This window comes from Phyllopteryx taeniolatus, chromosome 12 (genome assembly GCF_024500385.1).
Source record: "Phyllopteryx taeniolatus isolate TA_2022b chromosome 12, UOR_Ptae_1.2, whole genome shotgun sequence".
NCBI lineage: Eukaryota > Metazoa > Chordata > Actinopteri > Syngnathiformes > Syngnathidae > Phyllopteryx > Phyllopteryx taeniolatus.
Window position 1 is genome coordinate 19267795 of NC_084513.1, and position 286648 is coordinate 19554442.

The 286648-nt window shown below is 42.5% G+C and overlaps 17 protein-coding genes and 4 long non-coding RNA genes across 35 annotated transcripts in view; 4 read left to right on the forward strand and 17 right to left on the reverse strand.

Moving 5' to 3' along the window:
• Nucleotides 1-24312: 24312 nt before the first annotated feature.
• Nucleotides 24313-30114, reverse strand: LOC133486383 (uncharacterized). Its single transcript, XR_009791016.1, has 3 exons — nt 30009-30114; nt 24841-24899; nt 24313-24766 (listed from the first exon to the last, which is right to left on the reverse strand). It is a non-coding gene; the product is annotated as an uncharacterized LOC133486383 (long non-coding RNA).
• Nucleotides 30115-35080: 4966 nt separating this feature from the next.
• LOC133487066 (uncharacterized) lies at nt 35081-40025 on the reverse strand. Of its 2 annotated transcripts, none has more exons than XM_061793047.1 (7): nt 39839-40025; nt 38503-38793; nt 37324-37572; nt 37104-37208; nt 36801-36857; nt 36186-36326; nt 35081-36099 (listed from the first exon to the last, which is right to left on the reverse strand). In XM_061793047.1, exons 1-7 carry the CDS (start codon nt 39885-39887, stop codon nt 35615-35617), a joined length of 1377 nt encoding a protein of 458 aa, XP_061649031.1. In that variant the 5' UTR covers nt 39888-40025; the 3' UTR covers nt 35081-35614. The 2 variants fall into 2 exon arrangements, with proteins under 2 accessions (XP_061649031.1, XP_061649029.1); XM_061793045.1 differs by having other exon boundaries at nt 37098-37208.
• A 341-nt stretch (nt 40026-40366) lies between these two features.
• LOC133486934 (CD48 antigen-like) lies at nt 40367-47503 on the reverse strand. 4 transcript variants are annotated; one of them, XR_009791159.1, is made up of 6 exons: nt 47312-47503; nt 46743-47036; nt 45507-45755; nt 45225-45323; nt 43006-45108; nt 41770-42018 (listed from the first exon to the last, which is right to left on the reverse strand). XR_009791159.1 is itself a non-coding variant. In XM_061792801.1 (5 exons), exons 1-5 carry the CDS (start codon nt 43621-43623, stop codon nt 41319-41321), a joined length of 744 nt encoding a protein of 247 aa, XP_061648785.1. In that variant the 5' UTR covers nt 43624-43770; the 3' UTR covers nt 40367-41318. The 4 variants fall into 4 exon arrangements, 2 of the variants coding, with proteins under 2 accessions (XP_061648785.1, XP_061648784.1); XR_009791157.1 differs by having other exon boundaries at nt 45225-45389; nt 47312-47501; XM_061792801.1 differs by lacking the exons at nt 45225-45323; nt 45507-45755; nt 46743-47036; nt 47312-47503 and adding exons at nt 40367-41371; nt 41488-41586 and having other exon boundaries at nt 43006-43299; nt 43575-43770.
• Nucleotides 47504-50164: 2661 nt separating this feature from the next.
• klhl6 (kelch-like family member 6) lies at nt 50165-58168 on the reverse strand. The gene is made up of 7 exons (XM_061792913.1): nt 57742-58168; nt 56434-56599; nt 55028-55477; nt 54371-54608; nt 53407-53609; nt 52316-52529; nt 50165-51180 (listed from the first exon to the last, which is right to left on the reverse strand). Exons 1-7 carry the CDS (start codon nt 57981-57983, stop codon nt 50888-50890), a joined length of 1806 nt encoding a protein of 601 aa, XP_061648897.1. The 5' UTR covers nt 57984-58168; the 3' UTR covers nt 50165-50887.
• Nucleotides 58169-59812: 1644 nt separating this feature from the next.
• LOC133486332 (immunoglobulin superfamily member 2-like) lies at nt 59813-68595 on the forward strand. Its single transcript, XM_061791287.1, has 10 exons — nt 59813-60024; nt 60667-61032; nt 61106-61528; nt 62110-62514; nt 63449-63814; nt 64083-64454; nt 65471-65851; nt 65924-66337; nt 66484-66879; nt 67507-68595. The coding sequence occupies exons 1-10, from the start codon at nt 59829-59831 to the stop codon at nt 67701-67703; spliced, it is 3516 nt and encodes a 1171-aa protein (XP_061647271.1). The 5' UTR covers nt 59813-59828; the 3' UTR covers nt 67704-68595.
• Nucleotides 68596-75196: 6601 nt separating this feature from the next.
• Nucleotides 75197-78677, forward strand: LOC133486335 (uncharacterized). 3 transcript variants are annotated; one of them, XR_009790997.1, is made up of 7 exons: nt 75197-75548; nt 76393-76450; nt 76575-77663; nt 77812-77924; nt 78011-78067; nt 78177-78277; nt 78388-78677. It is a non-coding gene; the product is annotated as an uncharacterized LOC133486335 (long non-coding RNA). The 3 variants fall into 3 exon arrangements; XR_009790998.1 differs by having other exon boundaries at nt 77812-78028; XR_009790996.1 differs by lacking the exon at nt 78011-78067.
• Nucleotides 78678-82033: 3356 nt separating this feature from the next.
• On the forward strand, nt 82034-178203 carry igsf3 (immunoglobulin superfamily, member 3). Of its 5 annotated transcripts, XM_061791290.1 has the most exons (10): nt 82034-82154; nt 85895-86296; nt 111008-111388; nt 137553-137972; nt 144849-145235; nt 147314-147721; nt 153232-153651; nt 169841-170254; nt 172656-173096; nt 174924-178203. In XM_061791290.1, the coding sequence occupies exons 2-10, from the start codon at nt 86257-86259 to the stop codon at nt 175172-175174; spliced, it is 3162 nt and encodes a 1053-aa protein (XP_061647274.1). In that variant the 5' UTR covers nt 82034-82154; nt 85895-86256; the 3' UTR covers nt 175175-178203. The 5 variants fall into 5 exon arrangements, with proteins under 5 accessions (XP_061647274.1, XP_061647273.1, XP_061647276.1 ...); XM_061791289.1 differs by lacking the exon at nt 82034-82154 and having other exon boundaries at nt 85608-86296; XM_061791292.1 differs by lacking the exon at nt 82034-82154 and having other exon boundaries at nt 85608-86296; nt 111011-111388.
• Nucleotides 178204-180560: 2357 nt separating this feature from the next.
• rpe (ribulose-5-phosphate-3-epimerase) lies at nt 180561-189936 on the reverse strand. Of its 2 annotated transcripts, XM_061791295.1 has the most exons (7): nt 189748-189936; nt 189110-189189; nt 188883-189022; nt 188274-188408; nt 186133-186219; nt 185893-186050; nt 180561-181035 (listed from the first exon to the last, which is right to left on the reverse strand). In XM_061791295.1, the coding sequence occupies exons 1-6, from the start codon at nt 189867-189869 to the stop codon at nt 185928-185930; spliced, it is 687 nt and encodes a 228-aa protein (XP_061647279.1). In that variant the 5' UTR covers nt 189870-189936; the 3' UTR covers nt 180561-181035; nt 185893-185927. The 2 variants fall into 2 exon arrangements, with proteins under 2 accessions (XP_061647279.1, XP_061647278.1); XM_061791294.1 differs by lacking the exon at nt 180561-181035 and having other exon boundaries at nt 184290-186050.
• Nucleotides 189937-196019: 6083 nt separating this feature from the next.
• On the forward strand, nt 196020-198246 carry LOC133487000 (uncharacterized). Its single transcript, XR_009791192.1, has 2 exons — nt 196020-196257; nt 197582-198246. It is a non-coding gene; the product is annotated as an uncharacterized LOC133487000 (long non-coding RNA).
• A 21701-nt stretch (nt 198247-219947) lies between these two features.
• On the reverse strand, nt 219948-229554 carry ackr3a (atypical chemokine receptor 3a). The gene is made up of 2 exons (XM_061792813.1): nt 229378-229554; nt 219948-224765 (listed from the first exon to the last, which is right to left on the reverse strand). The coding sequence occupies exon 2, from the start codon at nt 224712-224714 to the stop codon at nt 223581-223583; it is 1134 nt and encodes a 377-aa protein (XP_061648797.1). The 5' UTR covers nt 224715-224765; nt 229378-229554; the 3' UTR covers nt 219948-223580.
• A 14023-nt stretch (nt 229555-243577) lies between these two features.
• On the reverse strand, nt 243578-246785 carry LOC133486319 (uncharacterized). The gene is made up of 3 exons (XR_009790987.1): nt 246317-246785; nt 245740-245824; nt 243578-243865 (listed from the first exon to the last, which is right to left on the reverse strand). It is a non-coding gene; the product is annotated as an uncharacterized LOC133486319 (long non-coding RNA).
• Nucleotides 246786-247932: 1147 nt separating this feature from the next.
• LOC133486699 (NAD(P)H dehydrogenase [quinone] 1-like) lies at nt 247933-250302 on the reverse strand. The gene is made up of 6 exons (XM_061792247.1): nt 250174-250302; nt 249885-250064; nt 249162-249292; nt 248968-249081; nt 248334-248435; nt 247933-248265 (listed from the first exon to the last, which is right to left on the reverse strand). The coding sequence occupies exons 1-6, from the start codon at nt 250175-250177 to the stop codon at nt 247969-247971; spliced, it is 828 nt and encodes a 275-aa protein (XP_061648231.1). The 5' UTR covers nt 250178-250302; the 3' UTR covers nt 247933-247968.
• A 1679-nt stretch (nt 250303-251981) lies between these two features.
• On the reverse strand, nt 251982-254428 carry LOC133487168 (NAD(P)H dehydrogenase [quinone] 1-like). Its single transcript, XM_061793281.1, has 6 exons — nt 254311-254428; nt 254022-254201; nt 253211-253341; nt 253017-253130; nt 252385-252486; nt 251982-252316 (listed from the first exon to the last, which is right to left on the reverse strand). The coding sequence occupies exons 1-6, from the start codon at nt 254312-254314 to the stop codon at nt 252020-252022; spliced, it is 828 nt and encodes a 275-aa protein (XP_061649265.1). The 5' UTR covers nt 254315-254428; the 3' UTR covers nt 251982-252019.
• A 1528-nt stretch (nt 254429-255956) lies between these two features.
• LOC133486706 (ribosyldihydronicotinamide dehydrogenase [quinone]-like) lies at nt 255957-258358 on the reverse strand. The gene is made up of 6 exons (XM_061792260.1): nt 258259-258358; nt 257844-258023; nt 257199-257329; nt 257005-257118; nt 256359-256460; nt 255957-256290 (listed from the first exon to the last, which is right to left on the reverse strand). The coding sequence occupies exons 1-6, from the start codon at nt 258260-258262 to the stop codon at nt 255994-255996; spliced, it is 828 nt and encodes a 275-aa protein (XP_061648244.1). The 5' UTR covers nt 258263-258358; the 3' UTR covers nt 255957-255993.
• A 1062-nt stretch (nt 258359-259420) lies between these two features.
• Nucleotides 259421-261555, reverse strand: LOC133486689 (ribosyldihydronicotinamide dehydrogenase [quinone]-like). Its single transcript, XM_061792236.1, has 6 exons — nt 261397-261555; nt 261108-261287; nt 260617-260747; nt 260423-260536; nt 259823-259924; nt 259421-259754 (listed from the first exon to the last, which is right to left on the reverse strand). Exons 1-6 carry the CDS (start codon nt 261398-261400, stop codon nt 259458-259460), a joined length of 828 nt encoding a protein of 275 aa, XP_061648220.1. The 5' UTR covers nt 261401-261555; the 3' UTR covers nt 259421-259457.
• A 996-nt stretch (nt 261556-262551) lies between these two features.
• On the reverse strand, nt 262552-265111 carry LOC133487182 (ribosyldihydronicotinamide dehydrogenase [quinone]-like). The gene is made up of 6 exons (XM_061793365.1): nt 264974-265111; nt 264685-264864; nt 263872-264002; nt 263678-263791; nt 263052-263153; nt 262552-262983 (listed from the first exon to the last, which is right to left on the reverse strand). The coding sequence occupies exons 1-6, from the start codon at nt 264975-264977 to the stop codon at nt 262687-262689; spliced, it is 828 nt and encodes a 275-aa protein (XP_061649349.1). The 5' UTR covers nt 264978-265111; the 3' UTR covers nt 262552-262686.
• A 1564-nt stretch (nt 265112-266675) lies between these two features.
• On the reverse strand, nt 266676-269231 carry LOC133486688 (ribosyldihydronicotinamide dehydrogenase [quinone]-like). Its single transcript, XM_061792235.1, has 6 exons — nt 269147-269231; nt 268740-268919; nt 267864-267994; nt 267670-267783; nt 267075-267176; nt 266676-267009 (listed from the first exon to the last, which is right to left on the reverse strand). The coding sequence occupies exons 1-6, from the start codon at nt 269148-269150 to the stop codon at nt 266713-266715; spliced, it is 828 nt and encodes a 275-aa protein (XP_061648219.1). The 5' UTR covers nt 269151-269231; the 3' UTR covers nt 266676-266712.
• A 1072-nt stretch (nt 269232-270303) lies between these two features.
• On the reverse strand, nt 270304-272985 carry LOC133487169 (ribosyldihydronicotinamide dehydrogenase [quinone]-like). The gene is made up of 6 exons (XM_061793283.1): nt 272879-272985; nt 272381-272560; nt 271564-271694; nt 271370-271483; nt 270707-270808; nt 270304-270638 (listed from the first exon to the last, which is right to left on the reverse strand). The coding sequence occupies exons 1-6, from the start codon at nt 272880-272882 to the stop codon at nt 270342-270344; spliced, it is 828 nt and encodes a 275-aa protein (XP_061649267.1). The 5' UTR covers nt 272883-272985; the 3' UTR covers nt 270304-270341.
• A 1054-nt stretch (nt 272986-274039) lies between these two features.
• Nucleotides 274040-276475, reverse strand: LOC133487178 (ribosyldihydronicotinamide dehydrogenase [quinone]-like). Its single transcript, XM_061793347.1, has 6 exons — nt 276400-276475; nt 276111-276290; nt 275297-275427; nt 275103-275216; nt 274443-274544; nt 274040-274374 (listed from the first exon to the last, which is right to left on the reverse strand). Exons 1-6 carry the CDS (start codon nt 276401-276403, stop codon nt 274078-274080), a joined length of 828 nt encoding a protein of 275 aa, XP_061649331.1. The 5' UTR covers nt 276404-276475; the 3' UTR covers nt 274040-274077.
• Nucleotides 276476-277824: 1349 nt separating this feature from the next.
• Nucleotides 277825-279768, reverse strand: LOC133487087 (ribosyldihydronicotinamide dehydrogenase [quinone]-like). Its single transcript, XM_061793102.1, has 6 exons — nt 279632-279768; nt 279343-279522; nt 279034-279164; nt 278840-278953; nt 278227-278328; nt 277825-278158 (listed from the first exon to the last, which is right to left on the reverse strand). Exons 1-6 carry the CDS (start codon nt 279633-279635, stop codon nt 277862-277864), a joined length of 828 nt encoding a protein of 275 aa, XP_061649086.1. The 5' UTR covers nt 279636-279768; the 3' UTR covers nt 277825-277861.
• Nucleotides 279769-282318: 2550 nt separating this feature from the next.
• Nucleotides 282319-286648, reverse strand: part of LOC133487086 (NXPE family member 3-like) — a 6540-nt gene continuing 2210 nt past the window's right edge. For all 4 annotated transcript variants that reach the window (XM_061793100.1, XM_061793101.1, XM_061793098.1 and 1 more), the window contains exons 2-5: nt 286110-286648; nt 284905-284975; nt 284619-284822; nt 282319-283623 (exon numbers count right to left, since the gene is read on the reverse strand). The exon at nt 286110-286648 is cut by the window's right edge. In XM_061793100.1, the coding sequence (XP_061649084.1) occupies nt 283061-283623; nt 284619-284822; nt 284905-284975; nt 286110-286648 (1377 nt within the window). In that variant the 3' untranslated portion in view covers nt 282319-283060. The remainder of the gene's footprint in view (nt 283624-284618; nt 284823-284904; nt 284976-286109) is intronic.

Consider the following 286648-nt stretch of genomic DNA (forward strand, 5'->3'; position numbering starts at 1 on the left):
ATAACTCAGAATTCCACAAGATGAAAGGAAGAAACCAACACATTTTAACGTGGATTCAGATCAGAGATGTAAAAATAGAGCCATCATTTATTCGCCTGTGCTTTTCAGACAGAATTCACCAAAACGTCAGTGTCAGTGTCTGGTGGGATGTATAAAATACTTGTACAGACTTGGACAGTGACAATCACATTCAACACAACAGGAGACGAGAGTTGAGTGTCAGCTATTAAACTTCACACTTTGGTCCCAGTTTTCAGTTATCCCCTTTCACCCGGCTGCTGCCGATCCTACCGCGGAAGCCGGAAAATTCACTTCACTTCAATCCGCCATTGCGTATAGGTCACCTTTTCACGCAGAACAGTGACACAGGAAAAGCTTTAATGAGCTGTGTAAAAGGTGTTTTAGAGAATTAAGACCCAACTTCCCTGGGGTCCAAAATCAGTGTCTCCATGGAACAAGGTTTGGAAGACCCTCTTCAGATAAGAATAGACATTGGAAGTCAAACCGGTTTCTGGAAATATGGCAGTCCATTACATAGGTACTGCCTAAGCAGCGTAGCCTAAAGCAAGACAATAACTCGGGGCACACCTCCTTGTGCACAACCATCTTAGGCTGTATTTACACTGCATGATTCAAGTGACACAATCCAGATGTAGAACTGCCTCAGATCGGATATTCCCCGTAAATGCAAGCTTGACATCATCCAAATACACCGATCGGTGACGTATACACCCATCTAAATTAAACATGGTCTAAACATGCTACAGTAGAGGCATGACGATCGCTCATTAAGCAAAGTAATAGCCAATGGTAGCCAGTGGATTAACACCGTCATTTAATGGGGGTAAGAGTAGGCCCAGGCCAACTAAATACTATGTTGCGATTAATCTTGTATGGTTGATGTATTATTGTTTACTTCCATGTTATCACTTACTGGTGTTGATGTTTGTGGAGTATTGTATATGCAATTTGGTCTTCTGCGCATGTGGGTTATTTCATGTGTTTCGTCAATATAAGCGTAGCCATATTGGCTATGCGTCACTTGAAATGTACATGGAAATTATCCAAAAGAATGGATACAGGCATTAAAATTAATTGAATTTGGCACTTGGACCTGTAGTGTAAATTCAGCCTTTGTCCAATGGTATCTCCTTTTCAATAGAAAAGTTAAAGTTGCTTTAATACTGATACGACAATTGTGAAAATGAGGTTGAGAGTCCTTAAAAATTTAAAGTATCCAGTAGTGCGGTAATACTGCTGAGAGTTGATGTTGGCCTGCCACTTCTGGTCCTGAGAGACTAATTCCCCGGAACTTGAAGGTCTCGATGGTCGACAAAGGGCAGTTGATTTGCATGAGGGGCAGCTGTGACAAAGAATGTTTCCTGAAGTCCATGATTATCTATCCAGTCTTGAGCGTGTTCATCTCCAGGTTGTGTTGGCTGCACCGGAGCACCAGCTGCTCCACATCCTGTTGAGATACAGATTCATCACCGGTGTTGATGAGGCCGATGACTGTGGTGTCGTCTTCAAAATTCTGAAGTTTGACAGCTGGGTGTGTTGAGGTGCAGTCGTTCGCGTAGAGAGAGAAGAGCAGCAGAGACTGGACACATCCTTGGGGGGACGCCAGTGCTGATGGAATACGAAGATTTGCAGTGGCTTGGTTTCATGGTATTGGTCAGGAACCAATTCCGTACTTGCTGCATGAAAGGTACCAATTTATCTCTATACACATTCAATGCCCATGTGTATAGCACGCAACCGATAGTAAATTGAATTTCCCCTTAAGGGGACTAGTTAAAGCTGTTGTTGTTCTTAGTCTGAGGCAAGCAGTTGCACTTAAATACAACCCCAATTCCAACGAAGTTGGGACGTTGTGTTAAACATAAATAAAAACAGAATACAATGATATGCTTTGATTATTGTTTTTAGCAAATAATCATTAACTCAGAATTTTATGGCTGCAACACGATCCAAAAAAGCTGGGACAGGTGGCAAAAAAGACTGAGAAAGTTGAGGAATGCTCATTGAACACCTGTTTGGAACATACCACAGGTGAACAGGCTAATTGGGAGCACGTGGGTGCCATGATTGGGTATAGAAGGAGCTTCCCTGAATTGCTCAGTTATTCACAAGCAAAGATGGGGCGAGGTTAACCTCTTTGTGAACAAGTGCGTGAGAAAATAGTCGAACAGTTTAAGGACAATGTTCCTCAACGTACAATTGCAACGAATTCAGGGATTTCATCATCTACTGTCCATAATATCATCAAAAGGTTCAGAGAATCTGGAGAAATCACTGCATGTAAGCGGCAAGGCCAAAAAACAACATTCAATGCCCGTGACCTTCGATCCCTCAGGCGGCACTGCTTCAAAAACCGACATCAATGTGTAAAGGATATCACCACATGGGCTCAGGAACACTTCTGAAAACCAATGTCAGTAAATACAGTTTGGCGTTACATCCGTAAGTGCAACTTGAAACTCTACTATGCAAAGCAAAAGCCATTTATCAACAACACCCAGAAACGCCGCCGGCTTCTCTGGGCTCGAGCTCATCTAAGATGGACTGCTGTAAAGTGGAAAAGTGTTCTGTGGTCCGACGAGTCACCATTTCAAATTGTTTTTGGAAATTGTGGATGTCGTGTCCTCCGGGTCAAAGAGGAAAAGAACCATCCGGACTGTTATGGACGCAAAGTTGAAAAGCCAGCATCTGTGATGGTATGGGGCTGTATTAGTACCAATGCCATGGATAACTTACACATCTGTGAAGGCACCATTAATGGTGAAAGGTTCCTACAGGTTTTGGAGAAACATGCTGCCATCCAAGCAATGTCTTTTTCATGGACGCCCCTGCTTATTTCAGCAAAACCATGCCAAACCACCTTCTGCACGTGTTACAACAGTGTGGCTTCGTAGTAAAAGAGTGGGGGTACGAGACTAGCCTGCCTGCAGTCCAGACCTGTCTCCCATTGAAAATGTGTGGCGCATTATGAAGCATAAAATACGACAATGGAGACCCGGTACTGTTGAACAGCCCAAGCCAATTTTAGTGTGCTTCTGCCTTGACAACATGTTGGAAAAGTTCAGAACCAAAATACATTTCTTGCGTGTGACGTCATCACTCTTTTGGACGTAAGAGGTATTGATAAACGGAATTGTCAGGCAAGCAAACAATTCCTAGGAATCAAATTACTGGGAAGTGGATCTCAAAAGAACCACTTTTCGATTCCCATCCCTGAATGGGAATAATCTTGGAGCCCATACCCAACCCATTGCATGGCTATCCTTTGGCCTTTGACCAAGCTGTGTTTTTTATTTTAATGGAACGCACCAAAGGTTGTACTTTTGCCATAAAAAAGAAATGTAATAAATGTTTGTGTATGTCGTTTTTCGTTCTTTCGCCGCTATTATCATTTTCCTCTTTGGCTTATCATGATACGCTTGTGAGAACACGCACACATGCACGCACGCAATCACGCGCACACACACACACACACACACACACAGAAATAGAAAACAGAAACTATGGACTGGAGACAAGGGAGTCAGGAAAATCACATCAAATTGTCCTATAAACCCTAGTAGTTTGGGTTCTGGACTCAATTTTCAGAAAATATTTCCTCGAAAACAGATAAAATTTTATCTTTTTTCACTAGAAAACCATTTCAACTGTACCACTGTACTACTAAACTGTGTTGCAATTGTGATCATAGAGTCTGACTTTAAACTCAAGTATGAAACACTGGACGATTTATTTAGCATTTTACTTGCTGGTATAAAGCGGGTCACTGCTTCAATTGAAGCTGGTAAGTGTGAAAAAAAAAAACACTGGAGCCTCTTTGCAGGAAAGAAAAACTCCATTGTTGGAAACAAAAGTCACCCTCCTTTTAAGCCAAACAACACCAACGCAATCTGGGTTGCGGCCCACACTGAGAAAATAAAGGTCCATGAATTGTCTGCTAAAGTGAGTTTTCCTGCACGGGATATCTCATCTTTCTTTCCACAAACACTTACCGAATGATGGATATCACCCAGCAAGTGTGTGAGTTTGTTCGAGGAGTCCTGGAGACGGCACAACAATCAAATAAAACCTTTGGCATGTTCGCAGTCCCATCGTTGAACATTTTTCTTACCGCTGCGAGTGATTTGTCATGTTTTAACTCATGAGGTCTTCTACCCGTGAATCCAAGGCATTCCTCCCCAAAGCTGACAGGAGTGGATCGTGGAAGGATCCCCAAAATAGAATGAAGATAAATGTTTTGCTTTGCTTGTTGCAACACCTATGTAAAACGTACAGACATTCGTTTTGATGCGATATAGTGATGTGTGCATACAGTGTGTGTGGCTGCTCACTCCCCTCCGTTTTCTAATTGGTTCATTATCTCTTAACCCGTAAAGACTCTGTTAAGTGAATTTAGGGATTTGTTTCTATGTTTCAAGATAATTCGTGAAAACTGTGTAGCAGTACTCAACTGTAGAAATAACGTATAAAGTCAAACTGTTTTTCACCATTTCGGTTTTCCTGATTTTTTTTTAGTGTGGCTAAAATACGGACCGACAACACACTTGGCCAGCATCAGTCGCCTGTTCCCCACTGTATAAGAACTGAGTGCCTTCGTTTGCATCAGCTGTTATCAGGCGCATTTGTGAGTTAAAAATACATCTTCTCTTCGTATAATTCGCTGGCTTGGCTGCTTTAGAGCGCCTCGTTGTCGGCTGCGACTGCCAACTTTTCTTTGCACAACTAAATTCATTTAATCGATTAATATATTTATATATTTTTTAATATTATTTTTAATGGGATGTGAAACGCTGTCTCTGCATGTCGAACTCCTGATTCCACACCAGTATCATATTGATCAGAACAATGCTACAAGGAGTTGTTCCTCTTCTGAGTTTTGCATGGTTGTAGCTCAAGTTTCCCCAATAAATAAAAAATAATTTGATGTTATCAGAATCAGAATCATCTTTATTTGCCAAGTATGTCCAAAACACACAAGGAATTTGTCTCCGGTAGTTGGAGCCGCTCTAGTACAACAGACAGTCAATTTACAGAACACTTTGGAGACATAAAGACATTGACAAAAAACAATTGTGGAAAAAGATGCAGAGTCCTCTAGCACTTAGAGCAGTTCGAATGACTAATATCGCAATAGTCTGGTGCAATGACCATTGTGCAAAGGGCGCTGAGACTTCAAGGAATGTATGCGGTTTAAAGTGACGAGTAGTGCGATAATCTGGGACAATGGTTGTGCAAATGTTACGGATACTCCTCAATCAGTGTGCAAATGGAGCAGATGCTACTCTGGCATGAGTGGCCAGTATATGCAAATAGTGCAGCATGGCGAGACAACTACAGTGAGTGCACGAGTAATACATAATTGGCCCCACAAAAAAGGGACAACGAACTCAAGTCAAAAAATTGCCAGCTTGTTGTAATGGAATTATAGGTTAGCTGTTTAAGAAGTTGATCGCAAGAGGGAAGAAGCTGTTGGAATGTCTACTAGTTCTAGTTTGCATTGATCGGTAGCGCCTACCTGAGGGAAGGAGCTGGAAGAGCTGGTGACCGGGGTGGGGAGGGTCCGAGAGGATTTTGCACGCCCTTGTCTTAGTTCTGGCAGCGTGCAAGTCCTCAAGGGTGCGTAGGGGGGTACCGACAATCCTTTCAGCAGTTTTGATTGTCCGTTGCAGTCGGAGTTTGTCCTTTTTTGTAGCAGCACCAAACCAGACTGTGATGGAAGAACACAGGACTGATTCGATGACCGCTGTGTAGAACTGTCTAAGCAGCTCCGGTGGCAGGCCGTGCTTTCTCAGAAGCCGCAGGAAGTACATCCTCTGCTGGGCCTTTTTGAGGACGGAGTTGATGTTGGTCGCCCACTTCAGGTCCTGGGAGATTGTAATTCCCAGGACCTTGAAGGTCTCGACGGTTGACACAAGGCAGCTGGACAACGTGAAGGGCAGCTGTGGCGAAGGATGCCTCCTGAAGTCCACGATCATCTCTACAGTCTTGAGCGTGTTCAGCTCCAGGTTGTGTCGGCCGCACCACAGCTCCAGCCGCTCCGCTTCCTGTCGATATGCAGACTCGTCACCGTCCTTGATGAGGCCGATGACAGTGGTGTCATCTGCAAACTTCAGGAGTTTGACAGTCGGGTTCGCTGAGGTGCAGTCGTTCGTGTAGAGAGAGAAGAGCAGCGGAGAGAGGACACAACCTTGGGGTGCCCCAGTGCTGATGCTGCGTGTGGATGAGGTGGCCTCCCCCAGCCTGACCTGCTGTGTCCTGCCCGTCAGAAAACTGTAAATCCACTGGCAGATGGCAGGTGAGACGCTGAGCTGGAGAAGCTTGGATGAAAGGAGTTCAGGGATGATGGTGTTGAACGCTGAGCTGAAGTCCACGAACAGGATCCTCGCGTAGGTCCCTGCACTGTCGAAGTTTTCTAGGATGAAGTGCAGTCCCATGTTGACTGCATCATCCGCAGATCTGTTCGCTTGGTAGGCAAACTGCAGGGGGTCCAGCAGGGGACCTGTGACACTCTTGAGGTGGTCCAGCACGAGACGTTCAAAGGACTTCATGACCACAGATGTCAAAGCGACAGGCCTGTAGTCATTCAGACCCGAGATTGCAGGTTTCTTGGGGACTGGAATGATGGTGGAGCGTTTGAAACAGGATGGAACTTCGCACATTTCCAGAGATCTGTTGAAGATCTGAGTGAAGACTGGAGCGAGCTGGTCCGCGCAGACTTTGAGGCAGGATGGGGACACGTGGTCCGGGCCTGCCGCTTTGTTAATCTTTTGTTGTTTGAAGATGCGTCTCACATCCTGTTCATGGATGGTTAACGCAGAGGTCAGAGGTGTGATTGTGGTCGCGGGTGCGGCCGGGTGGGTGCGTGGTGTGAAACTGTCCTTTTCAAATCTGCAGTAGAAGGTATTCAAGTCGTTGGCTAGTGTGCTATTGTTCTCAGCTTGGGGGGATCGTCGCTTGTAATTAGTCAGCGATTGGAATGCATGCCAGACTGATTTAGAGTCGTTTGCGCTAAACTTATTTTCCAACTTTGCTGTATAGATCCTCTTTGCAATGTTAATTTCTTTAGTCAGCTGGTTTCTAGCTCGATTATACAGGGCCCTGTCCCCGCTCTGATATGCGTCCTCCTTAGCTTGGCGAAGCTGCTTAAGTTTAGCAGTGAACCACAGCTTATTGTTGTTGAATGTGCGAAATGATTTTGTTGTTACACAGACCTCTTCACAGAAACTGATATTGACTTAGTTGACTTCTTTCGACTGCAAACTAATTGAGAAGGAATCAACAGCACATCTGCTGGTTGCAGCCAAGCAGTGTGTTCCATTTGATCTCAATTGCGTCAAGAAACAATTAATCCAGAGTCCGTCCCGCACAAGTGACTGAATTTTTAATGACCAATTAATGGATTACTACGCCCATGCCTTGTCAGAGCCAGAAAGCAATTGATTTTGAATGGCATCCACTGCAAGATATTTGTGGTAGACGAATTAAAAAAAAAAAAAAAACACACTGGTCCAATGTTTTCAAGCTCAATGACAACTGGAATGACTTTAAGAGAAATTCTTCGAGGCACTGGATCACTGTCAAGTTCTTTGCAAGTTCTTTGCATGCCTTTTCGATTTAACATTAAATGCTTATTTACTGTTGCTCCCTGCAGCTGTACACATCATAAATATCCACTCTTGTGACATTCAGTCTTTACCATACCATTTAAGGAAGTTGGATGCATTACAATAGATATAGCACCAAGGTAAGATAAAAGTATTCAACGGTGACTGGTTTTGAGGCTTTCTTAAGCCATAGAGCAAATCACTTGAGTCATGTCTTTTTAATGAAAACCTGCATCTTGGACCATTTCTTTTTTTCCAGAGGATATGACCACAAAATAGAAAATAAAACTATTTCTTTTGATTGACCTCATAAATCTTTTTTCAAATCCTTTCCCAAAAGCCCATGCTTGGTACCGCTAATAATATCAACACAAAAATGTCCTGATTTATTAGATCCTCAACGTTTCACAATCCGAGGACAAATTGGCTTGTTGAAAAATGTATGAACGCAGCGAAAATGCTCTTATGATGGAAGAAAATGCATTCCTGATGTTGCAACACGAGGGAACGCGTGCATGGCCATGTCACTGTGGACCCCAAGCACTAATTATGGGTGTGTGGGGCGGGGGACACCTGATCTATAGGGAGGGTGTGGGCATCAATGGGGATGCACCAGCACGATGCTTCAAGGTGATAGAGAAGGCTCACAACATCGAGAGGACTATGAGACAGAACAAACAGGCTGTCATGCTTCTAAAATAAAATAAAAAAATGCTTCTCCACATCTTGAGAAGTAATCATTCCCTTCTGGGTGCGTTTATGAGAGCGGAGGAGCCGCGGCTGTGACGGCTGTGAAAATATAAATAGGAAGAACACTACCGGCGTGCCCGAAGTGACATTGTGCCGTCGTCATTGTATGGAAGATGCTTTTATTTTTGTTAGTTTGTTGTCAAAGGTCGTGAGAGTCTACCGAGCGGAATGTCTGTCTGTGACCGCTTTCATGTTGTAGACTTATCGTCATTTGTAGGTATTCTCCAGATGTACCTGAGACGAAAGCATAAAAGCCAAGCTTTTGTAAGAAAATGGAGAAAATACAGGAACAGTCATACATCCATTTTCTATGGCGCACATTCAGGTCATGGATAAATTGAAACCCTGGGCTGGTAACCATGATTCCACCAAGCTGTTATACACAAAAACATCAGAACGTAAATGCCTCAAATATCATGTAATTTGGAAACCAAACTGAACTTTCAGGAACAATGTGCTCCAAATGTCTTACCAAATTTGGTGTGGCGTAATTTGAGCCATCTTCAAAGGATTAACTGTTTCTTTGGCTTTTTGTGACATTTTAAAAGTAGGAACAGCCTCAACAAGCAGTGTTAAGAGATTTTAAAATGTTTTACCAAGATTCAATGTAGGAAGACTTCAGTGTGTCCCAATGGTTACCAAGTAGTCCAAGTGCTTATCCTTTGGCTTTTTGTGACATATTCCAAAAGAAGGCGCAACTTTAACAAAGGGTGTCAAGAGAAGAATACAAGAAGGAAGAAGAATATACACAGGAAGTTACAATACATGAAGATTCAGACTTGAGTGTGTCCCAATGGTGTTACCAAGTATTGCTTGCTTATTTTTGGCTTCTTTTTTTTTTTAAATATTTAAGAGCGCGCAGCCTTAAGTGTTAAGAGAAGAAGATCATGAGAATCAAAGACTATACACAGGAAGTTACATGAAGATTCAACATAGTAAAACTCTAAACATGTCCTAATGGCGTTTACCATGGAGTCCCAGTATTTTTTCTTCATTTTTTATTTTTTTTTGGAAACATATTCCAAAAGAAGCAGCTTCAACAAGGAGTGTTAAGAGAAGAAGAATGTGACATGAGAAGAAAATACACAGAAAGTTATGTGAAGTAAAGAAACTCACATGTAAAGCAGTTCACAATGTGTCTCAATGTCGTTACCGAGTCGTTCTGTAGTACGCTAGATGGATACAATGATACAATTTTGCTTTTTCTTGGCCTTTTTGTGTCAATGTTATGATGACTTCTCAACTATATTAGCATAGGTTTGTGACTATGGTGCATTTCAGATTTGTGACAAATTTGGGTTACGCTGCTGCCGTAGAAATGCAACTCCGCCGTAGGAGCCCCTGTAGTCAACCGCTAACATTAGCTGCTAGCACAAGCTCGCTCGTTGTCAAGTGGGGAGCTGCAAAACCGTAACATTAAAAAATGTGAAAAAGTTGGTTTGAGAAGGTGTGTCTAAACGTTTGACTTCTAGTGTACGTGTTTTATACCTTTACACTGGTTAATTTATTTTTAAACTTGTATGAGTGTAAATGTTAAAATTTTACTGCTGTTAACGTTAGTTGTGCACTGGCTAGCTGCTGTGTCTCATTTAATATACTGAGAATATGTATGTATGTGTAAGTGTTGTCACTTTTTATTTATTTATTTTTTTTTACTTTACAGTGTTTAACACATTTGTATGCTTGTATGACTGCTTAGAATGTTATGAAAAATATTGCCTGTACAATTAAAAGTTTGATGACAAACTAAGTTTGACCCTGGAAATTATTACCGGTATTTCTCTTTCCATTGTTATTTACTGAGGAGTGGGGAAAGGAGGTTACTCCTTTAAGGTTTTTTCTTTAAGCACATGGCCACTAGGTCTGTTACTCGTAGTTCTCATCAAGAAAGTCATTTATAATTCAAATGCAAGGAGTGGAGGTGCGAGCCAGGCTGTCTGGACAGCCCACACACATGAAATCATCTCTCAAAGCGGCACTCAACACGTGAAAATCACCGTGCAGCGAAAGAAAAATAATCTACGGACAGTTTAGGATTATAGGGAAGGATATTTTTTTAAAGCAGTTTACAAGGCAGGCCATCTGAGAGGTAGACTGTTTACAAGTCATCGCAGGATTAGAATGGGGTTGGATTTATGTCCTCTGCAGTGCCATAAATAATTCCATGTCCAAATGCTGGGAAATGTGTATTTCGTTCACCCATTCCAAGCCTGTGGATCTGATGCGAGCACATGACACGCTCTTGGATTTGTGATTCCCTTTCATGAAGGCTGAAGCATTGTCTCCGTCAGAGCTCTGTGAGCCTCCAAGGACGTCTGGGGAAGCCTGCCATGTGTTTGTTTGTCTGATGTCCATTTATAATGGATCTGGATTTCCAAACAAAAAAGAAAACATCAAAGTGTTGATCGTCGATCGTTGCATGTTGGAATTCTGGAATCTCGTTACGCGTAGGAAATGAGCTAAACAACATGAAAGGATGGCGGGATTTAGCAATAAGACAGATGGATATGAATGAGCACACATTCATAGTTGGTTCACAGTAAAACAAGTCTCACGAGGCTATTTGTTTCATTTTACTGCATTCAGAGAGAGAGGAGAGTTGAAAGAACCATTGGATAAATTATTATTGTGTCTCAGAACGCTTGTTAAAAAGAAAATAGCCTACTCAAAATAAGAATGGGCTCCAGTTGAATGGCCACAATCCAAATATTTTATGTATTATTGAGAATGTACCTTTTCCTCCCAAGAAACTAAGACACTTTTTGCCACCAATTATTTTCCAACATACTGCAAATATAATGAGTGCAGTCACATAGACCACAAATCTGACATACGCCCGCTAACAAGGCACCAATTGCATGCAATTTTCATGTAGTCACTTCTTAAACCTGCACAAGCACACGGAGGAAACAGAACATAGGACAGGAAATAGAACTTATTGAGACGTAGGAAAGAGATACACCAGTTTGTATCCTTTCTGCTCAGTACAATTAGTTGACAATAATAAAAGAAGAATGGATCATACACCACTATGTTAGCTGCGTTTAGTCTCAGCCACACTATACTGAGAAGCCAGGACGGAGACATGTACCTGTATGTATCTTCCTTGCGTGGCAATACATTTTATTTTCATTTCTACAGTTGTCATATTTTTCTTTTTTTCTTATAAAGACAAAGCATGCAGAGAGTTTAAAACAAAAATGTCCTGGATTTTTGGGTGACTTTAGAAGTGTACTTTCTCCAGGATGTTTGTCAGATTCCAAATTGTATAGCCTCAGGGAGTATTCAAATTTAGAGCTTCCACTGTCGATACAACTTTCCATTGATATTCCTCATGATCATAGTCCAAGTGTGTGCTATTGTTCACGATGAAGTGGTCACCGAGCCAAAGTGAAGGTGATTCATGTCCTGCTAATGGCCATAATATTGTGAATTCATGGGCTGTTAGAACAAGGATTATGTGTGCTCAAGTACACAACAGCCCAGTTGCTGATGCATGAGGCGAGACACTGGGTTACGACCTGTTTTTTGCTTGGATTCACCTCACCGAACGCCTCAAGGAGTTCCTGCGTTGACATTTACAAGGCCAGTGATGAATGCGGATGGCTGCTGCAGGTTTTATCTTCTCGCACACTGGGTGCCGCGGAGGCCACAGTGTCAGCCCGTCCGGCGTCTTGCACCCCACCCCTGAAGTGTCAGCAACAAGAAAGACATCTGGACCTTGAGCTTGAGTGTCCTTGTAGCGCCACAGGAATATTTCCCCCTATCAGTTTCCCCATGTCAGTCACACTTCCAACACACACCATTGATGTGCAGTGATCCTGAAACCAAGGCCTCGCTTTTGATATGGAAACAACGCAATTCATCAGCGGTTCCCCTTGAGCTCAAAGTCGACAAAATGACATTGAATGTAATTGTTTGCCATGTGAGTGTGCTCTGTCCAGTTACTCTTGCTTTGACTGTAATCCGACATTAAAGGTGTGCTCAAAACCAGACAAAAGAATAAGCAGAAACATTACACATGGCCCATCTCTGGAAATCATTTGGCTCGGTGTCCAGACCTCGCCGGGAGATAACACAACAGACGGCACACGGGAGAAATAGCAAGTAACGAAGTGGCGGCTAACTGAAAGTAGATCTATTACTCAACCAACCAGTCCCACTTCGGGCTCCGTTGAGAGCTTAACCCCGAGGGCGAGGCAGCGCTCAACATGTGCAAGTAATTTGTATAGAATAAATAGCGGTATGATCTTATGATTGTCAGCTGCACTGGGCTTCGCTGTTGGCTCGGAAGAGCTGTCGAGGTAACTGTGCCAAGCTGTTAGGCGTCAAATGTGAGTTCCACGAGCGGCACATTAGGAGATCAGACTGAGCCTGGTTATATCCTAACGTATTCATTATTCGTCACTGATCATTAACACCTGTTAGCCATCAGGTGTAACAGTTATGATACACCATGCGATTGGGTAAAGTAGGAATTTAGTGGAACAATGTACAACCCCAATTCCAATGACGTTGGGACGTTGTGTTAAACATAAATAAAAACTGAATACAATGATTTGCAAATCATGTTCAACCTATATTTAATTGAATACACGACAAAGACAAGATATTTAATGTTCAAACTGATAAATTGTTTTTAGCAAATAATCATTAACTTAGAATTTTATGGCTGCAACACGTTCCAAAAAAGCTGGGACAGGGTCATGTTTACCACTGTGTTACATCACCTTTTCTTTTAACAACATTCTATAAACGTTTGGGAACTGAGGACACTAATTGTTGAAGCTTTGTAGGTGGAATTCTTTCCCATTCTTGCTTGATGTACAGCTTCAGCTGTTCAACAGTCCGGGGTCTCTGTTGTCGTATTTTACGCTTCATAATGCGCCGTACATTTTCAATGGGAAACAGGTCTGAACTGCAGGCAGGCCAGTCTAGTACCCACACTCACTCGCTGTTGTAACACATGCAGAATGTGGTTTGGCATGGTTTTGACCATGAAAAAGACGTTGCTTGGATGGCAGCATATGTTTCTCCAAAACCTGTATGCACCTTTCCGCAATAATGGTGCCTTCACAGATGTGTAGGCACAGCACAGCCCCATGCCATTACAGATGCTGGCTTTTGAGCTTTGCGTCCATAACAGTCCGGGTGGTTCTTTTCCTCTTTGGCCCGGAGGACACAACGTCCACAATTTCCAAAAACAATTTGAAATGTGGACTCGTCGGACCACAGAACACTTTTCCACTTTTTATCAGTCCATCTTAGATGAGCTCGGGCCCAGAGAAGCAGGCGGCGTTTCTGGGTGTTGTTGATAAATGGCTTTTGCTTTGCATAGTACAGTTTCAAGTTGCACTTACGGATGTAGCGCCGAACTGTATTTACTGACATTGGTTTTGTGAAGTGTTCCTTAGCCCATGTGGTGATATCCTTTACACATTGATGTCGGTTTTTGATGCAGTGCCGCCTGAGGGATCGAAGGTCACGGGCATTCAATGTTGATTTTTGGCCTTGCCTCTTACATGCAGTGATTTCTCCAGATTCTCTGAACCTTTTGATGATATTATGGACCGTAGATGATGAAATCCCTAAATTCCTTGCAATTGCACGTTGAGGAACATTGTCCTTAAACTGTTCGGCTATTTTCTCACGCACTTGTTCACAAAGAGGTGAACCTCGCACCATCTTTGCTTGTGAATGACTGAGCAATTCAGGGAAGCTCCTTTTATACCCACGTGCTCCCAATTAGCCTGTTCACCTGTGGGATGTTCCAAACAGGTGTTTGATGAGCATTCCTCAACTTTCTCAGTCTTTTTTGCCACCTGGCCCAGCTTTTTTGGAACGTGTTGCAGCCATAAAATTCTAAGTTAATGATTATTTGCTAAAAACAATAAAGTTTATCAGTTTGAACATTAAATATCTTGTCTTTGTAGTGTTTTCAATGAATTATAGGTTGAACATGATTTGCAAATGATTGTATTCTGTTTTTATTTGTTTAACACAAGGTCCCAACTTAATTGGAATTGGGGTTGTACAAAAAAAGTTGAATTTTGCGAAAACTGATATTTTACATATATTTCTTTTAAATATAATGATCTTATTTTAGGTGCGCACATGTGCCACACATTTAAGAGGTTCTGGGTTCGAATCCCAGCTCAGAACCTCATATGTGGAACAGGTGAGAGCAGTGTGGGCAGTCGAATGGGTCATGGAGTTTAGTTTTTTTCCCGTGAATTTAATTGTTCGGTAGAATTTTAGGTGTTTTAAGTGTTCATTCCATGTTTAGTTTTTACAAAATTTCACAAAGACAGCCGCCACTTGTCACGTTGCTACTATAAGCCTACTCCTATTAAGACTTGAAAGTAAACTCTGACTAAATGTCAAGGAATTAAGAACAGCATATTTCTGGCATATACTAATGACAAGAAGCTAGGATGCATAACTTCACAGAAAATAAAATTGTCTGTTATATATACACAATGTAGTTGGTTTCAATCCTTTTACTTTCATTTAAACTTAAGCTAAACTAATTTAGATTTAGTAAATGGCTTCTCTGGGGTTAAAGCCCATAACATGACCTCTAACATAACGTCTTCATTTAGTCTACCACTGCTGCATGGACAAAAAGCAACAGAGGCTGTGAGTGCAGAATAGACTGAGATGGCTTAATGCAGGGGTATCAAACTCATTTTTGTCACGGGCCACATCGCAGTTATGACTTCCCTCGGAGGGCCGTACGACTGTGGACCCATACAAATGAAAGATTACCTCATATACTGTAATTACAGTCAACACAACACATTGATGAATAACCAGTTTTGAAATCAGAAGCCTATAAAAACATGTTTTTCAACTATTTCAACTATTTCTTTTCGAAGGGGGATTGGTAACAAAGAAATGCTTGCAAATATTTCAATGGTATTACACCAGAACACAATTAGCGATTTTGATTTGCTTTCGCGGGCCACATAAAATGCTGTGGCGGGCCGGATCTGGCCCCTGGGCTACCAGTTTGATACCATGGCTTAATGGAAAAACATTATCACAATCTCATAGATAAATTTATTCCAGAACACATATATAATGGGACATGGAAGATGTCAAGCAACTTCAAGCTGCAGCCAAACAGATAAGACCTTGGCAATGCTACCTCCTGTCACCATGGAGACCTTAGAGGGAAGACAGAATGGGTCCTTTTGCAGAGAATCCTGATGCACAGCGACAAGGACAGGGAGGAATGAATAGCGAGAGGAAGACAAAAAGAGGCGCTCACATCTTGGAAGCACATGTGCTGGCGGGACCACAAGCAGAGTTAGAGTTAAGGAGATACAGTGCATTTGTTATTGAAGAAAAAAAAAAAAAAGGTCAGCTTTATTCCGAGAAAGCCTGCAGATGACAGTAAACGGGGCCTTGTTTTCATCAGAGACACCTTCCAAAGAGCCAATGCTAGGACGCTAACGAGGCTACAGAGCGGATGAAGTGTTGTTAAGCAGTGACAGGGGTGCAAAAAGCGTGTTAACAATCTAATCGGGATAGAACAAAGACAAGGACTGAAGTCTTTGTAGAATCACAGACAACACAGTTTAAACATGTCGAAAAAGATTCCGAACAACAGAGGACTCACAAAGAACCACACGGTATCAAAACTGTTTATTAATGAAGACACTGCATATCCTAAATGGCATCCACTGCTCGAATACATGCCATGCCGCAAATAATCACTGTCTTGTCCAATTGAACAAATACTGTAAATGGCATACCTTAAAATAAGCACCTTCGTTCCCCTCTGGAAAAAAAAATGACAGGTGGTGGCACTAAGAGGCTGTAATTACCTTTACGATGAGTGCTATCACATGCCGCCTTAAAGGTCTTTAACACAACACACACAGAGCAGAAGTAGCATCTGTAAAGCTGCAAAGTATGGACAATTTGTAGTAGAATATTTTTTTTAATTGTGGTTGCCCTCATAAAGAGTCACGAGTGACCTGGACCTTGACTGGGCGAGAGGTGAGCTACACCCTGGACTTGTCACCAGCCAATCCTAGGGCACATACAGTATAGGCAAACAACCATTCACACAAACATTAACACCTATAGACATGTTAGGTGTACACCATCGCATCGTGCTGCTCAATTTCTAAAGACCTCCGCCAGTATAAACGCCTCTACCCTACTAGAAGCCCGGTAATCTTTCGAGTACGGCAGCCACTTATTCTGTTCAGGGTCACAGGTGATCTGAAGTCTGTCCCAGCAGACTTTGGGGTGAGAGGCTGTGTACATCCTGGACTGGTTGCCAGTCAATCACAAGACACAAAGAAAAACAACCATTGACCATCATATATATTTATAGCCTTTAATTAAACAACCATGTATGATTTTGAAATGCAGCTTACCGCCCATGAAGAACTACAGCAAATGTTAATCAGGGAAATAAACTGACCGCTGTACAATAAAACATCTGAATATACGGTGTCATTTGTTTACAAATAGAATGAGCTGTTGTGAAGTACAGAATGATGGATAAAAATATCATTTGGTTGGAGACAGGAATGCTTCTGTTCAAACTGGGATTTCAAGGTAAACCAAGGACAAACACTACGAATGCATTGAGATATATTGTATAAAGTTTAAAAACAGACACACAATGTACTGTTTGAGACAGGAATGCTACAAGGGATACACTAGGCCCATGTCCAGAGGATCATGGGCAAATGAGCGCGCAATTGTTTTGGATTCCCTAAAACTGTTTGACCCGATGAAGTGAGCCAATGATGGACTGTCAACTGCTGGCTAGCTCCAAGAATTATTACGCTAATATAAACCGCTCATTGCAGTTTTATAGTCTTTCAGTATCGGTTAGTCAGCAAATGAAAGCAATTAGTTGCAAATGTCCAAGTAAAACAAAAAGGACAATCCATATACAGTACAGTAGATGCATATCTAGTGATAAAACTACCTTTTTATATGGCCATGCACCTTTGCCCTAACAGCACTCCCACGGTATAAAGATTGAGTTTATTAATTATTATTATTTTATTAATGGCTTGAACATTTTAGTATGACTGCTAACAAATAACTGGACACTGGGATTGATTAGCTTCGATGACGGGTGCCTTAATTGTTGCACTCACAATAACGGAAGTTTTAGTTCTTCGCACAACGGCTTGGAGTCTGTTTGACCAGAAAATATGGCAAAGTATCATTTTGCAGAATACTTTTAGTCATGAAACATTTCCCGAGTTGTCTTGCTGAAACCCACAGACTTTAGTCAAGTTTTTCTTTGGTGTTTGTTCCAAATTCTCACTGTATTCCTTTACTATTGTCTTCGCAAGTAACCGATGCGGTTCACCCTTCGGTTATGAGGCGCAGAAATCAAGCATTCAAAAATCTGCTGTTTCAAGTGAGAGCGACTATGCGTCATTCCCAAGAGTCGTTCTCATTGCGGTGAGCGCACATCTAACTTCTCTTCGCGTTACCTTATTCGATTTGCTACGGTCCACATTCAGTTTACATGTGTTGAAAACCTTGGTGGCTCGCAGCCCGGCTAATATGAGCCACAAACGCGTATCGTTTGCATATCAGGAGCACAGCCTGATCGCTGCCATGTGCCTCAGAAACTGCTGCCTAAAAGTTGTTATTGAGTCTTCCCGTGAGCTCGAAACCCTCCGGCAAGTCTTAGAGTTTCCATATCGATGAAGAAAGAGCAACATATGACCTCATTTCTATCTTCTAGCTTGTACTACACATAATTTATCATCACTCTTACAGCCATCATGTAAGTCCAATACCGAGAGCCATTATTTAAATATACTATGTCCTCAAAGTGTCCGCTATCCAAATCCTAAACCAATACATGCAAGTGTGTCACTTTCATGCATGCACACATGTATGTACTTATGCACACATCATCAAAATATGGAAAATTCTTTTCAGCACTGACCATGCACATCTTTCAACTCTGCGGGCATCATAAATGTATCTTTTTTTTTTTTTTTTTTTTGCACCATTTTATGATGGAAAAAGTAAGCTTGTCCAGCTCTTTGGAGAAGACTTTGTTCTTTACTATGGCAGCTAACAAATTGGCAAAGACGCTTGCAGGTGCCTTGACAATACACAGAAAAAAAATTTGACCATAAGGAATGATTTATGTTAAATTGGCATTCGACAAGTGTTCTTCAAGACAGGATACAGTATTGGCATGATGGACAAACTGGGATCCATCCATCTCCCACCACACAAACTCCCAATGTTTATTTATTATTATTTTTAATATAATTACTGTAACTTTTCTGACTGTGTCTTATTTCAAGTGATTTTGTTTTGGTATCATGCAAGGTGATTACTGTGTGGTGACGTCCAGGTAAACCCTAACCTAAGGCTATCTACCTATCCATTATATACACCGCTTATCCTGTTCAGGGTGGCATGGATCTGGAGCCTATCTCAACTGACTTTGGGAGAAAGGCAGACTACTCCCTGGACTGGTCATCAGTCAATCACAGGGCAACCCTGAGAACAAAGACCGGCTGAATTGAGATCATTTATATTCGGGGCCATTTTCTAAAAACACAAGCTGGTGAAGACTGGACTCCTTGTTGCAGACAAGAATGCTCCTGATCAAGTTGGGGTGTCCAGATCATCCATACACTAACTCAAACCATATGGACAAAAATTCAGAATGCATTGAGATTTGGAAACAAAGACCAAATGACTAAAAAACGAAAGAAAACAATGTTCAATTCGACGACAAGAATGCTTCGAGACAAACCAGCCACAGATACAAAACATATTTTTGTTTTCCCTATGCATTTTGGCATTTTACTCAAACACAAGCTCAATTTTAGCTCTCTGAATAGACTTATTGAATACATCCAAACAGAGTAAAGACTTTCTTATGCTTAGTTTGGATTAAGAATGGTGTGTTTTTTAGCTTGTCTCCTTAAATTCTGTTTCATTTTTGCTATTTTATATAAAAGGAGGCGGCACGGTGGTCGACTGGTTAGAGCATTTGCCTCACAGTTCTGAGGACTGGGGTTCAAGCCCCGGCCCCGCCTGGGTGGAGTTTGCATGTTCTCCCCGTGCCTGTGTGGGTTTTCTCCGGGCACTCCAGTTTCCTCCCACATCCCCAAAACATGCATGGTAGGTTAATTGACAACTCTAATTTGCCCGTAGGTGTGAATGGGAGTGCGACTGGTTGTTTGTTTGTATGTGCCCTGCGATTGGCTGGCAACCAGTTCAGGGTGTACCCCGCCTCCTGCCCGATGATAGCTGGGATAGGCTCCAGCACACCCGCGACCCTTGTGAGGAGAAGCGGCTCAGAAAATGGATGGATATATAAAAGGGCGTACTCACATTGGTCAAGCTCTGTCGCACAATACTTTGGCTCGGTGCCTCACTTTCAAACTGTGCTCCACTCATCTGTGCTTCAGCACGTTTACTTTGACAAGGCTGAATTTAGGTCATTTTGCCAACCAGAACTTTAACATCTCACTCCAAAAATATTTTATTCTTGAAATACATTTATTTTGTGGCACTGCATTTCTTCAATTTTTCTGTAGTAGTAGTAATGCTAGTCAAACAATCTGGACTTTAGGTGTCACGTAGGCTAAAGCATGGCACTCAAAGACTCATGTGAGTGCGCTACAAGCGTAATACTCAGGAGAAACAGCACAATCAGTTGGAGTTTTCACCGATATTCCTTTGTTTTTATGTGGCCTTTTCCACAAATGCTTCTGAGAATGCCCCACAGACACATGTTCTTGACACCCACCCTGTGAATGTTTTTCCTCAACTTTAGGGTTCTTTTGATTTTTTTTTTTTTTTTTTAGGCCGAAGTAGATATATGTCATTAAATCCCACAGACAAAGATGAGTGCATTAAGATACATTATATAATGTTGGAAGAGTAAAGTAAACAAGGCAATTACTGCCACAACATCCTGTCTGGGTAGCCGTAAATTAAGCCAGCCAACTTGTCTGGCTAATGTCTGAAAAAGTTATAAATCTAACATAATTACTTAAAAACAAATTATAAAAAAATGAGTGGAGAAGTTTGTACAATATGTTGGAGGAAGGGGATAATGCAAACAACAAATGTCCAATCTCAGAGGAGAAGTCTCAAGAAATGGCATCAGAGCGGCCCACAAATGTTAAAATAGCAAATGTGTCAAAATAGCCACACTGTTAAACTGGACTTCAAATTCACACACCATCACATGAGAGGCGGGGAGCTATTCGGGAAAAATGTGTGTGACCGACGTCTCGTAAACTTTAGTGTCTCTAGAAGCATTTCCCCCCCTCTTTTTACGATCCTCGGTGATTCATAACATTGTGGGAGTGTGTGTAATAAAAGCACCATGTGATATCCTTTCACCCCCAAAACTCCCCTCAACCACGTGCACTGAACAGAAAGCTGCTGAGCGACAGATTGATCAATCGTGTCATCATGTCAGTACAGATACAGATTAGTAATCTGCTCACTTCCTCCATGGGAGCCAAAAGCAGATGGATTGCATATTAGGTGATTTCAAGTCTGATCATGGCAAAATCCTTTCAAGAGAGAGACAGCAATTCAAAAAGTGCCTGATTTCCCAAAGGTGGCAAACTACAGACTTGACTTGTCTGTTATGCTTTGTTCTGCAAATGAATTCATGACATTTTAGATAATGAGGGCTTTTAACGCTAAAAGCTTGATACAGCTGAAGGTTAAAGTGCTCACTTTCTGGCACAGCCAAGGCGTATCAACTTGTTGAGCAATGGAATTATGAGGGGGGGGGGGAAATGATCTATAGGTGTTCATGGATCAAAGTACAACATGATACTGTAATTTATATCACCTCACCCCACCAATGATGATGCCTCTTTTTTTTGTTCTCAAGAAAGAAAAAAGAAAAAGGCACTTTTAATTATCTGTAATACAGCTATGTCCACCAAGCAGTAGAGTTGGACACACTACATCCTAATTTGGTTAGCGTTTCCACTGCCAATGTGTGGGCAGAAGGCCAATAGCTGTATGAGTTGCACTTTAGTAGTGGGAGATCAGAGCAGGAGCAGGGTGTTTCTAGACCACCTGGAGGCCCCAGGTAAGAAGGACTATGAAGCCACATCCCCAAAAACAAAAACCTGGACAAATGATAAATATATTTTATAAATAACATCAAAATCACGAATAACAAATATCGACACTGAAAGCAAACAAAAGGAAACAGCACAATATATTTGGTCAGCTTGCTTTAATACAGTATGTTCATGCAAGTAAATAATTGTGTGTGCTACAAACACTCAACATTTGAGGTTTGTATGAATAATTAATGAACAGCCTTTTGCCATAACTTCAATGCCTCATACTAACATGTTGTTTAATGTCACATTTAGCCCATACCAGAAAATTGAATGAGACAGAATATCTTTCTTTTCCAAACACAAATTAGTACCAGTTTGGACAGATCGAGCTGACAGCAGAATTGAGGTTGGTATCATTTGTTGAAAAATGTATTATTATGTTGACAGAAATTGCAACATGGCTAATGACATAAAGCTGTTCTGTGTAAAGAAATTAAAGGAGAGCGGTTGAAGGCTGCTCACGAAAGGAAACGGGCAAAGTACACTGACCTGATGACAGAGTGCAGGGAAAGTGGATGGACCACAAAGCCCTATCCAGTGGAAGTGGGAGCAAGAGGCTGTTTGTGGTGTTCAACGTCACGTCTCCTCAAAGACCTTGGACTGCTGGCTCCACAGGGTGTCCAGGGAAGCTTCTGGCTCAACAAGAATTGGGGAATAAATACAATCTAAAGGTTAGCTACAGGGGGTGGCAGGGGGACGCCCCTGTTCAACAAAGGTGATGTGCAGAGCTGTGGGAACTATAGAGGAATAAAGTTGATGAGCCACACAATGAAGTTATGGGAAAGAGTAGTGGGGAATAGTGAGGCTACAGGGAGAATAGATAGCAAGGGTGGAGGACTTTAAATACTTGGGGTCAACAGTCCAGAGCAATGGTGAGTGTGGTCAGGAAGTGAAGAAACGGGTCCAAGCAGGTTGGAACGGGTGGAGGAAGGTGTCAGGTGTGTTATGTGACAGAAGAGTCTCTGCTAGGATGAAGAGCAAAGTTTATAAAACAGTGGTGAGGCCAGCCATGATGTACGGATTAGAGACAGTGGCACTGAAGAGACAACAGGAAGCAAAGCTGGAGGTGGCGGAAATGAAGATGTTGAGGTTCGCTCTCGGAGGGACCAGGTTGGATCAAATTAGAAATGAGCTCATCAGAGGGACAGCCAAGGTTCGATGTTTTGGAGACAAAGTTAGAGAGAGCAGACTTTGATGGTTTGGACACATCCAGAGGAGAGAGAGTCGGTATATTGGTAGAAGGATGATGAGGATGGAGCTGCCTGGCAAGAGAGCTAGAGGAAGACCAAAGAGAAGGTTGATGGATGTCGTGAGGGAAGACATGAGGGCAGTTGGTGTTCGAGAGGACGATGCAGGAGATAGGCTTACATGGAAAATGATGGTGCGCTGTGGTGACCACTGAAGGTACAAGCCGAAAGGAAAAGAAGAAGACGGTAGTTGTCTGTGAGACCTCATTCTGCCTTGGCAATTGGACAGAGGCCATTGGCTGATGTAGTAAAGAGATTAACAACCTTGCTCACACAGTACATTCACACTAGATGGATGACAGCATTTTATCAGAACATCTGTTCAGCCCACAGTTGGACGGTTGGAACTGTGCTCATTTTGCACGACCAAATGAAGCCATGAACTGTTTCTAACACTGCACAGTGACTGTCATCCAAAAATACCACATAAAACAAAATCATTCTAATAAAGCTCTGCTGTCCCCAAGGCTTGTGTTGGGGCTTCAGCTCTTATAAAGGGAATACTTAAAACCCCTTTAAGAGATCCGTGGCCTTTGGGTTAGGGTAACAGCTAATTGTTCCGTGTGAGTCCTCGATATAATCGCAGTGAGCTCATGAATCAAGCATATAACCTATGCATCCGGCCCCATTCTCTTCGTGCAGCACATGGACTATGATTTATGGCTGGACAGTGGCCTGAAAAAAGGTGTTGGATTCAATCAAATACATGGGAGAACATCTGGAAAGCCTATTAGCTCCAAATCCCAGCATGGACCAGCTTGATAGCAACGGCTGACGCAAACCCAGGATCGGCACGCTCACAATCTGATGTTTGAGCCTGGGTTGTGTGCATTTTAAACAGATCAGTACAAATGATCTTCCCTTAAAGTGCCAGGTGAGCAAGCGAAAGCCTGAAATGGGTCCCTCCCTGTGTCCTAATGTTTCCCAGATGTGGGCCTACTTGGGCCATGTTGGCATTTGGAGGCAAGAGCAACTCCTAATTAGAAAAAATGAAAAAGGCCTTGATAAGACCAAACATCCATTCCTAAGCTGCGTGATGTCGCCGGTGTGACACAAATCATTCCCATCTAGGATAATTGGGGGAGAGGGAGCATCGGCAGGGAGCATCTGAACAAGGTACCAGCGCCTCTTCTCATTTCAGCACCATAATAAGAGCACGGGAAGGCGCGTTGATTTGAAATACAACCCTGTCACTATTCATACTCAGCCCGTTGATTCAACAATGACTAGCACGCAGTCTGCTTTTCATTTAATGGAATTACCTTCGGGAGGCCGGCAGACATCTCCCGAGTCGCTCTGTGTGTGTTCCCCCTCATCCCCGCAGAGCTGTCTCATTAACACGGAGTCCAGCAGACTCAGGCTAAGGCATAGCCGCATCTCTGTCCGGGCTCAAGCATCCTACTTGCTGCATGGGAGCTGAAACTAATGACTCACACATTACAAAGCCACCATGCACAACCCCCAGTTTCTGCACCACTAACTCTCCAGGTTAATGCAGCTACACCACCTCTCTAAAAAGTTAAATCCATTTACGATAGAGCCCAGGAACAAGGCTTTGGAGGGTTCAGTGATACAAGAAGCACTGGTCTAATTTATGACTTTCACAAGAGAGCTTGTTGAAAGCTTTTGGCTTTTTTTTTAATCACACGCTGTTTTTCTTTCTCAATATAAAATATGCCCTAATCGGTAGGCTGGGTACTTCTTTTAGCACACTTCTGAATACAGGCGTCATCCCACCAGGGTGTGGCTCATCATATCATTTACATTTCATTTCGTCCCAACATGAGACATCATGGATTTTTCAGCAAACCAGGAGTTTCCGTGATGCAAGCTCATGGGTGGGGTTTTGGAGGGGGAGGAGCAGTAGATGTGTCACACATCAGGAGCTGTCAGGGGCTGTCAGAAGACAGGATCCAGAACCTCGGCCGGGGGAGGCCAGGCCAGCCAGCTGTCACCTCTCTGACACATGGCTGAGACCATCCATCTGGCTGAGAGAGGCCCACCAAGGGTGGAAAGCCAGATCCTAAAGTACATGCAGACACAAACGTTCTGGTGCACACTTGTACTGTAAACATTCAAGCGGACATAAAATCTCACCTAGGCTTTTTGCGTCAATCGATGATCCAAGCTGCGTTGCTGTCAACATGAATCACTCCCTTGCCACCAGAGTGGGGAAACAGAAGTGACAACGCTGTCAAGCTGAGCAGACACAAACCATTTGGCTGTCCCACTCTTATAATGTAACTTTAGGGGATGTTTACGCGACACCATTTGGACCATCAATTAAAAACTGATTACAACAGTGTTGTTTTTTGAGCCGAGGGATGCATACATTTGAGGACTAATGCTATATCCACTCGGCTTGACACAGATCTGTTATTATTAATGATCATTGGGTAAAAACAGCCAACTGAGCTGATATTATATGGGTAACATAAACCACTACTGGTTACTCTGGTTGAGCAGATTCGCCATAGTTCCATCATGGTAGCAGTTTGCGCAGACAACATTTTTGCTAGAATCGACAAAAATAAACACATGCTGGCAGCGCGTTAGGGAGGTTCTGGGTTCGAATCTTGGCTCAGACCCTTCTGTATGGAGTTTGCAAGTTGTCCCTGTGCTTGCATGGCTTTTCTGCGGTTACTCTGGCTTCCTCCCAGATTTAGAAAATATGCATGTTGGGTTCATTGAAGCCTCTAAATTGCCCATCGGTATGAATGTCGGTTAGTGTGGATGGTTGTTTGTGCCCTACAATTGACTGGTGACAGTCCAGGGTGTACCACGAAGTCTCGCCACCAGCGACCCTGATGAGGACAAGCAGTATTGAAATGAATGAATCCAAACAAATGCCAACATTCACCTGCTGCTGGGCTTGTGTCCACTGTCTCCACTTTACTCCAGCGCTTTTTTTCTTACTGTCTTGAGTTTCCTCTTGAAACAAAATGTATTTTCTCATCATGAGCAACATGCACATGCAGAGAAGTAAACACAAGATTAACATTGTTCTCCTCCATCTGTGTTGTTTGTTAGAATTCAAACTGCAGAATTCAATGCAGCATGGTTGCAAGTGCTACTACTGAGCTGACAGAAAAGACAACGGCAAGCAATTGGCGTTTCTTATCAAAGTGGAATGGCCACCTACAGCCGTGGCATGCATATTATTAGTGTTTGTTTCCTCTGCAGGGGCATGTGAAGTGGGGTGGTCTTGACAACATCGCTGGCCATACGACAACTCTTCGCAAGCAAACCTTTGAGATTATCACAAAGGTGGTGTCGTCAATCTCTTAGAGAGGAAGCCTTAACAGTGGGAGTGCTTTCCACAATAACAATAAGCATCATTCTAAGAACAATACATCGACAAGTCTTCTGTTGGCAGTAACGCTGAAATCTTCTGAGATGCGCATCTCTCTTCGTTTCGGTTTCACAGGCGGCCTTCCTGTTGTAATACTCAAAATAATACGCGCGATCTACTCCAGCCTGTTGAAATAAGGGGTCAGGGGAGATGCCAGACATATGGAGAGCATTTGGACATTCAAACTGCACCACCCACATAACAGAGTACATCTTGCTTTGGTAACTTTTCACTTTCATGTAAATGATGTTGTACATTGTGTTTCGGCGACATTGGATTGCCATGAAAATCATAAGCAGCTGCATCTGCGTCCTAAAATTACGGATCTATTTTTGGAAAGTATCTTCCATAGCTTTTGGGGTGAAGAACCTGTTTACTGTTTGGACATGTGTGCTTGGACATGATTAGGAACTAAAATATCCATTAGGACAAGATCCTAATAGTTTATTTCATTTGGTTCCAGAGGAGTCGACATGGCAGTTTAAACGGAAGACATCGTACTACGTACTATCTCCTTATCTTGTCAAGTAGCCAGCGAGGTGAAGAATGGACATCCTTTACATCAAGAAAAGCCTTCAGTGTTCTTCCTTGTGTCCCTTTTAATGAAAACTAATCCTGTTCAGTTAAATTGGGCCTCTGATTCTCTAGTGACCATTAATGGCATAAAAACAGTAACAACAAAACTGCATGGTCTTACAGCCTTGCCGCAACTCCAAACTTTGCAACTTAATATTGCCATGTAGATTGTTATGCAGAGGTGGGTAGTAAAGGATATTGTAAGCTACAAGCTCCATTTACTCCATTACATTTACTTAAGTACCTTGTTGGATAAATTGTACTTAGAGTAGTTCCAATATAATTTTTTTTTTACTTTCACTTTATAATTTTTGTTAAGAAGAAACGTTACTTTTCATCCCTTACATCAAGCTAGATTCCGCTCACGACATGTACAGAATTTTTATGTATGTGTATTTACTGTTGCTTGAGCGATCTACTTTAGTTCATCAGAGAGACGGGTCACATGTCATGTCATGTTTCACCAATCCAATGTAACCAATAGTAACGTGTGACTTCATTTAACAAATCAAGCGAACATTTCAGTGACACATTTACATGCAACATGGCAGGAGTCCATATTTACTTTCCAGATAGGCTGCAAGTCACCCGTGAGTGACAGAAAATGGATGGAGGGACTCCGAAAAAGAAAAGCTATGTCATGCACTGCCATATGGGTCTGCCTAAAATGTCGGCATTTCAGCAAATGCGGTGCGTCCGACCCAATCAGACCCGTTTGAGCCCTTTGTTCTTCGCTGTAGAAACGGTTATGCACATTCAAAAGGAGCAGGGAGAAAAGGCTATTTTTCCACAGCACTGTCTGAGGATAAAAATGTAAGTTGGCCGAACTTACATTCTTTTTAAATTGATTTTATTGTTTTTGTATTTATTTAACCTTTATATAACTAGGTACAGTAAGGCCACTGACAACAGATTATCATTTACAATGCCGACTGGACTGCAGACAGGAGAGTAAAACAACACAAAGTAAAAGTGAACACAAATAAATAAATAAGAAAAATAATAATGAAACAGATGTCAACATTGCTGATAAATACTGTACGTGTGACTCCACTAGTCCTAGCTGAAAATAATCCAATTAGATATAATTAAATAATCATTTCTGCGTGGTAATTGGGCTGGTTCACGTTTATGGTGGATGATTTTGCCTTTATGTTATTTTATTAAAAGAACATGTTTTAAAGTTACACTGTTGGGAAATATTTGAATCACCATTTGAAATTCATGCGCTATTTAAAAAAAAAAAAAATCAGAAGTACTCTCTTGATCAATCATTTGGAGGATTACTTTATACTTTTAGTGGAGTCATATTATTCAAAATTAATAGTAAACTTAGTTGAGTACAATTTTTAGCTATTCTACTCACCTCTGTTGGTATACGTTACGATTTTGGCAATCAATGGAGAACCGCTCCACCCTTAAACAAACAGTACTAATAAAGGCCTCCTCTTCATTCAAATAAATGCCTCTCTGCAGTTGAGTAAATAAAGGCCTTCAGCTACTAAGAAAATTCTACCTGTATTCTTGCAAAATTCAGCAACCTCTCAAAGTTAGCCATAGATCTAACCAATGATGATATAATTGCTGTGTGTTGTCATAGAATGCCCTCGCGTGAGCTCAACAAATACAGAAGAACGCCCCGCCATCAGTTGGAGTGACAACTAAGTCAAGCCAAGGAAAATTATATTTTAAGTACCAAAACAAATCAGTTAAGGTTCAGTTTCTCAGTGCAATAAAATGAATAAATGGTTTATGAGAAATGTCACAAAGAGTGCCCTCTCAGGAAGGCAAACGCATAAAAAGGAGGCGATCTGATGTCCTACTGTATCCGAGTGAGCTGCTCCCCACTGGTGGTCTCGCCGTCGACCGGGTTGAAGCAAGTAAATTCGTGTTTGGATTGGCTTTAATCCTCCATCAGACAATGCAAGGCAGGCGGTACGCTCAAAAATTGCGGCGAGCCCTGCAAGTGAACGGGCGAGGGTACGTAAGCCCGACACGTTGACAGGCAGCTTGTTCGAATAAAGAACTGACAAGCCTATGAAGTGTGGAACTAGACTGCTGAGAGGGGCGTGCAGAGATGCAAGAACATGACAACAGAAAACAAAAACAAACTGAATCTCACTGCTTCTCAGAAACGGTCTGTCCATGGTGCTGAACGGATGCAGTAAAGACCAAATTGTAGGTTTTTATATAAAAGATCCAACGGGAAAACAATATTTTGTATGTACCCTTGACACAAAGACAGGTTTTTTTTGTTTTGTTTTTTCCCCCAAAGCATAAGATATATTTGCGCTGAAAAACTTTGTGTGGTTCAGTGAGGTGTTCAAACTTCAGCTCGAGTTGGGCAAACTTTGTTCAAACACAAATCAGGAAACAGCATACAGAAATACATCCATCCATTTTCTATAGTGCTTGTCTTCATTTGGGTCTTTGGTGAACTGGAGTGTATCCCAGCTGAGTTTTAGGTGGAGATGAAGTCCCTGGACTGGTCGCCAGTCAATCGAGAGGAGAAATACAAACCTATGGACACTTATGGACAATGTACGATCTTCAATTCACCTAACATGCATGTTTGTTTGGAATATGGGAGGATGCTGGAGTACCTGGAGAAAACCCATGCAAGCGCGTAGAGAAAATGCAAACATATTGGAGACCATGAATGTGAATGGTTGTTAGTCTATCTGTGCCCTGCGATTGGTTGGCGAACAGTACACGGTGTAGACCGTCACTTGCTCAAAGTCAGCTGGGATAGGTACCAGCTCACCCGTCACCCGCAAGAGAAGAAACATTGTAGAGGATGGAAGGGTGAAAAAAAAAATCCTTTACAGTAAGCTCCACAAGTGCTTAGACAATAAATAACATTTGAGCCCCTGGAAATAGTGGTACTCTGCATACAATGAATCTTTAGTTGTGAATATATTTCCAAATTTCTTAAACTAAGGCTGAAAGTTTCATTTTTAATCCATTGTGCCCTTTTAGGATGTGGTCCTGACTGTATGAACAACAAAATATTGTCCATTGTGCAGGCAAAACTGACAAGGCCTCAAGCCTCAACACATGCACACTAGCAACCCTTTACTGCTCAGTGACTGTTTTTTTGTCAATGTCTTTATGTCTCCAAAGTGTTCTCTGTCAATTGACTGTCTGTTGTCGTACTCGAGCGGCTCCAACTACCGGAGACAAATTCCTTGTGTGTTTTTGGACATACTTGGCAAATAAAGATGATTCTGATTCTGATTCTGATGATTCAAATAGAACAAATATCCCCTCAGCGTCTTATCTTAAACTAAAGGTAGACTCCACTACAACAATGAAATAAACCAAAAAATAGACTTACATACGTTGCTTCCACGGGAGAATCAAGTGAACTCCAACAGATGTAAGGATTGCCTACAAAATGGCAAATCTTTCTTCCTGTCCACACAGGAAGTGATGTAATCCAGTGAGCTGAACAGAAGGGCAAATAAAACACGCTATTTAAATTAGATTTGTAAGATAAAACAACACCTATGTTATGTACTAAATTATCAGGAAGAAGAACAGTGCCAGAAAAGCAGTTGGCAGCAACTGTATCTGAAGGAGCATTTAAAAAAGGTAAGTGCTGATGCTAATGTTTCTCAAAGAGCTAACATAGTTAAATGCTAACATAGTTTCAACTTGAACAATGTTCACCTAATTCAACACTAGTTCTAGCTGATGCTAGGCCTGCAGGAGAGAGAAAAAAGTTTCTTCTCCCACTACACACTGTTTATGTTACTCCTGTAATATTGTTTTTCAAAATATTATATGTAATAATATGTATTAGTGTGTGTTTTTTTTGTGGGGCTTTTATGTTGTTAAACATATTGTCAAGGTACACTAACTACCTTAAATGGAAATGCTCAATCAAAACAGAACATTTCCTCAACACAGGAAGGAAAATATTTACTTAACAATGAAGAGCATAAGGGACAGATTATTGCCAAGATTTTGTGGTTTGAATCTAAAGTTCAGTAGTTTGTAAGGGGGGGGGGGACTTGTGTTCAATGGCCACATTAGATTATTACTTTTTTTTTTTTTTTTTAAACGGAGCTGGGTCATTTGTAGATGATGTAAAGAAAAATAAAACAGTTAAATACGTATGTCCATCCATCCACTTTCTATACAGCTTACCCTCTCTCGGGTTGATGAGTGAGCTGGAGGCTACCCAAGCTGCCTCTGGGTGAACCGGTCGCAATCGCAGGGCACATTTTGGAATGTGGATTTTTAGAAGCAGGCCCTCCTGGAAACAATCCATGCAAGGGTTGGGAGAACATTAATGTCTCCCAGGAAGGCAAACGGCCAACCTTTGAACTGCCTGGCAGATGTGTTAACCACAAGGCTACCATGCGGGCCTAAAATATATGTAAAATACTTTAATTTAATAGTAAAACAATAATTCATTTTCTACAATTAATTTTTTATTATAATTAAGGAAGCAATTATTGGATAAAATAAACATATGTAACTGTTCATTTTATTATTTTTATTAAATATATAATTAAATCAACTCAACAATTATTTATCTTCCATACCGCTCATCCTCACGTGGGTCACGGGCGTGCTGGAGCCTATCTCAGTTATCTTCGGGCGAGAGGCAGGGTACACCCTGAATTGGTCGCCAATCTATCGCAGGCCACATATAAACAAACAACCATTCGCACTCACATTCCCACCTACGGGCAATTTAGAGTGTTCAATTAACATACCGTGCATGTTTTTTGGTATGTGGGAGGAAACCGGAGTACCCGGAGAAAACCCATGCAGGCACGGGGAGAAGATGCAAACTCCACACAGGCGAGGCCGGATTTGAACCCCGGTCCTCAGAACTGTGAGGCAGACGTGCTAACCAGTCGACCATCGCGCTGTCAATAATTATTTGATAAGATTACATTTAAAAAAGAATAAATATATTTGAATTATCCAACTTTAGGAGAAAATGGCTACATTAATGCTACAAATATTACAGAACTCTTGCACTTCCCCTCTAGGGCTCCATAAAAGATTATATTATTGGAGTCTTACTAATGTAAATGAGTCAATATCAATGTAAACTGGTGTCCTCATGAGATCAGAATCACTCAGTCACCATGAAAATGTCACAGAATAATGAAACTCGGAGCTCTTTTGTCAATGGCCGAACATTTCCACACATACAATCGTAGCATTAATTTTGTAAAATTGAGCATTATCTTTGTAAAGGCAAATCTTTTTATACAGCTCTTGCATTGGATGTTGTTTATATATGCATGCATACCGAATGAAGTCTTTTTCAGTTTCAGCCAAACTATACCTCAGGCCCTCCATTATAGTCGTGTCCGACATGTATCCGGGCAGTTCATGAAATTAATTATAATCTGACAACCTGATTTAAGAGGCAACATCACACTGTACTGAATGAGCTCGGTCATAAAATATCAACAGCCAGGAGGGAAGAATTACTAAATGCAGTGTTATAATGGCGAAAATGACAAACATTGGTCTGCAATTACTCCTGTAGCGCTGACACATAATGTGTTTTAACAGAGGACCTTTATTGACACAGAAAGGGATATTATTCCTTTATACAGTTTCTCCACCGTTCGTCCACATAATTACATTGGGCGCCTTGCGTGCCGTGTCGCACGTTAGTGGGGCCCCGCAGAAGAACAGTATTCGGTTGTTATTCATTGATTTGTCCTGAGTAACCCAGGTCTGGCCTCCCGAGGCTTCCTCAATGGAGCAGTGCCAAGGCTCTGCCCGAATGCTGCATAAAAATAAATGAGAAGTTAGGCCAAGCATATTGTTCGATTTCACGTCGGCACCCCTGGGGAGGTAATTTAAACAAGGCAGGATGCTAATCAAAATGGTATAAAATAGGTATGGAGGGTGGCCCATTTTTCTTCATTTCCTTCCTCTCTATTTGTGCAGCAGCCATTAAGGACCACAAATATCAGAGGGGGAAACGTGTAATTGGACCTACTACATGAAGACTTATTACACTCCTGCTACTACAGTATATAGCCATGTGATGACGAGAGGCTAATAACCCTACATATATAAACTATATATATAGTGGTGGCATTCGAGCTGTGGTGTTTTAATATCCGTTTCACAGTGGTCATTTTTATTTGTAAACCAGTGATTAGTAAACACATGCAGGTAAAATACACAAAACTGGTTAAATGTTGTAAAGGGGTGATGTATGAAGAGAGAAGCCATTGAATCTTGGCGAGGAATGTATTTTCACCATCTGACTCACAGTTGTGCTTTTTTCCACTACATGGTACCTAGGCTACAGCTATTGACTTTTAGATTGGCAAAGGCAGGTACAGTACTATGAGTACTATTTCAGTAAAAGGGGGGTGATGTAAACCATTGCCACTCACTCAATCGTTAAGCTGATTCTTCACATCATTTTAATTGCTGATGAAAAATGATTTTGCCCAAAATGTAATCGTCGCGGGGGGGGTGGGGGTGGGTGGGCGTCAATATTTGTTTAGGGGGGCTAAAATCCCCCTAAAATAGGCCTAGCGACGCCACTGGTTCAGACTCATAACAGTGGTTTGATGTGTGCTTCTATGAAATCCACGGTTGGGATCAGACAGTGACGATAAGTTGGACAAAGCAAGGTTCGGCTGATGAAATCTGTACCAGCTCTCCTGCCGGGTCTCAGTGGAACCACATTGCGACCCTCAACTGAAGAGCCACAAATAATTCAATCCTTCAATATCCCCTCTGTATTTGTTGTGACCACTGAAACACGATAGTGTTCATTCCACGCTCGTGCCCTGAACCCTCAGGTCAGCTGGTAGCAGATCACAGACTCCTCGGTGACTCAGAGGTTAAGCTAATCATGCATGACTTTCCCACACGGGGCTGGCCTGTCCTCCAAAATATGCAGCGGCCTGTCAGACAGCAGTATATGCAACCGCTTCTTTATTTACAGATACGGACGTCACGGTGTTGATCTGACTTGCACTTACAGTTGAGGAGTGAAGGTCGACTCCCTTTTAAGGACACGATGAAACATGTCTTTCTGTGGGCCCAGCCTCTGTGAGCATGGGTGCTTATCACTGCTGGGTAGATATCATCCTCTAACAAGCCACTTGGATGAGAGACATTTAATGCCAATAATATCCTTTAACCAAAACTTGTTTATAACTAGAAGTTGATAAAGACTGCCCTCTATTGACAAAAGGATAATATTACAGTTGTGGGCTCCTAAGTGATACTTTGGTCTCTCATAAAAAGGGGTACTCATAACCAGAATTTTAACATATTAACTGATTTCTAAAAATGTGAGAGGCCCTTCACAAAGAGGAAAAGTATCGGTGAACGAGTGCCGACTGCTCTTAAGTGTGTGGTGCAAGAGCCTCGTCATTATTTTAGAAGTGGTGCGACAAATTGGAGTAAGCCAAATTTTATGAGCAATGGTCATCCTCTCGCATTCAACTGCTACTCTCCATAATGGCCAAAAGATAACCAAACCGCATAAGCAGCCAGATAATTGAAATGTCTAATGGCAAGGCTGAACACACATAACACACATTACATCATTCTTGCCTCTCTTCTTGAAAGCTTACTGGACACAAAATCAAAAGGAAGTTATTAAGTGACAAGGTTTTGGACTATTTTTTTTTTAATGTATATTTTAAAAAGTCCAAACCCTCTATTTCAGGTTTTCAACTGTGAACATCTCCTGATGTCCTTAGTTCTCCATGACCCAGTCATTCCCTAAACTAAGAGTACCAGGTACCAATTTGAAATTTGACAATTCTCATGTGAGACTAGGGTCAGTCTAGTTCTTGTTCTTTAATGTAAACAGTAATGTGCTTGTATCCCTCAACATAAATAATTAGCATATTGAAACAGTATAAGCAAGAAAATGATATTAAATCAGACCATTTACTTACTACCCATTTTTAAAAACATGGATTTTATGTAATACAATCAATCGCAGCTTTGGCAATCCTAAAGAGGAGATGCGTGCAAAGCACAAGTACTTTTCATATTGAAGTACGGAAGTTTGAAAAAACGTGCAAAGCAGTGAGCACAGATTCCTAGCAGATATCAAAGACTGGGTTTGTTACTGCCATTAAAATACTGTAGCCAGCTAGCAACCTGACATACTTTAAGTAACAGTACTGAATTAGTTTTAGGGTCAGGGCTCTGTTTCACATTACAATGTTATCCCACAAGCGCAAAACGCGAGCCAAAACAGCCTCACAGATTACAATTTTTACTTTATGACACAATAGTGTATTAAAATGCTCATAACTTTTGATCTGAAAGTACACTGGGTAATAATAATAATAATAATAATAGTTAAAAATTGACTCACTCCACATCCAATAGTCTGTGTACCTTGCTTTAGGAAGAATTTTCCCTTATTTTGGATGGACTCAAGAATTAGTTTGTTTATATTTTTATTTTCTTTGTTTTATTGCATTACAAATGTACTGTGCATTTTAAAAATAATTTCTTTTAGCTTTCCAAGTGAAATACTCTGACTCTAATAATACAATTGCAGATGAGAATTTACAATTCAAGTGTACAGTATCCAATGCAGCACGAGTATCAGGTCCTGGCTGGTCAATGACAAACCATAACGAGAGACAGAAATCTAGTCCATTCGTTCCATTTGGGAGATATTTTGTAGAAAAATAAGCCTATTTACAACTCAAGTGCTTCAAATATCAGTCTTTGAAACTTGTTTTTTGTTGTAAGCACATAGGGAGCACCTTTATCACATCAGTCCAATATTAAAATGCTCTATATTTCTTAATTATATACCAGTAGAACTAGTGGTGATTTGTGTGATCAACTCTTACATTATTATTCGACATTCAGTCCATTTAAAAAATTACCAATGGTAATATAATTCTTTTTACTATTTTAAAAATACCAACTTGTTTAAAAAAAAAAAAAAACTAACAAAAAAGTTTATGAGCCCTGAGTCTGTGTTGCATTTGAGTTCCTGTGGTGTGGTGCGTCAGTCAACGAATGGTGGGGTTCTGGCTCACTCTGTTCCTCATCTGCAATGACCGCCTCATCTTCACTATCTGACTGTGTTTCACACTCAGAGGCCGATGCACTCGTTTCCTGCTGGTCCTCGCCTCCGGTCACCGACGCTCCTTGTGCAATGTCTGAAAGTGGCTCCTGCCCAGCTACTACTACTCCTTCTTCTGGACCTTTCTCTTCTGTAGAAGCGGAGGAAGCCTTCTCAACTTTGGGTGAGTCAACTTCACTTGCAATTTCATCTGAGGCGTCTCCAGAGACCTGCTGAGATGAGTTATCCTCATGTTCAGTGGTGCTGTTCATGTCTGAGGAGGTCAAAGGGGAATTGGGTAGGTCGGAGAAAGTCGTGAGGCCAATGTCTGCATCAGACTCTCCAGTCTCCTCATCTCCAGTCAACTTCTTGTGAGACCCTAAAACACCAAAACCCAAACACTGAAAAGCAAGTTTTAAACACGAAAACAAGCCAGATCATAAAGCAGAACATGATCGACCTTACCATTTACTGCGTCAAGCTTTCCTTCATTGCCATTATTAAGATCAAGCCATTCACTTGGAAGCAAAGGGCGCAGCCTCTGATTGGAGGGAAGCGTGGGTAATCCGCCCAGGAAGAATGTGATTTCATCACCCTGACTGGACCCTGAAATTTGTATAGACAACACAAATATAAATGGAGCCCAGCAGGAAGACATCGGAAGCCGGGTACGCACATAAACAATCAAGGAAAATTTGAGCATTTTCTATCCCTTGCAATCAAAATCGACAAAGACACAGTTCTCTGACATTTACAAAAGATCAGGCTGAGCAACTATCCTATGGTGTGCTAAGAGGGATTTATTTTTTTTAATCACAAATCTTTATGAGCGTGGTTGCATCAAACTCAATTAAACTGTGTGAAGAAAAAAAAATCAATATGTTTGTACCCGCCTTAAGACTAGATTTAAATCTGTCAATCAGGTCAGATACACCATTTCATTGTGAGGTAAACTTAATCGAAAAACACAAGGGGATGACTTGTACGCAGTAATAGTTGCTCCCAACCGCAACAACTTACTAATGAGCATCAAACAGAATATGAAATCATTATATCCAGCTCAGAGTTGACGAATAATACCTTCTGTTGTACTGTATCGTCTTTTAAAAACCCCATTCTTTGTATTTTCAAAACATGCTGCAAGAACAAAGAGAGAAAAAAATTTTTGGGGGGGAGAAAGACAGGAAATACCGCAATATGTGTGCACACAAACAGTTATAGTTCACAATTTATCTTTGAATGTAAGAGGATATCAATTGATCGCCATCAGCTTAGTTCTCATGCAATAAAACAGTGGACTATTTCAAGCACTTTCATCATTTAAGTGGCTTTTGTGTTTGCATGACACGGTTTTTTTTGTTGTTTTTTTTTTTTTACCTGTACCTCGAAGTTTTCTGCGCAATACACAGGCCAACATGATGAACAAAATGAAGGCGACACCAAAAATGACAGGAAGGATGATGGCAAGTAGAGCAGCAGTTTTTTTGTCTGCACAGAAATATAAACCACATACAAACACCTGATTTGTACATTGTCAAAATAGCACTCAAATAATGTTCAACCACCATGTGAATATTTCAGTTGCATCATTGATGAGACTTACCCAGGAAGCAGTCCTTGGCAGTGAATGTAGCAGTTTCACTGGTCAGAGGGTTGCTTACGTCGCAACGGTAAATTCGATCATCACTTTCATCCCTGAGGGTTATTGTTAAATTGGGACCCGGCCGCCTGTTTCCATGTGAGCTCCATTTGTACTCTACAAAACGAGGATGTTTGGAATCTGTTGAGCACACAAGCGTCGCCTGGTTCGCGTCGGCCATCTCACAGGAAATGCTGGGTTTGGCTATTTTGTCTGGAAACAAATGCATCGAATGTAAAGTGAATGAATACCAAGTAAAATACAGGACAAATGTAGCGTGAGTACACAAAGTGAAGTTACAGAAAACCTAATGTGCTGTCTTATTTTGATTCGGAATGTAAAACACAATTTAGACACATTTTTAGAATCGACTATTCTACCGACTATCCCATCGGATAAAAATGGATTTTGCATTATTAAAGAACAACACCAATACAAAATGTGCATGTGATGTGCAGCTATGATTGTGGTGCATTTGGGGTAGGCGTTCTCACGTCCCACATGATAATAGCTGTGACTTTGAGTGTGTGTGGCTTTAAAAGCCGGGGTCCGGCCTGGTGAGTGACGTGGGAGTCAGCGAATGAGGGTAAAGAGTTGGCTGTTAAATTAGCCCCTGGCTGTTACCTGGCTAACCATTAGCTAGTTTGCATATTCTTGAGTTGTGGCCGTAGCAGATCGCCAAGGAATGTGCTTACGAGTATTACGTGTTTATTTTGTTACCGATTGTTCAATAAAGCGATTGAAAGTGCACCCGAGGCTGTTTCTATCCTTGACCAATTAGAGGGGCATTAAAATACGCTAACTAGCGTTGGTAAGCTATATGAAATTAGCCAACATCGATACGTCACCTCGTGTTGGCCATTATAGACGTGCTGTTGTGGTACGTTAGTTCTGCTTTGCAGTGGGCACGTTTCAATTTATCTTCTTTTCTAAAAGTTCTCAGAGATCCCAAACTTTGGACATTCTTTGTCTTTTACGCACGTTCTTTGTTTCTTCAGAATTTTGGGGGGTTATCAAATTACTCGAGATATTTAATCATTTCAGCCCAAACACATACTATTGTTTCGCCAAGATCAAACACAAATCAACATTTAGAGCTCAGTATTTGCGTTAACACATGCATGGTTAGAACACTACACTGACCTATAACCTCCCTTTTATACTTTGAACGATGCACCTGCTTGTATATGTCAACTTCCAGTTCATAGTCTCCACTGTCTTCATATGTGGCGTCTTTGATGGCGAGTTCTGCTGAGGCCCAGTCCAGAGTGATCCTGTTCTCGTACGGAGGGAACACAAACTCCTCCATGCCGTCAAACAAAACCACCTTCTTCCCGTCACGCATCCAGAGAATTCTATCAGGTTGTTCAAAGATGGATGGCACCAAGATTATCTCCCGACCTTTAAGTGCATACTTTGTAGCTTGTGCAGAAACTGTGAAAAAGAGGGGTAATATAAATATAAGGTGGTACAAAAGTTGGTATACACTTGAAATCTTTCATTGCATTACATTCAGTTTTTTTACTGGCATCTTTTCCTTCCTGGCCTCCTTCTTTCTTTCATTCCTGCCTTTCTTCCCTCAGACCCACTTTTTATTTTGTATTCTTCCTTTCTTTGCACCAGTTTTTTTTTATCCACGCATCCTCCTTGCTCCACTTGAAACTGCTTTTTTTTTGCCTTCCTTCTACTTCAGACCTCCTTTTTTCTTATTTTCTTTCATCCTTCCAACCTTCCTTTGTGACTTCTTTCCTTCAAACCAGTTTTTTTTTTTATTCATGCCGCCTTACATTCTTGGCATAAAACTACTTTTCTGCCTATCCTTCCTTCAGACCTTCCTTCGTCACACCTATTTTTAATTCTCGCATCCTTAAATCCTTCATTAAACCTTCTAAGCTTTTTTTCTACCCTCCTTCTCACTGAGAGCTGTTTCATTCTTCTTTCCTTCATTCCCTCCTACCATTATTCCTTAACCCACAGACCTGCTTTTAATTTTGCATCCTTCCTTCCTTCAATTGCTTAAAACGACTGTTATGCCTTCCTTCCTACGGTACCGGTCCAATACTGCTAGAATCCACTTTCTTTGTCCTTGACTCTATTTGCCATTATTCACTTTATCTGTAAAGCTGTTAATTTTAAAATAAAGAAAGAAAGAAATTCTAAAATAATAATAAAAAAAAAAAAAAAGAACTACTTTTGGCCCACTGTAGTTATCATTTATTTTAAACGTTATGGTCAATTCCCGAGCAGTGCAGCCTTGATTCTGTCATAAACAGTCGTGGTGCACTAGTGTACTATTTACTTTGTACCCCTTACCTATTACTTTACATATTAATGGAGGCAGGTACCATTTTGCAAACACCAGAGAGTAAAAAAAAACAACAACACTTGTTTGTACACCCACCAAAGTTCGAGACGCTACATAACTAATAATACTTTGTTGATTTTCAACTCGAATATCATAAATCACGGCGAAACTTACCTAAACTGAAAGTACACGCAAAATAGACAAGAAGGCGTGTGTGCGCCATGAGTAAACACGCGATGAACTTTCACCGATCTCACTAAACTATTTAATTGGAATTCAGTGTTTATAAAATGCAAATCGGGCAAGTAACAAAGCCCTTTAAGCTTGTGTTCAAAATATTTAAGGTGTGAAATGTTGTTTCAAAAAAAAAAAAAAAAAAAAGTCCAACCCAGGTAATGCGACACCTGCATTTCAGGAGCAGTCGATTTTCACAATAAACCAGAGTCTGGAATTAAACCGGACCGGTACCGTCTAATAAACGCCAATCATAGCACACGGGTGAGCTAAATATGTCGACATTTGTGTACTTAGTCACGCACGTTTATTCCACCCCACGCCACGGATTTGTGTTTTAGCGTTTAGAGATCCAGATTTGACTTTGAAGATAGTCAGGAAGCTGATGTCTTCGTGCACGGTTGGGTTTAGTGTGCTGGTAAATTTCACTGTAAAGGGCTACAGACACACAAGATGGTTTGGTCAAACGGCAGTGTTGAATTATTTATTGTTGTTGGTTAATGTTGACATGTATTTCATTTGAAGCTAATAATTCATACACGTGAGGCTCGTGTTGATGTGTAGAAGCTGATAAACACTGCCCCCTACTGGCAACAGAGTATCATTGCAGCTTGGTCCCCTTTTCTTGAGGTCACACGCAGCTCCCAGAATTGAATTCCTTCTCTTAGGGCTGTGACCATGTTTGTCACCGTTGGCTCTTCAGGAAAGTAGCTTATCTGTAGGCGTCGGCTAGTTAGTGTCCAGTCATTGTTGATGGCCATAGATCAGTTGTCAGTGCATAATATTCCACATTTTCATTTCGTTGCTCAGGCAGTCGCCTTCGCTGACCCTTCTTATAGGATAAGCTCGACCTGCTTATCCTCATGAGGGTCGCGGGTGTGCTGGGGTCTATCTCAGCTGACTCTAGGCGGGACGTGGGGTCCACCATGAACTGCTCGCCAGTCAATCGTAGGGGCACATATTGACAAACAACCATTCACACTCACATTCACACCTGTGGGCATTTTAGAGTCTTCAATCAACCTACCCTGCATGTTTTTTTTTAAATGTCGGTTACCCGGACAAAACCCACACAGACACAGCGGGAACATGCAAACTCCACACAGGTGAGGATTTGAACCCTGTACCTCAAAGAGAGTGCAAGAGCAATAGTAAAAAGAAAAAATACAAAAAATACAAAAGCACTTATCTAACATAGTTAAATTAATAAGAAACAAATCACCGAAATCACTTCACATGGTCTTTAACATCAATGGCAGTGAATGAGGTAACTTTTGTGTTCGTGTGTCAGAGTGTGGCAGGATGTGCCATTGCTTTTTGTCTTGTTTGATAATGCGACTGTCCAGGTTTTGCTTTTTATGATTGTTGTCCTCGATCCATGAGTGCAATGACTGTCTTGACATTTTCTCCAGCGGTTTCCTCAGTCCCTCCAGTTTCTTATCGAGCATTTTTCCTTGAGCTTTGCAAAACATTCTGCAGAAATGGGAGCAATGTACATACAAGTTTCTTTGAAATAAACAGGAACCACTTCAAGCATGCTCATCATTTCAGTGGCCTTTGCTTATCTCTTTTTTTTTTTTTTTTTTTACCTGAAAATTGAAACTTTTTAACTGACATGAAGACAGCAGTGAGGACAGCAGCAGTGAGGCCAACAGTGAGGACAGCAGTGAAGCTGACCGCCGTAACCACTGTGAAGACAAACAAAGCCGTTGTGTTTTCATCCCAGATGAAAATTCCAGCAGCTGGTGTTTTTTCTGCACAGAAATCAAAAGTCAAACTAACATCTCTATACAGTAATGTCAAAATAGCATTCAAATTATGTTCAACCACAGCTTGAATATTAAAGTTCCATTATCACTGATTATAATTACCGAGGAAGCAGTCCTTAGCAGTGTATGTAGATGTTTCACTGGTCAGCGGGTTGCTCACATTACATTGATAAACTTGATCATCGTGTTCATTGTTTAGAGTTATTGTTAAGTTCGGGCCAGCCTGCTCGTTTCCCTGTGAGCGCCACTTAAACTTTAGTAAATGTGGACATTTGCACTCTGTTGAGCACACAAGTATCGCCTGGTTTGCGTTGATCATCTCACAGGATATGTTGGGCTTGGTTACTTTGTCTGTAAACAAACACAGAAGAAGCATTGTAAACCTGAATGAGTACACACAAAAAAAAAAAAAAAAAAAAAAAAAAAGCAAAGTTCTACAAAACTCTCTTGTCCCCACAGATTTGGAGTGGAGAAGAGTAGTAGTGTAGTATTTTTTTTTTAAAGTCATTTGTAGATGAGGTAAAAATAAATTGTGAATGTCTGTAAAAAAATATTTTATTTTAATAATAAATTATTGTTCAACAATATTTTGTGATTTTAACTGCAATAAATCAATAAACCATTTTCTATAATTTAAAGAAACCAATGAAAACAATTCAAAATGAATAAACGCGAAGACATTTTAACCAATAAAACAATTAATTCCATTTTCAGGTATCCATCCATCCATTTTCTGAGCCGCTTCTCCTCACTCGGGTCGCGGGCGTGCTGGAGCCTATCCCAGCTGTCATCGGGCAAGAGGCGGGGTACACCCTGAACTGGTTGCCAGCCAATCGCAGGGCACATAGAAACAAACAACCATTCGCACCTACGGTCACACCTACGGGAAATTTAGAGTCCCCAATGAATGCATGTTTTTGGGATGTGGGAGGAAACCGGAGTGCCCGGAGAAAACCCACACAGGCACGGGGAGAACATGCAAACTCCACACAGGCGGGACCGGGGGCGGGACCGGGGATTGAACCCCGCTCCTCAGAACTGTGAGGCTGACGCTCTAACCAGTCGGCCACCGTGCCGCCATTTGTAATTATTTGAATGACGTGCCCAAGGTTGACGTGCCCTTGAGCAAGTATAACGGTGGCGATCGTGCACCATCGTGTGTATTGGCCAATGAGCTAATGCCGCTAACTCAGTGGCCAGATTTCTCAACATACATCCGCAAACTTGTTGGCCAGAATACACAAAATAATAATTAACAATAAACCCACATTAGACAGTAACTATATTTATTGCACAATATTTGTGTTAAACCAATTACGGATGGAAAGATGAACTTACCTATAACCTCAACTCTAAATTTTATACGGCGACGTTCATCGTTTTTCTTCAACTTTAAGTCGTAGTTTCCACTGTCTTCATTTGTGGCGTCTTTGATGGTGAGTTCTGCAGAGTTGTGGTCGAGAGTGATCCTGTTCTGGTATGGTGGGTACACTAATTCCCTCGCGAAGATATGAAACTCGACCACGTTGCTGTCATCATGTACCCAGACCATTCCATCAGGTTTTTCAATTCTGGGTGGAACCAAGTTTATTTCTTGACCCCTGAGTACATACTTCAGAACCTGTGGAGAAACTATGAAGGAGATAGATAGGCAGATAGATGAAAAGAATGCACTATAGACACATCAGATTGATCGAATTCCGACTTCCTTCCTTCCGACTTTCAAGTTGCACCTTCATCCGTTAAGTGCAACTTGAAACTCAACTATGAAAAGCGAAAGCCATTTATCAACAACACCCAGAAACAACAACAATTGTTTGTACACCCACCAAAGTTCGAGACGCTACATAACTAATAATACTTTGTTGATTTTCAACTCCAATATCATAAATCACGGCGAAACTTACCTAAACTGAAAGTACACGCAAAATAGACAAGAAAGCGTTGGTGCGCCATGAGTAAACACGCGATGAACTTTCACCGATCTCACTAAACTATTTAATTGGAATTCAGTGTTTATAAAATGCAAATCGGGCAAGTAACAAAGCCCTTTAAGCTTGTGTTCAAAATATTTAAGGTGTGAAATGTTGTTTCAAAAAAAAAAAAAAAAAAAAAAAAGTTCAACCCAGGTAATGCGACACCTGCATTTCAGGAGCAGTCGATTTTCACAATAAACCAGAGTCTGGAATTAAACCGGACCGCTACCGTCTAATAAACGCCAATCATAGCACACGGGTGAGCTAAATATGTCGACATTTGTGTACTTAGTCACGCACGTTTATTCCACCCCACGCCACGGATTTGTGTTTTAGCGTTTAGAGATCCAGATTTGACTTTGAAGATAGTCAGGAAGCTGACGTCTTCGTGCACGGTTGGGTTTAGTGTGCTGGTAAATTTCACTGTAAAGGGCTACAGACACACAAGATGGTTTGGTCAAACGGCAGTGTTGAATTATTTATTGTTGTTGGTTAATGTGTACATGTATTTCATTTGAAGCTAATAATTCATACACGTGAGGCTCGTGTTGATGTGTAGAAGCTGATAAACACTGCCCCCTACTGGCAACAGAGTATCATTGCAGCTTGGTCCCCTTTTCTTGAGGTCACACGCAGCTCCCAGAATTGAATTCCTTCTCTTAGGGCTGTGACCATGTTTGTCACCGTTGGCTCTTCAGGAAAGTAGCTTATCTGTAGGCGTCGGCTAGTTAGTGTCCAGTCATTGTTGATGGCCATAGATCAGTTGTCAGTGCATAATATTCCACATTTTCATTTCGTTGCTCAGGCAGTCGCCTTCGCTGACCCTTCTTATAGGATAAGCTCGACCTGCTTATCCTCATGAGGGTCGCGGGTGTGCTGGGGTCTATCTCAGCTGACTCTAGGCGGGACGTGGGGTCCACCATGAACTGCTCGCCAGTCAATCGTAGGGGCACATATTGACAAACAACCATTCACACTCACACCTATGGGCATTTTAGAGTCTTCAATCAACCTACCCTGCATGTTTTTTTTTAAATGTCGGTTACCCAGACAAAACCCACACAGACACAGCGGGAACATGCAAACTCCACACAGGTGAGGATTTGAACCCTGTACCTCAGAGAGAGTGCAAGAGCAATAGTAAAAAGAAAAAATACAAAAAATACAAAAGCACTTATCTAACATAGTTAAATTAATAAGAAACAAATCACCGAAATCACTTCACATGGTCTTTAACATCAATGGCAGTGAATGAGGTAACTTTTGTGTTCGTGTGTCAGAGTGTGGCAGGATGTGCCATTGCTTTTTGTCTTGTTTGATAATGCGACTGTCCAGGTTTTGCTTTTTATGATTGTTGTCCTCGATCCATGAGTGCAATGACATGAGTCTTGACATTTTCTCCAGCGGTTTCCTCAGTCCCTCCAGTTTCTTATCGAGCATTTTTCCTTGAGCTTTGCAAAACATTCTGCAGAAATGGGAGCAATGTACATACAAGTTTCTTTGAAATAAACAGGAACCACTTCAAGCATGCTCATCATTTCAGTGGCCTTTGCTTATCTCTTTTTTTTTTTTTTTTTTTACCTGAAAATTGAAACTTTTTAACTGACATGAAGACAGCAGTGAGGACAGCAGCAGTGAGGCCAGCAGTGAGGACAGCAGTGAAGCTGACCGCCGTAACCACTGTGAAGACAAACAAATCCGTTGTGTTTTCATCCCAGATGAAAATTCCAGCAGCTGATGTTTTTTCTGCACAGAAATCAAAAGTCAAACTAACATCTCTATACAGTAATGTCAAAATAGCATTCAAATTATGTTCAACCACAGCTTGAATATTAAAGTTCCATTATCACTGATTATAATTACCGAGGAAGCAGTCCTTAGCAGTGTATGTAGATGTTTCACTGGTCAGCGGGTTGCTCACATTACATTGATAAACTTGATCATCGTGTTCATTGTTTAGAGTTATTGTTAAGTTCGGGCCAGCCTGCTCGTTTCCCTGTGAGCGCCACTTAAACTTTAGTAAATGTGGACATTTGCACTCTGTTGAGCACACAAGTATCGCCTGGTTTGCGTTGATCATCTCACAGGATATGTTGGGCTTGGTTACTTTGTCTGTAAACAAACACAGAAGAAGCATTGTAAACCTGAATGAGTACACACAAAAAAAAAAAAAAAAAAAAAAAAAAAGCAAAGTTCTACAAAACTCTCTTGTCCCCACAGATTTGGAGTGGAGAAGAGTAGTAGTGTAGTATTTTTTTTTTAAAGTCATTTGTAGATGAGGTAAAAATAAATTGTGAATGTCTGTAAAAAAATATTTTATTTTAATAATAAATTATTGTTCAACAATATTTTGTGATTTTAACTGCAATAAATCAATAAACCATTTTCTATAATTTAAAGAAACCAATGAAAACAATTCAAAATGAATAAACGCGAAGACATTTTAACCAATAAAACAATTAATTCCATTTTCAGGTATCCATCCATCCATTTTCTGAGCCGCTTCTCCTCACTCGGGTCGCGGGCGTGCTGGAGCCTATCCCAGCTGTCATCGGGCAAGAGGCGGGGTACACCCTGAACTGGTTGCCAGCCAATCGCAGGGCACATAGAAACAAACAACCATTCGCACCTACGGTCACACCTACGGGAAATTTAGAGTCCCCAATGAATGCATGTTTTTGGGATGTGGGAGGAAACCGGAGTGCCCGGAGAAAACCCACACAGGCACGGAGAGAACATGCAAACTCCACACAGGCGGGACCGGGGGCGGGACCGGGGATTGAACCCCGCTCCTCAGAACTGTGAGGCTGACGCTCTAACCAGTCGGCCACCGTGCCGCCATTTGTAATTATTTGAATGACGTGCCCAAGGTTGACGTGCCCTTGAGCAAGTATAACGGTGGCGATCGTGCACCATCGTGTGTATTGGCCAATGAGCTAATGCCGCTAACTCAGTGGCCAGATTTCTCAACATACATCCGCAAACTTGTTGGCCAGAATACACAAAATAATAATTAACAATAAACCCACATTAGACAGTAACTATATTTATTGCACAATATTTGTGTTAAACCAATTACGGATGGAAAGATGAACTTACCTATAACCTCAACTCTAAATTTTATACGGCGACGTTCATCGTTTTTCTTCAACTTTAAGTCGTAGTTTCCACTGTCTTCATTTGTGGCGTCTTTGATGGTGAGTTCTGCAGAGTTGTGGTCGAGAGTGATCCTGTTCTGGTATGGTGGGTACACTAATTCCCTCGCGAAGATATGAAACTCGACCACGTTGCTGTCATCATGTACCCAGACCATTCCATCAGGTTTTTCAATTCTGGGTGGAACCAAGTTTATTTCTTGACCCCTGAGTGCATACTTCAGAACCTGTGCAGAAACTATGAAGGAGATAGATAGGCAGATAGATGAAAAGAATGCACTATAGACACATCAGATTGATCGAATTCCGACTTCCTTCCTTCCGACTTTCAAGTTGCACCTTCATCCGTTAAGTGCAACTTGAAACTCAACTATGAAAAGCGAAAGCCATTTATCAACAACACCCAGAAACAACAACAATTGTTTGTACACCCACCAAAGTTCGAGACGCTACATAACTAATAATACTTTGTTGATTTTCAACTCCAATATCATAAATCACGGCGAAACTTACCTAAATTGAAAGTACACGCAAAATAGACAAGAAAGCGTGTGTGCGCCATGAGTAAACACGCGATGAACTTTCACCGATCTCACTAAACTATTTAATTGGAATTCAGTGTTTATAAAATGCAAATCGGGCAAGTAACAAAGCCCTTTAAGCTTGTGTTCAAAATATTTAAGGTGTGAAATGTTGTTTCAAAAAAAAAAAAAAAAAAAAAAAAGTCCAACCCAGGTAATGCGACACCTGCATTTCAGGAGCAGTCGATTTTCACAATAAACCAGAGTCTGGAATTAAACCGGACCGGTACCGTCTAATAAACGCCAATCATAGCACACGGGTGAGCTAAATATGTCGACATTTGTGTACTTAGTCACGCACGTTTATTCCACCGCACGCCACGGATTTGTGTTTTAGCGTTTAGAGATCCAGATTCTACTTTGAAGATAGTCAGGAAGCTGACGTCTTCGTGCACGGTTGGGATTCGTGTGCTGGTAAATTTCACTGTAAAGGGCTACAGACACACAAGATGGTTTGGTCAAACGGCAGTGTTGAATTATTTATTGTTGTTGGTTAATGTTGACATGTATTTCATTTGAAGCTAATAATTCATACACGTGAGGCTCGTGTTGATGTGTAGAAGCTGATAAACACTGCCCCCTACTGGCAACAGAGTATCATTGCAGCTTGGTCCCCTTTTCTTGAGGTCACACGCAGCTCCCAGAATTGAATTCCTTCTCTTAGGGCTGTGACCATGTTTGTCACCGTTGGCTCTTCAGGAAAGTAGCTTATCTGTAGGCGTCGGCTAGTTAGTGTCCAGTCATTGTTGATGGCCATAGATCAATTGTCAGTGCATAATATTCCACATTTTCATTTCGTTGCTCAGGCAGTCGCCTTCGCTGACCCTTCTTATAGGATAAGCTCGACCTGCTTATCCTCATGAGGGTCGCGGGTGTGCTGGGGTCTATCTCAGCTGACTCTAGGCGGGACGTGGGGTCCACCATGAACTGCTCGCCAGTCAATCGTAGGGGCACATATTGACAAACAACCATTCACACTCACATTCACACTTTTGCTTTTTATGATTGTTGTCCTCGATCCATGAGTGCAATGACTGTCTCGACATTTTCTCCAGTGGTTTCCTCAGTCCCTTCATTTTCTTTTCTTTTAGAGTATCTTTCCTTGAGCGTTGCAAAACATTCTGCAGAAATGGGAGCAATGTACATACAAATTTCATTGTAATAAACAGGAACCACTTCAAGCATGCTCATCATTTCAGTGGCCTTTGCTTATCTTTTTTTTTTTTTTAATTGGATCAACTTTATTGTTTTTTGCAAATAATCATTAACTTAGAATTTTGTGGCTGCAACACGTTCCAAAAAAGCTGGTACAGGTGGCAAAAAAGACTGAGAAAGTTGAGGAATGCTCATCAAACACCTGTTTAGGTCATCCCACAGGTGAACAGGCTAATTGGGAACAGGAGGGTGCCATGATTGGGTATAAAAGGACCTTCCCTGAATTGCTCAGTCATTCACAAGCAAAGATGGGGCGAGGTTCACCTCTTTGTGAACAAGTGCGTGAGAAAATAGTCGAACAGTTTAAGGACAATGTTCCTCAACGTACAATTGCAAGGAATTTTGGGATTTCTTCAACTAGAATCTGGAGAAATCACTGCATGTAAGCTGCAAGGCCAACATTGAATGCCTGTGACCTTCGATCCCTCAGGCGGCACTGCATCCAAAACTGACATCAATGTGTATAGGATATCACCACATGGGCTCAGGAACACTTCAGAAAACCAATGTCAGTAAAGACAGTTTGGCGCTACATCCGTAAGTGCAACTTGAAACTCTACTATTAAAAGCAAAAGCCATTTATCAACAACACCCAGAAACGCCGCCGAGCTCATCGAAGATGGACTGATGCAAAGTGGGAAAGTGTTCTGTGGTCCGACGAGTCCACATTTCAAATAGTTTTTGGAAATTGTGGACGTCGTGTCCTCCGGACCAAAGAGGAAAAGAACCATCCGGACTGTTATGGACGCAAAGTTCAAAAGCCAGCATCTTTAATGGTATGGGGCTGTGTTTTGGAGGTTTTGGAGAAACATATGCTGCCATCCAAGCAACATCTTTTTCATGGACACCCCTGCTTATTTCAGCAAGACAATGCTAAACCACATTCTGCATGTGTCACAACAGCGTGGCTTCGTTGTAAAAGAGTGCGGGGACTAGACCGGCCTGCCTCCAGTCCAGACCTGTCTCCCATTGAAAATGTGTGGCGCATTATGAAGCGTAAAATACGACAACGGAGACCCCAGACTGTTGAACAGCTGAAGCTGTACATCAAGCAAGAATGGGAATGAATTCCACCTGCAAAGCTTCAACAATTTGTGTCCTCAGTTCCCAAACGTTTATTGAATGTTGTTAAAAGAAAAGGTGATGTAACACTGTGGTAAACATTAACCTATACCAGCTTTTTTGTTGCAGCCATAAAATTCTAAGTTAATGATTACTTGCTAAAAAGAATAAAGTTTATCAGTTTGAACATTAAATATCTTGTCTTTGTAGTGTATTCAATTAAATATAGGTCGAACATGATTTGCGAATCATTGTATTCTGTTTTTATTTATGTTTAACACAATGTCCCAACTTCATTGGAATTGGGGTTGTATATAAAGCATTTTTGGTGTAGGTAGATCATTTTGAGTCGGTTATTTGAAAAGTAGTTCTCAAGGCAAAAAAGTGTGACCACCCTTGGTCTATACACAAGAAGTAGCTCTCATTTTCAAAAAGGTTGGTAACCACTGCGGCTTAGGGCCATTTCTCATTTTCTTGCACAGTTTTTCAAAATAGGATGCAAAGCATGCTTGCTTCAAGATGTTTATTTGTCAGTTCCAGCTGATGTTTACTGTAAAACTGAGACACAAAACAAAAATAATAAACACTGTCTATTTAAACACCAAAATGTTCAACAAAAGCAGATCATTTTGTCTGCTAGCTTAATGCTACCATCCATCCATCCATCCATCCATCCATTTTCTCCATCTTATCCGTAATGCTCACAAATAATGTGAAATGCAGTCGACTGGCTCGTGGAAATTAGCAGAGATGTTACGATAATTATAAACATTCAAACAACTGCTTCTTAAACACATGTAGCAGCAACACATACAAACAGTGCATACAGCAATATTCACAGGTGTATATTCTCCCTGCTCCATGGGAGCAATGGATATTAAAACAAAAAACTTGGTGCTGTATTAAACTGAAGCGGCATCCTCTTCTTCTTGCTGTTAATTACGCTGCATCTCTCCCTATTATGTTGTGTCACAACGTGGTACTACGCTGAAGGTGTGGCATTGTAATTCTGACTTGACTGAATACTGTAAAAATAAGCGAAACATTAACCACAATCTTGTGCGGTTTGTTGTATCTACTTTTTGTAATTGTTTGGTGATTATTTTTTCCATCTCGAGTATGCGTCTTGTCTCAATAAAGGTTAGAAAGTACTGGTGTGGCCAAATGCAATAGTTACACAACTTACAAGTACACAGTTACACAAATGGTTTCCTTTCATTCAAATGATTCATCAGTTATTCACAGGTGCTACTCTGTGCATGTGAGTGTAGGACTTCAACAGTGTTACACTGCCATGGTGCGAAACGCCCATTGGCAAGGCACATTCCTCTGTCAGGACGCCTTCATCAACATCCCAGCACATCACCGTGGAGATGACGTGGTTCTTGTTATCTCGGCCTCCTGTGATGAAGAGTTTGTTGCTGCAGGCAGCAATGGCGCAGCTTGCCCTCTCCCCCAGCCGGGTCACAACAGACCAGGAGTCTGACAGAGGGGAGTAGCAATACATGGTGTGCATGGCGCCACCTGTGGGGACAAAGGGGATTATAAGCCTCCATTTTAGGAGCTCTTTGTATTTTACAGTCCAAATGTAAAGGTATCAGCAAATTTTGTTCAACTTCACTTTAGGCACAATGTTATTTCATGAACAATCAGTTTATATTAATTCCATTCTTGAGCCATCCATCCATTTTCTATAGGACGTGTACTGATTTGGGTCACACGTTAGCTGGAGTCCATCTCTGGTCACTTTTGGCGGGACGCAATATACCCTCGACTGGCCGGCAGTCAATGGGAGGGCACATAGTAACAGGGACAAACAACCCTTCAAACTCACATTGACACCTATGGACAATTTACAGGTACAGCTCAATAAATTAGAATGTACAATATGTATTCTAATTAAGTGAGATGACATACCTAAATAAATTGTGCAACAGAAGCCCGCAGATGACAAAAGATGTGATTTATTAGCTGGAAAATGCAAACGGGACATTGCCTGAAGCCTCAAAGATCCACTACAACTTTGAGAACAATAAATCAATTGCAATAGATTCATTTTCATTTATTGCGATGTACCTGTATATGAATTCACCTATTCACTTTTTTTTTCTGTGGAACCTATCCTCAGCTCTTTGCAGGAAATCTTCTCTATTTACATATTTTTTGTGCTCTGTGTAAAAGCCATAAGAAGGTGCTAAAGCCCCGACTAATAGAAAAATAGTAATTGGTATCAAGGAAGTATGTTGAAGTCATTTGTTATCTCGACTGTTCTTTCATCTTTGTATGTCGTGGAGGAGCTAAGTTTAGCCAGGGTTGTTAGCAGAAGTTACAGAGAGTCTTCGCCGGATATATATGTTTTTGCTCTCGTCTGGCTATTTAACAGCTCAAGCTAACAAACGACGGAGGTCTCGTTACTGCTTGACAATGAGCATTTTTATGGGTTGCGATGGCGACATACTCAAATAATCTGTAAGCCATTTATTTCTAGGAAGATGAGTTTAAAATAATAACGTTTTTTTGGGCTCATATGATATTATAAGCAATTTTATGTTTTGTGGTGTATCAATTACTCAAGTTTTTTCGCGATTTGCCGCAGGGTTCCGCCCCTATCCCCATGAATAGAAGGGGATTACTGTACACATTTGAAATCAAAACTTGCCAACTACATAGATGCAGTTCTTGAAGCTGACGGCATTGGTGCATTTCGTTTCGATGGGAATTGGCGCCCGCAACTCCCAGAAGTCAGTTCCAGGTTCCCAGCATTGAACCAAATCTGTCGCCAGCTTCCCGTTGGGCCCGCCACCAATCACGTAGATCCACCTGTCGAAGCTCGCGGCAGCGAAGGAGCTCACGCCCACTGCGAGTGGCGCCACCTGCACCAACAGGGCGACGGAGTTATGTGACGAAGAATAGGCGTAAAAGCAGACACGACGCTGTTCAATGAAAAGCATGTGCAATGGGACTTCTAAGGTCGTCCGTGACGTTGGTCAGCATTCAATTTGTTTAGATTTGACAACAATTATTCCTATAAGAAATAACGATAATTTCTTTCAAGGTCAAACGATCAGCATCAAAGAAGCTCAAGCAATGTTTTAAGGTCACATGTCAACGTTTTTAACTATTATGCAAGTGTAACAACGATAATACAGCAGCACCTTGACTAACAAGTGCACCAACCTTTGAAAATTTTCGGTCGATTATTTGCGAAAATTATTTTTTTGGTTGTTTTTTTACTTTTGAGGTAAATAGGTCAAATTCATCATTTTATGACCTTTTCTTGTTTTTGAGGTAGCACCATTTCATATTAACCTGATATAAAGAAAACACCTGAACATTAAAAAAATAATAATAATGCTTATCATGTGTTTTTTGGCCTAAAGTGGAGATCATTTAATAAACATCTGACATATCGAATCCATTCATTTATTTATTTTGCTGCCAGTAACTCTTTTGTACGCATTATTATACATTCACTGGACACTTAATTGGGTAGACCTGAATCTGAATCTAATATCCCACACAAGCACTATATAAAAAAAAAATCTGTCAGCCCATCGGCCTTTGCAAAGATAATAATTGACTGTCTGTTGTCGTACTAGAGCGGCTCCAACAACCGGAGACAAATTCCTTGTGTGTTTTTTGGACATACTTGGCAAATAAAGATGATTCTGATTCTGATTCTGATTCTGATGGGCCCACAAAACGTATGGTGCATTAGGGAACTAGGAGAGTGAAATTGGGTGCACTTACCTGCGTCCAGCGGTTGTGAAAAGGGTCATAGGCCTCTACGGAATCGAGCCTATGCACACCATCGAAGCCACCTAGTGCGTACACCCTCCCCCCTTGGACGGCCATCTTATGCCGCCAGCGGCCTATCATCAGAGGCTCGATCCGGATCCACTTGTCCAGGGCTCCGTTGTATTTCCATACATCTCTCTGGGTCTCTTTACCTCCTACAGTACCAATAGCATTAAAGAAACATTTGCCTTATTACTCATGCATTTTTTTCCCTCACATACACTAATGAGACAGCTGGAGTGTGTCTGTGGGAATTTTTGTCCATTGCCCAACAGGAACTTTTGAGTGGTCGCGGATAATCATTAGATTGCACAGTGTGACGTGTACTTATTGTCTTATTTTATGTAATTAACCTTTGTTCTTGGCTGCTTAGTCATGCAGTATGTTGGATCTCTATGCCTTTTTATGGGGAAACATTTTGCCAAAGTTTCAGAGTTTCATATGTTCCCGCTGTTGGTTTTGTGATGGATATTGTAAATGAGGTTTGAGAGGGGAGTAAACAGCAAACACAACAGAAAACAATAACAGCATAGCAACAGTAAAAGACAGGCGTTTTCAAAATGGTGCCCGCGGGTGCCAGGTAGCATAACCCTCGGACCAGATGAGTAGCCCACGGGCCTGTTATAAATATAGCTCACCAGTGATGAGTCATGACCTCCTGGGACACTTGCAGAGATTTGTAGAAATAAAGTGTTGCATATTGATATTCATCTGTTTGCTACCTTGTTAAAAGATTGTTAACAATTAACGTGAAAAATGCTTGGCCCCTCTGGTTTACGATGCATGTGGACTGGAAAGGGAGGACTGTACCCTTGACGATGAGTAAAAAAACACATGACATGACAGCAAACAGGTAGTGAGCCAGGCTGTGCTACCGGTATGTGGGAGTGGTGAAGAATCCAAACTGCAGGCTCACCGGATATATAAAGTTCATTGCGATAGGTCGTGCAGGCAAACTCCACCCATTTCCTGTTCTGGGCCTCCTCGCCCATGTTGGTGCCCGGTAGCCTAGCAACTTCCAGCCTGCTGCGTCTGAGCGGGTCCAAGCATGTGACAGTGGAAATAAAACGGTCGTCTTTGGTGCAGCCACCGATGATGAGGAACACTTCTGACAGGAAGTGGCGCATGCGCGGTTTGGTTCGTTCAGACACCACCTATAACAAAAATGTCTAAAGCTCAAGAACAATTTGTGTATTATTTTTTTCTTTCCATTGTCAATTGGTAATTAAACATAAACATATTCCAAAGTGAGTGATTTTTTTGTTTTTGTTTTTAATCTGTTACAAAAAAATTGTTTTCATAATTCCATTTTAGGCTCGGATCAAAAATACAAAGTTGAAAAAGGAGCTACAGGACTGACCGGAAGTTTGATCATGAGCATTGGTAAAGAGTACAGAAACAATACAGTACAATATATAATTGCTCTGCCTGTCTTCACACTGATGGATTGTTAAATAAATTAAAGGTGAAGAATGTCTAGTGACCCTTGCATCCTTTGATTTTTCTGTACTGTTTATAGCCCTTGGAAGAAAAAGTTTGGACACCCCTGTTTAGTCCATGGTCCAGTACTAACCTCTCTTCCGGAGAGATGAAAGGTGCGGGCCTCCTGCAGCAGAGGAAAGCTCTCACTGCAGCTGCGGACCAGTTCATCACCCTCCACTTTTTCCACGAAGTACGCCGGTTCCAACAACGGCAGCCGCACGTACGATAGCAACCTGGCCAGTAAGCGGCGCCGTTCGTCCTGCTCGGCTCTCACCCAGCGCATGAGGCCCTCGAAAACACACTCCTCGTACCTCACGTGCAGATCGTCACGCTGCAGGATGGTCTCCAGTGACTCGGCCGGCACTTCCGGGAAGTCCTGCTGTTGGACCACCTGGGAGAACTGGGCGACGATGTAGTCCTGAGCCTTGGTCTTCAGAGTGGGAAGGGTGTGGCGGTCCGCCAGGTTTAGGATCCCAATGCAAGTATTCGGATGCAGAGATCTGCTTAGGTAGCCAACACATGCATCCACCACACGCAAAAACTGCCAGGAGCAAGACAAGTAAATGCATTACAGCAATTTAGTGGGATTTTGTACAAAAAAAATCGTTCCTGTCGGGTGGAAACCTATGTCCAAATTTGGTCAATTTAAAGTTTTTCCACAAATAAGCGGTATGGGAAATGGATGGATGGATGGATGGAAGACGATTGGGCCATCCCAAGTGTGTCTGGTAGTTGTACAAATTATTCACCATTCCAAAGTGTTGAAAGAGGTTAGCTCTCTTTTTTACGATGCAATGTTAATTGCTCAACAAACATGCCGTTTTTGTTTGTTTGTTTGTTTGTTTGTTTCCAGAAAACTGATGGTTTGGGAGATGTGTGAATTCTGTACAATTGCAGAAAAAAGCAACAAAATACAGTAGTGGAAAATTGTTTGTGTTTGTTTGCCAACCCCATGAGACTTGTCAGGGGGCGGGGGGTGGGGGTGGGAATCTGCCCATGCTAAAAAGACCATCCACATAGCCACAATAGAACAATGAATGCACAAACAGTATGGCGATTACAATGATTACAACACGTCAGGCATGTTGCGTGGTTAGCTTTGACCGAGTTTAAAGAGAGAATAGCAATGATTGCTGCAAGTGTGACTAAGCAGCTGCGCTCACCAGCACAAGTGAGCTGGTGACAAACTGTCTGAGGAAGTGAAAGTGGAAAGCGTCATACTGATGTTGCACTGCACATTCCAGTAAGTTGCTGGAGCCTGTTTGTCCATGTCTCCACAGTCAGCTGTGCTGGTGAGCGAAGCTGCCTAGTCACACCTGCAGCAGCCATTGCCCCTCTGAGAATGGCATCGTCTATTTAAACTTGGTCATCACAAACTCTTTCATTCTTTACCTCCTATGGAATAATGTTATTACATATAACTCTTTCATTCTTTACCTCCTATGGAATAATGTTATGACTGTAACCATCCATCCAATCATCCATTCTCCTGCTTACCTGGAACTGACTGGCAGCTTCCAGTACGTTCTGCACGTTTGACTGAGTGAGGAAGGCCTGGCTGGTGTAAGTATATTGCAGGAGAGTCTCCATTGTCTCGCTGTCCAGTCCTTTCATTTCCACCCTTTCCTCGTGACTCTCCTTCAATCCACTGCAGAACATGGCCCTGAACACATCAAACCCCATTAAGTCTTTATCACTAAGGTCTGAGCAATTTTGTTTTGTTTGTCCATGTACTCTTCTGACTTAATTAATCCCCTTTTTGAATTCTTTTCCATACTCAAAAAGGATGTGTGAAATGGTAGCACCCCCTGGAATTTTCCTAGACTTCAGGCTCCCTATGACAGTTTCACTCACAGTCGTAAATATTTTGGGAAACTTCCATCCCAAACTTCAATCAATATTTTGGGAAACTTCAAATCCCCAAAAATTGGATGGACCTGTTAATCAGAAGCGGCACGGTGGCCGACTGGTTAGAGCGTCAGCCTCACAGTTCTGAGGACCCGGGTTCAATCCCCGGCCCCGCCTGTGTGGAGTTTGCATGTTCTCCCCGTGCCTGTGTGGGTTTTCTCCGGGCACTCCGGTTTCCTCCCACATCCCAAAAACATGCATGAATTGGAGACTCTAAATTGCCCGTAGGCATGACTGTGAGTGCGAATGGTTGTTTGTTCCTATGTGCCCTGCGATTGGCTGGCAACCAGTTCAGGGTGTACCCCGCCTCCTGCCCGATGACAGCTGGGATAGGCTCCAGCACGCCCGCGACCCTAGTGAGGAGAAGCGGCTCAGAAAATGGATGGATGGATGTTAATCAGAACATGCACGAAAAAGTTTCAAGGAGCCATGCTTGAAATTGAACAGGAAGTCGCCCATTATAGTTTGAATCCACCATTTTGGGCAAATTCCCAGGGTTTGCATTTTGTTCAACTCCTACTAGAAAATTTGCCCAAATGAGCCCCAATCAGAAAAAGCAGTTATCCTAGACAGAGGGGCGATGCTAAATCAAAAAAGAAATTTCACTCCGTTTGATGTTAGCCCAGCACGGGCTTCAAAGTTTGTAAATCATTTTGATGATTCTCTGAAAGTGAGATAAAATGAGCAGTTTCACCGATCGACATGAAATTGGGTGCTGAACTCTGATGAGCTCCTACTTGGGAATTTGCCCAAGTGAGCCCCAATCCAAACCAGGTGTTCTCGGCTATCTGATGTGGTTGGAGAATGGAACAAATGAAAAAAGGGGGATGCTTAGGGCCCGTCCATTGCTGCTTAGAGCTTTAGTTATTCTTCTTCTTATTTATTTTTTTTTTTTACCTGAAGTATTGACTGGCCGCGGCGAGGATGGCCCTGTGGCAAGGGAAGTCCTGTCCTTGAACACACACGACCACGTCAGTCAGCTCGAGGTTGACTCGCAAGTCTTCCATGCCTCTCTGGAGCGCCAGGGGCAGACCTCCATCTTCCCAGCGGTACTCTGTGCCACTCTTCTTCTCCGGGCCCGAGTCGTCCCCGGCGAGAGACAAGGGGCACTCTGTCGTCCTCTCTAGTGAGTCGCTCATCTTCTTCACAAGCTCCTGTGAAACTCCTGCACACGAGTACTGTGTGTGTGTGCACCTGCACTGGTTTCAAAAAGAAAAGAAAAAAAAAAGATGCACAAAATATACCCCTGTGGTTTTCTTGCAAGTTTGCTGCTGCTTCTGCAGCTGCTCTGTAAAGTTCCTATTCCTGTTCTGTCGCCAACTTACATATGTAGCAACATTTGTTTTTAGACACTTCCTCTACTGAGGCTGAGCAAATTTCCCCCACTTTGTTAGCCGCGTATAGTGCCACAACATTAGGGACACTTTAAAAAGTTACGCTACTACAAACATTTGATTGGTATATTGTAAAACTATGTATCTCACGTGTGTAATGATGCAATAAATATTATGTGTTTTGCAAGTTACTTCTGAAATGTCTTCATGATAATTTGTTAATTGTATTACATTTTAAATAAATACAATAAATAATATCTTCATAATGAATAATGATTAATAAAACTGAGGGGGAAAATGCAGTCACTGCAAAGACGAGGTGAAAGCTGATTCCACTCAAGTAACAATCATGCCAGAATCACAAAATGTTATTTTAGCTGTCATAGTGAGATCCGTTAGTTGGCAATATTTCTTTGGCATGGCTCATAGTCGTTATTAACATGGCACGGCTTCACGTCTTTATTGTATAGTCTGCATTATCTATATATTTTTATTTTAAGATATACATGATTAAATGTTGATGAATATGATGTACAGCTTTATGCTTGTCGTCTTTTAGAAATTAAAAAAATACATTGACCAAAGTATATTTTCATTACTGAGAAAAAGTTTTTAAACAATTAAACAGGTTACTATTACGTGCTCTATTCGTATCATTTTAAATTCCTTATTTACACATTTCCAATCGCATATTTTTTAATGATCTATATCCGGTTATTATAAAAAGTATGTACAGGTATGTAGTTATTGGCCATATGCGATAGTAGTGCTATTGACCTCCTTCTCCATTAGGTGGCAATGTTCTCATTTCAAACCACACAAATTCTTTTTCTTTTTTTCTTTTTTTTTAATAGACGCAGCATTTGATGAAAAGGTCAAACTTTAACCTTCTCGAGTCATCTGTCGAGCCTTTAATCCAGATTATGGAAGTCATCATAAAAATATAATTTGGAAAATATATGTTACCAAGATGATGTATGGATTAGAGACAGTGGCACTGAAGAGAAAACAGGAAGCAGAGCTGGAGGTGGCGGAAATGAAGATGTTGAGGTTCGCTCTCGGAGTGACCAGGTTGGATAAAATTAGAAATGAGCTCATCAGAGGGACAGCCAAGGTTCGATGTTTTGGAGACAAAGTTAGAGAGAGCAGACTTCAATGGTTTGGACACGTCCAGAGGAGAGAGAGTGAGTATATTGGTAGAAGGATGATGAGGATGGAGCTGCCAGGCAAGAGAGCTAGAGGAAGACCAAAGAGAAGGTTGATGGATGTCGTGAGGGAAGACATGTTGGCAGTTGGTGTTCGAGAGGAGGATGCAGGAGATAGGCTCTCATGGAAAAGGATGACGCGCTGTGGCGACCCCTAACGGGACAAGCCGAAAGGAAAAGAAGAAGAAGATGTTACCAAGACGAATAATGGTCATGGCTTTTAGATTGCCTCCATACAGCCTTTTGTTATCACTTCACCGTTGAGGCAATATATATATTTTTTTCAAAACTGTTCTAAAATGACAAGCTAATGGGACATTAGACACTTTTTTCCAAGCACTTTTAGTATTATTATCCCAAAATACCTCACATATAGACACACAGGGACGTTTAATTGTGAGTGACAATCAGACTTAATTGTGTCTTGTTGTGGTCAATATGTTTCATGCAGGAAATACTTCTCACTTCCTGTAGGCTTCTGACAGGAAACGCAAGCCACTTAAATTCATGTCAAAACACACACATCCACACAATATGTTCACTAAGGACACAGTCAAGAAGCGGATTCAGGATGCTGCGCCTCCTTTTAAACTCATGGACACCTCGTTTGCTCCTGTGCATGGCGACACTTTGGCACCTTGGTACGTCTTATACAGTATATATGTCCTTCTGTTTAAAAGGACTCTGGTGAGGGAATGTGCAGAAAAGTCGGATGGAAGATAAAAGATGTATTTTATTTTTGAAATGACAGATTTAAATGCATCCCGTAGTATTTTAGAAAAATTATAGATACTGTTGTTGTTTTTTTTTGGGAATTGAGTATTTTGTCAAAGGGACCCCCCAAAAAAAAGAACATTTCTGCTAATTGATTGTTCATAATAAAACCCTTATTAACAATAACTTTTAAGATGTTTTAATATTCTCAACGGGCAGGTTGTAAATATTAAAAGAAGTTAACTGCTACTGTAATTTTAAGCACTACGTCAATAAAACACTATGCCTAAAATTCGCATGTACAATAGTTGGTTGGCTGGTCCTTCTTCTGGAATTAGTGTGGCAAACAAACTAAAGAAAGAGCAGAATGTATCTCTTATTTGCCACAATCTGCTATATATATATATATATATATATATATATATATATATACACACAGAGAGAGAGAGAGGGAGAGAGAGAGAGAGCGATTGCATACATTTTGTAATAGAATCATGTAATCTAGTTGCATGTAATTAGTTACTTCCCAACGCTGGTGAAGCTGTAGTACTTTTCTGCGTTGCGCTCAGGAAAGGCCAGAGTGCTAACCGAGATCCAGGCCGGGCCTCTGTATCGTGTGGCGGGCTCCCGGCTCTCCATCTCCTGCAACGTGAGCGGCTTCGCCGATGTCGCATCCAGGAAGGAATTTGAATTCCGTGTCACCAAGCCTGCAAAGCCAATTATCCTGAACATCATCAGCACTAACGACCCGAGCTTTGGCTACGCTGTGTACCGCATGAGAGGCAAAGACATCGCTTTGACCCACGTGTCGCCCAACTCCATCCTCTTTGAGATACAAAGTCTTCAGAAAGATGATGAAGGGGAGTACGACTGTGCTGTAATCAACCAGGAATACATTTATGATGGAACCTACAGTGTAAAAACCACCGTTAAAGGTAATCAGTCTCCATTCATCCAAGACTGACGTTGTTGATATGATGGTACTTTTGTAAAGTCCTGTCTCCACAGTGATTGACGACTCCTTGAGTGTTTCATCAGCTGTCTCCACCTCGCTGCGTTATAACGAGGGTGAAGCACTCACTTTAACATGCCAAGCTTCCAGCAACACCATCCAGCACACCCATCTGTCTGTAGCCTGGTATCTCCGTAAAGAGGGCGACAACGACGACGATGCACACCTCATCGTGTCCCTGGACAGGGACTTCACGTTAAGGCCTGGCCCGGTATTTCAAGGGCGCTACCAAGCTGGTCTTATAAGATTGGATAAAATCGGAGTGGCCACGTACAGGCTGACGATGGATCGGTTGGAGCCGTCGGATGCGGGCCGGATCTACTGTCAGGCTCAAGAGTGGATTGAGGATCCCGACCTCTCCTGGTACTCGCTTACGCAGAAGACTGCAAAGGAGACCACGCTGGATGTCAAAGGCAGAGGTCAGGAAAATCCATGCATCCATTTTCTATTTTTGCTCATCCTCATTATGTTCCGAGTCAGATGCACTAACATACGCACGACACACTACAGTACACTAACACACACACTAAACTGGTCGCCAGTCAATCACACGGCACATATAGACAATCATTCACACTCACATTTGCTCACATTCACTTGCAATTTAGAGTGCAAACATACATGTTTTAAGGATTTGGACGGAAACCACAAAGTACCTGGAGAAAACCGGAACTGGGATTTAAATGCAGAGCCTCAGAACTCTGAAGGAGATGTGTTACAACCTACGTTGCTGTCCTCTCAAAAAAAAAAAAAAAAAAAAAAACACATTACTTTTGTACATCTACCTTTATTTAACAGGGAGAATATTTGCTTATTAAAGCACAATAAAAAAAAATATCCATAGTATAATGTCATCAGAAAATTACACAGCCCTTGATTTGCTAGCATTCAAAACCACTTTGAAATCATAAAAACATTCTTGACAGGATGTGCGGTGTGTTGTTCCTCTCACTATGCTAATTTTTGTGTACTTTTTAAAAATGTATTTGCGGCTGAACAGAGCTGGTGCCAGACAAGGTCTCTGTGGTGGTGAGACTGTCGGCGCAGCAGACAACTCTGCAGGAGGGGCAGGAACTGCTGCTAAAATGCAGTGTTGACACACACAAGCTGGAGGAAAAGTTATTCTCTGTAGCTTGGCTTCGGGCTGGTGTCGAGATGGCCCGAATAGGTCCCACGGGTGTTGTGTCCGTGAGACCTGAGTACAGTCGGCGAGAGAAGCAAGGAGAGCTCAGGGCCAGCAGGATCGGGGACAGAGATTACCGTCTTGTATTGCAGCCTGTCAGCACTGAAGACCAGGGAGGGTACATGTGCAGAGTGTGGTCCCAAGAAAGAGGACAGCATGGTGCCTATGTGCAAGGCGAATCCCAAGACTCCAACTCCATACCAGTTAGCATTTCCGCTCCAGGTCACGTTATTATTTTAGATCCAGCTATGTCCACATGTACATGGGTATATCTTCAATGGTTTTAGGTGGCGTAATGAGCAACTGTCACACACTAGCCCCTTTCACGCAGTGACTTGTGGGCAAATTGGTGTATCAGAGGCACAATGGAAGGGGCAGCATTATTTCTCCGTGCCTTTCAGACAGAACTCGTCTGCCTTTGATATTACATCAGAAGCCGGCAAATTGGCAGGCCGACTCCCCCTCACCAATGCTGCATCAGCACCTCACACTCCAGACAGCTTGTCGAGAAAAAGCTGTAAAAAAAAAAAAAAAAAAGATAGCCAGTCTTTTCACATCAGCTCGATCTATATCTGCACCACAATTAAATGGTGTCTATCTCGAACAATGCATAAAACAGCACTCTCTGGGTCCTGAGTATGATGATAAACTGCATCCAGGCAGAGTGAGCAGGTCGTGTGCGCAGTTAGGAAGTCCCAACTAACGTCTTACAAAATGTACATAAATGACTGATAACCTACACTGTGACTGGTGGACGGTCAGACAAACTTGTGCTAGAAAGCTTGGTGTCAGAAAAGGTATCCAACCACGTTTTCTACAAAGATCAATTATGATGTCCGAGTCAAATATCTTGAGTAGCAAGAAATCCTGGAGGATTAAAGAGAAGGTCAGCAGTCCCTGCGGTTGAATGGAAAAAGGCAGACAAAAAGAAGATCAAAACGGTCTTCAACCTTGCTGAACTTTAAAAAAAAAAGAAATAAAAACCTTGTTTTCATCAACCTAAACTTTAGTTTTTACAAGAATAAATGTCCAAAATGCTTCTACTGTATAATAATTTGAAAAATACCCATGTTAATGTCGACATCGCCTCTGATGATCTGAGCAAAACTCACCTCCCTTTACAGTGGATTGACCGCTCTCTCGTCTCTCATTGCAGCCAGTGGACTCTCAGTTGAAATGCAAAACACCGTGCGTGTCAACGAAGGTGACACGTTAAAGCTAACTTGCAAAGTGCACGGATTCAAGGGTCAGCTCTCCGTCACCTGGCAGCACCGAGCAGCGCAGATGTCCACATTTACCAACATCATCGGTCTAAGTCAGGAGGGTGTCGCGGAGACGGCCGCTATTGAGGTCTCGAATCTAGTCAGAGCTATGCGTCCTGCGGAGGACGTCTTCGTCATGGAGCTCGACGAGATCACGCTGGACGATTCGGGCGTGTACCGGTGTGTGGTGTCTGAATGGAACAGTCGCACTAAGACCAACAGCCAGTCAGGGCAGACCACGCTGATGGTGGCTCCTACGGGTTAGTTTACAAGCACAAACACGCATTCCACTTTTTACCTCTTTGTCTTTCTACTTTATCTTACATACATGGCCCACAAAATCCAGACAACATGTATGCTTTGTTAAGCAGGGAATGTCAAGTGCTTGTAGTATTGTCACCCACAGGATACTCATCATATGGATGGTTACTATAGTTGATGCAGCCTAGCTTTTACCAAGCTTAATATTGATTGCAGATCTTGAGCATGTCTTTCTGTGCCCACCACCGCTGACATTTTGTCTCGCAGATTCTTTTGTGGACGTGAATCTGATAAGCCGCAAGAACGTTGCAACTGTAGGAGACAATGTGGAATTGATGTGCCGTGTCAAAGGGCCGCGTGTCGCCATAACGCTGACCTGGAGCCTGCAGCGCAGTGCCTCGGCCATAGACAACATCCTGACCATGTACTCCGACGGTGTCGTCAGCTGGTCTGGAGAGCAGCATCGCTACCACCTTAGGGTTGACAACAACCCCAGTGAGAGGATTTACTACCTTCTCATCAATGGTGCCAGCCACAGGGAGGCAGGGAGCTACCAGTGTCGGGTGTCCGTCTTTCAGAAGAACGTGTACAAGAAGCTGTTGCCATCCAACCCGCTAGCAGTCATGGTGCAGAACCCAGGTAAACTTAGACCATTGAACTCGGAACTCTCTAAAGTGAAACGATTCAAAATCGTTCAAATAGTAATCCAAGTTATCAACAAACAGCAATCTTCCTCCATGTTGTGTTTCTTGTAGCGGTTACGTTCAGTGCTCCATACAGAAGTGGTTTTACTGACTAGTCGATTTGTCAACTTTACTACTCCATAATGTTGTTTAGAAAGTGAGGTCAACTAATCGCTAATCACTTATTTTTGTCTTGAGGAGGAGGCAGAGCCACTTGCAGCAACAGATGAATGCGCTGAATGAAATTAGTCTGGCACCTTAATTGATTTCAATTGTTTTCTATTTCTGAATATGCAGCTTGGTTAATGAGGGAAAACCAGCAAAGGGGAAATAACTGGGCTTGATTTATTTGCCGCGCACTATCAAAGTGGCAGGAGAGCGGGGAATCGTTCCACCGCACACAAAGAGGTCTGTGATTATTTTCAAACACTGCACATTCCCACCATGCAGCAGCTGCTGCGGTGAGCCCAGAACGAGGACAGGTTTCCCTGTTTGGCCAAGTTGTGCAAACTCCTTGGCTGTCCCAGCTGCAAACACAATGAGAAAACACATTTTTGTCTCCGGCTGAAAATACCATCACGCTTTCACCCAGCCCACATCGATGTGTTCAACGTGTATGTTCTGCCTAAATTTCATGAATGAACTGTTGAGTCTCTCTAAATATAAATTATTGCAAAGCATTCCCACCCTTCTGTAATTTGTTTTAAGTATAGAATTGCACTGAAAAAATATGAATGACGTCATCAGCGACTAGTCAACGTTGACTTGACTTTCATCATATTACAGTAGTGTAACAATCTGAAGGATGCAACCCCTCCTGTAGAGCAAACAGGACGTGAGTAGGAAAGCATAAAATGATTGAAAGCTTGAAAACCCCCTTCAAAATAGTAAAAACAGACCCGATAAGGCTGCATGCCCCTTTTAAATGAACCATTTTGGATAAAATATCTTCCCTTTCTGTCCATCTCTTAGTGAGTGACCTCATTCTGACACCCACTCCTGCCTTGACAAGAGATGTCAACAGTGACATCACCATCAAATGCTCAATAACTTCATCTCGCTCTGGATCTTCTCGCTACGGCGTCACCTGGATTCTCCAGCGACAGACCCGAAATGTGACCGTCTTAAGCTCGGATCGAGACTCCTCAATAACATCGAGTGTGGATCACAGCCAGCGGATCAGCATGCGGCACACTAAGGGTCCTCATTTTGAGCTGACCATTCGGGATTCTCAGACTTCCGACCAAGGTTTCTACGTGTGTAAGGTAGTAGAGTGGCTGCAAGATCCTCGTGGTGAATGGTATCATCTGCCACCTGTCTCTGGAAGCACTCAGCTGACACTCATTGAGCCTGGTGAGATCTTTAATGTTTCATGCACTCGCACTTATTTTGTTCTGGATTAACGAGGATCTCGCCTTCGTTCAGCCAATGATCTTCGTTTGGATGACAAGGAGGAGCAGATCGTTGCGAAGGAAGGAGACGAGGTGCAACTCAAGTGTGAGCTGATCTCAGGCGCATGCGGTGATTCCTGTTTCTACAAAGTCATCTGGTTCTACACCAGGCGTGGATCTTCCGATGTGAATGCCCCATTATTGGAGCTCGATCATATGGGCGTCCTGAGTTATCCGGAGACTAAAGGTCTTCACGGCCTGCAGGGGAGGCTCCGTCTCCCCAGACCCAATCGGCGCAGCTTTGGCCTTGAAATTCAGCGGCTCCATGAGCAGGATAGCGGGACATACTGGTGTCAGGTGGAGCGGTACCAGCTTGGGAATGAAGGCCGCTGGGAGCAGAAGGGTTCAGTTGATGGTGGTGCCATCATGTTGGTTGTCAATCTTACAGGTATGACCATATCGTGCATTTTGTCTCGTTCCTGTTTACGGCCACAGGCTAGACTTTATCCAGCTGACTCATGGTGAATCTCTATTTAGTTTTCCTGGTTAACCTGAAGAATAATGTCATTTAATAAATGTATTATCTTTTGACAGACAACTTTCTGTCGATCATAAAGGAGGAGTTGGAATTTAATGTAAGCACATCGCAGGATTTCACCATCCATTGTAACATCACCAAACAATCCAGCCTTGAATCCAAGTTCCAGGTCACCTGGTTTTGGCAGGAGAAGAAAGAGACAAAACGACAACCTGTATTTATATCGTACCGAAACGCCACCTTACAAGACTTTTGGTTGGAGAGACGGGAGCGGCTGAGGTTTGGTCACGCTTTGGCCAACCAATTCAGCCTAAATGTGATGAAGCCCACTCTTTCAGGGCGTGGGCTTTATTCCTGCGAGGTGGAAGAGTGGCTCCCTTCTCTCTCCCACGGCTGGAGGAGAGCAGCAGTCGAGCGTTCCGGATATTCGACTGTCAGCGTCTATTCACAAGGTAACTCGGGCAACTTCACTGGCTATCATGAGTCATCACAATATAATTATAATAAACAACAATTCAATGTAGCTCTTGTTTTTCCTATGAATGGAAGTAAAAGATGAAACATTTCTGAGATGCAAAAACTTTCCCACAAAAAAAAAAAAAAAAATCAACCCAGCATATTATACAGGAAGTCCTCGGTTCATGGCAGTCCTTAGTGACAACATTTTAAAAGATTACGAATGGCCCATGGCATCAGGATACGTCGTCACGTGGCACAAAAGAAGACACGCACAGTTCCTTTCGCACTTACTATTTCTCATTGGACTCTTTTATTATCATGCCTTAGAAGTTTTTTTTTTTATATATACAAACATTTACTCTAATTATTAGTTTGGTTAGTGGTAGACTACTGCGCGTTTCGAAATTTGTACAATTTCGGGTTGCCTCCATCGAATGGCACTATGTATGCCTCTAATAACAGAACAAAACATTGGTAAATGCAATGGAAACAATAATTATAATGCTCGTCCAATATGTAAATGCATGTGTAGACTATGGATACTGTAGATTGAATGAATTATTATGCAATGTATTAATGAAGAAGAATTTGAACCTCTTGTGACTCTTGACCGTCTGCAGGAGAGAGTGAAGGTCGCACTGGATGTCGTTCAGGCATGTGGATCGGCCTCCCTGTTGCCGTTGTGCTCTGCTCACTGCTGATCATATTTGTGCTGGCGCTCAAGATGCGTCAGGCCAAGACGACCGAAAAGAAGCCAGGTCAGTCTTTGGGGACGGAACAGTATCATCTGACGACGAAATTCAGAGCAAACGACTGAGAGGTCACCTGCCTGGCGAGAAATGCAACAAATATACCGTAATATCATAATTGTATAGCACCTTTCATGTAAAATGAATGGCACATGTAGGACGAAATTACAAGTGGACACATAAGATTGATAAATAATGTTCCCCTCCAGTTCTGTACGTGTGCATTGAAAAAGTATGGGCCAACTTCAAGCTGTCTGTAAAGATTCACACTCATCCAGATCTTGGTCATTTTGAATTGAATTTGTTGAAAACGAGAAACTGGACTTTTCTCGTTTGTTGAAGACAGTTTCACCTTGAATCCAAAAAGCTTCTTCAGTTCTACATTTTAGCTTTAGCAAGCTTCTTTTTTTTTTTTTTTTCACTGCCGTGCCACTTGCTGGATAGAGAGGATAACTGTGTCACTTGGCCCCAATACAAGTGGACTGTAATGATAAAAAGGGAAAAGGAATATCCAGATTGTCACCAGACTGTCATGGTCTGTGTTTTGGTTTGGGTTGTGTTTAGTTTTGTTCCATGTTTTCCTGTGTTCCATGTTTGTCGTGTGCTCATTAGGTTGTTGTGTCCACCTGTTCTCGTCTACTTTGTGTTGACCAATCAGCTCTCTCTAGCCACTCGTCTTGTCCAGGTGTTCCTTGTTGTCTCGTCAATTTGTTTGTATTTAGTTCCCTGGTTTCTTTCAGTTCTCGTCGGTTCATTGTCGTTGTCGCATGTCTTGCAATGTCATTGTCGCTCAGGTATTTCACCAGTCATGTCTTGTTTCTTGTTTTGGGTTCACTCAAGTGTTTCTTTGTTACTTTGTGTTTAGATTTTGGACTTTGTTAATTTAGCATTTAGACTTTTTCATGATCTTTGTTTTCCTTTGTTTTTGGAATTAAATATTATTATTTTGAGATTCCCGCACTCCTGCCTTGCCTCCCTGCTTCCCTGCAATTGGGTCCACCATGTTCTTGCCTTGCGTTCCTCGCCGTCGCCCTAACCATGTTCTTGACACAGAATACAATCGTGGCCCATACACCAATCCTATACTAATCCATTAAAAGAAATGTGTGTGAAATGGAAGGGAATTACGTTTTTTTTTTTACTTTATTGCTATTAAAAATGCAAAAAAATACGTGTATGCTAAAAAGGAACATTTTTTTAAGAACAAATATAAAGACAGAATTTACAAAAATGTGATGTGCAGCAAAAGTGGAAAAAAGGTAGCGATAATTGAAAAGAAAATAAACAATTGTTATAGAATTGAAAGAAATGGGCCCAATGCAAAATATGACATAATGTACTGTATGTCATTTAGTAAGTATTGAATGCATGTATTCAAATAAGCACATAAAACAACAACAATAAAAATAATCATAATATACATATTCAAAAATATGCCAAGTAGCAAAATGACATGTTCTCTCATCCAGTTCCTCAAAACGTCACATTTATGTTTACGTGCACAAATGGTGACGCAGACACATTGCTCATCTGTCGTGTCTGGACGAGCGTCTGCGGTCCAAATGAAATATTCCTCTGCATGAAAACGTGCCAGATAAACCAGGAAGGCGGCTGACTATGTGGTCTGGCGGCTTGTACGTGTGTGTGTGTGTGTGTGTGTGCGTGTGTGCGTGTGTGTGTGTGCCAATCATGTGTGGGCAGACCGTGTTTCAGCACACGTCACATGACCCCCTAAAGAGGTTAACCTCAAAAGGCGGAAGAGGAGAGCTGCTGTTTCTTCGCATTTTAACTCCCAAAAATAAAGTTTGACTTTGACAGCGTGTATGTGTGCAGTGTGCGCACTAATGCTTTCCCTGCTATGGCTGTCTGCAGCAGTCTACATCAGAAATGAAACAAAACGTGTGCGATTAAATGCCCGCCTGAAGGATTTCCACTCGGGTAAACAATCTTACCCCACTTTTATTCGACATCCTCAAAGTGTCAAATGACTCAGCAGGTTCTTTTCTTCAAATCTGCCATGGGAGAATGAAGGGTCAAAGGGAAGTCGCTTGACATTGCTTGCATCCATTTGAACCTTTATTAGCTGTACAGGCAATATGTTAAGTAACAGTTTAACATTGTTAACAGGCATGCATCAAAAGGAAGGTCCAAACTTCCGCACTTACATGTAAGGTTGCCTCAATTTGAAGTGATCAGTTTTTCACTTCAAAATAGTTTTTCACTTTTTTTGTCTCATCAGATTATATTTAAGAGGAGACGGAATATTGAAAATAACCCTGTGAATGTTTTTTTTTTTTTAATATTCAAAGTAGCACTTCAAATTGGAAAATAATAATGAAAAAATATATATATATAATAATGGTTAAAAATGTGCCAAGACGTAGCAAAACCATAGAGAATGTACCACAAAGAAAAATACAAAAATATATATAAATATATAATTTGAAGAAAATTTTCAAAAAGCAAAAACTTGAAAAAGAAATCACCAAATAGAACAGGGGCAATAGAAAACAAATGTTTTCCAAATTTGTGCCAGTAAGAAATATGGCAATCACAATATGTGGCAAACATTGATAATTAAGAAAAAAAACTTCAACAAACTTAAATGAATAAAATACAAAGTGTAACAAAATATATTGTATAACATGAAAAAGGCACTGTATATAATTAAAATACTGTAAATATGGTGCAACAAATGTAACATAATTTTGCAAACTCATTTAAAACTCGGAATTCTCAGCTCTTCCACAAAAAATGCTACCACACAAAGCACATTTAGTTCCTTTGTGGCAGATGTTCACATTTAAATGAATTGGATGAGTTAAAGAAAAATATAGTGGTCTTGTTTTGTTTTTTTCCTGCATCAGCTTTATCAAAGTTTAATGCACCATCTGTGTGTGAGACTAGAATAGAAGCTATTTATTTCTTTTGAGGAAACGGGCCAAGCCTTGAAATGAGAACAGTTCTGCTCTGATGACTGCGTATTATTCACCTTAAAGTACAAAAAAAAAAAAAAAAAAAAACTCATCTTCTTTTTGAAATATATCTGGGAGTAAAGAGTCTGGTGGAGACAATTCTGGTGTGAATCATCTCAGCTTTTCACAGAGCGGTCGAGTGGCTCCCTCTCTCAGTCAGCCTCATTTCTGAGTTGACCAGGGAAGTGTTGTCATGGCGATGCCTGTCAGAACAAACAAAGAAACGTCAGGCAAAATGAATGCATGTGGCAGGTCAATACTTGATGTGTGGTAATAATGTTGTGAGCATTTTTGTGGTGAAATATGCCATTTCGGTGGCAAAATGTAGCTTTTTGTTGTTACATTTTTTTTTTTTTTGGACAAAATATTTTTTAAAAAACAGGTAATAGACCGTATTTTATGTTAGTTATTCATAATATAAATGGAAATACTGTAATAATTCCTTACAAATATACAGTGTAGTTTTTGTTTCCTTATTCCCTGTAATGCATTTGAATATCTATACAATCTAAACAACAGACAATGATGATGATGATGATGATGATTACTATTCAGTAATCGTAATCATACTACTTATTATTATTTATTTTCTTCTTATTATTATTGAAAAAATACATTTGGATGTGATCGTTTTTATAAGGGCTTCATTAGATTGTGCTGTTAATAAAGTGCCCGTTCTTTTAATTACAAAACAAGTAATATAGATATACTTTATATGATAATCTAGTATTATGTAACAATATTTTATGTCATACTTATATTAGTTCTAATATACACAATAATATATTAATTACCATTTCTTACCATTTTATTGTACTAAAGTGTCCATTCTTTTCGTTGCGAAAGAAATCAAATGGTCCAAATGTTGACAGTCCACAGTGGCCCCTGGGAGCCATCTTCAGCAGATTATCATATCCGTGTCACCGCTCAGTGTGGAATCTGCCGTAACACCACCGGGTGACTTTCTGGCCGTCGTCGTGTCCCGGCCTGGAGAGAATGCGCCGATAACAGTAAGCCGCTTTTGTAAAGCCTGCCCTGTCCTCCTGTGCAAATTCTCCGTTTTGATATGAGTGACAGTCCTCCTCCACATCAGATGTCTTCCTTGTGACAGAAGAACATGTCACACGCCGTTATCACAAATGCGTACAGTACCATTACTGCTACTCATTGCTATCCCATCACAAGAGCTACTGTACTGGTGATTTTTTTTCTTCTTCTTCTGTATTGCAGGGTCTTTCCCGACTATTTCCTGTTGCCTTCATGTTGCCGTGGCAAGATCGGAAGTGGAGAATAAATAATCGAAACTTTATAAATACCTGCCACACAGCTCCAGCCGTTGGGAGATTGCTTATGTTTGCCTGCCGAGTCTCAATCTGCAGGCGCATACAGTAGGAAGGACCAAGTCAAATCAAATAGATCCGTGGCGCAAACACAGACAGTTTGATCATGTTTACAGGCTTCTTTAATGTACATCTGCACATTTGACGAGCTGTACACTTCCACCAGGGTGCCATCTTTGATGCCGCATGACAGGTACACACACACAGGCATGCATTTGTGGGACAATGCCTCCGCCCTGTTGAATCACTTTATTGTACTTTTCATGGATGCCTTGTTAGGTATTAATGTAGACAGTCTTCATCACGTGTGGTTTAGGTGCTCTTCTTCGTCCATAATACCAGCCACAAGGCTCCTGCGAGCCCCTCAAGTGCCGCCAGCGTTCGCACGTGCGTGCGCGTGTCACAGATGCTGCAGCACTGATGCGTGTCGCTAATTAGCTGACAAACTCAGCACACTTCAACCCACGACTGCATATTTACTGCACTTGTTTAACAAATGGGCTTTTCCCCGCACTGTGTTGTTGAGGAGTTATACATAGCAAGTCTTTATTATAACTGATTAACGTCGATCGTTTCAACATTTGTGGGAAAATAGTAAAGGTAAATGACAACCAATTGCCATTTAATTGGAACTGAAACATCATGGAAGCACGGAATCTATCCCAGAGGACTTAGAGGCGGGGTACATTCACTGGTTGCCAGCCAATCACAGGGCACACATAGATTAAAAATCATTCACACTCATATTCAAACCTATGGTCAATTTTGAGCCTTCAACGTACCGAACATGCATTGAATTCATCATCGACCATGTTGGCAAATTGCAGATGAGCTTTTGTCACAAGGTAAAACAACAAGAAGGTGACCAAGAAATATATATATATATATCAAAAAATAATAATAATAAAATAAACTTAGCAGTGCAATAACTTGGAACAATCCTGAGCTACAGTACCATTAACACTATTTCACCCCAGCCCTGTAGGTGGAGGTAATGAACAGGATTACAAACTGGTAGAGAAGTGAAGGTGATGAAGACACAGTAGGCATGCAGATTAAGCTGTTCATTGTTTTTTAAATTGTGCTATTTAGAGCCCAAGCACCAGGAGGTATGGAGGCCCTCTTGGAATCGCTTTAAGTATGATTCTTCTGATGAACTGATGGCCTTTTGGGGGCCGTCAACATGCCAGAAAACATCAATTTTTCCAAGCAGAATGTATTCTTGATAAAGTCTTTTTTGTTTTAGGGATCCCCAACACTGACGCCAGTTTGACCGATCGACAGGAAAATCAGTGGGCATGTCTACAATAACAAGATGCATACAGAAATGTCAAAGACTCGCGCCCAAAAATCGAACAGGAAGTTATCCATTTTGAGCGAATTCCATGCCTTGGTTTTTGTAAAACTTCTAGAATGAAATTTGACCAAATGAGCCCCAATCTGTGGCAGGTGTCCTAGAAACATGGCGCCACTACATTGCAAAGCTTTTTTTACTTTCACCGTCTAATGTGGGTGGAGCATGGCCTCAAAATTTGATCATCATTTTGAGGATTCACCATGAGAAGACAGTTGCTCGGGCCCCTTGCTTGCAGCTTTGATTGCTATTTTTGGTGATTTATGTTTGAAACGTTGCAGTTTTGTCTTGCATTAGTGTGCACAGTCCTATTGGTGGCCATAGGTAAAGGAGCAGAAACGAGATTGTCACAATGATGAAAAATAAGAATTACTGGTACCTTTATGTCGGTGAGACGTCTTCTGGCCGCGCGAGCTGCTGGTTGATGTGAGAGTGAGGCGAGCAGGCCCGACGCAGACCATCAGTGTGAGACGGTCAGGTCCACTCGGACTTGTACAGTCAAAGAGGAGGAAATGAGAGATATGCTCCATTTTCTTTTAATCATGAGGTGCCAAGCTCAGTCTAATTGCATACAGCACAGCATGCAACCGCCACTGATGTTGCTTTTTCATCCAATTTATGTTGGGTTTTTTTTTTTACACAGGTTCAAATGGTCAGAGGATGTCTTGCCAGTGTAGTGAAAGTTGGCAGTCATTTTCAATGTGAAGACCGGATTTGGACCACATGAGTTTGCTACATTCACTAGAGGCAGTTTCTAATTGGTGGCTACAGAGGGTAGCAAAAAAAAAAAAACAGACCACTGCAGCAAAGTGGAGATTGTGGAGCGTCCAAAACTATGGCAAAGCAACAGGGTAAACCATAATTAACCTGGTAATTTATTTACAGCAAACCCCTGGATATTTCCGGTTTGGCATTTGTTGAATTTTTTTTTTTTCAAGCTATGTAAGCTATATACTTATATTGTATATATATATATATATATATATATTTGACACCATCTGGTGGTATTTTGGTGCCAAAGCCACAATTTGAAGTGAGTTGAAGACTTCGATTCTAAAAAAAAAAAATAGTTGTTTGCTGACCTCTGGTGGCATGTCTAGGCAGTTACACCCACTTTTAGGGATAGTGCTTCAATTACTCAGATTTTAGCTCGTCGTAGAAGACAAGTGGCTGCTGTCCGGATGTGCTAGTGCTTGTCATTGCGAGTGCGTGAAAGACAGCTGTGCTAACCATTAACGAAATCCGGTAGCCGTTGAAGAACCCCTCACTCACGTAGCACGCATGTACTGTAGCAACAAGCATCCCACAGCAAAAAAAATTATAAAAAATAAAAAAAACATCTTGATCATGATTGCGCAGATAAAAGCAGGTCTATTAGCATTTCTCTAAAATGCTTTGAGTCATCAAAATTGCCAGTTGACTTTTCTTTTGATGTGCTAATAGGCTGTTTTGATTTGTGTATATAAAGCATGTTTTAACGCCAAACGGCGTTCCCAACAGCGACGGCATCAATTAAATAAAGCCTTTTTTTTTTTTTTTTTTTTTTTTTGCTAGGAGGCCTGCCTGTTTTTTTTTTTTTTTCTCTCACAAACATCTGAAGAGCAAGCAGAAAGATGGGAGTCAGGGCAAGTTGTGGATTAAGGAAACTGTAAGGATATATTTACTTTACTACGCTCACAGCATGAATCGAGAAAGGCGAGGAGGCATGAAATATGGGTCAATAGCACTAACGTGCTCATGTGTTTATTTGCAGTGTTTAAAGTTATTGCACCATGCATTTAATGACAAATTATAGTATATTCCTCAAACATTAAAAAAGCATTTTTTTAATTTTTTTTTTTGCTGTTACGGCTCATCACTGCCTCATCCATCTTCAACTAATGGACGGATGGCATCACAAGACCAGTGCACTATGCATTTCAAGGCGCATATTATTATTTTCTCATTCCTACTTTTCTTTTTAACCAAAACGTTGAATCCCTTCAAAAGACTCAATAGCAAAAGTCAATGCGAACAACAGGTATTATTCCAGGCTTTACGATGTAAGATGAGAGACGTTGAGCTAAAAAAAAAAAATAGTGTTGTGATTCATCGATCTCCAAGTCCTCTGCCTCGCACGCTCTCCTAATGCGAAGGGTAAAAGTTCGACAATTTAAGCGTGGTTCAGCATGTTGGTTGTTCTTTCTCCAGACTTCAACTTTGAACGACAGCATTCTTAGGCACTCGTCATCATTGGAGGCACAGGTGAGCTGGAACTTCTCCCAGCTGACTTTGGCAAGAGATAGGGAACACCCTGTACTGGTTGCCAGTCACTTGCAGAGCACGGGTAGACAAACAACCATTCCCACTCACATTGACACCGATGGACAATTTAGAGCCTTCAATCAACCCGACATTCATGTTTTCGTAATTTTGGAAGACGTTTGAGTACCCGGAGACAACACAACATAAGAGAACATGCAAACCTCTCAACTCTGAGGCTAATCTGCTAACCACTAGTTCACGGTGCTCCCCTCATGTATTGAATATAAACAACAAAAATGTCTTCAAGGACCAATGACAAACTACAAAACTTAACTGACAAACTGTGCAGGCAACACACACATTAACGGTCATACAAGTGTAAAATTCGGTTAACCTAGGAGGTGAGTCTCTTCCCACTAAGATGAAACACAGCTGATGTTGAGTGTAAACACCATCTTCTTTTATTTCGACTTGCTGGGAGGTGTGTGTGTGGACTATAATATTAATTGTTTTATTTTATTCGACCTTCATGCTCTGATTTAAAAACTAATAATCAGTTTTTTTCACTGAGCACTTTCTTACGCTTACCCAAATTTTTACTTTTACCTGAGTCATGTTATTGTAAAGTAACAGTACTTGTGTGCAGTATTTGGCTACGCTACCCACCTCTGGATTCTATATTAGCGACAGTTGGAGATAGATAGATAGATAGATAGATAGATAGATAGATAGATAGATAGATAGATAGATAAGATAGATAGATAGATACTGTAGACACTCCAGTACACTTGTGAGTTGAGTTGAGCCTGGATTTGATGGATAACATCTCCTTTGTCGGTCTTAGCCAAGAGCCAGAGACAAGACTGGACCTGCCGGTGACATTGTCATCATCCAGCATGAATGTGCGTGAGTTTTGTGCACGTCGTGAGTGTGTGTTGTGTAATTTGCTCTGTGTTTTGGGGAATTTCAATTCCAACTACTTTTTGGCGTGTCCCGCTCCATTATTGCAATATGTTTGTGTGGCAGTACGCCGGACATGCATAATGGATGACAGTCAACTTGATTCGCGCGGCGGGGCGACACCCACATTATCGCGATGAAGACAGAAGACGAGGAGTGCGCTGTTTGTGCAGTGGTGTAAGAATACATCGTTGGGGTACAAGAAGGCACACTCACTTCTTGTTTTTTATTAGATTTTTTTTTTATAATGATTGCCTTCTTTTCATGCAAATATGTAGTATAATTATGATGTGCAACTCGCTCGGGCTTACAATTTCGGGTTACGTAGCCACTGTAGAAACGGAACGCTTCCGTAAACTGAGCACCCCCGCCTTTGTCAGCCATATTTTTTTTGTTCACATTTGACTAGAACACTTTGATGCAGGACTGATGCCGGACTCTCCAGAATTTCTGATTTCTGATTTCCCATGAATGTTGCACACCAGGTCTGCAGGTGGCAGTAAGGGGCATTACAAAGTGCTTGGGAAACGAATGAAGAACAAAACATTTCTGCCATCGTCTTGTGAATGAGTGTTGTTGATGATAATCCTGAATGCTCCCTGAAATGTTATCCCTCTGTGGAAATTGGGTAAGTAGTTTTTGTGTTATCCTGCACAAAGTCAAACACACAAACGCAAAATGAAAACACTCGCAAGGAGCGTGGAACAGACACTCACGTGGAATTAACCGTGTGGTAAATGGCTAAGCCGACTGTCTCCAGCTCCTGATGTCACTAGGCCACGCCCCTTAATGGCCCACCTCCACGTACATATGGTACACCACATTTGTGTGACTTTGGCTTAACTTTATAAAACCAGTTTATTTCTTTACATTCTCTTTTGTTTTTACATTTACGCAGTTCTATTTTTCTTGACAAAAACAACAACAACAACAACAAGATCAACGGGGAAAATTGATTTGCTACACAACTAAACTGAGTACAGCTGTAGTTGAAGGTTTTGAGACTGTTGGTTTAGACAGGAAATGTCACACACATCATGACCAGGCCTCGTGACGAGCGCACTTTTCAAGCAGCAGTGGGCAAAAGGAGCACTCAGTCTGATTGAAATGTGAAGCAGCATGACAAAGGAAGGGAAAGAAGAGGTCTATCAAAAGGTGAGAAATTGAAAGAAAGTGCTTCATGGCCATTTCAATATTAATACTCTGCATTAGGAGCCCTTATGATGAATAATTCATCCGATGGAAAATGCATGCTAATGCATTGTGAGACACCGCCAAGTCAAAGTAACTTTGTTGTGTGCAGCAGGTTCAAGCTTTGATTGCGTTGGCTTCTTTTTAAGATAACCACACAACGGCGAGCATCTCCTTACATGACAGCCAAATTACATCTTCGGCCTCAGCTGTGCACAATCACAGGTTAGCGCCGATTGGGTGTAATCTGCTGTGCTGATGTTGAAGTGCGCCGCCGGTAATTGAACTGTTTCTCTGTGCTGGTGACTCAGATCACTTTAAATCCCACGGTGAGGATCGGGCTGCTTTTGGGTGGAATGTTGCTTTTTGTACGTTGTCTAATGCACGCTAACACTTACCGATTTTTGTTTGTTTGTTTGTTTGTTTTTTAATGTGATAAGGAAAAGATTGGCACGTGTTTGCTTACTGCTCTTACAGTGCGTGGTGTTCTTGAGATGACCATCACAGCACACCAGAGGCATAACTCTACCGATTGAGCCTTTTCCGGGCTTAGAATGGACATTGACACGAAGCATACCGTGAAAGCAACCAAAGATTTTTTGATTTTTAGACGAAGAAGTGGAATGTGAGACAATGGCTAAGTCAATCACCTGACATGAATCCAATTGAGCATGCATTTCACGTGCAGGAGTCAAAACTGAAGGGAAAATGCCCCAAGCAACAACAAACACGAAGTGAAGACAGTTGGAGTAAAGGCCTGGCAGAGACTCACCAGGGAAGGAAAGCAACGTCTGGTGAATTCTATGCCTACCAGAGTTCAGGCTATAATTGACCGCAAAGTATGTGAAACTAAGTACTAAAAAGTGAATCTTTGCTGTATGATTGTTAATTTGTCTCGCTACTTTTGGTACAAACTGTTGTTATTCCTACTCTGTTCACCTGAATTGGATGTAAATACTCTCAAATTAAATCTGAAAGTCTCCAGTTTAAGCACATCTTCAATTCCAATCCGTTGTGAACAAAAAGGATGAGAATTTTGTCAATGTCCCAGTATTTATGGACCTGACTCTATGAATATATTTAGTTGGGGATTATTATTTTTTTTAATATGAAAAATTGTTTTGAAAGTTCTTTTAGTTGCTTTAATCCACATTTTGGGGGAAACAAATATACAGTAAACTATCACTCGTAGATATGATGATTATACGTAAGCTTGTCTTTATTTGAGGGAACACCATATAAACATTTTTTCTCATTTCTAATTCTGAGGAGCTACAGTACTTCAATGGAACCTATGTGCGACAACCAAAGTTTTCATTTCTGCACTTTGTCCTTCCACTTTTATCTGTCTTATTTCCTTTTGAGTCCTTGCTTGTTTATGAAAATTGTGAACACTTTGCGTCACCTTTGCAGCACCTTGCATTTCTGCATGCAATGTCATACATGACATGAACTCTCGTTCTTTCATTCCACGCTGACCCCCCCTCTGCCCGCCTGTGCTGCATTGAGCCCATCACCTCAACAAATAGCGATGTAGGCCACTGAAATATTCATATTTTCAAAGAAATTAAATGCTCTGCAAATGTTTCACGCAGTAGCAAGACCCTGGTATGAAGCGCAGCCTCCTCTGTTTCCATGGAGACATCATACGACCCCCCCCCCTCACTGCACCCATTTGAAAACATTCTTCTGAATATGTTTCCCCTGTGAGAAAACATATTTGAGGCTACTTCCCGACGTTTGGCTGCGTCGTCGAAGGCGATCTGATCGCTGTAACGATGTCCACTCCGAGCCGGCCGGCCGCATGTGCAAAGTGTGGCATCACGCAGCCGTGCAATCAGGAGTCTGTGGAGAGCGTGGCTAAATTTAGGTGCAGCAATATGTAGACCAGGTGTAATGAACCTAGCCAGCTGGAGTCGACACTATTGGAAGTGGATGGACCTCTGAAGAACCAGGAACAAATGTCTGCATACGTTGTTTTTTCAATTTCTTTTGCCAAAGGAGAGGACAAAGATCTTTTACCAGCTATTTGGACCACTCAAATCATTCCAATTAGAGTGAAAGGTGCCCATAAAGTTCTTGGATTTGTAAACTTTTCAGGGGAAATGCGCTGATGCCAGCACAGAAAAGCAAAGAGAAAAAGTGTGATAACAGGCAATGGAACTTATGGTACACGTCTCTGTCCTGGCTGCTCAGAACAATATGGCTAAAGCAGCAATAAAATAACAATAAAAGAAGAATAGAATGTACACTACAGCTGTGTTTCGTTTGAATGGCTTCTATGCAAATACAGCGGTGCCTCGAGATACGAGTGACTCGACGTACTAGTTTTTCGAGAAAGTAGAAAGCATTTTGACGAAAAGCATGTCACAGACGTTGTTATTAAGATACCGCGGAACTGTTTGAAATTGTGAAAAGAAGGCATAATACGTATTTCTCCTCCAGTGGGTGAGACTCATCTCCATGGGCAACTCAATTTTACGCTTTTAAGACCGCTAGGACTGATAAAACGTTAAATAACGCCTTGCCTGGACTGTTACGTGACAGTTAAGTTTTGGAGTTTGTCATTTGTGTTGTATTGCGTATTTTTTAAATAACTTATATTGACAGCCATATCACAGTTAAGAATGTTAAAAGGTTGCTAACTTGCCTGAATGGTTAATAAAGTTTATTTTTGTTTATGATGCGGACAGTTTGACCCTGGAGTAGTTTACTTCTTTTCCCGCTATCGAATATAAGAAAAATGTGTTGTTAAATTAACCGACTATAGATTATGTTCAAGCTTAAAGGTTTTATTGTAGAAGGACGAGCCCATGAAATCAGCGCATTGGCCAGTCGGAATAATTGCACTGGTTGTTGAGGAAGTTTGAACTGAAAACCAAAGCAATAAAAATACTAATAACGGTATTCATGTCGCACTCAAGCACTGTTTGGAACTTGCAGTTCCCTGTTGAACGATTGAGTAGCAGATGGATCCATGGCACGTCACTTGTTTGTATGCACATGTGAAGGCCCGCTCATTTATTTATACAACGCGGCAGGGGAGTGTTGGGCTTCTTGGATTCTATACTTTGTTTGCGCTCACGCCAGCTCCGATGCAGCGATCTGTTTGGATCCATTTTCTCTTTCCCAGCTTACTTTCACTCACTCTTCTTTTAATTTGAGATCATCAATGCTGCAGATTTGCACAAATCAATAGGCACAGTGTGGTTATAATCTCGACCAGGGTTTCCCCCAAACCTTTTCAGCTCAAGACCCAAATTAGAAATATGGTTCTGCCCTCAAGAAAGATTTTCAAAATTACTTTTTCACAGCAGTCTTTCTGTCAATAAATAGTATTACGTAAAAATGAAAACTCAGTTCTTAATTGCGGTGGGAATTTGGGTAAATGTGCTCGTACACTAATTTCAAATGTTCTAATTTCCACATAAGAAAACAAACACAATTATCGGGAAGCACAGAGACCTCGCGGTGAGCACGTCTGCCACACGTTTATTGATGAAGATGTCAAATTATAGTTATTCACTTGCATTCCTGAAGACAAAACTGAGTTTTAAGTGGTTGAAATTTGTGCTGCTCGGGTTCCGACCGGAACAAAGAGGTCAGAGGTTATTACTCCAATTCGAAAGTCTTTACACTCCAAACATGGTGAAGCAGCATTTAGCTATTATGCTGCACACAAATGGAATAAGATGCCAACAGAAGTGACGTCAGCCCCATGTGTGAATGTTTTTAAGTCCAGGTTAAAAACTCTTCTGTTTTCCCCATGCTTTTTAGAGCATTTCCACTTTTAAATGATATTTCTTGCACTGTACGCTGTTTTATTTTATTTTTTTTTTCTCTTTGTTTTAAATGTTTATAAGCTGCCCCCCCCCCTTTGTTTTTAAGTGCTTTTAATTATGTAAAGGAACGTCAACGCCGGCTGAGGGAAGGGCGGGGCTTCTACTGCGGTCAGTTGGGTCATTCCGTGAGCAACTGTCACGTCAAAGTTGCCGGTGCCGGTAGCAAGGGCACGGGAGAAGTGAGTCTAAATTTCATTAAGGAAGACCCTACCCGGGTTCTTCCTAAAGTGACACTATGCTCTCCAGATCAAGAAATTCATACACCTGTATTTATTGACTCTGAACCTGACTTGTCTCAAGTGCCCACCTGTTACCATGACATTAAAGACGTTTTTTCCAAGTCCAAGGCCAAATCCCTTCCACCCCACAGACCTTATGACTGTGCTGTTGACTTGCTGCCTGGAACCACACCCCCACGAGGGAGGCTGTTCTCTCTTTCAGGGCCGGAACACAAGGCCACGAAGGAGTACGTGGAAGAATCACTGGCAGCCGGGATCATTCGCCCATCTTCATCCCCTCCGGGAGCAGGATTTTTCTTTGTGGACAAAAAGGATAAGACCTCGCGACCCTGTATCGATTACCGGGGTCTCAACGAGATAACTGTAAAAAACAGGTACCCGCTTCCTCTCATCTCAACCGCCTTTGAGTTCCTGAAGGGAGCAAAGATTTTCACCAAACTAGACTTAAGAAATGTGTATCATCTAGTCAGGATAAGGGAGGGGGATGAATGGAAAACAGCATTCAACACACCAACGGGACATTGAGTATTTGGTAATGCCTTTTGGACTTACTAACGCTCCAGCTGTTTTCCAAAACCTTGTCAATGATGTCCTGCGTGACATGTTGAATGTGTATGTTTTTGTTTATTTGGATGACATTTTGATATTCTCCCCAGATGAGGAGACTCGCATTATTCATGTCCGCTCTGTATTGCAGCGGTTACTGCAGAATCAACTATATGTCAAGGCTGAGAAATGTGAGTTCCACAAGGCGTCCGTTTCTTTTCTGGGTTTCGTCCTGGCTCAAGGTGAATTCAAAATGGACCCTTGCAAAGTCGATGCCATTATTAATTGGCCTACTCCCACGTCACGCAAAGATGTACAAAGGTTCTTAGGGTTCGCTAACTTCTACAGAAGATTTATCAGAAATTTCAGTTCTATAGCCTCTCCTTTGCATGATCTTAGCTCGCCACACAGACCTTTTGTATGGAACCCGCTTTGTCAGGCAGCTTTTCAGAAACTTGAATCGAGCTTTACCTCCGCTCCCATCCTTACTTTGCCAGATCTCAAACAGCAGTTTGTGGTAGAAGTCGATGCGTCTGATGCCGGAATAGGAGCAGTGCTCTCCCAGAAATCTCTCAAGGATGGTAAATTACATCCCTGTGCTTTTCTCTCCAAAAAACTGACCCCATCTGAGAGAAATTATGACATTGGTGACCGTGAACTGCTGGCAGTCAAGGTGGCTTTGATGGAGTGGAGGCACTGGCTAGAGGGGGCACAGACTCCGTTTTTAGTATGGACAGATCACAAGAACCTTGAGTATATTAAATCTGCTAAAAGACTAAATGCGAGGCAAGCTAGATGGGCTCTGTTCTTCACTAGATTTAATTTCATGTTATCCTACCGACCTGGTTCTAAAAATGGTAAGCCAGATGCTTTGTCACGTATTTTCTGCGAAGAGAATTCTTTGTCCGGCCCTAAGACTATTTTGCCCAAGTCATGTTTCATTTCCGCTTTTGTTTGGGACATTGAAACTGCGGTTAAAGAGGCTCTGAAAGACACTCTTAGCCCTGAAGATTGCCCTGAAAACAGGCTTTATGTGGTTCCGACCTTAAGGGGAAGAGTCATCCACTGGGCTCACACGAACCATACTGTATGTCACCCAGGCATTGCCAAAACGCAATCAGTGGTCGAACAGCGCTTTTGGTGGCCTAATGTTAGGAGGGATGTTATCGATTATGTCAATGCTTGCCAGGTATGTGCTGCTAACAAGCCCTCTCGTCAACGTCCTTCTGGGGAGTTGCGACCCCTGCCAATACCACAATGTCCTTGGTCAGACATTTCCGTAGACTTTGTGACAGGATTACCGGCCTCGAAAGGAAATACCACAATTCTCACCGTTGTTGACAGGTTCTCCAAAATGGCTCACTTCATTGCACTCCCGAAACTCCCCTCAGCTAAAGATACTGCAGAGTTAATGATCAATCAGGTATTCAAATTCCATGGTTTCCCCAAGAATGTGGTGTCTGATAGGGGTCCCCAATTTATTTCGCAATTTTGGAAGGAGTTTTGCAATCTCATAGGTGCTACCGTCAGTCTGTCATCTGGGTTTCACCCTGAAACCAACGGCCAAACCAAGAGGCTGGACCTGGAGACTGAGCTCCGATGTCTCGCTTCACAGGAGCCGCGATCCTGGTCTCAGAAACTGATTTGGGTCGAATTCTCCCACAATTCCCCTCTGCATCCACTGGTCTATCGCCTTTTCACGTTGTGCATGGTTACCAACCATCTCTGTTTCCTGCCATAGCCCCAGAGTCCACAGTTCCAGCGGCATTGACCTTGGTGAGACGCTGCAAGAGGACCTGGGAGCGAGCCCGCCAGATGCTGCTGCGACAAGGATGGTCCTACAAAGACGCTGCTGACCGTCGGAGGACACCGGCCCCGAACTACAAAGTGGGTCAGCGAATTTGGCTCTCGACCAAACATATTCCACTCCGGGTGGAGTCCAAGAAGCTCGCTCCCAGGTTCATTGGGCCCTTCCCCATCACAAAGATCATCAACCCTGTCACCATGAAGCTTAGGCTCCCAAGGTCTATGCGGGTCCACCCTGCTTTTCACGTCAGCCTACTCAAGCCAGCCTGGGAGTCCCCTCTGGTCCCACCTTCCAGGCCCCCTCCTCCCCCCCAGTTTGTGGATGGGGGCCCTGCCTTCTCTTTGAAGCGGCTGTTGTCGTCTCGTCGGAGGGGGAGGGGGTTTCAATATCTGGTGGACCGGGAGGGCTACGGGCCTGAGGAACGTTCATGGGTGCCGTCTGCGTTTATCATGGATGACTCGCTCATTCGGGACTTCCACGTTGCGCATCCAGGGGCCCCAGGGCCGTCTGGGGCCGGCTGTTAAGGGGGCGGGGGTACTGTCATGGGTGTGTGTTCCAGTTTTTCTCTTCCCCCTGTTTCACACAGACCTGTGCCTCGTTCACCCTAATTACCCCTTGTATTTAACCTCGTGTCTCATTCCCTCTCGTCGCCAGTTCGTTGTACCTTGTCGTCGCGTTCCAGCATTCCTTGTTTCCACGACACAGACTCACAGTAAGACTTGACCCTGTTCCGATTATCGACCTCGCCTCTTTGCCTCATGTTTTTGGATACCGTTGCCTTTCTTGGATTGCCTGCCTGTGTACCGACCTATGCCCGTATATTAAACCTCTCTTTTTGGAAACTGTCCATTTGTTTTGGAGTCGTGCATTTTTGGGTCCTATCCTCTGTTCCGTTCATGACAGTGTCCCATCATTGCAAAGTCTTTTTATTTGTATTTATTTTTTTGTTATTGTTGATTGTCGTGGGATGATCAAACTTGACCCTTCAGCGTCCTCCTGGCCTACATTCGCTCCTCACACATGCAAATCGTGACCTCTCCCACGGTGGGTGGGTGTCTGGTGGCGGTGTCCCACACGGCTGAGGAAGGGGGGAGGGTCCAACGAGGCAGCATGCTGATAAGTTTTCAAAGTGCTGTTTGTTAAACTGGGCACAGCGGACCTTTTCTTTTTCTTTCTTTTTTTTAAAAGATAGAATGGGTTGAAGAAAAAGCTTGATATAATCACAAGTTTTTATCAGTGTTTTGATATGACAGAACGTGATATGTTTCACGTTATAATGTGAAATTTATCACGTTATAACGTGAAACTTATCTGATCACGTGGAACTTTTCATATTATAACATGAAATTTATCAGATTACAATGTGAACCACATGTAGTGAACCTTTTTTTTTTTTTTTGGGGTGTGGCAGCAATACGCTTCCGTAATAAGAAGAGATATCCAAAGTGTGTTGAAAAGAGTCAAAGATTCATTGAGTCCTTGGGATGCATTCATAGCACAAAGGCGTGCGTGCTCGGTCCACACTAGTGCCCGCCCACTCGGCTTTTATGTGGGCCGATAGTGGGAGATCGATCACGTCTTTGCCGTGAAAGCGGAGCACGCGGACCGAGATTTGCTCACTTTATCAGCGGCATAAAAAACAACCTGGGGGGGGGGGGGGTAACAATAAATCAGCAAACACTGATTTAACTCAGCCTCTCATTTGTTTTTTTTGTTTTCTTTTTTTGAATTTGGGGCCAATCCACGTCCCGTGGTGCTTAGCGAGATCCCAGAGTACGTGCGGGACTTGGAAGTGTTGAGTGAGCCGGAGCTCCTCCGCAGTCCGTGGATGTGTGGCGGTAGTACGCCGGGGAGTGGGTTGGGTCGCCCGGGTGCCTGGCACACGTCCTCGGCGATAAGGTGAGCGGAAGAAAGGACTCCCATTTTTGTTTTGTTGTTTTTTTTTTTCGGGAGGTGCTGCTTTGTACAGGACGCCAGGGAGGAGGAGGGGGGAGCCTGGGAGCACCTTGCGTGGATTTGTGTACCTTCCTCTCCCTTTTCCGGGTGTGGAGGAGCCGCCGCTCGTTTGTTCATCCAAGAAGGGGCGACAACATCGCGGGGGTGGCTGAGCCGAGCCAGGCACGATGGCAACCGGTGTGCTCCTCGTCGCCTTCGCGCTGCTCGGTAAGTCAACCAAGACACATTTAAGTCTCCTTATCCTGCTTTTTAAAAAAATTTTTTTTTTTTTTTTTTATAAAAACAATTTCCATCTGGCGTCCAGCGTGGGTCAGTCTTAGCCGAATTTAGACGTTTGACTATCGGAGTTGTCAGTTTTGAGTCAGGTGGACATTACGGTGCACCAAATATACTGTTTCACTAAAAGTCAATTCATGTCCCTCAAGGGACACCATATGTGCTGCTGAAATATATAAAAAAAAAAAACTATAACGGACAAAATAGTTCAATTTAATGCAATACAAAAATACATTACACATTTAATTAAAACGCTTTAAAAAAACATTTTTAAAATGGTCACCAAGGCAACCGTAACCTTTCCAGGTCCCCAAAGGAGAACTGGTTGGTTACCACCAAGCTGTTCAAGTCAAGTGTCAAGAGTACAAAAGACACTGCGACTCCATTGACAAGCCACTTTACCTCTCAGGGGTCAATGTTTTATTTTTTTCTTATGAATTTAATATGCAATCGCAGTGTGTGTGCATTTCTGTTCATCGAAGTAGAATAGTCACAGATGGACCCTACAGGGCTAATTATGTACCCCTGTTTGTACTTACAAAGACTACATGTCTTATGTATGTCCCCAAAAGGTGAAGATCTAGGGTACCCAAATCACTCCTTTGAGGGGAATCACTTCAATGACAAGCCAAAGGTGCAATGATAATTCCAGCGGTATACATTTTACTGAGAGCAGAGTCACTGCAATAATAAGATGCGAGCAGCTGTGCATGTGTGTGTGTTGAACTAGGTTAATGTCATATTTAGACCTCAGTCACAGATTAACCGTATAGATGCTCACAGACCGGTGAAGATTGCCTGCTATTGTTTCGAGTTACCACACACATAAACACGTCACTGACACGCATCTGGATGATGCATCGCCTCAGGATATGACATCACTCGGGTTGGTCATACAGTCAGAGGTTCTTTTCCAAGTTTGTGGTTTACATCCATTTGTCACCCAAGTTCCACTGTATTGGGTGTCTCTCACATGCATGGGAGGTTAGCATGCTATGATGACACACACAGTGTGACTGATTGAAGCAAACATTCATAGACACAAGCTCAATGGCACCAACAGCCGCCCCCCCAAACAAACACCAGATGGCTTTTGCGCCTTTCTGGATATGGTAGGCCCGTCATCAAGCAAGGGGGGGTCGGATGCTGGCGGGAGGAGGAGGGCGGCGGCTCCGGGCACCCCCCCTCCCCCCCTCGGCCAAGAGGATTACCATTTGCGCCGGGCTGCATCTTGCTGGCACTTTCACTAGGACAGAAGTGATTTTCCAATTGATAAATGCAACAGATTTGATCTACAGTAAGGGCCGTGGAAGTGCCGGTTCTGCTATTACATAATAAAATGAATCATACGGGTGAAATTGTGCGGGTGGAATGTGTAGGAGTGTGTCATTGTGTGTGCGTGCATCATGGTTCGAGGGGCTTCACGATATTCTCGCAGGGTGATGTGTTGCCTGCGTTATTTATGGTGGATATTGATTCTGGAATAAGCGACATGATGCTGAAGTCATTGGATTGTTTGTTTAGTTGTCAGTAGCGGAAACAAGGTAATAGCTCATGCATATCTTAATGTAATTACAATTTTGGACAGCGGAACCTCAAAAAGTCGAATGTCCCAATTGGTATACAATTCGGGATTCAACATTTTTGAGAGAAAAGAAGACACACAAAACTGTTTGCTTGCTAAACTTCACAAAATAATTGACTTCTGTCATGACTGATGTCAGGTTATTGTGCAAGAGTTCTGTTCCACAATCATAATTATGAGCGTTGGTAATGTCGGACTTTTATTTCACAGCTGTCGGTCGTAGGCACGTGGCCACAAACAAATAATGATTTGTTTATGTAATCAGTTTTTCGCACCGCCAAGTTTGCCAACACTAGTAGCGGCAAACTGAAGTTAGCAGTCAGCGCGAAATGCTAACTAGCCCAAGCGTCAGCCTCAACTTTGACAAAAAAAACTTAAACAAAACAAACAACAGTGGACGATTATTCCACTTCGCAGCAAGTCGCGTCACACCATAATTTCAATTAGTGGGCGCACACACCAACATTCAAAATGAAGCCAATTGACGCTACGACGCTGCACCCGTGAGCCGCCGTTAGCATGTTGTCCGAGTATCTGCTCCTGTTTGTACACCTAATTTGTGTCATTAATGTGTCATTTAATCAAACAGTCACACCTGGAGGTTTGTGGTGACGCCTCTGGGCTTCTCTCCATACCTTCGTCATCATCTCACGACCATTAATACTTGAAATCAAACGTTATTTCAGAAAATATGTCCATTTGTTAACAATGTGTTAGCTAACCACTGACTGTTGAAGTAGGCCAAATTAACAGTTTAGAACATCTGGGAGGCGGACTGATATGTAAAAGTCACATTGCTGTTGTATTGTACATGATCACAAATGGAATGAGTCCTGTCCAATCACATATTTCTGCCCCCCCCCCACCCCGTTATTTCCTGTGGGTAAAAGCGTTCTCCAAATTGGTGGTCAACCAACATCCCTAAAGGACTGTGTCTGACCTTCCTATAATTTCACGATGTCCGTCTTCCTTTCTCACAACTGGATGAGCCAAAAACAATCTACTCCCAAGTTGAACTTTCTGCAAAACTCCAACCGGGCAATCGCAATATGTTTTGCACACAAACACAGAAAAGAAGCCGATGTAGCTACAGGAGACCATCTACGGCAACAATGTTACATCACTTTACATCTTGCATCAGGGCTTTTTTTGTGAGATTATTTGTGTGTGTGTAAACCCGAAAAAGAGTGGCGCCCCAAGGCTTGCTCGCATGCTTGTTAGCTTTTCAAACATGGAGGGAGAGGCTCCAGTGTGTGTGTTTTTGCGTGTGTGTTTTAATTTGTAAGGTGTGTGTCTGCCTGCGAAGAGGGTTTGAAAAAGGGAGCCAGCCCAGCTACTAAGCCTATAAATTCTGTTAAACTAATATAAATATGTCCAAGGTAGTTGAACTGTGTAAACTTGAGTGAGCTGGATTAGGTGCTCATGGCCTGGATTTACACTGAGTGTTTCAAGTGACACATTTCCAATTATTATTATTATTATTATAATTTTTTTGCTCAAGTGGCATGCTTTGAATATGCGCCACGACCGTGTGACTACAAAATGAAAAAAAAAAAAATTGACTTGCAATCGGATATCCTCGGATCAGAATCAGCCCTCTTCCAAATGTCAATCAAAATTTAATACCTATCTGCACTACAGCGAAAGTATACATGATTAAATATATGCAGCAATGCAGAGGTTACTCTCTTTTCAATTAATTGGGGAACGAGTCAACCAAGTCCAACTAAAACGCTATATAATGTTTAATATTTGTAGTATATATAAATTGTTTGTGTGTGTTGGCGCTGCCTGCTGTTGACGCTTGTTGCTTGCGTTCAATTTGGGTGGTTTGTTTATTGTGTTAAGTCAGTGTAAACAGCCAGATGTCACTTGAAATCAAAATAACGATAAATCGTTAAATCGGAATCGGGCACTTGGACCGGCAGTGCAAATACAGGCATATTTTCCCGATGGAAGTTTTATTTCAGACACACATAAAGCCACTCTCCCATTTCTCAATATCATACTTATTTTTAATCTGTTTGTATATGTTGACTGCACTGTAATTGAGCATGACTTACACCGCATTTAAAGCCTGGAAAATAGCCAAATATTGTTTTTTTTAAAGCTCTAATCCTTTGATCAGCTTCTTCAACCCAGGAACTTGACAATAGTCCTATCGCATTAAATCATTAATGTTTTTAAAAAGAGAAAAGTTCAAAGTAGTTCTTGAATCTGAACAATTTTAGTGATTATAAAGCCATCCTTCCAATTTTGGGTCAATCAAGCAGCATGACAGCATTTGTGCACCAAACTATTTTAGGATCGGGCTCATAGCAATTATGCTTGTGTTAGCTTTCCCATGTGGTGCCAAAATTAAATGCGTTATATTCTATAATTCATATGTGTTTCAAAGAGCTTTGTGGCGCTGTTGGTGGGCATTTTGACACCATTAAGAGGAGAAGTTGTAAAGCTCAAACTATTTGAATAATGGTTGCACCCCCCCGCCCTCCCCATCTTGAGGTGTGTGACTTGAGTTATTTCACACCGTCTGAGGATTTCCAGTTTCCAATGCCACTCCCCGATGCCCAACCTTGTTCCAAATCGGACCCAACAGCCGTTGCCCAAAACGCTACGTTGACATGTGTGCGCTCACGCCATGGGTATCATGACTCAGCTGTTACTACACTTGGAATGTCGTCCACGTGTCAGCTGACATAAGGGCGAGCGCTGTTGGCATTATAGGAACATTACATAATGTGTAAGCACTTCACGAATACACAACTTTTGCAACGTTTTCTTCCCCCCACCATGAACCTCTCCGTCTTCGTGAGGGGACATGCTGCGTCGTGCACCAGCCAGAGTTTCAGCTCCCTTTTACCCCCGTCTCGTTATTCTTCTGCGCCTGATATATTCCGTATAGTCCTTGTTTGCATCGTAGGCGCATCTTTTGTCTGCACCCATGACGGCACGTCTTTTGGGTCCGTTGCTTGCGCCGCATCATAACAACGCCGACTCGAGTGACACGTAAAAACAGCCGGCAGACATTCAGCTTGTCAGTCACACAGAACCTCTGTGATGGTTTCTTGTAAATAACGATGAAAGCTCAGGTGTGCATTGGAAACATGCGTCCGTTTGCTGCGGGCTGAGATGTCTTTGTCAGTGATCAAAATGCTTGCAAAGGCACGTTGTCTAATGTTCGTGTTCGACGGCACCGCAAGAGCTATACAGCAAGTTGTAACACGGGTTTAATAGTGTTTTCTAACCTTCATGGCAATCTGCTGGCCCGTTATACAGACTTCACAGCCACTTATAGAAACTCACACCAAACTACCACAACGTTTTACGTCCCCTGGCCTCAGTCAGAAATCTTATTGCTTCGCCTCTCGACAAGACTCTACTCACTATTGACGAATTTATGTTAGCAAAAGCAACGACAGCAAGCTACTGTATCTAGCCAAGGTTGTAGTAAGTGGGCGGATACCACGTGGGTGAGAACATACATTCTTTGTGACTCGTTGTAACATTTGAGCATACACAAAAATAAACTCACATGCGTGCATTCTGCTCTGGATACTCCACTGTCTAAACTTCGCTGCTGCGCCCTGTGAAATGTTACAACCTAAATTGAAAACGCTCTCTGGTGGGACATGGATAGTGAGGTGTTTCTGGCCTATATTATTCAGCTGTGCAAAGTTTAGTTCATGCCGGATTCTCTTATTGTGAATTCACGCCACCAGAAGTTAGAGAGAGAGCATTCTATTTTTTTTTGTCAGGGCCAAAACTGATACCGATTATTAGTAGCCAAAGAGGTCATTAACCCATATTTGGAGCCGATATTCATTGGTGTCAAATACAAACTCCACTTCGTTTAAATGCCTTTTATGCCTTTTTTTTAAAATAAATAACAATGGGACTCTTTCTTTAACCAATAAGATTTCAAATTCTTCCCACAAGGCCAGCTAGCTGGGCCACAATGACGTCAGCATTTTTCTGTCTTCTGATTGGTTGATCAGAGCATGTTCGACTAGCTAAACATTCTATAGTGATCTGTGCACATTAATCTATTTAATAATCAGCATCTCTTTTGACTGTGATGTATTAATTTTTGTTTTGTTTTTTAATGTACGTAGCCTAGTTGCGTGCTGATGTATTGTTTTTGTATATTATTTGTTTTTATAAGTACGACTGTGGTGATAATAAGAGGTGGGTTGATTTGAGTAATTCCTAGTCAAGACCCGAGAACCAAATGCACAGCGTGCCACACAGTCTGATGTTCTCTTGCTACCCTTAATCTCCTCTCAGATAAAATTTCTCTTTTCCGTGACCCAACAGAAGTAAAAACAGGAGACTGTCGTTCTCATCTGTTGTTGTTGCTCGTTCCAATTGAAGCATTTGACGGTTTTGGAAGCGGAAAACAGAATGCCCCAAGCCAAACTGGATTGTTTCTGTGCAATGGAAAAGTGGCCTTGGGGCCCTCTGGCAGACCCAGTTTTCAACCCTCACAAGGTGGGAATGTTAAAACAATAATGATGGACGACAGGTCTGTTGTTACGTTAAACTGAGTTTGTGTAAAAGGCTCAAGCTTTCAGAAGACAAAGCAATCCATCCAAAGTGAAGTTAGCTGTCAGGGTTTTGGAGAAGCGCTAGCCCCGAACCTGTGCCCCTGATGTGATACGTCTCTCCAGTTCATATACAAAGTGAGTGTGTGAAATGGTTCCCGAGGGAGGCTTCCTGTCTGCTGCAGTGATTCAGCAGAGAATGACTGAAGCTGAAGCACAAGCTCATGATAACTGACAGGACTCCCCCGCATCCCAACTTCCTGCCAGTTTTTTTTTTTTTACCCCCCCTCTGCATGGCCTTTGCTCAAAAATCCTATCTCATGTTTTGGCAAAGCGACCCAAAAAAAACCACCCCCTTAGTGATTCTGATGGAACACTTTATGCTGTGTTCTTGTCAGCTGAATGAGTGGCCCTCCAGCTACCTGCTCCTCTTCCTCCTCATACTCCTCCAGTGAGTAGCCCCTGACCACCTCCCCCTCTCCAATTCCAAACAGTGCTTTGCCCAGCCCTCTTCAAATACTAATTAGAAACTATGCCCCCAGTCCCCAAGGAAAGTCCAAAAGAGAGTCTTCCAACTCCCTTAAGACCACACATTTTCTTTTTACAAATGATATTTTACAACAAAACAGTCTCCAATTTATGGCTTTTTGTTATCACGCTTTGAGAAATAATCTCCAGCTCCAGTATCTTGACTGTAAAGCACATCACATGACCAATGAACGGCAACTGTGACCAGTGTGTTAACTCCACACGGCGGTGATAACGCCGCCGGACAATTTTTCCTCTTGCACGTGTAGGCGGGAGGAAGGTAATAAAAGGCAAGAGTGTAACTACACCAAAGCCGTCATCGTAGACGACAAGGTTAGCGAGGCCGGTAATTCATTATCCGTGCTGTGGCTTGTTTACCTCTGGAAATATGTCTGATTCGAATGTGCTGAATCTGGGAATGTGTGGCTGCTTAAGACTGTACCGAGCTCCACCAAAGCCAAACAATCTCTATATTTAAATGTGTCCACCTTTGTAGATACCAACCTCTTGTCTTATTAACATGTTTGCATTAATGACTGAACATTGTAGGACCATGTTGAAAAACGTAACCTGCCATCCATAACCAGTATGCAAACGTAAGTAAGAACAAGCCAGTGAAGTTGCTTGCAAATTCAGTAATCATGCCTCGATTGAGCAAAATGAGTTTTTGACTTTTAGTGGTGATGATGGCCATGCTTGTACATCATTTTGACTTAACAATTGGGAAAAAAACGGCATTGTTTTGGACAAACTGCATTTTAGAGCCTGCCGAGGCAAACATTTTAAAAGGGGTTTCAACTGGGACATTTTTGAAAGCAAGACTTTTTTCTGTGTAAACACTGAAAGCGCTCATCTGATAATGGGAGGACGTGTTACGTATCGCATCACAACCATGTGCAAGTTTGGCGCAACCAAAACACTGGCGGACCACAGCACTGTTGCTTAGAACTTCTCTTGCAAAGCGTGCATTTACTTTACCACTACGACCTCCAATGGACAAATTCCCAACCCTCAAAAACACAAATTAAGGCTATTGAAAATATGATTTGCAATAAAGTAAGACGGGGGGGGATAAACATTTGGTGTGGTTGCGTTTCTGTACAAAGGGACGTCAACAACTACTGGCCTGGCCTGTGTGATAGTTATTTAGTCATTATTGCAGATTCATGTAAAAATAAAAAAAACATGACATTTTTTACTGGCGCATTGATAAAACATCTTTTGAGTGTTAAGAAAAGCGCTATACAAATCTGATTTATTATTTTGTAGCCTATAGCATAGGCTAAATATTAAATATTATCTAGTTTATTTGGCCTGGGCTGACCCCCTGAGCCTCGTAGTAGTGTATTACATAGTGTATTACATTTTAACATAAAAAGTGCTATAGAGATCAAGTCTGATTGATTGATATAATATTGTAACCTCCATATTACTCCACTGGCCACTGGCAATTATATTATTTTGTTTCCGCTGGAGTTTACAGTGTTTATTTTTTGTCTGTCTGTGTGTGTGTGTGTGTATGTGTGTATATATATATATATATATATATATAAATTGGTGCATTCCGATGACTTCAAGCTCCCATTGACGCTGTACATAACTTTACATATTTCCGCTGTTGGTGTGTCACTACAATCAAGTCTTGGCATCATGACAGCGTTCGCATTGATGAATAGGAAACGCTGTCACGTCGCTGTTTATCGGAGGGAGAATCCTCCTGTATTTAACAGCCAAAGCCACCTTGGACTGTTTATGAGCACCTTCACTGCTTTGCCAGACAGACCAACTAACCCCGACTGGACCATCCGCCAACATCCCCCGGACTCACGGCTGTGGTGTCCTTGAGCAAGACACTGATACCCCGAAATGCTCCCCGGGCGCTTCAGCTGCCCCCTGCTCCAGTGTGTTCCACTAACATGTGTATGTGTTCACTGTGATGGGTTAAATGCAGAGAACAAATTTCGTGTGCATGCATGCATGTTCATGACAATAAAAGATGATTCTTCTTCTTCTTCTTCTTCTTCTAAGACCCATCCCCCCGCTGGGAATTTTGTCTGCTCTGCCCCTCTTGCTGTCGGGCTTTGAAAGTGATAATGAAGGGCCAGCCAGAGGCTTGGGCTTTACTTCTTTACACGTACGCACACACAGGTCCCACATCACAAGATGCTGCTATCATTCATCGTAGCCTTGCTCCGCACCTCCGTGGATCCCACACCGGTGGGATTCTCACCGGGTCTTGTAGCTATGGCGACCACTTCCCCCACCTGCAAAGAGATGATCCATATTCAGTAGCTCACACTCCGGAAATGCGCGACTAATTGTCTGCATGCATTTGTATTCTTTTTTTTATTGTAAAAGTACACGTTTGTTCCTACAAAGAGCATTCCGCTCAGACTGGCAATAGGCTCTTAATGTTCTTTCTCCCGACTTTTACAGCAAGAACCAAAGAGTTGTGTGTGTTTGTGTGTCTAATAGCTTATGCATAAATGTATGAAATCACAAGCACGCTTTTTGCTGCCTCAAAGGCAAAATGACTGACAATGGCAGAAACGTCTGTTTGAAGCGCACTAATTAATAGTTAATTCATTTCCCCCCCCCCCCCCCTCCGATCTGCGGCGTAATCCGCAAAGCTGCGAACTGATAGCGAGCTGCCAGTCACACGAAATATCGCCAGTGTACATGAAGGAGACGCAGCTGTCACGTCACAATCGTGCTTGAGCACAAGATGGATAATGAGGCACAACAGTGTGGAGATTTTCCCGAGTATACAGTTTTACTAATTAACACCAACACTCAAAAGTGATTGCGTTTGAACGTGGCACAATATTACGTTGTTTTTTTGTGTGTGCGTTTTCATAATTGAGTTATTATTTGGTGTATTTAAGAGTAAAGTCTTTGTCTTTCTGAAAGATGGCTGAGGGAGGCATGGGTGGGGGTTGGTTGGGATGACGGGACGAGTGGGGGAGCAGGTGTTCATATGGAGTTAATGGTTTTGGCAACAACGTCTACTTTAACCTAGGAGGTGTGTGTGTCTGCGTGTGTGTGGTTGGGTGGGCGTAAACCAGTTTTCCAACTTGCCCGTAGCTCCCCTTTGTGACCGCTTTGCCCCCGTGGTGAGAAACAAAAGCTGAAGGCTTAAAAGCCGTATCAGAGCATGACCGCCATGTCGAAACACTAACTGATGCAGTGTCATGTGACCTACTGGCAGTCATGCATTGTGGTATTTTCCTTATGGATCGACAATGTTTGTCCCTCTTCTGTTGCCAACTGAGATCAATACAATGGAACCTCTAGGTTCAGTTAACTTTGGGACGCTGTTTGACATCCCGATTGTTTGGTTTTCGAAAAAAACATTTTCACATAGGGAATAATGGAGAAAGAAATATGAACCAAAGTCAAAGTTGTCGGCACTTATCAAAGTGTAATAGTTTGTTAACCGGTGTTATTTTGATAACAGCTTGGATTATATTACTCGTGTTCAAAGAAGTTATGGACTGTAAAATGTAAGCAAAATAAAACAATCTTAAAGACCAGCCAAAACACGACGCAACACCACAGTAAATGTTTTGACATTTTGTCAAATAAAACTTCAGCACTTAATCAAAAGTGAGCATTATTGTTTTTTACTGGATCACATTCGAGTTTGCAAGTGTACCTAATGTCATGGTCTGTGTGTGTAGATCACTGAAATGATCACAAACACAAATTTGTTGAACCTTTGCGATCAGAGACGGTAAAAGCATTTATGCCACCCAGCTGCTGCGTGAATAATTTATTCCGAATAAAGTTAGAAGAGAACAATCTTCAAACAAACCCAATTTTTCTTGCACTTCAAAATGTTGACACCGCTGTGCCATATGTGACCGTGCTGTTTTATCCGTTTTGGAACAGCCTGTGACTGCGTTGCGCAGCTGCATATCTACAGTTTAAAATTAATGTTGCATCTACAGTATTTGTTTCATGACGCGCGACACAGCATTAAAAGGTATACAACATTTGCCCTCTGGAGAGTTGAATAGGTGGCGCTTAAGCTCTGTTTTATGGGTATAATAACGGCTTAGTCGATGGTTGCAAGTTCTGTTGATTGTGTGGGATAAGCGTAGCGACATGACATCATCTATGGGAAGTCGTGGCACTTCGACGCTGTATGGGCCGAAAACTGGGCTCCATCATTCCGCTCATGACAACACTGGAGTCAGTGCAGGTAATTACAGTCTTCAGTCGCCAGAGGCGGGGGACTCGACTCGGCTGACTTGACTCAAGTCAGACAAAGGACTTGCTTCGCTAAAACTTATGGAAAAATTTGCCTTGACTCAAGTCTTTCCCATTGACATTTGAAAGTCAGCATTTTCAAGATAGTGTGCCATTTGTTTTGGATGTGAAGGAAAAGGTTTCTTCTTTTTGTTTGTGTATCGCATGCAAACCTGTCAACACACCTAATTCCTGTGGCACGGCTTATTTATGAATTACCTAACCCAAGTCAGGACTGGACTCAACCTGCTTGAAATTCAGTATTTACTCGACTTCAATTTTTTTTAATTCAAATAGCACTTTAACAACAGTTTTTCCCTTTCATTTAGTCTAATGCCCATCCCATGCCCGTGTTTTCAACTGTCTCGTGCTGACCTTGCTTCAACCCAGTTAGGATGACTGCAATCTGCATAGCAGAGGATCCAGACGGACATAATACGATTTGAGTAAGACACAAAACCTCATTGGGTGGCAATTTTTGAAAGTGTCATTTAAAGAGTTCCAAAGACTCGCTGAATGCTGATTAACAATTTAAAACAACGGGGAAAAAAAGGATCTCTTCAACATCACGGTCCAACTGAAAGTCAAATCAGTTGTGGGAGTGAGCAGAAGAAAGAAGTCTCTTCAGCACAGAGCAATGGCATTTTCATCTTTCAGCATTCACGCAATAAATCACTATCATCACTTGCGAAATGGCCAGAGTGTAGACTGTATGAAATTTACATTTGGATTGTGTTTGTAGTTAAAAACCATAGTGATGTTTGGGGAGTTGGTTTACCCTTTATCCATCCATTTTCAATAGTGCTTGTCCTCATTAGGGTCACGGGCGACCTGGAACCTATGACTAAACCATTTGCAGCTATGGACAATATACAGTCTTCAATGACCCTCACATTCTATGGTTGGTTGGAATATGGGAGGAAGCTGGAGTACCCAGAGAAAACCCACACAAGCAGCCACGGAACATGCAAACTGCACACAGGAAGGCCACAGTCGAAATTCCAACTCCTAAATCTCAGAACTGTAAGACTGTCTGCGAACTGTTTCCCCACCCTGCTAGCAAGTCGAGTTACTTTTAGGCTAGTTAAGTGCCCACTAAAGTGTTTTTTTTTCTCCGAGTGGTTTGCCGAAATTGACATGCTCGAAATACTGTGCATCATGCACCATTTGCATACAGTAAAGTTATTTGCAGTCTTGTTCTGCTGCAGTTCCGTATTCCATAACGGTTTCCTCATGTCGTGTTACATTCAGCAACTTTAAACAGGCAGTTTATTCTAGCTGTAATTTTACCTTTATTCAACCAGGTGAAGTCTGCGATCTCTTTTCCAGGGTAATAACACAAGGCAGCAGCAGCAGCAGCTGCACATTAAACAGAAGTATAAGCAAGCATTCGGCATTGAAACAACACACATCAAAATTCCAAAAAGTAACAGTAAAAACAGACAGAATATAAAACAACAAACAAAACTCATCTTGTAGCTTATTACAAACAGATTGGAGTTTTTAAATCATTTTTTCCCACCTATTGTGACAATAACAATAAGGGGATGATTCAACAGGGCTGTTAATCAGTTTTCCAGTGCCGCTGCTCATTTGAGGAAAAAAAATGTGACTTATGGCCCAAGGTCTTCAATTTGAATGCGCCGTAAGAAACAGGAGAAGTATGTGGAGCGGACAGGTGTGCTCAGCGTTGCCTGTCCACTCCCACAGTGCACAGGAGCAACACATTGACTTAGAAGTTGGAATCAGGCGTGAAAGCCCCCCATTGCTCCCGTCCCACTCTCACCAGCTGTTTTGTGCAGCCACACAGGTGGGGTCTTGGCGCCCATAGCCCAGGGGAGCCATAATTTAAAAATCGTTAGCCTAGTGCAGGAGGCGAATGGATGGCATTGAGCGCGTGTAACAAAAAGCAGGGGTCCAATTTCAGGCTTTTTAATTTGGTTCCCTGTAATGACCTCCGAACTGTTTTTCTGACTTTTCTGTTTGTAAATGTGAGGAAACAGTCTGTTAGCTAACCTAGCATACAACCCCAATTCCAATGAAGTTGGGACTTTGTGTTAAACATAAGTAAAAACAGAATGCAATGATATGTAATTGAATACACTACAAAGACAAGCTATTTAATGTTCAAACTGATTAATGTTATTGTTTTTAGCAAATAATCATTAACTTAGAATTTTATGGCTGCAACACGTTCCAAAAAAGCTGGGACAGGGTCATGTTTACCACTGTGTTACATCTCCTTTTCTTTTAACAACATTCAATAAACTTTTGGGAACTGAGGACACTAATTGTTGAGGCTTTGTAGGTGGAATTCTTTCCCATTCTTGCTTCATGTACAGCTTCAGCTGTTCAAGAGTCTGGGGTCTCCGTTGTCATATTTACGCTTCATAATGCGTCACACATTTTCAATGGGAGACAGGTCTGGACTGCAGGCAGGCCAGTCTAGTACCCGCACTCTTTTACTACAAAGCCACGCTGCTGTAACACGTGCAGAATGTGGTTTGGCATTGTCTTCCTGAAATAAGTAGGGGCATCCATGAAAAAGATGTTGCTTGGATGGCAGCATATGTTTCTCCAAAACCTGTATGTACCTTTCAGCATTAATGGTGCCTTCACAGATGTGCAAGTTACCCATGCCATTGGCACTAACACAGCCCCATACCATCACAGATGCTGGCTTTTGAACTTTGCGCCCATAACAGTCCGAATGGTTCTTTTCCTCTTGGGCCCGGAGGACACGACGTCCACAATTTCCAAAAACAATTTGAAATGTGGACTCGTCTTTTCCACTTTTCATCAGCCCATCTTAGATGAGCTCGGGCCCAGAGAAGCCGGCGGCGTTTCTGGGTGTTGTTGATAAATGCCTTTTGCTTTGCATAGTAGAGTTTCAAGTTGCACTTACGGATGTAGCGCCGAACTGTATTTACTGACATTGGTTTTCTGAAGTGTTCCTTAGCCCATGTGGTGATATCCTTTACACATTGGTGTTGGTTTTTGATGCAGCGCCTCCTCAGGGATCGAAGGTCACGGGCATTCAATGTTGGCTTTTGGCCTTGCCGCTTACATGCAGTGCTTTTTTCAGATTCTCTGAACCTTTTGATGATATAATGGACCGTAGATGATGAAATCCCGAAATTCCTTGCAATTGTACGTTGAGGAACTTTCTCCTTAAACTGTTCGACTATTTTCTCACGCTCTTGTTCACAAAGAAGTGAAGCTCGCCCCATCTTTGCTTGTGAATGACTGAGCAATTCAGGGAAGCTCCATTTATACCCAATCATGGCACCCACCTGTTCACCTGTGGGATGTTCCGAACAGGTGTTTGATGAGCATTCCTCAACTTTCTCAGTCTTTTTTGCAACCTGTCCCAGCTTTTTGGGAACGTGTTGCAGCCATAAAATTCCAAGTTAATGATTATTTGCTAAAACAAAGTTGATCAGTTTGAACATTAAATATCTTTGTAGTGTATTCAAATAAATCTAGGTTTAACATGATTTGCAAGTCATTTTATTCTGTTTTTATTTATGTTTAACACGTCCCAACTTAATTGAAATTGGGGTTGTATATGCAGTATACGCGCAGGTGTACCTAATGATGTGGCAGGTGCAAATGTATTCCGTGTTAAAGGCCAAACATGCTTTGTTTTCATATTTGACATTTTCAAAAACGATGTAATATATTTTCAGGACAAGGTAATTGGGGCCAATCCATGTAGTAGTATATCAGCAAGTAACAACTGACATTTTACTGCCTCTGCCAAGAAAGCTTGGTGTATAAATGGAGCATGGACCACGGAGCAGACCGTTCAATTATTTCTTTACATTGCAAAAAGTGTCTTTACGTTAAGTTTGGCACACTGAGCTTCCCTAATTTAACAGTCTGCCTCTGACTGAGCGGCCATATTATTGACGCACGTTCATGTTGCGCTGATGTCCTGCGATGCGAGTCTTAAGAGCAGTGAATAAATTACAATTAAACAATCTTTAGTGGTTGGTGCCACATTGAGTGAGGCTGCAAACAAAGTAGCACCCATTCATGAATATAGCTCAAGAAAGAGCTACAGACCAGAAAGTCTGTGCCGCTGTGCTTTTGCATTATTCGACAGAATAACTTGCGCTCTCGCCACCCGTTTGTTCATTTGGAGGCTGCTGGAGTGGTACAATCGTTCCTATTTTGTTCTATCTGAATTGGCTGAAATTGTGGTTCATGTGATGTCTGCAAAGATTACACATTCAGACCCTTCTACCTCTTGACCGAGGTCATCCATTCATCCATTTTCTCTTAAGGCTTGTCCTCGTTAGGGTCACGGGTAAACTGGAGGCTGTCCAAGTTGACTTTGGGTCAGAGGCGGGGTGCACCTTGGACTTCAGGACACATATAGACAAAGGTTCACATTCACATTCAGATCCATGGACAATTTAGAGTCTTTAGTGAACCAAATGTGCATGTTTTTGGAATGTGGGAGGAAGCCCACGCAAGTACAGGGAGAATGAGAATCAAGATTTCAATCAGAACTGTGCCAAATGTGACTGTCTGCAATGTACCCTATTTCTTGAAGTTCTTGCAATTTATATTCCACAGTAATTTGTATTATGTATTTTGATTATATTCTACAACTACCATGTAAAGGTCAACTAAATTTTTCCAGGAAACTGGTAAAATTGCACCGGTAAAACTGGTAAAAGAGCAACTCCTTTTCTGCTTGCTTAACTGAAGTCTTGAGTGTTAAAAAGACGTCTCACGCAATTTCAGCCATGGCGACGGATTCAACTCCGACTTTAGAGGCATAGTCTTCTCCCCCAAATTTGGTTACATTAAAAATTGTACAGTCACAGGTCACATCACTTGTGACTGTTAAAACTAGAAACCAACAGAGGAGGATGTTCATGTGCTAAAAATATAGATCCCAATTGCAGTCAACAACATGAAGAAATTAAGAGAAGAAATGCTTGTAGGAATTGTCAAGGCACTACAGAGCTGAAATGGAAAAGTAAGGAATGTAATATTGCGTGTTGTCTTTCGACTATGTTGTGCGATCTTTGCTCAATCAATCCCTTTGGTCTATTGATATTGTAAAAAAAAAAACCAAAAAAACAAGATTTCACAACTGGTTTGGCTAATAGCTGTCGAAGAAGGTACAACAACTTCCATAATATCGAAAGCTTTGAATCCTGTGCTTGCTGAAGTTACAATAGCCTTACTTTGTTTGCTCTCGTTCCATTATTTAACTCGATTGTTTTAGAAATGAATAATAGATTGCATCACATTGACCAGGATGTCTTCTGTCGACAGCACCACTTCTCTGCACAGACACGAACAAACAGAGCATCTGTCGATCATTTGGTTGTTTTGGAAAAGTGTGTCTTGCCCAAACTGAGAAGAGATTGCTTCATCACACTGCTGGCTTATAAAGCCTGCCTCCATAAATGCTTTCCCCAGCATGTAAATCTTGTAATCCCTGCACATGCACACCACCTGGCTGCCTCTTTTTACTTGAAATTCTATTCAACGAGGAAATGCTGACCTACAATGGAATCAAATGTTTCTTCCCATTGTAGGCAGCGTCGGCCTCTCTGCCCCGAATGAGGCCGTAATGGCCAGTTGCTCTAAGTGTTTGTCAGCTGATGACTGGCTCGTCCTAATGGAAGATGAAGGCTCGGCTTCTATTCCTCGATTTGTTTCGCCACGTCACGAGCACCCGTCTCGTGGCTGGCAGGCGTCTGCAGGCTTCGGTATTTTCATTCAACACAGGGAAATCGAGCTGTTTCTTTTCCACACACAAAAAAAACATGTTATCCTTCGCCTGCCTCTTAAAACCAGTTCATATAAAAAAATAATGATAAATATGGGATTTGTCGAATGTTGTGACTCTGGGGGTTGGTCAGTGTTTGGTTAAGACAGCTCTGCGACATTGATTTCTACAATTTATTGCTGCTGGTGATTGTCACCGTGGGAAGGACATGGAGTCGTAACTGGGAGGACACGGCCCGAATTGTAATATTCGATGCTGCAGGGAGCTCATCAATCACAGCTTCAAGAATGAGATTGCTGGGGGGATCACATATGAAAGAAAAGTGTTACTTTTTCTTTGTACAAACCCATAGTCCCTGCAAAATTGTACAATTTCAGTAATAACTGCTGCAGTGGAGTCCCTACTGTTTGAATTGTTTAACAGCAATGTTTGCGGTAAGGATTTTTTTAAAGGCTGTCTCAGCTATGGTTCAAATTTTTGGTCCAAACCAGTTGAGGGATTTGTAATCTTGATCAAGTTCCCCCTGATTTGGTCTTTAAAAATATCTACTTATGCAACTAACAAGAATGTTAACAGGACGGAGGGTTGATTTATGGATTCATGAGTGAAGAACTAATAAAAGCTTCACAGAGTAAAATCGTCCTACCTCGATACCAGATAATCCAGATGCGCTTCAACCCCCTGCGAGCAGATGACGTTCTAACTGCATAAATACTAATCTGCAGATGTTTGCTAAGTTAACTGTTTCATCCGTTTACTACTTGTACTTTTTAGAGTCAAATTGGAATTGTTGAATTACACGTTGGCTCCAGGTCACAATAGTTTCTTAACATAACATGACTCGTGTCAAGTTTGCTTGGAACCCTCCAAAACATCGCTTCTAGGTAGTTTCGGAAAGGTTGGTTTGGTGTGCACCCAAGTTTATTGTTTGTTTATTGTTTGTTCACACCTACTACACCAAAGAGGAAAACGAAGAAGAGTTTTAGTCAAATAGACCAAAGGTATGCTGCCTTCCTCTGATCACCACTACTTGAGTGTCATGGAATAATAGCTAAATATTGAACAATGTCATCAAAATGAGAATCTTTATTTTGCAAAGTATGTCCAAAAAACACACAAGGAATTTGTCTCCGGTAGTTGGAGCCGCTCGAGTACGACAACACAGTCAATTGACAGCACACTTGAGACATAAAGACATTGAGAAAAACAGTCACTGAGCAATAAAGGGTTGCTAGTTATCTGGTAATGCTGGTTCAATTTTTATTTATTTTTTGACAATTGTAAAAAAAAGATGCAGAGTCCTCTAGCACTTAGAGCAGTTTGAATGACTAATACAGCAATAGTCCGGTGCAATGACCATTGTGCAAAGGGCGACGAGACTTCCAACGAGTGTATGCAGTTTAAAGCGACCAGTAGTGCGATAATCTGGGTCAATGTTGATTGTGCAAATGTTGCAGATACTCCGTAGTCCGTGTGCAAATGGGGCAGATACTATTCTGGCATGAGTGGCCATTATTGGTCAACAACAGATATGCAAATAGTGCAGCGTGGCGAGACTACTACAGTGAGCGCACGAGTAGTATAATTGGGGCCGACAGAAATGTGGCAACAAACTCAAGACGAAAAAAATTGGCAGCATGTTGCAATGGAATTGTAAGTTAGCCGTTTAAGAAGTTGATTGCAAGAGGGACGAAGCTGTTGGAATGTCTGCTAGTTCTTGTTTGCATTGATTTGTAGCACCTACCTGAGGGAAGGAGCTGGAATGACCGGGATGTGGAGAGTCCGAGAGGATTTTGCACGCTCTTGTCTTAGTTCTGGCAGCGTGCAAGTCCTCAAGGGTGGGTACCGACAATCTTTTCAGCAGTTTTGATTGTGATGAGATGTGATGATAATTTAGTAGAATTTGATAGTGGAACCACAATGATTTGGTTCCAGTTAGGGTCTCAAACCTTGGGCTCATAGGTCACAGACCTCATTCTTAAGCACTACTAATGCATTTGATGAAAAAGAAATGACTCCTGAACTGCTTTGAAGTATCAAAACATAAAAGGTTAGGAGACTTTTAAAACGTTCCAGTTCCACACATCACTCAAAAACCATCTTAGAGGCTCCAGTACCTTGATCTTGCTATATATAGACACCAGCAGACTAATTTTGTCAGGCCTGGATGACTTGACTATATTTTATACCTGAATGAGGACATTCTGGGTGCTTACGTCAAACTTTCTGATCTTTGACTTTACAAGAATGGCCATATTGTCTTTTAAGAATGACCACTGCAATCTACGATACTGTTTTCTCTTTCGGGAATCTGACTTGCACACCTTTGCTCCCTAGCAAATAATGCTAACAGGCTTAATGCTTTTGGAGCCCTGCAGAGAAAAGAACCGAGACTGAAAACGGCCATGTTCCTGATCTTTCCCTTTGTGTTACACATGTGCTGCACACGAGGCAGTTGTACGCTTCAAGATTCTCTTACTTCTGTGCATTTCTGTAGCGTTCAGCACCCTGGGGGCGGCTGTCGTTCTCTCTCCGACTTTCACCCTTTCCTTACTTTTTTCATCTCCCGACACCATAACTTCTTTTCCTCTTTCCATCGCATACCTCGCTGTCTGAGAAGCTTCATAGGGTCTTAGATCTTGCGGATGAGCCTGAACCTCCCCCGAGATGATAGGACATTGACTGCATCCACGTTCAGCATGTTAATAATTAATTCATACTTCTCTGGTCGGTATTTATTCTGCTCCATGTCACTGCCAACTTGCCCCAAAAAGTTTTTTATTGTAAAAGTTAATGGGTGTGGGGGTTGGGCAGAGAGGGTTGTGGGGGCATATGTTCATTCACACAATTGGAGGCAGACTCGACTGGCGTTATTAGCTTCAGAAACATAATAAGAACCCCATCATTCTGGTACTGTGTTATTTTTGTTCGAAAAGCATTCAGCAAGTACTTCTATTTATTCCTAATAATTAATGGCTGACAACAGAACACTTGAAGCTAATAACTGTTAAGTTTAGATCAAACGAACAATCATCTGGAATGTGGGAACTCAGTACGCCCAATTATGTGCTTGTGGGCTGATTATCCAGTGGAACGTATCATTGGGTGCTAACCACCACCGAGTCTAACCCTTTGAAAATGCTCAGATGAAGTGCCAAATTCTGTCATGTTGACATGGTCTATGAACAGTGACAGTACAAGACTGGGCAAGCACTGACCACCAACTTCCCCATGGAACCATTTGGAACTAAAAAAAAAAAAGAAATCCAGATCTCATCCATGGTCTACAATCTTCGAAGGTCCTAGTTTATGTTGCCAAATCACAAAAAGAGAATTTGTTTGGTGCTAATTTAGTATGCGATCAAACTGATCTATGCAATGTTTTTTAAGTTTTGCTATTTATTCCATAGTTTGGTTTACTCAATAGGCACTTAGTCATCTTCAGCAGGGCTGTGTGTGCATTGAGTTTGACGAGAATCGAGAGCGTCTTTGCAATTACTCAAACGCACGCATCGTACGCATCACACTGTGTGCGTGTGATGCGTTTCCGAAATAACGAGGCAAGAGCAGCCGAGTCAGACCGTGACAATGCAGCCTTGTTTAGTGTCGATGGATCCTCTACTCTAAAATAAAAGCGACGTGGAGGAAAATGTCACTGTCAAAAATCAAAACTCAAATTTGCTCAAGTTGAAATGTTGCTTGTGGTGCCAGTCAGAAATAAAGAGACCAACTGTTTATTTCTGCAGTTTGGTTATCACAATGTAGCTCTAAAATTGCACATTAGCGCATCTGCTCTTGTGCTCTGGGTGCCCTCTATATCACATACACCCTGCGGTGCTTTTATTATACACCTTCCTAGGTGTGTAATTATCACGTGTCATAGAAGAGTGATGTGAGTAGGCTTCAGCGCTAGTAGCCTTGCACCCGTCCGTTTCCACTGAGAATAAGACAGTGGCCACAAATGATTGGATTAGTACGTCCCGTCCCGTCCCCCCCCCCCCCCCCCCCCCCTCCATTTAGCATAATCCTCTTTTGTCGCAGCCTGTATGTGTTTGGATACGTGTAGGTGTGTGTGTGTTTTGGAGTCATCTGCCTTTGTCTCCCGCCAGCCCGTGTATAGTGAGTTCGTGTGCGGAGTTTGTCCATGGAGATGGAGCAGCATCCTGCACGAAACACGTGCCCGATGCGCAGTGTGGGATGCAGCTATGACACACTGGAGGCGGCGAGGGGTAGGCGCGATGGAGATGCGTGTTAATAATAGAGAAATCTGAGGCCTTATCGAGAAAATATGGGAACTCTGGGACTGACTCGAGCGCTGCCAGAGGTGAAGACCTGTGAGTGTGTTGAAGGGGGTAGGTTTGGATTTTTGTGGTTGGGAGGTAGCAGAATGCAGTGATCAGTTGAAGGTTTTTTAGGGTTTGGTATGTCATTGTCAGCCTCTCTAAACAGCCCACAGAGCGACAGACACTTTGAAGTCTGGTAGAGCTGCTTAAATCCTGCCTGGAAAGACACACAAGCGCAATGCAGGGAGAGGAGACGTGAGAGGAGGCTTGAAGGGCTCAGATGTAGAAGAGAGGATTGAAGACACTTGAAACACGGAGGAAGGGGGTTCAAATGTAATCAGTAGAGAGAAAGCAACTTTTCCTCAGCAGATGCCGTATGGTATATCGGATGCATGGGTGATAGTATACGTTGCCAGCAATTTCGAGATGAGTCCTCTGCAACATGAGAAGCGCTGAGGGGGCAGCGGTGCAACACTGAGCCGGGGCGAGCGTCGCCAGATTAGTGCTCTGACATCACAGCGAAGTAAAACAAGAATCAGGTCTAAGTCAGAAGAGACGGTGGATCATTTTACCCGATGTTTCCCATAACGTGCTCTGCCGCATTTATATTTACATTACACTCATAAATGTACTGTGTTTTTACCTTTTTTTGTGCTATTATGACTGCTGTAGGCCACAAAGAACTTGGAATTGCGATCCTAACGGTTGCGAATCCTTGTGTAGCCACAGAAGGTTGTTGTTCCTTTCTGTTGGTGTAATATATGACCAATATCCAGATCAGCTTCTTCAAGGGTACAGTGGCTTGTCACTAGGGTGATGGTGCCCTCAAGGGTATTGCTCTTTTGTACCTCTTGTTTAGTGGTATGTAGTCTGGAACAGGCCTCATTGAACTCGAACTGATACCATAATTGGAGTGGGACCTTGCTTAGTTCCAGATAGTACTTGTTTCCATATGAGGATCTTTCAATTGGTGCATTCTCTGACCACTACCAACTTGATTCTCAACCATTTCCCCATACCATGACGAGTTCCTCCAGGTCTGCTCTTACGATATCATGTCCAGTGAAGTTGTTCCCTTTGAAAGGTTCTACCCCAGTTTTGTGAGTAGTTTTTCAGTGGTTACACAACTTCTGTGACTCTGCGTTAAATTTTCAAGCTGATACTGGGGTTCCCGCTGTGCAGAAATGACAAAAGTAAATGACATTTCTTTTTTTTCTTTCGGCCATGCTCATATTTTCCTGTTCTTTGAAGCCTTTTCATCTCTGAGCATCTCTTGCGTACAATATTGTCCCTTAAGGGGAGCACAACGCTTGAATTGGATTGTACCTTGAATCTCTTGTGGTCTGGTAAGGGCATATACATTAAACATGAATCGAGTTCATAAAGCCCAGTGGTCCTTACATCGTGCCAGGTAGTCTTTATTTCCATACCAAATATATTTTAGTTGCTGCGATCTCTTGATTCCTGGCCAACGGGATGTTGCGTGGTTCCAGATTTGGTTCCTTTTTCTTACCGATTTGTACCTACTTCCTTGTCGGTTATGCAAATAAGAAGCGACTGTAAACCAGCTGCTTTGTTTTTTGACATCAGAGCTTATAATCAAGGTCTTTCAACCATATAACAAGGTCAACCAAGCAAAAAACGTCAGAATTCTGACCGAAAGAATATGCCGACATCAATTGTGGCTTTTTCCCTTGTTGAAAGCTTCTTTAGCAATCAGTATGCACTTTTGTATCTTGACTCTTGATTTTTTTCCAGCTTGTACCATTTTATTCTTTGAAATATAACTGTTTCTTTGGAGTTCCAATGGTTAGCCACATGGGGTCTATTAACTAATTCATTAATATATATTGTACCTTTGAGGAGAGGAATTGCCTCCTGCTGTACTTTCACATCTGAGGAGCGAGCCTTTATATTACTTTGCCCTGAAAATTTTAACTCCTTGGTTGCATTTCAGCGAGTAAAGGAAATCAGCACACCGCACCTTGCTATGATTGATGCTCATTATATTTGTGCTCGGAGAGATGCATTTTCCAGCTGGGCAGCGTGCACAAATGAATAATAAGCGCTAATAATGAGCAATATATAATTACAAAGTACTTAGCTTATTATCTAAAGCCTTTAATAATATCCCACTTGTATTCCCTGGAGCTTTATCTGTGAACGTACCTGTTTGAGTGGGAGTTTGAGCCCTTTTCCATTCTTGAACGCAATATCCAGCATTAATGGATTGTTTTAAGATATTGCTTCAATGGAGCTGGTGTGCAGCTCCATTATTGTATCCTTTGGCCAAATGGATATTTGCACTCCAGAGTTGGTAATACAGTATTCACTTTTAAAAGATCATTCATTTGTTAGTACTGTGCCAGAGTTCATAGCCAGTAAGTTCAGTGGGTGTCCTTTGGAGGAAAAAAAATAAACCATATGTCATGATTACTGTCTCCATTCTTTTTTTTCCCCCCACTTTGAGTCACCATGGCAACTCAAAGTAAATCCCATTCAAGGGCTTTTAAAGGAAATACAAGATTTGAGTGGTTAAGCTGCACACCAGTGAAATGGGCCTCAAATGCAATTGACAGAAGACCTGACACTTTAAGCATAGAAATGATGAATGAGGTAGCCCGGCAAATTTGCATGATACAAACCACACGTATATGTAAAAAGTAGCTGTGCGCATACAGCAAAAACACTCCTATTTCCCCCGACCGACTGTGCTCACTGAGTCGGCAAATGTGCAACGGTGTCGTCCTTTTTCAACGAGATACGCTAACAGACACAACGCACGAACACGCACACACACTTGCACTAATGACACGGAATAAAAAAAAAAAAAGAGAGGGCTGTGTAAGTGTAAGGGGAAGTTACTTTGGGTGAACGGGAGGATATAGAAGATAAAAAGATGGTGAATTATTAATGGCCAAGAATTGTCTGTCCACTGCCTCCTTAAAGACGGACACACACGCACACACACACACACAGACACACACACACACACACACACACACGCGCACACACACAGCTGCAAATCCCAGTTGTTTGTGCAGACAGGAAACGGCATACTTGTCGCTCTGTCTGGATTTTGGGCATGTGTAACTGCTCTGTTGTGTCCGGACCCAAAAGAGGAGGGGGGTGCTTGTAGCTGCTGGCTGAATGGAGAATGTTGTGTGTTGTGTGTGTGTGTGTGAGCGTGTTGGGGTGCAAGTGGGTGTATGTGTGCATGAGGCAACATTCACAGACAAACTGCCGGCAAGCACTACAACAATGTACTGAAAAGTCATAAACAGCTTTATGCAGCATTCCGTTTGCTATTCTAATATGTGCATGTTGTAGTCATTCATAATTAAATGAAAACATGATTTGTTCCTGTTGGAGCATGAATGTGTCAATGTGTCTTAAAAAAAAAAAGACACATTTATTGCTAAAATGTGTATTTGCGCTCCGCTCATAGTTTACACCCATTGGCTATGATGCATCTGTTTAGCTGTAAACCAAATAGATGTGAGTTGGATTAGATAGCAGCTGTTAAAAAGACTAAGTGAATAATTCAAGCATTGAAAAACAGTGTCAAGCTCACTCCTGAGGATGTGTACCTGCAGAGGTGCGGCGCGCAAACATGGCCAATGCTAAATATTTCAAAGTGCCGTTTTGTAACCTGTGTTTTTGCTTTCCTCCCAATCTCTCCCTTCCCTCGCCTAGCAGGTGCTTCTGTGGCCCAGAGAGTTGTGACGGTGCAAAGCGGGCCGCTGATTCGGACCGAGGGCTCCCACGTGACCATCTGGTGCAACGTGACAGGCTACAAAGAAGGCCTGGAGCAGGACTTCGAGTGGTCCATGTACCTACCGTCCTTACCGGACCGAGAGATCCGTATCGTGAGCACGGCCCAGTCCAACTACGCCTACGCCGTCTACGCGCAGAGGGTGAACAGCAAAGAAATCTACGTGGAGAGGCTGAGCCGCGACTCGGCCATGCTGCACATCACCAAAGTGCAGGCCAAGGACCAGGGCCTGTTTGAGTGTTACACGCCCAACACGGACGGCCGCTACTTAGGCTCCTACAGTGCACGCACCAACCTTACAGGTGAGTCTCACTGGAAAGTAAATGGTTACGGTATATATAAACGTCTTGTGCATCGAGCAAATCATTTTGGGGGAGGCCAGCACCTATTGGCACAGTGCGCTGAAATGACCGATGCGGACGCAAGGATATGCTGAGTTGAAAATCATTTTGACTCCTTGACGTGACCGGCTCCACGTCAGCCGTTAGAATCCAGAAGCTACCAAATGACATTTCTCAATAGACGGTATGTCTCGATAATTTTCGTTTCTGACATTTCAAAAATGTTTACACAAGCAGAAAAGATCCGTTCTCCCCGTCGTAGAAATGGCCAATATGGCATAGTCATTAAAATTAGTTGTAAAGATATTTTGCCAGTTTGGCAGAAGCAATTAATCCTGGGTGAGCAGAGGCGCTGGTGATTCAGTCTCATCTGGTTTGCTGACTAAAAACCAACAGCATGATGAGCAACGGCAAACTGAGGTTCATGCCACGCCTCCTCCAGGCAGCATTTGATATCTGTTTGATATGACACTGGCATCCAGACAGAAGTACAGATCATTCAGAGGATGATTTTGCCATCCTTACTAAATAATCTAGTCATTGATTTGGTTAATTTAGCCCATAATCGATTGAAGTAAAATTTGTCAAATGTAAGATCCGATTAGGTTTGTCCATTCCAAGCTGTGCTGAACTATACTGGAGCTCAGGTTCGATTTAAAAACAATGACAACCTAGGAAAATAAGTAGAAATGCCAAAAACAGAAATGCCGCTATCATTTGCTTTAGATCGATGTCGTCGTTTTTGGAACTCTGAAACTTGATGAGGCACTTTAAATCACCCCCCCAAATCAAAAAAATCCCTCATAGTACGACTGCTCAAAAAGTGCAGGCTGTCCTATTATGGTTCCCACTTTGGGAAACCGGTTGATTCCTTTGAGGTCTTTTTCACAGCACTAGCATCGAGGCACATTGAGATGATTGGCCTCCTTTTTATGGTGGGCTGTTGTGCAGACACATGAGGATACAAAACGTGTGTCCAAGAGCGCTCAAGCATTTGGCTGACACATACGCGAGATGCAGAGTGTGCTAATAGGATTGGAATCTCATCAACTGTGCTAACTTTGTTGAGCTTGTCTTAACTGTGGTGACAGGACATGTTGCACTGCGGGGTGTCACCTGTTCACCAGTCTTTGCGTACAACACACACACACACACACACACATGCACACGCACACACTGCACGTCTGTCCTACAGGCCCACACAAGTGAGGACAGCTGCCATAGTTGGAAACTCCCCTCCATTCATGGCGGCATAATGAATGTAGACCTTCGCTGACAATTGTCTAGGGGTCAAAATGCAAATTAACAGCACAAAACGCCTTAGTAGTCACCAAAAAACGGTGAAAAACCATCAGGCAGGGTTAGACAAATAACCTGTTTTTTTTTTTTTGCTCAGTGACAAATTTTATTTGGAGTGGGCAGCAAGAAAACGGAGCACTGCAGCAAAGTGGAGACTGTGGATCTGAGGTCACCAACATAGTGCCCATGGGCACAGGTAGCCCCAAAGGACCATATGAGTAGCCCGCGGGCCTTTTGTAAATATACAGTAGCTCACCAGTGATGGGACATTGTGATTTCCTAGGAATGTTCTAGAATTGATCATTTGAAAATGTGAACACTTGCAGAGATTTATAAAATTAAAGTGCCACATATTTATTACTGTTTCTTACCTTGTTCATTCGTTTGTTGATGATTATTGTGAGAAATAAGTAACATGATCAGTGTAGGTAAGTAAGTTTGACAAATTGGTTATTTCAGAAGCGTGTATCAAACCGGTAGCCCTTCGCATTAATTAGTGCCCAAGAAGTAGCTCTCAGTTTAAAAGGTTGGAGTACAATGTTGTTTTCCAACCTTTATTCAGTCAAGGCACACATATTTTACAGAAGAAAAATCTCACGGCACACAGTGCACACCACCAAACAAAAATGTCACAAAAAGTATACATCCTGAAATAATGATCTTTTTTTTCAATTTACTCACAAAAAATGTACTTATTCAGTGTGAAATCTGGGTTGGTTTAGTTGAGCACAAAACTGTTATTCTGTCGTTTGAATGGCAACAGGTGCAGCGTTCAAATGTTCTGCCTGTCACTGGCACAGATAGATGAACACCTGTACTTTATTTGTTGTAAATGAATAATACATTTTGGACCAATTAAGTGAAAATGGCTAATGTCCTGCTGCGTCCCTGACGACCTCTTTCGACACACTGTGTTGAAGCACAGTGTTTAGAAACCACAGGAGAATAATACTGAAGCCCATGCAGCAGTATAAGATGGCCTTCATCAGCAGTGGTATCGGCTCCGCTGGTTTGGACCTGCGGCTGGCCAGGAACTTGAAGCTGTAATCAGTGCCTGCTTTTTTTTTTTTTTGTCCAGTGGAAAAGCATCAGAGCTGCGGGCACCTTGCTGTGGAAAGAAATGGGGCATTATTTGCGGACCCACATATCCAAAGCCACTTTGTGCTGTTAAAGAATGATCATCGTCGTGATTTTGCGACAGATGAGCTCGTCAGTTGTTTGACACCGTACTCCGGCAGTTGGCAGTTTGTCATGTGAAGGTGGGCCGACACCGCTGATAGCGAACAAGTATTTATAGATGCACGTGAGAGAGAACTGGAGGAGCTGTGATGGGACTTTTTATCTCCCTTTTTTTCCCCCATATCCGTAACCTCTTAACCCGCTTTCGGAAATCAGGGACACGGAGTCTCGTGGTTCTCTGTCACTGGGCTCTGACGCTCTTTTGTGATCCAAGAACAGCTGCACGGCCTCTTCAAGCTTTGTGGACAAACGAGACCTTGACACCCCCGCCCGTTCTTGCTCTACTCCCTCCTGTTCCAGCTCCATTCATCAGTCCTAGACTCTTTCTCTAATGTGCTTAGGTTCTTTTGATATTGCGGCCCTTTTATGAAGGGAATCTATTACAAAGACCACCATGCACTGCCACCCAAGTACAGCCGTCAAATTTTTAAATTCAATCAATCAATTCGTTTTAACCGCTCCAATGCGTGAGATCATTTCTTTGCGGGGGGGGGGGGGGGGGGGCAAAAGGAAGAACAGCCTCAAAAAGACGTGTTAAACATAGAAGGAGGAGGTTGTGTGATGGAAGTGTCACCATATGAGCAATTTGTAGGTCAACAAACCTTTACAAGTTCCAGTATACTAGGAAGGATAAGAGGTGTGTAGGTGATAGCGGTACAGCAGGAAATGTGTTGACAATCCAGTGGGTCAAGGTTTTGGTGTTTTGTTTGCAAAGCTAATTACCTGCGTTGTGCGTTCGAGAGCGAGCGTGCTATCGGCAGATATCCGTGTGTCTAAACTTAGATCAATCAAATAAAAACGGAACTCTGCCGAGGCCCTGCGCATACTGCCTTGGGCGGTGCAGTAGTAATATGCACGAGAATGTTGTAATTGCCTATCGTGGCACACATACGCGATTATTTCCACTAAATCAGGAATAACAACCTCCCACCATGCTGGAAAAGGTTACATTTCACTTTTCGTTTTGGATTTTGTCCCTGAAAATGTTGCATTACTCTCCCTGTTGAAAACATGTATTTATTGATGACTTTCAATATTGATTAAGGATGACAGATTGATGAGTTTGAAGGGTTCCGCCAGGCTTGTGTGACTCCCGAGCCGCAACATTATGTTCATCTACACAAGCTCATAAGATCCAATGCCGGCGCTGTCCCAAAAACCCTTTTCAAAGACAATAATCACTTTTGATTGACACTGTTGGAGAGGTACATGTTTATTATCGTAGTTGTATGTAACTAATGAGGGTGACTAAAATATTAGAAACATATCTGTTTCTCTCAGTGCTGCAAATTCATACAGCGCAGGCTTGTTTGTCGTTTGTACGTAGTTAGCTTTGATAGATTTGTTTATGGATTCGTTTTGTCATAATATGCAATAAAAGTCAGTGCAGTATTATGTTTATGTTTTATATACCGCAGGCCTGCCATCATAGATGTATGTCTTGATACAGCACGCTATCATTTGTCACTGTAAAGCACAGTATGGACAGTAGTGTACTATACACTTTTCGATGGATGACTTGAATATTGTAAATTAGGATAGGTTACACATTTTACATTTTTTTTACAAAATGTAATGCAAGGGTCCTATTTGAAAACTGAGGTTTTTTTGTTTTTTTTTTAACGAGTCCATAATTATTACATTATGTGGCCCAACTCTATACCCTAAAACAAGTCGCAACACAGAAATAATTTCGGCAAAATATATATTTTGCGCGCTGTGTGTTTTCGCTCATGTTGCATTATTGAACATTAGTTATGACTATAATAAATAAATTAAGTTTCACTCCACTCCAGCCTTACCTGTTGCGCTGGACAATGTCTTTGGATGTCAAAATATTCCTCGACGAACACAGACCCTAGGTGCCTCTAATTTTGGTTGTAATGTTTAACATTACATATGTCTATATACTATATATTTTTTTTAAACATTCACAAGTGTTAAAAAAAAAAAGCTAACCACTTTCATATTAAACCAGTAAAACATGCTACCTTAACTTTGATGTCGACAAACTGTAACCATAAACCTTTTCTAAACTACTGGCAATGCATTATTATTATTTTTTATTACATTCTTAAAAATATGAAAATAACTAAAGGTTAACCACAGTTAACATAATGGCTAAAATCAATACAACACTCTTTGAGTTAGTTGCTTTACCACATTAAAAAATTAAAACAAAAACACGCTAGAACAAACTGTACCCATCATAAAGCGTTTATTAACTGTACACGCAACGTTTGAAGTGACATTTTAGTCATACATGTTAGTCAGTTTGCAGATGTAAAAAGAAGTTAACACCTTAGCTTTAAACAAACGACATGACACATGGTGATCCTGGAGTCTGTTTTGAAGTGTATTTTCTTTTTTAAATTAAGATTTCTACCACCTCAGGGGCATTCGATGTCAGATGTTCCACTGTATGCACTTCTCAGTTTAAACGTGTTGCATCTAATGCTGTGTTTTTCTCTCTCTACTCCCTATTGTTGGTGGAGAGATGCGAGAAATCAACGAGGGTTTGCGAGGCGAGAGGTCACTTGTACTGCTATGCGCACACCTCCGTTTTTCAGCTCATGTGAGCGTTTGGGTCCCCCACAAGATTGACTAAGCGCCATCTGTTCCGTTCCATTTGTGCTTTAAGTCTGTTGGACCTCCTCCTACACATCAGATTGCCGGAGAAAAGGACAACAGGCTGACATGTCCGTCATGGCTGTCCTTATCCTACGCACCAGCCTGCGTGCGAGCGAGTCCAATAAGCAGCGGGACGCCCGAGTATCACACTGCTTCCGTTTCAAGAAGCCTCATTTCACCCTCAACGTTGTACAGAGCACTACAGGGGTCACCTAGTGCGTGTAGACATGCAAAATGACATGCTTGGAAAAAAATAAGCTTTTCCCTTATTCACAAATGCTTAATTAGACAGCGAAAAGAGAGTTTCCATCTTCCGTACATGTGAGTATTTGAGGAAATAAGCAGAATAAATGCTGAATTGGAGACAAAGGAATTGGTTGGACAGAAGTCGCACTAGTGGTTTGTGGGGCAACGCTGAGTCGTGTGTGACCAATAAATGATGAGCTCTTCAGGTCAAGTGCAGTGTGATTGGTTACACTTGCCCTAGGCATTATCCGCCATACAAACAACCGGCGCCATATGGGTGCATTTTAAATAGTCTCTGCCCGATGTGATTGCCAACGTGGTAACTCGACCCCGCTGTACGGTTACCAATTCCCATTAGCCCGCGCAAATTGAGAGAAAGCCTTAAAGTAGATGGAAAGGTAGGGAGTTTCAATGGAGGCACACCAAAAGCTGGCGGGCAAATCTTTTTTTAAATTTTTTATTTTTTATTTTTTTTAAAGCAGGGTGCCAGGCTGCCTGCAAAATGCCACATTTCTCCAGTCCCACAATTGATTTTCTTCATATTTATGGCCGGCCTTTTTTCTCCCGCATCTTCATTGGAGGAAATTAATCCATTGACATGCAGAATTGCGACCCTGTTATGAGCAAAGCAATGCATTCCCAAGATTAGTGTGCACTTGTACCTCCTCTTCAGGGCGGTTCAATATCTTAAGTGTTTTTTCAGCTATCGCGTTGTAATGTTCAACAAATACCGGACCTGTAACATCCAACCTTCTAAGTTCCGTATGCTTTGCTCATAAAGTATGACGCTGAACACCCGGTTGTCCGTTGATTGATGGCACATCTGTATCATAATAGAAACCCCACCCCAAAAACTGCTCAATTTAAAAATATGGTAAATTCCAACTGTGTGTGGAATTCACGCCACTTGCGTCGCTCGCGTGCAGCATAGCCCAGAGGCGTGTTTATCTTCTTTCTTTAATTACACGCTGCCTCGCTCTACAAGCTATCACCACCCCCCTAACACACCTCGGGGTACAAACTAGAGACGAGCATTAAAATCAGATAATCAATTTGTTAATTAATTAGTTCAATATTTTCATCAGTACAGCATTTGCTTTGAAAATCAGTTCAGGCCATTCAAACAGTGATTGTCCCATCCCTCTAAAGATCATTGTTATTATGTTAATTGCTTGAGCATTCAGTTTCCCAAGTAAGGAAATTCAGTCAAATGCCAATCCCTGGTAGAAGCGCTAACCTGATTAGGATTTATTGATCCGAAACATACCGTTGTGAACTGCAACTGAAGTGGACTGCACCAACAAGTTGTATGGAGAGGGAATGAAGTTGAGGGTTCATACTTTTTTTTTTTTATATGGTTTTGTTCGTCTAATGTGTGTCCTATAGCCATTAGAAAATGAACTTCCTATTGGCATTACTCGGATTTAGCAATGACTATTGTCCATACCTGAACTATTGCGTTTTCATGACAACTTTGATGTCAAAATTGAGCGGTTTCAGTGCAGCAAGTCCAGCATTTTTGCTCTGCGTTTGTAGCATGCACTTGTCAAAATTCCCCAAGGATGAAGATTTCAATACTAATGTTTTCAGTGTATTTCTCGCCATGGTGAAGTTGGCTCGTTTTCAGGGCAGATTTGTCTCATGCAGTGCGCCAGCCCTCAATGGGCCCCCGCATACTGCCGGGCCAATGGCAAGTCTGGCTTTCATTAGAATGACAACCAGTGGGCTGGATCTCGGGGCGATTGGCCATTCCGCCTCACTCGAGCATTCCCCGCGGCAAGCTGCTTGCTTCTTCTAGTGGAAGCGGAGCCCAGCGTGAGGAAAACACATGGGCGCATAAGAGAATGAAAGCATTTTTGTGGAACATGGACACATGGTAAAAGAAAAACACAACACCGCCACGTCAAAAACTTCGCAAAGCAATCAAGTGTCATTCATAAGAAGCTAATGCTGTTATCGCACTTAAAGCGGGTGCCCATTTTGAGATTTCATTTCATTCTTACTGGTGTATTTAGCATTTCATCACCAAAACACCAAATTGTATGTAATTAATGTAGCCGTGTGGTTCATGATCAAACGTAAATATCCCCAAACCCATGTAGACAATTTAGCCCAAAATGATCATAACATTATTAGCAGAAGCTAAGGCTGGTAATGCTAATTGATGCTCACACTACATCTCTCCTTAACTTTTTGCTTTGACAAAATAGTGCTTCGGACACTGCTTTGTGGCGCTTTCCCTCTGAATCTTCGGACTGCCCGATTGATGATTCAATTGGGTGAGAAACTCGGTGTGGTTATTATGTAATTTACCCCAACTGTTGGGGTAACAGTGAGGTAGAAGTGCAGAACGCGGACATTTTCAGAAATAGGTAGATCATTTAAGAACCTGCTTGATGGCTGGGCAGGCAGTCTAGAGACCCAACTATTCATCTACCCAAAATACAGCACATTTTCCATATTAAGTACGCTTTCTTTTCCATACAGTATGCTCTCCTTCTTAATTCACCCTTAATGAGCGACACCTAAGCTAGTCACCGACAACGCAACCCTACCTCCCAATTTCCCAGACATGTCCCCGCATCTGCCTCGTGCTCCCTCCATCAATCTAAATGCCCAGAGTCAATTTAGCTGGGCCCATACCTTAAGCCTTAAGCCGGTGCTGGCCAGGTCGGCGCGCAGGTTTGTCAATACGGCTGATTGAACCACCGGAGTGCAGGTTGATGGAGGGAGCCAATGATTGAATAGACACCTCGGTTGAAGAATGGGGTGGGGGTGGGGGTGGGGGGGGGGGCGGGGGGGATGTTGCAAACCTTATTTTGACAAGTGGAGAAATAGCGGGATTGGTGAAAGCAGAAGGGTGCGTTGAGGATGGAGAATAGAGATGAATAGACAAGGGAAGTTGTATTTCTGAGTCTGTCGCTATTGATTGGGACTGGAGAACCGTGTGACACCGGAGCATTTTATCTCTCGTCTCTCCTTGGAGGGACACTGCCAGCTTCGCTCTCCGGCCTCACCCTCACCTCTCGGTTTCATTTCCCTACTCGGCCTCTTGTAGAGACTCTTAAGCCGCACACCAGGCAGGAGTCCAGATGGAAAGAGATTCTTATCGCGGTGTCTGGCTCCACTTTTCCTCACACATCCCATCTACTTGAGCGGCCAAGGCGCTGCGACATTTCTGTCACCGTGTCCTACCCTACACGGGACACGCGCACAAACACGCATGTTCCACACTGTCATACCGCGGTTAGGTGTCAGTCAGCGGACGGACGTCCTCCCCATAATGGAATCTGAGATTGTGCTGAAGTGCTCCCATTGGATCTCTGCTCTGATTTCTGAAGAGGACTATAACAACCCAGCAGATGTTAGACTGAATGCTCTTGGAACACAGTGTGAAAGTAGCCATTGAACGCTATGACAAATCAAGAACGCCTCCACACCTTTTAGTCCCAACACGACCGATAGCGCTTTTTCGCTTGGCGTTAAAGGGTACATTTGGAAGGAAATTGAAATGAATATGCTAATTCACAGGTACCCATGTGTCATGATTTGTCCAAAATCACATGCTATATACTACGTGCATGTATCCCATTAGAAAATGCTAATGCACATGTGGTTCAGGTGATGCTGAGGTAGCTCGCATATATATTGAACAGTTCTTGTCACGTCGCACCTTGATATTATCTACATACCATTACAAAAAAAAAGAAAAGATTTTGGTCTAATACATAGCATTAGTGGTCAAATACATTACATAAGCACTGTATATAGATATATAAGTAGAATGGCAGAACCCAAATGACATAGACATTTATTAAATAAAAAGACAACTAATTGGTTACTATGCCCTTTCCTAGTATCCGCTCAGGTACAGTACATTTTAAATTTGATCAAGTTAGAAAATGGACTGATTTGTAATGGATTCCTAGCCCAGCTTCTTGGGCCCAATCTGAATTGCTAGTCGGTGCCCATGCTGCATTTCCCTACTTCCTGCTCCAAATATTGCTACAGCGAACCAATCAAAGTGTAAAACTAGCATCAAGCATATTCTGCCTCTCAAATTATTTTTCAATGGTGGCCTGCTCTCCATTTAGCTTTGTCCATTGCCCACCCGACTGAGCGAGGCTTTTGAGCGGGTTTAATGTTTTCGTATATGCTGGTGTGTGTTCTCCATACGCTGTATGTTTATTAATGTTTATATAATGGGCTAAAGATGCAGCGCTGTTCCTCCAGTTGATTCGATTAGTTAAGCTAAGCACCAACCCTCCAGGGCCCGCTGCCTCTTCTCTGCGAGATTACCAGAGCACAGCCACAGTTTGAATATGAATACAACATGAATATGGATGTGAATGGATGTGCTAACAACTATTTGTGTTCATGCCTTTAAAATGTGTGCAAGTAAAGTGTGGAACTTACTGCATAATTGCCTGCAGGAAGCATACGGTTGGGAGTCTGGTTGAGACGGGGCTGCTCGCGCATTCTCCGGTGCTTTGAAGCCTTATCTGAGCACGGCGGGGTCAGCGGGGGTTGCGCCGTTCGTGTTCAACAATGTATCCGCAAAACACATGCACGCGGGAGAACGCACATGAACACACATGCATCGTCGCCTGCGTTCACAAGTCAAGTTATTCAAAGACATGACACATTGGGGATGCTGCGAGACGATCTCTTCAGGGATGTTCAACCATTTGTGCGGACTGGATTTGTTCAAGAGTCACCTTTGTGTGGTTACCACTGCAAGCGCAATATCAACTCATGCTTAGTTTAGTCCCAGAAGTGCATTTTAAGCTACGGCATGAAGTGCGAATAACATCAGTCAAGGGGTGTCATGACATGGATTCACTGGCATTGTAAAAACAGCATTATTGTGTTCCTGTTGGAAACTTGTGCATTACAATGTTAGCGACAGTTTAGTTTGTCAAAACACGCAAGGGGATTGTTGTTGTGTTGCATGTTGCTGTTGTCTACCGCAAGGGGGCTCATTTTACCCCAGAAGAGACTGAGGGCAGCAGGAAAATGGAGCACTGCAGCAAAGTGGAAACTGTGGAGTACAACACTGCAGCATCCAGATGTTAACACGCTTATTTTTGTCATTTCTAGTCACACATCCTCAAATGTTACAATAACGAGGAAATGACAATATTGCTTGACCAATTTGGGACCAGCAGTGGTTTACGTCGCCCATATAGTATCAGCTCAGCACACAAAAGCATCAATAGAAAGAAGAGTACAGCGGTAAAGGGCATAAGTGATAGCCGCACACTCGATTTAACAGACTGTGGCAAAATTGTTCCCCTTCCACCATCTTCTTGTCCCATTTTTCAGCTTTGCCCTTCAGGACTGCTTATATTGGTTTATAGATTAGTAAAGCAGCCACCCCATTAACAGTCTAATCTGGTCATGATCTCATTGTTTGCAGAGCGAATCAGACGTTGTGTTGGAAAAGTCTGATGTAAAAGTGAAGATGGTTTACGTGCTTTGCGTGCAGCTTGGGCTTTTGTCCCGTGCTGCTGGTTTGGTTTAACCCCCCCCCCCCACAAAAAAAATGAAGCTCTGTAACATGTACAAATGACAGTTTCCCACCAGTATTAATCAACTCAGGAGCTCACTCGAAATGAATCCAAATCTCAAGCGATACAATATACAGACCCCACATTCTGCACTGAAAGATGATTCTGATTCTGAAATGATAGTTTGCCATAAAAAAACCAAAAACATTAGCAGTTAGCAAAGGCCGTTACAGTACAAATCACAGTGTTACCTTGATTTACCAGTGCCCCAATTTATTCGTTTTACAAGTTAAGAGCTGCCGCTTCGTTGATTTTTGCCTCGTGTTATTTACACTTTATCAAACCAGTTTATTTCGTTACTTCTCTTTATTACTTATTATTATCACTGTATATTTTACAATACAGTGCTAGTTTTCTTCATTAAAACGTAACAACAACAGATTAATGGCATTTTCAATCGATTTCAATAAGGAACATTTATTTATGAGATTGAACACAAAATGAATGAAGCTCTTACTAATGGTGCCAGTGAGCAGACCTCCACCAAGGCAAGAATTCCAAACATGTCCATCTGCCTTACTGATTTAAAAAAAAAAAGGAAAAAAAGAAAAAAAAAAGTTGCTTCCTTTGTTCCACTTCAGCACCATCGCCATCTGCTTGACCCCATGCAAGTGGACGGCAATGGCAATAAGTGAAAATGATTTCTTCAATCCTCACCAAAATGTAGTGGATTCACCGATTACTCATTACGACACACCATTTTTGTTGTTGTTGAAAACAGGCGAAGAACAAGATGCGACAGATGTTACTATTGTTATTATCTAGATTGGGAAAACATTGTGTATAAAAAGCCAAAAGAAACATTACACACATGCACACATAACCTGTTCCATCTGGTTTTGAGGGTATTAAGAGGGATGCGTTTGGCAAAGTGGGGGTGGAGAGAAGATGCGTTTAACCCTCCCTAAAAAACTGGCAGCTCAGACTGGCAACAGCTCATTTGCCTCACCTGCTGCTTTGCTGGATGGCAGACGGGTGACTGAGCAATGAACTCTCCCCTTCAACAAAGTTTGTTTTTCTCCTCTATTTCATCTTAGGAAGAACAATAATTACTGGTGCCACCGTCCACCAATCTATACATGAGTTTTCTACATTGCCTGTCATACGGTTCATGGGTCAGCTGCAGCCAATTGCAGGACACATAATAACATTCACACACACATTCCCAATTTAGTAAATCTAACATGCATATTATTAGGAAGCGCAGAGTACCAAGTGAAAACCTGCAAGCTCCACTCGAGATTTAAACCCTTGACCTCTAACCGGCTAACCACTATGATGTGAAGCCACCAAGCAGCTTTACCGTCACTATTTCCAGACACCGTTCCACCAAGTCGCGCAGTTTGGTGTGCTTTACGTGAGTACGAATCTGTAGCAGCACCCTGATTCAGTTGCAACGTTTCCTGCTGTTGCCAGATGAACATCGCAAATAATCTGCATGACCTACATGAACACTGACAATTTACAGAACCAGCATTTGTTGTGTTCTGGTGTACAGTGGTGGTGGAAGGCGTGCCATTTTATCTCACATACTACCTTTTGCAGTCACTGATGGTGTAGTGGTACACTCGCCTGACTTTGGTGCAGGGAGCGTGGGTTCAGTTCCCACTCAGTGACGTTGTGAATGTGAGTGCGAATGGTTGTGTCTATATGTGCCCTGCGACTGACTGGCGACCAGTTCAGGGTGTAGTCCGCCTTTCGCCCGAAGTCAGCTGGGATAGGCTCCAGCGTCCCGTGACCCTAACTAGGAAAAGCGGTGTTGAAAATGGATGGACTACCTTTTGCTGTATTTAGAGGGAAGGTGTGTGGTGGAACTGGCAGAATGGCAGGGCTTTGTATGCAGATTAAAACACAGCGGTGCGATTTATAGGGTTTATTAACCCACACAGACGTGCGCACATGCGTACGCACACAAAAACGGTCAGATGGCCGCGACTATAACTGGTTCTGCCCTCCGGGAAGTCTTTAATTGGTCACGGCGCTTTACCATCTGGGGTTGGTGTGACGTACGGGGGGAAGGTTGGAGAGATGCGGGATCCCGGAGAAAAATACAGGAGAGAAAAGGCAGCGCAGCACGGGGATGAAACCTATCAGGATTTTAATACTGGCAACCTGGTCTGCAATGGGAATCACGATATGCTTGATCAATGCTGTTTATAGTGTCACAGCGTACCACTGCATATGAAGTACCCGTGTGCATTGGCGCAAGCCTTTGGGTACATTAGGTAATTGCTGTCGTGGGATTTGTTTGTTCTTGTGTGTGTGCGTGGGTCGGGGTGAGGTTTTGTGTGGATGCAGGCAGTCTTCGCCAAATCTCACGTGTCCCCACAACCTCAGGGACGTGGAAGACAAAATAGGAGAAAGTTGCAGCCGGTGAAGATGGGAAGGAAGGAGATGCTGAACGGGGATGCTTGTTCGTGCATGTTTTAGGCATAGGGAATGAATCTTTGATGTTGTGAAGGATTTTAGTCAACGATAGCTTTGCGCACAGCTCCTCTCAAACGCTCTTAGGAAGATTTGTCTTTCATACTCCCACCTCTCTTCAGACTACCCCTCCTCACGCCTTGCCATTTAATCTCCCACTTAACTCTGCATCTTCCCAACGCACTCGCTCAGCCTCATTTCCTGGCTGGGCCTCAGCGAGAGGTAATTTCATAATTGTTTATATACCTGTGTGCGCGTGTGCACTCTTGTAGTTAAATCCTCCTCTCGTCCCTTTGTATAAACAGCGTCTCGTTTTTGAGTCTTCTCACCACGAATCCCCGTCTTATCGCAGCACTCAGCCTTATAAATCCACATCGCCATTCTCCCTCTACAATAACAAAAGCCTACCGCTTCATTCTTTGCCCAGCACTGGCTTCACTCTGCTCCCACCTTTTTTTTTTTTTTTTTGCCTTTGTTACGCCATCAGATCGTGCTGTTCAATTAGGAAAGTGAACACATGCAAAGTTGTAGACATGAAACTAGCGAAAAACTTGGCGGATGAGTGAAAAGTGCAGCACTTAAAACCCGGCATAAAGCCAAGTGTTTGCTCGACTTTTTGTACAATCTCCTTTTACTAAAAAAAAATAAATCTGGAAAATCCTTTCTTTGTGGGGACCGCGATATGCCCCATCAGCAGTCTATAAACAAATTACTTTTACAAACCCCAAGTGGAATCCTCACACGGGTACAAACAGTTAAAACTACCATCAGGTATTATACAGTTATCGCTATGGGATTACGTGGCACTATACAAAGCCAATGTAGCAATTGAAGTCTTCATCAAGAGCTTAGTGGGCTTAACCATCAGCCACCTATGAAATCAATCTGTACTACATTAATTAGACAAACATAAGCCCCTCATATGCACACAACACAACCATCATACAGTCATGCTGTTCTAGATAAACTGCAGATACGTCGACCAGTTCCTGGTGGTACTACACTGGTCTTATAAAATACTATGTAAACAGGCGTAGTGATGTGATGTGATGCGATGTGATTGTGGAATAATTTTGCTGCTAAGCCTCTGCGTGAAAAAGGGCTGCTGATGTAACCCCACTCGATGTGGTTTGAAGCCCATAAATGCAGTTAAAAATAGTAAAGGTGAATAGAAAACTGCCAGCTGCCTCAAATAACAGCTATTATCTCAACTCTAACAACAGATCAATCAAATTTCAAACGTCACGTTTGTGTCCCTATTCCATTCATCTTTACACAATGCGATTCAGAATGGAGAATCCTGATCTCTTTCCAGCATTAGTTGTGTAGGCGGGATGGCGATCGCTACATCAGCTACACTAAACGTGTCACATCATAGCAGCGCAACGCAAACTAGAACCCTCCCAAGGAATTTGACAAAGGAGAGGAACGTGACGCTGTAAACAATGCATAACAAAGGAGGACAGCCGGCATTTTGTCTCCTAATTCTTGGCCTGCCACTGTTTATTTGAAGAGGAAGACACGCTTTATTTGAGAAGATGCGCTTTATGTCATTTCAAATTATTCACATTGTCGCAGGGAAGGATGAATCTGTCAACAAGGGGCTGCGGTTTATTTGGCTCCACATTTTAGGTGCAATGATCGAGTAGTACTATAGAACTTTTTAATAGCTTCTATTAGGGGAGCAACTGAAGTCATGTAGTAAGGAGGAGTTGCTTTTGCACCCCTCACAACTTTGGAAAGTGGTCTGAACTCTACCTCTGGGCTTGATAAGGACCGAGCCTGAAGCCAGAAGTCAAAGATTTCTGATTGACGAGAACAGCAAGGACAGCTGTGATCAGAGTAGTCTAATAAAGGGCACTTGATTGCTAGAGGCAGGCATCTACCACACTAGAGCCCCGATACAAGCTGTGCCCTCAGTCTAGCGCTTGATCACTTAGTGGAAAATGCTAACCAGGAGATCAAATGCATTTTTGAGTTTTTTTCTGACTTGTGGGCAAACCCTGATGTGAGAAACCATCAGGGGGAGTCAAGAGGTTCAGCTAGGACCCTGTACGATTGCAGTTCAAGGGTAATAACTACTACCGATTGACCAATAAGGATTTTTTTTTAAGGTCAATTACGATATTTGGCAGAAAATAATTCTGATAACCGATGAATCAGCTGATTTAATTTTAAAACTATACAATGAGTAAAATAACTGCTTTTTTTTTAGGTCCTTTAATGTTTACAACAACAAAAATATGAGTGACAGAACATTTGACTGGTTTACAATATATTCTTTCGTATTTGTTTATTTACAACAGAGAGAAATACTAGACACTAAGTACTAAAACATGAAATATAAGCATTAACGAATGACTTTATCTTTAGATTAAGGCCATACAAGTATGCAGTTTATAAGCAATTTAGTGAGGGAGGTTGCTGGCAAAAGATTACGCACGATGCCCTTTAACGTTAAACCACGTTTCTTCTACTCCATTATTTTCTTTGCTGTGAAGTGATGACTTCAAAAACCAGCGATGCCTTTCTCAGATGTCAAAAGATGTCATCCTTTACAGAGTTTCATTTTGAATATTTTATGTACAGAGAGAGATTAAACAAACTTTTTCTGTGTGCAGTTGTTGCACTGATTGTTTATCATTTTGTGCTTTGTGGCTGTTTTTGTTTATTCTGTAGTTCCTGTCTGCTTGTTTGTTTGGATGTCATTATCTTTGTCTTTGGCTTATGTTTGGACATTTATTTGCATGTAACTTTTAACAGAACAATTTGCTTTGCTGTGTCCGAATTGTGCGGTCACGCAGCTGTTGCAGATGTCTAGCGACGTCAGCACCAGCATATGCGATAATTGCCATTGCTTTCAATTTAAACGGCCGTGGGCAGTGAATCATGTTTTGGCCGTGGCCCCTCGCACAGTTGTCATTTGGCCTCTGATACGTCTCCGACAGTATGTTGGACAGCGGAAAAAGCTGGCTTAGGTGGCCGGTATGAAATGGACTAGTCCAATCGAGACGCTGCAATTTTACAACAATTTTCTTATCACAAACTGTCAAAATCCAAACAATCCATTGGGTCAAACTGCCGCCATCGTCAAACCTTTATAAAGAGGCAGCGTTTGAGGTAACATTTGAACATTCTGTAGAAAGTTAGGCATTGTCGAACGTTAGATCAAATATTAAAACTATAAAAATACTTTAATCATGAAGGCATAATGCAAATGTGAGTTATATTTTCTATTCCAAAAATCACTATAATAGTAGTATATAACTACTACTTGTACTAATAACACATTTTCAGGTACGCATTCTTCTTTGCTGAACGCAACTTTTTGAGGCTGAACCTTTTCGCAATTAGCGTCTTGAAAAAACCATATCGTACACACAAGTGCCTTTTTTTTCGCGCTGGTGTCACATGACATCACGCATAAGTTTTCTGAGACTTGGGAGGTGTACTTTTGCAGGATTCTGGTGCAGATTGATTCTATCGCACTGCAACTTTCGGACGAAAGAAAAGAACAACGCTGCGGTCCGTTTGTCTTGACATCACAAAGCTATTCTTGTCTCCACCTTCTGGTTATCTGTTATACACACACCTAAAAGACACTTTCAAATCACTCTTTCGTAAATGTTGTTATTGTAATAGAGTCACTGCCTTCTAAAAGCGTGTATTTTCTAGTTGATCTCATCCTCCTTAAGGATGCATTGCGCCTTTGTGATGGGTTTAACCTTCAAATATCGTTATTGTATTAGTCGCTGCCTTTTAAAAGCTTTCACTTGTTCCAAGCATGCACCTTAGGCATACGTTCGTGATTGGTTTAACCTTCAGTGTGCCCTTTCGAAAAACGTTAATGGGACAGAAGTCTCTTAAGTACCGCGTTATTCCGTTGACCTGCAGCAGCCGTGTCGCACGTCTTTGAAGCATCGGTTAAGCGGGTCAAAGAGGACTGTGTCAGTAGTCATTTATACAACTTAGTGTGTCGCTGAATTTCTGGGCTTGAACGCCTCGTGTGTTTGGAGAGTCCCCTGCAAGGAGGGGACACGCCGGCAGGTCATGACTCACCTCTCCTGCTGTATACTTGCAGGTATAATGAGCTGTATTAACCATGGGGGGTCCAGCTTTGCGTATCCTTCCCCCCCCCCCCCCCCACACACACACACATGCCTCTGATGCTACCATTTTTACTAGTCTTATGACTCAGCCAAAATAAAAAAAAGAAACAGGGAGCCATTCAATGATTAGTTAGCGAAAGACTCGGAATTCAATAAAAATGTTCAACGCTGTGTTCTAAGAAAGTCTTTAAAAAGGACACGCTGATGGAGGAAGTAGACAAAGAAATATGTGATAATTGGGTGCAGACGAGCTAGGAGGCGAGGAAGGGTGCATGGAGACACAGATGGGGGAATAAAAAAAAAAAAAGCTCCAGCGAGGAGAAAATGGGACAGAGCCTAAAGAGGGGTGACTGTTTGGTGACACTGGAAAGAAAGCTAGCGAGACCAGTTTTTATGAAATGGAAAGTCGTCCTCCTTTTGGTCATCAACCTCTTAGCTGTAGCGCGGGACAGACCTCATCTCAGAGTGATTGTTCCATTAGTGAAGTAGAGAGTAACTGAACATCTCATAACAGCTTCTGTAAGATTGCTCATATCCTCTTTTACCACTTTTGCGGGTTTCGTCTGGCTTAACATTTTTCTAAATACTGGATATGTTCTGAAACCTCATTAATCAAACTTTGCATCATGCATGCGGGACTTTCGGCTCATAGCGCCTCGTTTGTTAAGCACAGTCGTAGATCCATTTGTTTTCATTCGGGCCGTTTGCCTCATAAAAATTCCAACTTTGCATTATGATTTTTTTTTTCTCAGCCTGTAAGGCAAAGTGTAAATGCATTGTTATTGCAATATTGTACAAAGAAAAACTTTCTATTTCCTTTCCAACCTAGTTAACATCGTATCGAAGAGAAAAGTCGTTAAGTTAACTGCACACGCTTAACCACTGCATCGTGATGTTATCAATGCCTAAGGCATTTGTATTGATGGTGTATTGTGACAGATAACACAGTAATATACCTGGATTGCAATATCAATACTTCCCCCCTCCCCACACCTCGTATTAAAAAGTCAAACACGCCACATTCACATATTGACTGCAGATAGTGACTGTATCAATAGCTGATGCAGTTGCAGCGAGCGATAACAATGCAGCCTATCGCAATACCTACACTTTGTCCCAGCCCTGATGCTAATGTAACATTTACTCTGTTCAACTGATTTCAGCAATATGAAGCGCTTTACTGCCTCAAAAGAAATCGGCAATGTCTACATTTGAATATTTGACATCCAACCGAGAGCAAACTAATAAATCCCCTGTTATGGTTCCCTACACATTCACTGTTGACCCAATTATACCCAAGGGTTATTAATGGGCTCATTATTTTTTTTCTCTCGCAGCACTGCTTTTTTTGGTTTGTTTTTTGTTTTTCCTCACTAAAATCACTGGTATGAATTATGAACATTAGAAATCAATTAATTGTTTGTCTGGGAAATACCAAACCACTCTGTTGAAGAACAGCCAAAATAGATTTACAGTTGCTCCGCACACAAAGTATGTCAGTAAAAATGAAATTAGAGCGTGAACGTGTAAACAATTACTAAAAAAGCTTGCTGAGTGAAACCGGCGTTGATTTACAGTAGAATAGTCTGACTTCTCCTTTCGGGCCCAGTAGCTTTGATAGATGCTGGCATTTTGCCGGAAAGACGGTGCGAAGAGAGCATCGTTAATTTACAAGAGAATATCACAAGCAGAATTTTGGGAGCAGATCCCACCAATCATACACTATACATAATATGGCTGCACTGTATTAAATTATTACATCGGGCGCGTGCTTTTGAGGCAGTGTATGATAATTGGGTGACATAAGACTCGAGAAGAACCTTTAAAAGCAGCGAAAGCGATGAAGCGGGGCGCTTCATCTCGGTTCCACTAAGTTGCCCGGGCTCCTCTGATCGTCCTCGTGTGTTGTATTATGGATGTAACCCCTGCTGAGGACTAAGAACGCACACTGCAGCCTTCAACTTTTTGACACCAAACCCCGACCCAACCCGCATCGGCTCCCTATTTTCTGCTGCTGACGTCTCGTTTGGCGCCGATCCTTATTAGGTTTGCAACTCTCGAGGATAATTTGTGGACTTTGCTTTTGCCAGAGTTGGTGTGACAGTATTTAGTTTGATGACCTGCTTTGATTTCCTCCGCCTCGGGATGAGGCCATAAAGAGAATAATCCTTAAAATAATAGTGTTTCCCACAATATCGCAGTTCACTTGTTCGTGCCCCACTATGTCGCAGTTTTTAAAAAGCTCTCTTTTTTTTTTTTTTTTTTGTTCGGGCTGGAACGCTTCACAAAATCCACGGTTCGGATCACACAGTATTTCAGTTTTTTTTGTGGCCACTGTTTGGTATGTGTTGACTGTTAGGAAAATCATTTGTCATGTACAGTCAGGCTAAAATGAAAAGAATGAGACAGTCTGACATTTGACGCATCATTGTGACAGTCGGAGATTGAAAGTAATAATAATGAATTGTGTTTATAACACACTTTGCATCAAATAAACGTAAGCAAAACCACGTCAGCACAACATTCTTGTTTTCTTCGAGTAGCGAGCCGTTTGTATCCATAAGGGAAGATTGATCGATCAGGGATAGCGAGGAGGACCAGAGCCCGGCTTGTCGTCGAGTAAAACAGCACTTACTTTGTTCCTCATCCCCGTCGTCCCATTTAAACCCCAATTATACCGTCTGCCTATTGAACCTCCTCATCCACCAATCGAGTGACTCAACAGCCCTCTCAGAGCTGGAGGATTTTGATGGATAATAAGGATGCCGGTGACAGGTGTAGGCGAGGCCGGCGGCGTATTTATCCCCTAATTGTGTTGCGTCCTGACCCGGTATATACGCCTGCTCGATTTGCGGCCGTCCCCTCCGCCTCGGCGATGAGGTTCACGAATCGGAGCGGAGGATCGCCCCCGCGCGCCGTCGTCCTCTCAGCGCCGCTATCCGTTTCACGAAGTAATTAACATTCATTGCCCCGCTGGCTCCGCCAAATGGCCGTTTGCGTTGTAGCGACACGCCGACGCTTTCCACGCTACCGCGTTACAGAAATCGGTAAGCACTTCAGCTGTGGCTGAACATCTGCACTCGCCTGCTGTGAATGCCTCTCTTACCAAATTGTACTCATTAGTCAATTTCATTGATATTTTAGATGAGATCAAATATTTAAACGTCGAAACTTGCTTCATGCTCCATGATAAAGGCCGCACACAGCTCGAACATTATCCGTTCTGGGACGCTGGTCAACTTGAGTTTGGATTGAGAACACACTTTCCCCACAGGACATAATGTAAATTGAATTGATCCATTACAGAATCCCAACTGTAATAAGCGTTATAGATGGATGGAAGGCTCAGTTCACATACAGCAAGGGAACAAAATGCAAAGAAAACTGCTTGTCTTTTGTGTAAACAGGGGCTTATTTAATGATCATTTAAAGTGCAACATGGATAGTTTTCCTTCCTTTTAGGTAATGAAGCAAACAAACAAACAAGTGCAACAGTGGCGTGTGGCTTACACCTCTTGTTACTTACCAAAATATGTTCTATGTGGGAACCTAAACTTAATACTTTTGTCATATTCCATAATTTTTTCCCGCATCTGCTTTTTATAATTTTCATGGTGAATAACTCGCTTTGAGCAAAAGATAGCTGCAGTGTACGTTCCGCTGATTTACTGTCATACTGAGCAGCCCGGACCGTGTCGGCAAATTTACTTGTTACTTGTTCGATGGTTATTATTCTAATGTCCCTCTTTTTTTTCACCACTGATACCCATCTGCGGGGGGTATCGCAAAAAGCTTGACACGTTTGTATTAATACATCCTTTATGTGCTTACTGAGCTCCAGTCTCACAAGATTTGCTGAAATCTTGCGTGCATCAAGTTTTTAGGTTCCACTGTAAAAAGTAACGGCTGTTGCTGTTCTATTACAGAAAGTAATTAAATAAATACAGCTAGATAATAGCTGATTGGTGCTTTTGTACTTCACTATACTTTTTGACTGCACAGTTTAGCCTGTTGGTTTGCGCACGGCAGCCACCACTTCCTAATAAGACGCCCACTATGCTGCTTGTCGACATGGATATATTATGTACACCGGTGGAGCGGAAAAGAATATTTTCCATGTCAAACAAAACCAAAACACGAGTGCATACGATGCCTCGCCCTCGAGCTTGACACGACACACAGGCACACGCTGAATTCCTGTTTTTGTTTTTTGTTTTTTTTTCTTTGGCAACTTGAAAATGGATTGAACAAAGTGCAAAGAAAGAATTTTGGATGCATGGGATATACAGGTTCTTGTTTTCAGCCCCTCTCATCTTTGCCAACGTTGTGTTTTTCCGCTGTTGTTTGTGGCCTTCCCCCACCCACTTGCACACGCTCACGTTGCGTGGACTTGAAAGGGCAGTTTGAGCAATGACGAGCGTCGCTCACTTCACAGGCTTGACGGAAGGAGAAGATCGGCTAGGAGGGAAGATTAAAGCAAAAGCAAAAGAAAAAAAAATGTAGATGAGGTAGACCAGGAGGGAAGATTTATGGTGGAATGACAGCCTCTGCATCCGTCAAAAAAAAAAAGACAAAATAATACACAGAATCCTTTTTTCCCCCCATTCTTTCCCACACAAGCGCAAAAAACCCAAAAATGCGAAGGATGATGAGTCAGAAATATGGCCACTTCCCTTTAATTCCTAATGGATGTTGATTTATGTATTTAAATATTAAAAAGGGACTCTAGCGAGAAAAATACAACTTGATAGAAGCGTCTCAACTTGTTCAACTAGATTTTTGGTGAGACCTTCAAAGGCATACAAGTACAGCACTATGAGCCAGGGGAGGATCCGTGCCATTTCTCCTAGCCAATCAGAGAAGGATATCATTATCACATTGGTAATGAACAGGAGTTAAGTTAAAGGCCCGGGGGCCAGTTCCGGCCCGCCACAGCATTTAATGCGGCCCGCAAAAGCAAATTGTGTGTCAACTTCCAGGATTCTTGCTAAAATCTATACCAAAATGAAATGTTGAGTTATTGCAAAAGCCTTTTTTTTTTGCTACCAAACCTCCTTTTTACACAAACTTCAACAATAGCTGGGATAGGCTCCAGGCCACCCGTGACCCCAATGAGGACAAGCGCAGATCTAAGAAAACCCCAAAAATTCTTTATTCAAATTGGGTAACGTTTAACTACTAAGGTATAACTAAGAGGAATCATTTAGTTTTCATGACATCCTCAATGTGTTGACTCACACCATTGGATTCATCCTTGAAATAATACCTCCCTAAAATAAACATAAAAATAATAAATCTAGGTTGCTGCATCAAATAAACTTTTGCCAGAAGAAAAAAAATGCATAACCCAAACCAATAAAAAAAAAAGCAACCTTCTTGTGAAAGATACTTCAAGGAGTCTTATATAGGACAAGGAAACCACATTTGACTTGAATTCAAGTTCACACATAGACCTGAATTTTGTAGAACCATGTGACTGATACTAAGTTATAATAAAGTATTATTTTGTGTAGCAAAAATGTCAGAAAACAATATTTCAGTGAGTGCCCTATTTAGAAATCATTTACAGCCATAATTCATGTACTTTTCTTCACCCTGCATGTGTGGCCATATAAAACCACAACTTTTGCCCCAACAATCGCTGAGGATTTGCTCCAGAATCCGGTTTCGGGTTGCCATACCCGATGCATGACATATAGCAGCTCGAGTTGAGGTAGTTTGACTCACCGCTATGTTGTCTCAAGTGACAGTATAAAGTGTGTGTTTGTGCCTAGGAATGCCATCTCATTCTGTTCCTAATCCGCTCCCAGATTGAGGTCAGTGGGGCCATTGCAAGATCCACACACCCTCACTCTGACCCTCAGAAAATGCTTTCTGATTGGTCTGCTATCCCCAGACAGATCTGTGTCTAAATCTGATTGGTCCAGGGAAGTGAGGACGAGTCCCAACGTGAAATATCTTTCATCAGAAGTGAGGCCGTGAGCCGTGAAGCATCAACTTTCTGAATTGTTTCAGTCCAGGGGGACTTATAGAGGGTTTCACAATGGATATTGAATGGATGAAGGGGCACAAGGTTGTCCCAGTGCGGCTTTTGCTGTTCTAAGAGGAGGCCCTGAGCATCATGTGGGAGGGTTGCTATGGCGATGGTAGCGTAGGTGTGTTGTTGTGGTTACGGTCTCGTGCGGCTGCCGCTCAAGCTCTGATGGCTGAGCATTCAGTCCTTTGTTGCGTGTAACAGTAATCGATCATTTAAGTGTTGCCACTGTAATAACACAGTAATAAATGTTTTATAGCACCTTAGAAACTACAATGGCTGTCAGTTGCACACCTATAAAATCACTGTCGTCAATATTCATGCAATATTCATGATAGCTATCATACCTTTTATCTGGAGCTTCACCAAATTTTATAGTTTCATTATGCCAATATGATGAGTTTATTGTATTTTCGAGTGTCGTAGTTAGTTAACTAGTTTAAAAGTTTAATGGGTTTTTTTCCTTCATGTTTCGGATGCAACAGATTAATAAAGTAGGCAATATCTTAACGAAATTTGTAGTGGAAATGTGAACCGTTTTATTTTAGTTTTTTATTTCAAGCTTTAATAAAGTGTACGGTATGTCAAAATGTATCAGTTTGGTCTAATCTGGCTAACTAACAAAAAAGTGATTAAAAACCTAATCCAAGCTCATTCACTTATTTCCGGATTTGTGGTACCCTTTACTGCTCGCGGTCCCTAATTTTGAAGACACTAATTTGTGGAACAACAAGAGGATTATATCATGCCGATATGGTTCCACTAAAATCCGCTTGCCCAGCGGTAAGACCCATTAAGGGAGCGAGGTTGCCCAGCCAGAAACCATTATAAACAGAGCCTCTCACTATAAACACTGGCACCGGCCTACTTAGTTCCGCATTAGTAATTGTATCATACAAGCAACCAAGGCATATATCAGCAGAAAAGCTTTATTGCACCCGTGACTAATATTGATATAATAACTCACTTGAGGTGAGCGAGAAGCGGATGCGAAGATAGTATTCAGTCAAAGAAGTGCAGCAAATTGCTCCTTCATGTCCGGCCGTGTCCAGTCGCAGCAGAATGTAGCACCTCATTAGAGCCCTGTTGACTTTGAGCCTCCCTTATTGGTCACTTTGTTTTCCCGGTACATCTATTTTAACACCATTTCTCACTCCGGCTGCATGTTATTCTCTTCTCTCGCCCCGTCTTGTCGATCTTCTTCTCTGTGATCTGTCTGACTTTGGCCTAGTTTGGCTGCACCGCTACCTTCTGGCTGCCCCCGGTTTCAGCGTAGCTCGCGCTTTCACACACCATCAGCGTGAACGCGCTTCCCAACTTATCCCAAATATCAGTTTGCATGATGTCAGAGGCTTTATAGAGCCGAATTATAATATGCAGGAAAAACCCTGTGTCACAATTCTGCATTCCAGTAAAAAGTATTCCTTTATTCATCCCACAAGATGCAAAGGTGGAGGCTTGATGTTGAGGCTCGTGCCGTGGTGAGATGTCAGCACACTATAATGTGAACATTGAACATGGAACAGGATATGGATGGTGATCACCTCAGAGAGATAAAAAATTCTATTTTTGTCCTCCACTTGGTTGCAAATCAGATCTTGAGGCACTTATATCTGTATGTCTATTTATTTCCACTACAAGTAGAGATAAACCCAAATTGTCTTGCTTTCGTCAAGCCAGTCCTGCACATTTAACAGCAACATGCTGTTTTTTTTTTTATGGACTGGGACAGAACACTTAAAATAAAGGATCATTGTAACCTCTAACGGCCTCTACAGCACATTTATTTTGATGTTAAGTACTTACTACCTGTGCATTCTCTAAATAGATTTGCACATTGTATGTACTGCAACTCTTCGTTCCACCAGGAACCATATGTAGTCGTCAAATGGAAGACACACGCCTCATAATAAGGAAGTAGAAACATGCCATTTCTCTCAGCCAAACTGTTCTAAATATTTTGGAGAAAAATGCAATGAAAAAATGATTTTTTTTTCATCAAATATTTATAGAATTGAGTATTCAGCCAATTATCCCATCAAAATAGATTTTGCATTATTAAACAACAATACCAACAAATATAATAAAAAATGTGCCAGTGCTGTGCAGGCATTATTGTTGTCCACTTGCTGTCACCATCATCATATTCTACACTGTAGTATCTGTGACTTTAAAAGGCGGGGCCTGGCCTGGTGAGCGTTAGCTATTTTGTCAGGTTAGCTAGTCTCTGTGTTGACTGACCAAGCATGAGTTTGGGCCATTGAAGCTCGTGTATGAACCGGTGTGTGCAGATTATGTGTTTGTTTCGTTACCGTTTGCCCAAAGTCAGATGTGATATCAAGCTCCAGCTTGTCCTGTGCAAGTCCAATTGAAACTAGATAGATGGGTGATTTCTATTGTATTTGAGCATTGCACTATTTTCTTGAATGCCTGTTCTTCCCTCAATCATATTAAGTCACATTCTCAGTTTGTGTCAGTCTGTTCTAAAATAAATTCAGCTGTATACTGTACATCATAGCCATATTTGCATTTGACCCAACTCTGATTGAGATTGTTTTATTTTCTCCTTGCAGTTATTGCTGACTCCCTGACAGTGTCAGCTCCAGCCCAGACTCTTTCCAAAGTGGAAGGCGACGCACTACAACTGACCTGTGAAGTGTCCCGGACCACAATGCAACACACTCACTTGTCAGTGGGCTGGTACCTGAAAGCGCCCGACGACGCATCCGCCCCACCTCAGGAGTTGCTCACCCTGTCGAAGGACTTTGTTCTGCGGTCCGGGGGTCCATACCGCCAGAGGATGGCGGCGGGGGACCTCAGGCTAGACAAAACCAGCGCCACGTCCCACCGTCTGACCATCCACAAGCTGCAGCCGGTGGACCAGGGCCTGCTCTACTGCCAGGCTGCCGAGTGGATCCAGGACGCCGACGGCAGCTGGTTTGCCATGACCCGCAAACAGAGCGACAAGACCCCGCTCCGCATTCAGCCCACTGGTGAGTGAAGTGAGGGATGCAGATTTCATTTCAAGGAGTCAAGAAGCAGATGTACATCGCACATGTGGGCTGGCTTCCCCTGATTGCCGATCAGCCTCTCACACTAAGCTCATTACCTCACTAAAAAGGGCTTATTCAACCTCCACAGACCTCCCACTGATGCATTTGTGTCGCTTTGACGGGCAACATTAAAAGCGTAGTCAGTGACGGTGCAAGAATGCACAGCAGGTGTCTACAGTGTATACAGTCCTGACTGATAGAAATAGTTGTGCAGTCAGAGACCTTTTCAGATGTACCTCAAGGTACAGTGTAACAGGCACTAAGGTGCTAATCAATGGCAAAGAATCTCCAGGACTACTTAAAAAACATACACAGTGTCTGTATATATCCAACCATCCATTTTCCATGCCACGCTGACGCTGGGCGAGAGACGGGGTACACCCTGAACTGGTCGCCAGCCAATCGCAAGGCACACATAAACAAACAACCGCTCGCACTCACATTCACACCTACGGGCAATTTGGAGTCTTCAATCAACCTACCATGCCTGTTTTTGGGAGGGAGCCGGTGTACCTGGAGAAAACCCACGCAGGCATTGGGAGAACATGCAAACTCCACACAGGCGAGGCCAGATTTGAACCCGAGTCCTCAGAACTGTCAGGCAGATGGACTAACCAATAGCCCACCGTGCAGCACTATCTGTATGTATTTATATATAAATATATTAGCGATAGCTAACCATTTAACATTTAGCATTTTGCTGTCTCAAAGTCTGTACAATACATTTATACCATAAACTCTGTACCAACATTGATTGAAATGAGAATAAAATGCATGTTAGTAGTAAAACTAAATAAATAAATACACAAAGAAATAAATACATAAAGAAATAGTGGACGATTATTATTAGATTATTCGACCAGGTGCATTCATGAATAGGAAATGGCGACGAGTCAGTGGTTCACTCTACTGGTGCTTCCGTTGGGGAACTATTGCAAAACTCTGTTTGCAGTGACACCAGTCGAGGTTCTTCTTGAGTGCATTAGCGTGAGGAACGGTGCCGGCCGTCAGCAACTCCCAGATTGTTCAGTCAGTCGATCGTCTAATGGAGATGACAAAGTGGGCGAGGAAGAGGAGGCAGGGCATGAGGTCAAGTAACATGATGTCGGCTGAATATGCCGCAATATAATTATTTCATAAATAGTCAACCCCCAGGCTTGATGGATCCGACACAAAGAGAGCTTTATGGCTCGTCACCGCACCTCCCACCCGACTCGACCTCCTCACCCCATCGCTCGAGCCGTGCCGTCACCCGCTCGGAAGACGTCGCTCTTTGTGTGCCTACTGGAAAGGCCCTCAGAGCTGGCTGGTAAACAGCGACGCCATTAGCGGCATTATCCAGTACGGAACACGGTCTTGGGTGTCTCCTCCAAGTGAATCCCATCAAATTAGGCTCATTTTTGGCCTTCTCCCTCTCTGGAGCCGTACGAGTCGACGGCGCCCCACATAGCGTCGGCTGGTGGAGACGGGGGAGCGGCAACGGAGATGTGAAGCGCGTTTGTCAGATGACTCCCCGCCACTTCACGGAGGAGACAAAAGGCACAAAGAGTTCCCCTCTCTGAAGCCTTTGTCACGCTCCGTCTTCCCTGTAATCTATAATAGATAATAATATAATGGAGATGTTGTTGCATGACAGCGAACACAGCAGAGGTGTGTTTATGTTTGCACTCAAACTTGATGCGTGTGATTTTTGGATGTCTTCGTGTTTGCTTTTTCCGCCAGGCGAGGGTGAAACTTGCAGAACTTTTTGGGGCCAACTTGTCTCATTGGTATGTGTGCATAATTGACAGCTGGGGGAGGGAGAACGTTAGAGGAGCAGGGCGCAGCACCTCCATTAAGCGCCCATCATAAAAGATGGAGTGGAAGACAGCCCCATCACTAACTAATCACCCACAGTCAGCATCAAAGAGGCCAGCCTTGGACCCAATCTTGTTTCAGCGCCCTGTTTTTAAGAACTTTTCCTTTTACCCCCTCTATTATTTTTTCAAAATCAACTTTCTCATACTTCCTCTTTGGTTCACTTGAGATTTGTGAATGGCAACGCAGTGGTACTGATGAGTGGTGGGCTGGAATGCTTTTATAGTGTTTAAACACTGTGAGTTGATGTCTTAATACAACCTGTGTTTTTATTAGGTGTCCTAGCATAAGCAATTCAAGCCTATGGCGTGTCTATGGAATTTATTGTAATGTGAATATAAAGATATTGTTCCACTTCAGTCCAGTAGGTAGCAGCGGGATTAACAAACGACGGGCGACTAATGGAGAAGCTGCCATGTTGGCCTTCCTCCATGCATTTTATTAGGAAAAATAATGAATGCAGAAAAGACTGGTTTCAGTCCCTGATTTTTTTTTTTTTTGGGGGGACGATGCCACCCGCCTCAACTCATTGAAATGCCAAAAAAAAAAAAAAGTCCTTTCCTTTTTTTACCTGTCGTGGAGATAATAAACTTGACATTTTACTTTCACACACCATATTGTTGAATTCACTGTTAACAGCAAAATAGCAATATACTTTTTTTTTTTCTCCTCACATTTGAAGACACGGACCAAACAATGTGGGATTTGAAATGTCACTTCTATTCGATTTTATTAATGATATGAATCAAAACTTGATTGTTCTCATCAGGAAAGCAAAACGCAGAGTGTGAAGATGAATGGTGAGCTGTCATCAGTCCTTAGTTATTGCATCAGTATACAGCACCCCCCCTTGATTAGCATCTACAGAGAAGATTTGGGTCCAATCAGAGGGGCTATGACATTGTAATATATGCAAACGATGACTGTTATTTATTCGCGTGCAACAATCAATCTGCAAGTGACGTGATATCACAAAGGTTGCAGCACATCACACATCAGATTTTTATTTTTATTTTTGATACCACACATACTGTGATGCGAGGTGACAAAAACACACATATAGTGTTGAGAACGTGCGACACAGACGCGCGACATATATTTGAAATGTTAGGAAAGCATGCACTTACTGCAAACAATGCGAACAATTTGTATTATGTTCTGAACGTTAGTTTTTTTGTTTTTTTTTCAGTTTGTTTGGTAGACTTGCTGGGTGTTCTCAGTACGGATTTGAGTGATAATCAATTTGTCGATCTTTAAGAAACCTTCCATATGGAAGGAGTTGGGTTTATTTTTACCTTGTTCATGTTGTTCAGCAAAATAATAATAATAACTGCGGCCGTCTTCTTGTGCCATGTGACAATGGATTATTATGCCATGCCACAGTCCATCACTACGTTGCTAAATCTGGGTTTAAAAAAAAGTTATGAAATGAGGACTATATTGCTTGATTTTGGCAAAATATCTGCCAAATACCAAAGATTTCTTAAAAGAAGTGAACCTAGCTAGCCTCATAAAACTAGTGTATTTATGTTATCTGCACCTTCAGAATTATGGTATTTATTTTTAACTAAATATTTTTAGCTGCCTGGTAAGAAGAAATATCTTGGCTGACGAAGGACAAGCATATTTAACCTTGATTTGAGTCATTTAATCCTGCTTACATTTAACGCCGCAAGTCATAATTACAGTAAATGTTTGTAGGAAAACACTTCAAGGCCATAAGTATAAAATCATTTCATCAAAAGTCTTCTCGTGCTGTGCTAGGTTGGATTTCTACACCACTGTGCAAACTCGTTAATTGCACACAGTTTGTAAGCTGAAACCGCATATGATGTGGGTGCTGTAATTATTATCGTCATTTTCCCGTACTCTTATCTGGATGGGAAAGTCCACCCATGAGAGCTTTGTCCATATTGCAAACAACTGTTGCCATATAGCCTCTGGCTCAAGAATTGTGACTAAATATTGGCAAACACTGGAAGACTGTGCTTCTCCGCAGTTTTGGGTGCAGAGGCTGAATACTAAAGTGAGGAGGAAAGAATATTAAGGGGATTCTCAGGGCACAAGATGACACTAAAAGTGTGTCAGTTGCAAGCACAGAGAAGACGCCAAGAGAATAGAAAAGAGGAAAGGTTGAGGTCACGCAAAGAAAAAAAAAAACGCTGATTTTTCAGAGTGCTCCGCTGCCCGCCCGCCCTCCCTCCCTCCTCTTCCTCTTCACCTCGGCAATAAAAAAATAAACCTCATTAGAATTCTTGCTTGCAGTTTGACAGGGAGTCAAGCGCCCCCCCCCCCCCCCCGCTCAACACACGGCGCAAAGTTGGTGGTGCTCAGTCCGCTTCCACTTATCCAAATTGCACTCACTTTCTGTGTTTGTGTGTCGAGGGGGGGGGGGGGGGGGGGGGGCACTGGGTTGATTTGCTGTATTAATTTGCAGATGCTACGTGTCGGAAAAGGATGCTTTGCCTCTCAGTGTTGGCGGTAACCTCTGAGCTGTAATTACGCCGACTAGCGCGCGTCCTGACAAACACTCTGCTGTGAAAATGTTGGAAGCCTCCCCGTCGGTACTTTGTTGTGATGCAGGGGAGCACGCAGACGAGAGGCGGGGTTGGGTGAGGGGTTAATGGTGACATCTAGCCAGTCATTATGTGCTGCACGTACTGGACGATATGGATCAAAGTATTGTATGCCTCTTCATCAATTAATCAATCACGGCTCGGACTAACTGCCTTAGTTCGCCCCTGACAAGACATTTTGGATGGGGGAGAGCACAAAGCAAGGTCCATAAAGGCATGCTTGGATGAGTTTGGTGTAAAATCAGTGGACTGGAAAGATTATTGGATACTGTTTTAAGGCTTAGTGTATAATAGAGTAAAGGCGCATTGATAAAATAACCAAAATGAATGTTGTAATATACAATAAAAACATGGCCGGAATAAATGTGAATATAGGACAGTATGTCTGGTTTAATATGCTTCACCAGAAAGTGTTTTTTTTTTTTTACTCTGAGGTTAGATTTACACTGCAGGTCCAAGTACCCAATTCCAGTTTGATGCCGACATCTGATTTCTTTTTTTCCTCTTTGTGACACATTTCTGTTATGGTTGTGTTTACGCGGATGGAACATACAGTATAAAACGAACAGCATGCGCAGACACTCAAATTGCACATAATTAACTCCACAAGCATCAAAACTGGGTACAGTAACTACACAAAAGCAAACAGTAATACAAAGCTAATATAAATATTAAATGTTACATTGGGTGGACCCCCCACTAATTTAAATGCATTATTTCTATTCCTCTGGCTGCCACCAGCCATTATTTCTCTCATTAAATGATGGACATACCTCTCATGTAGCAAATTTCAGCCTCTTTTTTTGGTCTGTGCTTTTGCTACAGTTTAGATTCACACCAGGCATTTTTAACGTGTTTATTTGTATTGTTTGGTCAGATGTGCGTTTGTACACGTCACCAATCGGTGAATTTTGATTATGTCAAGCTCACGTTGTCATGTTTTGTCGATCAGCCTGATTTCTATCTGAAGCTCTTCGATTCCATGCATTTTATTTATTTATTTTTTTACTTTTTGCGCTGCCATGTCGCATATCCCAATTGTGCCATTTGGGAGCAAAAAAATAAATCGTAATTGTGTGACTTAAGTCACACAGCGTAAATCCAGCCTAACAGTACAGTACGTATGTTTCCCTGTTGTCCAGGTCACGTGTGTACAGTATTTTTTTTTAGTCTGTGTTACCCTGCTTTTTGTGGGGGATACAGTATGGACCAAGTTCTATCTCGAATAACCAAAATATGTGGGTAACCCCCCCCCCCCCCCCCCCCCCTCCCAAAGAAAGGTTTTATAATTGCCTGTAGGTGCCACAAAATGACAGCAAAGCATTACATGAAGCTCTTCAATTCATTTCAACCTAGCTCCTTGGCACCAGGATGCCACAACATGGGGTCAGTGCACTACATGAAGCTCCTCGACTCACTTCAGCACCATGATACCACAGGTTGGCGCCAAAGCAATCATTTTAAATTAGACAGGGATTTGGCACGGAAACAAAAAACTGCCAATTCTGTGACACTTTCAACAAAAGAAACACAGGCTAGGTAAAAAGAAAAAAAATCTGCCAATGGGTGAATCCACGACTAGTGAATCGCGGTAATGTGGGATACAGTGGACTAATTGGGGGCATGGGTCATCCGTTAAAGCCGATTGTCATATTGAAGCAGTTTTTTCATGGGTTTTTTTCATGGCCTATATACAACCATACAGTACAAATGTATTGTATTTAAAACTTCTTTCATTGCCTAAAACTCTTAATAAAGTACACATTTGCTGTAAATAAATAGAAAAAAGCTTGAAAATGTTTGAAAAGTGTTAAAAGTTCTTTCAAACTTACCTCCTCCAGCTGGGATTTGAACCCTGTCCTGCCATTTTCAACAGTGCAGCGAGCCAACATGCAAATACTCATTTAAATGTGATTTGCATGCGTGCCTGGCCCGTGTAAATTAGCCATGTGGCTAAGAGCGCCAGTGTTACTTCCGGGGTCCGTTAAAATGAGGTTCCACTGTACTGTAGTTTTATCTCGCTACAGTATATATGTGTAACGGTGGTGATCCTGCACTTTCCAGCTTTGAACACGCACAGCCACCGTACTGACCACTTGAGCGCCAAGTGTGCTAACCGCGAGGCTGAAAGCATGGGCTGCCAGCTTACCGCGGCCAGCACCCTCTTTAACACTCACCCTTGAACCTTCCAATCCGGGTCATTGCAACATTGTAACGGTTGTGTATTCTGCGCTGTCCAGCCACATCTATGCTTCGAATACTCGACAACACCTTACTCACCGGTTGGAAGCCGAGTGCGCCGACAGCTAGGTTAAAAGCCCAGGCTGCCAGTCTTATCGGCCTCCGTTACATGTCTAATGTTGACTTTCCGCTTTCTCTTTAGATCGTGACTTCAGCATCCAGGTGAGCACGGAGCGACGGTCCTTCACGGCCGGTGAGCCGCTGGAGCTCCGCTGCACCATTGAGGCGCAGAACGTCCCCGAGCGGTTCTTCTCGGTGTCGTGGGTCTTCAGCAGCTCACCGGTGGCCGTGGTGGACCCCAGTGCCGTGCCCCTCCTGGGCTCCGACTACGTGGCCCGCGAGGCCGCCGGCCTCATGACGGTGCGCAAGGAGAGTCCCAATGTGCACCTGCTCAAGCTGCAGCACCTACGCCCCAACGACACCGGCAAATACATCTGCCGTGTGACGGAGCGGGAAAAGACACCCACGGGAGACTTCATCGACCGCAGCAAGCGGTCCCGCAACGTTCAGATCACAGTGCAGCCGCTCAGTGAGTAATAATCGGGTCGCGAGGCCACTGGCTTAGTTGTGCTGTCCTTACTTGTCAATTACACCAAGAATGATGAGCTATTCATAATAGCCGTTTTGGTGGTATTGAATGTCCCCACCTTTCTCCTTGTGCCATGAGAGATAGCCTCTATTGTTAGCTGTGAGTAAGTAGAGATCAGATAATGCTCCTCTTATTCCTAATGTATTTTCCCATTGAGTGGATTGCTCAGGAATTGTAATGTAGAGTTACGGTCCTTCCCATAAAGAGGGTTGGAGGAGGAGGATGGGGGGGTGGGGTACAGCAGGATAATGGAGAGCTGCAGAGTCTAGACGAACAGAGGTTGAACTAACAGCCATGAAATAGGACTACAAAGAAATAAAATAAGCAAAGAGAGACTCATCACTCCAGTGTCCACCCAGAGGGTCCCCAGGCTGGCGGACGGACTTCTTGCGAGGCGGTCCTTTACATGGCTGGGTCCATCAAGCTTGCGGCTGATCCCTATGCGTATGGCAACAGGGTCGTCTTGTTTCATCGCCCTTCTCTCTGTTGACATCGGAGTCTCTCTCGACCGGAACAGCGTGTGTAGCCAGTTGCTAAACAAAAAATATGCTAAGCACTAAGTAGCGTGTCATCTCAAGCGGCTTACACCAGCCATCCTAACCTGGCCTTTATGCGCTTCCTGCTAAATGAGCACAGAACAGTGGCCCCAAGCCAGCGGAGGTCTCCGGGGAAACTCCTTTATTGTTTGTATTTGTTTTTCCGACAAAACACCTTGATGCCTTATAAAGGATGTCTGTGGGGTTTACACAAGTTAAGGAGAACCTGGATTGGAGCACGGGAAGCAGTTGAGAGGTGGCAGCTATTTTCTGTTCGAGCTCCCCTCTCATGTTCACGCGCTCATTTGAAATTGTGCTGCGCCAATCTAAAAGGGGAAATTGGGTGAGAGTCACTACCCTGGTGTGATGGGATCGCTTGAAGTCGACTCAAAAGCTATGTTTCCAACAAGCGGCGCTGTTCACTTTGCCACAGATGCTCTGTGTCAGGTATACACTGCAGGGTGTGTAGGTGATGACGCTGCATCAGCTATGTAAATTGTGTGCGTTCCCATACTAGCTATTTAATTAAAGAACATAACAAAGGGGTACTGAGAAGTGGGACAGTGTGGCTCAAGATATTTTGGCACCCATCACATTCATAATGTTCTAAAATGCATTAACTAAACCAAGCCGTACCTGTAAAGCTAAAATAGAAGGAAAGGGGATGGTTAAGCTAAGGTTTCAAGCATGATTTGACCTTGTAAATTATTATATTTACTTGCCTGTGTCTAAAATTGTACAGTATGTGCTCCACTTTAGAAAACTGAAAATGCCACATTTATCTACATGTGTACGTCCATGTTTTTTTTTTTTTTTGTTGTTGGTTCAACTCAGGTCTGGAAGCATTAGAATGAATGCAAAAAAAAGCATTTTAAAAATTGGATTTCTAGGTTTGAGTGTGATAAAAGCTAAGAGGCTAACGCAATCCATATTCATGCACAGCTCATGTTTATTAGGGGAAAAGGACAGAGCTTGGCGAGAGGGGAGAAAAAGGGGGTGGGGGGGGGGGGGACGACCTCCCTGAAGTGATGATGATGTCGCTGTCTTTTGCCAGCTCATCCCAGAGCGGCAAAAACAAGAAGGAGAGCCTTCTTAGCCCCATCTTCATCTCTTTGATGTGATCCAATCCTTTTTACGTCAGTGAACAAACTACAGCCGGCTCTGAAAGACTAACAACCCCATCCCTTACACAAACCCAAACCGCCGGTGCCTCCTCTCTAGCCGTCACTCTGATGCGCCTCAGGCCAGAAACAAACCCGCAATATCAACCGCTCACTTATACACAAACACTGGTACGCTACTCTTCGCACAGGATGGTCTGACACTGGAGGGAACGGCGCCCTGTAATTTGTCTCATCGCCCCTGGGCTTGTGTTATCTTGGATGTTTTACTCCTGTTTTTTGGATTTTTATTTTTTTTTAAATGAGGGACTTCATCTTATTACTTGCTGACCTTTATATTTTTGTTCTGTTTTCTTTACAGAGAGCAACATGACTGTCTCGTTGTCTAGCAACTCCTCTGAGGTTCTGGAGGGCAACGTGATGCAGTTGACCTGCTTGGTGCAGTCCACCACAGACCCCCTGTCTGTCGTCTGGCAGTGGACAGACAAGCAGGGCAACGAACCGGCCCAGAAGTTGGCCTCGTTGGACCGGGACGGGACCGTTCTGCACAGCGATGCCTACGGGGAGCGCTCCGGCTACGGCGAGATACGCGTGGAGAGGTCGCGGGCTGACACCTTCTTACTCTCCATCTACAACGTCTTGCCGGAGGATGAGGGGCAGTACAGCTGCGCTGCAACCGAGTGGTTTCAAAACGGCACTGAACCGGAACTCAGCTGGGAGAAGATCGGAGAGAAGTCTGACACGAAGACAGTCACCGTCAAGACTGTCGGTAAGTTTTTCAAGTCTGAACTGCTTCAAAGACCACACACACACACACACACACACACACACAAAATAAGGACGAAGCATGTGGTTGTGCATTGCCGGAGGACGGGTGAATGGCTAAGGTAGAATAAGCTTTCCAACACGTATTTCAGTTTGCATTTTCATTTATTTTGAGCATCAAAAGTATCCCATTTCAAGGCAACCCACCATTTATTGCGGTATCTACAGGATGATCAATCAGAAACTTTCAAACGTAGTCCTTTAGCACCTAATGACTCTAACAGCTAGAGCTAGACCTACTCCATGCTGTTCATTTGCTGACAGAAAATCATTAACCATGCAACGTTTTGACTTTCTCACGTTATTTTGTCATCCCCGATGTTATAGTGCCACAGTGGAGACACACCAATCTGTTTATTGGTCTGTACAACATCATCAACCATGCCACAGTTTTGGACATTTCAACACCAGCGCAGCCTATTGTGTGGTTGGCACAATATTTTCAACCATACAACTAACTAACTCTTTGGTAGAATTTTGTCATTGTATCAATAGAAATGTTACAGGACATAACAGCTCCAGCTCGGCCCATTGCAGCCTGTCGTCAACCGTACCACTTTTTGGCGGTCCTGTTTTCTGGGTGTGTTTTGGTACCTGAAAGGGTGGAGCGAGACTGACTGGCTGACAGAGAATACTCACTCCATGGAATCAGATGAAACATTTGCATGCAAACCATTTTCAGGCAATCATACATCGAAAAGAATCAAATGAAAAACAGTCGTATAGAGAAAAGAAAAATCCTTCCCTTTACTTCTGTGGTTGGATTAGCTAATTGCGCGCCATTCGTAACCACGAAAGGTAATAAATAGGCCAAGACCCTTGAAAACCAGGAAACCCCGCCCCCCATATTATCTTCCTCTTAAATTCATTGGCTGGTTATGCCGTGTAGGGTCAGATTATTCTTTATACACACAGATCAGGGTCCAAATATTGGTGAGCCACCTACACACGGTGACTTGACTTGATCTCTTGATCAATAAATCAATCAGAGGTTGGGCCGAGTAAATTCCCAGCATACAAAGCGCAAGGTCTGTAAAGGCGTGCTTGGATGTGTTTGGTCTTGCTGACTGTAAAAACCGCAACCTCATCAAATACCTTCACAATGAACTGGAAGAGAGGTTGTGAACCAGGGGTTTTAAAGGTCAACGGACACACTCCAAAGTCTTGTAGAATGTCTTCCCAGAAGACTCCCAAGCTGTTCCCGCTGCACATTTTCTTCGGTTTTCATTTACCGTCGGTGTAATGGCCATGTGTCCCATTACATAGGCCAATATCGAGTCGAAGAATACTCCATGGTTTATTCATGTTCTGCCCGGGGGTAGAGGACTATTAGGACACACGCTCACCACCTGCCGCTCGTCAAGTGTTGCGTGCTGCAGTGACAATCATTATGCACACACTTACACACACACACACACACGTGCACAGATTAGTCGGAATTATTAGAATGGAAATTCAGCACCGATGTGTTTCACAGTGTGTTGGTCTGCCCTCAGTCGGTGAGGAGTTAAGCAGAACATTCTGAGTACAGGCTGAGAAAACCACTGGAGCGCAGCGGTGAGGAGCTGACAGGTCAAGAGCAGGAGGGGCAATACACACACATACACACAACATACGGATTAATAAGATACAAAGAGGAGACGGCTATTTGTTAGCTTCAGACAGAGACATTAGGTTGAGGAACAAGAGGCGTATTATGTAGATCACAGCAAACAAGTCCGGAGGTGCTTGTCTCTCCAAACCTCTTCTTGTCCGTATTTGGAGATGAAAGCCGTGTGCGGTCATATTGGGTTGAATTTGATCTTCTATTTGTTTCAGTCTGCGGGTGTCTCACTTTTTCTTCCCCAAAAAGTATTATGGGATCCCGATCTCTTATGTATAGACCTGTTTTTTTTTTCAGTTTTGTAATAAGCTCCACTGTTTTTGTCTGGCTAAAAAGAAAAAAAATAACAATTTCCTCTGGTGGCCTACTGGGCACAGGCTGGGTTATACTTTGACCTGCCCTCTGAATTGATTGACCGTCTAATGCTGTAGATATTTCATATGCTCACTGTAGCCTAATTGAATTTATTGCCTCCTAATGGACTCTTGCTGCCAGCTAACTAAACCTTGGAGGGCATCCTAGAACGACGTCCTCTGGGAAACTTATTCTTTGCGTTTGTTTGTCACACTGAAGACGCGGCTGCATGGCAAAGTGGCTTGCTTTCCGGCTGATTGGTTTAAAAAAACGTAAGATCATTTTTTTTTCTTAAGAAATGACCCCGCTTAGGTTACACATTTAATTGAGTTTTTCCTTGAAGCCATTCCAAATGCTTTCCATGCTATTCTCAATGTGTCCTATTTCTAGCTGTTTCTACCTGTTAGCCGCCAGACTAATGTTAACATCAATGATTCATACTCTGGACAAATGTTTAATTTAAAGGTCCCATGCTATCAAAATCCACTTTTTTTCTATCGACCCTAGTCAGGATAAGGGGTGTAGAAGATGGATGGATGGATGGATGGATGGATGGATTTAAGCTTAAAAGGTCAAAATGTGTCTGTGACATGGTTTACAGTTGACCTCTATGTGGTTTGTTGTTTGTATAAAATCACCTTTGAGGACCAATACGGGCGGATTAATTAATAGAGGTACGTCTCAAGAAATGACACTAATTAATACAGGTATGTCTCAATAAATTATAATAGTGTCAAAAGTTGAATTTAGTTAGGTAGTTCAAGTCAAAAAATTCAACATTATAGAAATGCACTCACTATACATACTCAGAGTGATATTTTTCAAATATGTGCAATTTTGATGACTATAGCTTACAGAAAACAAAAGTCCAAAATTCACCATCTCTCGAAACTAGAATATTAGGTTAATACAAATAGATATCTAAAAAACAATGTAAATGATTTTTCATATAGAATTTAGGCAAGAATTTTCCCTCTGAAAATTATTTTCCCACGTGTGTAAAGGAATCTTTATAATGTATGAGTAATGTAATAAATCAACTTTTCTACCGTATTGTGATTTATTGAGATGGACCTGCCCACTCGACTCAAATTGGCGTGACGCTGCGTCGCGACAGCCAATCGGTGTTTGAGATTATGCTGCGTAGATCACAACGTCCTCAAACAATGGCGGATTCAACGATCGTCGCGATTTGTGGTGCTCTTGCTGCAAAATGAGCCGGCCTGAAGGAAATTGGTGTATCTTGTAAGTAAGCACTACATGTTTACAGCTGTCGGCTGTAGAAGCAAATGCCCGTTCGGTGTATGCTAGTGCACTATTCAGATTAAAGTAAACAATGATCCAATCAGGAATTGTTTTTATGAGTGTACAAACCTGTAATATTATTGTGTTCAACAATCACAGTGTACAAGTTAAACACAGTATAATGCATAATAAAAACATGATGTCCATACCCGGTAGCAATTGAAGTTAACCAGTTCTATTTTAGTCAGAGGACTTGTGGTTAATGGCGTCGTCTCTGGCCGGAATGACAGGCTGGAGTACTTTTCTACATCAATAAACAAATAGACTGGCCACTTCTTATGCTGTGAAATGTCTCCCTTTCAGTAAAAATGGCAGCCCAGGTTTTTGGCAGTGAGAAAATGGAGACCCCAGGCAGCTTCTGCAGCGTTGGTTAAGTGGACCGGACTGAAAAAAGCCATTGATTACTGTCCCCTGAAGGACAATGCTAAGGATGGCTGTCAGAGAGAGAGAGAGAGAGGGATGCGGGACAGGAGAAAAACAAGATGAGGGTGAAATCTTCGCCAAAATAAATATAGTCATATTTCCTCAATATTTTGTCCTCAGCTTTGAGTATATAGCTTCACATTTGACATTTACCAGACAACGCGGTAGGTCGTTTTAGCATCTGTATCCCACGCCTCCCGTAGGTCTATTTTGACCATAGCGTATGGTGATGAACGAACATTTTTAGCCTAATGAGGACAGTTTGTACTTGGCAGCGAGCTGGGCGGAGATCGAGCGTCGGTGCTTAAAAGAAATCTCTCCCTTGTGTTTTCTTTGTATTATCGCTGATAATTTTGAGGCACGCTCTCGGCTGGGAATGAAGCGCGCGCACAGATGCTGACGCACATGCGGAAATGTGCTAGAAATGGTGTCTTCTCGCATGCTGCACTTAGCACACCGCTAGGGCAAATTGTTGTTAGGTGAAGTAGGACTTGGGTCTGTGTGAATCTGGTGCACTTATTGAAGATCCTTAAGAGTCGTCGAATCTTGGCTCAGGAATTTCTCCATATTTGCGTGGATTTTCTCCAGATATTCAGGCATCCTCCCATATTACAAAAAAATACTGTGTGAATAAAGTAATACAATGTATATGTTGTGTTTTACAATAATACTTGACTATATTTATAATTTCTTTGTACCTGTGGCAAAAAAAAAAAAAAAAAAAGCAAAGCGTGGAGTCTTTCGCTGAAATGCCTGCAGGCTTTTACAACTAAAGTTAGGTTTCTGAATACGAAGCCACATCCAGCTACGGTGTCGGCTAGCCGTACCAATACAGTATATACAGTACAGTGGACTGGCGCATACTTGCGGTTCGCCACCTGTGGCACTGATTTGCAGTTTTTAAATTTTTTATTTTTTTTTCAATTTACATTTTTTTTCATTTTTCTTTTTTTTCTATTTTTGGGGGAACCCAACTCTGAAAACTCTTATTGGCCTTTTATCCCTGCTTGTTGAAGAATTGCGGGGTTTAAAAAAAATAATAAATAAATAAAATAAAAAAAAATTTTTCAATGGAATTATAATCGGCATTAGTAATCCGCAGATTTTTGTTATTCACAGTCCGGCCCAGTCCGTATCCACCGTGAATAATGGGGTCCACTGTAAATGTGTTTTACAGTAATACTTCTGACCGTGCCGCCCCTGTGAAACCTCATTCCCCCCCCCCCTGTTCTGCTGTAACAGCCGAATCACCTAATCATATTATTACACCGAAATTCATGAACTAGTTTGGAATCAGAAATCAAGGGTAAAGGGGTTTTCAACTATTGTTCTTATTTGGTAACACAAAAATGCTTGCAATATCTCAATGTCATTTACGAAATGTGACAATTTGAAATCTTGGTCCAGATTTGAACAAGATTCATGGAAGTTGACGCACATGATTTGCTTTGGCGGGCCACATAAAATCATGTGGCGGGCCGGACCTGGCCCCCGGACCTTGCATTTGACACCTGTTGGGTAGAGTCTCATGTCGCAGTAATCCACCATTTATGATCACGGTGGCCAGGGCAATCCGTTTCCTTCTCATGTTATTTGTGGTTCATTAAAAAACTCATATAGCAAGTAATGTCGCTTCCTGATAAAAACACATCGAGTTATCGGGCCTTAAGATGAAACAGTTTGGGAAACTGTGGCTAATATTAATCAGATAAAATAGGTACTGTATGTTATGTTTTGTGTCTAATCATCATCTGTTCTCTCACCACTAGAGTCCTCCTTCATGGTCTCTGCCTCATCTCGGACACCGTCTGTAACGTATGGAGAGTCCTTTGACCTCCTGTGCTTGGTCAAGCCCCGCCACAACCCCCGCGTGCCCGCCTCGGTCACCTGGCGCTTCATGCCGGCCGGCACGGAGGCCTCCGGCGAGGGCGAGTTCAAGGAGCTGGTGACTTTCACCCGGGAGGGCACGCTGCAGTGGGGGGAGCAGCTGCTCGGTCTGGGCACCCGCACCACCGTGGACCGCTCGCACTCCAACACCAACTTCCGGCTGTCTGTGACGCGGGCGGGGCGCCACGAGGCGGGCAAGTACCAGTGCACCGCCGTCCTGTGGAGGAAAAACTACGACAACAGCTGGAGCCGAGTGGCCAACCGCACCTCCAACCTGCTCGGAATCAGCGTCCTCCAACCAGGTAAAAACGCTGCATAAATTCACGTGGCTCTGATTAGAGCGCACATCGCAACACACACGCAAAGAAAGAGTGAGTTGCAGAGCTGAGAGGATGTCAGCCTTCTCTAATTGCTCTTGGTCTCTGGTTTAGCTACTAATAGGAGTGTGTGTATGTGCAGACGTGCGCATTTTCTGTGCGCGTCAGGGTGGGGTCTCCTAATGGAGCATGGCGAATGGATCGCTAAAGATCCCACTGGAAGAAAGACCAAAGTGGAAAGAAGGCAGGAAGACGGGAAGGGAGGAACCGAGACAGTCGGGTCAGAGTGGGAAATTGTGATAAAGAGAGCGAGCCGTCTCTCCTTGAGCTTGTGTTTTTCTCAGCGGAGGCATTAAACGGTCCACGCCACCTGCAATGGACCTTTGTGCCACACACAGACACACACTCCCAATTAGTGGCTAAAGTCAAACAACAAATCGGCACACAGGAAACACACTGGCCCAATTTAGCACATTCTTGTATGGCTCAATAGCACGATACATAATTTATCATGCAGGTGAGTGAAAAAGGCCCTGCGGTACCCGAAGAACCAATTTGGAGAGAGTGAACGAGTCACGTGATTTGATTTTTATATACCGTATTTTCACGACCATAAGACGCACTTAAAAGTCTTACATTTTCTCCAAAATGGACGGCGTGCGTTATGTGTCCACCGAGTTCCAAAATTTGTAAATGTTGTTGTGTGACTTTGATGAGCGGTCCGCTTGACTGACTGGGAGCATTTCCTGCCGACACGCTGCTTATATAGAGGAAAGGCGGGCGGGACTGAGGACAGCATGCGGACGTTAAAGGGGGAAGGGTGCGCGTGAAAGAGGACGCTAAAGGTACGCCCCCAGTAGGTATATCGTGCCGGTATGTGCAATTGTGCAAAACAACATCGGTTTGGCGAAGGACCCCCGAAAATGGCACCCACGAAGAAACACGCTTTCGAAGCACAGTTTAAACTGCAAGCTATCAGTTACGCGGAGGAACATGGGAATCGAGCAGCCGCGAGAGAATTCAAGATCAACGAATCCATGGTTCGCAAGTGGAGGAAGCAGGTAAAACGAGCTTCGCCAAATCAAGACGACGAAGCGCCGGGCGAGTTACGCCACCGTATGTGAATGGATTGTGGATGCCCGGGCTAAGGTATCTGCTTTGACTGTTGTCCGAGCGTTCGTGAAAGGGGGCATCATTGCTGAACAGCCCCCCCGGCAAGTTGGCGCTTCCGGTCAGCCCCGAGGTTCTTACGGCTGGTCTCTTGTCCCCCTCCCAAAAACAAAACAAAACATCAAAATGTTAAATGTTATTTTGCCACAAAAAAATAAAATACTCTTAAATAAATCAGCGACTAGGTGAATTTGTGAATGCTGAAGCTCCAATTTAACAGGGGTCCACTGTGCAGCATTTATAAACCCTTATTGTGAGGAGACCTTCATCCTAAAGTTGTGCTGAAAAAACAAAATCTGTTTTCTACTAAATATGTTTTGTAATAAATCCGACTCTGATTATGATTCTCTGTTTATGACAGTCCTGTCCCGTGGTTTCAAGGTTACAAACAGCATGTAATGAACTTAGTAATACATCATCAAGCAGCACAAGAAAGCACGCTCAATTACCGCCATACTTAATTTTGTTGTTGTTGTTTAATTTATATTTGTGGCTTGGAATTGTTTTTGATACAAAGATTATTTACCCAGTTGTTAGGTTTACATCGCAACCGTAGGAACACAACTCCGGCATAAACCCCTATAATACAATTCTTTTTGTAAGAAATCCTACTAAAGACTTATGAGCGTGCATGGCGGTTTGTTAGCTTTGTGTCCTTTAGCGTGCCTGGAAGGCAACGTTTGCGCTAACAAAGACAAACTCGGGTGATCAATAAAGTCTTTCACAGTGAGACAGAGGAATGTAGTCACGTGATCAGACCTGACCGTCTCTCATTGATCCCCCTTACACAAACACGCACTCGCACACAGAAATAAGCAAGCGCATACACACGCATGGCGGAGCACGACATTGCAAGGTAGCGCTGCGTCTGTGTTTTGACCTCAGACATCCACACAGAAGACACGGCGTCGAGCGGCCTTTCAGGAGTTATTTGGAAATCGCCTCATCCTCCTGAAAGCTCATTTACTTTCCCTGGTGGGCACTTTTGATTTAACCCACACTGTCTACAGGGGAATGCATTCAAGGTCAGACTTTTCTTTTTTTTTTTTTTTGTGTGTGAGCTAAAGTGGTCAGCCATCCTGCTGGTCCATCCGTGACAATGATCATGCGATAAGTTGTCAAGGGGGAATTCAGTCAGCAAGTGTGACAAAGCAATCGTTGTGTACTTCTTGCCTCAAATTCCGTCATATTAAGAGTAAAGAGGCGCCGCTCAGTCCTTGCCATGCCGTGTCCTTCACGTCCGGGGACCTTCATTCACATAGATGATTTGTTTCCGCTTCCTCTCTATTTTCCCCGAGCGCTGGCCAATCAGCCCCGAGTATTCCGTCCCTCACAAAGGCTGCGTTGCGAAATGAGGCGTGAACAAACACAGCGACCGACCAGATACATAATTGAGCGACTCTAAATCACGCTTCCCCCCCGGTAGCTGCTCAATATGCATGAGCCGCCTGGTCGGCGGGGTGTGCGCGTCGAGGTGTGCTCGTTTACGTCCGCGCGCTCGAATGAACGGCCAGGCTCACGTGCCTTCCTCGCCGTGTCCCTCTGAGAGCTTTCGCTCTGCTTGCGGTGCATATTCTCAGCAAGCCCGGCTCACCCTCGATTCCCAGCAACGCAGGGGCAGAATTCTATCTGCCAGGTTCCAGATGCCTCATTACACCAAGGTGTTCCAATTGAAAGGGGACAGAATATGAAGGAAATTTGACTTTTTAATGGATTCTATACAAATAGTTGGGTCTCTAAAGTGCCTGCCGATCCATCGAGTGTATAATGAAACGACAACTTGAGTTATCTGCTGATTTCTGTAAATGTTGTCGTAGCAAAATTGCCAAAATGATGTCACAACACCGATCAAGAGCAGCTATGCCGGGGGAAAATGCAGAGCTACTTTCAAGCGACGTGGCCAGAATCTACACGCCCACGGGTGCGAGATTTTTGCTATCGCATCAAAGCCAAAGGGGAAGCAGAGCAGCATATTGAGTGTTGTAGGATGAACAGATTCTTAGCTAACTCATGATAAGAGGCACTTACTTGATTGCTCGGTGATGATGGTGACGTGATGCAGTATTAGTTACAGTACTCGTACTCCTAAAAGTGCACCAATACTACTACACACCCGATACCGCTTCACCAGCCGGACAAATACCTTCTGTGCAGGAGCCATTTCAGCCCCGTGGAGATACTTTTAAGGTAAACAAACACGGGTGATAACACGTCAGCTGACTGCTGTCAGTCATGACAAGTTGTTATTCTAAAAAGTGTTGTACTTTAGTTGAAATGTTTGCCATGTTCAAGAGAAGCTTGTGTTTTTAAACAATATTTGATGAAAATAAAGCACGTTTTCGTCACAATTGCAAGGTGTAATGGGATCATAAAGTATCAGTACGTTGTATAGGCGAGTACTCAAATGTAAGTATTGGTACCCAGTCTCAAAAACTGTGCGTCACTACTAAATCCCTGTTCCTTGTACACACGAAGTCGTGTATAAAGTGCTGCTTCCACAAGAGAAAACTCAGCAGCGTTTACAATCTTGATTTGTATGACATGAGGGCTGTTCCACTGTGATAATAAAATGCATTTATCATTGCTGCTATCACCAAAAGGGATTAGAAAATGTCTACGGACAAATATCGTAGAAAGTCCTCCTAGATGAGTAGAAGCACTTCAAGCTGCAAAAGAAGTATGCCGATTTTCAGTCAGGTGGCCCGATATTTTTGTCTTCCTGTGCATGGGATTGCTCCAAATAGTGAGGCGCCAGTGGCTTTGGGACTACTTCCTGTCCCAGATTGCATTAACGACACAATCCCGTGGCCCGTACGTGAGGAGTTCACCATACATACAGCGTCCGCACTTCTATGCTTCATTTCTATTAAGCTTGAATTTATCCGGCACAGGCTGCAAGCAGCCTGTGTTGTCTATTGCTTAGCGCCATCAATCTAATGTGTGCACGCAACATGCAAACACAGCAGGGAGAGGAGGGCTGACCTCCCACGGCCCGTGTTTAATTTTCTTACAGGATCTCCCCCAACGTAATCCCCCAAAAAGACATTAGCGCATGTGATTCCACTTGCGCGTCCACAAGCTGCATTATTGCATTTCACCTGATGGGGTCTTGCTGCAGCACAATGATGGCAAACACATGTTCAGCACGGCGGATCACCGGGGAAGCTTCCGTCGCCACGACACAATCTAATATCGTCATAACATAAACTGCACGCACACACACACTAAAATGTGCACACCGGCGCGGCAAACACACACGAATAATTATGCAGTGTTTTCCCTAATGGAAGTGGAGTTTAGATTAATGATGGTATGGGGAGTTCAATAAATTTTTCTCATCATTTTAGCCGGCGCGTGTCTAGCATGAGGAGCAGGACATTAAGAGGTTATTGGCGGGGCCAGAAGGATGATGGGGATATCGCCGAGGGGAGGATGGAGGAGGAACAGAAAGAGGCTGTCCCACTTGGACCACACTACCCATGAATGGATCTTTGACTACAATTCCTTCCGTCGACCATGGGGAAAATGAACAACCCATTCATTGGTTCATTCGCATTTTTATGACTTGCTTACATATTGTTTTGATACAGTGCATATGAAAAATCTTGCACGCCCCTGTTCAAATCCCAGGTTTTTATGATTATGAAAAAATGAGACCGCGATAGTTAAGTTTTCTTCTCATCAATTTTGGAGGGATCTCCACTTCTTCGTAAGGTCGTCGTCGTGCCATATTTTCTCCAATAGATCATGACTGTCTTCACTGTCATTATTATACCACTGTGCTGCCCCAAATTACCATTGAAGCTTCAAATATACTCTGTTAACAAGTGTAGTTGAAATTTTCCTTGGTAAGCTCTCGTGGTCGAACTCGCCTCCTAAAACCCAATTCGTATTGAGCGCAACGGATGACTACCAAAATACAATCGAATCATTAGTCCTTGGACAATTCTGAAATAATAGTCCAACAAATGAAAAATTCAATTTGATGATTTGAAATCTATTAACCAGTAAGAGCGCTGGCACTTCTTGACTGGCGCGTCTTACGTGCGCGTTTCCATCCATAAAAGCTTTACTTTTTGGTTTAAAATGGCTTACTTTAACCGGGATCCCTCGCTGTACCTTAGCCACAGCTAGAATCCTGGGTCTGCTTTTCCAGCTAGCCTACTGGCTACTTACCTTGCTGGCTACCTAGCTGCTCTAGTAATCTTTTGCCGCTGTGTTGGATACACCTTCTCCCATTCAATCTGCCGTGGTTGCCCCCTCCAGCGATGGCTCCTTTTTAAGCTTCCGTTGTTGCGCTTCCATGTTATCCGTGTAGCTTATTGAAGCTAGGCTAAATGCAAGCCACCTTCAGCGGTAAGCTTTTTTTTTTGTTGTTGTTGATAACTTTACGGATATCTCTGTGACGCTTCAATGCGTACATACGTAGTCACACTAAGTCAAAATGGCAGCGCCCGTAAAACAACGGAAGTCGCGGCATTGCAGCGCTTGTCAGAATAAAGTAAGAAGTATGTTATTCTTTGATTTGAAATGCAAACATTCTGATTTGGGATTCATTTTTTTCATGTGGATTCACCAGTGATCCGTTCATAGCTCTCGTAACCTCACTGGCTTCACTTTCCATCATGTTGCGCAGTGTTCTGATCTTGTTGTTCTTCTGAGACTGACTCAACAGTGCCTCTGCTGTTCTCAGCCAAGTAATGCCCTCCGTTTTGACTCAGAAAAACAATTGCACACACACGTCAGAATTCTCAACGCTCAATTAATACATAACAAATGTGTTATTACGCCTATCCCTACTCCTCACACCTCTCCGCTCGCTTGGCCACCTTTCATTCTTCCCCTTATTATTTCTTATCTTTTTCTCATGTTGTGTTATCTTCTCGCCGCGCGACAAGTTAGATGATTTATGTCGTCGACTCCTCGCAACTTTATCACGCCCCCCGCTCTGTCTTAATAGTTCTCCAGGGCTATCCTCCCCTTTTTTTCATATGGGCTGGCACTAGCAGATGCCACACCCCCCTTTCCATCGCAATGAAGCACTTCCCACCGAGCTGTTATTGATAGCAACCGCGGCAATCGGAGGTTCCGGCTTATCGGGCCATGAATAGAAGCTGTCCGTCTTCATTACGTCCCGCCCTCTCATCATCCTCTCCATCTCTGTCTTCCTGCTTTTTTCTCCTCACTCTGCTCATAAGTCTCTCTTAATGTGCTCCCAGTCCCCGTGATCTCAGTTAGCGCCATGTTTTTCCTCGGTGAGCACCCCCCCCCCCCCTCAGCTTCTTTCACACGCTTGTGATTTTTCAATATTTTATGATTCCCTGATTCCCCCCTCCTCCTCGTAATTCTCTCTATTATGTTTAATTTTTTCTCCAAACAGCTTCCTCGCCGGTGTTTCATGAATAATAAGGATACGGTGCTGTGCTAGCCGTTATGGTGGGGTTATTGCCACTGACATGGTGGTAAATCTCATTCTTTTTTTTTTTTTTTTTTTTTTGGGCTGCTTTACTTTGCTTTGCCCGCGAGCTCACCTGAGGCGGCACTCTGCGTCCAAGCTACCTGCTTGCCACTCTTTCAGGGTTTTCTTCCGCCTGTTTAGGAACACGCAACCCTCCGTCTTCCGGGCGTGCACTCAAACAGAAAATAATTTCATGAGAGGCTTTTAATTTGTCACGCTTGTTTCCAGACGCTCTAGGTCAAGCTCGTTGTTGACATCCTCACGAAAGCAAACCTGTTTACTGCCTGAGACACGCACACGGGTGCATTTTTCTCTCAAATCTCATCCGCTCTTCTATTCCGAGATGTCATTCCAGCTCTCTTATGCCTGTTTCTTTGTGTGCCCCGTTGCCGCAGCTATACTTGAAGTTGTAACTCAGCGCTAGCTACAGTGATGCATAGCAGTAGCTGAGCAGCAGAGCAGAGCGGGTCGAGCCTCGGCCTGCTCGGATGGCCGCTCTCTTAATGAGCGCAGGTTTTATGCTTATCGGAAGAACCCTTTCCTACGCAAACACGCCCCCGGTTCAGTTTGATGAGTCTTTTATCTCTCTGCGTCTTGAGGCCCATTCATCTCTTGTGCATCAGCTTCCCATCAGGCCAACTGACATTGCAGCTCTCCTTCTGGTGTTGGTTCAATCCCCGGCCCCGCCTGTGTGGAGTTTGCATGTTCTCCCCGTGCCTGCGTGGGTTTTCTCCGGGCACTCCGGTTTCCTCCCACATCCCAAAAACATGCATGCTAGGTTAATTGACAACTCTAAATTGCCCGTAGGTGTGAATGTGAGTGCGAATGGTTGTTTGTTTGTATGTATGTGCCCTGCGATTGGCTGGCAACCAGTTCAGGGTGTACCCCGCCTCCTGCCCGATGACAGCTGGGATAGGCTCCAGCACGCCCGCGGCCGTAGTGAGGAGAAGCGGCTCAGAAAATGGATGGATGGATGGATGGAAAGAAGTGTCTACTCTTTCTTCTGATTGGTTTAGTGCTTATATAGTCACAGGACACAGTATTCTCTTGGTCTTGAAAGATGAGTCAAAAATACAGCTACCAATATGTGGAACTCTGCTTTGAAAATGGCTGATAGTGAATTAGTTAATCCGAACAGCCACCTTGTATGATATAAATAAAGCAAATGACTTGAAATAAGCCAGAAGGTGTTGATGACAGTTAGATGCTTGATAGTGTAAAAGTGCCTGAGTACGGTAGTTGCAGAAATAGTGTCACTATTGAGAAAGTAAGTACTAAAGAACATGCAAAAAGTGTAATTTGTACCTCCTAACTCTCAGAGGCATTAGGAAGGAAAGTGTTTGGAACATTGGTGGAGAGTAGAAGATTTGTTTGGGTGTACACATGTAGATCTCATAATTAGCGATGTTGGGGGGCTGGGAAATGTATATCCCTCTGACACAATGGGATCATCAGTATGTTGTCATGAGCTGAGAAATGAGTCTGCAACATGGAGTTCGGGTGGCGCTGTTCCCTCATTTTCCCCTCCCAGTGGCGAGGCGAGTTTAGTGCGTTTGGGATGCGGTGGCTTTGGCGAGGGGCAGCCAGCCAAAGTGAGATGTAGCGCGTGGGATCAAGTCATGTTTAAGGCTTCAGTCCTGACATGCTTGGGGTGGGGGTCCCGGTCATGGATTAACCCTGGCCCGTGCTAATGCTAATGCTAAAGGCGGAGCAAGCTGCCTTTAAGACTCAGTAAGTCCTTTGGAGTGGAGCTGGAGAGGCTGCCTGCAGCTTTCCAAAACCCTTCTCCCAATCCTCGCCACGCAGCCCCCTGGAGCATGTTACTGCCTTCTCTCTCGTTCTTTTTTTTTTACATCTCTCTCATCTTTTCCACTTTCCTAATGCGAAAGCCACTTCACACTGTATGCTTGAAGGTGAGGAAGGGAATCTGCATGACGGGACTGAACCATTTCAATTCCACGAGCTGATCAAAAACTACTACAGCGGAACCGCCAAACTCCCAACACATTGAATCTCATCTAAATTGACCAACATTTATAGGAAAAGTATGTCTTCAATGTCCACCTACATCCAACAGCCATATAATATCTGAGATAAACATATCACACTGCACCTCAGTAGACCTCATTTCAGCGAGCAAAAAAGGATCAACTAGGTGTGCGTTTAGCTTTGCACGTTTCCTATTGTGAGACTTTTTCTCTGAAAGAATAGCAGTGGTAAAAGAAGTTACCATGACGAACGCACACTCATTTCCAGCAGTTAAAGGTTATTTTGTGGCTGATCACCAGAAGCCACGTCGGTGGCTGAGCTGAAGTGTTGGTTCCGTTAAGTGATATTAAAACAATATCCAAGTTATAATACAAATGTTTGACAACATTTTTAAAAAGTGAGTTTGATTATAAATAAGCATATAAATGCAAAATTCAATTAAAAAACATTTCCTTCAGGCTACTACTACACACAAAGTTCCATTTGTAAACAAAGTGTAATCATAAAAACTATGATTTCAAGCTGAATTTTGAGCTCACAATAGTCACAAAGTCAAGTTCCGTATAGTAAAAGCTTTGAACGGACTTTTGATCACTTTTGTCCAGTTGTGAATTCGTTTCTGCTTGAGGCTGCAGACCGAACCATGTCTGATACTCGAGGGCTCCGCTTCAGAGCAAATTCCCCATTTTTCCTCCCCTGTAGGAATGAGTGGCATCCACCTCTTTTGACACACCAGCTACACTTTAGATGAAGTGGCGATCAAATCAGCTAGCGGCAGCTTCTCACAAGCGTGATTGACTTGAAACGCTATTGCTCTTGGAAATGTTAGCCAATATACCTTTCTTGTTTTGTTTTGTTTTTTCAAACATCTCCAGGTACAAGTACTGTAGATATCTCTGAGTACCATTCATTCATCTTTGCAAACAAAGGTTTACATCTTCATTTTGTTCCACAGGAGCGCAAGAAAAATATCAAAAGTGACTGTATGTTGCTTCAATGCCTCTCCAACGATATCGGAGCGAGAAACTCACAAGATTTAAAGTTGGCCTCGAACTTTACGTTGACAAGCTGCCATACATTTCATAGGCTACTGCAGTTTCCAGGGCAACCTCGGTGAACATCGCGGCACGGCCGACATAACTTAAATAGGACCGCGGGGATTTGATCTTCCACTGAGAAAGCACGGCAACCGTTCAGTAAAATTTGATTAAAAGTATGATTGTTGCTTTGCGAATTGTATTAAAATGTCATAGGGCCAAAATGGAGATCTAACGATATGGGCCGTATCCCATTTGTGCCTCCTGCGGTACAACAGCTCCACTACCTCAGCACTTCTCCGTGGAACGTACTGTCATTACAGTGTACACAGGCACACACAAATCCACACATTATAGAAACTAATTGGCTCATTGAACCCTTATTTCAACCCTGTCCCAGATGGGCCCATTTTGTCTCTTTTACTGGCAGCTAACACTTTTTTTGTGTTTTGTGCACAAAAGCTCCAGCTCGATTTTGATAAGGGAGCACGTTAGCAAATTGAAGCCCCGAATCCCAAAAGCAGCACGCTACACAACTCATGTTTTCGAGGCTGCACAACAACAGTAGGAGTCAGTGGGGAGTGGATGAGGATAATTATCACTCGTGAAAAATTTGAGGCTAACTTCAAAGTGGTAAGCATTCGGAAGAAGCGGATGCAGCCTGAGTCTTCAAATGAGGACGGACGAGAAGTCATTTCCAATCCCTGTCTCCGTTCCATCTGGAATCTTTTAATACCTGCTCGGCTTATCGCCTATTTCCCCCTTCCTCAAAACACTTTTGACCAGCCATCACATTCTCTCCCCCTCTTTCTATGATTTATGTGTCTCCTGATCAAGTTCTGTCTAATCACCTGACAGCAGCTTCATGAATATTCACCTGTGCCTCACCTGTGCTCATGAATATGGATGGCACCTAAAGTACTCTTCCAGAGGTGCCGATGGGTCTCCCTTGAACATTTCGGCTCTTATTTAGATATACTTACCTAATATGTACTTAATGACCGCTGAGCTGCACAACTTTTTAGTGGGCCAAGGATGCAACGCTCTCATTTAGTTGAAGCAAATGAGAGAGCGAAGAGGGTGAACATTTAATTTGACATTGCACCGGATGAGAGGAAACAGAGTCGCTAGGAATCTCCTCTGCAACACACACGCAAAAAAATCTGCGATTATGGTTGAGGTGCCAGTGATGAACTGTGATAAATCGGAATCAGAATCGCCACATTAACTGCACTTTTCCACTGTACCAGGTTGGTTCTATTCACCTTGGTTCGTCTCTTTGGGGAGCTCGAAAATTGGACCCTACAGCAAAGAGGAGACTGTGTGAGCAGTGATTCTTAAAAGTGTGCTGCGGCTCCCTCTAGTGGTACGCGAAGAATCACTGAATTAAATGTTCACACTGCGCATAAGGTTACAGTGGCTTGATCCTTTTGTTTAATTCCAGTACAGTACATTTGTCAAGTCCAGTTCGGTTAGATTTAACTAGCAACGTGGCAGGTGGCTACCGGAGTTGCGGAATTAAAAAAAAAACAAAAAAAAAATGGAATGAGCACCTCAGACGGCTCTAAAGTCCTCTGTAACAAATACATTCACGTCCATGGCCTGTTGTGCTGCCCTCACAACTTTTCTCACAAGTAATGTTCAATTTGAGCTATTTAAGTTGGGTTTTTAGGGCAAGTGACACCGTTTGAAACGTCATGGTGATTTTAGCGTTGACTTGAAGAAGCCCTCGGAATGTCGGCCCATATGAGCTTATTGGTGGATCATTTTAACTGAAACTTTTTGTACTCAAGTTGAAGTGGCCAATCCAACCAGCCTGAGCATTTGGACAAGTCTTTCATTTTTGGGAAATCTTTTCACATCGCTAATTTAACTCTTAAGTACAGTGCAGTTGCATTAAATCTTTTTGAACTGTTAACATTTCAAACATAATACAAGCAATTTTTATCCGCAATGCATTTTACTATTGTGTAGTGGTTAACGCGTTTGCCTTCTCGCTCCAGAATAAAGTTCATCTTCTTACCATGGCCAGGAGTCCAAACAGGAGACTCTCGTTCTCACCCATCCTTGTTGTTTGTTAGGATGTCTCGTTTCAATGGGGGTTTTAAACATTTTCCTTCTGTCTTATTTTGAAGCGGCAAAGCGACGAGCTAGAACTGAGGCAAGGACTGCGTTTTGTGGAAACGTGTTTTTGTGTGTAATCCCGCTAACTAAACGACAAACCCACCTCGATGAGAACACCAGCCCCTCGGCGTGGCTATTAAAACAGGTGAGCGCAAGAGCTCGGCACTTGAAGTTTGAATGCCGAGTTAAAGCAGAAGAGTGGAAATGTTGACGATCCCATTTTGATGACGTCCCCTGGAGGCTCATTAAGCCGACACAAACGGCACTTTCTGCTGAGGGAAGGCACGCAGACGACGAGCGTGCCTTCTTACTTTGTGATTGAACTGGCTCCCCACTCTCTGTTCCACCCAACTATGTTGCGGTCCCAATCAATGGCACATTCACTACTACTAACTCTACTTGGATCATATGGAATCCTTTATCGTGTTTTCTTGTGCAACATTAAGTGCGATGCACAAGAAAGACAGAAGCGTGCCGCTCTCTGTGGGACCGGACACGTGTGAGCGGACGTGACTGGCTGCTCTGTGAAGTCGCTGCTCACTCAATGTCGCATTTTGCTGCCAGACTGTTCTGGGGGAAGACTTGAAGGTTGTTTTGCAATAGAAGAGGGCCCCATTTTTTTTTTTTTTTTTTTTTTTTGCTTTATTGCTCCTCTCGCTCACCCGGCTTGTTTGTGACGCCTCTGTCCCGCCTCTGCTTGAGCAAATGCTAACAACTTATAATGCTTCTTAATATGGCTTGAATAATTGGCATATTTTATCTTTGGAAAGGCATTTCTGTAAACACTGTGGTACATTTCACGCATTTCACTCCGTTTTTCTCCCGGCAGTGCATTCACACTTGAAATGAGAACAAAAAAATTCTCCCTCTCCTGTGCCAAGCCACTCTCGCATGGCTCTCCTTTTGAAGGTTCGGAGGTAATTCTCCTTACAAAAGAAATGATTGCCAGCATTCTCTTGTGGAGATGTGTCTTGCGTTGGCCGCACAAGAGCACAAGCCGTTCCACCGTTTCTGTCGATATGCAGACCCGGCCGATGACTGTGGCGTCGTCTGCAAAATTCAGTTTGACAGCTCGGTGTGTTGAGGTCTCAGACGTTCGTATAGAGAGAGAAGAGTAGCGTAGAGAGGACGCATGCTTGTGGTGCCCCGGTGCTGATGGTGCATGTAGATGAGGTGGTTTCCACAAGCCTCACCTGCTCCGTCCTTACTGTCAGGAAGCTGGGAATTCCCTGACAGATGGCAGGAGAGACGCTGAGCTGAAGGAGCTTGGATGAGAGGAGTTCAATGATGACGGTGCTGAATGCAGCGCTGAAGTCAACTTCCCTGCGCCGTTCAGGTGTTCCACGATGAAATGCATCCCCATGTTGACAGTATCGTCCACCAAACTATTTGCGCGGTAGGCAAACGATAGGAGGTTCAGGAGGGGTCCTGCGACGCTCTTTAGGAGGACTTCCTGTCCACAGATATCAGAGCAACAGACCTGTAGTCGTTCAGTCAAGAAATTCCAGGTTGTAGAGTGTTTGAAGCAGCAGCAGAGATCTATTGAGAATTCAAGTGCATTCTGGAGTCAGCTGATCAGCGGAGACTTTCAGGTAGGAGGATGGAGACGAGCTTTCTTGAACTTTTGTTGCTGTTCGTAAATGGTTAAAGCAGTAGGGGGAGTCGCAGGTACGGGGAAGGTCATTGGTGGAGGTGAGAATAATAATAATTGGGGAGATAATATGAAGGCGATTCAAGGTGTAGAGGTGTCTTACATGCATTCATTTTGATGTGATCTTGATTGTGTACTGGTTTAAACAAAGTTAACCACTGCAAACATGTTAAAACAACAAAACGCTCACACAAAAATGGCAAGAAGTACTGGATGGTGACTACCTTGAAAAAACCTTTGGTCCAATTTCAAATCAAAGCTGAGGTATTGTACAAAAAAAAAAATCCTTTACAAAGATAATGAACCTCACTGCATCAAACTGAGTTGTGCAAAGCTAAAAAAAAACAACAATAATAGTGCAGGTCTGAATCACGGCAACGGTAGTAATTAGACTTATTAAAGTCATTACTCTCAGCTGTGATGATTGGTTAATTGTATCCGCTAGAAATACACAGACTACTGGATGTTATTATCTTTGCAGTAATGCAAGATAAATGTGTACACGGGGTGCAAAAGTGCTGGAAGTATATTGTAGTACAGTTGTAGGATTAAGTTATTTGTAGATATTACTTTTCAAACAACCGTGGCAGGCCAATGAGAATGGCTAATCACACACTACGTGGAGACTGAACGCTGAAAAGCAAATGTATTGCTTTATTTAATCTGGAAATTGTTAGTCAAATCAAATTGTTCAGCTTTGTCCAACGTTTTGAACATTCTCTATGCTGTTTGATTAGCCATTTTAATTTCATTCATTTCATTTACGAGAGCGCCGCCCATCACTCGTCGGCCAATCGAATAAATCGTTCATTGAATCGAAAGGAACGATCGCAACCGTCTACCATCGTTAGTGCGTCTAAAATTGGTGAAATAAATACGATAGATTTGCGACTGACACAGATAACGTGGCTAAATAGCATCACGGCTCACATCGGCATGTCCCCGCTCTTGACGGCACATCACAAAAATGGCGAAGAGTGGAGAAATAGCTACTTAATTTTCTGAGAAATAAGTACTTGCACGACAAATTTGGTTCATTTTCTTTTTATGTTTCCTCATGAACCAAATTTGCTGGTTATTTTGTCCTCAGAATCTCTTGCCAGCCCATGCCCGGTTAGAAGACATCAAGAATTGTGTGCGTCTCCATTCAACTGCGTTGTGCTCAATCGTCAGTGGTCCAGATGGCACAATGTGTTGCCAGCACGGGAGGTGTTTCGTGCCCCCTAGTGGAAAAAACTGCATCAGCAGCTCCACACGCGCACACACGCACACACACTAATGATCAATATGTCTGCTCAGAGGCTCGATAATATTGGCCAATCATTCGGAGCGCGCTCTAACGGCTATTTAACTTTAACACCCTATTGATGATGGCCGCACATAGCGCAATGTCGACGATTTCTTGCGCTTTGTTTCTTTTGTGCACAAAATGGACACAGTATGAGGTCCCTCGGCACATTCTAATCAGATCCAATGCAAGAGTTCGTGCTCGGCTTTAAAAGACAACGTGCCAGCGGTGTTCATTTCCCCCCCATATGCGCCCGACTGTACCTGCGGCTCATTCACCCCTGCCCGCTGCTAATGTGGACGTAACCAATCATGTCACAACCCTGACATCGTCTCCTCCCTCCCCGTTGAATGTCTTGACATTTTGACGGACAGGCTCCTCATATCGCCGACGGTCTGTTAACGAATATACAGTAGCTTGCAGCGAAGGAGGCAAGTTAGTTGTTAGTTAGTTGTCAAGATAAAAGAATAACATGACTTCTGAGACTTTGTGGAGGCGTAAGAAGCCATTACATGTTGGTGCTGATTTTGTTGCAAGATGGGAGGTCATTATTTTGGCATATTATTCCATTTGAGTCTAAAATGATCAAATTCAGGCGTAAGCAGGGAACGTGCTATTTATGATGATGTGCTGTGCTTCTGGAATTGAGTGAAATCATTTGAACTGGCCGTTGCAACCAAGTAATGTGTATCGCAAAAAACGTGAAAACTAGTAGTAGTAAATTTTGTGAAATGCAAAATTAGTCGTTGTCAAAATTGCATAACACTGATGTATCTTAACTTCGGGTATGTGCGGGAGGTGAACGTTTTGCACAACAAATGAAGCTTATTTTGGCTCTACTGTTGGCACTAGTTGTACCAGTGTTCATGATGTCAGGTTACTTATTTTCAAGCTGGAGCTGACTTTGGGCGATGGGTGGGGGATGCGTGCCCAGTCTTTGACGGGGTATCAATCTGCTCACCTTACGCGGAACATAACATAACCAAACCTGGAGAAAAGATTAGTGTTGCAGTGTTACCTTCGGGCTGGTGACTTGAGGGTTTGAACCCGAACAAAAAAAAAAGTTCTTCATCACTGGCGTATTTTGGACAAATAGCATTTATTTATTTACAGAGTACATATACCGTATGTTATGATACACGTAAACACAAATGTAGCCTAAACATCGGATATGGTCATCTTTGGTAGCTCTTGAAGACATCTGGTGCAAGACAAAAGACGACATAGAAGTTTTTAATATTGCCCCCATAGCCTGACATAGAACTCCGCCAGGACCTGAAGTGGAAGGAAGTACTTTGTACGACAGTTTTTCTTGAATTTGCTTGAGCATAAAGCACATTGACCTATGGAGAATCGTTTTCGCGTTTTGGAATGTGGGACAAAGCCGGAGCACCCAGACAAAACCCGCCTTTACCCTCCCATCCTAAATCCCACCATCTCTTTGTGTTTCTCTACAGATAGTAAGCTGCGGGTGCAAAAGAACAACCAGTCTCTGGTCAACCTGGAAGACAGTCGAGTCCGAATCAATTGCTCCGTCACCTCGCAGACCAGCCCGGACTCCCGGCACGCCGTGCTGTGGTACGTGAGACGCGCCGCCGCGGGCTCGGAGGCCGACGAGCTCCTGCTGCGGATCGAGCGGTCGGGCGCGCTGGAGTACGGCACGTACGCCGACGAGGAGAGGCTGCGGCGGCGCGTGCAGGCCGAGAGGCTTTCCCCTCGCCTCTACGCGCTGACGCTGAACAGGGCGGAGAGCGGCGACTCGGGGACGTACTACTGCCTGGTGGAGGAGTGGCTGAGCGACCCCGAGGGAGCCTGGTACCGCCTCTCGCGGGACTCGTCCGGGTTCACGGAGGTTCTGGTTCGACGGCCAGGTGGGTTTCTTTTACAACGAGTTTGTTCTCTTACTGCCGACGCGTGGAGGCAGCAGCTAGCTGTCACGTTGGCCTCGCATGCTGGCCTTTTTTAGGCTTTTTATTATTAGATTCTTTTCCATTCCATGGAGGATATGTCTGATTCAAGGTCATCCAACCGCCACATATTTTTTTGTGCACAGAACTCAATTCACAGTTTTATTAAACTCGTTCAAATTTACTAATGTATTATACGGATTTTTGGGTGCATACGTAACAGTACTTGAGATGTCAACATGGGCCAAAAGCTGTCTTTTTTTCCATTATGATGTTTTTTTCTTTTTCTTTTGTGGGTTCAATGTTACACAAAAGAAGATTTTTTTTTTTTTACCTGATTGATTTTGTCAACTGCCTTTTATGGTGCATACATGCACAGTACTACTGTATTATCAACAATTTGAGGACGGCCACACCGCGATCGTCTACTTTCACGCACTTTGAGTCACCCCTCACATTTCCACCCATCAAAAGCTTACAGTTGTTACTAATGACCTCAATTACATGAAAGATTCCAAATCCGACTCTAATTTGAGCTAACATATACGGGGACACTTCATTAGGTACACCTGCACAATTTAATAAAATTGTCCCGTGAGTGCTTGCTGAGTCAATTATGGACCTGGCGGAGGCTTCGGGAGGCCATAGGTCATCCATTTGTTTGGATCATAGTTGGAAGAGCTTCATATACTTGTAATGATATATGGCTTCATTGTGTAAGTTGCACTAGAAAGCATTGTAGCTTGTGCTGAATATAACAAAAAAAAAAAAAACCCTTGCAGCCCACCTTCCCTTGCCCACGCGCAGTATGAAAACCCTCCTCTCATTTCCTGCTCTTGCCCGGGCGCTAATAGCCACCAGCCACTAGCGCTGATAACAAGCAGCTCAATATCCTGGCAGCAGTCGAATCCGCGGAAGAGATCAGCTGGCACCAAACGGTTTGAAGCCACGACAGCTGTCAGGCGCCACACGGAAGCTTTCTCATCAGGTCACTTCTTCCCAACAAGCATCCAAAAGCACTCGAAGGCATCGTGTATTCATGCATTTGCCAAACCCAAAGTAAGACGACGTCCCTCAGGACAAACCACAGGCGGATTTTTGGGGGGGTTGTTGTTGCTTATTACCAACAAAAACCTCCCAGTAACCTCCGTCGCCTCCAAATAAATAACGAGTTGTTCAAATAACTTATTTTCTTGTATGAATATATTCCAGAGATTTTTGGGGCCTCTTAGAACTTTTATTTCTAGGTGTCCTGTTTATAATAAGGAGTGCAATCATCAATACAGCATTAGTAGTAGTAGAGTTGGGAAAAAAAACCAAATAAATAAAATGCATATCTAAAAATAAAAAGATGTGATTTACGTGAAGCCGACACTGCCACAACTAATTGGGCTCTAGCAGCTACACAAATATAACCCTATGGGAATACATTTCAGTATATGCAACCTTATATGAGGTGAATATGTTTGCTTTCATTATGGGGATGGCAGTCAATAGTTGTTTCCTCGGATTCATTTATAAGTAAACATTTCATCAGAAATGTACAGCCTATACATGCATGTCGACTGTGTATTACTACGTGCTGTATATTATGCAGTACCATAGATATTTGATGATGAATTAACATCACATTAAGTAAAACATGAATCTTGAACATCCATGCCATTGATTCGTCAAGGCGGCTTTTATCTTGTGGTGTTCTAATTTGTTATTTTTGCTGATTGTTTATTACGAACTAACGAGCAGATTGAAAGAAATATATCGTTTATACTTTATTCATTATCGGAAGGAGAAATTCCCTGTTTGGTTTGAGAATTTTGTCCATAGGAAATAGTAGACATGAATGATGAATGTGCAAATGCTGAACTTCCGCTACTTGGCCATAAGTTCCTCGTTCCTGTTGTATCGTTTTGTAATTACTCGAATGACTCTTCTGTGTTCTTTTTTCCTTGACCTTGTCTTTTTCGCAAAGTATTTTTAGTCTGTTTCAAATGTGTACAACATTGTCGCAGATTAGCGTACGTAGGCTCTCTTCTACAAGAGAATTTGATCTCAGAAGAATGAACGGCGCATGTACAAAACCAAAAAGACTGGCTAATTTAACCATTTACTCCCCCTCGTATAAAGCTAGCACGCAGATAGGTTCTGTTGTATTTTCACTGCAAACACACACACAACCCCGCCATCACCTCCGTTTGGACAAATTAACGACGACCTTGACTTCATTTTGCTTTTTTTTTTTTTTTTTTTTTTTTAAGAGTAAGCCAGGCAAACTGAGACTCAGACGCCAACGTTCCAATTGCAGCGACTGAGCGACATTTAAACAAAGTAGAAAGTTGACAATTGCTGGTGTGTACCACTACAGAGGCCCGACTTCAGGTGGAGGAGACGGAGTCCAACGTGACCGTAGCCGAGTCCGGCTCAATCCGGCTGGGCTGCAGCATCCCCTCGCAGTCGTCCCGAGACTCACGCTTCTCCGTGTCCTGGTACGTCGAGCGCGACGAGGACGAGGAGCTGCTGCCGACGGAGGAAGAGCGCGAGCGGGACTGCGTCTTCTCCATCGGGCACGACGCCATCTTCGGGAACGGCAACTGCAGCCCCGGAGAGGAAGCGGGGCCCAACTCCCGCCTGCAGTTCGAGAGGACCGCCTCGGACCAATACAGCCTGACCATTCAGGGAGCGCGGCCGACAGACGGGGGGCGCTACTACTGCCACGTGGAGGAGTGGCTGCTCAACCCTCGCAATGCTTGGTACCGCCTGGCCACCAACAACTCCGGCTTCATTACGGTCAATGTACTGCAACAAGGTGAGCTCTTCCTCGCTTACTATGTATATATACAGTTTAACAGCACTCCTGTACAGTAGCTCAAATATGATATTAAATGACTTGTGAGTATTGCGGTCAACACCAGATTTGAACTTAGGTTAAAAGCCACGTTCTTTGGCTTGGTAGCCAGAGTGCATACACACGAGGATCTATTTCCAGAAGTAGAAGGAAGAGATTAAACTCCATGAAATGTTAATATTGCACGGAACACGACCAAAATAATTAATGATTATTGGTATTAAAGAAACAATTATCTTGACCGGAATTAGCACGATTATCGGTATTACAAAGCTCTACAAGTGTTGCAACCCTTTTTAGAAATTACAAACGACGACAACCAACGATCATTTTCTTGCATGTAAGGCTGCACCATACCTACTTCAACTGACTAATGCAACCAACAACCAATAGATGAGCTCGAAAAAAACGGAAACAGGAAACTTTGCAAAAACAAAGGGGCTGGGTTTAAATCTCAGTCTGAGACCAGGCTGTGACTGAAATCTCTACAAGTTGTTTTTAGACGTGAGCAAGTGTGACATGATTGTTTTCCAAGAGTCTTTCCTAATCTGACGTAAAGGTAGCATAAGACAAAATGGAGCTGTTCCTGCTCGAGTCTTCAAGACCGACTCCGTCTGCTACTCTCGGGCTGAAGTCAGAGATAGCCGTACTTCAGGGCTAATTGCGTTTTTTCCCTGCACTGCAGCAAGAAAACCACACTCTGCAAGTGCTTTTCTCCACGGATCCACCTTCTTTGTTGTTCTCGTCCAACTTGTCGGGCACACGGTTAGCCTCGTGCTGGTCGCTCTCTTTCGCGACCGCACACAGCAAAGCGCCATTTGTCAATGAACTCTTGAGGAGTAGCACCAAGTTGAACCCAAGTCTATGGGGATGAAAAGCTGAGCATGCCACTTTGGCGCGGTCGCCAGCTCGCGTACACGTCCTTGGAGGCGTCGCTCTGTCAAGACTTCCTCCCTTTTCGAGAAGCCGCCCCATTTCCAATGCAGGGTGTCCCCATTTCAATCATCCTCGTGCTTCGCCCGGCTCTGAGGTCTATTACGAATGATCGACCCATCCCAAGCGTCCTTCAAACTGGGCACGCACAGGTGGCCTCGCGGATAAGCACCCCACTTCTGACACCATTTGTCACAGAATCCCAAGTTGAAAATCACTGACCACGACACTCGAGAACCATTTGGCGCGATTCTCCTCCGTCACCGAGGGCACAGTCGTCCGACAGTGATTCAGACAATAGCTTTATTCGAGTACGTCGGAAGGAAGACGTTGCATGGGCCGTGCTCATCCTGGCGTGCCCACTTCTTACAGCCTACTTCAAACATCGGACGGAGCTCGTGGTAGTCCAGTTTCCTTTTGCAGTGCTGCATTTATGCTCGACATGCATCGATTGACTTCTAAAGCTGAATGCACACTCACACCATGGAGCTAAATCGAAAAAAAAAAGATATCTTTTGATGTGGTTGTGCTTTTCCTGTGATCCTAGGGACATTATTGGAGCAATCGTGGTTTGATGAAACAACTTACTCAGTCGGCAAGGGTGGGCAAACTAGGGCCCGGGGTCCACATAAAACCTGTTCCATTCCTTAATCCTGCCCACGGAGCATGTGCAGTGGATCTAAAATGTCAGCGCACTCCTGTTCAAATGCCAGGTTTTTGTGATACAGTAAGCAGAAAAAACAAAGTCAGGCAACTCCACGTACCCGCCACTAATTAACAGAAAGGTTTGGTAAACTATTGAGCAAACCACAAGCTTCCCATATCAAATGACCTCCTTGGTGTGTCCGTCCACAGAGTCCACCGTCAAGTCCGTGGTGTGCTCCAACGACACGCTCTTCTACTTCGTCTTCTTCTACCCGTTCCCCATCTTCGGCATCCTCCTCATCGCCCTGCTGCTGGTACGCTTCAAGAGCCGCAACAACAGCAAGAGCCAGGAGGGCAAGAACGGCGCCCCCCTCCTGTGGATTAAGGAACCGCACCTCAGCTACTCGCCCACCTGTCTGGACCCGCCCGCCCTCAGCCTGCACCCCGGCTCCGTGGACTAGCGCTCCCGCCCGCCCCCCGAATCGCCGTATTGGCCACCGCACGAGGGCAGCGGATCAGGACGCCGCTTCCGGAATTTCCTGTCGTTCACTGCTGTCTCGATCCATCAGTAGATCGGCTGCCTGTTTTTTCTGTGTGTGAGTGAGCAGTGTTCTCATTTTTGTGTCTCAGCGCTGTATTTGATTTAATTACCCTAAATATTGGTCTCTTTTTCAAAAGAGAACCAAAAAAAGAAATAATCAGCTCACTTTTAAGACAAGGAACTGCGCGGGGGGGGGGGAAAGTCTCGACAGTCCAATCCAAGTGCAGCCTGGCCTACTAAGTTGGTTGCCATAGCGATGCTCCGAGCCCACTGACTCCATAGCTGGCGACTTGGCAGCCTTGTGGCGAGACAAAAGGAAAGGCCCACCTGGCCCTCCGATGAATTTGGCCCACAGAAGCAAGTCCTGGAGCACCGCTTCCAGACGCACACACAAACTTCGACAACGTGAGGAAACAAACAAACATTGGCTACGCTACGCCCTGCTGAGGATCCGCTCCATATTTTGCCAAGACTTCCTGATTTCCATGGTGTCAAAAGAGCTGATTGGTCCTGAAGCGGATCGTAAACATGTTCGCTTACCTCCTGCTGTGGACCGTTTTTAATCCCATTTCAATTGAAATTTACACGGCGGAATTGGGGGAACTGAAATTCAAATCGAGCACATTTCCTTTCAATTTGTTCCGTACTTTTGTCCTCAAAAGATACCTGAAAAATGATGTTTTTACATAGAAGGAAAAAAAGCTGCAAAGTAGTGTGTAGATACTGTAAGACACACATACGTGAGTGGTGGAAAACGTGTTTGTATTAAGAGTTTTCTATTTATTGTTTTATACTTCATTGCATAGCTGTTTTTTTTTTGGTAATTATTATTATTTTGTTGAGTTTTTTTTTGTTTCTTTTGCTTTGAAATTCTCTCCTGCTTCTTTGGCAACTGCACCAAGCAGATGATGCCAGTGGTGAGCTGCGTGATTGCGACCATGTGCTTAGAGATGCTCCATTTTGTACCAAATGAATTGAGATCGAGTCAGTGTTAAAACACAATACAAGTAGGAGAAAAATTATTTGTGGCTTTACGTGTACAGTATTCGGAAAAGACAAATCAAAAAAAAAAAAAAAAGAACTTCTTGCTCGCTTTTACGTTTATTTTGTGATGCTTCGCCTCGGAAGGATGATTCAAAACATTTTTTGGGAGTGGATTTTTCTCCCCCAAAGGTGGCTCAACGGGCCTGACATGAGGGACGGAGGGTTGGAAATGCTAGAATGCAAGAGACAGAAAAAAAACTTCAAACTTGAACCCTTTCACTGCCAGACTGGACCTAAAATGAAGAGGAGGGGGATAAAAAAAAAAACCCAAAACGCCCCTCCTCCAACTTTGTCGTCTCAGTCGTGTCAACATGTATATTGCATGACAATACCGCAGGAGGCATTTTCGATGTTTTGTAAACTTGGAGCTCTTCCTGAGCGTCGTGTTTGTGTGACAGAGCGCCGCCCCAACTCCCTCCCACTGGACTTCCTGAGCCTTGTCATACACCAACACCGCACCGCCGCCCCCTCAACACACACATACACAAATGAACGTGATGTTTGCTAATACAAGGGGTCCTGAGTTTCGAGGTTGTGAACAGCTCGAAAAGAACTAGTTAGAGTGAGAATACGTGGTCGCGCAGCACAAGAATTCTCGCTCAGTTGCCACCGTACGTACTTGTTTTTCATTGGCTTGTTTTATATTTATGGCCTAGAAGTGTTTTTCATACAAAAACTGACTTAAGACTTTACTACTAAGGTTACTGATCAAACTGTCCTAAACTGCAGAGCCCCTGTATATTGATGCTGTCCAATTCAAAATCATGTACTTTACTACTTAGGTTATTGATCAAACTGTGTCATAAAGTGAAGAGCCACTGTATATTGACGCTGTCCAATGAAAAATCATGTATGTCGAAATGTGATGAATGTGAAAAAAATACACCATTTGGCGATACAGCTCACAATCTTGTACAATGTTGCCTCACAAGAATTTCGTGGGAAATGGTACGAAATCAAATGACTTGAAGTGGCAATGCCTGACTGGACAAGCCAAAAGTCACAACTACTGTGCATTACATTCGTACCATATCCTACTAAATTGTGACATCTTGTTCTTTTTAACATTTGGCGATTTTAGCGCAGGACCAGAAATACTGATGTGGGCATAATTCTGACGCTGCATTCATACAAAATCGATACTTGCTGGAAAAGTAGTATATACTGTATGAAATCATCCAATCGAACTTTTTGTAACGTTGACAAGCGTCAGGCAAGCCTCCACGATGGCGGCTTCACATCCAATTAGAAAATCACAACTGTTCCACAACGGCCTCTATGTTGGATTCATTTACGGAACCAAAGCACATTATTTGACACGCGCACACAAGAGTATGCAAGGTGTTGATTATCATTCAAGACAAGAAAACACCTGTAATGAGGGTTTATTTTCATTGTCCTTCTGCATGTAAGCTGTCGCGGAAGAGGTTTGCAAGGCGCTCGCAACGTCGCCTCATTAAATTTCAGTGAAATTTAGTGTTATTTTTCCTCAACCGCCTGCCTTTGATACAGTTTAGAATCACATCCCCCCCCCCCCCCCAACTTCATCCCCGTGGCCAGGAAAGCGAAGGACCGCCACCATTGCTGGAGCTGTACAGACGGGCGTTGTGACTGGTGTTTTTGTAGTAATAATCTTATTAATAACAACGATAAAAACGATACGATAGCTGCCTCCTTTGAGACGGACGGTGTTGTCGCTGCCTTTGTGAGGGCTGCATGTGTCGACTGCGCGCTGGCTCCACATTTAGCTGTCTGAAATAGTTTGTGGTGATGATTGGTGATGTATTTTTATATCACTATGGTTTGTTTTTATTTAATTTTCTTCTGTCCAATAGATGCCATTGTGACCATTAAAAAAGGCACTTTGCTATTGTCGGTTTATTGCAATAAAAATACTTAAATTGACGATTGATTTCTTTCAAGTGCAAAACAAAGATCCATTTTTTTTTTCACATGTATATAGATGGGTAGTTTTAGTAGAAATAAAGCTGTAATTGAAAGACATTCAAATATAAGACAATGATGTATTTCTATTGTAAATTATACTTTTTTACAAAAATGTAAACTTAAACTGAATGCAAAACAATACAATTATACGGATAGTGAAAGAATAAAAAATTTGCATGCATTTAAAAAAATTATTCCTACAACTTACCAAAGTAACAAACCGACAGTAATTGATAGGATCTACTACTTTTATTTACTAGTCATCAAAAGTACATTTTTTTTTTTTTAAATAAAATAAATAGCTATAACAATAAATCGCATAAGAATACATGTATCGAAATAAAATTAAGCAGGTTATAAAAATATGAAATGCTTTTTTTTTTTTAATTATCTTGATACATTTTAGAAATATATGTGAATGAAATACCAAATTAACCACATTGCATAGAATTGACTAGTTTTATTTTCGATTACAATAAAACGAGAATGAATTGAATAATATATTACATTTATATAATTAAACACACTAACCACATTGCATAGAATTAGATTTATTTTCTGTTCATAAAAAAATCTATTTTTAAATATACAAATACTTTATGTAAGAATATAATTATTTTAGTATAACACGCTAATACTAAAATGTCATTCCCTCTTAAAGGTCAGAGGAATTAAAAGCTGTGCAGGCGTTGGCATGTTCCTGTCGCATCTGCGTGGGATGGTGACCTTTGAACCCCTAAACAACGGCAGAGTTGACAAAGAAAATATCAAAGACGCTCTTCGCACGTTTCTCTCTTCGTGCGCGCGTGTGTCTTTGTTTCTAATAACTCAAGTTGAAGCACAGAGCAAACGCGCGCCACCTGTTCATACATCACAGTGGCAGGAGGGGAAAATAGCGCGCACTGGAACATCGATCATACGTAATATATATATATATATATATATATATATATATATATATATATATATATATATATATATATATACTTATATTAATCGTAGTATGGTAGTTAGGCGTTATGGTTGTAGAGTTGCTGGAGATTTGCAGAAGCTAACAAAAATCTTTCTGGGCTGAAAGGAAAGCCAACGTTTAAAGCTCAATACAGCAGGCCTTTATAATGCTTGCGTCACTGTGAGCCAACGCCAACTCACAACTTCAGGATGAAAAAAAACAAAACAACATTGTTCCTTTGAGCGCTCTTTCATTGTCTTTTTGTCCCACTTTTCTGTTTTCTTTTTCAGCGGAGAGAGCTTCACTTTGCAATAAATTGACCAACTTCTCATGTCCCACTCTAATAAAGGCCGTAGCTCAATTAATTGACTTGAACAAATCAATGCCTTGCCCTAAATCACCGGTGTCAAACTCGCAGCCCGGGGACATCATTTTATGTGGCAAAGCAAATTTTCAACTCTAACAAATAAACACCCCAATTTTGGAGATGCGGCAAGTAACAAGTGGAGGCAACGAGAACCAGTCTCGTCACTTTACTCTTCATGTACAAACTTTTTTTTACATTCAACAGCCAACCATTCCTTTTGAAGCCAGCGACTCCCTCTGACCCTTTCATTTCCTGCACTTCCCTTGAAGATACACATCCCAGGTGAATGTCTCCCTCTTGTGGGTCACCACAACACCTCACATAAGCGCTTGCAGACCTTCACATTTGCATTTCCCACAATTTCCTAACATGAACTGCGTTGACGCCCTGTTACGCTTTTGTAAAGAAAGCGCAGCGCTTTGTGAGCTGCGTATGAGTCACACGGTGATGCAATTGTTAGTCAATACGAGGGAGAAATCCTGTTCAGTCCGAGTGCAGCTTTCACGAGAGCATCGGAGCAGCACTTTCCCGAACGAGCCATTCAAAAGAGGGAGAAGGAGAAATGCGCTATTGACGCAACATCGGCGTCGGGCAAGCTCGCAGGCGCCTGAAGGAGATTGATCGATAAGATTTGTATTAAGATGCACAACAGGGACGTCGGATCACGGTGGAAACAAAAAGCAGATGTAACGATTTGTGCAAAACAAAGCACGCCTGACTTTCACTTGCTTTTTCGAATAATATTACAGCATACTGTATTTTGCAAAAACAATCTTTTTTTTCTCAAACAAATTGCCATTTCTCTCCCAAAAAATGTTTGCATTTTTCCTTGGAATATTATTTTTCATTTTTGAAAAAGCACAAAAATTTTCTTGTAATATCGATTTCATTTTGGAAAAGCAATTTCTCTGAACATTGCTGCGACAAAAACATTTTTCTCAATATATATATATATATATATATATATATATATATATATATATATTGATAATATATATTTGCTTAGTATCAAGACTATTTGCTTTGCTATGTGCTTCATATCAAGACTATTCGCACCAAATAAATCCTTTCACGTAAATTGCAACTTTGTTCTTGTACAATTCTGACGCTTTCCGTGAAATATTTAACCCTTATTGTAGTAATTACAAGTGCATTTTTTTTTTTTTTTTTAACTTTTACCTTTAGTACGATCTAAATACTCTTTCTTATTGGCAGCCTCTGTTGTCATTGCACTGCATTTCCCTACCGGGACTAACAAAGTGTAGCTATCCATTGTCACAAGGCTTCTCCCAAGGTCAAGACACTCTCCACATCTCCACCATCGTCCTCCACACATTTGCCCGTTCGTCACTCCTTCACCTCCCCAAGCATCCACTTAGTTTGAAAGTGTCCAAAATGTTCAACTTTGAGTCGGACTCTGCCACGCCACCCTGTTGAGCGCGCGTGTCGGAGGCTTGCTCTTCAGCTGCGTCTGACATTGAAACAACAAAAAACAGAGCATGTATTATGTGTTCAGATCATCCACAAACATGCAATATTTACCAATAAACTGAAATACTCTCTCTCTCCATTCATAATTGATGCAGCGAAATATGTTTGTGTGTGTGCGTCAGAGAGGGATTAACCTGGCAAGGTTGTTCCATTTAGTCCCCCACCCCCCTGGCCTTGTTCCCCGAAGTCTCTCCATTGAGCTGTAGAGCTAATTAACTTCCAGGGTTTCATTCTTCTCTTTCGCGAGTCCACAGCAGCTAATAGGTGGAATTACCTCCGAGAGACCTACGTCATTTATTTGGACGAGCCCTTTTTGTTGTTGTTGTCTTTACCCTTGGAGTTGTCGCTTGATAAACAAGCAGAGAAAAGAAGCCTTAGTTTAGTTTGTGTTTTTGTTTCATTATGCTTGTGAGCTGAGGGAATCGCTTTCTATTCATTTAATGGCCACCTAAGGTTTTTTGCTGTTACAGTCCACTTGCATCATGGCCAAGTGGGCCATCCGAGGGAAGACAGCATGGCTCGGAAGGTGCTGCTGTTTTGGTGAGCAATGGAAACATTTGACTCTATGATATCCTTGTGTGTTAACAAGTTGTTGTTTGTTCCCAACTGCAGTTGAGTGACAGTTTGAGAAGCTTTATTGCCATCACCCTGCTCCAAAGCGTAGTACAGTTATTTTACGCTATCCATGTATAATAACTATGTAGGTATTTTACTTATTTAGGACACAGGAAACAATTACATAGCATTTATTGTAGCTCCCTTCAGAATGTGACGAACGAATGCATGTCGCAACAGATTACAGCAGCGGGCCGGGGGTTGGGGGGGGCCACGGCATTATTAAATTCAGGTGTACACAACAATGTGTTTTTCTTAAACTAATGCACTCAAATATAGAAATACTAATGCATATGGTAAAACCTAGGTGTGCAATAACAGATTGATTAAAAATCAAAAGAATGGTGTTAGGAATGTGCTAATGATTGGACAGCATAAATGAGCATGACAATAAATGATTTGAATTTCATGTCTGTCATGTCTATACTGCAGTGCATTTAAATCCAAGTAGGCTTCATACTCTAATCTGATGGCGTATACTTTGGTGCTCTACTGAGCATCGTTTTCCTGCAGAGGGCAAATGAGTAATGTGTGCTGCTTTTCACAGTTTACATGTATGTTATCCTGTATTTTTTTAGCATCGGTCTTTTTTTGTTTTGTTTTCTTTTCCCAATACCATGCAGCCCTAGTGGATGGCGTCATGTCTGACTGAATGGTACCAGTACCGGGTGTACTTTTGGGACACGCTGTATTATCACCGACATTAAGTTTGTATGGCGGCCCCCGCGTACACACAAGCGTCGGCGTTTCCATCGTTTACACCGCACTTGGCTGCAGGACAAGACGGCGAGTCTTTTGTTATGAATTCTGAGCATGTCGTATTTTGATTGCTAATACGCTCGTGCACGCTCGATCACAAGCGAGGGCGGCAACAACAACAACAACAGCAGCAGCAGCAGCAGCGAGCTCATCGTTTCCTCGGGGAGGCTGAGTAATTATGACGGAGAAAGCGAAGGCAAAGACTTGCCTAATGTTCCTTTAGTGCCGAAGAACAGAGGAGGAGGCACGCAGAAAGATATGTAATATAATGTGAGAATGGGTGGAAGGGAACGTATGCAAGGGGGAATAGATGCAAAAAGTGCTCGGAGAGAGCAAAGAGAGGGAAGAAGATGCAGTCATTCTCGGCTCCCGGGAGGCAGCGGGACTTCAAACAGCCTCTTTTCATATTTGGTGAGATTTTACATACTTCCCGCAGCCCTCGTGCGAATGTGGTTCAACTCACAATCTAGTTTGATAGCTCAAGTCAAATGTGCACGTACGTTTGAGTTTAATTTAGTTAGTTCCTTTGTTTGTTTGTCTGTGGGGGCGGCACGGTGGTCGACTGGTTAGAGCGCCTGCCTCACAGTTCTGTTTTGAAACCCAAACCCTGTCTTGAAACCCTAATTTGAAACACTAACCATGTTTTGAAACCCTAACCCCATTTTGAAACCCTAATTTGAAACCTAACATTGTTTTGAAACCCTGATTTGAAAGCCTAACCCTAATTTGAAACCCAAACCATGTTTTGAAACCCTCATTTTAAATCCTAACCCTGTTTTAAAACCCTACTTTGAAACCCTAAAACTCTCTTGAAACCCTCATTTAAAATCCCAACTCTATTTTTAAAACTTAATTTGAAACCCTGTCTTTTAAAAACCCTAATTTGAAATGGTAAAAGTTTTTTCAGATATCATTTTTTGTTTTTGAAAGTAGAGCTGTTCATTTGAAAGAACATTCACTGAACCTCAACACGAGTGATTTCAATATAATTTTTGAACACAATAAAAGATAAATGATGAGGATTTGAAAAAAATTAAAATTAAAAATTTTTTATTACAATAAATGAGTGTAGTGGCATGACTGATCAAAAACCAATCTTATATCTCTGCATGGCTTGAGGCACATTTCTTTCCAGTGAGGGCACTCTGACTAAGAGTCACTCGAGTAATACCATACATAATATAATCGTGCAAAGCATTAGCAAACTTTTAAAGTGTGTCTCTTGTCAAACTTGGTGTGGCAGCTCTTTGTGTGGGCAAGATTCAGAAGAGACTATTTGAGGTGAAACTCATCACTCAGGGACTCCATTAAGTGTCACGCACTGAGACGTGGCATCAAAATCCGTCCGTCCGTCCGTCCGTCCGGTGACATTAGCAGCGCCGCATGTGATGGATGAAGGCACCTACTTAAAGTGACTTCTTTGTCGGAGAGGAGCAGAAGCCTTTTATTTTATTTATTTTTTATTTTTTGGGAGCTGTCTCGCAGTTGAGCTCAGACCTCCGCCAAGGCCCAAACTGTTAACATAAGCGAAACTGTCGTATTTGTGTTTGTTTGCAGGAGCAGTCTACTTCCTGGTTGACTCACAAGAGTGACCCGTGATCACACACTCTGTGTGTCTCTATTCCGGTAACATGCGACTTTATTCTTGTAAAATTATGATCATACACCACCGTACGATACAAGGGATATAAGTAACCACAGCTTACAAGCTTTTCCCGATACGAGCCATTGTTCGCAAAAATTTGAGATGCAAGTCCTATATGGTGGCGGGGAATTCAACTCGCTTCACAACAAGCAGCACTTTGGCAGGAAGTGAACAATTCTTCAAAAAAAAAAAAAAAAAAAAAGGAAAAAGAAAAAGAGGTTTCAAGCTATTTATTGTCACAGTTGTCGAGCTAAAGATATAACAAAGAGAATTACATGTTGTGTATTTAAGACAACCACATAGCTTTGCCTTAATAAAGTCAATTTAGCTTAAATGCTAACAAACAATTTTACAGTAAAACTTTGGCAATATTAGAGCTTTTTCTTTTTTAAATTTGCCTCAATGTTCTCTTAAATCTTGTTTTGGTAAACTGACAGTTATCTTGTATTATTCTGACTTTATTTCAGTGGAATGATGTCTTGATTGCACAATGTTGGGCTATGGGGAAAGTAAGAGTGCTGGCTGTGTGTGCAAATGGCAGCACCTGTGGATGCGGTTGCCACGGCAACTGAGCAGGGAATTTCTCTCTCTCTCGCCGGTGACTCCAAGGTACACGTCGTTTGCATGTACCTGCAACTTACATGGGCCAATGACATTTGAATGCGCGTCACTGGCAATCGGCTGCAGAAAGAAGGAATGAAGCAGTAACACTAGACATACTGTACGTAGGAACGTAAATGATGAAAAGAGTTCGTGTTGGCGCTGACAGCTTCTTTTTTGTCTCTGTCAAAACGCGTGCACTTTCAGAACGCACGTTGCCATGCATTAGTCCCGCAGTCGCTCGCACGGGGATTCTAGTTTAAACATTCACAAATGTGACATACAAATATGTAATGACGGAGAACATTTTCTGCGGATGGCATGTGACGTTTAAAAACAACAACAAAAAAAGGCAGATTTAAGCATCAATAATTGAACGGACTGTGATTTTCCTCACAGGCGCGTTGCTGCATTATTGAGCGTGAGTTTGAAGTGTGTCACCGGTGATGCTCATCGACAGCAGGGACCCGTTCTTCTGCACAAGACACGGAGACGCTTACCGTGAAGCCTCTTCGCTCGGATTCTAGTCAGATGCGAGATTTCGTATCGATGGCGGGCGACCTTTAATAAACTTCGGCAAAAAAGCAAAATGGTGAGTGATGAGCTAACTCCATGTAGCCATTTGACCTTCAGGTAATTCTCATTCATGCCAATGCGACACCGTCTTACAGAGAAGTACGGCATCCATGTGCACTTTGCACTTGAGTCCATTACGTCAGTGGACCAGCCAGGAACACATGTACGCAATTTACCCCATTGAGATGAATTGAAATGCCTTTAATGTTCCAGCCCCCCCCAAAAAAGACGTTTTTAGTGATTTGAATCATTTTTAGAGATTAGAGATTATTGCCCATGATTGCATTTATACAGCAGGTAAAAAACACAAATGTTACCAAAAGTCATATTTCTTTGGGACACCTACAACTATTATGCCTAGTTCCTCCTAAATTGACATCTCTTGAATGCATATGCACATTGCTGTCAAAATCCACACATGCAAATAACATTGACGGCTTTTTAATTTATAAAACCAACTCCCACAGATGAATGCCAGAAGTGTGTGCATATACACAGTATATAGAAAAATATTTTTTAACAGAGCTTGTTGGATGATTTCATTTCAAAGTGGGTAAAAAAATATTTATTAGGAATGTTTGTATGAATGTACGGTCCGGCTTCATCCACATAATTGTGACGGAAGGTGCAGTCCGGCCTCACCTTCCACATCCACCAGAGGTCATCAAAAGGTCATGTCAGCGGTCCAGCGAGCGCTTCTGGATGGCCTCAACCACCGCCGTGCGTAGGAGGGCGATGACGGAGCGAGGGTCGTCGCTGCCGATCACGGCGCTGCCCGACACGATCATGTTGGCGCCGGCCTACGCGTAACAGGAGGAGACGGGTAAGATTTGGGTTATGTCGGACGGGATTCTAGAGCGCGTGGCGTTGATTGGTGCTCACCTCCGCACACTTGTAAATGGAGTCGGGGCCCACGCCGCCGTCCACCTCGATGTCCAGCGAGGGGAACTGACGCCTCAGCGAGCTCACCTGCACACGCACGGGAAAAAAAATAATGTTAGTCATATAGGAATTACATTTTCTCTCAACAGTACATCTTGAAAAAAAAATGCTAATTACATAATGACTATTTTACTAACAGTAAAATCTCAACTTTCTTGACTTTATTCTGGTAATATTCATCTTATTGCATACAATTGTAATACCTCTCTCATAATATAATTGTGGTAAAATAACTTAATTCATGTAGTATTAATGCCTTTTTCTCAAATATTACATCCTCACATAATGTTCTTTTTTTTCCATCAATTTTTTTGGGAATATTTGAACTTTTTCCTCACAATATCTCGACTTTATTATTGTAGTATTACAGCTTTATTCTAGTAAAATTGCATTCTTTTTCTCTGTAATTGATTTCATTTTGGCAGAATTATTCTTTCTCCTTATATTAAAACCATATTCTAAAATTGCTACCCTTTCCTCGTAATACTACAACGTAAGCTTTACACTATTCATGTAAAATTGTGGCTTTTTCTCATATTTTTCAGAATATACTTTTGCTAAATTTGTTGTTTTTTTTGTCCTCCAAATATTACAACTTTATTGTGGTAAATTAACAGCCTTATTTTTTCATATTACAACAACCTACAGTTGTGCTGTGTGAAATACATTGTAGTGCAACATAAAAACATCCATCCATTTTCTGAGCCGCTTCTCCTCACTAGGGTCGCGGGCGTGCTGGAGCCTATCCCAGCTGTCATCGGGCAGGAGGCGGGGTACACCCTGAACTGGTTGCCAGCCAATCGCAGGGCACATACAAACAAACAACCATTTGCACTCACATTCACACCTACGCAATTTAGAGTCTCCAATTCATGCATGTTTTGGGGATGTGAGAGGAAACCGGAGTGCCCGGAGAAAACCCACGCAGGCACGGGGAGAACACGCAAACTCCACACAGGCGGGGCCGGGGATTGAACCCGGGTCCTCAGAACTGTGAGGCTGACGCTCTAACCAGTCGTCCACCGTGCCGCCCATAAAAACATCTATCGTAAAATATAAGCCTCTAATGTTTATTAGATTATATTGATGTGCGGGGTGTTAGTTTAGCTACGCTACTTCACTCCTGTAGCGTCCAAGATGTAGCGCGTGTACTGTAAAGTCACTTTTGGTCCGGCGAAAACTCCCAAACTTGTCTCTTACTCTCTTGGAGCGCACGCAGAATCCATTTATTGAATGGAGCTCACACGAGAAGCGTCACACAACAGCAGCCTATTTATTCTGTCCTCCGTGAGCCTTATTGTCCAGGCATGACTAGTCGAGTTAAAATCAATCCAACTGTTAAACTAGTGTAACAGTTGGATTAAGCACCGGTTGATTGGTCATTCCCACAGAGTTGATGCCGAAAGGAGGGAACCGTAATTTCCCGCTTTGGTTAAAAAGTCAGATGCCTACCAGAAAACAGTCATCTGCAAAACATGCCGCTAATGAGTCATTACTAGCGACTCGGCCATGTCAAAGCTTTTCTACCACTTAAGACATGAAATGAAGACGTGTACAGAGACAGCGTGAAGTTGCAACAAAGCACTAACGTTACACCAAAACCACAAAGTGAGGAAAAGGAAAAAAAAAAAAAACCAGCATTTGGCACAGTACTTTTACAGTACATCGTTACACGTAAGAGGTTATGTCTCAAGTTGACCAGCTTGTCTTTCAATCGCTCAACCTGTGAAACCCGTGAACGCAACAGAAAAAAGCAGAACAAGCGGACAAAGTTCTGTTCCTAAAACAGTTTATTATACTACTTATAACATACAAAGTTACAAAGTAAAACATCTTTATTTTTGTAACATTAGGAGTTTAGTGTCAGAAAATTATGACTTTCTCGTATTATGGTAACTATTACACTGAAAATGCATACTTTGGTTTCATTATGTTCAATTCTATATTTTATATGCTCACAACCATTCTTCTCTAATTGGCTGTATCTTCTGTTACGGCTGGGATGTGGAAATGTTGTTGGATCTGCGTGTGAACGATGCTATGGGGAGGTTTCGAGAGGAGTCTGGTGTTGCTGACAGTACCTTAGGCATCATGTCCTCCATGAACTTCTGTCCTCCAAAGCCAGGTTCAACAGTCATGATCAGAGCCATGTCAATCTGGTTGGCCCACGGTGCCAGCGTTTCAACAGTAGTACCGGGCTTTATGGCCAAACCCACCTGCACACAGTCACCGCATCACATCAGGTCATATCTGTGATAGGATTTTATCAATTAATAAAAACATTTTTTGTGGTTTCCGTAATCCAAAGCGTGTCCTCGCTGACATGCTCTACTTCCAGCCTGCGAATAGAAGGAAGCCAGTTTCCAAAAGCACCGTCAGTGTTGCTAACTTTCAGACTTTTCCAATGTCAAGTCACTTGCACTGAACGCTGCCAAAAACAAGAGTGCCTATTCATACATTGCAACACCAGTTATTAGCAGTTAGACCAGAGGTAGGTGCTTTCAAGCTGCAAATAGCTGCAAGAGCTACAACTCTTCATGGGGGAAGGAAAAAAAAAAACTCTTACTCTTCGACAACAAAATTTACTACAATCATAAATCAGATTTTCATGTGAAAAACAAAAATCTGACATTTTAACACCCAGCCGTGCCTGCAACAACTTCACCACATGTGAAGCAATGTTTCCTCACCTTCATGCCACTCTCACGGACCTCTTTAATGAGGTTCCCTGGGTTGTTGGTGGCCTCCAGGTGGAACGTGTACTGGTTAGCTCCTGCAGCAGCCATGGGCTTCACCCACTGCTCGGGCCTGGAAACCATCATGTGCATGTCTGAAACAGCCGCACAGTTACGATAGGACACTTCTCAAGTTCTCAGTGACCGCATCGGGACAATCGGGACTCTTAACGTATTCTCACCAAAGAAAGGGTCTTTGCCTAATGACTTTCGCAGGCATTCCACCATGGGGTGCCCAAATGTGATATTGGGGACAAAATGCCTACAAAAAAGGGAGAAATTAATATTGCTGCTTAAAAACAGACAGACAAGAGATAGATAGAAATATAGATAAACAGATGCACTATTCAAACTATCCATCCATTTTCTGAGCCGCTTCTCCTCACTAGGGTCGCGGGCGTGCTGGAGCCTATCCCAGCTGTCATCGGGCAGGAGGCGGGGTACACCCTGAACTGGTTGCCAGCCAATCGCAGAGCAGCAAAAACAAATTTAGAGTCTCCAATTTATGCATGTTTTTGGGATATGGGAGGAAACCGGAGAAAACCCACGCAGGCACGGGGAGAACATGCAAACTCCACACAGTCGGGGCCGGGGATTGAACCCAGGTCCAGTCGTCCACCGTGCCTATACTATTCAAACTAAGTAGAACCAAAAAATCATTATAATCATTTGAAAACCTGATATTACATGTGTGAATTTAGAGGCTAGTTAATAGTTTACACGGTTTTAGCATCCTCTGAAGCCCTCGTGCACTGACTCCACTTTTGACTAGCCGTTAGCATGCTGCCTAAGCTTGCTGTAAAGAAGTAGCAAAGCTGACCCGTCCATGACGTCGAGGTGCAAATAGTCCGCCCCACACTCCATCATCCGCACACATTCGCTGCCGAGACATGACAGGTCGCTGCTCAGGATGGACGGGCCGATTTTGGCACTGTACGACATGACGACAACAAAACAGCTACCTGCTCACAGCCGGGCAGCTAATTTAGCGAGGGGATGTTACAAGCATAAAGCCAAGGTCAACTTCCGGTAGGTACCGTCAAGACATTCATATAATTTTTTTTATATGAGCCGATATATGACCTTTTTACTCTTTTAAATAGTCTCATATAGTATGTGTATCAATTTATTCATTTTTGTTATTTAATTTTCGGGAGGGGGGGGGGGGGGGGACGGATTATTCATGCAGCAGAATGAAAATGTTTTAACTTTGAAGGGACATGCTCCCCAAACAGGAAATGCGCCTTGGTGTAACGGATTACTTGATGAGAGTCTATGAATCAGCCCAGCGCTTTACTTCCGTCTTGAGAATGAGACAGTAGCTGTTCCTCGACGCTTGATGGCGCATTACTCCTGAGGAAAAAATACAAATAAAGTGACACTGCCGCTTAATGTATTCGCCTTCTTTTTATGTATGTATGTATGTATTTATTTATTTATGTATTTATTTATTTATTTATTTATTTATTATTTATTAAGGTCAGACGAAACTATCATCTGTCTGGTGGCCTCCCTTTTTTTTTATAATTAACAGCCGTATGGAATAATTAATAGCCAAACAGTTCCCAGGTGTCAAAATAACGCGCACTATGCCGTGCTTTTGTCAAAAACACCTGAAGGATGAAAACTCTAGCATACATTCCACACCCTATTTCTCATCTTGCTGGAAGTAGCCCCCTTTTAAGGGCCAGCTACAGTACATACTGTTGGGTCAATGACAAGTTTGGGTTTTATTACCATGACGACAGTGATGGAGCCTGATCTTGTGACCAGTGAGACTCTGCTGGGTGCCTCGGGCGTGTGTATGCGTAACAGCGGCTTGGATCTCGCCGACCTCGCTAGTGTCGCGGGTACATCAGAAATAGATCTTCAATCGAGAGAACGCTTCCAGCAGCTTTTTCTCACTGCATTTTAAGTCATTAGAACACATCCGCAAAACACATGCAGACGGCTGCTGAGCCTTTTTTGTTGTTGTTGTTTTTTTTCAAAGCTTTTGTTCGCCTTCCCACGCTGGGTAAACACCATCTGACATTGATGAGTTTTGCCGGCTTTTTGCAATACCACTGCAGTGATGGAAACACATGGTGGCACGCGAGAAATGATCTTTGAAACTCAGAGAGAGCAGAATCGGAGTAGGTTGGCGACATGTAGAAGAGAGGCCTCGAGAGTTTGGTGGACATAAACAACCTGCATGGGAAATAGTAGTGGGCCTTTTTAAGAGGAAAACAGCTTCCACTCATCTGGGAAGACTTCATACAAGATGTTGGCATGTGTCTGTGGGAATTGTTTGAAGTCAGAGGTCACTGGTGTTGGATTTGGCTCACCATCTTTGTTCTGGTTCATCCCAGAGGTGTCTCTGTTTCAGTTACAAGCATGAATTATACATATGATCAATGATGAATTTTAGTTATGTACTCATCATTGTGAACCATGCATGAATTTGTCAGTGTTTCATTTTGCCTGAAGTTAGCCGAGCGAGCCAGTTGAATTTTTTTTCTTTATTGTTCTCAAGCTGCTGCGCTTCCCCTGAAGTCCTCTGGTACCCCGTGATAAAAAATACCTAGCCATCCATTTTCAACACCGCTTTTCCTGTTCACAGTCACAATAAACAAAAAAAAATAAGATTCAAGGAAAAATAATCTTAGTCTTAAAAGGTTAAAGTTGCATTTTCAAAAGATAAAAAGTCTTACTCTCTTTAAAAGTAAATTGTAATATTAGAAGAATAATGTAGCATTTTTCCAGAAAAATAAAACATCTCCCCCAAAAATACTTTATTCTTGTAATATTTTATCTTAAAATAATATATTCTTTCTGTAAGATTTTAAAACTTATGTAAGAGAATATGACTTTTTTAATGATATTACAATTTATTAACTTGGAAAAATATATTATTTTTGTAAGCTAATTTTTTAAAAGGGAAATATACAATTTGTACAATATACAAAAATACACTATTCTGGTAATATTGTGTACATTAATTGCATTGAAAAATACAAGATTAATTACATAAGATTTGTTTGTTTATTATTTGTATTTTTTTTAACTTAAAAATGACTTCTCATAATATTACAACTTATCTCGGAAAAATACAACTATTCTTGACATGATGTTTTTTAAAATATTTCATATTTTGTAAATTTGTAATACTTTGATTATATATTTGATTAAATAATACATTATCTTTGAAAGATATTTCTTTTCGTATGGCCCTAATCTTAATTAATGGAACTGAGAGCAGATAATATTATTTTTTATTTACATCTCAGAAATAGTTCACCAACTAAATGATGCCATGACCTCCAGCATGCATTGTTTCTTTTTTTGTGTGTGTTTTTGTTTTCAATGGTAGACACTTGTTATCGCTTATTCAGTCCATGTTTTCATGTGAAAGTCTGCACACTCCTCGTGCCTCCCCGGGGGGGAAGAGGCCGCACAAAACAAAGACCCTCTTGGCCGCCGAGTCCAAAAACGTACTGGATGGCAATCAAACGTGATGCATTGCAAGCCTTTTATCTTATCTGAACACATTACTCACCTTTTACAGTAAACCTCCATCCATCCATTTATTCACACGCGTTCCAATGCATTTAATATCTGAACCAGAACTCTCTTACTATTTTTTCATCTCCTATTATTATTATTATTATTGTTATTATTATTATAAGGAAGGGGGTTAGCAGAAGACACTGAGTGCAGCTTGCAGGATGCTGACAGTCTGTTCTTTATTGCTCATTGTTAACTGCCATTTCCTGCGGACACTGATATGCACGCTCAACGTTGACATTTTTTTTGTAATTAATTAATTGAAAAAACGTGTGATTGAAAGCTAAAACACATGTATGAAAGGGAACATTATGCACACACATATAATTCAAGTCACATATAATTCAAGGTTAGAGTTGTGAAATGTTAAGTTTGCAAAAAAAAAAAAAAAAAAGCGCAAGAGACTTACGAGGTCAGGCAGGCCCAGCACAAATGGACTATTTGAATTTATTTGCTTCATTAAGGTGCGCAGGAGTTTGAATGTTGGGTATAAATGATCCTTTTCACGCTTTGTGTAATATACACTCTGAATGATCCTAATGAGTCGGTGGATGAAAGATTTCTCCTTTAAATGTGTTCCTGCTCCTCACTCATCTGTATAGCTTTTTTTTGGTTTGTTTTTGTTTTTTTTAGTATTGTTAATCAATTAAAGTCATGCACTGCCCAGGGAGTGTTTGTCATTTTATCTTTTATATTTTTGGATGAAGTAGTACATATTGTGGTCGTCCAATGAAACACATGCATGAAGAACTACATGAGAAGGCCAAACTGGAAAGAACAAACAAAAATAAAATACCAGTACAGTGCTACCTCGACTTAAAGGTTTTTGAGATACATTAGCATTTCCCAAACGCATAAACAGTTTTGATCATAAATATTGACCGCATTACGCGTAAAGATAATCCAGGGTGTTATATGATCGCCCTTAGGTCTGAGGTGTGTTAAGAGTGTATTTGTCTCAATTTTCGAGTCCGAAACAGGTCGGGGCCGACAATCTTAAGTATTAAACGTGTTTAATATTGACGACGGAAACTCTACGTGTGTGTGGAAAGCCGACCACTCTCGAATCATGAATCTGTGAACCGTGACGTGGAACAGTATGTAGCCAATCAAAGAAGAACCTTAGACGGACGACAAGGAAATGACCGGAAATAAAAACAAATGTCTTACCGATGGTTTTTTTTGTATAAAAGTGGGTACCCCAGACAGCGAGAAGTATTTTCCAAAGCAAGTCATTTTTTGATGACATCGGCATTTCACAAAGGTCCCGCTTCCAGCAACCTTCGGAAACTCGCCGGAAACATCGGCGCGCATCCAGAAGTGTTTCGTCTTCTTTTTGTGAGATCACGTGTGATCACGTGAGATTTCTGCCTCAGTGGACTTGTTTGTCGATCAGTGGTGGAACAGAATCTTTATGTCTGTCGTGTTATGGCTTGAGATTATCGGAGCACACCGCACACAATACGACCAAAATTGTTAAATAATTGATGTTTTTATCTTTATGTGTGGGGTCTGTCACAGATTTAAAAAAAATCTTTTAAGATGTGAAAAATCCTTAAGTGTGTACCAGGCCTAACATTGTCAGCCCCGACCCGTTTCAGACTCTATAATCAGGACAAATCCACTCTTATCACACCTCAGACCTAAGGATAATCTTATAGGATGATCTCATAAAACATAAAATAGATTGGTGTTTGACATTCTTGGTCGGGAAGAGGCAAAATTGGGACAAAAAACATGCATGTTTTGGGAATTGGGGAGGAAGCCGAAGAACGTGCAAAAAACCTCCGCGAGCACGGGGAGATTACCCCACGTGAGACTCAAAACCAAAACCTCACAACTGAGATGCAGCTGTTGTAACCGATAGCCTACCATACAGCCAAAGAAAAATATATGTCTCTCCCTGTTTTTTCTCTCCTGTGTGTGGCAGCAAAACCTGCTGCCCAAAGTTGCCAAGTAAACAGCGCAGTGAGCGAGACTGGTGAAATCTGCCTAGCAACAAAAAGAAATAGAACAAAAACTAAAAATCTGCACAATTCTGATGAGCTTAAAGAGTGTTTTTTTCTTCTTAAATGAATGATATATATTGTGTGTTTTACTACATTCGGGTGACACAAGAAAGGACAGGCACTATCGTTTCCCTGCTATGCGGACCCTCCATTTTATTTCCATATGGAACTTTTTCCCAATATAGAGATAAGTGTGTGGTAAATTGATTGAAAGCACAGTTCGGTCTACAAAGGCAAGCAATCAATTTGCAGCTCCATGGAGGAAGGAATTCCTTTGTACGGTATGTGTGTGCGTGTTTCTTAAGACGTAGACTCTGGATTGGTTTGTCTGACCCTTTACCTTCGCAGTGGAAGGACAGGAACCGGTACAAGAGACACTGTTGTTTTCTTTTTATGAAGAACTTGGTGCAACTCCAACTTGGGGTGCACTATCTTAACTGAGAGCTTCCACCTGCTTCCTGCCAGCAGCTGATTGCAGCCTCCCGAGCGAAGGCTCAGGGCCAAACAGCAGGTTTCGCTTGTGATGCTCGGAAGGAGAGTGTTTTGGAATGGGTGTCCTTGCAGCTTTGCTCTTCCTGGCCCTTACATGTCACATTCTTGTATGGAAAATGAAGGGAGAGGCGCATCCCTTTCATGTGTAGACTCCATGGGGTTGCATTTAATATCGTCTAATATTCAAGACAATTCCATTTTGAAAAATGACAGGTGAATATGGATCAGTGTCCTTCACCCTTGCGTGACCTCTGACGGACCAAAACCTTCTGCCTCAAGTTGCTAAGGAAACAGTAAATTGGGCGTGAAATGTCAATTCGGCCAAGTTAACAACAAAAAATTAAAGCAACTATGTTAATGTGCTTAAATATAACATATAATACACGACTGTGAGGTTTATTACAGTCGTGTGAGAGCAGAAAGGACATTAAGAGCAAGTACGGTGGTGTCTTGAGACACGATTTTAATTCATCCGTTCCAAACTTTTTGCAATGTGGATTTTAATGAGGAATATTGCCCTTTATAAAAACATATAGTAATGACGCAATTAAATACAATGTGAAAATGTAAAAAACTGTCATCTTTTTTTAAATCATACTTTTTGCTTCAATTCAATGGTCATTACTCCTTCTGGTGTGCGTGCCTTGGCCACCTGGGTGCAGTACAAAACAGACACTCCCAAAAAAAAAACAAGTTCACATATACAGTATACATATACCGTATATATATATATATATGTATATATATATATATATTTGTGTGAGTGTGTGTGTGTGTGTGCGTGTTAATCAATTCTCAATAGTAGTATTTTTGTAACGATATTATTCTTGATACGGCTCCAGCACGCCCGCGACCCCAGTGAGGATAAGCGGAACAGAAGATGAATGAATGAATGTTCTTGTATTGGATCTAATTGGATTGTGTTAGTTTAGTGGCCGTTTGGTGTACTGTATACGCATGCAAATTGTTATACAGTATGACACAACCCCTTTACAGGATCAAGATAGGACTGTTCTTCAAAGCTTTATCTTGCTGCTGATGCCTTTTACTTTTCGTTCTCGTGACAGTGACCACAGCACACTTCAGAGGCTAGCACATAACAACCATTTCCTGTGAAAGGCCCCTGAGGGGACCATTAGAGGCTTTCAGAAGTCATAATTGAACACTTTATGGAGGACAGTGTGCTGCTACAGACGGACTGGCCATGAGAGCACAGGGCACCGGTGACATTTCCAACCAGCCGTGCGGGGGGATTTAACAGTCTAGAGATATTTCCACCATTTCAGGTGATTTCATTCCTCAGCAACGTTTCATTTCTTGACTTCATACAAATTTTATTCCGCCAGGTTTGACTTTTAATAATTTGTTGACGCAAAGGGGATTGCTGGATGAAAAGAAAAACCAAGCCGGATTTAATAATTTCTCACAACATGCACATTCTCATAGACTGCAGGGGCTTGGTTTACGAAAACAGCGAGCTCAGCTCTATGAAATTATTATTACAGGTCAGATGGAGACATGTTTTTATCTACTTTATTTATATCTTCTCTTATATTTATGTATTTAAACCTGTGCGCCATGTGCGTATCGCTGCTTGTTTTCATATGTTATGATCTATGAAACTATTGCACATTCTATAAATAAATTAGAATAAGATAAAAAAAAATCTTTGTTGAATTGGTATCTTTGAGCTGGAAATGAAACAAGACAAATGCAGTCCTTTGCCTCTCTCTTTTGTCATAAAATGTTAAGAGATATTCATTAAAAGAAAATCACCGTTAGTATCATTTTGGGCTCGACAAACGAAATCAAGACGTACGAAGGAGAATTAGGGCCACACTGGAAAGTAAAAACAAATAATTACGATATGAGATTAAAGTCATACTCATGTGAGAATAAAGTCGTATATTATTTAGATTAAAAAGTCATATTTTTCAAGATTAAAGTCATATTATTATGAGAATTAAATGTATGACAACTTTAATCTCGGTGCATATGTCTATGTCTGTTTTTTTTATTTGTTTTGTTTTTTTTGTTCAGTCTGGCCCTCTAATACTCCAATGTAGCAAAACACTTTTAATTAAAACCTGCACCTCCCAACCAACTGAGTGGAGGTGCAGCAAATTCAAATTCACGTTAGACCAATGATTCCCAAACAGTCTGCTGCAGCACGTTAGTGTGAGTTCATAGAACAAGAACAATTCAATGCTCTTCTAGTACATGGCAGAAGGGAAATACTGTTATTAGCCTGTGTATCCACTTTTTGTGACATTTTTGTTTGGTTGTGCCACCAGGATTTTTATCACGTAAAATATGTGCCTTGGCTCAAATAAAGTTTGGTAAACACTGAGTTAGATAAAAGTTACTAAAGCATGAGGTTTTTTTTTATCTGGAAATCAAGTTATGGTGAATACTACAGAGTGCACTTCAAGCAAGTGTGCTGGAGATGGAATTATTCAAACTCTCACTAGTGGAGTTTTATCATGAGTGCTGAGGCATTTTTCATGTAAAATCTATTAGGCACGAAAAGAAACAAAGAGGGAATAATATATTTCAGCCGAGCACGTGGTCCAAGTTTGTCTCTTGACCCCTGTCTGGTGTTTCCAACAGCTGTCGGACCCACTGTGGAGAGCGCTAAAGTGTGGAGGAGGATTAACAAATTCCCTCAACTCCTCGTCCGGAGTGAAGAGCATTTAGGGATTTCGCTTGCTGCATACTGCAAGTGCACATCCAAAAATTGAAATGGACTCTCATTGCAGAAAAACAATGTCATCTCCAAGTTGGAAAAGACCCACCCAGTAACTCTTGTTGACATTTTGTCCTTAAGTCCGCAGGGTTAAACGCCCTCCTGATGAGACTCGACAAGAGCACTTCTCCAGGAAGGAAGGGAGTATGCAAACCTGTACAGCCATGCAGTGAATGATACAAAAGCTGATTTGATCTGGCAAGCGAGAAGCTTGTCGGAGGGCTGATGAGCAGCTATTAAAATTATTTATGCTCTTGGCTTTCACTCGATGTTCCGAGTCATTAGAAAAATGGCATGTTGACAAAGGCTCAGTCTGATATTAAATAAACATTTTACAGTTGCCAGTGGAGTAAGAATATAGTGGGTGTTAACTGAACCCTCTAGGTACAATTCCAAGTCATTATGCGCTTATACACTTTTTTTTTTTGTAACAAAAGGCAAAACTATCGAGGAAAAACTGCCCCACTGCCTTGAAAGGGACAAAAGTGAAACAATAAAAAAATGAAAATAAAATATTATAACAAAAATATTACAAATTATATGTATGTTTGTTTTAGACCAGGAGTAGGATAAATAATATACAGTTAATGATGAGTAAAATTGATTAGTTTATCTCTGGTCTTCTCATTTTATGAAGCGACATCAACGCGTTCCCATTGACTCATTAAATTTCTGACATGCGCAGTTGGTCCTCTTGAAATACAAAAGATGATGTTACACAAGGTTATTGTTAAACCCTCCCCCCATCAAGTTACTGCAAAAAGGAGTTTGGTAATGGAAATAAATGCTAGTACTATCTCAACATTATATTTTTACATGAAATCTGACATTTTGGTACAGATTTTAACAAGAATCATGGAAGTTGACACAAATGATTTGCTTTGACGGGCCACATAAAATGATGTGCAGGGTCACATTTGGCCCCTGGGCCTTGAGTTTGACACCTGTGGTCTTAATGTTAGTTATTAGACCTTGTACCACTGATTGGTCTGTGAAAATATCAATCATTACACACAGCGCAAGTGACTGGTCAGTCTACTGTATGTCCGTCATTACATGCTACGATACATGCTACATGTTGCTACATGCTACACAAGTGATTGTGTTTACATGTCAAATCATGATGTGCTGCTGCAAGGATTCCTGTTGGCACGAGTCACCTCGTTTACATTATTTACATTGTTTTGGGGCTAAATGTTGAATGTCAAAGAAAAAAAAGTAAATAATCATAATTTTAAAAAATAAAATGGGCTTCAGGCGGCACGGTGGCCGACTGGTTAGAGCATCAGCCTCACAGTTCTGAGGACCCGGGTTCAATCCCCGGCCCCGACTGTATGGAGTTTGCATGTTCTCCCCGTGCCTGCGTGGGTTCCTCCCACATCCCAAAAACATGCATAAATTGGAGACTCTAAATTGCCCGTAGGTGTGAATGTGAGTGCGAATGTTGTTTGTTTGTATGTGCCCTGTGATTGGCTGGCAACCAGTTCATGGTGTACCCCGCCTCCTGCCCGATGACAGCTGGGATAGGCTCCAACACGCCCGCGACCCTAGTGAGGAGAAACGGCTCAGAAAATGGATGGATGGAAAATGGGCTTCAAATTTCACAGAACAAATTAGGATGGTATGATCATTTCAGTGTGCTGCTCACAACTCCGTACAGTGACATTAGCAGATGCTAGCGCTAACAAAATATGAGAAGTGTCCTGGCTGGTCCACCAGTATTGCAGAGCACAAAAGGAGTAAATGTGGGGTGGCGAAACATAGTATATGACAGATCACCATTCTCCCCAGCAAATGTACCACCTCTTAAATAATGATGCTATTACTGTACCTTGGTGTTACTTAAGAAACAGATACGTAGATGGTTGTACTCCAGTCATCTACTCTTAATCTTGACTGTGACTTGCTGTTATTGGGGGAAAATGTCAAGTACATCCCCTGCTCAAGCAACATTTTTGGAAGTCGCACACCCTGACCTTGTGTCTTCCTGCTAGCAATTAACCTCCCACAGAGAATGGGCGGAAGTCAGAGCAGTGGAGTGATGGGTTACAGCCCTCTCGAGACGAGTGGACCTAGGAGACAGCAGGTTTTATTGTGGGGCACTGAGCTTTAAGTGTTTTCGTTTAGTCTTTAGTATCCTTTTATTCCTTCTTTTTTTTGCCAGTTGGCAATGTAAAAGGCTAATATTGACTTTGCAGATGCTTTTTTTGTTTAACACTTGAGGCTTTAGTGGATGCTGGCCTCTGTTGAGTAGCCCAGCAGTGGATCCTGGCAGAGAGCCCAGTGTGTACCAATGGACATAAAGCTCATCACATGGACGAGGTGGGGAGTGGAAAAGGTTATCCTACAGAGAGAGACGCTGTATATTTTTGGGTCAAAGTGCATGCATAACCCAATCCCGTGAAGTTATGATGATGTCATCCATCACGCTATCTGTGAAGGGCAAATAAAAGTGATCTCAGAGATGAATATGGCTTCTCACATTGCCTCTTCGTGCAGCCTGTGGGAAGTACAATAGGAAAACATTGGGTGACGGGGCTGGGAGGAGAAAAATATAGATCACAATCGAAAATCCTCACCAACACCCAACTAATCTCCTTCCAGCAAAACACGAGCGTTGTTTCCTAGACTGGGTGTTACCTCGCTGGCTAACGTAGGGGCAGCACTAGAGGTTGTGAGGTTCTTCATCAGGGTGTCGTTTTTCCGACTGCGCTCATTCATTACTCAAAAGAGATACAATGAACGTGCAACGCAGAAGATCTTGATTAATAGCTCTCATTCGTCTGCCAAGTGTTAAATGGATGGCCCAACGACTGATAAAATTCTCATCTGTCTGCCCAACGTGAGGGTAGCTTGGCCGTAAAGCATGCAAAAAAGAGGGGGAATTGAGTGACCTCACAGTGTCCAAAGGTGAAACCATTTGCCAACTGGAACAAGGAAAGCTCATTAATTAGCAGATTATAGCTGGCCTGTTTAATCTGTACAAAAACACCGCAATTCACATACCAGACCATTTCTTGGACAGGAACAATGACTTCACTGTCGTCAATGCTGGTTGCCTGGCAACAGAGCTCATAGGCCAAGGAAAGAATTCATAAATGTTTAGCTTTTTTTTTTTTTTCCTTCTAGCTGTAAATAAGGTAGTTTTTTTGTCGAACAAATAATGATAATATATGGCATAGAATTAATGTTTATATAATGTACATGAAAACCTTTTTATCAATTACGTTTCCATCTTTTTACTGAACATAACGTAAATGTCACAATGCAGAATGGGTAATGTATGTATGCCTTTAGATTTAATAACTGGTTGGTTCAATTGGCAGACAGATGATCTTAAGTTCTCCTGCAAAATGTCTCAATAAACTTAGGTAATAATGTTTTCATTGATAATAGCAATGTGTCCAGGCCCTGAGGTGACAAAGCAATCCCAAACCATGATGCACCCTCCACTATACTTCACAGTTGGGAAGAGGTTTTGATTATAGTCTGCTGTGCCTTTTTTTCCCCCCTCCACACTTAGCGTTGTGTATTCCTTCCATACAACTCAACTTCGGTTTCATCTGTCCACACAATAGTTTGCAGTTACACTGTGTAACATCCAGGTGCTATTTTGCAAACTTCAAAACTGTAGTAATGTTTGTAGAGTGCAGTTTTAAATGAAAAAACATAGCAAGGGAGCTAAAAAGCTTGCTTCAGGACTGATAAAGTAGTTTTAAATGAAGATAATTAAAACCCAATTCCAATGAAGTGTATAGTGACAATAAAAGGCTTTCTATCCTGCTATTCACTTACCGTGGCCTTGCTACGTTCACAGCTTTTTTATGTTAATACAAATACTGTGCATATTGTACAACCCCAATTCCAATAAAGTTGGGACGTTGTGTTAAACATAAATAAAAACTGAATACAATGATTTGCAAATCATGTTTGACCTATATTTAATTGAATACACTACAAAGACAAGATATTTAATGGTCAAACTAATAAACTTTATTGTTTTTAGCAAATAATCATTAACTTTTAACTTTATGGCTGCAACACGTTCCAAAAAAGCTGAGACATGGTCATGTTTACCACTGTGGTATATCACCTTTTCTTTTAACAACATTCAATAAACGTTTGGGAACTGAGGACACTAATTGTTGAAGCTTTGTAGGTGGAATTCTTTCCCATTCTTGCTCGATGTACAGCTTCAGCTGTTCAACAGTCCGGGGTCTCCGTTGTCGTATTTTACGCTTCATAATGCGCCACACATTTTCAATGGGAGACAGGTCTGGACTGCAGGCAGGCCAGTCTAGTACCCGCACTCTTTTACTATGAAGCCACGCTGTTGCAACACGTGTAGAATGTGATTTGGCATTGTCTTACTGAAATAAGCAGGGGCGTCCATGAAAAAGACGTTGCTTGGATGGAAGCATATGTTTCTCCAAAACCTGCATGTACCTTTCAGCATTAATGGTGCCTTCACAGATGTGTAAGTTACCCATGCCATTGGCACTAATACAGTCCCCAAACCGTCACAGATGCTGGGTTTTAAACTTTGTGTCCATAACAGTCCGGATGGTTCTTTTCCTCTTTGGCCCGGAGGACAAGACGTCCACAATTTCCAAAAACAATTTGAAATGTGGACTCGTTGGACCACAGAACACTTTTTCACTTTGCATCAGTCCATCTTAGATGAGCTCGGGCCCAGAGAAGCCGGCGGCGTTTTTGGGTGTTGTTGATAAATGGCTTTTGCTTTGCATAGTAGAGTTTCAAGTTGCACTTACGGATGTACCGCATCTGTATTTTCTGACATTGGTTTTCTGAAGTGTGGTGAAATGTGGTGATATCCTTTACACATTGATGTCGGTTTTTGATGCACTGCCGCCTGAGGGATCAAAGGTCACGGGCATTCAATGTTGGTTTTCGGACTTGCCGCTTACATGCAGTGATTTCTCCTGATTCTCTGAACCTTTTGATGATATTATGGACCGTAGATAATGAAATCCCTAAATTCCTTGCAATTGTATGTTGTGAAACTTTGTCCTTAAACTGTTCGACTATTTTCTCACGCACTTGTTCACAAAGAGGCCCCATCTTTGCTTGTGAATGACTGAGCAATTCAGGGAAGGTCCTTTTATACCCAATCATGGCACCCACCTGTTTCCAATTAGCCTGTTCACCTGTGGGATGTTCCAAACAGGTGTTTGATGAGCATTCCTCAACTTTCTCAGTCTTTTTTGCCACCTGTCCCAGCTTTTTTGGAACGTGTTGCAGCCATAAAAAAAAAGTTAATGATTATTTGTTCAAAACAATGAAGTTTATCAGTTTGAACATTAAATATCATGTCTTTGTAGTGTATTCAATTAAATATAGGTTGAACATGATTTGGAAATCATTGTATTCTGTTTTTATTTATGTTTAACACAACGTCCCAACTTCATTGGAATTGGGGTTGTAAGATGCCTAGGGAGCTACCAAGCTGGCTGGGTTAATAATGTACAGTTTTAAATGAAGATGAGTAAAATACATAGGGAGCTACCAAGTTTGCTGCAGGATTTATAAGGTGCTGTTTTAAATTAAACTAATATACTTACCTATCTAGCTTCAGGATTAATGAAGTACATCAATCTAAAAAATTTAAAAAGAAGGTAGGCTAGCCATGCCATTATGACGACACTGTACGACAGCTACTTAGCTAGCTACGCTAGCAATCAATCAAGCAAGCAAGCAATCAAATGTATTTATAAAACACTACAAACAACAGCTGCCAAATAAAATGTTTTACAAGATGAATTAAATCTGATTACATAAAACATTAGGAACAAATAAACCATAAATTAAATAACGTGTGATAAAAATCAACATCTCATGCTAAGTTGAAAGCCAAAGTATAACAGTGAAATTTTATGGAGGGAGCCTGGTATTAAAAAAAACAAACAAACGAAAAAAAACATCTACATCTACGTATGTATCGATCAATCATGTAAATAGAGAATATGGGTGTAGACTCAAAAAGACAGATTGTTTTTCTAAGTCATATATTTCCAAAGGCATGTGCTTCTGGCCTGTTTAGTAACATGCGTCATGCAACACGGCAGAACACGGCTATCCTCTGTCTCTGCTGTGTCTGCACCTCACCCATAACAAGAGCAGAATCAAGAGCACATCAGGACCTGGCGCGACACGCGTGGATTTATTTTGCTGAAGTCTTTTGACAGTCATTAAATTGTACTCATGCATTCCTGCACTATTAAGACACTCATGGATCCCTAGCAGGAATTTCCCTTCAGTCGCTGTCTGTTTTCTTGCGGAGGTGAGGACGAGTTCAACCACGACATTGAGAATTGCTTTCATTATTTCATTAGGGTAATTATCTAATAATAGAGGATTAACGATTTACACTGTGGAATGTGTAAAGACTATTTGCAGACGTGTAATTGTAATTTAATGTTTTTTAAGGCGGTACCTTTCCACTATTTCCTAATATAATAAACACCAGATGGAAAAGGGAATTCATTTTCCATTCAAGCCAAGTTATCATCGTTTTGTCTTTGTTCCCAGGTGGATTTATGGATATGGTGGCATTTTTATGAGAAAAATGAATAACGGAGTGCCACGTACCACATACCAGGGAAAGTACAGTGCCGCCTTTCACTGTTTGGCCCTTCAACATTTTACTTCCTATTTCTCTTGAGATGGACCTATACAAAAGCACAGACAACAAATACTTTTCTCTTTCATTCATATCTAATGAATGATACAACATTACCACTGATCTAAATATATTTTACATGGCTCGCAGACACAGCGCTAAACCCTTGCTATGCAAAATTCGCAGGAAACAATCTTCGGTGCCACATCCATCCATTCCCTAAAGTGCTTTACTTGGTTGTTAAATTTCACACTTGATGGGTCAGCAGGCACTTCAAAGACCTGAATATTTGTGTACAAACATTAAAAAGTGAAATTACTATTTTTATATTTCAAAGAATTGGGTACAATGCAAACTACTTTGTAAATTAAAACACAAAGAAAAATGTACAGTATCCATGTTTTAATTACTTTCCAGAAACTGAAGAAAAGTAATATGGGTCTATTAAAAAACATTGCGGCGTCTGTATATTTCTTTACTAATGCAAATATTTACTGTATAAACTGAAAATGTAGTGGTTGATCTTGTCACTAATGTTGGACTGGTATTATTTTAAGCATAACGGTAACCCCTATAAGTATTTAAAAAAACAAAAAACAAAACAAAAAGTGAAAAAATAAATAATTAAATAAAATGTAAAAATTGTAGCTGTGTCATCTGTTGGATTAGTTGAGGCACTGCCCCTAACGCAGATATAGATTTAGGTGGAATCCAAAAAGTTGTCAGGGGAGTGCAGGTGTGGGGGTCACAGGGGTGTTCTTCCTGGTTTCCGTCATCAGTCAATCCTGAGGTGCACATCATGTCCAGATGTTCTTGCACGTTAGGGTGCACACCATGCTATCTACCTTTCTTCTGCTGCGCTGTGAACGTGACCCCTCGAGAGTGTTGAGAATAGAGTTCACCGTCAGTTGCAAGTCAACACACCATTCAGATTTATAAATACACACTCCCCATATGAAGTCCTCGCGAGACCGTCATGTCAGGCAGCGGTGTTATGACTCTCTCCATCTGAAAAGTCAGACTTGACCTCCACGCCAGAGCCGGCTTGAGTTATTTGAGCACTTCTAGCTTTTATTTGACGTCGTCCCAGCAGAGTAACACGAAGTAAAATTTCAGAGCGACAGCAACATCAAGTCGTGTGCCTCTGGCGCTGGAGGGAGTAAAAGACGTTTGCACAGAACTGCTGAGCCACTATTTTACTTGGCGGGTTCCAAGTGTCAAAACTGGATGAGCATTTATGATAGCGACTTAATTCTGAAACCCAAACTACTGTGCTTCTGAGCGCACCCATCCGTCCATCCTTACTCCACATCGACGTTTAAAGCTTGCAGTCGTTTTGTCTTTCAAGTGGCTGATTTACAGAGGAGTGTCAACTCACAGTGGCCAGACTACAATGCTCTGTGGAGCAGCAAAATATCTGAACAACAAGGCAACAAAGTCTTCACGCATCTGCACGGGACATTTTATGTCCAATACTCCGAAACAATGAGAACTTTATTCATATCAAACCACACACACACATCACAACAATGGTGTCGCTATATGACACTGTGTTGTCACACTTTTCGCAGTATACCATATAGCATTAATATGCAAATATATCCTCAAATACAATTGAAGTGAAATAGAAACAGTGAAACATGATGTGGCCTCTTACAACACGCAATGCAATGGAACACAAGATGAGACTGGCCACAGTATTTTTACAGGAAATTCCAAATGTTATGTCTTCATAGGTATTCAACTTTAGAGGTATACTGTACATACAGGCTGTCGTTTTCTTCTATGTTTTTTTGTCTCCCACCATCTTTTTCACATAAAACCACCACGGGTTGAGCCAACTGGCATTTATGAGAATATGAAAAGAATAAGAATTTCCAGTGATGTTCACAGTTACGCAAGCTGTATATCATGAGCCACTTTACTTTTTGGCTCTTTTACAAATCAGCTTGAAGGGGTTGCGTGGAAACACTGAAGCTGATTAATTATTCAGATAAACGAGGCCACCTGATGTTTTTACAGCGCGGTTCGAGAAGATCTAAAAGTGCCTTGTCCCCCACTGTTATCACATGCAAGCGTCACTTGCAAGCATTGGTGTACAGGTGGCACATTTTACTGCATGGAAAACCTAGTGTACACCATCTGCACAACACCAGTCTTGAATCACGAATAAAGAATTTGCACATTCTTATTTGTATGAGATCTGTGTTTGCATTTACTAGCCCACCTACTCAGCACTATTTATACCAACATAATCCGCATTGTGGGAAGAGGCTATGAGCAAAGTAGGAGCTTTTCATTAAGAAGGTGGATTAAAGGTGGAAAATAATTAAAAAGTGTGCAGAGGGCACCTGTTCTTTTTTTTAAGTGACTTTAATCCTGCTTTTTAATGTGTGTATGTTTCCATCAGTTGTACAAACACCATCATTAGTGTACTGTATTTAAGTAGATTTGTCAGGTACAGGCAATGTACTTTACTTGAGTCTTTATTTGTGTGACACATTTCACTTTTACTCCCTCCTTTTGAACGCAGATATCTGTACTTTGTACTCTTTACTTTGTCACAACAACCTCCACGGATGACGACAGGACATAAAAACAACAACAACATATAAAGGGGATGTAACTGGCCTTCCATCCATTCTGTACTCAGTAAAATATTGAACTGTTCGGTTCGCTCTGCACGGGACAATTGGTCCATGCTTCTACTTTTACCATAGTATTTTTTGTGCTTCTAATTAGGTATAGAGTGTGAGTACTTTCTCCACCTCTAGTTTCCACCATCTCAAAGTGTCACTGTGTCCAGTTTTGTGGTCTGGTGTGGATCAAGCTCACTGCATGTGTGCCCCCCCCCCCTCCTCCCACCACCACCTCTTTGGTGGGCCCAGGTGATGGATGACGCCTGGAAGCCGAGGAGCTGTAGTTTACTTGGCTGGAGCAGCTACCACACTGTTACTGATGATGGATGTTTGAGAGTGTGTGTGTGCAGATAATGTCTGGACAGAATGAGTGACGGCTCACCTGTGTGTGTGTGTGTGTGTGTGTGTGCGTGTGTGTATGCGTGTGTGTGGGTGTGTGCTCATGTGCGTGCTTGTGCCGCATTCCAGATGTTAATCCGGCATTATTGATTACGAGGTGACTAGCAAGAGAAGGGAAGCTATTAAATACTATAGCAAAGAGGGGTGAAACACACACTTCTTCCCTTAAATGTGTGTTTGTTCGACCCCCTCACCGCTCGTCTAGAATTACAGGAGCATGCACCAAGTGTAAGGTCAGGATGGAGAGCCCAGTTTAGGTTGCAGCCTTTCGCTGCTCCGCTTCGACCTCAGTGAAAATAATCATCCATCAGTCCACAGGTAAGAGAAACACATCGAAAGAGCTCAAACAACAGAGGACTCCTGACAAAACCAGGATGGTATTTTGGGAATATTCTCAGATGAGGCTAAGAATTTAAAGATTTTCGAGTCTTGTAGTTCACATTTCAGATGCAGAGCTGCTTCACAGTTTGGAGTCGGGGATTTAAAATGATCCTCTCAGTGCCCTTGCGAGGGTTAACCTAAGTATTTAAGCACACTTCACTGTCTGAGAGGAGCAATTCAAAAGAGTCTAAGAAAAAGGGACACTTGAATGAATCACCTTTCAAAGTATTTTTTTACGGTTGACTCTCACTAAGGCCAAAGATGTGTTGCTGAGAGCACTGCAGCTCTGACCTTTCACCTTTGACCAGTGCATAATTAGCTAATTCACGAGCTTGCATTTGAGCATTTAAAGACATTCTCTCAGTTCCTCACTGAATTTAGATATACATGTCAAAAGATTCCTTTTGACCAAATTGTAAAGTCAAAATATTACTCTATTTTACTTTTTATCGGTCTATCTCTGGGCAGCGCGTTGCACTAGTGGTTAGCACGTCCGCCTCACAATTCTGAGGTTCTGAAGGATTACAATCTGGGCTCCGGCCTTCCTGAATGGAGTTTCCATGTTCTCTCTGTGTTTGCGGAGGTGTTCTCCAGGTACTCTGGTTTCCTCCCGGATTCCAAAAACATTTATTTTAAGTTTAATAAAGACTACATTGACCGTAGGCCTGAAGGTGAATGTGAGTTTCTCTATAATTGCCATGCAATTAGCTAACAGTCAGTCCAGGGTGTACCCTTCCTCTCACCCAAAGTCCGATAGAAATAGCTCCAGCTCACCCCTAACCCTAATGAGGACATGTGCTATAAAAACAAATAGATGGACAATAGCGCTACGGATGATATGTTATCTTATCGCCTTGTTTTTCATATTTGGGCTGTTTGGTAGTGGTTCGAGTGGTTCACATAGCAGTTGCTTGTGCAACTGGTATGGTCTTCATTCACAAAAGCCCTTTTCATACTGCCTGTCAAAACTGCCTTTTAATTTTCCGGCCTCAGAGGACGCATCAAAGGCGGAACGGCATCTGTTTAAAAGGAAGTCGTGGAAAGTCGGGACAGGAGTGTGAAGTTTGACACTCACTTCCCTCGCCTAGTTTTGTTGAAAGCAATGGTCACTATCTGACAACTGTTTTGTAGATCACACCAAGTCTGGCACTGACATCATCACACAACCTTTGAGAAGATTGCGGGATGCCAAGTTACTGTTTGAAAGTGTTCTCTGAGTTTTCTGGGTAAGGTAAATAAATGCTGGTCAACTGTTCTCTCTCTCTTTCTTCTCTCTCTCTCTCTCTCTCTCTCTCTCTCTCTCGCTCTCTCTCTCTCTCTCTCTCTCATCAATTTTGCAGGCTTTTTGTGTCAAAGAGTGCGCAGATCGCTCAATATCAGCTGGGATACACAATAGCAACAGGATAAGCAGTACCGTATAGAAATTGTATGAATGAACCATAGACATTGTTTTATGTTGTCTCGTTATGGCTACAGCGTGAGTAAAGAGGTCACTTATAGGACAATAATGTTGTTATCTCAATCTTGATTTTGAACCGCAAACATTTAAACCCAGATCTGGCTTGAGTTTCATGCGTCATAGCGGCGTGACACGACATAAGCCGTCAATGAGTCCAACAATGAAGAGGAACGTAACTGTAAACAAAGGACAACAATGGAGATCGACAACTCTGTTGACCATTCAACACGACGGCAGAGTGTCTAGCCTCACTCTTTAGTTAATCGAATAGAGTGTTTCCCAACCTTTATTGAGCCAAGGTATCCATTTTATGAAGCTCTCACGTCATACCAGCAAACAAAAAGGTCACAAATGTATGATTACTGAAATAATGATGATTCCGTCTCAATTTACTCACAAATTGACTTACTTCATGTGAAAGCTGAAGCCATGACTTATTCTGTCGTATGAATGGCAACGGGGGTATACACAGGTTTATTGTACGTTCTGCCATCTAATGGAAGAGCATTTCATTGTTCTGCCTGTCACTGGCGTTAATAGATGAACAAAGATTTTGATATACTGCATTTAATAAATAATATTTGGACACATTAAGTTAAAGTGGATAATTCCACCCAAAAAATGCATGTTAGGTTCATCAGTCTAAGTTCTCCATCGGGGTGAATGTTTACAATGGTTATAAACAATGGTTGGTTGTGCTGTATGTACGTGACCTGCGATTGGCTCTAGTCCAGATTCAGCTGTGATTGGCTCGAGCTCGTCACTATCTTGATGGGGACATAGGATAGGATGGATAAATGTAGATTGCCCAATGGCTGCATGAATAGCAACTAAAAAAGGCAGCCACTGATTGCCCTGTCAAACCGTGCGGGAAAATGGTACTAAGAAACAAAAACTACCAAGAAGGTCTTAAAAAGTGGATTTTTCCAGAGAAAAAACGAGGACATCTGTTCACCCCGAGTCTATTCAATAAATTGCACCTGAATTAAGCAAAACACTGGAAGATCCAGTTCTCTTGCCCCCATCTTCAAATATGTGCTCTCCCATGGCGATGCGGCTCGGTACTAATCACTATATTAGCTGTTTCAAAGTGACCTGTACGGCTGGGTTAATCCTACATCTTTCTGTTGTTTGGGAACAATGAAATAGCTGCAGCTGTGACAACACTGACAACTGAAGGCAACTAAAGCTGGTAATCGATACGCAAAGGAGACTCAACACCACGGCCGTTGTGATGAGCAGAGGACAAATGCCCGAGTTCAGCTTCTGGAAATCTATTCATATCCAAAAAGGGCCGGAGGGGGAATACAACTCTTGGAGTGTTTTCGTTTGGTCAATTGTGCGGGTGAACACTGAGACCGGGTGTCTCTCTCACACACACACACTCACACACACACGCACACAGCCCCTCAGCTTCCCCCAGCATTAGCCCCTCCACACCCTCCCCACCCGGAAACGGCAGCTTCCTACCCCCATTCATCTCGCGCTGATTTGTTTTATTTCTCAGGAGCAGTTTTACAAACTCATTTGTCAAGCCCTGTGAAATGGTGCCTAGCAAAACAGCGAAGAGGAAACTCTCTGCGGTGGGCTGAAATGGATCAGAGGAACATCAGAGCCTTGTAACGACTGGAGTCAACCTCGGCCGTGGCGACGCGCTGGTCTTTGGGGTCTCAGAATGTAAAGCAGACGGTCAAATGTAGTTCAAAACGTACTGTACAAGTGTGTCTGTGTGTGTGTGTGTGTGTGTGTGTGTGTTTGGGTAGGCTCATTGTCAAATTCACCATGTATCACATCATTCTAACAAGAGTAAAAACCGAAGGAAGAAGTTTCAGTTTCACTTTGAGGCCTGCTATGGAGAGCAAGATGAGCACCTCTTGTTTGCTGAATGACATACTCATTTTCACCTCAGGGTGTGACTTGTGTCCGTTTTCCTCAGTGAGAAAAAAAAACCCCAGTAAACGGATACCAAACTGTCAGTCCTTCCACACCCAAAAGTGAAAGCCAACTAGGGACAAGATATATATTTTTTTACATGAGCCTCACAGCATAATTGCCCAAGTAATTTTGAAATTACTCTTACAAAAAAAAAAGAAACAAAGAAAATATTATTAACTAGTGCTTAGTTGTTTTCCAAAAACGTTCTTATATGACTTAGGCAACTATGCTATTAGGCTAAGGATTTTGGTTACAGAAATCTCACAAAGAAAGACAATTCAAGAGATTCACTGTTCCAGGGACATCATAAAACCTTTACTGTTACAGGCAATATTTTAAGTAACATTTTAATATTCTTAACTGTTGTGCAAGTGTCAAAATAAGTTAACCTCTATTCATTGTCATTAAAATTGAGACTGTCTTAAACAAAGGTGTGATGTCCTACTGTACTGCACATGACATCAGTTTGAAAATGCAAAGTGCAATCGACAAAATTGTTTTTAAACATTTTAGCACAAGACTTGAACTATTTTACTTGATAAAATTTGGAAGGATTAGCAGAAAAAAAAATGTTTTGGAGAACTTCTCCACCCATGAAATGATCAGATAGGCCGTGTGAAGATCCAGAGCCTTTGTCAAGCGACAATATAATGGGCGCTTGATTTTTTTCTGCCACACTCTTTGCTCTGTTGAAGGCGCTTTAGTCGCAAGGCTCATGCTCTGTCCCCAGTTGTCATAGTAACAAAAGGACTCACCATTGGCCCAGCACTATATGGGGCAGGGTCTACTCTTGCCCACTTGCATAAGACAGCACCAGTCACCCGAAAAATTGGCTAATTTCAACGAGACAAGAAATAGAGTGTGTAAGAGCCTAGGAAGTGTTTTAAATTACGGGAAAACAAATTGCATAATGTCTCTTTTGAAATAGATATATGTACAAACTTATTCTACATATTCTTTTGAAAGGCTTCGTGCTAATCAAAATCTGCTTGGTGTTGAGTTTCACAAGAGTTTTGCTTCCTGGTAAGTGTGATAAATGCCTCATCTCTTGAAAAAAGACAAAAAATACTTCCACGGCAAGACATTTATGAAGCTTATTAAAATGAGTTCACGCATGTTGACGTGACTGGTAAGCCCTGGTTTGTCTGAATGAACAAGCGTGTTTTTTTGTCCCCCCGCCCCAGTAAAATTCCATAGTGTGACCCCAAACTGGAACCAAGGAGGACATTTGTCTGCTTTTAACTTAATCGCAGACAAAACAGCACTCGCAGTCGAAAGGTTGATGGGGTTTTCATCACTTTGGGAAAACAAATAAATCTTTCGCTGGAGAGTAAAAAAAAAAACCACAAAAAAAAAACATAAAGCATTGTCGTTCTATCATTATGTCACTGCAGACAAAATAAGCCAACATTACTTTCTCAACATCCCAAACGGATAAATCATTCACGGTCTATGAAGAGGAAAATGGTGATTTGGCTGAGAGCCCCAATTGAGTACCTATTGTGATCAGAATGGAATACAGATACAGTGTATATCTCAAAATCTGCCTCAAAATGTCCTTCAATTTTTAATTCAACCAACACTTTTAAGACAAATACGCCTTTAAAGTCAGAGCGGTTTACTCACCTGATTCCCGTGCAGGCAGCGTAGGTTCAAGTCCCACTCAGTGATGGTGTGGATGTGAGTGTGAAGCTTGTCTGTTTCTATATGTGCTCTGTGTTTAACTAATGGCCAGTCCAGGGTGTAGTCTGCCTTTCGCCCGAATTCAGCCCCCAAATCTTGCGATAGCTTACTTGAGCTCAGTTCAGTAAGGACTTACTCTGAACAGGCCCTGTGATTTTCGTTGGTTTATTGTGGTTTATTTGCAACACATACTCCCCCAAAAATGGGCTTGCCTCATCAAAAAGTGTTGAGACGAGACGAGTAAACTGTAGAATCGGCTCGGGGACCGCTCACTTACTAGCCAAGACTAGCCACTAGCATTAGCTACTAACTAGCGCTAACTCTTTCGTCACGAGCAGGTAGGAGTGTTTTATTTTCATGATTACTACAATAGTTCATTTTTACACTTAACACAGTTAAGATTATTGGAATGGATTATTTCTATTAAATGTATTCGGTTATATATATATATATATATATATATATATATATATATATATATAAGAAGTTTTTTTTATTACTATTTATTGCACTGTGCTTAAAACAACATGAACAAAAGTCTTGCTAATCTTCAAAGCAGCTGCCTCCTTTTGGCTGACACTTTGACACTTTTCGGATGTTTTATCATCTTCATTGGCACGGGCCGAGCTGATCACGAGTTCACAGCGTCCGACAAAATGCTGGCTGAATGGGGAGGTGTGTAATGTAAACACTGGAGCGGCAGCTTTGGCCAGAAATGTGGAGTAAATCAGCACCCCTGTGTTGAAGACTATAACGTGGTGGGTCCATCCACGCTATACAGTTACTTTCTGGAAATCTGGAAAAGATTATGTTCTTGCACTCTCCAAAAAGCCGCGGGATGGTTTTATGAGGTCTTGAACCCCCCCCCCATCAGATGGGTGAGCATCAGACAGCAAACAGCAGGAATCCTTACTCTACGAGTAAGGGTTATCTTTGGAACACTGTGTCTGTTTTGACTGGAGATGGGAGTATTGTCCACAGGAGATCCACTTTAACCGGGCCTATAGTCGCCGCAGGTTATATTTTGATGATGACTGTCACTCATTTTATGCTGAACAAAAATATGCATGCATAACCTTTATTTTTGCTGCCATTTTATCACGATACTACACTTTTTTTTATGTATACAAAAGGCCTATTCCCCTCAAATATCGTCTAAATCTGTGCAAGTAAGCACTTCTCCTTTGCCGAGATAGTCCTTCCACCTCACAGTTGTGGCATATCAAGATGCTGATTAGACAGTATGATCATTGTTCAGGTGTGCCACAATTCAAGGCCAGTTTTATCACACAGTGTAGTTTTCCAATCGACATGCTGATTGCAGGAATGTCCACCAGAGCTGTTTCCCGTGAATTAAAGGTTAATTTCTCCACCATTAGCCCTCTCCACAGAGGAGGAACAAAAAAAAAAAAAAAAAAAAAACAATTGTTCCTCATTTCCACATTTACTGCATGTCCCTTCATTTGCAACTAAAAATATGATATAACCAACTATTCATTCAAATATCTGCTACCCTCATGTTGCAGGTAATAAAGCATGTAGTTATATATTAAACCTCCCCTTCATTGTCAAGACCTTTGGCTTTGTCAGCTCAGCATCGGCGGGGGTTGTTGCGGTTGCCACGGCCACCAGCAAGCAGTCGGTCGGTGCCCGGGTGTAAACAATGAGACTGCGGAGTTGTTGAGCTAAGGCATTCACTTTCAAACGCAGATGAATGGGAAAAGGTAAAACGCCACGGTGAAGAGCAGGATGGAATTCCTTCTGTTGTGTTTGACTCTTTCAAACAGGAAGCTGCTTCAAATAGTCACCGCTAGGAAAAGTCAAGCCTGACTAAAAGAAGTCAGAGTGGCAGCAGGTCATCGTGGGCCACCATAGATGGAGGGTTCTATTAATAGGTTCTTTATGTTTATGGTGATTTTTCCCCCCCTCATGCTACCTCTAAGTTCGTACACAAAACATTATGGACAATTTGTTAGAATTTCAAAATAAGAATATTCCCAGGTTGCCAGTTACTCGCAGGGCATATTGAGACAAACAACCATTCACAATCATAATCACACCTATGGACAAGTTAAATTCACTACTAGATGAACCTAACGTGCACTTTTTTGTAATGTAAATGTAAAAACCCACGCAAGCACGGTGAGAAAATGTGAACGTCACACAGGAAGGCCTGAACTGAGATTCAAACCCGTCGACTATGAGACAGATGTACTAACCATTAGGCCACAATTATATTACTTTTTTTTTTCTTGCATGGCCCAAAGTATAATACTTTTGGGGCTTTTATATGTACTGTGTTCACAAATAACTGCAAACGCACTTGTAGAGTTAATACTGACCCAAAGATGTGGGGTTTTGCGTGAGTTTAGCATTTTTTCCTGAAAACATTGGTCGCCATTCAAGGTTCGATTATACAATATCGATCCACTAACAGTGTCTGTGTACTTGTGAATAAGAAATAAGAATTGTACACCTCACATTTTTGCTCCTTTGCTGATACCAAACTCCAACATTTCCTTATTTTCCCAAAACTCCTTGAGATTCCTTCCTGAGACTTCATTATTAATTCAAGAGCTTTTAATTTGCTTGAAGTGGGAGCAGAGCGAGCCTCAACGTCTGGAGACAGGCCAGCAATAATAAATAAGTTACAGCTTCAGATGTATGCGCTTGCCTGTGTTAAAACACAGACGCTTTAAATTACTCCGCACTGGTTCATCGTTCATACACACTATCAGTGAGCCGCGAAGCCATGGTCCATTAATGTGTTTCATCGCCGGCCAATTAACCTCTCCCGTTAAATCTCGCCCAAAGAGACAGGCCCATTAAGAATGGGTTGAAAGCATATGAAGTAGCTGCCAAATATGTTTGTAAAATGCCAATATGCTGGATTTCAGTGTCCACTGTTTGGCTGAGTCCAGTATCCTAAAAAAGCCAGTGCTTATCAAAAACTTAGGAAAAATGGCTTAGATTAATATTCATGCATGCAGACCTTGCCTGAGTGATTTCACACGTACAGTAAATGTTTAGTCTTATTTTCACACTTCAGCCTCTTGCCATCTGCCTGCATGAGCAGTAAAAATAGCACAACATCTACAAGTTCTATTGAATTGGAAAACAAGGCAGCAGATTTACACACAAGAAAGTATTAGGGTGAACTGGCCACATAAAGCTTTCTGACAATAATCTCTGACCTAGAGTTCGGTATTGCCGTTGTAAACAGCTGGAAAATTAATGAAAGAAACATTATGTTGAGCAAAATTGTCCCCGAATGAAATGGGTTCTTCCTTAGTTCCATGCTACTCTTGTCCTGCAAATTGTGTTTTAAGATTGTCCTTCTAGATTTGGAGAAAACAAACTGAAAAAAAACCTAAAACATACCTTAAAATGCTTGGTGAAGGTAATAAACCGATACGTAATTGTTAGTTATGTTTTAAAGAGGAGCTGCTTTTTCCATTGGCAAGTGACTTAGCTAGAGTTGAAAAATAATATTCAAGTGCTTAGGGTTTCACCCAAAACGCAAGGAAGAGTACGATTTGTCTGGATAAATAAAATCACAGACACATCTTTTACATTGAGGCAGATGTTTTATTCCTAAAAAAATATTTGTAATATTACTGTGAGCCACTGTAACATTTTGCACAGTTTTAACATTAACGTTACATTTAAATATAGCGTGACAAAATAACTGTAGTCGTAGTTGTAGTGATTCAAATAAAATGTATTGCACAAAATACTTAAATAATAATTCTATCAACATGTTTAGAAATAGTGTACTGTAGAGCTTCAGTATATATTCTTATAAAATAATAATGCAATTAAAAAATATTAGATTTTGAGCGGATTGTCATCAGATTTGAGAAAATCCTTGGAAGACCTACAAAAAACCCATGTTTTGGGGGGGGGGGGGGGTGAAGTCATCAATATATGGATTGTCATAATTTTGGGACAATCCTTGCTACAGAGCCAGAACTATCCATCAAACCTACCCAAGAGTAATATGACATTTACAGGATATCATATAGTACGTGTTTTTAATCATGATCTCACTGTGTCTGCATATGTGATGGTTTGTGTCTTTAAAAATTGTTTTTTTTAGGTATGCTTACACATTCATGTAGTTTTATCACTGACTTTGTAAATTCTTGCTTCAATTCCGCATGTAAAGTCATGCAATCAGCATGAAGTTTTAATAAACTCAAACTCATACACATACAGTTTTGTATACCAAAGAAATGAAGACAGGACGTTGCACGCAAACAAATAAGGCCACTCAAATGAAGCTAAAACAAAGTGGCGAGAGTGGATCAGGGTGCATAAAACAAAAAGAACATCTTGAGGAAGCCGAGGCATGAGGTGAAAGCAGCAGGCGGTGTCTGGTCTGCTCTTGGAAAATATCACATGGGCTGGTAGGGGTGTGGCGCTTGAGGAAGCAGTAACCCTCACACAGTAGGAGTGCTGCAGGGCCAAGAACGCGTCACAGAGAGAAATTAAGCTGGACAGCGTAGGAACGACACCGTCGAGACATCACTTACATGCGGCTTCCTCAACAGGAGGACCACAGCCGGTGCTAACAGCTGCTGGTGAGGTGGACAACGTGCCAAGAAGCTGCTCAGCAATTTATTTTTTTTCATAACACCTTAGAGGAAGGTGTTTGTGTATATTATTTGCCCTGGAAGTCATTCCAAAAGAGGAATCTTGTGATGACAGCCACGGAACAGGAAATTCAACTCCACAACAGTATTCGCCCTGGCTGCTCAGTACAATATGGCGAAAGCCACAACAGGTTGGCTTCAATAGTTAAAGAACGGAATGTGCACAAGAAAGTCAACTGTGTCTTCATGTGAAGAGACTGACATCCCAAGCACAAGCAGTGCGGCTAGTACTTCTGCCTAACATTCACAGAGTTAAGACCTTCTGGGTTCAAATGTCAACTCAGATCCTTCTGTGTGGAGTTTGCATGTTTTCCCCAGGTACTCCAGCTCCCTCCCGCATTCCAAAAACATGCACGTTAGGGTCATTAAAGACTCTACATCAGGGATGTCAAACTTGTTTTCATCAAGAGCCACATTGTATTTTTTGGCTGCCCTTAGGGAGTCAGTTATAACGGTCAAACCACATACTGTACAAAAATCTATAATCGGAAAGGGTATACAGTCAAAAATTGCGGTTCAATACGTACCTTGGTTTTAAGGTCATGGTTCGTTTAACATTCAACACAGTAAGGGAAGAAAATGCAAAACAAACTGCTTATGTAATGTCTAAACAGAGACTGATTTCATGTTTTTGAAATTTAAAATGAAACATCAACATGCATTTGTTCAAGGAAAGTGCAACATCAATAGTTTATCTTCGCAAGGCTGTTTAAACACTGCTGGAAATGTCTTTTAAACCATTTCTTAAATTATTTTTCAAACTAGCTCGTGAACCTGAGCAGCACTGTTTGTTTACAGACTAGGTGTGTGGCTAGACCCCAAGGCAATACACATCTTGTCCCTTAACTAATATGTAATATGATTGACCCTGTATGTTATTATCATTTTCATGACGGATAACTAGTAATGAACAAAAATCGTGGCAAAATTTCACTGGCCACAAAAAAAAGTACAGTATGTAGAGGTTTGTCTTTATTTTCCCGGTAATTGGCTAGCACCAGTCCAGGGTGCTAAAAAACTCAACTGGGATGGGCTCCAGCACACCCATGTCCCTAATGAGGAAAAGCGGTATAGAATATGCATGGAGGGATAAAAAAAATGTTAATTATTAACTATGTAAAGGCCAAATTTTTCATCCAGCTGTTCAACAGATAATGCACATGGGTCTAATAAAGATTCTATTTCCAAAACCCAAACAATCCATTGTTATTGTGCATTTTTTCCCCCTCACCGTGCACCTCTTGGTCCTCCCAAGTCTTCTTCTAAAGTGAACTTTCCATTGAAGTGGGGGGGTCTATGGGGATCTTGGGCACAGGTCCAAGTTGCTGATTAGCAGAAAGACTGAAGCCTTCCGGACAGGCGGTATGATTGCGAGGAGGTCATCTGCAGGGTTATGTCAGACCACTGTATCCTGAAGACAACAGCTTCAGAGTGGTGACACCGCGAGGTTAAAGAAACACCGGGGAGGAGGGGCTCGGCAAAGTCAATGTCACAAGTTTTATGCACCTTGGAATTATTCTTCCTTTCCTCCTCGAGGAAACATAACACTGATTGATGTATCTTTCTATACGCACGATGATAATGGATGTTTGTTTGATGGAAAGGACAGCATCTGTGTTCACTTTCCCATGCAGTGCATTACACTTTTGTGGTTCAGGCACAAATGTATATAATGTATTTCAAAACAAATCTCTGAATTCACTTTACAGGGTCTTTAAACATACTGTTACCACATGTAGCTCCAAATGCCATAAGAATTAAAAAGTTGAAAACGTTCATTTAAGAATAAAAAAATGTAGTTACGATAACAAATTCTTTTTTTTGGGGGGGGGGGGGGGGGGGGGGGGAGAGTTATGAGATGTTATGAGCATGAGGTAGTTTTTTTGTGTGGAAAAAAAATGAAGTAGTCTTTACAAGAACAACAATGAATTTTGTCTGGGGAAAAAAGTTGCAATATTATGATATATAGTCAAAGTTGACAAGGGAATAAAGTCATATTTTAACAAGTCAATCTTAAAAAACTTTATTGTTGTAATAGTACACCTTTTTGGGGGAAAAGACACATTTCTCCCCCAAAAATAGGATACACCTTTTATTCTCAAAAATATAGAATTATTCCTGCAATAATATGCATTTCGTTTAAAAAAATATTTGCATGCAGGGATGTCAGATTTACAGTATGTCATACGTCACAGAGCTGTTAATTGGCCCAAAGCTAAGGAAGAGAGGAGTACTGGGTTTAGTACGGTTAATTCATTAATTAATTTATTTTTTCTTTATCGGCACACCAGTCCGAAGAATATGACATACCTGTCATTTATTGCAAACCATTTTGCGGACCACCGGAGGACAGGAGACCCTAGTTTGACAGCCACTGCCATAAGGATAAATCAAGATGTGAGATTATTATGACAGGAGCCGGGAAGTACGGAGACAAAATATTTTCACTGTGTTTAATATATTTGACAGAACAATTTTACAAATAGCAAAGGGATGCCTGTGCCGTTGCAGACATATTCTTCTCCCCAGTCTCGATCACATGAAACCATGTCAGCATATGAAATGATAATATTCCCCCACATTGGAAGGTGGCTAAGACAAAAAAAAAAAAAAAAAAAAAAACATGACCACACCCGCGCTCACAGAAACACAAGACAAACCGCAATCATTTGGTCCTCGAATCAACACTTTGTAGTTGCACATCAAAATCACAGCTGCTGCCTGCACACAAGCAGTAAAGCTATTCGTTTGTTATTTGGTTGTAAAAGTCAGTGTGTGCTTGTGTGGCCCTGATGTGCTGATACAGCAGGATTAATTCCATTCCAAATGTAACATAGAAACAGCATCACAGGCAGCTTTTTGAGTTCACACTCGGTCGGCCTACAGTTGAAGCCTGAACTCAAGAGATAATTGGTTTGTTACGCCCCCCCCACACCCCACCACCCACCCGCCTTTCAGGCCAGTCACACCCTTTAATATGAGGCTTTTCACTTCTGTGAGAAAAGGGTCAAGTGAGGGTTATTTATTGGCTACGCCTTCAATGGGAAGTGTTGGAAACGTGACTCTGTTTATGACCTTTTCTCCAGACAATGCTAGCTCGCTTTGCCAGAGCTGACTCTAAGAATAAACTCACCTACCTAGCAGTCATTTAAAACCCAATAATATGTGCGTAATGTGGGTATGAGGTCATTTAGCCACATACGTCATGGCACGGCTATGCTGAAGTCACAGGCTAATAGAAAAAGTCTAGCGAAGAGGGCTAACTAGCAGTTAGCAGCCTTTTGTCTGATAAGAGGCTACTTAAGGTAACTAGAAACGTGTAATGGTTTCATTTTAGCACATACAACTCAGCATGCCAACGACGTAAGCTCGCGAAAAAGCCAGTTAGTAGCTCTTGATGTCTGATAAGTGGCTTCGCGAGGTAACTATGAACACATGTAATGGTTTCATTTTAGCACATCACAGCGCAGCAAAGCTAGAGACATAGGCTAGCAGAAACAAGTGAGTGAAGCATGATAACTAGCAGTTAGCAATAAGCTACAGTACATAAGGTAACCATGAACACTGATAAAAGTTACACTTTAGTACACACATCACAGAGCAGCAATGATAAAGATGCAGCCTAGCAGAAAAGGGTTCCTAAATCAGACTAACGAGCAGTTAGCAGCATTTTGTCAGATAAGTGCTTCATAAGTTATACATATGAAAATGTGTAATGCCTTCATTTTAGCACACGTATCACAACTCTGCAATGCTAAAGACATACTGTAGGCTAGCAAAGCGGGCAAACTAGCAGTGAGCAGCTTTATTGTCTGATAAGAGGCTTCATAAGGCAAATACGAATGCTCGTAATGGTTTCATTTTAGCACACATATCACAGATGGCTAGTGGAAAACGGCTAGCAAAGCAGGCTAACTGGTGGTTAGCAGCATTTTATGTCAGATAACAGGCTTGCAAAGCAGGATTACTAACAGTAAGCAGTCATTTATGTCTGATAAAAGGCTAAATAATGTAACTTTAAACATGCAATGGTTTAAATTTAGCTCACATATCACAATAAGATGATGGTAAAGACGCAGGTTAACTAGCAGCTAGCTAATACACACACACACACACCACCACTACGCAGCAATACAGAAGACAAAGGGTAACAGAAAAAGGCTTATGAAGTTGGCTAACTAGCAGTTAGCAACATTTAATGTAAACTAAGAGTCTTCATAAGGTAACTATTAATATGCGTAATGGTTTCATTTTAGCCCGCACATCACAGTAAGGTAATACTAAAGACGCAGGCTAACTAGGAGTTAGCAGCCTAGTGCACACATCACAATGCAACAATGCTAAGGACAGGATCACGAAAAAGGCTAGTGAAGTATCCATCCATCCATTTTCTACCGCGTATCCGAGGTTGGGTCGCAGGGGCAGTAGCTTTAGCAGGGAAGCCCAGACTTCCCTCTCCCCCAGCCACTTCCTCCAGCTCTTCCGGGGGGATCCCGAGGCGTTCCCACGCCAGCTGAAAGACGTAGTCTCTCCAGCATGTCCTGGGTCGTCCCCGGGGTCTCCTCCCGGTGGGACGTGCCCGGAACACCTCACCGGGGAGGCGTCCGGGAGGCATCCGGATCAGATGCCCCGGCCACCTCATCTCACTCCTCTCAATGTGGAGGAGCAGCGGCTCTACTCTGAGATCCTCCCGGATGACCGAGCTTCTCACCCTATCTCTTAGGGAGAGCCCGGACACCCTGCGGAGGAAACTCATTTTGGCCGCTTGTATCCGGGATCTTGTTCTTTCGGTCACGACCCACAGTTCGTGACAATAGGTGAGGGTAGGAAGCAGCTAGCGAAGCAGGACAACTAAATTGGTAGCCTTTTGTAAGATAAAAGGCTTTCTAATGTAACCATGCTTATATGTAAAGGTTTCATTTTTGTACAATACTGTATCATAGCATGACAATGCTAAAGACATGGCTCGCAAAAAAAAGCTGATAATGTGAAAAAAGAAACTAACACACATCAAAGCGTAGCAATGCTAGCAACATAGGCTCACAAAAAAAGCTAGTGAAGCAGGATAACTAGCGTTTCTGAGCCTTTTATGTCTACATGATGGCTTAATTTTAGCGCTTCAGTCATTAATGTGCTATTTAGAGATAGTATCAATCGTTACGGTAAGCCCCAAAAGATAAGAACAATTAGGGTGAAGTACAGTAAATGTGTTTCTTCTTTGGTTGAAGGATTCAACTGAGGTGACACCATGAGGTTTTCATACCTAACGTGTGACAGCAGGACTTGAACAAGGAGCCAGTCAGTGGACATACTGAAAGGATGAGGCAGATGTGAGTGCGGTAGAGCAGTGTTGTGAGTGACAAAAGTCAAACAGTTCAAGTGAGTATAAATAGATTGATTAAACATGCCATTTCACTAGTATAGTTCTAGCAATGCCTGCCAGTCTCTCTCGATACACACACACACACAAATGCAGTGATTCCCAACCACTGAGCAGCAGCACAGTGTCCGAAAATAATTTTGTGTCTACAAATCTGTTATTCATTTGTCTTAAATGGTACTTTCATTAGATGATAAAGGGTACAATAAACTTCTGTATCCACCTGTTGCGGTTCATACAACACAATAAGTCAGCTTTGTGTTCAATAAACCTTGGCCAGATTTCACTAAATTTGTGAGTAAATGGAGACTAGATCATCATCATTCCACAATAATGTTTTTGTTTGGTGGTGTGCCATGAGATTTTCTAATGTGAAATATGTGCATTGGCTAATAAATGTTTGGAAACACTGCATTACTCAACCTTACACATATAAGGTTTGTACGCACTGATTTGGCTTTAAAAACAAAAAAACAAACAAAAAAAATCAACCATGTATATACATGATTTCACTAATAAAACTGCTCCCTAAGTGCTTTTTATGCAATCACTCCATCGATAGTGATACACTCCTGTCCACAGGATTTTTTGATATAGCTGCAGAAAATGTCTGTACATGTCATTTAACGTCAAATATGACGTCAGTTGGTGGTGGACGGAATTTTAATCATGACGCTTTAACGGAGAGCTCCTCATATCTGCGGGGGGTTGTCAGCGGCGACTGCGGAGTATTCCGCGTCGGACACGTTGGATGTCTCGATGAGGCGCGCCAGGCCAGTCCGCGTGGAGTACTTGAAGATGAAGGCCTTCATGAGGTCGTAGCGGTAGTTCCGGTTGATGAAGTTGTAGAGGATGGGGTTGAAGCAGCAGTGTAGCAAGGACAGGCACTGGGTGAGGTGCATGGCCACATACAGGAAATTCTCCAGGCCGCAGGTGAGAGGCAGCACGCCCAGCTGGGAGAGCGAGTCGGCCAACAGCACGGCATGGTATGGCCCCCAGCAGCCCAGGAACACCACGATGTAGGCCAGGATCACCCTGCGGCTAATGCGACGCTCCTGCTCTACCGTGGAGGACGACGGGGAGGACGTACGAGTGAAGGCTCTGGCCAGCAGCGCATAGAAGAACGCGATCACGGGGAAGGGGAGGAGGAAGCCTAAGAGGATGAAGCTCAACTGGACGCCCACCATCCACTCCCTTGGGTTCTCCTCCGGGTACACGGGCCTGCATAGCACGCTGTCCCCATGTGAGGCCTTCACTGTACGTAGGAAGTAGGTGTCTGGCAAGGAGGCCACCAGAGCCAGGAGCCAGACCCCGACACAGACCACGCGGCGGGTGAACTTCCTGCGCACGCCGCCCTGGTTCTCTCGGTGGCGCCTCACGCTCAGATAGCGGTCCACGCTCATGCATGCTAGGAAGAAGATGCTCCCGAAGAGGTTGACAGAGAAGAGCAGGTGTGTGAGTTTGCACGCCACCTCACCGAAGGGCCAGTGGCCGTGCTGGGCCAGCGAGATCACCCACACGGGCAGGGTGGCGCACACGCACAGGTCAGCTACGGAAAGGTGGGCGATGTACGTGTGGGTCTCGTGTCGAGGGGTGGAGTCCCGCTGGGCGCGAACGTTCACCCACAGGACCAGAGCATTGGCCGCCAGGCCCACGACAAAGATGAAGGTGTAGAGGACGCACATGGAGTTGAGTAGGGCGTAGCGGTTGAACGCCGTGGCGCACACGGTGGTGTCCACGCTGGAAATGTTGGAAAAGGTGTCGGAGAAGTTGAGGTAGCCCAGGGACTCCCACAGGTCCTCCATCTCGCTGGTGCTCAGACTCATCTCAACAACCGCAGGGAGTTCATGCAAATCGTAGACACACTGAGAGGACTCCTGCAAGAAGAAGACATTACCTCATCATTCCTGCAACTGTCTTAATATAGCTCTAGAAATCAGACTTGTATCACCAATCCCAAATAAAGCAGTTTGGACACCTTCATAAGACTGTATGTAAGATCCACGGTTTATTTTGACATATTTAATCACACAACAGTAATTGTTCCAAGCAACCCAATTGAGATATTTGATGAGTCATACCATATCGCCAATGAAAAATCTACTTTCAACTCAGCATTTCTGTGTGTCATTTAGTCCAGCACCAATTGTCACAGTATGCTCACTCTCTCCCACAGCAGTTTTCCAGGTGTGTTGTCCCAAGCTTTAAACGCAATGTTAGGCAGGATGGGAACAGACTTTAAATTGCCACACACTCAGTACGAGTGAAATCAAACAAAATGTGACTTTTATGCAGTTGCTGGCTTCCCCAAAATTAGCAAAGTAAATGTGACAATCTTTCTTTGAACGATGTCCTGAATTCCTGTTTCTATGCTTGTGTCGTCGTACTGAGCGCAATAATGCTGCCTGGGGGAATTGTGCCACAGTGGATGTATGTGCGGATGCTCAACTTTCCGTAGTTGACATCTTTTTTTAGACAGCAAACTGATTGAGAGTGAATCAACAGCCAGTTGCACTGTTTTTTTCTCTAATCAATTTGTTGACTTACATGCCCATTACCATGAAATACAGTTCTTTTCAGTGGACAGACAATGAGCGAAGGAGAAATCAATTTTTCATCTCACTCTCTGGCTCTTGAATGTAGGTTTTATTCTCAAAAAGCAGCATGAGCTCATAAAATAGTCACTTGTGGTCTGCCACCCGTCTCTGAAGAATCCTAATGTGGTTAACTTGTTCGACCACGGATTTCAAACTTTAATAGAGCCTCTCTGTCGTCCTGTCTGCTGTCAACATGATTGATTTGCAGTCGAGTTGAGTGAGGGCATGTGGTTACAAACAAATGTTTACATTAGCTGCTCGAGCGCAGTGCAGATGAGACATAAGGAAGCAGCATGAAGAAACCCAAACAGTGTATTTCCGGAGCGTTCCTGGCATTCCAAAATAAGGCACAGGTCACTTTGGGGAGAAACCTGATGCCACTTTAAAGAATGTTTTCCCTTAACGTGTCTGAAGAAGTAAAGAACAAAATTTTTGTTTCTCTCTATTCTTCTTGCAAGGTTTCAGAGGAGCTGTCGTCATGCAGATGATTTGAAAAACACACACTTCATAACCTTGAACATGCATTTTTTACAACCATTGAAGCTAAATACATGGGAGCACGTGCACAACATTTCAAATTGTTGCATAAACGCAGAAATGGAAGTGACAGGAGCATTATGAGGAGGCCACATGTACGCAGCAAAAATAAAAACATCTTGCCCTTTAAAACTTCCTGTGTCCTGTAGGTAGTTTTGTCCAAACTGTTTAATTATTTACATATCTAACGCCACCAATAAACATTTCATGTTTATGTTTGGCAGTGGTGAAAAGAATCTGTCCACAAGAAAATTCCTTGGTATGAGCTACCTAAAGCAACAGTTTGATTAAAAGCTTCCTTCGCCAATCAGAAGCCAGAAGAAAGTCATTAGCGGAAAAGGCACAATAACAACAGTGGAAAATTGAGGGAATTAAACATTCCAAAAACATGCACATTGGATTCGCTGAAGGCTCTAAATTGTTTATAGGGGGGAATGTGAATGGTGGTCTGTCTTTATCTGTGCCCTGTGATAGACTGGGCGACCAGTCCAGGGCTCAATTTGGCTGAAGTCAAATGCGATAGGTTCCAGCTGACCCGTGACCCGATCGAGAACAAGTGCGATAGAAAATGGATGGATGGGTTATTTCTATTGTTTCCTGTGGGAGGCTGAATGGCATCCTGTGTTCAACTTTAAAGGCTTCCACTGTGTTGGCGCACATTGTGGCATGCCAGCAAAACAGAGAATGCAATTTGCAGTTGTTAAAACACCAAAATGGGAAACAAATATAGTATTTATTTTTTTGGAGGGGATGGGGGCGACCTACGAGGCGGTGTGGCATGCTTATAAATCGGCACCGTCCTTTCGAATGAAGCAAGCCTATACAGTGACATATTTGGGCCACATTGCTGCACCGGCTTCACAGTGTGCTGCGAGGTCTCTCTCGGCTCCTCCAACGCGCCGCTTGCCGCCATACGAGAGGTCGACTGGGGAGCGGGCGGGGGTTTGTAGAGGGAAGGACCGATCAAAACCAGAGCACGACTGCCTTAACCCCGCTTCATGCCCCACAGTGACCTGTACGCCCACAGAGGGGAACTGTGCGGCGAGATCAGCGGGAGACGGGACGCCACGCAAAATGCCTCCCCTCCGCGTTGCGCAATGGAGGGCCGCTAACCACTGGGGTGACAAGTTGAAATCTGACCGCCTCAAGACATCTCTGCACCCACACTTCTTTTTCTTAACTAAATAAAAACATTCCACAGCTCCTGGAGACATTTTAGGATCCCATCACACATAATAATAATGACTTTCCACCCATTTGACACAACTTAACATGCATTCTCCACGCAGTTTCACCAATCGTGTCTCATTCAAAGCGCGTATTAGCCAATCTTACAGCTGCAAGTATTTTATCTGGTTTTTTTGTTTGTTTTTTCCCCCCTTATGATTAGCTGCTCCACGTTAAAATGTCTGTAGTCACATTTGCCCTAAATCTATCAGTAGTAAAGTACAAAAATAAAACTGGCAGCGGTTAGCTGGGTAATGTAACATCAGTGGTAAGGTTACAAATCACTAACCAGAACTGCTGTCCGCGTAAAGTGTTTACTACTATTTGATAGAGGATTTGGGACTTATTAGGCCTATAAATCATGTAAGAATTCTAATTTCGAGGAATCATTTAACCATTATGAACTAAATGTTTCTTCTGTGATACAATGTTAGCCTTGACTTTTTAATTTGACTTGACAGCAGATAGGGCCATTCTTTGCAACAAGGGGATTTTCGACACAGAGATAATCTCTCACAATGGCCTCCAATTCCTTCATATTATATGGAAAACACCTGAGCCAGGTAGCTCGGCAGGCTTCAAACTAATTAGCCCTTCGACACCCGCAGCAATCAGATAACACGCGCACACACTGCAGAATCTTTGGTTCGTCTCGTTTGTAGCATCTTTCTTTGTTTTTGTTCCTTCATAGTGAAACATGTCACGTGTCCAGTTAAAGAAAAATAAGAGGAAATAAGTGTAAAGGGGCATTGATTTGTGCTCGGAGGCTTGAAAACTACTTGTTACACACACACACACACACACACACACACTTGCTTTCAACTGCATCTTTGTTTCAGCACCTTTGTAGCTTTTTTTTTTGTTTGTTTGTTTTTGTTCTTTAATAATGGAAAAACAGCACAAATCTCTCTAATTAACCAAAAGAAGAGAGAACATGTGGAGAGAGCATTGATTTGTGTAAGGAGGTTTGATAACAGTATGTTGCTCACTGACACACACACACACACAAACACACACACACAGCAACATTTTGGGATCAGCAATATACAGTAAATAACGTTAATTAAGCAAAAAAGCAGAGAAAATGAGTCTAACAGATGTCGATTTGTGCTCGGGGCCCAATAACGTTTTTAAAGGCTTTATCTTACTCAGTGATGTTAGATTGCGAATAAATTATGCTTAGAGACCCAAGAAGCACCTGAAATCAAAATGAGCACCTCATTTTGTAGCTTCTTTGTTTGTTTTTGTTCTTAAATAATGTCAATTTAAAAAAAACAGCATATAACTACTTTTAAGCAAACAGTAGATATAATTCATTTGAAATAGGACTGATTTGTGCTCGGAGGCTTAGTAATGGCATGGTTTTAAAGTTTTTATATTCTTATTGGAGGGTTCATTGATGATAAAATGAGTTTAGAATCACTCCAATTAACGCTGACAAATAAAAAACCAAATAATGTATAACTGAAAAAGTGGATAAAAGCACAATTTGCACTTGTGTGAATATTTGACTCCTACTTTTACATATTAAACATGGACTCTCTCTCTTTCTCTCTCTCAGCCTCCGCGAGCATCCAGTTACAAATGAGCTCAGAACAACGCCTTTTGTCTCTCAATACACAGACAATAAGACGTCAGCGAAGGCGTTTCATGTGCTGATGTCTCCCCACAACGACAATAGGTGCAGGTGCAACATGTTTTTTTTTTTGTTTTTTTTAAATTCTTTTTTAATTGTTTAGTCACAAACACTGCCACTGGTTATTTTGTGAACGGTCGCCGGTGTCGTTACGGTTCAATCTCGTCGCAGACGAAAACACAACGCAATGTATTTGGAGCCTATTGTTGATTTGTATCAGCGCATTACAGACAAAGTTCTCTTATCAAACACAACTTACAATTCAACAGATGGGGAGGAAAGAGTGAAAAAGGGCGGTCATTTATTGTCGAAACCATGCAAACTTAAAGAGCATTCTTGATATATATATATTGATTCTGTATGTTCCTTATTCGTTATGTGTGTGGGGGAAAATACATAAAGTGTCATATAATATCACAGAGCTAATAATATCTTAATAAAATCCCAACGGTCACTACTCCAGCAGCACATAAACTCCTCATTGCAGCTTACCTCTTCTTTCTTTCTTTTTTTTTGGTCAAGTCTTCCGCTGATTCTCTGCACGCTTCTCCGCTTTTCGCTCAGCTTTGCATCAAATCCACTCAAGTGCTGTCTGTCCTCAGAGTCCTCCGAGTACTAGTCTGGCTGGATCAGTCGTCGTGCACTTGCTGATAGCGACGGGGAGCGCAACAGCAACGCCTCCAAGGCTAGACCTTATTGGCAGGGAAGAGGGGGGTGGGGGGCATGGCCGGGTTTCGGCCAGGGGAGGGTCGAGGAACGTGCTTGTCCTGATTGTAAGAGGAAAACTACAAGTATAAACAGCACTATGGCACACCTGCAAAATCTAATGAGGGGTATCAAACAAATAATGTACCTTTGGATGAGGCGGCCAAAGTATGGGCTCGACTTAAGTAGAAGTGGACATACTCTTGTAAAAGAAAGGCTAAATGATAAAGTCAACTCGTTTCCTTTAGTTGAAAAAAACAAAACAAAAACAAAAAAACTACAGATTGAAATGTACTTAAGTCCAAAAGTAACTGACTGTCAAGTATATATACAATGCCCATTTTGATAACAATGTAAAATAAACCAAAAATTGCACGCAAAATTGTTTTCCCTCTTTCATTAACTTGCATTGTACTGAGAAGAGAGGGGTGGCTAGCTACAAAACATCAATATATCAGCTAATGATAATTGGAAAAAGATACACCTTTCCTTTTGTTGTTGTTGTTGTTTTTTTCAGATTAGGTGGGAAAAAAACTTGAATGCCAGAAGCTAGTGGCTTTTTTTTGTCTTGGCACAATACAAAGCATTGACCACAAATCATCCTTAGAGCCAACAACATCAAATATCCATTTTTCCATCCATCTTCTTTCGGCCAAGTGGTTTTCCTCGGGTTGCGAGTGTGTTGGGGCCTATCCCAGCTGACTTTGGGTGAAAGGCAGGGTACACCCCGGACTGGTTGGCAACCAATCGAAGGGCACAAGGAGAAGATCTTGCTTCTTGCTTTAATGCTCCCTGGCTCGCGTTCTTAGATTTGATAGTGGTTATCCCTCTTTTTTCCCACCTTATAAGACCCCGAGATGTGGAGGCTAGTGACCCTCAAGAGATTACAGTCAATCAAGATCTCAACTGCCATTGACTTTGCCACTCCATTTAAGTCTTCTTTACATCGTGTTGTCATCTGATGGTTCTGTCTCTGTGCCCTCTACCAGGCCCCCCAGCTTGCCCCCCCCCCTCTGAGTGGCGACCTGAGTGGCGTGGCGCCAGGGCTGCCCCGCTGGGCCTTCTGGGTTCGTGGGCGTTATCTGCCCAATAGGGTTGGTTGGGAGTGCGTGTGGAGGGGTGTCGATCTGGCGGTTGCTTGGCGCTGTGTCTGTGCACTTTGGCTTCACTGATGGAATGGGTTCCGGGCCACCCAGCGGTTTTCCCAATACGTCAGCAACCACTGCGACCAAATCCTCACTCGTGTTCGGGCCCAGAATTGGTGCGACAAGTATTTCCAGTGACAACTGCTCTATGTATGCATAAGCATTTCTCGGGTTTTGGGATTAAAGGAGATACATCTATAATAGTACAGAACGGTCAAGTGCTCAAATTCTTGCCTTTATGTTTTTGCCTGTCTTTGTCTGTCTTGTTTTGCTTCACATAGGTGAATCAGACCTATCCAGTTTCTGGATTAGATAGGCTATAGCTTCAAATAATAAAGAAATCTAAGTGCTCAGTTCTATTTTATTTTGTTTTTATTTTTTTTGTTTTGTTTTTGTTCTCGAGCTTCAGAGAGGGCTTCACACTCACACACAGTAATAAAACTTGTAGACTACAAGACAAGAAAATGCATGTTGTATCTGTTTTGACGAGTCTTGGAATAAACTATGCATTAGCATGCAGACAAAAAAGTAGAAAAAGTTTATTTTCACAAAGAGTAGAAAATACAGATACTATATGTTTTCAAATGTAGAAGACGTAAATAAAAGAAAAAGAACTAGAAAGAAAGAAAGAAAGGCACAGATACCTAAAATATCTACTTAAGTACAATTTAAAAAAACATATCATACAAAAACTTTGTATTGTATTGTATTATTGTATATTGTATTTTTTCCCCACTGTGGCCCATAAACTCCTTGAAGATACAGGATACGTGATTCATATTGTGTGTTTAAGTGTTCTGGCCGTATGTACATTTTTGGTCATCTATTTTGTTATGCACATAGTAATTGTAGTGCTCCATTTACTGTACAGGAAATGAAATACGTGATGAATACATTCATATGGCATGTGCAGAGAAATGACTGATTTTCCATCTAACTTAAAAATGGTAAACACGAGTTGCCTCTCAAACAGGGCGCTCGCTTGAAATTGCCAAAATTGTAAGTCACCACAGTGCAAATAACATTCTAATGCAACTGTATTTTTAAGAATAGTGTCAGAATATCTCATAGTGTGTCTGGCCTAAGCTGAAATGCAAAGCTCCAATCGATATTATTTTTAACACTGTGCTGCACGCACGCACACACACACACACACACGCACGCACATGCCAGAGATTCTGTCCTACTTAATCCATACATGCTATGTAATTATAACAAAAACATACTGGGAAAGTATTTGAGCAAGAGCCGCTCGCTGACATTGTGGGTTGAGGGGCCTTGTTCTGGGAGTGCCTCGCCCTACCGTTACTTCAGTATGAAACGAGACTCGGTCAACCACATCCACAGTCGATCGTCTTCCACACAAAACCAACGAACGGGTTAAACTCTGCAGAGCGATCAACTGAAACGCCCTCTTAATAACGAACACCATCAGGTCAAAGTCATGTGCGAGTTTTGATTTGAATCAGGGGTTTGTTATTTCAAGTCAAGTAAAAGAGTACGTCTCTGAAATTAATACAGCCAAAGGGGGGATTTAAATGTTACCCAATGATTTTTCTACGTTGTGTGGGATTGCCATCTACATTAAGTTGTGTGATTCCACATGCCTGTCATGTGCCTGCCAAAGCAACAGGGGGCACTATAACCCATATCCACTATTTATACAAATGTCAACACACGTCCATGACAGCTTTACGTTTCATGTGAAATCAAAGCTATGGAACTGTCAACCTGATGAATAAACCATAACTTGATGTATGGCACTGGATAGAGCAGAACTGCTTCAAAGTCTTTATTTCTGACAGTTTGTATTTACTTGATGTCGACAAATGCTCGTCAGAGTGCATTACATCCAAATTTGAGATCATGTACCTGCACCATAACACTCATAATTTATAGAGGAAAAATGTTGTAACATTATGAGAATATAGTTGTATTTTTCTAAGTCGTAGGGTTAAAATTTTAAGGGAATACTGTCATATTTTAACAAGTGAATTTAAAAAATGTTACTTCATTTTTGTAATGCTGCAGCACAGTAGCCGACTGGTTAGAGCGTCTGCCTCACAGTTCTGAGGACCGGGGTTCAATCCCCGGCCCCGCCTTTGTGGAGTTTGGATGTTCTACCCGTGCCTGCGTGGGTTTTCTCTGGGCACTCCGGTTTCCTCCCACATCCCTAAAGCATGCATGCTAGGTTAATTGACGACTCTAAATTGCCCGTAGGTGTGAATGTGAGTGTGAATGGTTGTTTGTTTGTATGTGCCCTGCGATTGGCTGGCAACTGGTTCAAGGTGTACCCCGCCTCCTGCCCGATGTTAGCTGGAATAGGCTCCAGCACGCCCGCGACCCTCGTGAGGAGAAGCGGCTCAGAAAATGGATGGATGGATGGATATATATATATGATGTGTCAAAATATATCAGCGCTTTTGAATGGCCCGAAAGCCAAGATAGAGAGTAGTAATTGGTTTATTATGTTTGGTTTATTGGCACACCAGTGCCCATAAATGTAGGTATACACTTTTTTTTTTTTTTTTTAAATGATTCAACAAAATAATGTATTGCTTATTATTTATCGGACCCCCAAGCTACCGGTCGAGGAGCCGCAGGGGGACCCCGGTTTGAGAAGCAGTGCACTGGTGGCTAATCAATTATGGCTCCTCTGAGTATGAGTATTTCTCTACTGATATTATAGTGCAAATACTGTAACTATCGATGATCATTGCTGTCAGATGACAATTGTGTTTTTACAACTAAACCCAAAGCATTGTGGGTTTCATAACTAGTAGGAAGTGGTGTTTAATAAACGGTTAACTTTCCCTGCAGTGTGTCTGTTATGTGGACCCACAGACCGACGCAACAGCAAGCAAGGCGGTGATGCGTTGGTCGACAAACTAGAAATGAAATGAAGTTTGGGCCGAGACAAAACTTCACACTTAGTTTTTGTGCAGACATGGCCTCTTTCAATTAACCCCAAGTTCAATGCAATATTAGATAAGTCTGATTAATAGCAGTTGCCTTGTCATGTTGTTGTTTGCCGAAGAAGAAGAAAAAGATCGCAGACCGGTACAGGTCCCTCCGATTAGGTTTATCATGGCTGAATGCGGCGATGAAATACAGCCAGAAAGCCTGCCTGGCTGCTCGGTGACCTCATTAAAGAGCAGTGGAGTGAATTCAGTTTCAATGAGGCTTTTAAAGAGAGCTCCCGCTCTGCACGCATACCCATTGTCCTCCGTATCAGGCGCATCGGGGGGATTTATTAAACCTCGCGCGGAAACATCCGCAGCCCGGCACGCCGCTGCCAACCTCTGTTCTTGCACTCCCCATTCACAGGGGGGGCATGCTGGGAAAGCAGGTGTGTGTGTGTGTGTGTGTGTGCGTGTGTGTGTGTGCGGTGTGTAGCCTGAGAAAAAGCAGTCCGGCTCTTTGCCAGGAAAAGGAACACGGCGGAAGACTGGAAGCGTATTTTGTAACGACACACATGATGTATTAATTCTTTAAATGAAAGGATGTGATGAAAAAGATATTTGATCGACTACAAAGGAATATCAGGGCCATCCTTAAAAGGAAAAAACATACACTGTGCGATTAACATCAGAATCCTCAAAGAATACAATAGTATACATGGTTTCTTCAAAGTCATGATACACTTTCTTCTATTTCATTTCAGGTTCATCATTCAGACAGACGTGAGTCCATCAGCATTTTGCAGTTTTGCAAGTACATCATTCATTTGCCGCTTGGAGCGGTGCTGAAAAATTGCAGCCTGCAAGAGGTTTTTTGGTCCCAGACTGCAGTTCAGCACCAGTTTACTGTTAATATTGAAACAAATTGTATATACACATTCAAACCGTTTTTACCTCATTTACAAATGAACTGGAGAATCTTTCCATTTTAAAAATCAAACTTGGTGCTTGAACACTAACGTTTGCCAAATCCTGGTATAGAGTACTCAACTGTACCAACGTGGTCCGAACCAATCTGGAATACTTGGTGGGATCTTGGCTATAGTAAAGGTAATTACAAGTACCTGGTGGCACCACCTGTTACCTTTTTCATGAGGGGAGAAAAATATGACGTTATAAAGTTTAGAGGCAAAGCGTTTATTACAGAGCAGGGCACTATTTGAGGCTCTATGATAATCCAAATAGCATTTTAGGGACAAAAAAAAAATGTCTCCTGTAGTCAAGGGGGGGGGGGGGGGGGGGGGGGGGGGGGGTAAACCCTGAAGGAAGTTTAAGGTATGCAAAGTTCAAATTGCGACGGCGCTATGGGTGCATTACTTTGATGCTTCTCTCTCAGTGACGTGTACTTGCAAATGTCTTTCCCAGCACTGCCTCGGGTACATTTATGCAAACAACAGAAGGAAATCCCATTGCTTGTCTACCAGTCTTGGCAGAGGAGTCCCGTTTCCGCTTACTGCCGATAAGATTTCAAGTGTTTGCGTGGCATTTTCTCGCAGACTTGGTCCACGTAGTTCAGAGCAAAACCCCAGGGACTGCGTTGTTCAATTGAAACACAATTGGGCGCACTATTCTTGTGTGTTGGTGCTCAAAATAACCCAGGCTGACCTTTTGGTCTATTATTAAAAAGTCTTTTTCTCCTGTCATAATTTCTTTCAGCCAGCGGTATTTAAATTCATTACACACATTCATAAAAAGAACGATCCCGAGATAAGGAGAAGGAAAAGGGTGGGCGACGCCGAGTGGGGGGTCCGTGGCGACGTCACAGAAAGAGGAGAGTGTGGGAGAGCCAGTTGAGGCGAACAGAGGAAAAAAGATTGAGTGACTTATTGCTAATGACTTCTCTTTCGATTGTAGTCTAGCCCCCACGTCACCCGTGGGGGGGTCTGACAGACTCTCGCTATTTTTGTGCAAATCTCTATTCAGTGGGTCCCCTTCTCAAACACGTCTTCAACAATTTACCTCCTCTGCCTCACATTCCTCCTATACCTTCCATCTCTTCCTTCTTTTTACCATCCATACATTCATTTTCTATAGCGCTTCTTTCTCCTCATTAGGGTTGCGGCTGAGCTGGGGCCTATCCCAGCCGACTTCGGACAAGAGGCGCGGCACACCCTGGACCGGTCCGCAGCCAATGGCTGGACACATACAGGCAAACGAACGTTAACACTCACATTCGCACCTTTGCAGAGTTTAGTCTTCAATTAACCAACGATGCATGTTTTTGGAATGTCGGAAGAAGCCGTAGGACCCGAAGAAAATCCACGCAAGCACAGGGAGAACCCGCAAAGTCGGTCGGAGCTGACGTTCCAAACTCGACTTCGACAGAGTCCTGTCCTTTTTATCTTTTATTACTATCTCTTCAGCCATATTGTACCGAACAGATAGGACAGACGTATGGCGACATTTTTCTACATCTCAACAAGTTACATTTTCTATTTATGGTTATCATCACAGCCCTGGTACCCTACTGTAGTGGCATCACTGCCCAACAAAAAGCAAAAACACCTTTTTGGTGTCACCTTCATGTATGCGTCATGCTTTTTAAAATTCTGTTAAAAACAAGTGGTGTACTTTTGCTTTTGCTTTTGCAATATTTTGCTTTTGCTTTTGCAATATTGTGTTGAACAGCCAGGGCGGAGACCAGAAAAGCATTCTTATGTTTTAAAATAAGTTCATTTCCTGTGCTTTGGTCATCACAGCCCAAGTTCCCTTTTGGGATGCACTGGATGTGCATATAGGGAGATTTCTGCCTGGGAGGTAAGTCTCTTCTCATTAAGACTAAAGAGGGTTGAATTTGCAGTGAACTTTATTTCTGTCCTTTTTTTCTTTAATTAGCGCTTTAGTCATATTATACTGAGATGTGTGCATTTTCTATATCACAATAAGTTCAATTTCCTGTTTTCCTGTTCATCACACTCACACAAAAAGCCAAAGAAAGAGTCTCATGAGATATGCTGACATGATGACGGTCTGTCTTTCCTAAAAATGTGTTTTTTTTTACAGCATTTAATTTCCACTGTAATAATAACTAATTATCTATCCTAATAGCTTGACACAACATCAGCAGTAGGATGATTCATTCCTCCACATTTCGGCTTCATACCTTTACGAAAAACCTCCTAAAGTCCATCTGCCTGGACTTTTGAGTTGTTGCTGTCATGCAAGTTCTATTCGTCACTCGTGACTCCGTGCAAGCTATAAACACGGCGACCGTTTGTGTTCCTTGAGGAGTTGTTCATGCAGGTGCATGTTCAGCGGCGAGGCGGCGTCACGCTTGCAAAATGAAGCTGTCAAGATCTCCCTGACATTGACAGAGCATCTCTCCATCCCACTAATGTGTGCGTGAAACACTTGGCTGTCAAAACACGCTAGAAAAAGGAGAGTATTTGAGCCATTCTCTCATTGACATATCTCAGAATGTGCATTATTTGGAAAGCAAACTATTAAAAGGCCAGTCCTATCATCTAATGTCTTTATGATATGACCAAAAAGAAAAGTTTGTTTTTCTTGTGGAGGAGAGGTAATTTCACGGAATGGTCACAGAGGAGGAGGGTAACATCAAACGAGGAAGAAGCCATAAATTGTGAGGGGCCGTGTCTCTTTAAGGGCACTAAACTACTAAGTGTTTTCTTTTTTGGTATAGTCAAGTTTTGAGTGCTCCGTAACTTTATCGTAAAAAAAAAAAACTTCCTGCTGTGCTGAAAAGCCATCAGCGTGAACATGGCAATGCCTCGCTAATGAGCTGGAACACACTATAACATGGAATAGAGCAAAGGGGAACTAAGGAGTTGGTAATTGTATCCCAGCGGGGGATACATTGGATTCGTTTTGGGAGTGCACATAATACAGGCCCGTTCGATCCTGAAATATCAATACTGCAAGACCAGCCTTTCCGATAATGGAATTCTCAGAAGAAAATATCAATATTTGACTAAGTTAGTGGGATCGCAATTGGAATCATGAAGAATGGGCTATTTCATATATATATATATATATATATGTGTGTGTGTGTGTGTGTGTTTCTTCGTCCACCTGTCATGGAGAAACCATCCAGCATTATAAAGTTCTCTAATGTGGACCCTTTCCATTTTAGTGAGCTCTCCAAATTTGAGTATTTATTTTAAAAAAAAAGATTGGGGAATTTCAGAACAAATGATCCTTTTTATGTCCAGATTTGAACACTGGGCTATTGAGAAGTCAGAAATTAATCAAACATTAACATTCAACCACTAAAATTCAGTTTTTTTGTTTTTTTTAATCAGAACTGTGAAAGTGTGAATAATTATAATTTGACATCTAAATAAGAAATAAATATTTTTTCAGTTTTATTTTTGTAAAACAGTACATTTAAAATGTCTCAAATAAAAATACCAATCACAATTTAAGACTAAGAAATATATATATAATTTTGGCTAAAGACCTTTTGCATACTGCTTTATTGACCATTACATCTCTGTATATGTACATACCGTAAGCGTTGGTTTAAAAAAAAAAAAAAAAAAAAAAAGACGACCACAAACTATAAGATCAAGTTTAAGTAATATTGGAAATAGTTCTTCTTTCACCTGTCAATATCATACAAGCTAGGATTACACTTTCAAACTTGTCAATATCAGTATCAGTGACATTTTTCTTATATCAGTAATAAAATTGATGGTATCGCCCATCCCTATAGCTCAATCATTTTCAAATTGTGTTTGTTTGTAACTGCTGGGGAAATAGAATCGAAATAAATGCGAACCCAACCAAATGGATCATTAAACTTAGCTGGCATTCCCAGGAGAAAGCGTTATCCATCCATTTTCTTTTCACCTCTTGGCCTTGTGAGACTTGCGGGTTTGCCAAAGCCTATCCCACTGAACTTTCGCTGAGAGGCGGGGATCACCCTGGACGGGTTGCCAGCCAATCATATGGCACCTATAGACAACAAACCATCCATACCTATTGGCAATTTAGAACTTTCAAGAAGCTAACATGCAGGTTTTTGGAATGTGGAAGAAAGCAGGAGTCGCTGGAGAAAGCCACATCCAATACTCGACAGGGGAAGGCCGAGATTTGAACGCAGAACCTCATTACTGTGAGGCAGACATGCTAACCATTAGCCCACTGTGCTGCTTATGAAACAGCATTAGCCCAATTACTACAGCAGCAGCAGGGGCTACTCAGAGCTCAACAAATAGGAACTCGTTCATCACTTACTTCTCCATGAAGGTATTTTCTGTCAAGCAACGCAAAGCAACTTCAGACATAAATGTGAATTATTTTTCTCTTGTTGTCGTGCAGACTCTCACTCTTTCTTGTCTTCCTTTTTTTTCTCTGTGACCTCAATGAATCTGTCAGTGCCTTCCTGCTACACCGTTGACCATGACCAGCAGCGGCTCATTCCATTGACTACGTCTGTCATCTCTGAAGGGAGAAGTAACTCATCGAAGAAGCGAAGTTCTGTTTTCCGTCAGCTGTGCCAGTTGCATGCATTTCTTCACATGCGCGCACACACACACACACACACACACACACACATTTTATGTCATGGAGGGATTATGCAAAAGAAAACAAAAATAAAGGACGATAGCAAAGGAAATGTCTTGCTCCGGGGGGACGGTGAGAGCGTCTACTATGGATTTGTGAATGACAGCATCTGTCCACGGGTTGCACGGCGGACGAGTCGTTCATCTCGTATAGTTGCCCGGAGGTGTTGCGAGGCCAAATTAGTAATCCTATCTCCACATACCACGTGTGTGCTTGCTGACATAAAGTTCACAGGTAAGGTTGCTAACTTTCACCCTTATTGTCTTGTCATGTGGGGAGGGAGAAAAGAAAAATGGTCCATCTCCCGCTTTGGAATGCACTTATGTTTTGGAGCGTTTAAGCAGCTACTAGCGTTACTTGGAGGTGTCGCCTTCCTCGCCTTTGGCTGTTTTAGTTCTGCCCGGATTTTTTACAATCAACGTCATAGCATAGTCTCAAGGTCAAAGTGAGAAAGGCACTCGGGAGAGCACAGACCTCCACCAAGGCCAAACATTGTGAATTTGGATCAACACCAAACGGTGTACCTGTAAGAGCTGCACACCTCCCACATAAGCCGCGGTCTGGACTGACAACAGATTTAATGTTTTTCCCCATTCCTCCAATAAAAATCATTAAGCTGTTCTTGCATAATCTTCCTAAATCACAAACAAAATCACCTGACATGTCTGCGTTCAGTTGTTTTTCTTGTCATTTTAAATTTTGGTCATCACATAAGGGGATTTGCATGACTAGACAATCAGATAAATTGCATAAAATTTGGCATTTGACCTAGACCTTGAGGCTTTGCCATGTGAAAAGCTAAAAACACAGAACCTATATGTTGAAGATCAGATGTTTTGGTGTGGATTTGTGTGTGGGAGAAAGGGGGAAGCTAGTGTTGCAGACAAACAAACCCACACAAAAAAAAAAACAGACTAAGCAACATCTATTAAATTAGCTTGCACTTCAGCATGATAATGAATAAAAACATAACATCCTTGGGGAGGAGGGCAATGCAACCATTTGAAAATCAAGAAAAGAAGGCAATTAAGGACACCAGAGCTGGTAGAAACGAGGGTTGACTTAATATTTTAAATGTAACATAGTGTAGGATAGATTGTCATCAACGGCATTTTCTACATTTGAAAGGTACTCGAATTAAAGTTTGCTCTGATGTCCACCTCCCTTAGAAGGAGAGCTTCAACTCCTTCCTGCTGCCAATGCATGATATAATACCAACTCATATTGTCATACCAGTTAAAATGTTATGTTTTCTAACATTTTTCTCTGTTAGTGACAAGATATCTAGCATAAAAATGGTTTTCATTGGCAGCAGAAAATGGAAACCCTTCCTCTGAAGGTCAATAATGACCATGTAATTTGTGATCAGTGCAAAGCATTAAGTCAGAAGTGCTGCCTGAAGGTCGCCATATTTATTGATAAGACCATTCCGTGTTTTTGTTTAGGACAGCCGGTAATCATCTGCTCCTGTCAGAGATGGTATCTTAGGGTCATGCGGGTGAGTTCCAGGTGTCTTTCGAAGAAGAATTTGTCCTAGAGATTTTGTCCAATTCCTACCAAATTCGATGCCCATATATTACACAGAGAAGCGGCAACAAATTGCATTTTCATCATTGCCTGCGAGCGGCGCATTGCAGCAAAGTATGTTGAGTCGCCATAAAACACAAAATGCTAATAACTTTGCTCCACAGGATCAGAAGTAGACAGAACATCAAGAGATTTAAGATGCATTTCATTCAAACTGTACACTTGAATCAATCAATCAATCAATCAAAATTGGTATTCTCCAACAGGCGTGAAAATGCAATGGCCGATTCATCGCAGCTTTAATTTTATCAGAAGGATTTTTTGGGTTACTTTGGGTCATGTTTTTCCATATTTTTAATACACCATATGCAAGCCTGCTGTTACGTATTGCCTTATTAATTTTGGTCAATCTATGTCTACTTTATCATTATCTTCCATATGCTGAAGGTTTGGTAAGCGTATTGTGCAAGCAAACTATGACAAAATCAGCCAATTTGTCATACCCTCACTGGATGGCGTTTAAAGCCGCATCAAGGCTTAACAAGTCACTTCAAAGTAAACAAAATGACATTCCACTCCCAAGCGAGAAAATGTCATACATCCCAAGAGCTGAGCTTGCATGGAAAAAGCAAACACCGCAGGCTTTACTGGATGTAAACACAACTTGCAAGGCACTCAAACAAGTTCATTGAATAAATACGCTGACGGAATAGCTTGAGAAGGAATCTAAACTGTGATGTACAGTAAGCATGAATTCAGACTACCCTGAAGCAGAAAAATAAAACCAGGTGGTTCCTATTGGCGGTCTCACAGCATACAGGCTTTGCAGCAGTCAGGATGTGACGACCCGGGAAGCATCTGGAGTTTAGGCCTCAAGCTTCTCGAGTGGGGCGCATGCCCTCAAACGCGGTTTCCACTAAGTCAATCAATCCAAAACATTTTTTTTCATATTGCTCACACACGCGTGCACGCACACATTCACAAGTTTTTGAAGCCGGTAGATCAAATGGCAAGACAAAGCTGTCAGGAAATACCAACATCGGTGAGGAAGCACTAAAGGCGGGGTAAGAACAGAGAATGTCAAAACTGATTAAAAATAAAGAAATGAATAAATATATAAAAACAATCTGAAGTAGATACCGCAGCATAATCATGCAGAGCGTCCTCTGTTTACAGTATAGCGACATACAACGTTTCAAGAATTCTCGCATCACATTCTCGACATGAGTTTTGCCGCGCTTGTCAGGAATAAGTACCAATGGTGTGTTCTGGGCCTTCAAAACAAAATCCATCAATTCATCCATATTCTATCGCGCTTGTCCTCATTAAGGTTTTGGAGGTGAGCTGGAGCCTATCCCAGCTCAATTTGATCGCCACTCAATCACAGGGCAAATACGACAAACAAACATCCATATTCACACCTATGGACAATTTACTTTTTTCAATGAAGCCACGCAAGCATTGGGAGAAGATGCAAATGATTCAAAACCAAACTTTAGAACTGTGAACCAGAAGACCACTAGTCCAAGCGTGCTGTCCAGACATCAGACATCTGAGTGAGAGTAGAAGGGCTTCACTTGGAAACAACAAAATTATAGCTGTGGCTCAAAAGATTGGTTTGGCTTTAAGGGTGGTAGTGATGGGGTTTTTTGTTTTTTGTTTTTGATAAATTGGGATTTATGTAAGCCACTTTCTGACATTGCATTCTACGTTCGATGTGTGGATTGGGAAATTGCATGCTATTGCAAGTTTCATTCGTGAGGTAAGAGCTGACATTTGGAGTGTTAAATGGTGACAGAAAGATGTAGGGTGAGACACAAGCAAAAAAAAAAAAAAAAAAGAAAGAAAGAAAAGCTGAGGATTAAGCAGATGTATGCAGTGTGCTGGTGCAGATCTGCTTCTCATTATGGACGTATAGAAAGGATTCTGAGAGGAGTTAAAAAGGCTGCCAGTTCACTTTATCTTCTTAGACTCCCCAATCCACCATCCAAAGCGGCCTCTCTCCGGACCTCCCAGCCACACAGTCCTTCTTCTGCCTGTAAATGTGATCGCTCACGTCAGGCAGCAAGTACCAGGCACTCCATACATCAGGTCCTAAGTAGAAGACTGGGTAGGCATGATTTCCATCCATCAAAACCAAAGTGGCAGGTCTTCCGTGGAAGTTTTTCCAGACTAGGCTTTCTCTGGATCCTATCAGTGGCAGTCGACCCGAGTCAAGTGCCTGTCAGGGAAGGGGAACTGGGAGCTGGGGGGGGGTGAGGGGGGCATTGACTTGTGAAACCGCTGGGGATGGAGGAGGGTGGGGGGCGGGGGCGTTGAAAAATGCTTCCATTGAACATTCACAACACTAATGAGCAAAAAAGTGTGTGAAAAAACCTGCTTGCAGAAGAGGTTTCCTGTATATTTTCACACAAAAGAAGGATGGAGATGAGGATGAAAAGGCCTGAAAGACACATCCTGCACCAGTTGCTTGGAAAAAAGAGGAAGGAGGCCGTGATTGTTATTATTTTCTTTTCTTTCACACAGTTTGGACCTCGTAGAGAGAGCGAGAGCACTCCTGCTCAGCTCTATTTGTAGACTTGTTCCTCCACAGCTGCTGATATCTTTTTTTACCATTATTCTAACCAGCTGTTACGTTTGCCATCACATCCTGAGAATTTTCTCAGGGATTGGTGCGTCAATACTGGGATTTGGCGATAATAAAGACATTAAAGGGAGTGATATCCTTTCCCACCAAAGACAGCTTACATTGATTCCTTTTTTATTTTTCATGTACTCATGGTTGAGGTTTTTAAACAATAAAACAAAACAAAAGTTATCAGGGAAAGACTTCTGTGGTCTGTGGTCTGTATCTGTCCATCATCAGTAAGGAAACAATAGAAAAGAAGGAAGGAATACAAATATATTCCAGGGAGTGGGCCAGGTATTGAAGCGCTTTTTTCCCAAAATATAAATCCGTTCTCTGCTGACTTTGGGTGGCAGGCGGTGGCACACCCTGGATAGCCAGGATGTTTCACGCTTCGCTGCTTGCTTCAACGCCTTCACAAGTAAATTGGACATTTTCTTGGAGAACAAGTGGCGACCTTCACTTAGCTGAGCAGGAAACTGAAGACTCTAGAGGAAAACATAACACAGCTTGGCTTTGGAGCGACACATTGTTGGGGCGCCACTTATACAACAATATATTCGACACCTAATCACGTGCTCGGCATGTGCATCGGCATTAATTCTTTGAAGACGCCTGGAATAGTCAAGACACTGCATTCTAGGCTGTTCTTTAACCCATCCATTTATTTTCCGTAGAGCTTATCCTCATTAGGTTTGCGGGGTGCTGGAGCCTATTCGGAACAAATCCCACACAGGAAAGCCGGAACCACGATTCAAACCTGGGACTGCTTGTCTGTGAAGCAGACGTTCTAACCTGTAGTCTATGGTGCTGCCAGTAAATACTTGTTATGTGGACGGTAGGTATGCAGGCTAAGGGATAAACTGGATGTGAGTGGGTACCGTGCAGTTTTGGGGGAGGACTGTGCTCAGATGTCAGAGTGAATTCCTCAGTCCCGTAATGATGGCAAGCGCACAATGGCCACAGTGTGACACAGCGGTAAAAAAAAAGGGGGCAATTCAGTAAACATAAAATGCTTCTGGGTCACCATTAGTGCTTCATTACAAAGCTTTTCCCGCCGCCACTCTTCATATAACCGCACCTAAATTTCCTCAAATTGTAACTGATTGCGACGATAGACGATTCAACATATTTCACCTCATTCCTCAGCTGACCTGTGGTTTCTCCTTCATTTTAGCATCTCAGTCGCACTTTATCCGGACTTGTGGGCCTTGCTCTGTAATAGCTGGCCTGTTGTTAACCCTGTGACGTGGCGCAAACACAGGAGGCCATTTACGGCACACTCAAAACACATCTGGCTCTGCTCGACACCATTGAATCGATTACTCAAATCGCACCTCGCTTGGAGCGTTTGCACTTTCATAGACTTTCTTTCTTAAATGGTACACCATTTTGGTCAGGTTCCAGACAATGCAGTGGACTCCATTTGAAGTTACAAGCTACAACTTTAAATGGAGTTGTAGCTTACTGGGTTTGGTTTATTATCTGGTACGATATAAAGTTGATTCATATTTCATTCAAGTTGCCAGTGTGTGAGTTTTCATTAGCTTTCGCCAGAGCACCTTGTGTTTAACACCAATGCAAAGCTCAGACTCACTTTGCTTCTTGTTTACCTTTTGGCAAGAAAGCAAACACACTTCTATGCTCCATAAAAGTCAATGCAACCTTTTTTAAGAGCTCGGGAAAAAAACTGAATGCGGCTTTGTACATTTGTTTGCTGTCATCAAAACTCGTTGAAACCTCATAAAGTGCCATGTTTTACTGAGGAAAATACTGTAGTATCACTGTGCTAGCCAGCTATCAATGTTTGTCACCAAAACCATGTCTAGAAATACAAAATACAAAAACAGTTTTTTTTTGTTGGTTTTTTTATTTTTTTATTTTTTTTTTTTACTTAGGAGAACATAAACAGCTAACGTTGTGGAACTTGAAAGCAAAACGTAAGCTAGCTAGCTAACAGTTTTTCCAATACTTGTAAATGTCACGTTAAGCTTTAGCTTTATGATATTATTAATAATGAGAATATTTACAAAATTATAACAACTCTATTTTATATAAAGATCACTTTAAAACAATCGCAGCTGGAAAAGAAATCATAATTAAGAATTTAAAAAATACAAATAAAATGAAAGTCATTGAAGAAGCGTAGAGTGGTAACGATGTATTGTCAGAAAATTGGGAAACTAAGGTCAGATTTTTTTTTTTAAGGACCGCTGGAATTTGGACATAATTAGTGTATAGTCATTTCTATACCGAGTATGCTTTGGAACAAGGGTGATGTTTAGGCTCCCGTGCGCCATTATTTTGCCACGTTGTAAATGAGTGTACTGTATATTTGGGTTTCCAGAAAAGCAGGACTAACCTTTCCGGAGACTGGTGAGACGGTGCCCACTTCCTGCTATTGAAGCGCCTGAAAATGGCTTTGCTTGGCTTGCATGGTGGGAGAACTGGATGGACAATGGCGCAGCGAGATGGACAATAGATCAGAGAGCGTCGACAAGTCCTTGACATATAAACACACTGCACTTCAAAACCCGGCAATTCTACACCAATTCAATAGTTTTAAGATGTTGATAATAGTTTGTATAAAGCCCTCTATTACAGTATTTTCCACATGGGATTTGTTCACCTCACGTGACATTCAGGTCTAACAGCATATAATTAAAAAGCCATGCGTTTTCTATATGTGACGTTTGCTGCTTGTTAGTGCACGTCTCATTTGTTCCATAGCAAAATCGAAGCAGCAATGTGCACATCCACTTGTGATTTGTTGTAGACGGCGACAAGCTGCTGGCAAAGCACACTTGGCCCGGCTGCAGACAGGGAGGTGAACACTTGAAACCAGATGGCGTGCAAAGATGATTTGTTCAAAGGAAGCACTGACATGAAATTGACTCGTTGAAGCTTTCAACTTCAGACCTTAAAAATGAATTACAGACCTTTTTAGAGAGCGGGAGAAGAACCAAGGGAGTCTTGTTTGCCATATCCTTCAGCTTTTTGGTTCCCATTGAAGACCAAACTTTGTTCTTCTCAGTTATGAAAGCGTTCCTCAAGGCAGTGAAAAGGGACAACAATGCAGATATTATTGAGGAGCCCACTACAGTCAGAGACAAACAGACCTTAGACGGTTTGTTGATGACGCTTTGACATGATGGCGTTCATTCATCTTCACCTTCCAATTAAGGCTATTGAAACGCATTTAGAATTTGTAAGTTTTTTTGGTGGGGGGGGGGGCTCTTTGTCCACAAACCCAAAATTTCCAAGGGTGAAGACACTTTGCATGTTAGTGATTGAATGGGCATTGAGCAGTAATCATCGAAAGCAGGGACAGGCAACTTCAATAACGGCAGGGGCCTACAATTTTCTGAGTCGAGTTTTCTCTTACTGCAGCTTTTCCCCATTACTCTCTCTTCCTGCTCATTTTCATCATGGCGTCAACCAGTCTTCTTCTCTGATGGAGAAGATCTGGCGCTATAGTAAGTCGTGGCTGCTGTCTAGTGGTGAATTATATTATTACAACTTAAAACTGCTCTAATGGACAGTAGAGGAAACCATTTATATAAAAAAAAAAAAATCTAGGTCACAGCGTGTGTGGGCACTGGCCACATTTCCAAAATTTTTATAATTCTTTTTGCCATAAAATTAATCTAGGAGCCACTCAAAATGTGCTCACAGGTCAGTTGCCCATCCCATGATTAAAAGGTGAAATTTTATTATACAATTACCTTTATTGTATTGCCAAATACTACTATCCTTGCATGTACAGTTGGCAACCATTCGAACCTGGAAAAGAACATTTTCAAAAAAAAAAATGGCTCTAAATGACCAGATCAAATAAACAGGCATACAAGAATGAATTATACCAAGAGTCTATTGTATCCAAGGAAGAAACCACTTCTAACTTGAGCCAAGTCCACAAATGATTCCACTCACCCAAATTACTTTCCCAAGGCCTCTGAATGGCTGTTACTTTACCTCCAATGCATAGATTTCACACTACTCCCAAAAGGTAGGAAAATGGGACTTTCGGGTGAAATTTTAGGACGAACCTAAAAGGCACTATAACCAAATCTGACCGCTATACTTTTGAATGCATACATCCAACTGTTAAATTCTCCCAGTATGCTTTTTGCACAACTATAAATGTACCTGAACAGCAAAATTGGTTTTTTTTTTTTTTTTTTTTTTTTTTTTTTTTTTTTTAAGACTTCCAGTGTCTCTGCATCTCAACCAGATATTGTAACACTCAGTTTACCAGCAGCCCTCATGAGGACAAATGCAACAGAACGAAGTTCCTCAAACTTCTTGGACCAAGTAGCACCCAAAACAAACAGCTCTCAAACTATTAAAATACACCAGCCCAAAATATTCAGCCAATGTGTTCAAAGGCAAGGCAGAAGTTTCAGTCAACTTTGAAGCCACTTGATTCAATCAATTCTACCAAAACATTTAATCTGTAGCATATCTTTTATTGCACCAGGCCAAGCTTACATTTTTGCCCACAGTAGATTAGTAGGCTCAAATATATTCAATTTATGAAATGCAAAATGTCAAGTCTGGTTGAGGCTTTTTATTAATCAGGTTGATAAACTTAGACGCCAGCCCTCATCTGGTTGTCAGGTGGTACAGCCAGTCCCATGTGGGTGCCCACAGTGAGCCCAAACTTCTTGCCGGCGTGCTTCTCCTGGACCTCTGGCTTCAGCTGGAAGCCCTCGCCATCAAAGCAGTCCATGGGTGTGAAACACAGTGGGGGCTCTTCCAAGAGACCCTCAAGGCGGCTGCGCCAGGCCTGGAGCATGGCGGCGCGGGCCTCCTGGGGCACGTGGGATGGAGCCCAGAAGATTTGAGGTGCCAGAACTTGGAAGCCACAGTAGTGCAGGATGCCATTCTGTTGAAATGTAAATGTTCAGCATTTGCAGTCATTGAGCAAGACTGGCAATATTAAGTGCAAAATACCTGAATTGGCCAGAGTGTTACATTCATGTCACCATTGATGCCATTAGCACTGAACATGGACTCCTGAGAGCCAGTAGTGAAAGACAGCACAGCTCTCTTGTCCTGGAGGAGGAGGAGAACAGGTTAAGAATCAGTCTGCTGCTGTGAGCCAAACAGATAATATACCATTTACCACCTCATTTAAATGTTTTTTTGGTGGGGGCAGCTTTCCTGTTTAACAAATCCCACAGTAGTGCAAATGAGACTACAGTTTTAAGTTGCCATGAATCATGTGAGAAACACAGCTGCCAGATAAAGTACAAGCATACATTTGAACCAGTCAGATTCACAAGATTAGCCATGAAATGTCACTTTGCATTCCCCCCCCCCAACAGTTGGCACATTGGTAGGCATTTTGGGCAGTGCCAGTTAGAAGTAAATTTCAATCTGTGCATTCAACACTGCAGCTCTGAAAAGTGGTTCCATGTAGTACAACTATGGTTCCGAGGAAAAACTGATGCTCGGCACCCAGGAAGAAACTTGGAGGGTAGCATTTAAAATGTCAGACTTTCTAACAGGCAAGCTCACAAGCTATATTTTGTAGACACCTTAAACAGTCACTTTACACATAATGAATCCAGTTGAAACACCTCACCTTGAAGATGCCCCGACTGTACCGCTTCTCTTTGGAGTGCGCATAGCCAGGCACGAGCACCCGGTCGATCCAGCCCTTCAGGATGGCGGGCAGACTGAACCAGTACATGGGGAACTGAAAACCATTGCACTCGTGCTCAGTGACTCAAAGGGGCACAGTTTGATGAGTAACCTTAAAGCCCTTTGCCAGACTACCTGGAAGATGAGGAGATCGGCCTCTGAGAGTTTCCGTTGCTGGTCAGTGATGTCGGCGGACAGTTTTCCTTCCTCCCACGCCGCTTTGGTCTCCTTGGCATAACGAAATTGCTCAGCCTGCTTGACCTCACCTGAGGACAAGTTGGAGACTACATATTAGGGGAAATGCCCCACCTGATGGCTGGTTACACCAAGTGATTTTATATTTAATACAGATTGGTGATTGCAACAAGTATAACCCTTGAGCATTTTCCCCCCTTCATTGCTTTATGATAGGGGAAGTCATTCACATACAGGAAATTAAGACTCTGCAATATTACAAATACAAGTTTAACATTCAAAAGTTCCTGGTGCAGCCAGCCCAGTTTTGTGTAACCAAAACATGCTAGCAGGTAATTTCCCTTTAAAGTTGGCAGTTGCTCAAGACTTATGAATTCCACTATACTGTACATCATTTTTTCAATTTTCTTGAGTTTAACAATGTTTAAAGTGTAAAACTATCCCGCATTCAAACCAACTTAATACAAAATCTATAATATTGGCGAGCTTTGCATTTTGCTGCAGTCTGGACACAACGGGTCACTTTTGGCACAGATTTTAACAAAAATTAATTTCAAGTCCACGCTGTTACAAGTGTTAAGATGAAGTGGTTGTTTCTTTTTGTAAACAGTTTTTGGTTTAGATAAAAGCACCACCGAAACTAAAACAGACAACTTGAATCACCCTCAGTAATGATGTCCTCAGCTGTAGCGGTGGCTTTAAACTTCATAGCATAGAGATCGGACACGGTCACCGTGCAGCCCGTAGCGGTGAGAACATCCACAGCAATGTCTTTGGCAGCAGCGTTGAAAGAGCCGGGGCTCTGGTGGGCATACACAATCAGCGCCTTCTTTTCTGCCATAGCTAGATTTAAAAAGACAGCAAGAAAACAATTAACACCACAAGCAAATGATTGTAGCTTGTCACTGAGCTCATGAAAAGCAAACAAACACCCAAAAGGAACCGGCCGTACCCATTTCCAAAGTCAGCTGCTGCAGCGGACACAGTGAGGGTGAAGAGCTGCTGAGGTGACCGACACAAGCTGTGAAGGGTTTTTATACCGGACGACTAATTGGTTCTCAGGTGCTGGCAATCAGCAACTAACACCATCTGCCAATCAGATGACACCCAGATAGTAAGATTGACAGAAAGAACGATATACATTCCATAGATCGATCGATCGACAAATATTGGCTGCCTTCTCAAATTCTCACGTAAGCGCGCGCTGGCCACGTTTCTAAAATTAAAAAATTCAATTATTCTTTTTTTTTTTTGCCCTAAAATTAATCTAGGGGCCACTACGTGTGTGGGAGAACTGGCCACATTTCCTCTACTATGTTTAAATTTTTTTTAATAAAATAAAAATAATTCATCCATCCATTTACTATAACGCTTATCCTCACGAGGGTCGCGGGCTGCTGGAGCCTATCCCAGCTATCTTCGGGCGAGAGGCGGGGTCCACCCTGAACCGGCTGACAGCCAATTGCAGGGCACATATAAACAAACAACCATTCACACTCACATTCACACCAACAGGCAATTTAGAGTCTTAAATAAACCTACCATGCATGATGTTTGTGGGATGTGGGAGGAAACCGGAGTGCCCGGAGAAAACCCACGCAGGCACGGGGAGAACATGCAAACTCCACACAGGTGGGGCCGGGATTTGAACCCCGGTCCTCAGAACTGTGAGGCAGATGTGCTGACCAGTCTCACACCGTGCCAGCCAAAATAAAAAAATCTCTCCCTAAAATTGAGGGGCCACTCCGTGTGCGCATGGGTCACACAGTTGCCCATCCCTGATCTAAAGGGAATTAATTTCACTTCATTATATATTATTCATTTGTCAGATTACATTTATTGTATTGCCAAATGCTCCTTAATTCCTTGTCTGTACAGTTAGTTTCTTGGCAAGCATTTGACACTGGAAAATAACTTCCCATTTTGGAAAATAAAAAATGGCTCTAAATTATGACCAGATCAAACCTTCATTGAATTACATTCATGAATGAATTGTAGAGTCCATTGTGCATTTTAATTCTATCCAAGGAGGAAACCATTTTGAGTCTTGAGCCAAATCCACAAATTTGACAAACCCAAATTACTTCTCCCAGGCCTCTGAACGGCTATACATAACTTGCCCCCCAACGCATGTAGTTTACACTATTCCCAAAAGGTAAGAAATGGGCTTTCGGGTGAAATTTTAGGATGAACCTAAAAGGCACGATAACCCAATCTGAACACTACACTTTTGAAGGCATACATCCAACTGTTAAATTTTCCCAGTACTTTTTTTGCACAGCTTCTAGAAGGACCTGAGCTTCTAGAAGCTCCCCCCCCCGCCCCCACACACTTTTCCAGTGTCTCTCCATATCCATCTTAACCTGCTGCTGATACTGTGACACCAAGGTCAGCAGCCACTGAGAAAATTGTAGTGCAAAGAGTTGTCAAGTACACCTAGCAACCAAACCCCACTGCTTGACCAAAGTCAGCTGGGATGTGCTCTAGCTCACAGGTAGCCTTCATGACAACAAATGCTATACAAAGTTCCTCAAACTTCTTACACCAAGTATCACCTAAAACAAAAGGCTCCCAAAGTACCATTAAAATACACCAGCATAGTCAGCCCAAGTGTTCAAAGACAAGGCAGTGGTTTTAGTCAAGTTTGGAGCCACTTGATTCAATAAATTCCAAACCCTTTGATCAGTGGCATCTCTTTTATTGCACCAGACCAAGCTGACATTTTGCCCAAATTTATGAAAATCAATACAAAATGTCAAGTCTGGTTGAGGCTTTTTATTAAATCAGGTTGATAAACTTCAGACGCCAGCCCTCATCTGGTTGTCAGGTGGTACAGCCAGTCCCATGTGGGTGCCCACAGTGAGCCCAAACTTCTTGCCGGCGTGCTTCTCCTGGACCTCTGGCTTCAGCTGGAAGCCCTCTCCATCAAAGCAGTCCATGGGTGTGAAACACAGCGGGGCCTCTTCCAAGAGACCGTTAAGGCGGCTGCGCCAGGCCTGGAGCATGGTGGCGCGGGCCTCCTGGGGCACGTGGGATGGAGCCCAGAAGATTTGAGGTGCCAGAACTTGGAAGCCACAGTAGTGCAGGATGCCATTCTGTTGAAATGTAAATGTTCAGCATTTGCGGTCATTGAGCAAGCCTGGCAATATTAAGCGCAAAATACCTGAATTGGCCAGAGTGTTACATTCATGTCACCATTGATGCCATTAGCACTGAACATGGACTCCTGAGAGCCAGTAGTGAAAGACAGCACAGCTCTCTTGTCCTGGAGGAGGAGAACAGGAAGAATCATTCTGCAGCTGTGAGCCAAACAGATAATATACCATTTACCACCTCATTTAAATATTTTTTGGTGGGGGCAGCTTTTCTGTCGAACAAATCCCACACTAGTGCGCAAGTGAGACTACAGTTTTAAGTTGCCATGAATCATGGCTGCCAGATAAAGTACAAGCATACATTTGAACCAGTCAGTCACTACATTGGCATGAACAGTCACTTTGCATTTTCTTTGCATTACAGTTGGGACATTGGTAGACATTTTGGGCAGTGCCAGTTATCAGAAGCAAACACAGCAGCTCTGAAAAGTGCTTCCATGTAGTGCAACTATGGTTCTGAGGGGAAAACTGCAGCTCTTCACCCAGGAAGAAACTTGGAGGGTAGCATTTAAAATTAGCCTCTGACAATAGTAGGGCCAAATTTCAAAATGTCAGACATTTTCCAACAGGCACCTCACAAGCTATATTTTGTAGACACCTCAAACAGTCACTTTACATGAATCCAGTTTAAACACCTCACCTTGAAGATGCCCCGACTGTACCGCTTCTCTTTGGAGTGCGCATAGCCAGGCACGAGCACCCGGTCGATCCAGCCCTTCAGGATGGCGGGCAGACTGAACCAGTACATGGGGAACTGAAAACCATTGCACTCGTGCTTAGAGACTCAAAGGGGCACCGTTTGATGAGGAACCTTAAAGCCCTTTGCCAGACTACCTGGAAGATGATGAGATCGGCCTCTGAGAGTTTCCGTTGCTCCTCGGTGATGTCGGCGGACAGTTTTCCTTCCTCCCACGCCACTTTGGTCTCCTTGGCATAACGGAATTGCTCAGCCTGCTTGACCTCACCTGAAGACAAGTTGGAGATTAAATACTAGGGGAAATGCCCCACCTGATGGCTGTTTACACCAAGTGATTTTATATTTAATACAGAATGGTGATTGCAACAAGTATAACCCTTCAGTATTCCCCCCCCCCCCCCCCCCCCCCCCCCCCCCTTCATTGCTTTATGATGGGGGAATTCGTTCACATACTAACCGATGTATACAGGAAATTAAGACTTTGCAATATTACAAATGAAAGTTTAACATTCAAAAGCCCCTAGTGCATCTATCCCATAGTTTTGTGTAACCAAATCGTGCTAGCAGGTACAACAGGTATTTTCCCTTTAAAATTGGCAGGTGCTCAAGACTTATGAATTACAATATACTGTATCAGTACATCTGCTAGATTGCATCATCATTTTTTCCATTTTCTTGAGTTTAACAATGTTAAACTGTCCTGCATTCTAACCAACTTAATACAAAATAAGCACCACACAAACTAAACGATTGGCTAGCTTTACATTGTGCCGCAGTCTGGAAACAACAGGTCACTTTTGGCAGAGATTTAAAAAAAATAAAAATAAAAAAACTTGGATTTCAAGTCTACTCTGCACACAAGTTTTCAGATGAAGTGGTTGGTTTCCATAAACAGTTTTTGTTTTAGATAAAAGCACCACCGAAACTAGAACAGACAACTTGAATCACCCTCAGTAATGATGTCCTCAGCTGTAGCGGTGGCTTTAAACTTCATAGCATAGAGGTCGGACACGGTCACCGTGCAGCCCGTAGCGGTGAGAACATCCACAGCAATGTCTTTGGCAGCAGCGTTGAAAGAGCCGGGGCTCTGGTGGGCATACACAATCAGCGCCTTCTTTTCTGCCATAGCTAGATTTAAAAAGAGAGCAAGAAAACAATTAACACCACAAGCAAATGATTGTAGCTTGTCACTGAGATCATGAAAAGCAAACAAACACTCAAAAGGAACCGGCCGTACCCATTTCCAAAGTCAGCTGCTGCAGCGGACACAGTGAGGGTGAAGAGCTGCTGAGGTGACCAACACAAGCTGTGAAGGGTTTTTATACCGGGTGAATAATTGGTTCTCAGGTGCTGGCAATCAGCAACTAACACCATCTGCCAATCAGATGACACCCAGATAGTAAGATTGACAGAAAGAACGATATACATTCCATAGATAGATAGATAGACAGACAGACAGACAGACAGACATTTCCTCTACCATGTTTAAAATTTTTAAAGAAAACATTTCCCCCTAAAATTAGTTGAGGGGCCACTCCAAGTGTGCTCACGGGTCGCACAGTTGCCCGTCTCTGATCTAAAGGTTAAACTCAGTAATTTCACGATTCATTTTATTATACAGATTACCTTTATTGTATTGCCAAATGCTACTTAATCCCTTGCCTGCACAGTTAGTTTGGTGGCAACCATTTGACACTGGAAAAGAACATTTCCCGTTTTGGGAAAAAACAGCTCGAAATGATGACCAGATCAAATCAACAGGCATTCAAGAATGAATTGTGCCAAGTGAGTCCATTGTGTATTTTAATTGAATCTAAGGAAGAAAGCACTACTTTTGAGTCTTGAGCCAAGTCCACAAATGTTTCTAACCCAAATTGCATATATTTCTCACTACTCCCAAAAGGTAGGAAAATGGTGCTTTCGGGTGAAATTTTAGGATGACCCTAAAAGGCACTCTAACCAAATCTGACCTCTATAATTTCGAATGCATGGCCAACTGTTAAATTTTTCCCAGTTTGGGTTTGCGATCCGTGCCGCTGAGTTGCCTTGCCTCAAGCCATATAAATAGTACGTAAAGCATCAAATATTGTCTAACATCAATGCTAAACTATATTCATAATGTATAATGTGCCTGTCGCTGAAAAAGCATAGCTTGTGACCAGAACGTATGAAAGGTAGAGCCCTCGCTCGGTACGAATATCCACACGTTCCCTTTAATTCGAACCAGCATCCTTTCTCTTTGGCAACCTGATCTTCCTTAGCTCTTAATCTTTTTATGGTTTAAGAAACGTGATCAAGTACAAGATATTGTATACACAGCATCAAACACCGATACCGGCTCGCTGTTCAGGGCATCTGTATATACAATCACTATTTGGATGCACATCTTGTTCCATCTGCGAAGCCTTCCCTTCCGGCGATGCAGGAGCCAATCATGTTGAAGCGGGGCGGGTCTTGCAGAGAAAGGCTGTGAGATTTCCAAGAATGTCTGTGAAATGGGCCCCTCCCTTTCCAGGTGTCTGTGATTGTAATTTTTTGTAAAAGTGTTTCATCTTTTGTTTTCTGAAATTATTATTTTTTTTAATACACTTTAGTTCACAGGCAGCCCTAATGAAGACAAAGGCTACAGAACGAAGTTCCTCAAACTTATTGCACCAAGTATCACCTAAAACAAATGGCTCAAACTATCAAAATACACCAGCATACTAAGACCAAGTGTTCAAAGGCAAGGCAGAAGTTGTCAAGTTTGGAGCCACCCTATTCAATAAATTCTTCCAAAACTTTATCTGTAGCATATATTTTATTGCACCAGGCCAATCTTACATTTTGGCCACACAGATTAGTAGGCACCAATATATTAAATTTATGAAATACAAAGTCAAGTCTGGTTGAGGCTTTTTATTAATCAAGTTGATAAACTTTAGACACCAGCCCTCATCTGGTTGTCAGGTGGTACAGCCAGTCCCATGTGGGTGCCCACAGTGAGCCCAAACTTCTTGCCGGCGTGCTTCTCCTGGACCTCTGGCTTCAGCTGGAAGCCCTCTCCGTCAAAGCAGTCCATGGGTGTGAAACACAGCGGGGCCTCTTCCAAGAGACCGTTAAGGCGGCTGCGCCAGGCCTGGAGCATGGCGGCCCGGGCCTCCTGGGGCACGTGGGATGGAGCCCAGAAGATTTGAGGTGCCAGAACTTGGAAGCCACAGTAGTGCAGGATGCCATTCTGTTAAAATGTAAATGTTCAGCATTTGCAGTCATTGAGCAAGACCGGCAATATTAAGCGCAATATACCTGAATTGGCCAGAGTGTTACATTCATGTCACCATTGATGCCATTAGCACTGAACATGGACTCCTGAGAGCCAGTAGTGAAAGACAGCAGAGCTCTCTTGTCCTGGAGGAGGAGAACAGGTTAAGAATCAGGCTGCAGCTGCGAGCCAAACAGCTATACCATTTACCAGAAGTTACACAACCCAGTTTAAAAATCTTTTTGGGTGGGGAAGCATTCCTGTCTAACAAATTCCCATTAGTGGAGAGTGTGCAAATGAGACGACAGTTTTAAGTTGCCATGAATGACTGCCAGATAAAGTACAATCATACATTATAATCAAAGTCTGATTCCTTAAGTTGGCATCACTAAAATAATAGCCATGAACTTTGCAATCCCCCCCCTCCCCCATAGCTAGCACATTGTAGGCATTTTGGGCAGTGCCAGTTATCAGAAGCAAATTTCAATCCATCTAGCCAACAACACTGCAGCTCTGCTTAGTTTTGAAAACTGGTTCTGAGAAAAAACTGCAGCACCTGGGCAGAAACTGAGTGTAGCATTTAAATTAGCCTGAGACAACAGTTGGGCCAAATTTCAAATGGCAGACATTTAACAAGCAGCTCACAAGACAAAGACACTTTACTCAATGAATCCAGTTTAAACACCTCACCTTGAAGATGCCCCGACTGTACCGCTTCTCTTTGGAGTGCGCATAGCCAGGCACGAGCACCCGGTCGATCCAGCCCTTCAGGATGGCGGGCAGACTGAACCAGTACATGGGGAACTGAAAACCATTTCACTTGTGCTCAGTGACACAAACGGGCACCGCTTGTTTAGGAACCTTAAAACCCTTTGCCAGACTACCTGGAAGATGATGAGATCGGCCTCTGAGAGTTTACGTTGCTGGTCAGTGATGTCGGCAGACAGTTTTCCTTCCTCCCACGCCGCTTTGGTCTCCTTGGCATAATGGAAGTGCTCAGCCTGCTTAACCTCACCTGGGGACAAGTTGGAGACTACATATTAGGGCTGAATGGGGAGAGTGCCTCACCAGGTGGCAGCTTACCCAAATAGTGATTTTATATTTCATACAGATTGACGATTGCAACAAGTATAACCCTTGAGTATTGCCCCCTTCATTGCCTTATGGTGGGGTGGGATTTATTCACATTCTAACCGTTGTAAAAAGGAAATTAACTTGGCAATATTACAAATTCAATTTTAACATTCAAAAGCACTTTTGTGCAGTCAGCCCATAGTTTTGTGTAACCAAAACATGCTAGTGGTTACACCTGGCATTTTCTCCTTAAAGTGAGAGGTGGCAGATGAATTCCACTATGCGGTACAGTACAGCTGCTAAATGGGTACCTTGTCACTTCAGTTTGACAAACTAAAAGATTGGCTAACTTTGCATTGTGCTGCAGTCTGGAAACTTTGCTCTGGTTGCATAAGGTAACAATTTTTAGTTCAGATAAAAGCACCACCTAAACTAGAACAGACAACTTGAATCACCCTTAGTAATGATGTACTCAGCTGTAGCGGTGGCTTTAAACTTCATAGCGTAGAGGTCGGACACGGTCACCGTGCAGCCCGTAGCGGTGAGAACATCCACAGCAATGTCTTTGGCAGCAGCGTTGAAAGAGCCGGGGCTCTGGTGGGCATACACAATCAGCGCCTTCTTTTCTGCCAAAGCTAGATTTAAAAAGAGAGCAAGAAAACAATTAACACCATAAGCAAATCATTGTAGATTGTCAATGAGATCATGGAAAGCAACAGACCCCAACCCCAACCCCAACCCCAACCCCAACCCCAACCCCAACCCCAACCCCAACCCCAACCCCAACCCCAACCCCAACCCCAACCCCAACCCCAACCCCAACCCCAACCCCAACCCCAACCCCAACCCCAACCCCAACCCCAACCGTACCCATTTCCAAAGTCAGCTGCTACAGCAGACACAGTGAGAGTGAAGAGCTGCTGAGGTGACCAACACAACCTGTGAAGGGTTTTTATACCGGGTGACTAATTGGTTCTCAGGTGCTGGCAATCAGCAATTAACACCATCTGCCAATCAGATGACACCCAGATAGTAAGATTGACAGAAAGATGTACATTCCATAGATAGATAAATATTGGCAACCTTCTCAAATTCTGTTTCATCTTACTCATTTAAAAAAAATAAAACATTTCCCACTAAAATTAGTTGAGGGGTCATTCCAAGTGTGCTCACCGGTCACACAGTTGCCCATCCCTGATTTAAGGTTAAACCCTATTTTATTATACAGATTACCTTTGTTTTGCCAAATTCTACTTAATCCCTTGCCTGCACATTTAGTTGGGAACCATTTGACACTGGAAAAGAACATTTCCTATTTTAGAAAAAAAAAAAAAAAAAAACAGATCAAACCAACAGGCATTCAACAATGAATTGAAGAGTGTCCATTGTATATTTTAATTGTATCCAAGGAAGAAAGCACTACTTTGAGTCTTGAGCCAAGTCCACAAATGATTCTAACCTAAATTGCATATATTTCTCACTACTCCCAAAAGGTAGGAAAATGGCACTTTCGGGTGAAATTTTAGGATGAACCTAAAAGGCACTATAACCAAATCTGACCTCTATACTTTTGAAAGCATATATCCAACTTAAATTTTCCAGGTACTCATTTTGCACAACTGTTAAAAGGAACTGAACAGCAAAATTCAGATTCTTTTTTAAGATTTGCAGTATAATATAGATTTTTATGCAGATATCTCTGCATCTCAATCTAATGTTGTAGCACTCAGTTCACTAGCAGCCCTAATGTGGATAAATGCAAGAGAATGAAGTTCCTCAAACTTCTTACACCAAGTATCTAAAACAAATGGCTCTCAAACTATTAAAATACACAAGCATATTCAGCCCAAGTGTTCAAAGGCAAGGCAGAAGTTTCAGTCAAGTTTGAAGCCACTTGATTCAATAAATTCTTCCAAACAGTTTAATCGGTAGTATATCTTTTATTGCACCAGGCCAAGCTTACATTTTGCCCACACAGTAAATTAGTAGGCTCCAATATATTCAATTTATGAAATCAATACAAAATGTCAAGTCTGGTTGAGGCTTTTTATTAATCAGGTTGATAAACTTCAGACGCCAGCCCTCATCTGGTTGTCAGGTGGTACAGCCAGTCCCATGTGGGTGCCCACAGTGAGCCCAAACTTCTTGCCGGCGTGCTTCTCCTGGACCTCTGGCTTCAGCTGGAAGCCCTCTCCGTCAAAGCAGTCCATGGGTGTGAAACACAGCGGGGCCTCTTCCAAGAGACCGTTAAGGCGGCTGCGCCAGGCCTGGAGCATGGCGGCGCGGGCCTCCTGGGGCACGTGGGATGGAGCCCAGAAGATTTGAGGTGCCAGAACTTGGAAGCCACAGTAGTGCAGGATGCCATTCTGTTGAAATGTAAATGTTCAACATTTGCAGTCATCGAGCAAGACTGGCAATATTAAGCACAAAATACCTGAATTGGCCAGAGTGTTACATTCATGTCACCATTGATGCCATTAGCACTGAACATGGACTCCTGAGAGCCAGTAGTGAAAGACAGCACAGCTCTCTTGTCCTGGAGGAGGAGAACAGGTTAAGAATCAGTCTGCAGCTGTGAGCCAAACAAATACCATTTAACACCTCGACAACCCCGTTTAAATATTTTTGGGTGGGACAGCTTTCCAGTCTAACAAACCCCACACTAGTGCAGCATGTGCAATGAGACTACAGTTTTAAGTTGAATGAATCATGTAAGAAACATGGCTGTCAGATAACGTACAAATCATACATTTTAACCAGGCCGATTTAGTTGGAATCACAAAATAGCTATGGACTGGTAAGGGTTTTGGGGCATTGCCAGTTAGCAGAAGCAAACTTCAACCGGTGAAGCCAACAACACTGCAGGTCTGCTTGGCTTTGAAAACTGGTTCTGAGGAAAAACTGCAGCTCTTCACCCAGGCTGAAACTGAGGGTAGCATTTAAATTTGCCTGAGACAACAGTTGGGCCAAATTTCAAATGGCAGCTCACAAGACAAAGTCACTTTACTCAATGAATCCAGTTTAAACACCTCACCTTGAAGATGCCCCGACTGTACCGCTTCTCTTTGGAGTGCGCATAGCCAGGCACGAGCACCCGGTCGACCCAGCCCTTCAGGATGGCGGGCAGACTGAACCAGTACATGGGGAACTGAAAACCATAGCACTCGTGCTTAGAGACTCAAATGGGCACCATTTAATGAGGAACCTTAAAGCCCTTTGCCAGACTACCTGGAAGATGAGGAGATCGGCCTCTGAGAGTTTACGTTGCTCCTCGGTGATGTCAGCAGAGAGTTTTCCTTCCTCCCACGCCGCTTTGGTCTCCTTGGCATAATGGAAGTGCTCAGCCTGCTTAACCTCACCTGAGGACAAGTTGGAGACTAGAGATTAGGGGCGAATGGAGAGTGCACCTCACCAGGTGGTCGCTTACCCCAATAGTGATTTTATATTTCATACAGATTGGTGAATGCAACAAGTACCCAAAACATGCTAGTGGTTACACCTGGCATTTTCTCCTTAAAGTGAGAGGTGGCAGATGAATTCCACTATGCGGTACAGTACAGCTGCTAAATGGGTACTTTGTCACTTCAGTTTGACAAACTAAAACATTGGCCAACTTTGCATTGTGCTGCATTCTGGAAACTTTGGTCTGGTTGCATAAGGTAACAATTTTTAGTTCAGATAAAAGCACCACCTAAACTAGAACAGACAACTTGAATTACCCTCAGTAATGATGTCCTCAGCTGTAGCGGTGGCTTTAAACTTCATAGCGTAGAGGTCGGACACGGTCACCGTGCAGCCCGTAGCGGTGAGAACATCCACAGCAATGTCTTTGGCAGCAGCGTTGAAAGAGCCGGGGCTCTGGTGGGCATACACAATCAGCGCCTTCTTTTCTGCCAAAGCTTGAGTTAAAAAGACAGCAAGAAAACAATGAACACCATAGACAAATAATTGTAGCTTGTCACTGACATCATGAAAATCAAACAAACACTCAAAAGGACCCAACCGTACCCATTTCCAAAGTTAGCTGCTGCAGCAGACACAGTGAAAGTGAAGAGCTGCTGAGGTGACCAACACAAGCTGTGAAGGGTTTTTATACCGGATGAATAATTGGTTCTCAGGTGCTGGCAATCAACAATTAACACCATCTGCCAATCAGATTGACAGAAGGAACAATATACATTCCATAGATAAATATTGGCTCGCTTCTCAAATTCTCAGTTTCCTCTACGACATTTTTTAAATTTTAAAAATATTTTTTTGCCGTAAAATTAATCTAGGGGCCACTACAAATTTGGGAACTGGCCACGTTTTCTCTGCCGTTTAAAAAATAAAAAAATTAAAAAAATATTTCATCCTAAAATTAGTTGAGGGGCAACTCCATGTGTGCTCATGGGTCACACCGTTGCCCATCTCTTATTTTAAGGTTAAACTCAGAGTAATTTCATTTTATGATACAGATTACCTTTATTGTATGGCCAAATTCTACTTAATCCCTTGCCTGCACAGTTAGTTGGCAACCATTTGACACTGGAAAGGAACATTTCCTATTTTTGATAAATAAATGACCAGGTCAAACCAACAGACATTCAACAATGAATTGTAGCAAGTCCATTGTATATTTTAATTGTATCCAAGAAAGAAACCACTTCTATTTTGAGTTGAGCCAAGTCCACAAATGATTCCACTAACCCAAAATACTTTCCCTAGGCCTCTGAATGGCTATTACTTTACTTCCAATACATAGATTTCCCACTACTCCCAAAAGGTAGGAAAATAGGGTTTTTAGGTGAAATTTTAGGATGAACCTAAAAGGCTGAGAAAGTGGATGGACCTCTATACTTTTGAATGAATATATCCAACTGTTCAATTTTCCCACTACGATGAAAAGGACCTGAACTGCAAAATTTAGATGCTTTTTTGGACTTCCAGTGTCTCTGCATCTCAACCTAATATTGTAACACTCATTTCACTGGCAGCCCTCATGAGAACAAACGCAATAGAACGAAGTTCCTCAAACTTCTTGCACCAAGTAGCACCCAAAACAAACAGCTCTCAAACTATTAAAATACACCAGCCCAAAATATTCAGCCCAAGTGTTCAAAGGCAAGGCAGAAGTTTCAGTCAACTTTGAAGCCACTTGATTCAATAAATTCTTTCAAAACACTAAATCAATAACATCTTTTATTGCACCAGGCCAAGATTCCATTATGCCCACACAGATTAGACTCCAATATATTCAATTTATGAAATAGAAAGTCAAGTCTGGTTGAGGCTTTTTATTAATCAAGTTGATAAACTTTAGACGCCAGCCTTCATCTGGTTGTCAGGTGGTACAGCCAGTCCCATGTGGGTGCCCACAGTGAGCCCAAACTTCTTGCCGGCGTGCTTCTCCTGGACCTCTGGCTTCAGCTGGAAGCCCTCTCCGTCAAAGCAGTCCATGGGTGTGAAACACAGCGGGGCCTCTTCCAAGAGACCGTTAAGGCGGCTGCGCCAGGCCTGGAGCATGGCAGCGCGGGCCTCCTGGGGCATGTGGGATGGAGCCCAGAAGATTTGAGGTGCCAGAACTTGGAAGCCACAGTAGTGCAGCATGCCATTCTGTTAAAATGTAAATGTTGAGCATTTGTGGTCATTGAGCAAGACTGGCAATATTAAGCGCAAAATACCTGAATTGGCCAGAGTGTTACATTCATGTCACCATTGATGCCATTAGCACTGAACATGGACTCCTGAGAGCCAGTAGTGAAAGACAGCACAGCTCTCTTGTCCTGGAGGAGGAGAACAGGTTAAGAATCAGTCTGCTGCTGTGAGCCAAACAGATAATATACCATTTACCACCTCTACACAACCCTGTTTAAATATTTTTGGGTGGGGCACCTTTCCTGTCTAACAAATCCCACACTAGTGCAGCGTGTGCAAATGAGACTACAGTTTTAAGTTGAATGAATCATGTGCGAAACATGGCTGTCAGATAAAGTACAAATTATACATTTTAACCAGTCGGATTCACTAAATAGCTAGGAAATTGGCACTGAGCACATTGGTAGGAGTTTTGGGGCAGTGCCAGTTAGAAGCAAACTTCAATGGGTGTAGCCAACAACACTGCAGCTCTGCTTGGCTTTGAAAACTGGTTCTGAGGAAAAACTGCAGCTCTTCACCCAGGCAGAAACAGAGGGTAGCATTTAAATTTGCCTGAGACAACAGTTGGGCCAAATTTCAAATGGCAGACATTTAACAAGCAGCTCACAAGACAAAGTCACGTTACTCAATGAATCCAGTTTAAACACCTCACCTTGAAGATGCCCCGACTGTACCGCTTCTCTTTGGAGTGCGCATAGCCAGGCACGAGCACCCGGTCGATCCAGCCCTTCAGGATGGCGGGCAGACTGAACCAGTACATGGGGAACTGAAAACCATTGCACTTGTGCTCAGTGACTCAAATGGGAACAGTTTGAGGAGTAACCTTAAAACCCTTTGCCAGACTACCTGGAAGATGATGAGATCGGCTTCTGAGAGTTTCCGTTGCTCCTCGGTGATGTCAGCAGAGAGTTTTCCTTCCTCCCACGCCGCTTTGGTCTCCTTGGCATAATGGAAGTGCTCAGCCTGCTTGACTTGACCTGAGAACAAGTTGGAGACTACATATTAGGGTCGACTGGAGAGAGTGCCTCACCAGGTGGCCATTTACTCAAATAGTGATTTCATTTAATACAGATTGGTGGTTGCAACAAGTGTAACCCTTGAATATGCCCCCCTTCATTGCCTTTTGGGGGGGGGGGGGGGGGGGGGGGGGGGAATTCATAAAAAGGAAATTAACACTTTGCAATATTACAGTCAATTTTAACATTCAAAAGCACTCATGCAACCAGCCCATAGTTTTGTGTAAGAAAAACAAGCTAGTGGGTGCACCTGCCATTTTCTCTTTAAAGTTAGAGGTGGCAGATGAATTCCACCAGTCTGTATCAGTACATCTGCTAGATGGGTACCTTGTTACTTTAGTTTGTCATTTTCTTGAGTTTAACAATGTTAGAAGTGGGAAACTGTCCTGCAGTCCAACCAATTTTGGGGGGGGGTGCAGAGAAGAGAAAAAAAATTATAAATTTACCACACAAGCTAAAAGGTTAGCTGGCTTTGCATTGTTGGTTGCATAAGGTCACTTTTGCAGAAATTTTATGAAGAAAAAAAAAATCTTGATTTCAAGTCCACTCTGCACACGTGTTAAGATGAAGTGGTTGGTTTTTGGCAAGAATTTTTAGTTCAGATAAAAGCACCACCTAAACTAGAACAGACAACTTGAATCACCCTCAGTAATGATGTCCTCAGCTGTAGCGGTGGCTTTAAACTTCATAGCATAGAGGTCGGACACGGTCACCGTGCAGCCCGTAGCGGTGAGAACATCCACAGCAATGTCTTTGGCAGCAGCGTTGAAAGAGCCGGGGCTCTGGTGGGCATACACAATCAGCGCCTTCTTATCTGCCAAAGCTAGATTTAAAAAGACATCAAGAAAACAATTCACACCATAAGCAAATTATTGTAGCTTGTCACTGAGATCATGAAACAGAACCAAACACTCAAAAGGAATCGGCCGTACCCATTTCCAAAGTCAGCTGCTGCAGCGGACACAGTGAGGATGAAGAGCTGCTGAGGTGACCAACATAAGCTGTGAAGGGTTTTTATACCGGGTGACTAATTGGTTCTCAGGTGCTGGCAATCAGCAATTAACACCATCTGCCAATCAGATGACACCCAGATAGTAAGCTTGACAGAAAGAACGATATACATTCCATAGATAGGTAGATAGACAGATAGATAAATATTGGCTGCCTTCTCAAATTCTCACAGTTTCCTCTACCACATTTTTAAAATTTAACAATATATACATATATATATAAATATATATTATTATTTTTTTACTGTAAAATTAATCTAGGGTGTTAGAGCGTCAGCCTCACAGTTCTGAGGACCCGGGTTCAATCCCCGGCCCCGCCTGTGTGGAGTTTGCATGTTCTCCCCGTGGCTGCGTGGGTTTTCTCCGGGCACTCCGGTTTCCTCCCACATCCCAAAAACATGCATTAATTGGAGACTCTAAATTGCCCGTAGGCATGACTGTGAGTGCGAATGGTTGTTTGTTTCTCTGTGCCCTGCGATTGGCTGGCAACCAGTTCAGGGTGTACCCCGCCTCCTGCCCGATGACAGCTGGGATAGGCTCCAGCACGCCCGCGACCCTAGTGAGGAGAAGCGGCTCAGAAAATGGATGGATGGATGGATAATCTAGGGTGCACTACAAATTTTGGAACTGGCCACATTTCCTCTACCGTGGTTAAAATTTTAAAAATAAAATATTTCCCCCTAAAATTAGTTGAGGGGTCATTCCAAGTATGCTCACGGGTCGCAAAGTTGCCCCTCTCTGATATAAAGGTTAAACTCAGACACTAACGCTATTTTATTATACAGATTACCTTTATTGTTTTGCCAAATGCTTCTTAATTCATTGCCTGCACAGTTAGTTGGCAACCATTTGACTCTGGAAAAGAACATTTCCTATTTTGGAAAAAAAAAAAAAAAAACAGCTCTAAATGATGACCAGATCAAATCAACAGGCATTCAAGAATGAATTGTACCAAGCAAGTCCATTGTGTATTTTAATTGTATTCAAGGAAGAAACCTCTTCTACTTTGAGTCTTGAGTCCACAAATGATTCCACTAACCCAAATTACTTCCCTCGGCCTCTGAACGGCTATTACTTTACCTCCAATGCATAGATTTCTCACTACTCCCAAAAGGCAGGAAAATGGTGCTTTCGGGTGAAATTTTACAATGAACCGAAAAGGCACTATAACCAAATCTGACCGCAATCCTTTTGGATGCATCCATCCAAATGTTCAATTTTCCAGGTACTTGTTTTGCACAACTATAATAGTACCTGAACAGCAAAATTCATGCATTTTTTTTGGACTTCCAGTGTCTGAGTCTCAACCTGATATTGTAACTCAGTTCACTGGCAGCCCTAATGAGGACAAATGCAATCGAATAAAGTTCCTCAAACTTCTTACAACAAGTATAATCGAAAACAAACAGCTCTCAATTAAAATACACTAGCATATTCAGCCAAAGTGTTCAAAGGAAAGGCAGAAGTTTCAGTCAAGTTTTAAGCCACTTAAGTCAATAAAGTCTTCCAAAACATTTAATCGGTAACATCTTTTATTGCACCAGGCCAAGCTTAAATTTTTCCTACACAGTAGATTAGTAGGCGCAAATATATTCACTTTATGAAATCAATACAAAATGTCAAGTCTGGTTGAGGCTTTTTATTAATCAAGTTGATAAACTTTAGACGCCAGCCTTCATCTGGTTGTCAGGTGGTACAGCCAGTCCCATGTGGGTGCCCACAGTGAGCCCAAACTTCTTGCCGGCGTGCTTCTCCTGGACCTCTGGCTTCAGCTGGAAGCCCTCTCCGTCAAAGCAGTCCATGGGTGTGAAACACAGCGGGGCCTCTTCCAAGAGACCCTCAAGTCGGCTGCGCCAGGCCTGGAGCATGGCGGCCCGGGCCTCCTGGGGCACGTGGGATGGAGCCCAGAAGATTTGAGGTGCCAGAACTTGGAAGCCACAGTAGTGCAGGATGCCATTCTGTTGAAATGTAAATGTTCAGCATTTGCAGTCATTGAGCAAGACTGGCAATATGCGCAAAATACCTGAATTGGCCAGAGTGTTACATTCATGTCACCATTGATGCCATTAGCACTGAACATGGACTCCTGAGAGCCAGTAGTGAAAGACAGCACAGCTCTCTTGTCCTGGAGGAGGAGAACAGGTTAAGAATCAGTCTGCTGCTGTGAGCCAAACAGATAATATACCATTTACCACCTCTTCACAACCCTGTTTTAATATTTTAGGGTGGGGCACCTTTCCTGTCTAACAAATCCCACACTAGTGCAAATACAACTTTTTAAGTTGAATGAATCATGTACGAAACATGGCTGTCAGATAAAGTACAAATCATACATTTTAACCAGTCGGACTAATTTAGTTGGAGTAACTAAATAGCTATGAACTGTCACTTAGTACATTGGTAGGAGTTTTGGGGCAGTGCCAGTTAGCCGAAGCAAACTTCAATCTGTGTAGCCAACAACACTGCAGCTCTGCAAACTGGTTCTGAGGCAGAAACTGAGGGCAGGATTTACTTTGGCCTGAGACAACAGTTTGGCCAAATTTCAAATGGCAGACATTTAACAAGCAGCTCAAAAGACAAAGTCCCTTTACTCAATGAATCCAGTTGAAACACCTCACCTTGAAGATGCCCCGACTGTACCGCTTCTCTTTGGAGTGCGCATAGCCAGGCACGAGCACCCGGTCGATCCAGCCCTTCAGGATGGCGGGCAGACTGAACCAGTACATGGGGAACTGAAAACCATTGCACTCGTGCTTAGAGACTCAAATGGGCACCGTTTGATGAGTAACCATAAAACCCTTTGCCAGACTACCTGGAAGATGACAAGATCGGCCTCTGAGAGTTTCCGTTGCTGGTCAGTGATGTCGGCGGACAGTTTTCCTTCCTCCCACGCCGCTTTAGTCTCCTTGGCATAATGGAAGTGCTCAGCCTGCTTGACCTCACCTGAGGACAAGTTGGAGACTACATATTAGGGGCGACTGGAGAGAGTGCCTCACCAGGTGGCAGTTTACCCCAATAGTGGTTTAATTTATTACAGATTGCAGCAAGTGCAACCCCTGAATATGCCCCCCTTCATTGCCTTTTGGGGGGGGGGAGAATTCATTCATATTCTAACCCGTGTATAAAAGGAAATGAACACTTTGCAATATTACAAATTCAATTTTAACATTCAAAAGCACTCTTGTGCAGCCAGCCCATAGTTTTGTGTAACCAAAACATGCTAGTGGGTACAACTGGCATGTTTTTTTTAAAGTTATGAATTCCACCATACTGTATCAGTACATCTGCTAGATGGGTACCTTGTCACTTCAGTTTGGCATTGTCTTGAGTTTAACAATGTTAGAAGTGTGAAACTGTCCTGCAGTCCAACCACCTTGGGGGGGGGGGATATGGAGAGAATTTTTTTTCTTTTTTTTTTTTTTTTTTAAATTAATCTAAATTACCACACAAGCTAAAAGATTGGCTGGCTTTGCATTGTCCTGCAGTCTGGTAAATTTGGTCTGGTTGCATAAGGTCACTTTGGCAGAAATTTTCTTTCTAAAAAAATAAAATACAAATAAAATAAACAAAAACCTTGATTTCAAGTCCACACTGCACACAAGTGTTAAGATTAAGTGATTGGTGTCCATAAACAGTTTTTGGTTTAGATAAAAGCACCACCTTAACTAGAACAGACAGCTTTCCTTACCCTCAGTAACGATGTCCTCAGCAGTAGCGGTGGCTTTAAACTTCATAGCATAGAGGTCGGACACGGTCACCGTGCAGCCCGTAGCGGTGAGAACATCCACAGCAATGTCTTTGGCAGCAGCGTTGAAAGAGCCGGGGCTCTGGTGGGCATACACAATCAGCGCCTTCTTTTCTGCCAAAGCTAGATTTAAAAAGACAGCAAGAAAACAATTATCACCATAAGCAAATCATTGTAGCTTGTCGATGAGATCATGACAAGGAAGGAAGCAGGCAGGCAGGCAAGGAAGCAGGCAGGCAGGCAAGGAAGCAGGCAGGCAGGCAAGGAAGGAAGCAGGCAAGGCAGGCAAGGAAGCAGGCAGGCAGGCAGGCAGGGAAGCAAGGAAGCAGGCAAGGCAAAACCAACCATACCCATTTCCAAATCAGCTGCTGCCACGCACGCGCACACAGTGAGAGTGAAGTGCTGCTGAGGTGACCAATACAAGCGTTGAAGGGTTTTTATACCGGGTGACTAATTGGTTCTCAGGTGCTGGCAATCAGCAATTAACACCATCTGCCAATCAGATGACACCCAGATAGTAAGATTGACAGAAAGAACGATATGTACCGGCATTACCAGATAACTAGCAACCCTTTACTGCTCAGTGACTGTTTTTTTTTTTGTCAATGTCTTTCTGTCTCCAAAGTGTTCTGTAAAGTGACTGTTGTCGTACTAGAGCGGCTCCAACTACCGGAGGCAAATTCCTTGTGTTTTTTGGACATACTTGGCAAATAAAGATGATTCTGATGCATTCCATAGATAGATAAATATTGGACCCTTCTCAAATTCTGTTTCCTCTACCACATTTTTTAAATTAAAAAAACATTTTTTGCCGTAATTAATCTAGGGGCCACGTTTCCTCTGTTTAAAATTTTAAAAATAAAAAAACATTTCCCCCTAAAATTAGTTGAGGGGCAACTCCAAGTGTGCTCACGGGTCACCCCATTGCCCATCCCTTATTTTAAGGTTAAACTCAAAGTAATTTCATTATTTTATACAGATTACCATTATATGGCCAAATGCTACTTAATCCCTTGCCTGCACAGTTGGCAATCATTTGACACTGGAAAGGAACATTTTGTATTTTTGGAATAAAAAATCATCCAACATACATCCAACTGTTAAATTTTCCCAATATGCTTTTTGCACAACGATAAATGGACCAGAACAGCAAAATTCATGCTTTTTTTGACTTCCAGTATCTCAACCTGATATTGTAACACTCTGTTCACTGGCAGCCCTCATGAGGACAAATGCAATAGAATCAAGTTCCTCAAACTTCTTACACCAAATATCTAAAACAAATGGCTCTCAAACTATTAAAATACACAAGCATATTCAGCCCGAGTGTTCAAAGGCAAGGCAGACGTTTCAGTCAAGTTTGAAGCCACCTGATTCAATAAATTCTTCCAAAACATTTAATCGGTAGCATCTTTTATTGCACCAGGCCAAGCTTACATTTTTCCCCACACAGTAGATTAGTAGGCGCAAATATATTCAATTTATGAAATCAATACAAAATGTCAAGTCTGGTTGAGGCTTTTTATTAAATCAGGTTGATAAACTTCAGACGCCAGCCCTCATCTGGTTGTCAGGTGGTACAGCCAGTCCCATGTGGGTGCCCACAGTGAGCCCAAACTTCTTGCCGGCGTGCTTCTCCTGGACCTCTGGCTTCAGCTGGAAGCCCTCTCCGTCAAAGCAGTCCATGGGTGTGAAACACAGCGGGGCCTCTTCCAAGAGACCCTCAAGGCGGCTGCGCCAGGCCTGGAGCATGGCAGCGCGGGCCTCCTGGGGCACGTGGGATGGAGCCCAGAAGATTTGAGGTGCCAGAACTTGGAAGCCACAGTAGTGCAGGATGCCATTCTGTTGAAATGTAAATGTTCAGCATTTGCAGTCATTGAGCAAGCCTGGCAATATTAAGCGCAAAATACCTGAATTGGCCAGAGTGTTACATTCATGTCACCATTGATGCCATTAGCACTGAACATGGACTCCTGAGAGCCAGTAGTGAAAGACAGCACAGCTCTCTTGTCCTGGAGGAGGAGGAGAACAGGTTAAGAATCAGTCTGCTGCTGTGAGCCAAACAGATAATATACCATTTACCACCTCTACACAACCCCGTTTTAATATTTTACACAAGCCTGAAATATTTTTTGCATGGGGCACCTTTCCTGTCTAACAAATCCCACACTAGTGCAACATGTGCAAATGAGACTACTGTCAAGTTGCCATGAATCATGTGAGAAACATTGCTGTCAGATAATGTACAAATCATACATTTCAACCAGTCAGATTCCTTGAGTTGGAGTCACTAAATAGCTATGAACTGTCACTTAGCACATTGGTAGGAGTTTTGGGGCAGTGCCAGTTAGCCAAAGCAAACTTCAGTCTGTATAGCCAACACTGCAGCTCCGCTTGGCTTTGAACTCTCTTTCTGAGGAAAAACTGCAGCTCTTCACCCAGGCTGAAACTGAGGGTAGCATTTAAAATTGGACTCAGACAACAGTTGGACCAAATTTCAAATGCCAGACATTTAACAAGCAGCTCACAGGACAAAGACACTTTACTCAATGAATCCAGTTGAAACACCTCACCTTGAAGATGCCCCGACTGTACCGCTTCTCTTTGGAGTGCGCATAGCCAGGCACGAGCACCCGGTCGATCCAGCCCTTCAGGATGGCAGGCAGACTGAACCAGTACATGGGGAACTGAAAACCATTGCACTTGTGCTCAGTGACTCAAATGGGCACAGTTTGACGAGTAACCTTAAAACCCTTTGCCAGACTACCTGGAAGATGATGAGATCGGCTTCTGAGAGTTTCCGTTGCTGGTCAGTGATGTCGGCGGACAGTTTTCCTTCCTCCCACGCCGCTTTGGTCTCCTTGGCATAATGGAAGTGCTCAGCCTGCTTGACCTCACCTTAGGACAAGTTGGAGACTACATATTAGGGGCGAATGGGGAGAGTGCCTCACCAGATGGCCGTTTAGTCAAACAGTGATTACATTTATTACAGATTGCAACAAGTGTAACTCTTGAATATGCCCCCCTTCATTGCCTTATGGTGGGGGGAATTCATTCAGATTCTACCCAGTGTATAAAAGGAAATTAACACTTTGAAATGTTACAAAATTCAATTTTAACATTCAAAAGCACTCTCATGCAACCAGCCCATAGTTTTGTGTAAGAAAAACAAGCTAGTGGGTGCACCTGCCATTTTCTCTTTAAAGTTAGAGGTGGCAGATGAATTCCACCATACTGTATCAGTACATCTGCTAGATGGGTACCTTGTTACTTCAGTTTGTCATTTTCTTGAGTTTAACAATGTTAGAAGTGGGAAACTGTCCTGCAGTCCAACCAACTTAGGGGGGAGAAGAAAAAAAAATAAACATTTAAAATTTACCACACAAGCTAAAAGATTGGCTGGCTTTGCATTGTCCTGCAGTCTGGTAAATTTGGTCTGATTGCATAAGGTCACGTTTGCAGAAAATTTTATTTAAAAAAGTCCACTCTGCACACAAGTGTTAAGATGAAGTGGTTGGTTTTTGGCAACAAATTTTAGTTCCGATAAAATCACCACCTAAACGAGAACAGACAACTTGAATCACCCTCAGTAATGATGTCCTCAGCTGTAGCGGTGGCTTTAAACTTCATAGCATAGAGGTCGGACACGGTCACCGTGCAGCCCGTAGCGGTGAGAACATCCACAGCAATGTCTTTGGCAGCAGCGTTGAAAGAGCCGGGGCTCTGGTGGGCATACACAAGCAGCGCCTTCTTTTCTGCCAAAGCTAGATTTAAAAAGACAGCAAGAAAACAATTATCACCATAAGCAAATCATTGTAGCTTGTCGATGAGATCATGACAAGGAAGGAAGCAGGCAGGCAGGCAAGGCAGCAGGCAGGCAGGCAAGGAAGCAGGCAGGCAGGCAAGGAAGCAGGCAGGCAGGCAAGGAAGCAGGCAGGCAGGCAAGCAAGGAAGCAGGCAGGCAGGCAAGCAAGGAAGCAGGCAGGCAAGCAAGGAAGGAAGGAAGCAGGCAAGCAAGGAAGGAAGGAAGGAAGGACGGAAGGACGGAAGGACGGAAGCAGGCAAGGCAAAACCAACCATACCCATTTCCAAATCAGCTGCTGCCACGCACGCGCACACAGTGAGAGTGAAGTGCTGCTGAGGTGACCAATACAAGCGTTGAAGGGTTTTTATACCGGATGACTAATTGGTTCTCAGGTGCTGGCAATCAGCAATTAACACCATCTGCCAATCAGATGACACCCAGATAGTAAGATTGACAGAAAGAACGATATGTACCGGCATTACCAGATAACTAGCAACCCTTTACTGCTCAGTGACTGTTTTTTTTTTTGTCAATGTCTTTCTGTCTCCAAAGTGTTCTGTAAATTGACTGTTGTCGTACTAGAGCGGCTCCAACTACTGGAGGCAAATTCCTTGTGTGTTTTTTGGACATACTTGGCAAATAAAGATGATTCTGATGCATTCCATAGATAGATAAATATTGGACCCTTCTCAAATTCTGTTTCCTCTACCACATTTTTTAAATTAAAAAAACATTTTTTGCCGTAATTAATCTAGGGGCCACGTTTCCTCTATGTTTAAAATTTTAAAAATAAAAAAACATTTCCCCCTAAAATTAGTTGAGGGGCAACTCCAAGTGTGCTCACGGGTCACCCCATTGCCCATCCCTTATTTTAAGGTTAAACTCAAAGTAATTTCATTATTTTATACAGATTACCATTATATGGCCAAATGCTACTTAATCCCTTGCCTGCACAGTTGGCAATCATTTGTCACTAGAAAGGAACATTTTGTATTTTTGGAATAAAAAATCATCCAACATACATCCAACTGTTAAATTTTCCCAATATGCTTTTTGCACAACGATAAATGGACCAGAACAGCAAAATTCATGCTTTTTTTGACTTCCAGTATCTCAACCTGATATTGTAACACTCTGTTCACTGGCAGCCCTCATGAGGACAAATGCAATAGAATCAAGTTCCTCAAACTTCTTACACCAAATATCTAAAACAAATGGCTCTCAAACTATTAAAATACACAAGCATATTCAGCCCAAGTGTTCAAAGGCAAGGCAGACATTTCAGTCAAGTTTGAAGCCACCTGATTCAATAAATTCTTCCAAAACATTTAATCGGTAGCATCTTTTATTGCACCAGGCCAAGCTTACATTTTTCCCCACACAGTAGATTAGTAGGCGCAAATATATTCAATTTATGAAATCAATACAAAATGTCAAGTCTGGTTGAGGCTTTTTATTAAATCAGGTTGATAAACTTCAGACGCCAGCCCTCATCTGGTTGTCAGGTGGTACAGCCAGTCCCATGTGGGTGCCCACAGTGAGCCCAAACTTCTTGCCGGCGTGCTTCTCCTGGACCTCTGGCTTCAGCTGGAAGCCCTCTCCGTCAAAGCAGTCCATGGGTGTGAAACACAGCGGGGCCTCTTCCAAGAGACCCTCAAGGCGGCTGCGCCAGGCCTGGAGCATGGTGGCGCGGGCCTCCTGGGGCACGTGGGATGGAGCCCAGAAGATTTGAGGTGCCAGAACTTGGAAGCCACAGTAGTGCAGGATGCCATTCTGTTGAAATGTAAATGTTCAGCATTTGCGGTCATTGAGCAAGCCTGGCAATATTAAGCGCAAAATACCTGAATTGGCCAGAGTGTTACATTCATGTCACCATTGATGCCATTAGCACTGAACATGGACTCCTGAGAGCCAGTAGTGAAAGACAGCACAGCTCTCTTGTCCTGGAGGAGGAGAACAGGTTAAGAATCAGTCTGCTGCTGTGAGCCAAACAGATAATATACCATTTACCACCTCTACACAACCCCATTTTAATATTTTACACAAGCCTGAAATATTTTTTGCATGGGGCACCTTTCCTGTCTAACAAATCCCACACTAGTGCAACATGTGCAAATGAGACTACTGTCAAGTTGCCATGAATCATGTGAGAAACATTGCTGTCAGATAATGTACAAATCATACATTTCAACCAGTCAGATTCCTTGAGTTGGAGTCACTAAATAGCTATGAACTGTCACTTAGCACATTGGTAGGAGTTTTGGGGCAGTGCCAGTTAGCCAAAGCAAACTTCAGTCTGTGTAGCCAACACTGCAGCTCTGCTTGGCTTTGAAAACTCGTTCTGAGGAAAAACTGCAGCTCTTCACCCAGGCTGAAACTGAGGGTAGCATTTAAAATTGGACTCAGACAACAGTTGGGCCAAATTTCAAATGCCAGACATTTAACAAGCAGCTCACAGGACAAAGACACTTTACTCAATGAATCCAGTTGAAACACCTCACCTTGAAGATGCCCCGACTGTACCGCTTCTCTTTGGAGTGCGCATAGCCAGGCACGAGCACCCGGTCGATCCAGCCCTTCAGGATGGCAGGCAGACTGAACCAGTACATGGGGAACTGAAAACCATTGCACTTGTGCTCAGTGACTCAAATGGGCACAGTTTGATGAGTAACCTTAAAGCCCTTTGCCAGACTACCTGGAAGATGATGAGATCGGCCTCTGAGAGTTTTCGTTGCTGGTCAGTGATGTCGGCGGACAGTTTTCCTTCCTCCCACGCCGCTTTGGTCTCCTTGGCATAATGGAAGTGCTCAGCCTGCTTGACCTCACCTTAGGACAAGTTGGAGACTACATATTAGGGGCGAATGGGGAGAGTGCCTCACCAGATGGCCGTTTAGTCAAACAATGATTACATTTATTACAGATTGCAACAAGTGTAACCCTTGAATATGCCCCCCTTCATTGCCTTATGGTGGGGGGAATTCATTCAGATTCTAACGAGTGTATAAAAGGAAATTAACACTTTGAAATGTTACAAAATTCAATTTTAACATTCAAAAGCACTCATGCAACCAGCCCATAGTTTTGTGTAAGAAAAACAAGCTAGTGGGTGCACCTGCCATTTTCTCTTTAAAGTTAGAGGTGGCAGATGAATTCCACCATACTGTATCAGTACATCTGCTAGATGGGTACCTTGTTACTTCAGTTTGTTATTTTCTTGAGTTTAACAATGTTAGAAGTGGGAAACTGTCCTGCAGTCCAACCAACTTAGGGGGGAGAAGAAAAAAAATAAAAATTTAAAATTTACCACACAAGCTAAAAGATTGGCTGGCTTTGCATTGTCCTGCAGTCTGGTAAATTTGGTCTGATTGCATAAGGTCACGTTTGCAGAAAATTGTATTTAAAAAAGTCCACTCTGCACACAAGTGTTAAGATGAAGTGGTTGGTTTTTGGCAACACATTTTAGTTCCGATAAAATCACCACCTAAACGAGAACAGACAACTTGAATCACCCTCAGTAATGATGTCCTCAGCTGTAGCGGTGGCTTTAAACTTCATAGCATAGAGGTCGGACACGGTCACCGTGCAGCCCGTAGCGGTGAGAACATCCACAGCAATGTCTTTGGCAGCAGCGTTGAAAGAGCCGGGGCTCTGGTGGGCATACACAAGCAGCGCCTTCTTTTCTGCCAAAGCTAGATTTAAAAAGACAGCAAGAAAACAATTCACACCATAAGCAAATCATTGTAGCTCATCACTGAGATCATGAAACAGAATCAAACACACAAAAGGAATCGGCCGCACCCATTTCCAAAGTCAGCTGCTGCAGCGGACACAGTGAGGGTGAAGAGCTGCTGAGGTGACCAACATAAGCTGTGAAGGGTTTTTATACCGGGTGACTAATTGGTTCTCAGGTGCTGGCAATCAGCAATTAACACCATCTGCCAATCAGATGACACCCAGATAGTAAGCTTGACAGAAAGAACGATATACATTCCATAGATAGGTAGATAGACAGATAAATATTGGCTGCCTTCTCAAATTCTCACAGTTTCCTCTACCACATTTTTAAAATTTAAATATATATATATTTTATTTATTTTTACCGTAAAATTAATCTAGGGTGCACTTCAACTTTGGGAACTGGCCACATTTCCTCTACCGTGGTTAAAATTTAAAAAATAAAATATTTCCCCCTAAAATTAGTTGAGGGGCAACTCCAAGTGTGCTCATGGGTCGCACAGTTGCCCATCTTTGATCTAAAGGTTAAACTCAGAGTAATTGCACTATTTTATTATACAGATTACCTTTATTGTTTTGGCAAATGCTACTTAATCCCTAGCCTGCACAGTTAGTTGGCAACCATTTGACACTGGGAAAGAACATTTCCTATTTTGGAAAAAAAAAAAAACAGCTCTAAATGATGACCAGATCAAATCAACAGGCATTCAACAATGAATTGTACCAAGCGAGTCCATTGTGTTTTTAAATTGAATCTAAGGAAGAAAGCACTACTTTTGAGTCTTGAGCCAAGTCCAATAATGATTCTACTAACCCAAATTACTTCCTTAGGCCTCTGAATGGCTATTACTTTTCTACCAATGCATACATTTATCACCACTCCCAAAAGTTGGGGCTTTCGGGTGAAATGTTAGAATGAACCTAAAAGGCACTGTAACCAAATCTGACCGCTATACTTTTGAATGCATACAGCCAACTGTTCAATTTTCCCAGTACTTGTTTTGCACAACTATGAAAAGGACAGCAAAATTCAGATGCTTTTTACAGACTTCCAGTGTCTCTGCATCTCAACCCAATATTGTAACGCTCAGGTCAGCAGCCACTGAGAACATATTGTAGTCCCAAGAGTTGTCAAGTGCTCCTAGCAACCACACCCCACTGCTTGCACAAAGTCGGTTGCAATATGCTTCAGTTCACTGTCAGCCCTAATGAGGGTAAATGCAATGGAATGAAGTTCCTCAACCTTCTTACACCAAGTATAATCCAAAACAAATGGCTCTCAAACTATTAAAATACACCAGCATATTCAGCCCAAGTCTTCAAAAGGCAAGGGAGAAGTTGCCAATTTTGAAGCCAATTGATTCAATAAATTCTTCCAAAACATTTGTAGCATCTTTTATTCCACCAGGCCAAGTTTACATTTTTCCTACACAGTAGATTAGTAGGCGCAAATATATTCAATTTATGAAATCAATACAAAATGTCAAGTCTGGTTGAGGCTTTTTATTAATCAAGTTGATAAACTTTAGACGCCAGCCTTCATCTGGTTGTCAGGTGGTACAGCCAGTCCCATGTGGGTGCCCACAGTGAGCCCAAACTTCTTGCCGGCGTGCTTCTCCTGGACCTCTGGCTTCAGCTGGAAGCCCTCTCCGTCAAAGCAGTCCATGGGTGTGAAACACAGCGGGGCCTCTTCCAAGAGACCGTTAAGGCGGCTGCGCCAGGCCTGGAGCATGGCGGCCCGGGCCTCCTGGGGCACGTGGGATGGAGCCCAGAAGATTTGAGGTGCCAGAACTTGGAAGCCACAGTAGTGCAGGATGCCATTCTGTTGGAATGTAAATGTTCAACATTTGCGGTCATCGAGCAAGACTGGCAATATTAAGCACAAAATACCTGAATTGGCCAGAGTGTTACATTCATGTCACCATTGATGCCATTAGCACTGAACATGGACTCCTGAGAGCCAGTAGTGAAAGACAGCACAGCTCTCTTGTCCTGGAGGAGGAGAAGAGGTTAAGAATCAGTCTGCAGCTGTAAGCCAAACAAATACCATTTAACAACCTCGTTTAAATATTTTTGGGTGGGACAGCTTTCCAGTCTAACAAACCCCACACTAGTGCAGCATGTGCAATGAGACTACAGTTTTAAGTTGAATGAATCATGTAAGAAACATGGCTGTCAGATAAAGTACAAATCATACATTTTAACCAGTCAGAGTTACTAAATAGCTATGAATTGTCACTTAGTACATTGGTAGGAGTTTTGGGGCAGTGCCAGTTAGCCGAAGCAAACTTCAATCTGTGTAGCCAACAACACTGCAGCGCTGCTTGGCTTTGAAAACTGGTTCTGAGGAAAAACTGTAGCTCTTCACCCAGGCAGAAACCGATGGTAGCATTTAAAATTTGCCTGAGACAACAGTTGGGCCAAATTTCAAATGGCAGACATTTAACAAGCAGCTCACAAGACAAAGACACGTTACTCAATGAATCCAGTTGAAACACCTCACCTTGAAGATGCCCCGACTGTACCGCTTCTCTTTGGAGTGCGCATAGCCAGGCACGAGCACCCGGTCGATCCAGCCCTTCAGGATGGCGGGCAGACTGAACCAGTACATGGGGAACTGAAAACCATTGCACTTGTGCTCAGTGACACAAACGGGCACCGCTTGATTAGGAACCTTAAAACCCTTTGCCAGACTACCTGGAAGATGATGAGATCAGCCTCTGAGAGTTTACGTTGCTGGTCAGTGATGTCGGCGGACAGTTTTCCTTCCTCCCACGCTGCTTTGGTCTCCTTGGCATAATGGAAGTGCTCAGCCTGCTTGACTTCACCTGAGGACAAGTTGGAGACTACATATTAGGTGGAAGTCACTTTTGGCAGAGATTTGTTTTAAAAATGATTTCAAGTCCACTCTGCACACAAGTGTTAAGATGAAGTGGTTGGTTTCCATAAACAGTTTTTGGTTTAGATAAAAACACCACCTAAACTAGAACAGACAGCTTTCCTTACCCTCAGTAATGATGTCCTCAGCTGTAGCGGTGGCTTTAAACTTCATAGCATAGAGGTCGGACACGGTCACCGTGCAGCCCGTAGCGGTGAGAACATCCACAGCAATGTCTTTGGCAGCAGCGTTGAAAGAGCCGGGGCTCTGGTGGGCATACACAATCAGCGCCTTCTTTTCTGCCAAAGCTAGATTTAAAAAGAGAGCAAGAAAACAATTAACACCACAAGCAAATGATTGTAGCTTGTCACTGAGATCATGAAAAGCAAACAAACACTCAAAAGGACCCAACCGTACCCATTTCCAAAGTTAGCTGCTGCAGCGGACACAGTGAGAGTGAAGAACTGCTGAGGTGACCGACACAAGCTGTGAAGGGCTTTTATACCGGATGACTAATTGGTTCTCAGGTGCTGGCAATCAGCAATTAACACCATCTGCCAATCAGATGACACCCAGATAGTTAGATTGACAGAAAGAACGATATACATTCCATAGATAGATAGATATTGACTTGATCTTGCGCATAGTTTCCCAATCTTCATGTTTAAGATCATCCAAAAAAAAATTGAATATCAGACAAAAATAACCCAGCTAAACATAAAATGGTAATTTTATTTATTAAAGGGGGGAAAAAACGATTCAAAATTACTTGGCCATGTGTGTAAAAGCAACAACTGAAATCAAGAGTTTTCTGTAACTGGCAAAGTCTTGCACATCTCTGTGGAGATATTTTGGCCCACTCTTTCTTCCAGAATTGTTTTAATTCAATCTGGTGTTGGAAGGTTTTCGAGCATGAACAAACTTTTTAAGGTCATGCCGCAGCATTTCAATCAGATTCATGTCCGGACTTTGATAAATACATAATAAAAATGTGTGTGTTGTGTTATATGTGCACAGCATGGGGAAACCCACCATACCATACCATACCATGCTGACCTAATGACAATTGTGCAAAATATGAAGTTTATAGTCACTTAATCCCATGATAAAAGTACACAACACACTTGGATGTCTATATTTCCCACCCTCACTATTCAGTGGTGGTTATTACTTGTGTGTGTGTGTTTTATTCCAGGACATATTGAAACCACGAGGCCCAAGGCAAGTGCGGCATCCCTTTTGCATGACTGCTGCCCTTTAATGGGTAACTCCTAAATTGGAGGGCGCCCACAAGGGAAAGAGGCGAGCGCATCAAAGGCCAACACGAGCTGGCACACATGTGCCATGTATCCTGCAGCAACTGTGCGTCTGCTTCATATTAGCATGCAAACTTTTATGCATGCGCGGAAAGAGTGAGCACCCCCCACCAAGCTTTCGGCCGCCTCATTCAAGATTTGCAACAAATGTGCTGTTTATGACTGTATGTTTTTATAACGCACACTCCGGCATAACGCGGTGGATGGCGAGCGATCATGTGTTTTGCTCTGAGCTATGCTTTCACCACATGGGTTTTGCTTGTGCCCTCGCTGGTATGTGTCACATTTATAGAGGTGTCGTGTCATAATGTGCAACATGAAAGACACACGGGAGACTTGCCATTTAATGTTTTTTTTCTTTTCCTATTATTAATTTGAGGGTTTATGGTCAAACTGCACTTTGTTACAGTGGCTTACGATAATATGAAATAGCGCATACTTTTGGTCGGTTGTTTTTGATGAATATTTAATAACACCAGCCGCTTCACACTCGGTTGCGAACTGCTCCAGTGAGAGTTGGAGATGACGGCCTGATGAAGCCAACAGAACCACATCATCTGCAAAAAAGCAGAGATGCAATACTGAGCCCACCAAACCGGACCCCCTCTACGCCTCGAAATTCTGTCCGTAAAATTATGAACAGAATCGGTGGGTGACAAAGGGCAGCCTCGGCAGAGTCCAACCCTCACCGGAAACGAGTCCGACTTACTGCCAGCAATGCGGACCAAACTCTGACACTGGTCGTACAGGGACCGAACAGGCCGTATCAGGGGATTTGGTACCCCATACTCCCGAAGCACCCACCACAGGACTCCCCACCGCCTAGCTCACACTGCACCAGACCCCTATGGCCCCTCCCACAGGTGGTGAGCCCATGGGAAGGGGGGACCCACGTTACCGTTTCGGGCTATGCGTTTGGGCCTGCAGGCCCGGCCACTAGGTGCTTGCCTTCAAGCCCCACCTCCAGGTCTGGCTCCAGAGGGGGGCCCCGGTGAGCCGCGTCCGGGCAAGGGAAACCTAGATCCATTTGTTTCTTTCTTCATAGGGGTTTCTGGAGCCGTGATCTGTCTGGTCCCTCACCTAGGACCTGTTTGCCAAGGGGGACCCTACCAGGGGCACGAAGCCCCAGACAACTTAGCTCCTAGGATTATTGGGACACACAAACCCCTCCACCACGACGGCTCAAGGAGGAGGAGATAAAAGTAGTAACACAAAATGTTGAACACGGGTTATTTGATGTAGCCTGCATCTGCGTTTTGCCTTTTGATAATTTATATCTAAGATATACTATTTTACTACTATATTAATATTATAGTCCTTTATTTTCTCTGCATGGACATAGCAGTGACTCTGCCCTGCAAAAAGTTATTTATTCATAGTTCTCCTCGATGATCTTTCAACTCTAAACACAAAAGATGACACATTAACCTTTGGAGTAATGAGACTTTTAATAAACAAAATAATAATAAATAAATTAATTAACAATTTCCATCCAAAATAAAATGAAGATGTACTCACCAGCATTCCAGGCGCAAAACGCGACAATGAGCGTCACCACAAGTGCCGTATTCATTCTGAGACCCCCCCCCCCCCCCGAAGACCACTTCAAGTTAGAAAGCCTCTCCCCCAACTCAGCTGGATGCAGTAGCCGACAGTTAGTTCCAACAGCTGTAGCACAGCAAATATGGCAACTGGCAGAATAGCTCGTCTGAAGTGACGGACTCTCACTGAGCCCTGCGGACTCTAATGTCACAGATTGAAAATTGTCACACAGAAAAATACTGAGAATGAAAGAGCGTGACTGTTTGGCACGGTTAACTCTTTAATGACACGTTTACGTAAAAAAGTTCACATCAGTTTTATTTGGATGTTACAGAGGAAAACACCAACATTTTGCAGTAAAATGCCAAGTAGTAAAGAAAAAGATAACCTTTTATCCAAATTTGATCATTTCAGAATTTAAATCAAAAAGAAATTGAAACTATGGCCTGCAATGTAAAGGTTCTTAACATTATCAACGGTATTTGGATATTTGTGGCATTAATATAGTTGTCTGCAACTGCTCCATTAAACTAATCTCATTATAGCATTGTTTAATTGATTTAATTCAAATAAAATAAAAAATGTTGGTTAACAGTTACATTAGTAATTGGTTAATCAATTTCATGATGAATAAATAAATGATGAACCTTTTAAGATCATTTGTTGATATTTTTTTCAATAATTATTGAATTGCAAAGGTTAATGTATAAGATTTTAACATCCAAAGAGAAGACCAAATAAACTAAAGATACGGCATGTAAAAAATAAATAAATATGCTAAGAAAATAACAATAATTAAAATTCAACTGACAATTTGGTGACATTTTATTCATGCATCTAATTATTGTTTAATTGATTTTTAATACAATAAAAATAATAACAACACGACTCATTCAATTCCAACTTTGCAGGTTGTTTTTTTTCTCATTTACAGTAAGGCCCAAGTACTCTTTTGTACTGTCCACCTTCACGGTTCGATTTGTGAAATTCACACAATCTTCCCGGTCCCATCACGACAAACGTAGGACAACGTCATGTCTACCATGTTCTTGACAATGGCCGTAGGAGGGTGCACGTTGTGAGGTTGGCGGTGCGCCACGCACATCTGCCAGGCGTCCACCAGCATAACGTCGAGACCCTTGAACACGGCGCGCAGCACCGCGTCCAGCTGCAGCGAAAACCAGTCGCTGTTGTACAGGCTGGCGTCCCCTTCCAGGGCCTGAGGGTTGGCCGTGCGGACCACCACCGCCGTCCCCGGCGCCCGGTCCAGGAGTCGCACCACCGCCTTGCGGATGTGCCGGAGGCGGCGTACGTACACCTCCGCGGGGAACGTGCTGAAGTGAGACCAGATGCTGAGCGCCACCACCGTGTTGGGACCGCCGGCCAGGCCGTCCAGCTCGTTGGCGATGTAGCGCAACTCGCTGGCCGTGACGGTGGAGAAGCGGATGGGTGGCCCGTGGCAGCGGTACTTCAGCAGAATGTTGTGGGTGCTGTCCACCGCCATGAAGGGCCCCACCTTTTTTGGACTCTGCAGGTTGAATTCCTTCAGCTCTGCAGAATACAACAAAGTCACCAAAGTGGAAACAAGTGGTCAGGAGCAACTGTTCTGGATCTTATTGTTAAGGATAACAAAGTCAGTGTTTTGGAGTGGCCATCGCGAAGCGCTGATCGAATTGAAAATTTATGGGTAGACTTGAAAAAGTTTGATTCAGTTACAGCAGTTCTGTCAGGAGGAATTTGGACCAAATTGCTGCCAATCACTGTGAGAAGAAGCTTGTGGAAGGATATCCAAAACGTTTGACCACAGTTGCAAGGCAATGGTACCAAATACTCATGAAATGTATGTAAACGTATGACTTTAAAGAAAGTAATAGAAAATTGCTTTTTTTTTAAAAAAAAACAAAACTAATTATTCTCGCAGGGGTTTGATTCCAAATTATTGTGCAAATGAATATTTTTCTCTGATTTTCCTAATTAGTTGATACAAATGAGAGTCTGCATAATTTTCAAGTTATTAACAAGCAGAATAGACAAATATTTTTGAAGAAACCGAATGATAATAGTATTTTTTATTTATTTCCAAAAATTTAAATGCACTGTTCCAAAGTATTAATCACACTAGAGTTTGTCGGTTTTGATATCCGATATGATGCAGATACATACACCTGCTCGATGTAATAGGACCCCGAATGCTAACGTGAACTTGACAGTGATCTGCAGAACTTGGAATCAAGACACACCAACTGAAAAGCCGACATCCTGTCTTCTCCCTTCATTGCGAACAAGTGTGGAATTAGTACAGCATATATATAATTGACAGTTAAAAGAAGGAGAGAAAAAAAAAATTACAAAAAAATTCTACATTTGTACTTCAGCACATTTCAGAGTTTGTGCATTATTCCTTGAACTTAAGTAATTCTACATTTAGCAGTGTCTTTTTTTTTTTTTTAAATCTGTACTCACTTCAATACAAAGTGTGAATATTTTGTCGACCTTTGTCCACCACCCGAGCAAGCTGCCACAACACTATGAGACGAAGCGCTCACCCGGAACCACAGCAACAAGGTATTCGAACCACTGGCGCATGGTGGAGTCGCCGTACATGTACACCAACTTCTTGGTCAAACACTGAGTGATGGACGTCTTATCAAAGTGCCGCATGGTGACGCCGCCCAATGGCCTCCACGAGTCCTGGTAGTAGTACCCAGATGTCGCCAACTTCACAGGGTCTGGTTTTTGACTGCCGCTTTCTACATTGACGGCAAACACAATGTCAATATATCGCCATCCGCCAAAAAAAGCGGGAGTCATTAGTCTGAAGGTCTGCAGTACCTTTCCTGGGAGGCAACACGTTGATGGTATCCGATGTGGATGCACGGATGGGAACTTTGACATTCACACCACTGATGTCAAAAAAGTGGATTACAAAGGTTGAAACAGGAATAGCAACAAATAGATACTACAGGGGTACTTATACAGTACAGAGATAAAAAGAATTCTGCCCAGACAATTTTATGGGGGAGCCATAAAACCTAACTCCCATTCTTCTATGACACCAGAAAGCGCTCCCACTGGGATATGCTGATCCATGCGTAGTTCAGTTTGCACATTGTTAAATGGGACGTCATAAAGGGTTTCAACAAAGTTCTACTACTTAGTTGTAGGAGTGAGCGTTCCAACCATACAACTTACGTCCCTCGGAATCGTGACGTACCGGAAAGTAAACGCAATTTTCAGAGTCCATAGATTGATGCATTTAAAAAAAAAAAACTTTCTGAACTGAAGGTCACACGGGGATGAAACAATGTTCTACCCAGACACTTTTAGGATGAGCCATTCAAAAGTTCCACCTTTTTCTAGGACACAGAGAAGTACAGTAGTGCAACAGGATTTTGAGGCTATTTGGGGGATGGGGGGGGGTTAGAGAATTCTTCCATTTAAAATAACTAATGAACTCAAACTGTTTTTTTTTTTTGTTCATTTGTTTGTTTTCTGGGGCGGGGGGGTTTGGGGATACAGGGCTAAAACTGACAAACCAGAAAATTATACGAGTGAGGAATTGAAAATGGTACCAGTCACTTCCCTAAAACCTAACTCCCGTCCTTCTCTGACACCAGGAAGTACCCCAACTGGGATTAGGGGGTCCACGGATAGTTTCGTTTGAACTAACTTTAGAATGGAAGGTCAATTACAGACTTTTTTATAACCATTCCAACAAGTACCTGAACCATGAATTTGGATGAATGGGGATTTGGGGTGAATTTGGAGGTTTTGGGTCCAAGGATCGTTACGTTTTGTACTGATATGAAACCCAGTTTAACCATCATTTTTATAGCGTAAAAGTTCTAATAGAATCTTACACATCTTTCTATGAAGAAGAAGAAGAATCACCTTTTATTGTCATGAACATGCATGCATGCACAAGAAATGCAGTTGGAACTTTCCAAAACTCCAAATGTGAATTAGGGGTTAACAGCCTGTTCTGTTGGAAATACCTTTGGAGTAGCTTATGTCAATCAATCATTGAGTGTACAAACCTCTTAAAGAGCAAAGCTTCCTTTTTGGTGATGATGTTTTTGAGGTAGCCTCCCTTGGCGTGGTTGATCCTGGCATCGCAGCTGAGCATTTTGGGCTTGTAGCAGTACCACGGCTCTCCGGAATGAAGGTCCGTGTAGTTGCACAGTGGCCCCTTGTCTTGCGGCAGGTACATGTTGCACACCATCTTCTGAGAATGATTGCCTTGGCGAAAAAGGCTGACGAAGAACACCCGATCCGGCCGTTTGTCCCTCAGCCGCCGCAGCACGGCGACGGCCTCGCTCGAGTGCACCATCGTGACCGCAACCTGAGCCGAGCCCTCCCACAGAAGCGGGAATCGAGCCGAATAAAGTCCGTTCTTGTGGTCCAGCACCTGCCCGGCCACGCCCGCCTTGCATTTTGGGGAGTGCAACCGAGCCAACAGCAAATCTCCGCCGTAGCGCTTGGGTCGGCCCTCGAAGTCGTGCAGGTGAACTTGTACTTCCAACTGGTCGCCCACGTACCAACGCTGTTCATTTTTGGAGGGGACGATTGTAAACAG

Coding starts and splice junctions, on each gene's coding strand:
- LOC133487066 (XM_061793045.1), bottom strand. CDS start 39,887: ATGGCGCACACACGCCTTCTTGTCTATTTTGCGTGTACTTTCAGTTTA. Junction 37,573..38,502: donor GTATAAAAGGGAGGTTATAG/GTCAGTGTAGTG, acceptor ATTTGTTTCCAG/ACAAAATAGCCAAACCCAGC. Junction 36,327..36,800: donor ACGATACAGTACAACAGAAG/GTATTATTCGTC, acceptor TACAAATTTCAG/GGTCCAGTCAGGGTGATGAA.
- LOC133486934 (XM_061792800.1), bottom strand. CDS start 43,623: ATGGCGCACCAACGCTTTCTTGTCTATTTTGCGTGTACTTTCAGTTTA. Junction 41,653..41,769: donor TGCTAAGGACTGCTTCCTCG/GTAATTATAATC, acceptor ATTTCTGTGCAG/AAAAAACACCAGCTGCTGGA. Junction 41,372..41,487: donor TAAAAAGTTTCAATTTTCAG/GTAAAAAAAAAA, acceptor CCATTTCTGCAG/AATGTTTTGCAAAGCTCAAG.
- klhl6 (XM_061792913.1), bottom strand. CDS start 57,983: ATGAGCGACTCACTAGAGAGGACGACAGAGTGCCCCTTGTCTCTCGCC. Junction 56,600..57,741: donor GCGGCCAGTCAATACTTCAG/GTAAAAAAAAAA, acceptor TGATGTGTTCAG/GGCCATGTTCTGCAGTGGAT. Junction 52,530..53,406: donor TTCACAACCGCTGGACGCAG/GTAAGTGCACCC, acceptor CTGTTGGTGCAG/GTGGCGCCACTCGCAGTGGG.
- LOC133486332 (XM_061791287.1), top strand. CDS start 59,829: ATGCAGGAAATACTTCTCACTTCCTGTAGGCTTCTGACAGGAAACGCA. Junction 63,815..64,082: donor GCTGATGGTGGCTCCTACGG/GTTAGTTTACAA, acceptor TTTGTCTCGCAG/ATTCTTTTGTGGACGTGAAT. Junction 65,852..65,923: donor GCTGACACTCATTGAGCCTG/GTGAGATCTTTA, acceptor GCCTTCGTTCAG/CCAATGATCTTCGTTTGGAT.
- igsf3 (XM_061791288.1), top strand. CDS start 107,173: ATGGAGATGGAGCAGCATCCTGCACGAAACACGTGCCCGATGCGCAGT. Junction 111,389..137,552: donor TGCACGCACCAACCTTACAG/GTGAGTCTCACT, acceptor TTCTCCTTGCAG/TTATTGCTGACTCCCTGACA. Junction 173,097..174,923: donor GGTCAATGTACTGCAACAAG/GTGAGCTCTTCC, acceptor GTCCGTCCACAG/AGTCCACCGTCAAGTCCGTG.
- rpe (XM_061791295.1), bottom strand. CDS start 189,869: ATGTCGTACAGTGCCAAAATCGGCCCGTCCATCCTGAGCAGCGACCTG. Junction 189,190..189,747: donor CACCTCGACGTCATGGACGG/GTCAGCTTTGCT, acceptor CCTTTTTTGTAG/GCATTTTGTCCCCAATATCA. Junction 186,220..188,273: donor TGGAGGACATGATGCCTAAG/GTACTGTCAGCA, acceptor GTGCGTGTGCAG/GTGAGCTCGCTGAGGCGTCA.
- ackr3a (XM_061792813.1), bottom strand. CDS start 224,714: ATGAGTCTGAGCACCAGCGAGATGGAGGACCTGTGGGAGTCCCTGGGC.
- LOC133486699 (XM_061792247.1), bottom strand. Junction 249,082..249,161: donor CCGATCTCCTCATCTTCCAG/GTAGTCTGGCAA, acceptor AATGGTTTTCAG/TTCCCCATGTACTGGTTCAG. Junction 248,266..248,333: donor TAACACTCTGGCCAATTCAG/GTATTTTGCACT, acceptor ACATTTCAACAG/AATGGCATCCTGCACTACTG.
- LOC133487168 (XM_061793281.1), bottom strand. Junction 253,342..254,021: donor TGAGGACATCATTACTGAGG/GTGATTCAAGTT, acceptor ACTTGTCTTCAG/GTGAGGTCAAGCAGGCTGAG. Junction 252,317..252,384: donor TAACACTCTGGCCAATTCAG/GTATTTTGCGCT, acceptor ACATTTCAACAG/AATGGCATCCTGCACTACTG.
- LOC133486706 (XM_061792260.1), bottom strand. Junction 256,461..257,004: donor ACAGTCGGGGCATCTTCAAG/GTGAGGTGTTTA, acceptor CTCCTCCTCCAG/GACAAGAGAGCTCTGCTGTC. Junction 256,291..256,358: donor TAACACTCTGGCCAATTCAG/GTATATTGCGCT, acceptor ACATTTTAACAG/AATGGCATCCTGCACTACTG.
- LOC133486689 (XM_061792236.1), bottom strand. Junction 260,748..261,107: donor TGAGGACATCATTACTGAGG/GTAATTCAAGTT, acceptor ACTTGTCCTCAG/GTGAGGTTAAGCAGGCTGAG. Junction 259,755..259,822: donor TAACACTCTGGCCAATTCAG/GTATTTTGTGCT, acceptor ACATTTCAACAG/AATGGCATCCTGCACTACTG.
- LOC133487182 (XM_061793365.1), bottom strand. Junction 263,154..263,677: donor ACAGTCGGGGCATCTTCAAG/GTGAGGTGTTTA, acceptor CTCCTCCTCCAG/GACAAGAGAGCTGTGCTGTC. Junction 262,984..263,051: donor TAACACTCTGGCCAATTCAG/GTATTTTGCGCT, acceptor ACATTTTAACAG/AATGGCATGCTGCACTACTG.
- LOC133486688 (XM_061792235.1), bottom strand. Junction 267,784..267,863: donor CCGATCTTGTCATCTTCCAG/GTAGTCTGGCAA, acceptor AATGGTTTTCAG/TTCCCCATGTACTGGTTCAG. Junction 267,177..267,669: donor ACAGTCGGGGCATCTTCAAG/GTGAGGTGTTTC, acceptor CTCCTCCTCCAG/GACAAGAGAGCTGTGCTGTC.
- LOC133487169 (XM_061793283.1), bottom strand. Junction 271,695..272,380: donor TGAGGACATCATTACTGAGG/GTGATTCAAGTT, acceptor ACTTGTCCTAAG/GTGAGGTCAAGCAGGCTGAG. Junction 270,809..271,369: donor ACAGTCGGGGCATCTTCAAG/GTGAGGTGTTTC, acceptor CTCCTCCTCCAG/GACAAGAGAGCTGTGCTGTC.
- LOC133487178 (XM_061793347.1), bottom strand. Junction 275,428..276,110: donor TGAGGACATCATTACTGAGG/GTGATTCAAGTT, acceptor ACTTGTCCTAAG/GTGAGGTCAAGCAGGCTGAG. Junction 274,545..275,102: donor ACAGTCGGGGCATCTTCAAG/GTGAGGTGTTTC, acceptor CTCCTCCTCCAG/GACAAGAGAGCTGTGCTGTC.
- LOC133487087 (XM_061793102.1), bottom strand. Junction 278,329..278,839: donor ACAGTCGGGGCATCTTCAAG/GTGAGGTGTTTC, acceptor CTCCTCCTCCAG/GACAAGAGAGCTGTGCTGTC. Junction 278,159..278,226: donor TAACACTCTGGCCAATTCAG/GTATTTTGTGCT, acceptor ACATTCCAACAG/AATGGCATCCTGCACTACTG.